This window comes from Tachypleus tridentatus, chromosome 13 (assembly GCF_004210375.1).
Source record: "Tachypleus tridentatus isolate NWPU-2018 chromosome 13, ASM421037v1, whole genome shotgun sequence".
In the NCBI taxonomy this organism is placed as follows: domain Eukaryota; kingdom Metazoa; phylum Arthropoda; class Merostomata; order Xiphosura; family Limulidae; genus Tachypleus; species Tachypleus tridentatus.
The window spans coordinates 93,269,554-93,551,953 of NC_134837.1; the positions used below are offsets into that span (position 1 = coordinate 93,269,554).

The window sequence follows — 282,400 nt, forward strand, 5'->3', positions numbered from 1 at the left end:
CGCCGGGGATTCGAACCCGCCACCCTCATATTACAAGTCGAACACCTTTACCCACCTGGCCATGCCGTTCCTGAGCCTTACTTAGCAGCTGTAAGTATCTGCATTACTATATAATTATATCTAGTTCTAACAGATGTTTGTTTAGTTTTAAAAAAATGACAGTAGTTCACAATAAAATAATTAATCACCCATTTAAGGGAAGAGTAGGCCACATTTAGCAACAGGAAGATTGATGATCATGTTTTAAGCGCCGCAAATTAGCAAATGAAACATCAGTAACTAAATTTAAACGTATTTAGATTGCAAAGTCATGGATTATATATTAATCATAACTACTGAAAAATTGTAGATTCATTATAATAAAACATAACCTCTTTTGAAATAATATAATTCCAAACAGCAAACTTAGTTACTTTTTATCATTTCTTCCAAATGTGCGTGTTCCTCTATCTTTATCCTTTAAGGTAAAGGACGATTTTGTTTGATTGTTTGGAATTAAGCACAAAGCTAAACAATGAGCTATCTGTGCTCTGCTCACCACAGGTATCGAAACCCGGTTTCTAGCAACACGAGTTCGCAAACATACCAATGTGCTACTGGGAGACATATTGGACGAATTGAAGTGCAAATGTATTATTTTCATTTCATTTCTGGCAAAAGGTCCAAACGTTGCTTTAAGTAGTAAAATTTCAGACAATACCCGTCAACAGATTTTAACATCACTTGTAAAAAACTGGGAAGTATCCGTTGGGAAGAATATTATGAAACTAAAGAAAGAACAAACACCTCAAAAACTTCTATATTAAAACTACAAAAGACACAATTGAAATACCCGAAGATATTCCAGAGAACGTTTATCCATCCTCTTCTGATCAAGACCTCATAGAAGACAAAAACAAAAAACCAAAAAAATCACTTATCAATTATCAATCGCCCATTTGACTCACAAAAATATCAACCGTCAAAATCACCAACAGCCTTTGACGGATTTATTATCATATATCTATTTTAATATCAATGTTTGTTTAAATTAAGTTATTGTTTAGTCTGTGTTGCAAAATTTCTACTTATCCGCTAAAACTATAGACAATTCTCGAGAGTAATAATCAACAGTATGTGTGTACATAAGCACTGGTGTATCGTCATTATTGTTTCTTAAGCTGAAATTTCTAGAAACTCTCCTCACGCCTATAAATGTAACCAACGTGAGGCGCAAAAAGATGGTATATATTATCAGTTTGCTACAGTTGGGGTGCAATAAACCTCGGAAGCTATAACTATGATTGATATAGCACTTATTAATCATGAGTTTCATATATTAGACCAGGAATGTTTATAAATTTCTAACATTACAAATCGTTAAATTTAGTTAGATTCACATTAAACGATAATATTTTTACGAAAATCTTATATAGCTTTTGCAGTGGAATAATTCGACGAGTGGCCGGCGAAGAAAGAAGAACTAGCTAATTTGCTCATCGTGAACACTCGATAAAGTATCAAAGACGTTCCAGACAATATAGAAGATTCAATATTGTTTATAAGTTTGTTAAACGTTTACACATAGATCATCATTTGTAATAACTGTTGTTGTTGTTTCGAATTAAGCACAAAGCTACACCATGGGCTATTTGTGCTCTGCTCACCACGGGTATCGAAACCCGGTTTTTAGCGTTGTAAGTCCGCAGACATACCACTGAGCCACTGGAAGGCGTAATAACTGTTAGTGTAAATTGTGTTGTTGTCTATTGAAATATATTTGTATCATACCTAGTTTTATTTTTTATCTATCTTGTAGGGGAAAGTATCATGAATTGCATACATATAGACATTTCCTAACCTTCGACCCCCGCTAGTACAGCGGTATGTCTCCGGATTTACAACGCTAAAATCAGGGGTTCGATTCCTCGCGGTGGGGTGAGTAAATAGCACTTTGTGGCTTTGCTATACGAAAAACACACAAACACATGCTTCTTTAACTTCTAAATTTTAAATGTTATTTAACTCAGTTTAAAACTATTTGAAAGTATAAGGCATAACAAGCCTCAAAATAAATTACTTCCTACACTTTTTATATAAAAAATCACCACAAGAAACAGACGCTATAAAAGAGCTCCGGACAAATGACAACCTAATGATTTGAAAAAAAATCAATTACGAAGTCAAAATATAATAATATCTTTAAGACAAATCCACCTGTGTTACATTATTTAATCCAACAAAGACGGTCGAAGAAGAAGAAACGTGAGATAGAATTAAGCATTTAAAAGAAGAGAGTTACTTGTCAGAAAAATTACTAACGGAATTAAAACTCTCTCATAGTCAAATATCTGAACCATATGAAGTTCCTAAAGTCCTTAACTAAAATTGACCTTTAAGAATCACAGTGTCAGCTAATGGCCCAGCAACAGAAACCATATCTTGGTTACTAGATCAGCTGTTTAATTCAGGTCTAAAATACATTCCATAACACTTATACAATACAAAGGACTTCTTAGAAAGATACACATTTCTACACAAACAGTACGCGCTGACAACATTCTATTATCTTTAATTGTAATCACCTTGTATCTACCCATACCAACGGAAAAAGGCCTAGGTAGTAACATTCACTTCACATCTTAACTTAATTAACACATTTTTACATGAACATCACAATAAAAAACATTCGCATAATACTTTATTTTGTCTCATAGAACAGTTATTTTAAATTCGAAGTCTTTTTTATAAATAAAATAAAAGAGTAGCCAATGAAAAACTACGTATCTTTCCACTCACTACTCTTAACACTATTTTTTACGTAATCTGGAGTATCACCACACAATTTTTTATTTTTTTCTAGCACTGCTAATAAACTTTGTATCCTTTCAACTTTCGTTCCTTATCAGTTTCTATTTTCAGTCTATTTGTCTTTTTCTAATCGTAAAACATTTTGTGATTCTTTTTATTTTTGTATTTCATATAAGTTAGTTAAGCTATAGAATTAGTATCATAATTATGCTATAGTATTAGAACAATAGCCAAACAGTAATAATATTTTATACATTCTTAGAGGCATGTTTTAATGTTTTAATACTCAGCGCCTCCCATTGGCACCATTGTACGTGTGCGTACTTTAACATTAGAAACAGGGTTTTGATATCCATGGTGGGCAGAGCACAGATAGGCGTTTTAGGCTTAAATTCAAATAAACAAACAAATATGCTGACGAAGAGTTCTTTGTACTAACCTCGAAGATGCCGCAAAGTCAAAACGTTGGTTAAAATGAAAAAGTTTATTGTAGTAATTTCGAGTATAAAGGTCGTTTTTCAAGGTTATTAGCGGACTAGCTGTGATTTACATAACTGTAGATTTACAAAATAGTATGAGCAATGTAATTGTAAACTTGTATAACTAACACGTATGTATAATGATAAGAAAGGATCTGAGTGTGGTTTGTGTGACTACTATAGCTCCGAGAGGAAAGAAGCTAGAAACCTGAAAATTTGCAAATATACTAAGTAAGCCCTGAGTATGTGCACTAAATATTATTACTTATCCACGTGTGTTCGCACGTGCGCATTTTTTTGTGAGGTAAGCAAGCGAAAAAAACATTGATCCCCATAGCACCAAGAGCAAAGAACCAACAAAAAAAATCATAACTTTTGCACCCATGCTAAGTAGATCCTGAGGGTTTGCACCTGTGTATTATTACTTATTTACATGCACAAGTATACGCATGTTTTTATGCGAAAAAACACATAGATAAGAAACATGACTACCACAGTTCCAAGAAGAAAAACTTCCTATAAATCTGAAATTTTGCACCTCACTAAATGAGCCTTGAGGGTTTGCACTCAATTATTATTGCTTATCTACATACGTGTGCGCATGTGCATCTTTTTAATGAGGCGCAGTAGCAAAAACCACTTTAAAAAGTGGTTCCTTATATTACAAAAAGACAGACAGACAGCCACCTAAGATAAATAACCCAAGCGAAACAGGGTATTTTCTCAGGTATACAATAATAATATATATGTGCGCATGTGTATATTTTAGATTAAGACAGATTTTTGAAGTTGACATTTCAATACATTTAACCGTCTGCTGAGTAATATTGCTGTTAGTGAAGTATGCAACCACAAGTCCTGTTTGCTATCCATCCCGTGTTAGAAACGTTCACATAAAAAAAATAGTTATTTTTATTATTGATGCTATCGTTCAATAATGAAATTATACTTCCATAGGTATCACTAGTAAGTTGATAAAAAATACGGATATATTTTGTATTGGCATATACGAATACATCTTAAACATTTATTTAGGTTTTATAAAATATATACAGTATATTCCACAGTTTGAATATGTAACTTGTGTATCATAAACAAGTGGTATATATTGAGATTAAACTCGCTTTATAGAAACGACATTCTAAGTCCATTTCTTCATTTGGAGTTACTTTTTCCAACATGACAATATTTAAATACTAATGAAGAAAGACAAGGTCAACTTTAGACTACACTTCTTGAAATGAATCCTCCAATGCACGTAGGCGTCGGCTTTCAAATTGATGTTTAAGCAAATCAGAGTGACAAGATGGTCTGTTTAGAGTGGTTTATTGTTTGTTTTGTTTCATTTTTTGATTATCTTCTCAAGAAAAAAACAACATTTCGATTGATTTTGAGGTCTGGCCAGAAAGTTGTGAAGATTTGACCTGCATGTTTTCACCAGCTTCAGATCTTTTTAATGGTTCCATTAAATTAGCCTAATTTAATCAGAATTATTTTTGTGGGGCCTATGCAATATTTATAGCCTTTGCTTTATTATTCCAGGCGTTGCTACAGCTTGGTTTAATGTGTGGTTTCGGAACCCATTGCTGTCCTTAGTATTGTGCATGCGCTTTCCTATTTTCATGGAAAATATCAACAAACTTTTCTTCTTTTTATTTTTTTAAAGTATTGTACCACTTAACTTTTACTCTACTTATTTGATAAGCTCAATATAGTAATATCATTTTTTTAGTAAGGTCTACAAGTCCTCTGACAAAACTGTCCATAATGTCATTGCTCTGACAAATGAGCGAGAACAAATACATAGATATTAAACAGGTTGTCCATAACCCAAATCTCCCATGTACAGCGATACGTGACTGCTTTAGCAAATAAAAATCTGTACACTTTGCTAACTTGTTTTAAATGTTTATGTGATCATTTGGTTAATTTTATTTGAAGAAAAGTTTTAGGGTTCTTTCTATCCTATGTTTCTGCTGTAGTTTATTGTTTATGATATATCGTTTATGACATATTAACTTTTGATATTTGCGTATAAATCTACTTAAAGACCTTCACAGAACTCAGGAAGTAAAATTCACGAGCTTTGGTTATTGATTTGTCTTTAGAATCATCTTTATTCAATCCTTTGTTTATGTGGTCAAGTTTTTCATTGCCGTCGCCTTTAGTTACTTATTCTATTATTTTACAAGACTTGTGTTCCTTTGACTATTGTGACATGTAACTCAAAGATAAGTGTGAAGGTTTATAAAACTAAAAATTAAATTTTAGTACACGTTGTAAGTCCAACACAGATAGCCTAACATTTTTTTATCAACCGAAAACACCACTTCAAAACTAACATCAATTTCTACTGCACATGTGCATGTTTCAGTATTCCGATAGGTTACATTCAAGTATACCTAAACAAGTATCTGAGTTCTACTGTAAAAGACTATATTATGTGTATAGCATTTAACTTGTAATTTTATTCGCTTGTGTGATGCATAGAAACACATAGAATGGTTATGAACGATTTCTAACCAATATTTTAATGCCAGTATAATGCGAATTCTGGCACTTAAGTTCTGTCAGACCTATGAGATAAAAATGGATAGTTACGATGACTACGCGACTTTTATCAAAAACATTTATATTTGCTAAATACTAGATTATTATCAGTACTTTGAAATAACATACGTTAAAACATTTTAATGAAAATTAAATCAATTCGTGTTTGATAAAACCCCACTATACGTGTTATCAAGTCAACACAATGTAAAGTCTAGACTATACACAATACATGTAACGATAAAAACTCAATACTTCTGCTTATGTAACTTGTTTTCGAATTCGGTCTATCGTGTCTAACCGTTATCTATGGCTGTCTTTCTTCTAAATTAATCCTATAAAAATATTATCAAAGCATTGTACGTAAATAACGTTTCACTCTGTTTTGTTTTAAGAGTTTTTCGCAGAGCTATAAACAAAGGACTATCTGAACACGGTCGACCTTAATTTTAAATGATTAAATGACAGACAGATAGTCAACTGCACACACTACCAACTCTTGGGTTACCTTCATCAAATAGTGGTATCTGAATGTTGTTCTTATAACACACCCACAGTTTCAGAGCGAGGAGTGCGTCTTTCGCTTCAACTAGGGCCATACGCTATCCTCGTTTTATGAGCAAAATCAATAAAAAACGAAGAAATTATTTCGAACATAAAAACATTAACTTTTCACTTTATCGTCATAGTTTCCAATAAGTTGCATCATTCGAAAGACGAGAGTTTGCACGAAATGAAAAAGATCAAAGGAATGTTTCGACACACATCGTAATGTGACATTAACTGATATCGATACGGCTGTCGACTGGAAACAAAAAACCAATCAAAAAGGACGGTTGTAATTTTTATTCTCAAAATATGGCTGTCAGTGCCCAAAGTTCCAAAATCTAAAGAAAATGTTATTCCTTCTATATTGATAAAAACTTATAATTATACTCCCAAAAAATAATTCTAAACCCTTTTTCCACCCAATATAATAATAAAAAACTTATGTCAAAATTAACGACTGTTAGATATAAACGGTATAATAACACTTTCCAATACCCAAAACTACAAATATGCCAATATAATTTTTATTTATTCTATAGAAAAAGTATTGCGTAGCATATAGAAAATTTGACACTTGTATGTAGTATGATATTTATGAATAAAACATTAAAACGCAATTTCTACGTGGTTTTTATTAGTAAGAGAAATCCCAAACTTATTGTTGATTTTTATACATTTCCCTGCATGCTATTAATTGATTGAGCCTAACAGTTGCATAAAAATTACAAGTCTTCAGGTCCTTACTTAAGCTTATGACTGAAACGAACAACGAAATTCCCTTAACCTAAAGTTTGACATTAGTAATATTAATATAAATAGTAGAAGGTTATCCTTATTTAATCTGTTCGATTTCATCCCCTCTTATAAACTATAAAGTCTGTTAACCAATTTATTGTCACAACAAGAAGAACAATTGTAATTATAAGCTTATCTTAGAAGGTATAATTTCAACAAATATGCATTTGTTGAAATGAATCCATATTTTTAAAAGTCATCACAAACAAAATTACGATTGAAGTAATCACACATATATATATACATATTTAAACAGTAGGTCCATCTAAGTATCTAAGCCTACTTCTTCTTGGTACCGACAAGCTAAGTAATCGGCAGAATCTGATAATTGACTTAAAATAGTCTGCAATGCTTGAAGATGAAAAAGAAAAGAGTTTGTTAAACAAGTGATCTGTGATGCTGATGCTCCATTTTCATCTTCGTTGGCCAATTCTAACGATGACAACGCTAAACCGTCTATGTCTGCATCTCCTCGACTGTCTTTACCTGACGTTAAAGATGTATTACCCAAAAGTAAGTGGTTTGTTGGAGTGGACGGGCAATCTTGGGGTGTTGAAGAAGCTGTTTTGTACGTAGGTCCCCATAATAATTGATGTTTAACATTATTCAACATAGAATATAAGGTGAACAGGTTTGTCTTATACTGTCGACCAGGAACAGGTTGTCTCTCAATGCTTTCAGTGTAAGCGTCCATGTCTTTAAGACGCGAAGGAACAAGTACTGTTGCCTCCATGTTTTTCACTGATCTCACAAAACGGTCCATGGCATTCAGTAATGACTGTTGAGAAAACGATATATTACTGTTAACATTATTATGGGCATTTCTTCGTGGATCTCCTTTCATCTGGTAACTCTGCACAGTTTTACTTTCAGGGTGTTGAAGATTATATGCAATGCCAGAAAGTAATAACGAAGTAGAAGTCGCACGTCGTGGTTTCTCACCTTCCGAAATCGAAGCTAGTTCTCGTGCACTTTGCTCCTTCCCCGCCTGAGTCTGACCTGCATACGAAAACCGCTTTGGCTTTTGCAAGAAATTCTCGAGTCCTGCGTACGATTTTCTTCTAACGCGATTTTGACAGATAACATTTGCCATCCTTTCTACATTTAACCTGCTCGCACACTGGTTCACTTTCCCAAAGTAGATTATATTAATTGCCAATTCTAACATTGACGTCATGTGCTAGTATAAAAACACTGATAACAGAAGATTAAAAAAAAAGTAATAAATTATTCAACCAATTACACGAGAGTAAAATAACTACCTTAAGTAGAATTCTTTAGTTTATGGTCTTATTGAAATAAACGTGAGCGTAATAAAAAAAATTCCCACTTTAAAAAATATCCTCAAAACTTTAGTCCCCACCCATTATAAGTAATGGTGATGAACGTCACGATGAGGTGATAAAACTGACTTATGATTGGACAATTAGGAATCTCACAGTTCTAATCTCGCAATTCTTTTTCTTTCTTTTCTTATTATTTGCTAAAATAATGGAATAAGTGGAACGAGAAAAAATCCTAGTGACAAAAACATGATGCAAAAATTTCGATCATGAAATAATATATGAACACTTATGAAATATGTTGTATGTTTGTTTTGTATTTCGCACAAAGCTACTCGAGGGCTATCTGTGCTAGCCGTCCCTAATATAGCAGTGTAAGACTAGAGGGAAGGCAGCTAGTCATCACCACCAACCGCCAACTCTTGGGCTACTCTTTTACCAACGAATAGGGGGATTGACCGTCACATTATAACGCACCTACGGCTTAAAGGGCGAGCATGTTTGAAGCTAGCGGGATTCGAACCCGCGCCCCTCGGATTATGAGTCGAACGCCTTAACACACTTGGCCATGCCGGGCCTGTGTAATATATAACACTATACCTCTCTTTCGTATCAATTTGGACTTGTAAGTAGCTTTTGCTTACCTTTTATGGGACTCGTAAAGCAAACTGGAGAAAAACACTAATTAAATGTTTATTTAATTTCATATTTCTAACTTAAATGATTATCTACTAAGTAATTGTATTATATAAATGTTGATTTATTGCTTTTTGTCATGATACAATTGATATTTCTCTTTGGTAGTTATAGTTATAGAATGAATCGTATCAACTATAAATTACAAAATAATGTCAGTATATTAATAAAAATTTTAGAAAGTTAAATTGAATTTATGTGTATGCATATATTTATTAAAACCATGTACATCAAGCACAAACAGGATATAAAATAATGGTTTTAATTAAGTATTAAGTGGGTGGAACACCTCTACTAGAAGTTGATATGTTACTTTCCAATTCTATGATTATTTTTTTTACAGTATACGCGGCAAATTAGTTTGTGCTAAATGGCAACTGAGTAATGTAACCTCCAAAGAGAGTAGGTCATCTAGTGACGTCAAAGTTCATCTGGAGGTTTACTAGAATGAAATACGGTCACATGCTTTCTGTAAAGTCACCAATTGTAGTTCATACTCGTCAGAACGTGCAAGTCTTGTACAATTGCTTAATAAACACTAGGAATAGGCTAAACTTAAATTTGTTTCATATTCTTCTGCATTATTAACGTGGCATACATTTTATATGGCTCGAGTTATGTCAGAGTATGAGACTCAATCGATTTTAAGTAATAAACATGAGGGAACATAAGAGTCGTGTTACACAGTCTGATTGTACAAAGCCAGGTGGAACTCTTAAAAAAAAGGCCCGGCATGGCCAAGCGTGTTAAGGCGTTCGACTCGTTATCCGAGGGTCGCAGGTTCAAATCCCAGTCACACCAAAACATGCCCGCCCTTTCAGCCGTGGGGGCGTTATAATGTGACGGTCAGTTCCACTATTCGTTGGTAAAAGAGTAGCCCAAGAGTTGGCGGTTGGTGGTGATGACTAGCGCTTTCCCTCTATTCTTACACTGCTAAACTAGGGACGGCTAACGCAGATAGCCCTCGAGTAGCTTTGCGCGAAATTCGAGAAGCAGGCAAGAACAAAACAAACTTAAAATAAATATTGTTATACCATTTTCAATATTACATGATTATCAGATTTAAACATTTATTGTGACTGATTAAATGAAGCAATAGTTGTCTTTCTGTCCCCCGCTGATACAGCGGTAAATCTTCGGAGTTACAACGCCAAAATCAGGAGTTCAAGTCCCCTCGTTGGACACAGCAGACAGCCCAACGTCGTTTTGTTATAAGTAGAGCACACATGGTTTTCTTTTCATTTTGCAAAGCTTGACAGAAACCTGATCAGTTCAGTACCTTTTCAAATGAGTTTCCATGGTTTAAACGCATTAAAACTGACTAAGTTGCAAAAATAATTTTATCAAAACAATGTCAACACTGTCGAATATATTTGGCTTCCCTATTCATGACTCTTTTATCATTACCAGATTCAATGATAACACCTAGCCGGTTCTAACTGATTTCCACTAGTCATTCTGCAGAATATTTAAAACATTAAATAACTTCAGTCTGGTTTTAACTAACCTTTAATTTTCCTATTTCATAATGACGTCGATCATGGGCAAACATTATAATATTTTTCTTGACGCATTGAATTCAAATACAGAATAAGACCACACCTCTCTAAAAAAAACACAAAAACTTTCAAAACGTTTTAGTCTACGAAAATGTTTGGTTATTAAAATCCTTGGTTAAACAAAAAATTAAGGTCTAGGATGGCGTGACTCTATTCTCTGTTATGCCAATATTTAAATAAAATAAGAACGGCTTTAGATAAGTGGTATCGCCAAAATTATAAAAATAAATTACTGCAAAGAGAAAAGCACATATGGATTTCACCTACGTCAGAAACTCCAGAAGGAAATTTGAAAAAAATATATTTGAATTCATTGTTAATGCCCTCAAAATACGGTTTAGCTACACAAAATTAAAGTTGTTTATCATTCTTGTAACATTCACATGAATCTTTCATATGCACGGTTTTGGTTTGCTCTGTTTTGAATTTCGCGCAAAGCTATACGAGGGCTATCTGCGCTAGTCGTCCCTAATTTGGCAATGTAAGACTGGAGGGAAGACAGCTAATCATCATCACCCACCGCCAACTCTTGGGTTTACTTTTTTACCAACGAATAATGGGATTGACCGTAACTTTTTAACGCCCCCGCGGCTGAAAGGGCGAGCATGTTTGGTGTGACGGGAATTCATTTGCACGGTGAATTGCTCAGTGGTTATTTGTGTGTTAGCTGTAAGTTATGCAGTTTTCTTTTACTTGATTTATTCTAAATGCTTTAATACTCTTCGATCCAGTTTTCAAACAAATAATTGGTTGAAACAAAAATGTTATTTTGTTAAAAGCAGCTCGTATAGTTTCTTCTTTAACAAATTATAATGTAATCTATAATGTAAATCATAATCTGAACTTACATAAGTAGTTTTTCCCAAACTTTTCAATATAGTTAAAAAATTGACATGCACTATTTATCTTTATTAAAACTATTCTCTTTGGCTACAAATTTACCATTTAGCAATGAATACCTCTATTTGAAAGTTGTCATCTCTGGTCCGTAAACACTTGATCAAGTGTACCGCCGGTCTATAACCATGTTACTAAGTGCCATCTCTGTTTGCAAAAATATTCCCAAGTGTCATCTCTATTCTGCTACCAGATTAATTAGTATCATTTCTAATATAAAAACGCATTAACTTACCCAGTCCCATTCATAGTCGAGTTTCGACCGAATAAGAGCACGATGTATCTTTAACATAGAACATTGATCCACTCCCTAAGTAGTGGTAGAAAGGACACGGAGGATATTCAGTGCTCTTGTACATTTGACCCATAGCTGCTTGATGTGTGGTATAAAGGTCAGAACTTTGTCTCAGGGACCACATGCAGCACAACTTCATCGATACGGAGTTCAGGATCAGGGTGAATAACCCGTTGGCAGCAAAAGTGCATGCAAACGGTTTTAGAGAGAGAGAAGGTAAAGCCGTTTGCTGTGATCCACTTCAGTAGACGATTGAGGGCAGTCTGTAGCTGCCGCTCAATATACCTCTTGTTTGACGACTGACATGAGATGTGAAAGTCGTCGACATAGAGCCCATTTACAACAGTGAGTTGTTCATTGTTGGCATTAATTTTTATACTGAATAGTGTGGCATTCAAGTGTCGAACCCACACGAACTTGGAATCTCCTGTCCATTAAAAAAATGTTTAATAAGAAATGGGTAAATGGCCAGGTAACCCATATATATGGAGGTCTCGCAAAATGCTACACCTCCATGTTGTGTCAAGCCTTCTCAATGTCAAACAATATTGATACAAGATGTTGTCGTTTGAGGAATGTTTCTCTGATTGACGTTTCAAGTCGAATCAGGTGGTTCATGGTGGAACGCTGTCGTCAGAACCCACACTCGGTGGGCGAGAGGAGGTTGTTTAATTCGAGGAACCAAATAAGACGAGCATTAACCATCATCTCTAAAGTCTTACAGAGACAACTCTTCAAAGCAATTGGACGGTAGTTGAAGGAATCTTGGGATCTTTCCCAGGCTAAGAGAAACATAGGACAATAGCCTGGCGCAAAACATCAAGAAAAATATTCTCCTGCAAGATCCGGTTAAAAACAACCAGAAGAATAGCAAGAGAAGCAGAAGATAGATGGCGCAACGTCTCATAGTGTATATCATGAGGTCCAACCGATGTACTGCCAGACCAATGAAGGGTCAGTTTGAGTTCCACCAGTGTAAAGGGACGATTATAGTCATAGAAAAATCAGCTCGATAGGAAAGAGGTGGTCGTTCTGCCCGAGTCTTGATGGCTAAGAAGGTGAAGAATGAAGCAGAAGTGCTAGATACCTGGCAAAAGCTTTCCCCTAGAGTATCGGCGATGCTCCGGGTATCAGTTACTTCCTGGCCATCAGAGAACAAGATAGAGAGGGGGACAGAATTATATTACCCACTGACTTTACGAATCTTGTCCCATATGACTTTGGAACTGATGGTAGAAGATATGCCAGTTGTGAACTTAATCCAAGATTCCTTCCAGCTTTGACGTTTTACCCACCGAGCATGTGCACGAGCCCGGTGTGGGATATCTGCGGAAAGTATTTCAGGCTCATTTTGGAGCTTTCCGTGCCATGTAGCAGGCAGGATTCCACCACGGAGGAGGATATAGTGAAATATGTGTCGAGGTTTCAGGAATACATTGAGCAGCTGCTTGTATAATACACTCAGTTACTGCTACCACACAGTCGTCTACTGATGGCTCAAAGATGATGGCAGGATCAAGTTCTGCAAGAGCAGTGAAAGAGTGTCAGTTTGCCTGATTCAGCTTCTACAGGGGTACGCGAGTCGGATGGCAATGACCACGGTCAATCTCTCTTAAAATTATAGGAAAATGATCACTGCCTCGTGGATTATTGTCAACTTTCCATGAAAAATGGGAAAATAATGAAGGGGAGCAAATTAAAAGATCAAAAGCAGTAAAGGACTGACTAGGTGCATGAAAATAAGTAGAAGAATCAGTATTGTAAAGAGAAAGGTTGTGATCAGTGAGCGTACACTCTACAGAGCGATCCCTCCTATCAATATCAGCACTTCCCCAGAGGGAATGATGACCATTATAGTCCTCCAGGACTGAAAAGACAGGACAGAATATCAAGATCTGATTGATTATATGTTTCTCTAGGTGACAGGTAGAGAGAACAAACAGTGATGGTATGACCCAAGGAAACACGGATGGCTACTGCCTCCAAAGATGTGTCAAGTGGCAAAGACAGGGTGGGTACATGCTGATCAACCAAGAGTGCCATCCCTCCATGCACTCGTCCATCACATAGCCTGTCATTTCTGTACAAAGAAAACCACCGAAAGATGAGTGTATCGGCAGGTTTCAGAAATGTTTCCTGTAAGGAAAGACATACAGAATGTGAGGAAGCAATCAGTGTTTTGATGCCATACAGATTAAAGCGTAAACCTCGACAGTTCCATTGTATCAAGGTGACCATTTTTAGTTACGTGTAGGCGAATTAGGTGGAGAATTCTTCTGTTTTCGACTAAGTCTTTTTTCCTTATATTCCTTATTTGAGGGAGGTCTATCGACCTCCATAGATCCTGCCCTGGGTCAATTGGGCAGCTCTTTGCTGTTGGAAAAGGATTCCAGTGACTAAGGACGCGAATGAATGATTGTTTTGCATCTTGGAGTGGGAGAAGAAGATGTATCCGAGGAAATGCCTGTACCCGGAACAAAGGATGTGGATATTGTGGTTTGTTGGAATGTATGTAAGGGACAGAGATGAGTGTTAAGGTTGATTCATGAACCTTTTTAACCATGGAGGTTAAAAGGCTTTTAATTTGTTTTGAGAACGATTTTTTGGCAGCATAAAGAGATCTGTCTGCACTCCCACAATAGTTGTGAAATGAAGCGCAGCTGTATAGTCCGAGATGAAGCAGTGGACAGCAACTTTCGACCCTCATGATAAGTAATGTCATGAATCGTTTTCAAAAGCTGCACCTCTTTTTCTTCCAACCATTTAGGGCAAGAACAAAAGTAGGATGGGTGAGAGCAATTGCAATTGATGCAATGAGGGTCCATTTCACACTCATTAGCATCATGGTCCTTGCCACCACAACGAGCACACGTCATGGAACCACGACATGACGTCTTTGAGTGACCAAATCTCTGACACTGGAAACATCGGAGAGGGTTTGAAATGTTCGGCCGTACCCTGCAATTAAGATAACCTGTCTTGATGGTGGCAGGTGAACGTGGTGATGTAAGTGTCAGAACGAGGACATTGGTAGGCATCGTAATTCCATCTTTGCGAGTGGAGATACGCCTCACTGCAGAAACTCCTTGAGTGGAGAATCCTGCGAGAATCTTTGACTCAAGGATGTTCTTCAAATCCCTCTCAAAAATAACTCCTCGTTATGAATTCAAAGTGGCATGAGGTGTAACCTTAATAGGTATAACCCCAATTGCCTTTGAATTCATGAGGAGTTCACTGTGTTGAGATGTGGATGTTTCCACCAATATGTCACCAAATCAAAGCTTCTTTACTAACTTTGGAGAACCAGCAAGTCCCTCCAGTCCCTTCTGAATGAAAAAGGGAGCATTTACCCTAATAGTTTGTCTGAAAAAGAATGTAGGACAAGAAAATGAGGTACAACAGGTAGTACATATGTTAAAGATTGCTGCTTAGAAACTTTAAGACGTGGTCGTTTATCCATGGACTGTTTTTTTCACTATTTTATTTAAGTTTTTATTTGAAAGATCCACAATAAAAAGGGAAATTTCGATGCCCACTGACCCCACCCACCATGGAGCCATACGAGGGAACGCACTACAATGTCAAACAAGGACATTGCAGCAACACCAAGGTTTCATGAGCACTATACCCAAACACCAGCATCAAATACAATGTTCATAACACCTGTTGAGAACTTCCAACATTTGTACTTGGTTGATCCTAGTCCAAGTGGATCAACCGATTGGCCCAAGGGAAACCACCACAAGGCCGCCCGTCTACAGGAATTCAAGGCCAAAGTGGTGTGTTAGGGTTAAACCCCTCAACCACCAGGATCCTCTCCTCCCCTTCACGAGTCGCCACACATGGCAAACACATAGGTGGATGTTTAGATCCCAGAGGAGGTAAACTGAAAGAACAGAACCTTCCCTGGGAGGCCCCCTCACCACGTACAGGAATCCACACTGAAGGTATTTCAATGGTTTCTGAGGTGATTATAATCGAAAACTTCACGAAAAAAAGGAAAACACCAATAAACGTCTAAACAATTATTAATATTTTTTATTTTGCATTATACAATCAAACAATATAATAGCTATACATCTGTTTATTCAACTTTATTATTGTTTTTGTTTTAATTATGTTTCTCTGGTGATGTGTGCAATGAATAGAAGGTTCGTTAGCACGATAAAACAACATCACTGACTGAATTCACGTATTTAAAGGTCTTAACATTTGAATGTTACGCAATAAATTTAAACAATAAGTATATAAAGACATACTAAGTTGACATACTAAAATCCGGAGTCTTTTTTTCGTTTTAGAATATGATCTAGAGAACTTCCCCACAAGAATTTTGATTTGAAAAATATATAGTTAATATTTAAATCCATATGAGTTGAAGGTTCCAAATATTATTTTTACAATCATTAACTAATTCAGTAACAAATCTTACCACACAATTAATACTAAACAAAAGATAAATGCTAAATATTACTATTAGTGCCATCTATCGAGCGCCAAAATTAGTTATTATCTCTTAAGTCATTTTCAACGTTCTGTAACTTCTCTAATTAATATTTTCGTACATTTTTATAGAATGTGGCTTAATTTACGAGTGAGTTAAGAAAGTTGTTAAAAGATAATTTTCTGTACTGTTATATTTCATATTATTTTTTAAACTGCTACGTTGTTTAAAACATTTATTGACGGAATAAAAATTGACAATGAATATTCAAATACTTTGCACGACATATTTATAGAAACAAGTCAGTGATGTCGAGAAAACTCACTTGTATAGAAGAATATCTATGTAAAAACGGCTCGTTTACATATATATTCTTATAGAAACAAGGTTTTACTTTAATGATCTTACATTTAAAACCTCTAAGTAAAGTTTTAAGCTCAGGCCAGAGTCACTTAACGTAAAAGAGTGCCCGGCATGGCCAGGTGGGTTAAGGCGTTCGACTCGTAATCTGAGAATCGCGGGTTCGAATCCCGGTCGCACCAAACATGCTTGCCCTTTAAGCCGTGGGGGCGTTATTATTTGACGATCAATCCTACTATTTGTTGGTAAAAGAGTAGCCCAAGAGTAAGCGGTGGGTGGTGATGACTAACTACCTTTCCTCTCGTCTTACACTGCAAAATTTGGGACGGTTAGCACAGACAACCCTCGAGTAGCTTTGCGCGAAATTCAAACACAAAGTGAAAGAGTACACTTCCATTTGGAGGAAGAGGTCAAATGTACCTGACCCTCCTGGGTATTTAACAACATTAATACCCAAATACCCACACAGTCAAACTTCCATTTAACTGTTCTTGATTGGATGATCAGATAGTAACTCATATGATTGTTAGCGGAGAAATCTATAGTAATACTTTAATCAAGTTTCAAACTATCTATAAACGTTCAGTCAACACTTTATTCAATATAGAACGTAAATTATTCCATTCAAGTAATAAATATATTTCTTCAATAATAAGTTCTAAACGTTACGATGTAACTATGTACTGTTGTTAAAATTAGGGCGATATTTTTGGTAGTTTTCCCACATATGTATTAAAGAAATTAAGTCACCGTTTAATAATATAAAATAAAAGTTTAAAATGAAACTTTATCAAGTCTGGAAATGTAATAACAACTGTTTCATTGTTTCACTCCATAAAAATAAAATATTGTGAGATTAGGAACACATTCACGCAACCTACACGTTTCGACGTTCTCATGGTGTCGCAAGGTAACGTGATAAATTTCTTCTTGCAAAGTAACTTTTGTTTCTGATACTTCCTACACACAGATTCAATCTGTCTTTCTCCTGAGCAGTGTAAGATCAGTTTGTGCTAGAATGAACATTTTAGTAGTAATGTTAAATTATATGCACTCTTTTTCCAGTTATTCGTTTTTCAGAAGGAAAACTTCCCAAAATCATTTTCTATTATTATTTTTCCTTGAGAATGTAATATCCTAGTAGGTAGCTTAACATAATTAAATACATGCAGAGTTGTGAAAGCAGTGTCACGTTACCTTAGCTTGAAATTCAAGCACTCATAGAAAAATAAAACAAATGAAAGCTGTCAGTTTTTGGTGGTTTAAACTTTGTGAGACATATTTTCAAATCATTATTTATTACCAAATATAAATATACACTAACTATAGTTTTAAATTTCTTCAATATATCTACAAGGTTTCACGACACAGAACTTCATAAATGTCATGCGTTTCTTATAATAATATAATAATAATAATAAATTTATTGAGCAATAAATTAGACACAAAAAATCAAATAACAATATAAAACCATCAACAAAGAGTTAACTCGTCCTGTGATGGTTAAACACATAATAAAGTAAAATCAAAACTTACAAAATCAATATAAAGTTCCCAGAATATTATCATCAGTATTTAAGATCCATTGTTTTAAGTATTTCTTTTGATTAACACGATTAATAGAAGATCTTATACTATAAGGAATAAAATTATGAATACGAGGTGCTAAGTAAAGATATTGATGAAGTGTAACTGTTTTACGTGGTATGGGTACATTAATTGGAAAAAAAGATTGAAGTCGTGTAAAATATGAAGTGACTTTAAAAGGCCTATTAAAAGAAACATGCATTGTAGATAAAGCTAAAAAATATAAATAAAGTTTATCATATGAAAAAGGGAGTTAAATTTACTGAAATCGGTATCAAGCCTATGAGTAAAATAAGAGAGAAAACACTTTTTGCAACTTGTGAATAGGAATTAAAAAAGTCTTATATGTGCCACCCCAAATTGAAATACAATATTGTAAGAAAGATTGAAAGAGAGCATAATATACACTTAACAAAATATGATAAGGAGCACAATGACTAAGTTCAAAAATTAGCATAGAACTATATTTTAATTTATTAACTAAAGAATTAATATGAAATTGCCAATTTAATTTTCGATCTAAAATAATTCCTAAATATTTAACAGAGGAAACTTGAGTCAATTTGGGACACTTACAATTAGGGTAAGTATAACAATCACTAGAATGATAAAAAATAGAAGGAAAAGCTGGAATAACACCATAAAGGTTAAACTGAAGAAGAAAAGATTTAGATATATTTAAGGATAAGCCATTACAGAAAAGCCAATTTTTAATTTTATTAAGATCACTAGAAATAATGGCTTCATTAATTAGATTTGGCTTACTATAAACAACAGCAATATCATCGGCATAGGCTTGGATATCTCAAAAAAACTGTTGGTAAAGAATATCATTTATATAAATGAGAAATAATAAAGGGCCCAGAGCAGAACCTTGTGGTACTCCAACATTAATTGTAAGCCAATCACTATAATTATTATGGATACAAACCGATTGCTTTCTATTGTAAAAGTAAGAAAAAAACCAATCAAAAACAATGCCTCTAAAACCATAATAAGATAATTTATTTAACAATATTTTATGATTAACAGAATCAAAAGCTTTGGCTAAGTCAAGAAAAACAGCAATTGGATGAAGATCAGAATCCAAAGCTTCTGTAATACTTCCCACAAGTTTAGCAACAGCAACCTCTGTTCCAAGCCCAGGCCGAAAGCCAAATTGAGAAGGAGACAAAACTGAATGTCTATCAAGAAATGATAAAATTCTAATCTTCATAGATTTTTCAAATAGTTTAAAGAAATGTATTAATAAGGAAATAGGTCTATAATTCGTAAAATCAGAAATATTACCAGATTTATAAATAGGAATGACCAATGATAACTTTAAAGCATTAGGAAACTTCCCTTGAGTAAAAGATAAATTAATTAAAAAGTCAAAATTGGTGCAAAAGATTAGCATTAGCTTTCAAAATCTTAACCGAAACACCATCTACACCATTAGAAGCTGAATTTGATAAGGAGAAAATATTATTCATAGTTTCAGATACAGTAACAGGATATAGGTAACAAGAAGAAGAAGGAGCAGGAGGCATACCCTGAGAACAAAATTTAGGATCGGAGCAAGTAGATTTAGCAACATTAACAAAAAAAATAATTCAAATCAGATAAATCAGTAGTACCAAAATTACAAAATTTCTTATTTTTTGTTTTAACATCAATAATAGAGTTAACAATATTCCAATTCTGTTTAATAGTTTTAGCATTCTTAAACAGGTTATGATAATAAGTCCATTTAGTCTTACGGGTCAAACTAACAACATAATTCCTTAAACACTTAAATCTAATCTTTAGATAAATATCATCAGGAAATTGATGTACTTTCTTTTTTAACTTATCTCTTTTAATCATTAACAAAACCAATTCATTGGTAATCCATGGCTTAATTTTTCTAAACTTTCGTGACACAAAAACAGTAGTAGTACAACTTTGAATACAATCAGTTAACACTTCAGCAAAATTATCATAAGCAACATTAACATCAGAAGAATTCATAACACAGGACCAATCTGAAAAATTCAAACAAGAACTCAATTCATTAAACTTAATCTTTTGAACATTTGAAACATGTTCTAGATCCGATAAAATGTCTATACATAAAACAATTGGAAAATGATCGGTCAAAAAACTCTCAACAATATAAGAATAACAATTTTTTAACAGTATTTCCACTAATTAAAAAATGATCAATACAAGAATTAGCAACATTGGTTATCCGTGTAGGAGAAGAAATAATAATACGAAGATTGTTCTCAGACAAAAACTTAAAATATGCATTCTTATAACAAACATTATAATTAAAATTAGCAAAATAATTAAAACCACAATTTGACTAAAAGATTTTTCGTTTGTTTGTTTTGGCTGACGTTAAGCATTAAGTTGCAGAATGTACCATCTATGCTCGAGCAACTATGGGCATCCAAACAGATTTTTAGAGTCTTATGCTCTCAAACATACCGATGAGCAACCGAAAGATCATAAGAAGGAAAGCCTAAAGCTCTGTGATTCCATCTCATCACAATGTCTCAGAAAGAAACTACAGAAAACTCAATAAAAAGCATGAAAACGAAGAAAGAAATCAACCGTTACTTTCGTTAAGGCTTTTACTTTTCTCAAATAAAGAGGGAACATTTCTGGTTATATTTAATATTTCTGATGTAAAATCTCATATTGTGAATGATTCATTCCATGTGAAAGCAATTTCCTCCCACAAATAACTAAAGAAATCTGCTAACATACAATCTGCATATATGAAACCAATGTAAAATACCAAAGTTACTTCCAAGAATGTGTTAAAATAATGTTTAACGTACTCGTATGATCTTTTATCATACAATAATGATACTGGAAAAACTTTTTTATTACGCAATGCGCAACCCCCAACTTTGTGAAATTTTTATCCTTTGTGCATGCAGATTTGCAATAGGGGTCATGATTTTCCCGTTTCGTCTCTGTTTCACTTCATGTAGACAACTTTATGTTTCTCCATTTGAATGTGCAGAAAAATATTGGGCAGCTGAATTTATTGCGCGTAGTGGAGCAAAATGAAAGTGAAGAGGTTATACGAAGATTCGACGTTTATGGAGTATCTGGGCTGTTTTTGTCTTTGGACAAGAAAAAAAAAGAAATAAACAGATATTACTATACAAGGCTACAAATCGCTCATGGCCACCGTGCAATTTCATCTCTACCAATTGCTGGCACCCCAAGAGAGCACTGGCGCCACGAGTAATCCGGCTAGTAAGTGTAATCGGATCAGACTTTGTCTTGATGTAGAAATACATTCAATGTCAATGTGGGTTGTGCAGAGCTGATATAAAAAATAAGTCATAAAGGTGACATATTGATTCTGACGAAATAGTGTTACGAAATCTAAATCAAACAGTACGTCACTGGGACCTTCTTCGACAACATGTACATCAATGTTTAAGCTCACCATATAATGTCAGAGTTTGGTATTGCACTGGTTGAAGAATAGAACAGAATCTTTTGTCACATAATATCCCAACTAACTAAGAGCAAATCCTTCAGATGAAAATAGTATCAGTAACAGCAGTCTGCACTACTGAGCATCTGTTATTACTAAATGTAATTATTTCAAATATGAAGTATTTACACTTTTACCACGAGCTCAGTATAATACACACGAGTTCCTCTACACATTTGCACAAGTTAAATCTTTGCATTATAACTCTTGATACAGCATTTATGACTTCACAAAATTTGGTTAACTTTTAGTAAAGGTAACAAGTATTTTGTAAAGAAAAAATCATATTATTTAATGAAGTATTTTTGTTAAAAATTTGTTTGTGAAAATGTTCAGTCTGTTTCGTTACTAGTCCAAATGCAATGTGATTTATGATTAAAAACCTATTCTTCGTTCCCAAAAGCTCATATATTATGTGTAATCTCTATAACTTCCTAAATACATTTCAAGGGTTTGTTTTCGGTAAACCTTTATGATATTTTTCAATACTCTAACTATGTGGGATTAGTCAGTTAACCAACCACGTAACCATCATAAAAAATAAGAAATAAATAAAAATTACGCTTTTTTTCATGTAAGAATGACTACATATTTAAACACGAAAATACAAATGTTTAGTCTAAGTAACTTCAGTCTCATAGCGCTATATGTGAACATAAGATTACTTAGCTTGTACTGACGCTGTGCACGTGCACACAGGTCACGTATCCACTAATACAAAACTGGCCTTTCTCTTTGTTAATCTGAATACGACCTAAGAGAGTCGAAACGTTGTTCTCTGCTTTGTTAGTAAAAGTGTTACTATCCATACCATCCGTCCTGAGATACAAAACTGAATTTTAGTTTTCTCTGTCTTGGCTGTGTTTTAGTGAACTAGTGTTTTGTAATTAAAAGTCACATTTCAATTATTATACATTATATATGTGAATATAGATTATTACTATTTAGAAATAAATTATTAAACTTTTTTTTTTAAATATAGGACAATAAATCAAGAAGTAAAGCAACCAATTTTCTCTTCTCGCTATGACCTTTGTACTCGGTTGCTGCTGGACATAAGTTACTAGGCCGTTTAAAATTTTGCACGTGGAGTATATGAAACTATGTCTTTTGGATTATATATAAATATACAGTTGAATAACCGAAAAATCATAAATAACTGCATTGACTACGCAGAATACCACTATATATTTTTTTAAGAGTAGTAACTAAGATATTTTTATATTTTGTAAAATATGAAACTTCATGAACACTAAAGACAAAACCTTCTCCATGAAAACTTGTATCGAAAGAACGTGGAAGTCTTTTCAAAGATTAAAATGGCAAGGAAAACCACTCTAGGAACATGCTGATCTATTGATTGGTTATTCACATGTTATGTACTGCAGTAAGAGTAAATAAGGAACCATTTCAAAAACTGGAAACAGTTGAACAGGACCACTGTGATTCCGTACATAAGCCATGTCTCAACAAATTAAAAATATACGAGGTTCTTATTTTATATTATAGCTTTTCAATATTAGTAATGAGTTCCAAATTTGTACGAAATCATAGACTTAGTATTTTAACATCACAAACATTTAATCTAAAACAGCGCTGCATTCAACATACCACGTGACTCACTAAAATCTATATTTGCATGTGTTATTTTAATATTTACTTTTAAATGTGTATTTTAATATTTACTTTCAAAGTAAGAAATTTACTCACATACAATATTAAATTTTGAATTATAATATACAATATGATTTCAAACTTATTGACATAAATTCATAAAGTAGTAGATCAATAAAGTTTTGATGCAAGTCAACAAACACGATGACATGGCCTTTGAACCCTGACCCATAACAAAAGGATTTATGCTTAATAGTTAAGTATTTTCAACGGAACTTATTCGTTAGTTTAATCATGGAAAAAATACTGCTCCTAAGATACTTTTACGTCAGCTCTGTTGTTCATTTGATTGTGGAATAATTTAGTGTTTGTTTTCTGAGTAGCTGTAGCTTAAACATACACGTATACAGCTTATTATAACTGTAGCTGTTTGTTCAAGAATTCGAAACGTTTCGACTAAAGATCAGATTTTACCATAAAATCTCACGGCTAATAAAATGTAATTAGAGATATTAGTTGTTCAGAAGTAACAAAAATTTGATTTGATTCTTTTCCCATCCTTCTTATGAAATCAAGTAAACGTTTTACTTTAATAAAATTTAATGCCAACTCTGAACAATTAATAGTTCATCACAACCATTTTTATAACGACTCAGCATAACTATGTGGTTAAGGCACCCGACTTGTAATCCGCGGATCGCGGATTCGAATTCCCATCACACTAAACATGCTCTCCCTTTCAGCCGTAGTGGCGTTATAAAGGTAGGATCTCTCCCACTATTCGTTGGTAAAAGAGTGGCCCAAGAGTTGATAGTGGGTGGTGATAACTAGATGTCTTTCTTCGAGTCTTACACTGATAAATTGGGAACGGCTAGCGCAGATAGCCCTCGTGTAGCTTTGTGCGATATTCAAAACAAACCATTTTTGTAATCTTATAAACAACAACAGGGACACACAAAACTCTATGACAAACAATGATTCCTAAGAAAAAAGTCCAGATGATGTTGATGAGTTAGATTTTGAAAAGTTGGAATATTTAAAAACAACTTATGTGAAGTGTATATGTATGTTAAAGAATTCTTCATGCAGGATTTCTAAAATTTATCTAATGTACAAGGAGAACGGTTTATCAGCGCACGTTCAAACAGGTAAATTCAGAGGAGCTATATTTTCATACGTAATATTATTGATACAACACCCATTTCATTCACCAGTTGCTTTACGTATGTGCTTGATGTGTTCTGAAAACAACTTGTGCTCACGTGACTTGTATTATGAGGAAATATTTATCGATTGTGTCACCTACTATTGCCTTGCCTGTGCAGGTGGATAGCTTTTGCTGCTATTTGTTTTGCTTATTGATTTTCACGTATTGTAAGACGCCACACTTTACTTACTGTGACGGATGTACGACATGTCGTGGGTCTTTTTTGTATGTGAGTTTGGTGCCCCAAGTTGATCCATATTCATTTTTCAATGTCATTAAGTACAAAAGATATCACTGTTTCGGAAATTCTAAATCATCGATCTGGACACATATATGAATATATTTCGTTTGAGAGTTTTTCTTCTGCACTGTTTGTTTTCGATTTTAATTATTATTTTGTTTTTATTACAATATAATAATAATCTTGTTGGACTTTTGTTACTTCCCAATGAAGCTAGGAACCAAAAGAAGTCTTGTCCCGCTGATCATTTATAAGAACAAGACCCTTCTATATATTATGATTGGATTAGTCATTACATGTCTCAATCATATGTTTTTTTTTAATATATTATGCTAATACAGTTTTAACATCTGCCGTATTAAATAAAATGTCATCTGCTGTATTAACTACCAGTAACAACAGTAACAGAGAAATACTTTTTATAAAAGTATTGTATTCAAGAAGTCTCATGTTGGAGTTCGAGACGACAAAATAAGAATTAAATGTTGACTCTAAGTTATAACTGTTTTCATTCCTCAGTCTTTACTACACTAGCTTTGGATTGTGTTTACTGGAGAGATCATATGAATTGTGATATGTGATAACAAGGCATATGCAGTTAACTCTTCTATGATACAGTGTTTCAGGGTTGGACTTACTAAAGAGACCTTTTTTTACTCTCATGCGCATCCACAGATTAACAAGGTAGCTTTTCTTTTTCTCCCCACCCCTTTTTGAAAAGGGGGCGTGTAATATTGAGGTCAACTGGTTCATAAGTCATTCATTTGATATACTTGTTCGTAACGTGTGTTAAGCTTTGCTTCCATATCTTCCACGTGTGATTTTATTATCTTACTTCGTGAGGACAAAAGCAAGGTTCTTAAGTTCCAGTGCAACACATAATGTAGACATCGAAACAGGTACAAGGTTTCTGAATAGTTAGGTATCAAAACAGACATACCAGTTAAATACGTCCAACATCTTGCACTTTGTACTTGTTTTCGTTTTTCTGTGAGGCTCACTGCTTTGCCAATGCTACCAAATCCGGATCTTGACCACAACGGATACAGGCGTAGACGGATTTATGTAACCAATATAAGAAATGGGTATGTTTTATTAAATGTGTAATATTGTAAATTTGAAATCCATAAACTCACTTTGTCAGGAAAATTATTGTGTAGGTTCACGAGAGACCTAACCAGTCTTTCTAAACAACCAGTGTTGTTTATATTTTACCGAAATATAACGATAGCATACAATAATTGAATAAATATTTATATATATATGACGTGTGATAAATGCAAAAGTTACAAATTAAATTAAACTTAAGACTAAAGTGTAGGCAAACTTAATATATTTTTCACTACTTTAATAACATAAGTTTTCCACAAATCAAAAAATCGCAATTTGTTGCTTTTTATGTCTTGCATAAATCAACTTCAAAATGTTCAAATGTCTATCTCCCGTGCTGTAGTAAAATAATAAACAAAATTCGACTTTTGAAAAATGCTTAAACTATTTATATTATTATTCAGAAGAAAATATTGATATTTTGAATATTAATAAACGTTTAGGTGCAAAATCAAATAACACTTTTCTATTCAAAACTATTATATATATATTTGAAACAATATGTATAAACGGTGTTTTCTTGTCTTATTATAATTTCCAGAGTAAATTGCCAATTTGTTTATTCTTAGAGTATGGTTCATTGACATAGATTTTGCTGGTTATATATGGGAATATGACTCACAGAGGCTGGAATATAAAGTTCAGCAGTTAGTTTTACTAATCACCACTTGGAGTATGTTCGTAGCAACGTGTTACAATAATATTTATTTTCCTTTATCTTTTCTTGATTTATATATAAATATGAGATAGGTACAATTCTCCTTGAAAGAGCATGAGTTTACCATACAAATAATGTTGTTTCTCCTTAATAATTATTGCTAATCTATGCATTGCTTGGTCTTCATTGACAACCATGAAGAATATTTAAGGCTTTTACCAAACGTAACATATATATTTTTACTGATAGCTGGTTTCATGCGTAACCCTGGAATTAATAGCTAATAGCCTATATCACAAGCTCTATGTTGTTCTGATATATGTGTGCACAAACTACAGAGAATACTTGCATAACTTTGTCATTTTTAAGTTTTGAAAACACTGCACAACAATTTTTTTGAAAAGTTTCTGATGATTGTGACATGTACCTGGTGGGTATGCACAAATATAGTTTTGGTTTTGCCTCATCACGTAAAAACTCTGAGAAATAGACAGTTTACTGTTTACCGACAATAACGTATTTAATTGCGCTTATGTTTCTAATACGCTATTAGGTTTGACATAACTAAAAGTGTTTTGTTCCTGATTTTCGTTTGTATTCAATGTCCGGTGCATCACGTTGGAGTGTCCGACAGTAGTCAGCAAGAATTGACGGATTCCAGTTGCCCTTATATCGTTTTTCCATTGTAGCAATGTCCTGTTGAAACTGAAGATTTTGAGGAAACGGTACGTGGTGGGCAAATTTTGATGTAATCTTCGTGATCAGCAGCCAAAAATCTATTAGAAACACTCAACAGTGTTCAAGAAGCAAAAACTTCTTGTGCGGTGAAATTTGGTGAGGTTGGATAAATGTGTTATTCTTTCTAACTACCGCATTGACAATATTTTCTTAGCGACTCCATCACTTTCTGTTTTTAAGTTATCTACACATCTTATATGATCTTCTTAATTTTATAGGTGGCAGAGCATATTAGAATTTGTGGAGGGGTTGGCACTTCCTGACCTTTAACAGTGACCTGTGAACTCAAAGATGCACTTTGCTACCAGGTCAAGTTAGAATGGCACGTGCTTCCCTCCACTAACTTTTATGCTCGATCTGTGCTTTTTTCTTTTATTTTTTAACTTCTGTAACATGCAAAGAGCAGGCGTGAACTGTAAACTTTATCTTCGAGGCACATATCCCGGAAGAATAACTGATTATCTTATTGGATTAAGTACTCTGATGCGAACTAACAGTATATAAAGCAGAATAATCGATTTTTATTTATTATTATTATATATAAAACTAAATAATACTCCGATTAATTTATGTTTGATAACTGAAGGATATAATACAACAAAATTCATCTTTTACAGTCAATTTATAGAACGTTTTCACGTTTTATCATACATTTTGACATTCAGTTCATAGTGTATTTTCATGTCTTATAAGGGCCTTACGTGGTTCGAATCAACTTCTCACCAAACATGCTTGCCCTTTCACAAGTGCGAACATTATGTGACAGTGAATCCCACTATTCGTTAGTGAAAAGAGATCCCGAGAGTTGGCGGTGAGTGGTGATGACTAGCTACCTTCCCTCTAGTCTTAGATTGCTAAGTTAGAGATGGATAACGCAGATAGCCCTCGTGTAGCTTTGCGCGAAATTCAAAACCAGACCTTTGGTTCTGGTATGATAAAACTTTGACTGTTTTGTGTAGAAACAATTACACTTGGTCGCTAGCCTTTTCAATTACAGGTAACGTGGTTTTGTGTTTGGAATCTCTTGATCGAATGCATTTTCTTGGATTTGAACTTCGACCCAAAAAGTCACCAGTTTTACCACATAAGACTGTTTGGTCACATTTTTTATATATATTTACAACCAGCAACTCACTTTTATTCAGGGTCATTTCCTGCTTTATATACAATAATGTTTCATATGGCAAGCTTTCATATTCCTATCTTAATTCGACATTGGCAAAGTAATATATTATGGCCTGGCATGGCCAAGCACGTAAGGCGTGTGACTCGTAATCCGAGGGTTGCGGGTTCGCGCCCGCGTCGCGCCAAACATGCTCGCCCTCCCAGCCGTGGGGGCGTTATAATGTTACGGTCACTCCCACTATTCGTTGGTACAAGAGTAGCCCAAGAGTTGGCGGTGGGTGGTGATGACTAGCTGCCTTCCCTCTAGTCTTACACTGCTAAATTATGGACGGCTCGGTGCAGTGGGCTAACAATCTACTCACTTAAATACTTGTTGAAGAATCCGCAAGCGATTGCGGTCCTATGTTCCTAGATGGAATCTAATGGTGATAACTATTTTAAACTTATTATATAAGAACACGGAGAACTGAGTATGTCATATTAAAGTATTGAAAATGAGCAACTCATTCAATATAATGTTATGGAGAAATGCCATGTATCATAAATATATTTTAATATTGTTTGGTGTTGCATAAATAACTTGATACAAATGAAAATTTATTTCTTTTGAGAACAGTGTAACAGCTCTTTCAAATGCAAAACAATCATACATTCAGATCATAGAGATGTATTGATACGGGATTTAGAATTACCAAGACAAATATATCCCTTGTGCATAACGGTATTAAAAATCAAAGGATTGTGGATCAACTTAGGTTGTCAGGACTATCCAGAAAGAGACCTGCAACAAGTCATATCCGAGGATTTGTTATTAAAGTTCAGCGACTTGTAAGAGTTAAGGATCACCAAACACAGTGGTAAAATGTGTCTACTCTACCTGTCCCAGGCATTAGAATACAAAATAATCAAGAATATCTTACATTCAGAAAAGCGACAAAATTCACATGTACGTAAGTTGCTTCCACAACATATTAATTAAACCATCACACACCTAAAGTAGCTAGAGGATGTAATGGTTAGTCATGCTATTCCATACCAAGGCACACTGTCAAGTCGTTACATACAGCACTTATGAATTTCTGTACGATCAAGCTGTTGAAGTAGGCACTGCAAAACCGCTGTCCTTTACACTAAGTGGATTACGGAAAGCAGAAAGAAAGAAAGTGTGTTGTAAACATAAAAACTTTACAACAGTGGAAACTACGCTGCAAGGCTATTGTCAAGATGCATGGTTGTCAGATAGAGCATGAGTGGACGTAGTCGCATGGATTGTAACGATGTGAAGAGGCTCCCAAATAATTTTAATATAATGCACTCAACCTATATAGGGCAATATTTTTATCTGTTATAAGACTTATTTTTCTGTGTTAAATAACTGAATATATCAGATATTGGTGTGGTTGACGTAATATTCTGCTCTCTATTCTCACTCAGAAGTTCTTATCAGTAACATAAATGTTATTAATGTTTTTTTACATATGTATAAATATATATATGCACGTATTAATCGATATAAATATTACAATACAGCCTGTAGAGTCTTGTCAACTGCCAGTACACATTATAAATCACTAAACAGAACAACAGATACTATATCAATAATATTAATGGTACGCAATAACACATGCACGTGTAGCGGTAATATTGATAGTACACAAATACACACGTGTATATGCACTAAGAGACACACTCTTTCATGTGAAATACCCTTTGACGAAATTAAATTGTTTCGATTGTGTTATTTACTGCGCTCTGTCTAAGATGCGATAGCACTGTTACCCAACAAAATTTTACTGGGAGAATCTATGGGTTACAACAAAAAGTCTTGTGTTTATGACATCTCAGAGTGGCTCATGAAAAAATAAAAACAGTTGCATTAACTTCATCTGTCTTTCAAATCTCTTTTTTTATGTTATTATGTACTTAATTTAGAATACTCTACTTTAATTTTAGTCATTAAGCACAAAACTACACAATGTGCTATTTTTATTGTGCCTACCGAGTATTGAAACACAATTTTTGCATTATGAGCTCCCAGTCTCACTGCTAATCCACATTGGAGCAATACAACTTTGCGCATGTTATGAATGTCAATGTTATGTGTAATTTTTTAGTGTATTTGTTAATATTCCGCTGGATACGCTTTACACATTCATGTTTGGGACTTTATAACTTTACTAGTTAATCCATCGAATGCTATTTATCCTCCTTTTCGTCATTAGCTCTAAAACAGAAATGGCTGTATCTGAGTCTTACGGGTTTAAGTCTGACTTAAACGTTTAACTCGTGCATCGTACAAGCTGAAAATATCAAATAAGTGAGTTTATACGGGCTGGATCATTTTGATCAACCTTAAATAAACTAAGTAACTTAATCTAGTAAGTGTATTTCACAAAATTTTTCAGACCTTAGGAAGACATTCTAAGTCTCTTGTTCACAAAAAATCATGTTTTTTGTCTTTGAATTTGTGGAGTCAGAGTTTAACTTGACTAACCTGAGTACAAGATTATTTTTTATATTAAGATTAAAATATTTTTAAATTTACAGTTTCCAAAGTTCATTTACACAAGCACTAAAACATCCTAAATGAATATCAGTAATTCATAAATCTTTTTCTTTAAAGCTTTATATATTTTTTTGGCACAGCGGAAGGTCTGCGGACTTACAACACTAGAATCCGGATTTCAATACCAACGGTTGATAGAGTACAATACCCCATCGTGTTGCTTTGTGTTTAACTTCAAGCAAGCAAACAAATTGCATGTTTTTCGCTGCCCTAATACTATAAAGAACTTAATTAACCACCACGTAAAGAAAAAACAAATACGGAACATAAATTACCTTTTTTTTAAATGACTACACATTATAGCAAATAATTGCATAAATTCTTTATTTTTAAAACCAAACCTAATATATGTTTCATTTAGTGTTATTTATTCATGTTTGCACTTGGAATTTTTTCAGACTTTAATGGTAGGTATTTAAACACGTAATAGCTGTGTGTGTAAACAACATATTCAGTTATCAACATTCTCGTGTCCAATTGCATAACCGCGCTATAATTGAGCACGAGTAATCTATGCCACATAAATTTTCATATTTCATTCAATAATTTTCTAATATTTATGTCGCGGGTTCGAATCCCCGTCACACCAAACATGCTCGCCCTTTCAGCCGTGGGGGGAGTTATAATGTGATGATCGTTGGAAAAAGAGTAGCTCAAGAGTTGCCGGTGAGTGGTGATGACTAGCTGCCTTCCCTCTAGTATTACACTGCAAATTTAGGGACGGCTATCTGCGCTAGCCGTCGTGTAGCAGATAGCACTCAGATTACGAGTCGAGTGCCTTAACCACTTGGCTCTACTAGGCCAATATTTTATTTAGCATATGTACTATTGAAATATTTTACCATCGATGGGCTACATGAATATGAAATTTATAACTGTTCGTAAGTTTCTTTTCGATGTTAATAAAACCACAAAATCTATATCTTTATCCAACTATCTAAACAATTAAAATATCTATTTTTGAAAGAGTTTTCTCTGTTTCGTGAAGTATGTTATCTAGGTATTTATTTCAACGTGTAGTTACGTTGCTCTGTAGCTTAGATTTCGGTAACTATTAAATCAAACTGCTAGAATAAAATTATTTGGTATTCATGAGATGAATGTGTAGGATTTTAATGACAGTAGTTCTTGTGTTTTAGATGCTTAAGGAATTGTGTCTTATTTATATTAATTTACCTCTTGACTATCACAAAAGTACCAATGTGCTTCTAAATGTTCAGAAAATGTGCATCTATAACCTGTCATAGTGATGAGCACAAAAATACCTAATGAAATGTCACATTTCAAGCCTGACTCCGTTTCATTTATGTTCTGTCTCACTGTTTGTTTGTTTGTTTGTGCTAAGCATACATCAACGCAATAGACTACCTATGTTCTGCCCATTACGGGTATATAAATCCGATTTCCATCGTTAATAAGTTCTCAAAGTTATTGCTGAGTCAAAATGAAGCTACTCCGCCTCAAAAGACAGTACTAACTTAGGAACACCTTCTGGTAACGGATACACTTAAGTACTTACTTGGATTTCATTGATACGAATTTGTTTATAATACTTTGCAAAACTGAATAGTTTTTTATTGCTTCATTTTAAAAAAAACATATTCCTAGTCTCAATCAGTATGTTTAAATACAGTTGCTAATCATGAACCATTTTAGGATTTAGCAATGGAAAATACGTATTTATATTGTAGTAGCGCAAATTAATTCAACATCGAAAAAACAGCAAGGTTTAAAACTGAATTCTGAATGATTTTCTTTTGCTGAGAAAATGAAAATGAATTCGCTGTATTATAGAGCTTGGTTTTATTGTAATTAGTAAATTAATATTAAAACAGTTAACATTTTTTGCGAGTCATTAAAAATCTTCTACAACTGGTTTAGGCTTCCGAATAACGGATGAGGTTAATGTAATACGTTTTCTCAAAATCCAAATACTACTTCATGCATACATTATTTGTATGTATGGTGTGAAGAATGCAGTAACTGAAATGGTTGAAAGGTAATGAGTTTGTGTTCTTTGTGAGAAGGGAAGAGAATCAAACGCTTAAAATGATCTTATAAAAACTTTACATACAGGAACATATTTCCAGTTAGGGGAACTAGGCACCCACACTTTCAAGGGGCATTACACATGCGTAGTCTAGATGAGCAATATTTCACAAATATAGTGTATATGGTTTTGATGGAAAAAGAAAACGCGAAAGAAAGAAAGAAAAATAGTTTTTTCATTTCATATTTTTCGATTTTTGTTTTCATAACTTACATTTACTACTCGTACGTAAAAAGTGAGGAGCTCTTGAACAACTTTTGCCTAAAGTACCCCAAACGTAATAATATTCTGCTCATATGAAATATTGTTTACACAGGTTTCTAGTTGTTTAATATATACACACACAACCACCTATAAATACATTTTTTCATCGAACAATAAAAAGATACATTGACAGCATCTTCTCTTTTCATGACACATATCATATTTTTTATATTTCGCTCGAGACCACAGGTGGAGTACATAAATGTTTTTTTTTCTATTTTATTACTATGATATAGAGCAAACTATTTTAAAGTTATATCATATCGAACTTCACGACTAATTTATATCACAGAGAAAAAAATTGTAATAAATTATACCATCTTTCACTGATTGAAAAGGCTTAAGCATAAGAAAAATACCGTGAATGGTAGATTATAAGATGAACAGTAGTTTAGGTCGTGTGTGTTGTATACAAAGGGTAAACAATAGAAACTGTTAGATATTTTTCCTTGTGTGTACGTATGTACATATATATATATATACACATACAGAGGTGACATTTTCAAAAAAGTAGATGTACATAGATGACTGAGGTGTACCTATTTTTGACAAAGAAAAAACCTACATATAAACATAAAAAACGACAAAGCTTTGTTTGTTTGTTTTTAATTTCGCGCAAAGCCACTCGAGGGCTATCTGTGCTAGCCTAATTTAGCAGTGTAGTACTAGAGGAAAGACAGCTAGTCATCACCACTCACCGGCAACTCTTGGGTTACTCTTTTACTAACGAATAGTGGGATTGAGCGTCACATTATAATGCCCCCAGGGTTGAAAGGGCAAGCATATTTGATGTGACAAGTATTCGAACCTGTGACCATCGGATTACGAGTGCCATGCCAGGCTCTCTACAGATGGTATCAGGTATCATCAAATGTGAGAATTACAAAGGAACTTGTAAATAACTTGAAATAAGATCAACTTAGCTGTTTTCTTGTCTGTGTTATGTAATGATATGTATATAATCAGAACAAATAATGAATTCAAATGAATACAAATACTATAGGAAAAACAACCTATTCCTACATCACAGACGTTACGATTCATTATGAGTCCTGAAGCAGGCAGGCAAATAACTAAACTAAAGTTATGCTGGACCAAGTCAGACATATTACACCAGAAATCTGGTGAAGCCTAACACATCTTATAGACGTATTTTACATTAGTAGACATAAATACATAGTATATTGATCCTAGGTTCCAATAAAAGCATATGTACTGAATGTGAAAATAAATATCCATATAGAAGTTGTTTCTCACAATAATTTACTTCCAAAAAGGGAAGAGTACTGAATGTATACTCTGTACGTTTCTCCATCGATTATATATAATAAACTTGATTATTCAGTATTGAAAGCGTAGGGATGGTTTTCAACCTTAGATCACAGAGTTTTTAAGATAAAAGCCAGAGATAGTTTTTTTTTAGGGGTGGAATTAGAAAATTGAAATTTACTACTATGAAAGAAATATGAAAAACTCATAAGTTAATATTTTGAACAAGCGTATTTGTTGTTTAAAAAAAAACGTTGTAGCTAGCTGCAACTGGTTGTAAACTGAATTTAATATGAAGCTGGATGAAGTGTCTAAACATGATGCATGTTAATATAAAAAACAAACTTCCAAATCTTTAAAAATTTACTTAGCTTTGGTGGTTGTATATACGCGGGGAAAGATTATTATATTCAATATTAATTACTTTATATAATTCAGATGCCCTTACGTATCTTTTTTAAATTATTTATGAGTGTCAAAAATGTTTTGTAAGTAACCGAACTGGGAGAAAGGAGACCCCAATCAGCCATAATCGTAACTATGGTTACAGAGAAATAAATACAAAAGTATCGATTAGTTTTTAATGTAGGAGGATCCACCTTTTGTAGTTACACCATTAACAGAGATAAAACAACATTGAACTTCGTAAATGCTTATCAGACCGGCATAGCCAGGTTGTTAAGGCACTCGACTTATAATCTGAGGATCGTGAGTTCAAATCCCCATCACTCTAAACGTGCTCGCTCTTTCAGCCGTGGGGGCGTTATAATGTTAGGTCAATCCCACTATTCGTTGGTAAAAGAGTAGCCCAAGAGTTGGCGGTGGGTTGTTAAGACTAACTGCCTTCCTTCCTGTCTTATACTACTAAATTAGGAACGGCTAACGCAGATAGCCCTCGTGTAGCTTTGCACGAAATGCAAAAACAAACAAACAAATTGCTTATAATCTGACTTTATTTATTCTTTAATTTAAGTCGCGAAAACACGTACGTACTATTTGAAAATAACTGTTTTACGATTATATGTATCAGTAAACTTCCGCTAAATGAAACCACAACATTTTACACGAACGAAATTTTACAGTTAGTATAAGTTTTCTCGGCCTTTCTCCAATCTCATCATTCACCTCCTGGACTTTATATTATTCTAACTAATATTATATAGTTCCCCTGTCTGCCTCACAACCTTTTGTCACAAAATGACTCCATAATTTAATAAAGTTGTAGCACTCTTTAATCTTTTTAACTTCTCGCTATGTACAGTTATTCATCATGCTTTCAGTAATAGAAGATTTATTCACTTCCTTTCCAAACGTAACAAGTCACTTATGTTGCTATGTGACTGGTGTCTGCAGTTAATGATTTTCAGTTAAACCAGACATTATTAAACATTCAGAAGAAAACGAAAAATTTAGGTGTTCTTTGTTTCATTATCTCTTACCACAGGACTGAAGAACCTGCTAAACTATGTATAGTTTAAGGAAGAAATGTGGCAGAATTAAGAAGTGAGATTTAGTTTTATTGTGTTTTTTTCTAGTTCTTTACTTTGCTCTAATACTTAATTAATTTGTCAATTAAAAGTAATTTAAGCGTATTCATGTAGTAAAATGTAATACTGTTACTAAAAGCGGATATAGATTATACATAACTCTCAGACTGTACATATAAAAACTATATACGTGAATAATTCTGATCGACCAGTTTAAGAACATATTTGGTAAATATAGATTTTCATCATTCATATGAGAACTATATGTAACTGTGGGTTTCCAGCGATTAGTTTTAAAACTGCTATGAGATTTTAACGACCTATTTTTGAGGTTGTGATTAGGAGTCTTAATAAACAGCTTGGAAACAATGTGTACTTAATAGTGTACGATATATATCCATATAGTTTGAGAACTGTATGGGCATATTTAGTGGACTAATCAACAAGTTTGAAAACTTGTGTATAAGTAGAATCTTTAAAATAACAACCCGTTCCTTAACTATGTGCAAACAAAATTCAATAAAACGTTCTTAAGAATTTTATTCAGAACTTTTAGGAAGGTTAACTGAGACCTGAGAGCTTAGGTGTTGATCAATTTGAAAACTATTTATAAATGTGTTCGTTTATTTGTTTAAGCGCAAGAACACATAATGGTCTATATGCGTTCTATCCAATTCGGGGAATTGAACCCTGGATTTTAACATTCTAAGTCCATAAACTTACCGCTGACTCATCGGGAAACAGACATTTATAAATAAAATACCTACTTTGTCATTTTGTTTAAACTAGAAACGTCAGTAATAACTTAATGTGCTCTTTACGATCTCTTTTCTTGTGCGAAACAATTTTCCTTCGACATTTTAATGTCCTTTAGTAATAGACACTCTTGTTGAACAATCTTTACTTCTATTTTATTTATCATTAAGAGTGTTTTCTTATAGCAAAACCACATTGGGCTATCTGATTTTAGTGTTGTAAATCCGTAGACTTACCTCTCCACCAGCGGTGGACTATTATTAAGAAATGCGCTTGTAATTATTCTAGTTTTTCTTGACCATCTTCATTATTTTCATTTTATATTTCAAGCTATGAAACGGGCAGATCTTTTCATCTGATCCCTCCAGTAGCACAGCAGTATGTCTGCAGATTTACAATGCTAGAAGCTGGATTTCGATATCCATGGTGGGCAGAGAACAGATAGCCCATTGTGTAGCTTTGTGCTTAACTTTAGACAAACAAACTATACAATCTGATTCGCTTTTCATTTCATGTAAATGTTTTTGTATAAAATGTCGCTTTGATATAGCAGTGTGTCTTCTAACTATCGCCCAAGTATTACTGATTCTAGGTAATATCATAAATACTGAACGGTCGTGTGGATAATGTGATATAACTGTATTATTATAAATCCATAACTGTATAAACTGACTGACAAAAAATATATAAATTTTACGAGTTCAATGTATGTTCAACAATCAGTTTTTTCTAATATCAATGTTATGGATGAGATAATATAGTGTAATATATGAAAAAATAAAAAATATTTTTTTTGATTTTATGATTTCAAATCAACGTAAAAATTTTGAATGAAATAGTTTGTCACAAGCTGTTTAAATGTATATCGTTCCTGACTTTGTCAGAATAATTTTTATTTCAGTAAATTAAGAATCATTAACAATTTAATTTCCAGTTTGATGTCTCCCACATCTACGGATATACTAGAGCTTTTTTAAATAGCCTTCTCTATCATTAAGTTCCCCATTAGCTCAGCAGTAAGTTTGAGGGCCTTAACCCTCGATTTAGCGATCGATTCCAGTGACAAACAGTGCAGATGGTCCAGTGTGCAGCTTGGCACGAAAACAAGTTTCTGTATCATCAAATCGAACTGACATGTCACCAATATATAGCTTTCAGTGAATCATGCTAAGTTGTTCTAGAACAAATATTACTGTGAGTTACAATACAATTAATAATCTGAGTCGAATTATCAGGCGCAGATAGCCTACTTGCTTTAAGCCATAAAACACCAAACCACCCAATAAAATTATCCTTTGTGAATTTCAACTACGTCATTGCATTTATCTATTTTAATTTCTTGTATCAGAAAAATTAAAGCATCCCCTAAAATCTTTTGCTAAAAACTGATTGGAGATAAATCTTAGTTTATTAATATTCCGCAAACACTGCCTGTAAAAACATCCAAGGTTGATTCTAGACGCCAACCAATGAAAACTCACCATCGGTGTAGCTTGGCGCCGTTAAGTAGACGTCGTCTGGAACGTGCGTTCTAGTTCGACTAAAGACGTTCTTCGAGTTAGGGTTCGAGTTTTGTTTTTATATTTGCTTGTTTTGTTACTCACCTTTTAACCCTTAATTTTTTTCTGTGAAAATATACAATATCAATGGTTATCCAATTTAGATATCTATTTTATTTATAATTAGGATGGTTAGAATTTTTTACGCTAACAAACCTGTTGTAAAATTGTGTAGTTTTCTGTAATTGGATGGAGTGAGATGTGATCGGGGAAAACAGACGAGTTCAGTAATACTGAATAAAGAACAACAACACTCTTGAATAATAGTTCATCCAGGTAACTGTACAAAATATGAAAATTATGTTTTGGCTGATTAGCGTCAGTACCTAGAAAGGACGACTTTCGTCTGTCATCAGAATTTTATCTCGGTTTACGATTCTTTATTCCTCTTTTCGTACAAGAAGAATTTTCCACTAGAAATATGTTTGTTATCATGCCTTTTCGTCCATAATTTAAATTCTTAGCATCAACTGAACCACACTTTCTGACGACAGGATTTCTCCTTGTGGTTGTTGCTCTATTTTGAAAGGAAAGGTAAGGCGCAGCCGAAGTGTGAATGTAACCAGTTTATACGGTTACAAAACACGTAACATTATGAGTACGATATTGCGGGTCAGTGTAGTGGATAAGAGTCAGCAAAAGGAATCTAAAAGCAATGATTCTCCTTCCCTGACTCCACCGGATCTCAGAATTTCAGAAAATTCTCTCTACTGCTTTATCAAGAACTTTATCGGGTAAGAATGTACAAGCGCTTTATTTTTTTGTTTACCTACTCGTAGAAAACAAATACTTATAAGAACCATAATATGTGATGGACATCATTGTCAGAGTTAAATATCAGAGTGATTGTTCGAAAAATTAAGGACTGCTAGTTTGGTTAACATGTTGATATTAAAACGACTGTGTCGTAATATTCTTGAGACAGTAACCCATCCTCGCTTGAAACAAAAAGGGATGGTGATGTGATTTCAATGTCTATAAGTAATCTTTAACGTATCAACTGCCATCAAACGATAGCAGAAAGAATGTTATAAAACAAAAGACGTTTCTATGGTAACATGCTACAAAATTACACCTTAACACCGAAAGTATACAGGAAATACGATGTGATTTGACTTGGAATGGGCCTCTTTGTGGCTATGGAATTGGTTCTTCTATGAAACATAAGACGTTAGTTTATGGTATGTGACATTTCGGTGTTCCATGGAGGACTTGGTTTCCCAAAATCCGGAAATGTTAAACGTTTGTAGAAATGGCAAAGTATACTTTAAATATGCAGTTCTTAAGATTCGTCTACATTAGGTAAAACGATGCGTTGTTTTGTTCATAAACGGTATAGTGTTAGTAACGCGGACTGGCGCTGTTTCGGTCCCAGACACATCACTATCGCTTCCAATACCACACGTGCCAAATAAAATGCATATCGAAGATCAGGTCTATTTTGGATATATATCTTGTATTATTTAGGCAAGACCAGCGGTATTTTGTCTGCCTATTCTGTGCTGGACCGACACAAATGAAATACTATTGCAGATATCAGTCTGTAACCATGTTATATATGTTATAAAATTTGCTAATAAATATATAACATTTCTATGACTGTTAACAAAAACTATTCCACGTTTTATTTGCGATCTCGTGAATTGCGACGCGGAGTATACATATATAACATGCCATAAACAATCCACCTGTCATGTGCCAAGTTCAATTAAAATGATAAATTTTGCTATCGTTTTGTATCGTAGTTGATACAGTGTGAACAGTCACGGTACTAGCACGAGTAAAAGTGTATGTGAATGTATAGGACTGATGCAAATATGCTTGGTGAAGAAGCTATACGTGGGAAATCGCTATTAATTTTTATTACAGTGTTTCGGTCATTGAGAAAAAAAAAGGATCTATTTCAACAATTACGCTCTTTATAATATATTAATAATAATGATATTACTGTATTGTTTGCGAGTGCATATGTGGATAATCAGTAATCTGGTTTTAAATTTGGTTAGTAGTGAGTGTGTGACAAAATATGATATTTAGTGTAGGGTAGATCGTTTCAAAACTTTAAACTGTGGTTAGTTTCTTAAATAAAATGTAACAAAAAGTAAAGTGTAACTTCTGATAGACGTAAATAATCATACGTCACAAATATTCAGTTGCAAATTATATGCGTTGAAGATAACAACTAGTACGTCTTGTAATTGAACTAGAATACACTGTCATACATAACGAGTCTTATATCGCATTACTCTTTTATGCGGCCCGCCATGGCCAGGTGGTTAAGGTGCTTGATTCACAATCTGACGATCGCAGGCATCCACCGCCAACTCTTGGGCTACTCTTTTACAAACGAATAGCGGAATTGACCGTCACATTATAGCACCCTCATGGCTGAAAGAGCGAGCATGTTTGGTGTGACGAGGATTCGAACCCGCGACCCTCATATTACGAATCGAGTGCCTTAATTACCTGGCGATGGCGGGCCGCATAAAAGAGTAATGCGATATAAGACTCATTATGTATGACAGTGTATTCTAGTTCAATTACAAGACGTACTAGTTGTTATCTAGTACGTTTGTTGTTGTCGGGCCTCCTTGTGGTTATTAAATATAACCCTTGTTAAAGCCGAGCCGTCACAAAAAACGCTTTTGTTTGTTTATTTGTGTTTTTGGGAGGAGGACTTGTTTATTTTCCCATAATGTTTTAATAAATAACTTTAGCATTTTACGCAACGGCTCAGTTGCAATACTCGTTAATGTGGCAAAAATATTGAAAAATAATTTTTTTCAACAAAAAGAACATGCAATATCAAACCGTTACAAAATACGGAAAAACCTACATCCCACGATACATATATTTTTTAAAGTGGAGAATATTGAAGAATCCACTTTTTTGTATTCTGTATTAAACAACAAATTCAAAAATATGATTTTGTTATTTCAGTGTAAACAACTTGGCAACTTTTATAATAGTTGTACCTGTTTAGGAGGCCTTGCATGGCCAGGTGGTTAAGGCGCTCGACTCGTAACCTGAAGGTCGCGTTTCGAATCCCCGTCACACCAAACATACTCGCCTTTTCAGCCGTGGAGATGTTATACCTGAATGGTCAATCTCACTATTCGTTGGTAAAAGAGTAGCCCAAAAGTTGGCGATGGATGGTGATGACTAGCTGCTTTTCCTCTAGTCTTACACTAATAAATGAGGGGCAGCTAGCGCAAATAGCCTTCGTGTAACTTTGAGCAAAATTAAAAAAACAAACAATTGTTTGTTTGTTTTTTGGAATTTCGCACAAAGCTACTCGAGGGCTATCTGTGCTAGCCGTCCCTAATTTAGCAGTGTAAGACTAGAGGGAAGGCAGCTAGTCATCACCACCCACCGCCAACTCTTGGGCTACTCTTTTACCAACGAATAGTGGGATTGACCGTAACATTATACACCCCCACGGCTGGGAGGGCGAGCATGTTTAGCGCGACGCTGGCGCGAACCCGCGACCCTCGGATTACGAGTCGCACGCCTTACGCGCTTGGCCATGCCAGGCCCAAAACAAACAAACAAACAAACCTCTTTAGAAATGTCCTGTTTAGTATATTTTTGTTTTTCACTTAAGCCTCGTCCTTTGTTTTTAGATTGGGAATAAAATCCGCTATAGGCTTGATATGTGATATGAAATTACAAAGTTATAGCAAGATGTAACTGTTTTGTAGTAAAGAAATTTCTAGTTTAGTCCTTGTGTTTCTCACATTTTGGAAGCTTTAAACACAAAAATAGTAATTATGATCGGTTGCAAAGAAAGAGGACGTGTTCAAGAAAGATCTAGAGACAATTATTGGATGATAATTGCTTTCAAACATAGAAATCTATAATCCGTTTATCCCAAAAGGGGTTATTTTATAACCGTGAATCCTATCTTGTGTTTTACTAAAGAACCCTGAAAACTTTTATGTTGCCTAAAATCATTGAAAGGAATCTGGCATAATTTCAAAAGACAGGTTGGCGGTATCACCGTAACTAGAGCCAATATTCTACCGAGGTCAAATTTGGATTTCAGCTGTGTGTACGTGTGTGAATAAAAGCCAAAAAAAACACACACAAAAGCAACAAAGCACACGATCTCAGCGTCCTCACGTTTGGGAGGAATAATTCCTTATGGGCCTGATGACAAGAAACCCACTTAAAGTAAAAATGTATTCTCAAGACAGCTGTTAACCTGAAGATGACCTAAGAAGGTCAAAACGTTGCTCTGTACTTTATTTTAATTAAAGTTTTAAAACCCACACCACCCGTCTGGAGAATACAATTCGTTACGGTGTATGCAGACCTCCAAACGTCAAGAGCTCATAACCAGGACCGTCACTAGCTGTTAAATACTTTATTTATGTTATATAGCTAAAACTGGTAGTAAGTTCAATTTATGTGGTTAGGCATACATAAGTTGTTATTGTAGCCACAATGTGAATCCTAGGGCTCAAATCCGCGTCCTTTTTTCCGTTAAAACGAATCACTTGGGGATGTGGGTGCTCTATAAAAGTAACTGTGAAATTCCACTATTCTGTGAGACAAAGATAGCCCAAAAACTGTCTTCTTGTAATTTATAACTGCAAAATGACAGCTACAAGTAGATATTCCTTGTACGGCTTTATTCAAGAATTTGAAACCAAACAATCTTTGTTTGTTTACTTATGATTTTCGATTTCGTACATGGCCTAACTTAAATATGAAGAACTTTATTAAGTCGCCTGGATCTTATTGACAGACATCTCGCGTGTCATCCGTTCGACAGAGGTTTTCGCCGTTAAATTTGAATTACATAACTATTTGAATGTTCTCAAGAACTTTATCCAAGTTATGTTGACATCCATTGAGTGTTCAAGTATGTTATGAATTAGGTAGATGTAGAAGTGTAATATTTTTTCTCATGTGTGGTTCATTTTCTATGAGCGGCATTGGAGTCAGCACAAACTGAGTGAGAAATTATACAAATGAGATATTATCTGAGAAAGAAGCTCATGGAGACATTAGTGGGAGATAATCTGGGTGTACATGTGATGCTGCAACTATGTGGAACTACTTAAAGTTATATGTAAAACAAATAAATCACTTCCACAGAGAACACAACTATCAGCTAAGAATAGGTGAATACAAATTAAAGGAACTGACCTGGTCGTTACGTTTACTAATATATAAAGTAAACTCATTTATGATGTCAGAAAAACGCGTACGTTCAATAAATCTTGATGCAAAATGATGAAAACCGTGTAACCAGAAGTTTTTCAATAAGTGTGCCTTTCTTCTTTTGGGACGACTGGGAACAGTTTGCCTCTGAAGAAGAAATGGCAACCTTTCGAAAGTGCTTGGGTTATATGATTTTTATGATTTTGTATAAAGTAAACTGTAATTACTATACCGTGAAGCATTATTAGAAGATACGCCGCACCCGGTAACTTAAAAAAAGCAGTTAAAACCATTCATTTTTTCTTACAATCGTTCATTAACACTAAAGACTATGACACAAAACAAAGGAGACTTATAATAGTATAATCATTATTACTATTAATTATCTTTATGCTTTCCACTTTAATGTAACGGAAAACTTCTTAATAAAGGAAAGTGGCATGTACTAAATTAATGTTTAACATTATCATTACTTACTACTAGCAACACATGTTTTAGATTAAGTCTCTTGAATGTTCAATAACAAATTCAAACCTAAAAAGAAAAATTTACATAAAATTAACATTTCTCCACCTTACCGTTTTGTTGTTACAACAATACATTATTTAGTAATAATGACACGTGTGCCTTTATAATATTTTAATATACAAAAGAAGAACAAATCACCCACGCGGGCTGGATGTGGCCTAGTGGGTAGCGTACTCAAATTGTTGAGCCAAAGGTTACTAGTTTGCAGCCCGTTGCTGCAAAAACATCCTCCGCGCTCTGAGGCAGGTGTATTCTAGTAAAGTGTTAGTCAAAGCCCACTATTCAGTGAAACAGAAGATGACAATAGGTATTGTTGACCACTCCAGATACCCTCTTCTTACCTTTATGTTGTAATTTAACAATAACCCTCAAAATGCCCTGTATTCCTTATTGCTTTATTTTAAATAATGGCTCATGGTTTAAGCCTGTTGTCTCGAAAATGCTCATTGCACTTTGAGGCATTTGTTTTCTATAACAGCAATAGTCAATCAGACAAGACTGTTTACTAACTGCCTTTTCTCCAAGAATTGGCGGTGGGTGGTGATGACTAACTGCCTTCTCACTAGTCTTACACTGATAAATTAGGGACGGCTAGCGCAAATAGTTCTCGTGTAGCTTTGCGCGAAATTCAAAAACAAACAAACTGACACGCTTTTAGTAGAGCGCAAAATGCTTTTTACATCATAACACCCTCCACATAGTTGACACGCACAACACGAAGATGGTCGATTTATTCATCTACACCTGCTTCGAGGTTCCAGGTTGGCAGTACTTTCAAATTTTGTAACGTAGTACTAATTGCTCCACAAAGCTAACGACAATTCATTCTGGTGTTGAAAGTGCCAGTATTCGTGGAACTGATGTAATATTCGCGTATCCATATTATTCAGAATTATTTATACATACGAATGGTATCAGATGCTTGATATGTAGATTTGACCACATTAGATGCAGTTATATTGCTGTGAATATTCAATAAAAATGATTAATAGAATTTCTTTGCCGCTTTAACAAGTGAACGTTTGTACAGTTTAGACAGCTCTTTTACCATATACTTGACTGCTTTCAGAAGTTCTTTGTGAAATTCCTGCCAAGTCGCTCACGTATAATCTGCCCTTTTAACAATTTCATGTATCGATTTTGTCCACTTCTAGCACACTTTTTCAGCTTCACGTAATACACGGTGTTTTGACACTACTAGAACTTCCTTATACGTACTCACTGAATGTGCTAATTAGTGTGGCAGGTCATTTTATGCTAAAGATTCATTTGACCTTCGATTTCAAATCCGAGAAAAGTTCGACATATTCATTATTCAAATATTTTTTTTTACTCTATATAATGTTTATTATTCTATTTCATCCTGACTATATTTTAAAGGTCTGTGACCACGCTTTTATAAAAACCTTTTAGACCTTATTTACATGGGTAAGAAAAACGTTAGATTTTTAATCAGGTTGATATAAAAACGATTATGATCTTAAGTGTAGTTTTAAATTACTTGGCACATCACTAGCGAAATATTGTGCTTTATGATCGCTTTGATAATTTGTAAGAAACGAATAAAATCTATGAGTCAAAATGACCGTTTGTACTGAATAGATAGCAGAAAAAGGAAAGATGAGTAGAATTTCACAGGCCACTCAGTGCTGGCAACACGATAGGATGAATCGAAAGGATTGATTTGTTTTGAATTTCATGCAAACCTACACGAGGGCTCTGTGCGTCAACCGTCCCTAATTTAGCAGTGTAAGACTAGAGGGGAAGGCAGCTAGTTATCACCACCCACCGTCACTTTATAATACCCCCATGGCTGAGAGAGTGAGTATGTTTGGTGTAACAGCGATTCGAACCCGCGACCCTTAAAATTACGAGTGTAGTGCTTTAACCACCTGGCCATGCCGGACCGAATCGAAAGGAACTGATAATGAACAAATAATTACATGTACGAAGTATAACTCGAAGAGTTCACGGTTTGCGTCTCTTTATCGCTTTTGTTACTATCTATAATCACTCTAATTGACAAGTTATAAATCACAAACGCCTGTCCCTTTATTTAACTTTGCTGGAACTTTTGTTTTGTTTTTGAATTTCGCGCAAAGCTACTCGAGAGCTATCTGCGCTAGCGGTCAATAATTTAGCAGTGTAAGACTAGAGGGAAGGCAGCTGGTCATCACCACCTACCGCCAACTCTTGGGCTACTCTTTTACCAACGAATAGTGGGATTGATCATAACATTATAACACCCCTACGGCTGAAAGGGCGAGCATGTTTGACGCGACGGGGATGCGAACCCGCGACCCTCAGATTACAAGTCGCTCGCCTTAACACGCTTGGCCATGCCGGGCCCCTTGCTGGATCAACTGAAGCAAACAGAAAAGTAACCAAAACTTAAGGTTTGAAGTAATAAGATGTCAAAAACGTTCATACACGCTCTTTTTATGCATTACGCTTGAACATTTATTTTTATTTGGTTAACCTAGTTAAATAATACCCTTTTCTGAAAGTACCAGTAGAAAAAGCTCTGGTCATTAAATGAAGTTTCCACCAACTTTAAAGCTCTGGCCAAATATTCACCTCTTTTTCTTTGTTTTTCTCTGCGTAGTGTTTATTGAAACTCTTTTTATTTGGATGTTGTCAACAGAATGTTGGCGAAGTTAGGGCAAGTTTCTCGGTGATAACACTTGCCGAGACTCGTGACGACGATCGGTTATGTTATAAATAGGACCAAAACGACCTCGTTCGAGGAGACGGTATGTATTAGGCGCATTCAATGAAGCGCAATTTTTGCTACAGATGACGACACCAGGAATGTTATTTTAAACGGGATTCGCGGGACGCCAAAATGAGGCGGATGTTGTACAAAAATGGCAAGGTGATCGTTTACATGAAAAGCCTAACTTGTTGATATTTGCTTTTAACAGTAGAGGGCTCCGTTAGTTTCTTCAGTGATACCAGTGTAGTGGTTCACGGAGTAATAGATCAAAGTAATTAATTACGTAAAGCAGTTCTAATAAAACCTATTGTTATAAAATTTCAACATTTCATGAACGAAGAAAACATTAAAATTAATTAATGTTAGCAGTCGACGGATTTTGATATTTTAATTTTTTTTATGTTCCCAAACCAGAAAAAATAAATAAATTTTTAAGTAACTGTGGAGGCCCGGCAAGGCCAAGTGGGTTAAAGCGTTCGACTCCCTGTCGCACTGAACATGTTCGCCCTTTCAGCTGTGGGTGCGTTATAATGTGATAGTCAATCCCACTATTCGTGGCCAAAAGTTGGCGGTAATGACTAGCTACCTTCCCTCTAGTCTTACACTGCTAAATTCGGAATGGCTAGTTCAAATGGCCCTCGAGTAGCTTTGCGCAAAATTCAAAAACAAAATAAACAAACTAACTGGATATAGCCAGAAGATTTGCTTGGTATTGATAAAATGGATTGTATAACTGCATTACTTAGAAAAAGAAAAAAAAAAAACGTTTTTAGGAAATCAAAGAAGTTAAACCGAGGAGTAAAAGTATTTACTTTTAAGACTTGACACTGGTTTTAAATCCTGTTTTTAGATTTATTCAAGAAGACGTAATTCAGGTTCTGCCTAGGTTCAATGTGTGTTACTAGTAAATAACTTTCAACTAAACATGGTACACAGGATTTCTCCACGCTTACAAACCTTAGTTAATTTTAGTTACATATTTACAGTACTGCCATATTTATCTGTCCCCGATTTATTTCGATACCTTCCTTGAGAGGTTTAGTGGGCCGGCATGGCCAGATGGTTCAGGCACTCGACTCGCAATCTGATGGTCGCGAGTTCGAATTCCCGTTGCATCAAACACGCTTGTCGTTTTAGCCGTGGAGGCGTTATAAACCTACGGTCAATCCCACTATTTGATGGTGAAAGAGTAGCCCAAGAGTTGGCGGTGAATGATGATGACTCGTCATATACTGCTAAATTAGGGACGGTTAGCGCAGATAGCTCTCGTGTAGATTTGCGCGAAATTCAAACCATTGGTTTAGTAGTAAATGTGATTATTTATAACGATAGAAACCGGGTTTTCAGACCCATGGTGAGCACAGCACAAATAGCTTACTGTGTATTTGTGTGTTTAACAATAAATAAACAAGTTAAGTAGTTTTAGGCTACAAGACGACTGCAGTGAGAAGATATAACCGTCTTACGAAAATAAACTTGAACAAACCTTTGGTATTATGTTTTGTCATTGTTCAACAAACCATACTCGCCACAGATGGAATTTGTCATATTTGGGAACCGTTTTCCTGTGCATAATTTTCTCTTTTATTATTCCTCATTTTCTAGCACACCCACAGAGTTCCTGTGCTTGATTTTTACTTTATGTTATTCCTCATTTTCTAGCACACCCTCAGAGTTCCTGTGCATAATTTTCACTTTATATTATTCCTCATTTTCTAGCACACCCTCAGAGTTCCTGTGCTTGATTTTCATTTTATGTTATTCCTCATTTTCTAGCACACCCTCAGAGTTCCTGTGCTTGATTTTCACTGTACTTCATGTTATTCCTATTTTTACTACTTGATTTTCATTTTATGTTATTCCTAATTTTCTAACACACCCTTCAGTTCCTGTGCAGTTCCTGTGCTAGATTTTCACTTTATGTTATTCCTCATTTTCTAACACATCTTCAGAGTTCCTGTGCTTGATTTTCACTTCATGTTATTCCTCATTTTCTAGCACACCCTCACAGTTCCTGTGCTTGATTTTCACTGTATATTATTACTACTTTCTAGCACAGCCTCAGAGCTCCTGTGCTTGATTTTCACTGTATATTATTACTACTTTCTAGCACAGCCTAACAGTTCTTGTGCTTAATTTTTACTGTATATTATTACTAATTTCTAGCACACCCTCAGAGTTCCTGTGCTAGATTTTCACTTTATGTTATTCCTCATTTTCTAACACATCTTCAGAGTTCCTGTGCTTGATTTTCACTTCATGTTATTCCTCATTTTCTAACACACCCTCAGAGTTCCTGTGCTTGATTTTCACTGTATATTATTACTAATTTCTTTCACCCCTCATAGTTCCTGTGCTTGACTTCAACTTTATATTATTACTAATTTTCTAGCACACCCTCACAGTTCCTGTGCTTGATTTTCACTTTATATTATTACTAATTTCTAGCATACCCTTACAGTTCCTGTGCTTGACTTCAACTTTATATTATTACTAATTTTCTAGCACACTCTCACAGTTCCTGTGCTTAATTTTGACTTTATATTATTACTAATTTCTAGCATACCCTTACAGTTCCTGTGCTAGATTTTTACTTTATGTTATTCCTCATTTTCTAGCACACCTTCAGAGTTCCTGTGCTTGATTTTCATTTTGTGTTATTCCTCATTTTCTAGCACACTTTCAGAGTTCCTGTGCTTGATTTTCACTTTATATTATTACTAATTTTCTAGCACAACCTCACAGTCCCTGTGCTTAATTTTCACTGTATATTATTACTAATTTCTATCACATCCTCACAGTTCCTGTGCTTATTTTCACTTTAAATTCTTCTTTTTATTTTTAGTACACCCTCAGACTCCAGTGCCGTAACAATCGATAAAAAAATTGAACAAGCAATGGTAAGCTATATACACTTGTGGTGTCAGATTATACTATGATAGCATCAATCTGGAGAAATGTTTATTTATCAAGTAGTGAACTTATGTTTGTAATAACATTATTAGTTTAAATACTTTTGTTCGTGAATGAAAAAGATTCATGTACACACAAGCAGACAAGTTCGGCAACAAACATCAGGTATTACTTGCAAAATTATGTTACTTATTAAACTATAAACAGTCATTGTGTTAACAGTATTGCTTATAAAGATCTATTAATTATCATTAATACAATTAATAATGAATTGTTAACATTTTGTTGTGACTAAATGACAGTGTTTTGATAATTATATCAGTACAAAATAATATTGTCCATACTCGAATGTTCTTTAAACTACATAGATTCATATACATTTATTGTACAGGGTGTTCGGAAAGTCACTGTGCAGTTTTGTAATCATATGTATATTCAGTCTATTTCAAACCAGCAACTGATAGCAGTGTTTAGAAACAAAATAAGAAGGATCCAAGCCTGTATTGATGCCAACGGGGGTCACTTTCAACATTGTTTATAATTGTCATTCATATTTACCTCCTGTATTCTGTATTGATACATGTCTGGTAATAAATATATAAGTGCACATTGACTTTCCGAACACCCTGTATATTTCACTTAGTATATGAACAAATATCGTTTTTACACAATACAATTTAGATAATGTAAAGCTGGGCCACGCTGTGATGGTTCTTAAAGGTACTTGTGAAAAGATTCCAGGTACGAGCTTGAAGTTCGGGTTTTAAAGTTACATTTCGATCACCCTCACCAATTATGAAGCCAGTAATTCATTAGCAGTAGGACATAGGTTCTCAATATAAGTTTGATTATATCTTTTTCATCTGACTTACAAATTATCTATTTTAGGTACATTAAGTATGTATGAATTCTATTTAATATTATGTTATAATATTAAGATGGAAAAGCAAAATAGTTGGTTGGAAAAGTCGTAAAATGTTCAAACGAACAGTAAGATTTTTAAAAATACATTAATTAGTACAAATAAAAAGTCCCTTTTTACCTTCATTTGATCATTTTCGGAGTTTTCGTATAGCCCAGCACAAAACGTATCATTTAGTCTTACCAATGTTTCATATACACTGTCGTCCTTAAAGGTAACATAAATTACAATCCGTGTTATCTGCTGGATAATGATTGTAATATTAACACGTCCTGATCTGCATGTTACTCTCCTGTTTGAGTCGATTCATTTAAAAGTGTAATTAAGTAGTAATGATTATAATATAGGAGTACTGGATTGATGTAGCACGTAAAAATAGGTGAAATCCATCCATAAAATTTTAAAGAAACAATTCTGCTTTAGTTCAAAGAGAGAGTGGTACTTCGTAATCATAAACATGTAAAAAATGATGCAATGTGCGTAACGTCACACTGATTTACAAGTTACATGTACGTCATCATTAGGAGGTTTCATTTTTGCGCACTACACAAATATGAAAAGGTTCTTACTACATCTGATCTATAAGGAAAAGTTCGTATTTATGTATTATATTTCATTGTTAAAAGAGTTATTAATTGTTGAATCACATAGCATTTCTAAAAGGTTGTGATGTTTGGAGTGCATGAAAGTATTCAAGGAGCAAAAGAATGTTACCGTACTTCCAGATCATTGCACGTACATAAATCTTATTGGTCATATAATTGAAATTAACTAACAGCTTGAGAACAAGCTTGAAGTAAGGGGGCATTTTCTGCAGTTTTATATTAATATATCATAGTATTATTCTAAATTTATTATTCATCTGTGGCATTTGCAATGTTCACATAAAACATGGTGAAGAAAGTCGATAAGTTGACTTTGTTTCAGTTGCGTTTGTTCTTTTCTCATTCTTTTAAGGCTTAATTTATTTTGCCCAGGGATGGAGGTTTAATAATTGTATTACGTATAGAGCAAAGTATTGACAGTAGTGTCCTTTAACGGTGTATTAGGTGATATATCGAGGTTATAAACTCCCTTGTGTTTCAATATATCACAAATAAGTGTCACAGGTGGTGTACGTGTTCTGAGAACACAGTATTACATAACTTCGTATGTAATCTCTTTGTTGGCCCTATCTCTTTTTTATACTCAAGCCACGCCTAGCATGGTCAGGTGGTTAAACGCTCGACTTGAAATAGAGCGCCCTAGCCACCTGGCCTTGCCGGGTCTTTAACTTCAGTCACAATCTAAGAACTCAAAAGTATTTCTTAAACATTTATCTTGGTAAATCTTTTTTTTGTTCTGTGGAACTATTACTACACTCTAAGAAAAATCAGTTTGATTTGAATATACCACAAACGTATATCTTAGTTTAAGTTATTAAGAGTTGCTTAGTGTTTACTCTCCTACGTTTGTTTATATAGTTGTAAAAGATCATTTCTATAAGTTCATGAATAACGATTACAAACTAATGTGTATGAAAAGCTTTCATTTCTTAATTATTACTTATCCGATGTGTAACTAAACAAATTTTAATAATTATTCTGATTAGCTGTAACACTATTAAATTAAAGTATGGTTGTCTTTATATTTTGAACTATGTACTAGCAGTTAGGTGGAATTTAACCTTTCAGTTTAAAATGTAACTTTAATTTACGGATATTTGGTTACTGTAATCTTCTGAGAAATTAAATATTTATAAAATCATTATATTTGATCAGTGATAAAACAATTTCTATTTATAGTTTTCTCATTTTAAATCCTGCCTTATATTTAGAGTTGTTTCAAATGATTACTAATCAACTTTGATGTTTCTTCAGGACCTAGTTAAAAGTCATCTTATATTTGCCGTCCGAGAAGAAGTAGATGTCTTAAAGGCAAAAATAGCAGAATTGAAGGAGAAAATCTTACGACTTGAACATGAAAATGGAATTCTGAAAGTTTATGCTTCGCAGGAGGTTCTGGATAAGATTTCAAAAGGAGGAATACAATCAGTTTCACAAGCTCAGTTTCAACAAAAAACATTAATTACAACTCATGATTCTTATCAGTCTTAACGTCCCACGTGACACTGAGTAGTGGAAGATGTTGCATAAGTTCCTAAGTTTAACGTGTTATATTATACGACTGAACTTCACCTCAAATAATGTTATGAAAATTGTAATACTACATGAGTGTGCTTTTATCTGGTCACAAAATATAACTAGCTTTCATTCCACGAACTTTCTGTTATTTATGTTAATGGAAAACAAAAGTTAACTGTACGATACTGTATCAAGTTGGAATAAAATATTCATCAGTAACATTTGTAGAAATATTTGTAACTCTCAGTATGCAGTTCAAATTTTAGTTTCCAGGATTTTAGAGTTTATTTTCGTCAGCATCATATTTATGTATTGCAAAGGCCTTTATATGTACTTAATCAAGGAAGTACAAAAAAGCTATTGTTATTTCTGTATAAAACATAATAATCAGTTAAGTAAACATAAAATTGATTTTGTTGTTGAATTACATTACTTTTAGTAGTTTTCTTTTTATATATTATTTGGAATAATCGGAAACATACATTTCGATTCGTTAATTATTTTCGTGACATTAATTGATTTAATCATAATTTTGATGAATCGTTTTTTTTATGTGACCATAATTGATGATCATAGAAAATCAGTCAATAGAGATGACTGTCAGTCTCGAGGCTAGCCTCGGTATTCTATACTTTGCTATATAATCCTATTGTGTATCCAGTGTTTGAAGTGTCCCGTTACATCAGTTTCTTAGAGAAGGTGATACCTGAAAACAACTATTGAAACTAGGTATGAAGCAGGTTAAACCAACGAGAATAGCTTATATGATAATGTTGATAAACTAAAGTCTATCTAAGCTTCATGTATTTAATCTTTTACTGTAACAAACTACAAGTAATGCGTGAATATAATGCATACATTAGTATCAAATGTTTTTAACTCAAACTGCAATTTATTAAGAGACATACCTAGAAATGTAAGTAAGATATTGACTAGTGTCCCCAGAATGTAACTTTGTTTAAATACGCTATCACAGTTTCGTCAGAAGCTATTAATATCCTACAATAATCATATCGATAATCCGGTAGAAGCTAAATTGGAATATATTATCAGTTAATTGAACATTACTACATGTGTATAAAACTGAGGTTTAGGTCATTTTAAAAATAATATCAAATGTTAAGTATAGTTATAAAGAACGAGTTACAGACTGGTTAAATAACATTATCAACCATTTTCCTGATAAACTAGAAAAATTCAATTTAAAATACAAAAGAATAAATTTCATCAAAGTGACGATTAAAAATCTCTATACCTTTCGACGGTCTAGTGTCTTCTTTAGAGGTTACTGAACAAGGAAAGATACATTATCGAGATATAAGTCCTTACTTTATTTGCATTAACAAGTAAAACACTGCGTACTTTTTATTTAATTGTCCGCTATCTGGAAAGATAGGAAGACAACAAGCTTTGTAATTATTAACAATAATATAGCGCCATCTATGTTTCTGATGTACATATTACAGCAAATTAGAGCAATAATCTGGTGACAGTAATTAAATAATATCAACTCTTAAATCAGAATCATTCTACAGTAAGTTGTAAAGCTAGCTTCATAAACAAGGCTTATAAATTTGCATTATATTGCCTTTTAGAAGCATTGTTAAAAAGCTGTCTTATAGCAGATGATGGAAAGTTTATGAATATTTTCATATTCATATTTCATATTGTAAATCACGCAGTTTAAAACTGTAATAGATTGAGAACAGGATCATTTTATTTTATTTATGTATTCATCTATCTTTAATGTTTAGTTGATAGAAAAAGTTGAAGCGTTAAATATGTTTTTAAAAGAGCCTTGTATATTTTTGCAATTAAGTTGCCTTAACAATTTAAAACTTCTAATGGTTTAATATCATTTACTGAAACATCTTGAAGTTTTTGATTTTGTTTAAGTTTAGGTTATATTAAAAGTTGTAACAGAAAGAATAAATTTCTTCCGCAAATTAAACATAACATACTCCATAGTTTCAACAGCTATGTTGATTGTGTTGTGTTTTTAAAATAAAAAATAAATATATATATATTCCCTTTTTAAAAAAGCCTGAGTACCTAATCATAAGAGTTTACTCCTCAGTAGTTCAGCAGTGAGTCTGAATGAATTCTTATAATGTCAAAACTGGATTTTGATACCCATGTTGAGCACAACATAGATAACCTATTGTGTAGTTTTATGCGTAACTACAAACAAATAGACATAATGTTTTATTAAAAAAAGTTAACGGAAGAAAGATGTTAATTTAAAATGCATAACTTTAGTGCAAGATGAATAAAAGACTGTCTTATTCGAAGTATATTAAAACTAACCTTTAAAATAAATATGGTACTACCAGTTCTTATAACTCAAAGAGTTTTATTAGCATTTGAAAAAAAATCACTTCAATTTTGAGATTATGGATGATGTGGTACCATTTTAAGACTTTGAAATTATTATTGTTTTATCGAAGAGGTACACAATAGGATATTTGCGTTCAGACCAACACAGTAAATCGAACCCATAAATTTAACTTTGTTAAGTCTGTAAACTCATCGCTGACTATCTGTGGTACTCAGTTTTAAAACTACAAAATCATATTAAGAAATTTTACATCAAGATGACGTTTTATTTTCTTTGAAAAACATATCTGGCTCATATTACACGAATGTTGTAAATAAATATTAATGAAATTTTGAATTGTTAGGTTATCTTCTTCCTTGCAACTGAATTTCTTTTGCAGTTTTTTTTTATTATTATTGGTAATCTTATGTCACTAGATGTGATATGACCTTTCAAGCCAATAAGTCAGTGAATTCGGTGCATTGACAACAAATGATTACTTGTCTGCATTTTTCAGAAATCTAGAATATTTTCTTAATATTACTGATAAAGTATTCCAAATCCTAAAATGTTTTTATTGATATCTGGCGCTATTGGCAAGTCAGAGATGTATGTCTGCAGATCCCTTGAAAGGAAACAAGTTACCAGTATCAATGTAGCTAGGCAGCAGATTTCCTGGGAGAAATATAGAAAAGACAACAGAATACATTATGTCTCTACGGAATGTCTTAAATTATGCATACAGTGAATGAGCTAAGTTTGTTGACTGTGATGCTTATTTTCAGCTGCATTTACCGATATCCCCAACCACTCAGATCTTTAATGACTTTATTTAAAGGATGTTTAAGAATCCTTTAAGTAAATATTCGAGAAAATGAGATTATGAAGCATACGGTAGTAAGCACAACAGGAAAGGAAAATAAATCATGAAGCATGTCCTTTCTAAATATACTTAACTTGCCTTTTTTTTTTGTTAGCAGAAAGACTTGAAGCCGTACTATAACCATTTTAGTGCTATAACAAAATATCTATTGAGAGAAAGCAACACCTTAAAGACACTCGAGGATTCAGCAAAGTGAAAGCAACACCTTAAAGACATACAAGGATTCAGCAGAATGAAAGCAATACCTTAAAGATATACAAGGATTAGCAGAATGAAAGCAACACCTTAAAGACGTTAAAAACATACAATGATTTAACAGTGAGGTTTGCTAGCTGTTTGTTTCACTGGATAACCTACTCTTCCCTCTGCGTCGTAGCTTTCTGTAAGATACCGGAGAGCATTTTCCTTGTCCCCCATATTAAAGTATCCTTTTTCCTTCCAACTTTAGTTTATACAAGTGAACATCTTATGTTCACCGAGTATTTTTCACACATGTGCATATCAGTGTGTGGAAGTTATTAATTTGCTATTTAACCAGTTATTGGTATTGTTACAGGTTACTCTTCTCTATTGCTGCTTATTATTTAATACAAATGTGTGTTAAATTATATCATTTAGTAAACTACGGAAGGTTGAACAAATTTTATCAAAACCATTTTGGATTCTCGCCATGTTGTCACAGTCCATGTCACCATGGTCAATAATACTCTATCTCAGTGTTTCTCAACTGGGTGAATGATTCACCCAGGGGTTAATGAGATCAGATTCAGGGTAAATGATTATCCCCAATTATTCAACAAATTCAAGAGCAAAAAAGTCATTAGTTATCATTATTTATTGTGGTTGTACTTTGATAAATACATTTTTATGTGGTTTTCATTCTAGTTGTAGTTTGATGTATATTTAAGTCACAATAAACAGATATGCATTTTAATTTAGTACCTTTTTGTTTTTTTTCAAACTTGGACAAATGAGTTATGAAAGCTTATATGAGTGAATGGCATTGGTAAAGGTTGAGAAGCACTTCTTTATGTGATGACCATGTTTAAGATTGTGATATGAATAATTCAATGCCAAGCGATAAGATGTTATATTTTTGTTGGTTAATTGATGAACTTTGACTTGCTGCAATTTTATTGATTAAAACGTTTATTTGTTTTGATTTTGTGCAAAACTGTTCGAGGGCTATCTGCGCTGGCCGTCTCTAATTTTGCAGCTAGTCATTACAACCCACCGTTAACTCTTGGGCTACTCTTTTACCAACGAATAGTTGGATTGACCGTCACATTATAACGCCCCCACAGCTGAAAGAGCGAGCATGTTTTATATGATGAGGATTCGAACCCGCGACCCTCGGATTACGAGTCGAACGCCGAGCCATTCCAGGCCATTTCTTAAAACGGAGTAAATGTTTCATTTATATATGTATGTGTATATATATGTATATGCGTGTCAAGTTGATGATACAATGTTTGGTATCTTACAAAAGTTGGAATACGGGATTTTTGTAGTTTGTAGATTTTCTCTTGCTTCTATAGCTGAGTGGAAATATGATAGTACCGAACTTTGTAACATTATGTAAGTAGGGTACGCATTTTAAAATGAGCGAGGGCAAGTAATTAGTGTGTTGGACTGTGAACCCGTTTGTGTCAACAACAACAACAAAAATATTTTTAAAACTCTCAGCAATTTGTGCAGTTGGTACATTATAAGAGATACTGTGAAATCCAACAACTCAAGCTAAGAAAGCTAGCGTAAGAGCTGGCGGTGGGCGTTGTTGGCCTTTCCTTTAATCTACTACTTCAAATAAATATTAGAAACGACTAGGACAAGTGGCTGTTGAGTTACTTTGAGTAAAATTACACAAACAACAGTTACTTAGCGACTGACACTTTATCCAAACCCAATCTTGAATAACAACACCGTATTAAAAATATATGTATATACAAATGATATGCAGTGTACTAACTGTTATTATAGTACGGCATACGACATTTACTGGCGCTCCATCAACATCTGTGATAACCTATAGAGTATAGACACAGCTTTGTGAATTAACAATTTGTTAGTGAAATGGCGCTAATTAAAAGCAAAATAGAACAAATACACAAAACGTGGTTCCCTATACATCAAATATTTATCTATTTATGGACATTTCACATGTATTTAAATAAAATTTAATAAATCCCTGTGCAAATTCTCAATTTATTACGTAATGGTTTTTCTTTCAAATTTTACCGCTTGACTTCTCTACTTTTTCAAACAAATTGTTTCCCTAGCTTAAAGCAGCATACGATATTGTACACTTCCATACGATATTGTACACTTCTTGTGTTGTGAAACACGACACAAAAATTTACCTTAAATTTTGATAACTTACACTGACATGTGACAGTGTCCTAACTTTTATGATCCATGTAAAGCAAGTGTTTCTATGAAATCGTCTAACAAACATCTAGCTGGTTACAGTTTAAAACAGAAAATATTAATTCGTGTACTTAACCTTTCTTTATCACTAACAAAGTCTATATTAGTTTTAAAAATTCCTTCTACTGTTGTTGCATCTAAAAATATGTGCTATCTAAAAACAGTGTTGTTTAATAATTAGCTTATTCAATCAAGTAACTTACACAGGCCTGCGACAGTTTTACTGTCTTGAAAATATTACAAGTTCCCCAGTAATTCCTGTAAGCTAAATCCGAAAATGGCATCCATTTTTCTCCATCATGTACAAATGTTTTTCAAAACTTCATATGAGCTTTTACATAAGTGAATCATTTTCATTGAAATCAGATCATATTTTGTTATGCTTACAATTATTTACAACCACTGGCTGTAGATTTCTCCACACCAACCACGGCGTAAGGGGCTTATTGATCGTTCTAGTGCCCAAATATAACAATAATAATAATAAAAATATTCGTTGTGATAAACGAAATAATAATTTGACATAAGTAAGAGTATTTTTATCCATATGGAGCAGACAGTTGTTTCCAGTGTTCTGTCAAGCACTGAGTGTGAAAAAAATACATGTTTTCACCAAATCATCTTCACTTCAACAGTTTGACTGAATAAACAATGCAAACTGTCTAGTGAATGCTTATGATGTTTGCATCCTCGATTATAATAAGAGAATTATTGTTTGCCATAAGTGCAATTGGTGACATGAAAGGTGTTCCATTGTATTGGTTTAACTTTGGTTTTAGTTGTTGTATAAGTGTATAAGTTGGGCTTCTTTGATTTTGTGTTTTTTTGTATTTGATATCCTATTTAGTATATATGGGTGTTTTCTATAGTTATGTTGTGTTTATTTAATTTGCAGTATTCAAAAACGTGTGGATGTGTTTTTTTGTTTTTTTTTTTGTTCTTTGAATCTGGTTTCTAATTTTCTGCTTGTTTCTCCAATATAGAAGTCGTGGCAGTTGTTGCATTGTATTTTACAAATAATGTTGGTGTTATGTTTGTCAGTGTAGTTTTTACATAGCATAAACTTTAATTTTCTACCTGGTTTTTGAATAAATTTAGTGGTTACTGGAATGTTATGTTTTGTTATAAGTTTATCCAAATGTTGGTTATTTTTTCGCTGATGTTGGGAACGAACGGTATGCAGCAGTGCAAGGTTTTATAGTTTGTTGTATCTTGGGATTTATTACCGTTTGTTTGTTTGTTGTTGATCTAGGTGTGTGCGTATAATATTTTCAACGATTTTTGGAAGAAATTTGCTTATATTGATGAAGTGTTGGTTCATTTTGTTGATTTCATTGTTAATTTTATCATGTGAGCATAGTTTTTTGGCTGTGTTTATTTGGTTTCTTAATATGTTGAGTTTTAATTTCGTTTTACGTGCCATGTCCCAGGGGATGCATAATCCAGTATGGTTGATTTTTCTGTGGATTTCTGTTTTGAATTATGTATCGGTTCTTGTAATCTTGAGGTTAAGAAATGCTATTTGGTTAGTTTTTTCCTGTTCACAGGTGAACTTAATGTTAGGGTGTATAGAGATAACATGGTTGAAAAACTAAGTGTGTGTTCTGTAAATGTGAATCCAGCAATTGCATCGTCAATATGCTTGTACCAGTACAGTGATGGGTGTAGGGCTGAATTGATCGCTTGAGATTCAATATGTGTTATAAAAATGTTGGTTAAGACTGGTGACACGGGAGTTTCCACACTTAGACCATTTATTTTCAGATAGTTTTAGTTATTGAACATAGAGTTTTGCTATAAGCGTAGATTTTAAACTGAAATAACCATTCTTTGTTCAAATTTCTTTTCTTTACCAAACTTAATTTTTTTCATGTAGTCCAGAAATTTCACAAGGAAACTAGCAATTTGCGAAGTTTTATACGTGATTGCTACATTTTCTCCCTCACTATTCATTCCCACTATTCGTTAGTAAAAGAGTAGTCCAAGAGTTAACGGTGGGTGGTTATGACTAGCTGCCTTCCCTCTAGTCTTACACTGCTAAATTAGGGACGGCTAACACAGATAGCTCTCGTGTAGCTTTGCGCTCTCTCTCTCTCTCGGGGTTTGGGTATGATATGTACGTACCCTAGAGGGTCAGGTGCTCTTTGACCTCTTCCTGTAGTTGTGCAGTGTGTGATGGTGTTAGTTACTACATTTTGGGTCAGAGTGAGTTGAATTTACTCCGACATTTTTCAGGGCAATGTATTGATATACATGTACAGATATTGTTTTGCCCTATCAGATGTGTAGTTTGTTGGTGGCACTTTTTTTATTATTACTTTTTATTTATATATATATATTAATTATTTTATTTTTTCATTTATTTATTTATTATTATTTTTTTTTAATGGTTAAAATATATATTGATCGGGGAAGAGGTGTTTTGGACTAGTTTCATCATGTATGCGGTACTTGTCTAGTTCGCATAATAATTCATTTTTCATCCAATGTTTATCGAATTACGGTATTGTACTATGTAGGAGTCTATCTGATATGTTTGAATATTTATGTATAAATTGAAATGGTGTTGCTCTGGGAACTCCATATGCTGTTGTGAGGAGTGTGTTTTGTATTGCTTGCAGCTTGATTTTAATTGTTTTATCCTTTACAGTTATCCATGCTGGAGCTGCATAATCGATTACTGGTCTAATGTATGTTTTGTAAATTTTTTAGTATATTATCTGTTGATGCTCCACTGTTCTTGCCAGTTAGACTCCTAACATAGTTGGTTCTTCGTCAGACTTTCTTTTAATTTCGTTTATATGGTTAATCCATGTTAATTTTGAATTATAGGTTAGACCATGAAATTTTGCCGATGTGTTCCATTCATATATATTTCAAGTTGTAGTTTTTGTATTTTGTCAATTTTGTAAAGACGACAAGTTGTGTTTTTGCTGTACTTATTTTTATTCTGTATTTTTGACAGTATTCGCTTATTCTATTTAGTTGCGGTTGTATGTTTGTGGCTACTATTGTTGGTGTTGCGGCACTTTTCCAGACTGCCACATCATCAGCGAACTGTGAAGAGAATCCATGATTTGGATCCTTCAATGGCATATTGTTTACATACATGATGAAGAGTATAGGGCTAACTACCCTTCCCTGACGGACACCAGCTTCTGGAGTAAAGTACTCAGAAAAGGCACCCTCCACATTTACCCTACATTTTCTATTTTCCAAAAAGTTAGACAACCAGCGAATAATTCCACACGGTTGTCCCGTTTCATTCATATGGAACCTTAGACCATTGTGCTATACAGTGTTAAATGCTTTCTCAATGTCAAGAAAGCAGGCGACAGTGCATTGTTTTTTGTTAAAGCTATCTATTATTTCTTCGATTAGTCTGACTAAGTGGTCAGTTGTTTGTCTAAATTTTCTGAATCCATTTTGTTCTTCTGGTAATTTTGATGTTATTTTCAAGAACGTAGAGAGTCTGTTACTAATTATTTTTTCAAGAATTTTGCCTACACAGCTGGTCAAGCTGATTGGTCGGTAGTTATTAGGTTTGTTTGCTGGCTATCCTTCTTTATGAACATTAATATATTAGCAAGTTTCCGAGAAACTGGTATGTAGCCTAAGGATAGAGATAAGTTAAAAAGTGCTTTTAGATGGTCAAACAATTTCGGAGTGTTCTTTTTTAGAAGGATGGCTTGTATGTCATTTTCACCCGGAGAATTTTTGTGTTTTTTATTGCTTCAAGAAGTTCTTGTAGGTATATTTTTTTCGTTAGGATAGTGTCTTCGTAGTTTGTTATGTGTTTTGTGTTTGTCTCAGATATACTCGTTGGGAAAATTGGTTCAGATTGTTCTTTATTGTTTAGTATATAGTTTGTGACTTTGTTGTAGAAATATGTATTCATATCTGGATCAGTATGTGTTTTAAATGTGTTTTGTAATTGGGCTTTAAAAGCTTCGGCTTTTTCTTTATTTGTGTGTGCTATTGTATTATTGTGTTCACGTGCAGGATATTTCTTAGCGGCTGAATTGTCATTGGTGAGTCGTTTAAGATGTGTCCAGATTTTTTTCGGGTCAGTTTTATCGTTTAGTTTTGAGCAGAAATTATCCCATTTATCTTGTTTTTGTAGTCTTGATGTTCTGATGTGATTTCTTATATTGTTTATTTGCATTTTACTTTCTCTGTCTCTTGTTATCATGAACTGTCTTCGTTTCTTGATTAGGGTAATTATTTGGGTATTTGGTTTCCAAGTGTTATTTGTTGTTTTATGGTGTTGTTTTGGTATTGTTTTACTGGCCACTTTTTGAAGGCACTCCGTTACTGTTTGACAGTAGTTATCCAATTCAGTATGCTTTTTTTTTTTTTTTTAGCTTTGCGCGAAATTCAAAACAAACCAAACCAAACTTACCGCTGTCCCATTGTTGCTAACCAGGTTCATCTGACGTGGTCACATTTTAAAATCATGTTTCAATGGTGGGACTTCTACGCTTATGTAAACAATGAAACATTCATAAAAGTACTTTTTTCTTTACAGAAAAGTAATAAGAAATACTTTGAAACAGCGGAAATATTATAATGGTGTAAGTGTTTAACCAGAATAGCTGTAAACAATGACAATTATTTGAAATTTAAAGGAACGATATAGTCTAAGTATAAAGTAAAAACGACTTAACGCTTCCCGTAACCTCCGCCTTAGTGTGTATTATAACCTCGTGTAAAATTCACTTCTCCATCTTTGACTGACTGAGATAAAACACACTTCACAGGTACGAAAATGATCGGTCCCAAGAACGTATCAGGACTTCGCCACGTCAATATATATATATATATATATATGTATGTATGTATAAACCCTTTAGATAAAGTTGAAGAACACAACCCAAATCGTGAGACGGACAATACTGTTATTTCTTTATGTGTCAAAACAACTACACCCTGAATAAGTTAGACTATGTATCGAACTTGAAAAGCTATATTTGCAAACAGTAGTAGTTTTATACTGCAAATATTTTTGTTCTAGATCGAAAACAAAAAAATTGTAACTTAAAAACAACTTCCCAATTTACTCTAAAACCTCGAGAATGCCGCACATGTTCACTTAGCTTTCTGTATCGTTACATAAAGTGGAAGCACACAAATGTTCGTTGTATAAGACTAGAGGGAAGAGGGCTAGTCATTATTACCCACCGCCAACTCTTGGGCTACTCTTTTACCAAAGAATAGTGGGATTGACCGTAGGTTTATAACACCCCCACGGATGAAAGGGCGAGCATGTTTGGTGCGATGGGCAATCGAACGCCTTAACCCACGTGGCCATGCCGGGCCATTTATAGAACGTATCTTCTATCATAAGAAGCAACAAAATGGAAATATTTTGTCCAAAACATTTTTATAGTCACAGATAGTTTACAGATTTTGTTTTTAGATTCCTCAAAGGTAAGATGCATACACATTATTTCTGATAAGTCTTTTTGTAACGTCAAGTTTTGTTCATATATATTTCCGCATGTGTAATACTTGACACGCTTGTAAAGTCTGTGATCTCACTATATATTGATGATCGCGTATCAGGCTATTTTAAACGATAGGGAAAAGGTAATGTAAAAGTCAAAATATTTAATGTCCATTAAGACAAAAGCAATCAAATTAGTTATATGTTTCAAGTGCATGATATATTTTGTAGAATTTCCAAGTGAAAAAACCTTATATGATTATATTAGTTCGAGTTACATACTATAGGGGATGGTCTTAATGTTTCCTTTACAGTGATTTATTCTGTTTGGCTAATCATAAGCTAGAACACTTGGATATTATATCATTACGCTAAGAAGCTTGTAATTTTCGTAAATAGCATATTTGTGTATCTAATTATCAAAGTTTTAGTATTAAATATTTTAGTATGTGTGATATTTGTCAAATCTGTGATGTTATATATATACTGATGAGGCCTCCTTAAAAATATTAGGTTAAGACAAAACATGAATTGTGTAGAAGAAATATAAGTGGAAAGTTGTATATTTTCAAAAATACTTATTAGAAACTGATATTCATGGGGTGGAATTTATCATAAAAGTCTAGGCTAAACATATAATTATCTGGCGTGTGATCTCCAGTCTGAAAAAATAGAAGTAGGGTACTTTTTGTTACAAGATTATTACTGCAAAGTGAGCATAAGTTATATTTTCTGAATATTTATAGACTGACCCTCTCCAAACTTTTAATAAATTGCTGTATATCGGGCACAGTTTATCTTACTGAGTATTGAGCTTAAAATGTTTTTATTGTAAATACAATGTACTCAGCAACATGTAAAAATTATGCACTACCATTTTCGTTTATAAGCTATGTTAACATATTTCATACCAAACTGAAATGAACATATAGTAATATGGACATATTGTAAAAATGTATGTAAGTTGTACAAAAGGTAATTTAAACAGAACAGTATTTTATAAACTAAAATCTTTGTATTTCTTGTAAATTATATATATATATATAATATATATAATGATATATATGATGTCTATAATTCGCCATCGTTATTTTTAAATAATGTTTTCAGGATCATCTCATCCTGGGCCTGGCATGGCCAGGTGGTTAAGGCACTCGACTCGTAATTCGAGGGTCGCAGGTTCGAATCCCCGTTACACTAAACATGCTCGCCCTTTCAGCTGTTGGGACGTTATAATGTGACTGTCAATCCCACTAATCGTTGGTAAAAGAGTAGTCCAAGAGTTGGCAGTAGGTGATGATTTCAAGCTGCCTTTCCTCTTGTCTTACAATGCAAAATTAGGGACAGCTAACGCAAATAGCCCTCGTGTCGCTTTGCGCGAAATTAAAAAAATAAACAAATAATATCATCCTGAGAAACAGAAGGTTATGGCTACACAAATTACCTCTATTGTGAAAAGTTTTTCACTTTTAATATTTACAATGAGCATCTCTCCTGCAAGTTTACTATAAATGATTACTATAAATTTGAATAGTTGATATAAGCTCGCGACCTCTTATTTAATACATGAGGTTTTGTGATTAAATGTTTTATTTTGTGGGACAGCATTCTTATTTTGAAAATGTACATTCTTGAAAAAATGTATACAAAAAACTTATATTAAATGATTAAACATTTGTTAAAAAAGTGAATAATCAGTTTATGGGGTCTAATTAATTTAGACAAACTTCAGAAATAGAATATTATACATACACATTTAGTGTTTTGTATCATTATCTAAAGTGAAAGATTCGATAATCTACGTTTACTGATTTTTAAATTCAGTAACATACAAAAAATAAATAAAAGATCGTGATCAGTCATACTAACCATCCTGTATGACTGAAGGTTCACATCGTTTGGATGTTACTTCTATCGTTTATATTTAAGATTAATAACTATTACATAGAAACATAAAGAACGCTTATATGCTATTAGTTTAAGTCACTAACAAACAAGTTCTCTACAAAGATTTTTGGAAATATCTACCTAAAGGTAGGGTTATAATTTTATACGATAGTAATGGTTAGAAATAGATCATTTAAATTCCCGTGGAACAAATCAACTTGTAAAGGTAAAGATTGCATTGTTTTATAGTGTTTAGATAGCTATATAAGAGTCCTTCTCAAGCTGAATAGGTGTTAGCAATAATTGTTTTACGTGGAAAATTTTTATCACATCTAATATATTGTTTTTATTAATATTGAACGAGACAATTACATTATTATTCCCCAGCCAATTGTGTTTTTTTTAATATCAAGTTAATACACATTTAAGGTACTAATTATAACTTCGCTTCCATATTTAATTTGCATGACATACTTTTACAATACATTAGATGGGATAAAAACTTTTCCATAATCCGTTAAGTGTAATAATAACATTATCCACTTAGAGGAACGCCATCCAACTTTGTAAGACATGTAATATAGTTAAATATGTAAACTATTAACGTAAACTGATACAAGATGAAATCTGTATGCAATCGCACAGAAATGTAGTAACACTGTCTTCCTATACAAAAAAACATTTGCATATATATAAATTATAAACATAAGTTGAAACATGTTCAAATCTGTATGCAATCCTACAAGACTATAGTGCCACTACCTGGCAATAGAAACAACAACCATTTGTAAAAAGGTATCTAATACAATTAAATATACAATAAAAAACTATAAAGTTGACAATGATAATAATAACTAGAGATTAAAGTAGCATATTTAATGTAGGTTTTACTTATAAAACAAACCGATAATTGTGAGAAAAGTTTTTTAGTATTGAAAATTATTAAAAGAACATTATGCAAATAATAATAAAATATTACTTTTAAGACTTTGAGTGTTACTGTACAGTTTACGGCATGTTGATACAAGCTGGCCAACATCACCTTCTGGTGGCTTGCTCGCAAATTTCTTGCACTGATGACCTCATCATCTTAACCCTCTTCTCTAGCAACACACCCTTCAGCAAGTAACACTCCAACTATGATGTCACCCCTGCCCTTATGACAATCCTTCTGGTGCCACTTCATAGTATTATGACGTCTTCGTCTTAGTCACCTCTCTGGCGCTTATTACAAAATAATTTATGTTTGTGTGTTTTTGTATAGTAAAGCCACATCGGGCTATCTGCTGTGTCCACCAAGGGGAATCAAACCCCTGAGTTTTGCGTTGTAACTCCGTTAACCTATCGCTGTGCCAGAGGGTGAATAATACAAAATAGTTATGTAACCACCAGGTGTCTACATCCTTTGCACATTACATAATAATTATGTAATCCCCAGTTGTCGGCGTACTTTACATATTATGCAATAGTTAAGTAATTCTCAGATGGAATCAGTTGATCTCTACTCATCTAGCGAACATCCACTGGGGCACAAGTATTTGGGTGCAGAAGTATCCCGGTAGCAACTTTCCTAACCTATATGAATTATTCGGTTATTTATTCATACATCTCTTCAATACATGCACACAAGTCTCTGAAAACACGCAGGAATCCTATCAAGAAAATAATGTTATCTTACAATTTCTTGTTATCCTTTGAATACATAAATATTTACTGTATGTAAAACAAAAATAATATTACAATTTACCTGCAATCTGAATAACATTCATTGCTTAAAACAGCTCTCGTTACGTCAAAAACAAAATAAAACTTCAAACCTGTGTTATTAAAGTTCTTGACGGTCTTGCGTATAATGACTACATAGAGGAACGAAAGTTGACCTTTTCTCTGTCTCATGAACATCATTTCAACATGAATGGCAATCGTGCTAAACGTATTGTTGGTATGAACGTCCTTTATAGTCACTATGACAAAACCTTAAGAACTTAGTATTCCGAAAACTGTTTAATTTTGAAGCCTAACTTCAAGGGAGGTGCAATTAGATCTACATTTTAATCAACCTGCGTTATTAAGTTATACTAATTTCGGAGAGTTCCATTTCTCATCATTAACCCTGAGCAGAAGTTAACCAAAGAAAGATGAGCTGGATCCATATGATACTAACAAGTATCAAACATACTATTGGTGTGAACGTACTTTATAGTCACTACAAAAACTTAATGCATTGTTCATATAGTCTGCTGGTGTTTTTGTAAAAAATGAGCAAAGCAGCAGTAATTCGTCATAATATAGACACAAATGACAAACCTTGATAAAACAGCTGCCGTGAAATCTTCTTTAAAGTAAAAGAATATTTCCACCTCTTAAGTTAGACAAATGTTGAATGAAAGAATAATACAAGTTATGAAAGTGTTTAGTCGTTTCTGTTAGTTATTCCGTGGAAGAGAGAAGTAATACCAAGGTTCCGTGTGAGCTTTAGGTGAGTGAATATAGTAACATGCATCAGTGTATTTTCTATGGTCCAGCATGGCCAGGTGGTTAAGGCACTCGACTCGTAATGTGAAAGTCGCGGGTTCTCATCCCTCTCGCACCAAACAGCCGTGGTGGTGTTATAATGTGACGACCACTCCCAATATTCGTTGGTAAAAGAGTAGCCCAAGAATTGGCGGTGGGCGGTGATGACTAGCTGCCTTCCCTCTGGTCTTACACTGCTAAATTAGGGACGGGTAGCGCAAACGGCCCTCGAGTAGCTTTGCGCGAAATTCAAAAATAAAACAAAGTATTTCCTTTTTCCCATAGTGTCGTGGACTAATACTGCTAGAAACTGGATTTCGATACCCATGGTGGGTAGAGCACAGATAGCCCATTCGATAGCTTTGTGGTTGATTCCAAACAAGCAAAGCATTTCCTTTATCGTGGTGGGCCCGGCATGGCCAAGCGCATTAAGGCGTGCAACTCGTAATCTCAGGGTCGCGGGTTCGCATCCCCATCGCACCAAACATGCTCGCCCTTTCAGCCGTGGGGGCGTTATAATGTGACGGTCAATCCCACTATTCGTTGGTAAAAAAAGTAGCCCAAGAGTTGGCGGTGGGTGGTGATGACTAGCTGCCTTCCCTCTAGTCTTACACTGCTAAATTAGGGACCGCTAGCACAGATAGCCCTCGAGTAGCTTTGTGCGAAATTCAAAAACAAACAATCCTTTATCGTGAACGGTTGATTTCTAGGTTGCATTGGAGGAGTCAAATAAGAAAATGTCAAAATAAGAGCAGTTTGGCTGCTTTGGTGATCAGCCAGAATTATGACGTTTGCTTCATTATCATTATTGCAAGGGTTACTTACATTGTTTTTAACTAGGATGGTTGAATAATTTACAAATTAATAACAGAATGTAAATTGTATTCTATAACTTCTAAGCGGTCACTCCCACTATTCGTTGGTAAAAGAGTAGCCCAAGAATTGGCGGCGGGCGGTGATGACTAGCTGCCTTACCTCTAGTGAGTCTAATCTTACCCTGCTAAATTAGGGACTGGTAGCGCAAACAACCCTCGAGTAGCTTTGCGCGAAATTCAAAAATAAAACAAAGTATTTCATTTGTCCTCCTAGTGGCGTGGACTAATACTGCTAGAAACTGGATTTCGATACCCATGGTGGGTAGAACACAGATAGCCCATTGGATAGCTTTGTGGTTGATTTCAAACAAGCAAAGCATTTCCTTTATCGTGAACCGTTGGTTCCTAGGTTGCATTGGAAAGTGTCTATTGGTTCAATACACTAGATCTTTTTTTCTGATCACCAGACAAGTGATACCAGATGACAAAAGTATATTGAAGGCCGTTTTCAGCACTTGGGAAGGGTCGTATTAATTCTGAGTCACATTATTTAGTTTGTGTGTTGTACCTTCTGGTATAGAGAAGTGACGAAGTCTTACCTTTAGAAAGAAGGAAGAAAAATATATCATACTTGTAGTCGACATTTTGTTTTTTATGGCGTGCTTCAAGCCACCTGGAAAACCCTGAGTTTGGTATTTTGGCATAAAAGGTACGGATTTAATAAAATTCAAACTATGAAAATGTGCTGATGTATAAAGAAACGGCGTTTGTTGGCCACGTAGTAGACAGTGAGGAATAATCCATTGATCCTATAAAGATAAAAATGTCAAGGGCTAACCCCGTCTGATACTAAGAGCCCTAGAAAATCACAATGGTCAAAACCTGGCCCAAATGCAGAATTGATGTACCTTGCATCTGGCTCTTGTATGCTTAGTTATGTGTGTAAAATGGTGTATTGTGCCAAGTTTACAAGCCACAAAAGTGTGGTATAGACAACCTGTCAAGTAACTGGTAGTCCTCATAGTTGTAAAGTAAAATACGCTTCAGACTTTGCAGTGTGAAGTCTGAAGAGCATCACAAAATCTTATGCACCATTACAACTGTGTGGAAGCAGTAATTTTAGCCATATTCACGTAAAGGCATTAATAACCAGCTATGTTAGAAAATACTTAATCAGAAATTTTTTTTCAGAGAATCTCCAATATAGAAGTCGTGGCAATTGTTGCATTGTATTTTACAAATAATGTTGGTGTTATGTTTGTCAGTGTAGTTTTTACAAAGCATAAACTTTAATTTTCTACCTGGTTTTTGAATAAATTTAGTGGTTACTGGAATGTTATGTTTTGTTATAAGTTTATCCAAATGTTGGTTATTTTTTCGCTGATGTTGGGAACAAACGGTATGCAGCAGTGCAAGGTTTTATAGTTTGTTGTATCTTGGGATTTATTACCGTTTGTTTGTTTGCTGTTGATCTAGGTATGTGCGTATAATATTTTCAACGATTTTTGGAAGAAATTTGCTTATATTGATGAAGTGTTGGTTTATTTTGTTGATTTCATCGTTAATTTTATCGTGTGAGCATAATTGTTTGGCTGTGTTTATTTGGTTTCTTAATATGTTGAGTTTTAGTTTCGTTTTACGTGTTATGTCCCAGGGGATGCATAATCCAGCATGGTTGATTTTTCTGTGGATTTCTGTTTTGAATTTTGTATCGGTTCTTGTAATCTTGAGGTTAAGAAATTCTATTTGGTTAGTTTTCTCCTGTTCACAGGTGAACTTAATGTTAGGGTGTATAGAGATAACATGGTTGAAAAACTAAGTGTGTGTTCTGTAAATGTGAATCCAGCAATTGCATCGTCAATATGCTTGTACCACTGCAGTGATGGGTGTAGGGCTGAATTGATCGCTTGAGATTCAATATGTGTTATAAAAATGTTGGTTAAGACTGGTGACACGGGAGTTTCCACACTTGGACCATTTATTTTCAGATAGTTTTAGTTATTGAACATAGAGTTTTGCTATAAGGCGTAGATTTTAAACTGAAATAACCATTTTTTGTTCAAATTTCTTTTCTTTACCAAACTTAATTTTTTTCATGTAGTCCAGAAATTTCACAAGGAAACTAGCAATTTGCGAAGTTTTATACGTGATTGCTACATTTTCTCCCGTTAATACTAGTCATAAAATTGTTATTGTTTAATATCTAGTTCTATCTTATAGTTGCCATTAAATAAGCTATCATTATGTTATTAATACTTTTTATAGCTATAAGTGGTGTCACCAATTTTTCAAATAACTTACACGTTCAATCTCATTAATTATTTTGGAAGTAATTTGGTCTTGTAATTGAAAAATATCTGCATGATTTTTAATCTTCAAGAGTGTTTATTTGAAATTATAAAATAAATGTTTCGAATGGTGATAGAAAAGGTTAACTAATATCAAAGAGGCACTGCTCAAATTTTTTTGGTTAAATTTTATAAGTGTATTAAAGTAAAATTCATATACATATTAAGATCAAATAACAGAAACAGCTAACTGTATCTAAAAATATTTATCAATCAGTTCACAAGATTAGAATTGCGAAAAGCTAGTTTTTGAAGTACAGTAAACAAAATATTAAATTAACAGGAAAATTAGGTTTAAAGAATTCTAAATAACTTTGAAATATTTATAGTATCTCATGGATGTATTTTTCTTATAGCAAAGCTATATCGGGCTGTCTGCCGAGTCCACCGACGGGAATCGAACCGCTTATTTTAGAGTTGTAAATTCATAGAATTATCACTGTACTAGTGGGAGACTAATATCTCGTCTAAGCCGGATATCATAAAAATATTATTGAATCTATATAAATAATCCTATTATAGAAAAAGGTTTTGAGTTTTATAATAGTTTAATAATAAGCTTCTAGATGACGCTTAAAGCGTCATATCAGAATATTTCATTCGCAATCCGGTAATTGTGTCCCAGTCTGTCTGAACAAATTGAGTAGTCAGTTGTTTGTTAACATATGAGTTCGAGTGCGTTGGGTTAGAGTTAATGTCATGAATTTAATTACATTTCAGTAATGTAGGTATTTATTTTGCGTTGTCTATTTTAGATTTATTACAATAATGAATGGAAAATAAGACTATGTCTGAGTTGAAACAATTTATTTCTTTTGTCGTGTAAGTTTCAACAAAACAAGAGGCAGAGTATTTCGACCAGAAGTTCCAGTTTCACAACTTGCACCAGTACGAAGGATTTTTTTTCTGTATGCTGTTAAAGTCCCTTAGTTATACTAAACCCAGGCACCTCGAGAGATTTTGCTTGGTACTGCCTGGTACAGTCGTAACTTCAGAGGTTAACCGTTAAGTGTGTCCAGTCTTTTTAACTTTTACTATTTAGGGACTTATGAAAAACGTCATGGCACTGACACAGCCTAGTGTGAATTGTAGTTTAGATGACATTGATCTCAACAGTTTAAAGGTAAGAAAAAAAACAGCAATGCTGTATTATTTGTTGATTAACACTGCTGTTAAGGTTATGCCATTGCTATTTTATTTCATGTAATTTCTCTTGATGTTATTCATTTCTAAATATTATTAAAAAGTGCAAATTGCAATGAATCCTTAAATGTCTGTCCGATGTGAAATTTAGTAAAAGTTTCTTCAATTGAGAAAGCCAATGAATAAAAACAAAAAACTTCAAATTTCAATAGCCTTCGGGCATAGTTGAAGTCACAAGTGATAACTTAGTATAAATTATAATCCTGCAAAGTTTGTACTTGTGTATAAAACAATAACTTCTGACCCATTCAAGAGCCTTGAGTAAAATTAGTAGTTCAAGATACTTAAATTTAATTCCATTTATGATTGTACAAAAAAGTGTGAATGTGATGATAAAAAACGAAAAAAACAGGTCAAACTGTTAGGCATATTAACTTTTTTGTTTTTATACAAATTATTCAAGCTCATTACATTTACGCTATTACTTATTTAAATATTACTAAATACACAATTATGATCCAAATTTTGCTTTAATTTAGGGTATCTTAAACTGTTAAAATAGTAATATTAACTAAAATAAATATTCTTGAGTTGAAAAAAGTTGATACTAGTCTTTTATTTTCGTCACTATTATAAGTAAAAAAGTAATATAATATAAAGCTATGAATAATAAAGAACTGTGTAAACTTTCAGTGTGATCCCTAAGAAAATCTACAAATTTAATTCAACTCAAAATTTTTTAAAGATGATCGTTGTAGATATTTGGGTTTGAAGACCTCTTATGGTTGAAAAATGAGGAAATCTCCTTTGACCTGTTTGTGGTTGTGGTGTGAAAGGCATATAGAGAGTATTACATGTGGGAGGAATAATTGGATCCAATGTGAAAAACATGGCAGGTACAATATGTACAGTGTTTGATAATTTACTGTGAGGAATTGTCAAGGAAATAACTATTCCTCTTTTCAACTTGTGGAGATCCAACTTCTACTAAGGTCTGCAGTGACTCATTCCCTACATCAAAGGATTTAATTGAGATAATTAATTAAGAGGATGCAAGGCAAATTTGTTAATAATGTTTTTTCAAAATGCTTCAATTCATTATGCAAACATGTTTCCATATAAAGATGGGCTGATAGAAGATAAAATCTAATTGTATTACCAAGGACATAATGGAGGAAATAAAAGATTAATGTCACAAGTTGAAGAGATTTCAATTGACAGATAAGACTTAAAAAAAAGACTATAGAAAGCTAGTGATTGGGTTGAAAAAATATGAAAATCCAAAAGGGCTTTTGTGAAACAACCTTTTTTTTTTTTACAAAACTTTAACTTGTGTATCCTCCTGTTCATAATTTAGCACTAAGAAATTGTAGGCATTTACGTTCAGGATCCCTTGCATAATTTTGTGGAATTCAATGAGATCATCTCTTATCCTTGCATTCCAAAGAAAAAAAAAAGATTTTGAAAGATTGTAACTGAGCCTTGTAAGATAACTCTTCCATCCCTGGAATTATCACAGAAGCTTCCCTTATGCAGTCTTTTAAGTAGATTAATGTAAGAAGTCTCAGAATTTTACACTGTTCCAAGTGAGACCTAACTAATAAGTTGTATATAAAAGATGTATTCTTCTTTGACTTGTGATTAGTATGTCTATAAATATTCTGATATCTTGTCAGATGTTCTGGAAACATGACATTGCTTAAATGGTTTGAATAACTTATTAATCACTATGCTAAGATTTTCTTTCTTCAATCACACTATTAAATTGTTTCCCCATCTATACTAAGTGTATGGTACACACAATGATAATCCAAGGCATTACCTTGCATTTACTTTAATTTACTATCTCACACTAAATATTTTTTGAACTTGCAGACAGAATTATATAAAAAAACATGCTAGGTTTTACTGGGAGGAATTAAAAATATGTAGAAGTACTTTTGGTTCAAGTGCTATAAAAATGTGATGCTCACTGCTACAATATGTAAATTTTTTTATGAATGGTAAGATAGGAATGGTGTATAGGTATTAATTCTACTTCAATGGGTGGGCTGTCAAAGCATGCACATCTTTCTTTCACCCTCTTACTGATGTAATTTTTTACCTAATGTTCATTTTTTTTATGTGACACTTTATCAAAAGTTCAATCTCTTTCCTTCTGCTACTACCAGATAACAATTAACTTTGATAATACAGTAGCCTGATGCTTGACCTTTGAGTCATGTGAACATTATGATGAGATGTTCAATCTCACTATTCATAGATGAAAGGGTATTCCAAAAGTTGATAGAGGGTTGTATTGGTTAGCTGCCTTCATTCTGACTTGTCACTCCAAAGTTAAAAATGGCTAGTACAGATAGCCCTTGAGTGAGTAGCTTTGCACAGAATTTAAAAGGAACTGCACGTTAACATTTTTTCTCACCACATGTAAAGCAACTATATATAATTAAAACCTTTCATGAATAAATAGCTTATATTCAGATAAATTATGTTAACTCTCACAGTTTTGATGTTTCATGTTTTAAACGCATTTTTAGGATTATGCCTGCTTATGTGTCACTGTATCTGAAAATATTTATGAAGATGTGTTTAAATTAGAATTGTCACATATTTGTATTTATTATTGTTGTATTAATATTAATTTTAAAAATAAATTAATAGTGAGACCATTAGGATTTTATCGACACTAACTTCATTTTATTTTCTTCATTTTGTACAACTTTCTTTAAATTGTTTTGACAAATTTTGATTCCTGTAGTTTAGTATTAAACACTGCACACCTTTCATGATGTAGTCATTTGTTTCATCTCCCACTCATATTCATGCTCATCTGTTACAATACATCAACCTACTTTCTTTTTATTACTAGTACCTGTAAGTTTTTCTGATGTGATTTCTTTTCTCTTTATATCTGTGTTGCCATCACTTTTGACACTGTTCCTCAGGATGCATTCATTATTTTCAATGTCTGTCACTTGTGATCTGTGTAGAAGTTTACTTTGGAAACATGAAAGACTTTATTTTCATATTTTTAAAACTGCTCTGGAGAATCAGTGATATATTACTTGTACAGACAAATTCAATGATATTGAAAAATTAAATGCATTGTTAAGTTATGTCTGAAGTCATCTTTCAGATATGTCAATATTTGAAGTTAAGAAAGGTGAATTGGTTCTGCAATTTGTTCAACCCCATGTATATATTACAGAAATACACATGCACACATGGGACTGGAAAAATATACAAGTATAAAAATATTAAAGAATATGCCACTTTTTTTTTAGAACTTCTTTGTTTTGAAATTCTCTATATTTGTAGATTGTATAACAACTTGTATTTGTATTTTCAATGGGGTAAAAAATAGTTGCATTTAGCAGTATTGGACAGACAGGTTTATGATTTTACATGAAGTTTATAGATGGATAACCCTTCAGATGGGAATTATTTTGAACATGTACATGATATTAAAATTTAGAGACTTGATGTAGATTAGATGTTATTTCACAATATAATCCTCAAATATAAATGTAGACATGTAGCCCTATATATGCAAAAACAGCTCGTTTGGGTTGAGAAAATATTTTACGTAGAAGAGCAAACAACGTTTCGACCTTCTTCAGTTATCGTTATTAAAATTTTGTAACAAGACAATAGATTGTTATACATGTTGCTTATCAACTATTCAAACTGTCAAGAACAAGTATAAGAACAAAATAGATTGTTGTACATTTTACATACCAACCATTGAAACAAACGGTCAGTAACTAGTGTAAAAACACAGTATATTGTTGTAAATTTTACTTATCAACCATTCATACAACCGTTCAGTAACTAGTGTAACAACACAGTAGACTGTTACACATTTTACAAATGAACCATTCAAACAAACGTTCAGTTACTAGTATAACAATACAATATATTGTTGTTTATTTTGCTTATCAACTATTCAAACAAACTGTCAGTAACTGTTGTAATAACACAATAGATTGTTGTACAGAAATATATATGCAAAAACGGCTCGTTTGGGTTGAGAAAATATTTTTTTTTTACGTAGAAGAGCGAACAACGTTTCGACCTTCGGTCATTGTTAGGTTCACAAAGAAAGAAAGAGGTAACTGACCCGAAGCTGACCACATGTTTGGAAGGGGTTGTGTAACTGAGTGTCGGAATGTAGAGGGCGGTGTTAAATATTTTAATATATAATTTTATATTATTATATTTAATATAGAAATAAAGGCGTTCCTTTATATTGGTTTATTTTGGGTTTAAGTTGTTGTATAAGTAAGGCTTCTTTAATTTTGCGTTTGTTTATGTTTGTTTCTTTATTTAGTATTTGAGTGTTTTCTATGGTTATGTTGTGTTTATTTGACTTGCAGTGTTCGAAAACGTGTGAAGGTGACTTTTTATGTTCTTTGAATCTGGTTTCCATTTTTCTACTTGTTTCTCCAATATATGTCGTGGCAGTTATCACATTGTATTTTATAAATAATATTGGTGTGGTGTTTGTAAGTGTAGTTTTTACATAGTATAGACCTCAGTTTTGTGTCTGGTTTTTGAATAAATTTGGTATTAACTGGAGTGTCATATTTTGTTACTCGTTTTTGCCAAATATTGGTTATTTGTCTGCTGATGTCAGGAATATATGGTATACAGCAGTATATGGTTTCGTGATTTTTTGATTCGTGAGATATGTTTACTTTCGTTGGTTGATTTTGTTTTCTGTCTAGGTGTGTGCGTATAATGTTTTCTACTGTTTGTGGAGGAAACTTATTGATGTTGATGAAGTATTGTTTTATTTTGTCTAATTCATCGTTAATTTTATCTGGTGAGCATAGTTTTATGGCCGTATTTATTTGGTGTCTTAGTATGTTGAGTTTTTGTTTTGTTTCATGTGCTGAGTACCAAGGAATGTATTGTTCAGTATGGGTTATTTTTCGGTGGATTTCTGTTTTAAATTGTGTGTCGGTTCTTGTAATTTTGAGGTTAAGAAATGATATTTGATTGCTTTCTTCCTGTTCACATGTGAAGTTAATGTTGGGATGTAGAGAGTTAATGTGATTGAAAAAATTAAGTGTGTGTTCTGTAGATGTGAATCCCACAACCGTGTCATCTACATATCTGTACCAGTATAGTGGTAGATGTAATGCTGTGTTAATTGCTTGTGTTTCAACTCGTGTCATAAAAATATTGGCTAGAACTGGTGATACTGGGTTGCCCATGCTTAGGCCATTTGATTGTATATAGTTGTGGTTGTTGAACATGAAGTTTGTCTTTATCGTGGTGAATTCTATGAGGGTTGCTAATTGGTTGCTGGGAATGTCTATAGTTGGGTTAAGGTCTCGGATATAGAGTTCTAAGGCTATCTTGCAGGCTTCAGTGGTTGGAAATTCTGTAAAGAGGGATATAACATCGAAACTGGCCATTAAGGCTTTATGATTAAGTTGATTAAGATTAGACTTGAAATTAAAAGTCTTTGATGAATGAGCTGGCTGATATTACATATTTGGAGAATGCCCATGCTATGTATTTACCAAGATTGTAATTAAATGATTCATATATGGACATTATTGGTCGTAATGGACAATCTGGTTTATGAGGTTTGGGGATGCCGTATATTTGTGGTGTGCGTGAGTCGGTTTTACATAGGTAGGAATAAAGTGTTTGTGAAATTGTGTTCGCTTTTTTCATTTTTAGTAGTATTTTGTTTAGTTGCGTCTCGTGTGTCTTTGTTGGATTTTTGTGTATTGGTTTAAATTTGTTCGTGTCTGATAGGATGTTCTTCATTTTTTGGATGTATTCATTCGTGTTCATTATGACTATAGTGTTACCTTTATCCGCTTTTAGAATTTTTATGTTTTTGTCTTGTTTTAGGTTTTTAATGGAATTAATGTCTCTTTTTGTAAGATTGTTTTTTAGCTTTGTGTTTTGTGAAATTATGTTGATGGTTTTGTGAGAAAATTCTTTGAAAATATCGTTTAAGATGTTGTTTTTAGGTGTTTCTGGGAAATATAAATTTTTAATTTTAACTGGGAAGTTTGGCTGTTGGATGTGAATAAAATTATATAAGTTGTCTTCTTTCTGTTGGTTGTTTTCTTGTTTTTGTTTTCTGTAGAAAGTATCACAAGTCTCCTGGCTAGATCTTCCAAACATGTTTTGATTTCTGTGGTTGGAATGTACTTAGGTGCTATTGCGAAGTTGAGTCCTTTGTTAAGTAGATGTATCTCGTCTGTGTTTAATTGTCGGTCGGATCTGTTAATTATGAGGTTAGTCAACGGTTTGTCGTGATGTCTTTTCTGTTGTTTGCATCGTAGTTTTTCTAGTTTTTTGTTGTGGCAGATCTTTTTATCTCTGTCGTTCTTAGTATTGGTTTGGTTTGTTTCGTTGTATAAGTCCGTAAATCTCTGGTTTAATGCAGCATGCCAGTTCATGGTCTTGGTTCATTTTTTGTTTTTGTAAGTCATGCAGTTCTTTGTATTTTGTGTTCAACATGGCTTTAAGTAGTTTTTTCTGTAAATTTTGGATAATGTTTGTGTATTTATTAAAATTTTTTGAAAGTTTTACCTTTACAAAATTAGGGGTTAGTTGTACCTTTCTACATTGTTGAATGAAATAGATGTCATTCCTTCTATTGATAATTCTTTGGTTTAAATTTCTAAGTTTCTTAACGATCGTGTGAGCGTGTACTGTTAATAGTGGTGTACGGTATGCTAGTTCAGACATAATCGACAGTGACCCTGACGATGACCGAAGAAGTTCGAAACGTTGTTCGCTCGCTCTTCTACGTAAAATATTTTCTCAACTCTAACGAGCCGTTTTTACATATATATTTCTCTACAAGTGGGTTTTCTCGACATCACTAATTTAGCCCTATGTTGTTTAATAACTTATTAAATCTCTAGTCTATTAATTTTTTATCGAAAGTGCTAAATAAAATTTTAATTTTTTCACTTAATTTATACATACAATTTTGAAATAATCTGAAAGCATTTCTATAAAATTCTTTCTTTCACATACACAAGTAATTTTCTCTTAAAGTAACCTACATTAGCTACTGTTTCTAGCTATTATTTTTCAAATATAGGTTTGTCTTTAAGACAACACTTCTGGCTAAATTAAGAGCATTTTCATTTCATTACCAAGCTATACTATGTTACATCCTAGTAAGTTAATACAAGCTACATGTAAATAAGCCAAGAATAATTATAACACTTAAGGACAAGTTGGTATCTGGTAGTCATTTTTGCAATTATCTTGGTTCTTCTCTCTGTGTGTGTACACGTTTGTGTGCATTTTCTTTCTTTGTCCAGACATAGTTACCCAAACATGGCCTAACTAGTGTACATGTAAAGCAAAACACAATGATCTGACTAGTCTTAAAATAACGATTTGTGTATATAACTTTGCCATCTTTCTGGAAGTGGGATTGTACTTTATAAATATATACTACAATATATCTTTGAAATATTACTGTCAAACTTTTTCAGCAAGTTGTCTTTAAAGAAAAAATTATTTTACATAATTATTGCTATCCATTATTTTTAAAAAATCTTAAACAGCATTGTCAGCAATAATATTGCTATAAATTAAGAGCAGTGAAATTGGTGAACCAATGAGAATAATGAACATTAACAAAGGATCCCATCAAATTATCTTAATGCATGTTTAATAATATAAATTTAAATTTGACAAGTTTTATTTATATTTTTCATGAATGTTAATCTTCATCAGTTTTTGAATGATTGATACATCTGCTAAATATGTTTAATGGGCTTCATCCCTCTGATTATGAAGTTGAAATATACTGCAGGTACTTGTTAAAAAGTGATTGTGCAAGGTGTTTTACACACAAGTATTACTATTTGTATATAGATGTGTGTACATCTGTGCATTGCAATATTTATCTAATCAAAAACACCTCAGGTGTGAAAATAAGGTGTGACCAAAAAAAAGGATTAAGCATGTGACTTAGGAGTGAAATAACATTGGCGGCCAAACAGGTAGCTACACTTTGAGCACTGATAAGAATTTTACAGAAAATATTTGTTTATTAGTTATTCAGGCTGCATTATTTGTTCAACCTGGAACATGATAGTGAGTAAAACACTTGTAGTACTGATAAGAATTTTACAGAAAATATTTATTAGTTAGCTACATGTTTGGCTGCCAGTTTTGAGTTCACTCTTTTAAGTCACATGCTTAATTCTTTTTCAGCCACACCTTTAATTCACATCAAATTTGACATGTAATTTTAGATTGTAAAGACCTATCAGTGTACCAAATTTGAAACAAATTCATGAAAGATAAATGTTTTCTATCAAAGTTTCCATTCTCCAAATACAAAAAAATAATAATAATATGAGCTTTGACATCTTGTGTATTTCATAATGGATTGCTTTGAAATGTGGTATATGAAGTAAACTTCCAGTAGAATATATCCATTGAAAATATCTCAGTTTGGATTATAACATTTTAAGTTACAGAAAGTGGAAAATTGCTTAACTGTCACTCCTTATAATAACACTGTGTGTTCTAACTATACAACACACTGCTGTGTCTTGGTATATGTATGCACAATATATATATATATATATATATATATATATATATATATATATATATAAATGTAGAGTTACAAATAAAACTTGAAATGACTCTGTGTATATTAACTGATCTGTAGGTTTCAATTTTATGAATGAAGGCTTTCAATCATAAACCCAATAATATCTTTAAGAATTTTGTTGATGTATCCAGTACAAACTATATCCGTGATATATAGATGAGAATTACTGGTATGGGTAGAGTACATCTCAATAAAAATTTCACCAATCATTTTAAAACCTGAAGTGTTAAGTTGATTTTCAAAATAAATTTTTGCTCGTTTTGTTACAGATAGGTAAATACTTATTATTGAATTGGGTTCAAATCATGGGGAAATAAGTACTGAATAAAACATTGTACATTCAAACAGTAGTTAATTAATAATAAACTATTTATTTTAGGATCCTGCTGGGATATTTGAGCTAATAGAAGTTGTTGGAAATGGGACCTATGGCCAGGTTTACAAAGTAAGTAGGCTGCATTTTGTATTCTTGGGGTGTATCCTTAAGATCAGTTCTTTTCAAAGTAGAATAGTTGCAGAAGTTTTGAAGAGGTATTATGAAGTAGTTTGTACCATAATACTTTTTTTATTATCAGAAACAAGCAAAAAACTAGAACAAAATGTGAGTTGAATGTTACTGTTCTGTTTAAAGCAGCCAGTATAATTACTTGTGTTTGAAACTGGTTTTCCCAGTTGGTGGAGCAGGTAAGGTCACACCATTGATTCAAACCCACTCTTCCTTAGCTCAGGGAAGTACATTTGATTCTCTATACAATTTACATATTTTAAAATATGTGTATGAACTTTTGATGGACTAGATATTTTATTGTGTATTTCAATTCAGTTGTTTGATAGTGTTAAATCTCAGTGATCATAATATGCACAAGTCCAATTGTAAGAAGTATTCTATATTAGTTTGAGAAAGTGTTACATCTAACCAAGCTTTATTTGACAGAGATGTTGCTTGAAAATCTGTTAGCATTATATTTCCTAAAATGTAGAAAAATAAAATATTTGAATATAATTATAGGAATTTGAACTAATTATCAAAGTTTAATACAGGACTGTGGAGTGCTACTAGAAAGGTTTCCTTGATTATCATGTAATTATTTATACTTTTTTTGTGTGAGAGAAACTGACTAGGAAAATTTATTATTTCTCTATATGGCTAAAAATCTTGATTTTGGGAATTTATTTCTCAATCAGCATGTCAATGATCTTGCAAAGAAAATTGTTCTTTTAAGACCTATTACAGTATTTAAGAAGAAATGCTTAAATTTGACTGTAGAGGAACCTTGAATGGTATTAATCGTAACATGATTAATTAAACGTGTTCTTGAGACCAAGTGTAGAGGTAATAACACTTTTGTCCCAGATTATAGGACAACCATTTCCAGAAATTACAAAGTATCATGAGGTTAATCTAAATGATAATAACATTAGTAATCCCTTGGATACTTTTTATGAATTCAGTGAAATGAGCTTTCTTCCCTATAAAACATTTGTTGTAATAAAAAGCCAGTTTATAAATAGATAGGGTAATTAATACATTAATAACTGTAAATACCAAGCTTATGAATACGTGAAACTTTGCTGATAAAAAGTCAGATGGTGGAGTTATATTAAATAAAAGTTGTAAAAGTCTGTTAACTCAAAGCAGAAAATTCAGCATGATAGGTTTTAATGGTTTCAAAATGTACAGAAAAAGATATTCAAGAATAATAGCCTTTGAGATATTCTGATGAAAATCTAGTTGTGGATGAAAAGCATTATACACCTATGGGATTGAATTGCTTAACTTCTCTACTAGTGACGTTAACGATGAAGAAGAAAAAATCTTCCTAATGTTATTAATTTGTTCGAAATGAAAAGGAATTCTCATTAGTTACATAAAAAGCAAAATGTTAGTGAAACATTTTGAAAGTAAAGTTCTTAACAGATTAAGTTCACTTATCAATCCTGGGAGAAGCTCAGTATATTTCTGAAGGTGGCAGTTACTGCGGAAACTTGTGATGACTAGATGTCAGCATGATATTATAATGAAGACATTGAGGGAGAGGGGAGACCTAGGAGTTTAACTGGATGTTGTTTGTTAGGTATTTATGTATATTTGTCAGAAATCAAGGAAAGTATTTAGAAAATTGGCATTTAATAAATAGTACTCAGTTATGTTCTAGAAAGTTATTTTCTGTATAAACACAACTAGTTTTTGATGAAATGTTACAAAGTGGTAAAAAAAATTATTTTCTCCCAAACATTGTCAGGCAGTTTTGTATTTTATTTTTACTAATTTGGCATAGATTTAGCTCAAGTAACAAGAAAGTTGTGTGTGGAGGAAATTTTAGGTTCAAAAGCAAATTTGCATGGATTTCATAATTAGAAAATATGTTGAATTTGACAACAAGAGAATTTGTTTTTACATTTATTTTCACACAGCACTTACAAACCAATCATTATTAAAAATATTTTATACTGATATTACTGAACAAAATTCATTAATTTACAAACAACTTGAAACAGGTTTTCTGGCATTGAAAATGAAGCATCTTTGTAGCCATACCCTTACATTAAGTAATATATACATAAAATTTTATCATTGCCATTCATTTAGAAAAGACGTATGAAAGATTTGACCATGTTAGTTTTTATCTTTATTGCTTTGATTTGAACAATTCCTACATTTAGATCCTTGTAAGTTCTTATTCCAAATCTCTGTTCAATTAAAACAAGTTGCTAAGAAGAGAGCGTATTGTAGGTGCCTCCTGCTTAACAATGTTCAAGTGTAAGTTATGGTGCATATTATAGTGGCACTTGGAACAACAGTAAGTAAGAAGATAATGATATACCTCTGAAGATTTTGTTAGGATGACTTTTTGTTCGTTATGAACAAACTTGTTTTTTGCCTATATTTTTGTGTGGCATTGGTTTCTAAGATGTTTGATCTGTGATCCTTATACTACTTAAATGGTCTTTAGTTCTTACCTATTAATTATTCAGAAGTAGTGTAATAAATGTTATGCATTGATTTATTATTTATGGTTTGATCTGTCATGTTGGTTTAGTTTTATGTTAAGGTCATGTATTATTATTTTACACAATTATTAGTTGATAACAGATTTTAAAATAATGAAAGCAACATGTATTTTTAAAGTAACCTACCTACATACCAAATATGAATGATCTAAATGTATTGTAATTTTGTTTTATTTATGCTGGGCCACAATGTTCAAATCTGTATCAAAGCATACACTTTAAATATTATCTGTTTTTTTAAATGTAATTAAAGAAAGCACCATATACATTTGCAAACTATTTTCTATGTTGTGAGTTTTTATGTAAGATGTCTATCTGCAGTCAGACAACATTCATATTGCAGATTCTCTTATGCACTTCTGGACTGTGCTAAATGTATATGTATCTTTTATATATTGTGAACCATGATGTCTATCAGAGCATTCTTCTGTATCCTGTTGGAATAGCTGCGCACACAAAGCTCAACATTTACTTTTGAAATGACAGGAGAACAGGCTTGAATGATGTTAATGCCAAATTTTATTTTCCAAGCAGGATAATCAATGCTAAGTTGTTAAGAATTAACCACACTATCATTCACATTTCAATGTGTGACATAACTTGAATAAAATTGTAGATTTACTGTTTATTTTTAAGTAGCTCTTAGTATGACTGAAATTCTTAACAATTGCTTTTCATGGTGGGTGGTATAAGTAGCTCAGAGCTTTGCCTCTGAGTGAAACCAATTAACCTAAGTCCATGAAGTAATTTAAACCAATAGATTAATTTGAACTTTGCCCATTACTAGGGATGAAAGCTTTAGCTTTTAACTTGTATCAGACAGTCTGTGTCCATTGCTTATCATGTTTGTCTTTCCAGCATACTCAGGTTATATATCCCAATTATGTTTTATATCTTATGAAGCCAAACTCAATTCAGATGTGTAAATCATTTATCTATGAAAGCATCATAATCATTCCAGATGTTCAGATCACATTTCTTGTGTTATTAAATCTTCCACAGCTCAAATTAATTAGGTAAAATATTTCATTTATGCCTTATTCAGGCCAAGGTTTCAAGTAAACCAGTTGTGTTTTGTACTGTAAACATGTTTATTCCAAACCAACCAATAAGGTTTTTAATGTGCACACAATATAACACTAATAAATAATGTGGGCAGTACATGATACTAATAACTGAAAACACTTTTTTGTGAGAAGTATTTGTTTTCATGGAACTAGTGCACTCTCATAGTGCAATAATTTTATTAATACTGCTGAACCAAAACACTTTCTGTATGAATGATGTAATTCTAATGAAATAATTTTCTGCTTATGTTACCAATGCATTCTTTTGCTTTGTTGTACAAAAAGAGAAATATAGATTTTATGATGGGTATTGTAATGAGGCTTTCATCTGAATATGTTTTATGGTCTGGAAGTAAAACTCAAAAACTTGTTCAAATTCAATCTTTGGAAATTCTGTTGTTTTCATCAACATAAAATTATATTTACTGGAAACAGCTAAACACAGTTAAGACTGACTAATTGCCCATGTGTGTGTGTGTGTGTGTATCTTTATACATCATATTAAATGTATGTTGTATTTTTAAGAAGTTGTTTAAGTTTCATTCTCCAGCACTGTTATAAAAATGCTTATACAGAAGTCGGTAAGCAGAGGATGGAAAATAAATTACTTGTGTTATGAATGATGGTTCAGTTCCCTTTATTCTTATCGATCATGTCATGATCTGGTCATATAAATACACTTTTGCAATGAAATGGTAAAAGATGATGGCAACAGACTGTGGTAATTAAGAAATAATTAATAAGCTGATACTTTGAACAATTATTCGAACTTAAATATGAAATTGGAGACTTAGGCATAGATATACAGAGACTTACAGGAACATTTGATATATTGTACAATAAGTTGATTTGTAATTTTTGACAAGCTAATGTCTAGAGAAAATTGACTTTCTTAGCTTGAAGTATATAGCAGTTGAAATGAGTAAAAGTCAATTTTGTTATTAGTAGATATTTGAAGTGAGAAAATCTAAAGTTCACAAACTACTGAAGAAATTCTACTGCGAAAATTGCCTCCAAATAATTATAGTTGGAATCACAAATGTGTTTTAATAGTGTTAATGTTTTGATATATATACTCGCACACAAAGTTTTAATAAATTTGATGTGACTTGAGTATAAATAATTTATCCATTGTCCGTCTGTTTGGTTGAGCTGTATTCGTAGTGTTCTGATGCTTAACAGGGCTTTCTCTGTCTAATCGCATGCATGCTTCACTCAAGTGACATGAGTATTGCAGTATGTAATTTGCGATATCACGTGCAGTTGGTGATGCTATGTTTTAAACGACCTCATTGTAAGTGTGCTCAGGCCCAAAGAAATGTGTGGAATCTTCTGTACGTAGTTTTAAGGGTATGAGAATGCTTTACGGAAATATTATCTACTTTGATATTAGTAGCTTTCTCCTTTCAGATCAGGGGAAGTTATGGAAGCAGTTTCCGATTGTTAATAACGATTCACAATATGTAGAAAAGTATTTATTGTGATAAAAATAGCAGTTGATATACATTATCTTGACATTCGACGATTTCTTGACCAGTTAACCGTTTTGTTTATTTTAAATGCTTTTTATAATTTTCATTCTTCGTGCTGGTCTTTCCTGTATGTTTATTTACACGGCTTTGTGTTTTGAAAACACAAGTTAATCCTTAATGGATACTTTGAATATAATATAATACTAAATTAAAGAGGTGATTTCATTGTAAGGACTAGAGAAAATAGCTAAAGTAACGTTGGTAAAAGAAATATTTGCATCTTGGTAATTTTAAGTAAATGTAAGTACTGTGGTTAGTATACATTGAATCTAACAAGTTTGTGAGGTTTGATTAATTTAAGAGTTTATATGACTGTGTTTGTTAACATTGAATTAAACTATTCAAATATTTACTTTCGTACTGGTTTTAAAGAAGTTCGCGACTTCGTTTCATTATTTCAACCGTATAATTTGGATCAGGAATGTGTTGCACATAGCAACGATGTGCATGAGGTCAGTGCAGCGAGCATCAAAAACAAAGAAATGCTTGCCGTTAAGGTCTCATTTGACCGTTTCCGATGGTATGCATTGTCTGGCCGAGAGAGCATTTATCCTAGCAACTTTCTCGTGTCCAGTTCATTTGCGTCCACTCGTTGCAGCTGTATTCTGACAGTGTAAGATACAATGTATAATCGTATTTTAAATGCTTTCATAGCCTCGAATCACATTATACTTGAAATCTCACAATGAACAGTAGTAGTTATGAAATTGAAAGCTTTGTTGAATCTGGTATTGTTTATTACCGGCTTTCTTTGTCATTGTAATCACTATACATTGTACACGTTTTAGTAACCAAAATAAGTGAACTGCCCTAAAAAATTCTACATTTTTAATAATAAAATCATTATTCGCAAGGTGAGGCCTGAGATCGCTATCAAAATAAGTAATAAAAATCGTTCGTATCTTTTACAAAGGAAAATCAAAATACAAAACTAGGAAACACTGAGTCAGTTCAATGACACGTCATGTTCCTCCTTTAGGGCTCGCATCGCAAAAAAACCCTGGTTTCGATACGTGAGTGTAGCACAGACAGTCCATTTTGTAGTTTTTCTCTTAACAGCAAACAAACTAAAAAGTTATTTTTAAGTTAATGAAACAATTTCTATATAACAAGTGATGTATATAATGGTATAAATCAATGATAAAAACTTAAAATGATTAAAATTAATGTAACATGTCATTGATCTTTTCAGTTTTTACAGTAATATCTCACGAGGTTCGATCAGCTTATTGAAAATGTTAGGTTAGAATATCGTTGTATAAACCTTGTTTCATTTCGTTTCTTTATAAATACCAGCTTTTTGTAGTTGTTATCAAAGTTAGTGTAAGTTTTGTCAAGGTTTTACGTTACGAGTTAACACGGGTCAACTGTAATATCGGTAATACTTAGGCATGGGAAATTTTGAACAATATTCGTTATCCACGTTCTTAGGATTTAATCAAGGTCGTCGCCAATGTGTCTGGACTGAATTAGCGCACGTGACCTGTAGCTGTGTACAAGATACTATTATCTAGAGTAAAATGTTTAAATTACAGTGGCTACAGAACAAAGTAGTTTCTAGTAGACGGTGCTCTATTTCTAGGTCATTGTTTATAATATACTCATTGCAGTGTATTATAATGTATAACATATTTAATATATACTGCTAGGAAGATGCAACTTTTTGTCTATCATTTGTCGTAACTGCATAAAGAGGTTTGTTGAATATCCGATTACTGAACAAGTTTCAAGCTGTTGTGAGTAAAAGAGAAAAATAACTTTTGTTTAACATTAGCCACTACTACTAGCTAACATATTTAGATACTTAAACATTATCGTGTACTATTACACCGTGTTGGAGTTTTCTAGCTGTTTGAGTAAAATTCCAGTTAACATTTATGTTTATACGAAACAGTTAACCAGTACCTTTGGGTAATAAAGTTTCTTGTATGAGAGATCTGTATTTAGGATGTGTAATGAGAATTTCCGGTTCCTGACTTGTGGCTCCCGAAGTTAAAGTTCTGGGAATATGTAGAGGCTGATTAGCAGAACACGTCTGAAAGTTCATGTTCACATATGCAATAACAACGCATACTTTTGATGACTTGTAATAGCCTCACGTATAATACTGCTTTGTTACACATGGTGTATTATGTTATGCACGTGTATGTACATATTGTGGCAGAAGAGTTTTTGTAAAGGAATGGAGGATGGTGTTAATTAGAAGCGTTAATAGATATACTAAAAGAAAATTTTGTTCGTATTTGGTCTGTTTAAAATAAAATGAGTGAAACGTGATAATAGTATATTGTATGTAATGATCACGTTGTCCTGTAACTTTAATAAATATTGATACAATAACGAAGCTAACTTGGAAACTACTACAACTTAGATCTTTATCAGGAATTATATTTTAAAAATCATCTGAATTTCTCATTTACGATGAAGTTGATCCATTTAAAGAATTTAATAATATCTTGTATGTAATGATCACGTTGTCCAATAGATTTCTGTCCTTATTGCATACATATATAGAGGGGAGGGTAAATGATGCGTGTTTGTCTTACATTGCCCTTGGCGATAACTCTGATTCTCGTTTTTTTAATATAATACTGTTAGCATTTCGCTTTTCTGTAGAGGCTAACAAAACAAACACACGAGTGTTATTTATCTCGACTAGAAATCAGTGTCTTGGATTATTAATTTAAAACGTAGTTAATTTCGTAGCAAGTATATGTACGTAATACTTTGTTCAAATTATTATTGTTTTTCTCAAAACTTTCTTTGGCATTTGCTTATTTAAATTAAAAGCGGTGAATATTTAACAAACTTTCGCAGTGTAAATAACAAACTTTAAATACAGCTAACTTCTTTAGCGCCAATATACGAGTTTGCATTGTATAATAAACCACATATATAATCACCTATTTTCATGGCTTCTTACGCCTTCAGATACTGATAGGGTCAACGTGACCTCTAACTGAGCCAACCATCTCTATGACGTCCACAATTTCCATTAATCGTGACAGGGATTTAGTTTTGAAGGAAAGGAATTTCTCCAATTGGGGTATTTGGAATATTAATTGTCCCTCTTTGCCCTGCTTTTTAATCTCATTTACTTAAAGTGGACTTTTAATAATTTTGAACGCTATAATTTCTGGTTACTGTCATACTGGTTTGGAGTTTTGAGATTTAAATTATTAGATTTAGAGATAGAGAACCGTTCAAATGTCATCTGTCAAGAAGACGACCGTGGTTTGCATTCGAGGATTACGAAAATTGTCGAATAAGCATTCCGGACCCTTAACAGGATCACAAGTTGGTAAGAATCTATACATTCCTTGCTATAGAGTTTGTTGTGGGGGAACTAGAGTATCCCGATGAAATCCACTTTCGCTGGAAGTAAATGTCCCTTGTAACAAATGTCCTTTAACTTTAGCTGACTCATAAGATTGTATAACCAGTCTAAAATAAGCTCATTAATTGTTGTAATTATGAAACCTAGTAACAGTGAACTTAGAGTATCTAACCCATTATAAAAAACTAGTGTTTCACGTCACATGATGCTTTATTTCTCAAAATAGAGGGGGTCATGAAAGGAAAAATCCAGATTGAATAGTTGGATTACTGTCTATCCATTAAGATGTTTGTTATGGGGTGCAAAGGGGCTCTGAAGCCTTAAGTGTAATGAGTGTTGGTATAATAAGCCTTAAGAAAAGATGTAGTGAAAGTAAAATATCAATTCTGCTGTAAACTTAATTTTTACTGAATTAAGCCATTTTGTTTTGTATCACCAACGTTTTGAATTAAAAACTAATTAGTGGAGCAACTAAGTTAAGAAATCAACAAATGTTTCCAGTTTTGTTGTCTATACATTTCATTTTATACTTTCAGCACATACACTAACAACAATATTAGGTTATACTTTTGTTTCCTATCAACATTATATAAAAGTCATGGTTGGAGCATAATATATTATCAACATGTATTGGCTTTTCTCTCTATTAGAAATTGTTAATCTGAAATTTATCAATAATCATTAGATTAATGTGCTGTGAATTCACTTCATGAATGATCTTAATTTTGATTGCCTTATAAAGGAACTTGCCAACATGTTGACTGCCTGAACTCTAGTTTTTTTTGCCTCTTTGTTGGTCAAGTATGATTTTGCAAAATTTGTATTTTATCTGTGAAATGTAAGTTTAGTGTACACTGTGGGGTTGATGTGGTAGTACTTGCCCCATCACTTTTGACAGGGTATGTATACACTAGTAATCCTATAAAGTAATGTTCTTGGGTGACTCAGTGCTCAGACATTAAGTAACCTTTGACAATAACACACCTCTATATACGTAAAATGTTTTCATTGTTATTAATACTTATTAACAGCCACTCACAACACCTTTTTTTTTGATCAACCATAATGCTTAGGCAAGTAGTTAGGATGCTGAAAATTTCAGCTGTTTGTCCACAACATGTACAATAATGCAAATCTCATATAACTTAGTAGATGGTAAATAACATTTCCTGTAGATTACAGACCTAATGATTTATTAATATCGCCAGAGTTAAACTATTCATTTTAGGTTTGGCTGCTTTTATACCACAAATAATTTTAAAGTATTTAGGTTATTAGTGGTTTCAAACTGAATAACATATTAACTGTCATGTGTGCTAAAATCCAGGTCAGATACCTAAATGTTCATGTAAGAGGTGATCAGAGAGAAATTGATCAATATCCATTATCAGCATAATTATATGAATAATTGAGTAGCAGAATTGACTGTCAATTTTACAGTGTACCATTGTTGAAAGTGTAGAGAATGCTCAGTATGGGCTCAAACCTTGGGCTTTCAATATACATTTCAATTTGGTAGTCTCCAGGCTACATTCATCTCAGATAATCGAAAAAGGACACATTATGATATGCACTGTTGATACTGATATTTATATTCTAGCATGTGATTAGCTAAAATTAGATTCAAATGATTAGGTTTTAAGATCCATACACAGAACTCTTTAATTAGTCGTGGCAATTTTAATAGACTTGTAACATTAGTACAATAAAGTATATACATCTAGGATTTGTTATTCAAATAAACACTTTATTTAAAACAAATTGTGGAAAAAGCATTACATCAAATTTTCAAGTGTCCATGGAAATTACTTTTGTAGATGTTTCATTTTATGGTAACATTTTGTGTACCTAAAAAGAATATTTACCAAATAGGTACCAAAAGTATTTATTGAAAATTTTGAAGCATAATGTTATAATTGATTAATAATATGTGGAACATTAAATAGTGGATAAAGCATTAAGTAATACAGTACAGAGTTTATGTTTTGACTTTGTTTATCTGTTTTTATCTTTTAATTATATTACACTTAAAATCTATTAAACATTTCCCTGTTTAGTATCACACTTAATAATGACACTCTTATGGAAAAAGCAAAATTTATTATTACCATGATGGGAGATTAAAACACTAATACAAAAATTATATTAGAAGATTGTATAATATTTTAGCTTGAGCTTTGTCAGCTACACTTAATTTAGTATTTCTTATATGCCAGATTTTTTCTATAGTTAAGTTAATACTGTATGTTTGTTTATATTTTCCAAAGTAAGGTTTTGCATGTTTACACACTTTCTTTACTTCTTTCCTTAGGTGTGGCAGATATCTCATACAAATATTTGTTTTTTTTAAATTTAGCATAAAGGGATCAACAAACCGTACATATTCTCTATGTTAATCAAAGGATGTAATGTAACAGTTTATATATATATTAATACCACATGCACATACCAGGCCAGCAGCAGTGGTGCTGCCCATGTAGGGATGGCTTAGATTGTTCATCAAAGTGGTATTTTAAATAACTGCTGAATAAGTCATCAGACCTTTACAATACTATACAGTGTTTCCTTTTATAAAAATATCCATGTAATAACTGAGTCATAAGTTCTGGGAATGTCTGTAAATATCAAAGCAAAAAGTTTGAATTTCTTGTTCTTTTTTCTGTTTTTTTTTTATTACATAACCTCAAAACCAAAACAATGTTGTCAACAGATGTCACTGAAATACTTAGTATCAAATGCTAGTATCATTACTCCTTGAAGTTAGCAGCTTTCCCACAGAAATTCCATGTTCCTTTTAAAAGCTCAAGTACATTAATTACCAGTCAATAATAGATAAACAATAAATATTATGAATGGAACCTTATTGTGTTTAGTGTGGTCATAAATGTAACCTTCCTATGTCATTTATAATAAACTTTCATAAAAGGAAATAAATGTAAGAATAGTTAATATGAATTCTTCAAAAAGAATGCAAACAACGTAGTAAAGACATTTCTGCTGGTACACAGCATAGCAGAATCTCAACAGACAAAAATAGAATAAATTAAACTCAACTGTGACTTAATAGTTATATATATTGCTATACATTAATTCTTGCTTGTGCTGCTAGACAGGAATGATGTAAGTGCCATCCATACATTTACTTCTTATTTGAAAGTTTGTTATATATTTTTACATTTTTATATGTTGTGTTAAACCATCAGCAATAAGATTGTGAGCGAGAATAATAGAACAATTTAATGCTAGAAATATGTTTAATGTCCATATCAAGTTGGAAAATTACTATTACCTGAATTGAAATATACAGGTGTAGCTCCTATTAATATTTTGCAATACTTAGATAATTAAACCCAGCATTAAGTGTATATATGCACACATACACAAATAATTTTGTTTTGTTTTGTATCCTTGGTAGCTGAAGTTTGTTTGAATAGTCTTAGTGAACTAATAAAATTTAGCAGTAGGTTTGTAATGAAAGTGTTATACTTCAGAGTGTAAGAAATTAGTGTAACAATTCATATTCCCATACACATTACAAGATGTTAGCATATAGTATTTAAAAATTCCAGTTGTAGGATGAATATATAGTGAAAGTGTTCAGCTCCGTTGATTAATCAATTAAATGGACATTCACTAATATAATTGTTTTATGACATAGTGAACAGTTGTATAATGTACACATTGGTATCATATCTCAAATGAAAGGATTTCATGCCTCAGTTGTTCCATCTTGAGTAACAACCAACCACTTGGAAGAACATCCAGCCAAAGATCATAAGCAAGTCTCACTTTTGTTGAGCAGTCATGCAAAGACAACTTGAAGTGGTTAAAAATGTGATACTTCTGAGGACATAAACAGCTTAGCTGTGAAATCTAAGATGTAAACGTGCATCAGTAGGCAAGTTCCATTGTAAGCCATCAGGTCAAAAACAAAGCTTTATCACAGATTGTGTTATACTGACCTTTGTTTGTTGATATAGCATGTAAACAAATTTTATTCAGACATCTACTTCAATATGTCTATTAGCTTTTACAATTTGAGCTAAAAAAATTGACAGCTATTTCCTAGTATTTTTACATTGTTCATAAAATGGTGTTTATAACAGTTTTTAAAAATAATAACCAGGTGTGGAATAAGTTAGCCATATCTAACAATAAAACAAATAATGAGATGCAGCTAGTGAAATCAATACATATCACAACCTGAGGACATTCAAAACTTTAACATTCTGATAAATTAACCTTAAAATGATCAGAATACAAAGTTACATACATTACATTAAACAAAGAGTTAGGAATCTACAATCAAATATGAAGAAAGACCATTACCTCTGCTGTTATGATTCATAAATTATTTTTGAACTTATCAAAGGCTGATACAACGAAATGGAGTTTTAAACATTCAAGGTTCAGTCATTTTTTGCAATATTTAAAGGTTCATTTAATGAGATTATGATTTGTTTTACTATAAATAGACAATAGTTAAGTATTTTTTGGGTATGAACATGTCCTTGTTTTTAAATTGGGGTACATAGCAATTCTAAGTCTAGAACATCAATCTAAATGTCAGAAGGTTGACTATAAGTCAACTCTAAAATAATCAGGTCTATTCTTTTCTCTTAGAACAATAAATCTTTGTATGCACAACTTATAAAACAAACACAAGAATAAAGCAACTTGAACTACGAAAACTGGCTCAAACTGTTCAGTATTCGTATTTCATTTTATTTCTATGAGTGTAATTTATATCAGTATTGTGAAAATAACTAAATTTGCTACAGAATTATTTGTATCATTTAAACCCAGTACTTAATGTGAACCTGTCAGTGAGTTTAGTTCTACTTAAGATTTAAGAGGTTGTTATTTACTTATGCTTGGACTTACCTGTGTTACTTGAGGATGACTACAGTAAGTAGTCAAAAGTTTTGTGTACATTTAGTTGCTACGTTTGAATGCTTTTAGTTTTTTAAAATAAATTGTGGTGTTTTATCTTTGAATGATGTGGTTTTATTGGTAAATTATATGAGTTTTCTTTTTCTTTGTTTTGTCATTTAACTATAATCTTTTTTTAAGCTTTTATAATTTTGGTGGTGTTAATATGCAGGTTTGGTTTTTTACTTCGTTAATATGAATTAGTTATTTAAGATTTGAACTCATCTCCTTTATTAATTGATAGTTACAAATATTTTATTAAGAATGCTTTTGCCACCTGGAAATAGATACTTTTAATCCAAGTCTTTTGGTGTACTTTATCATCAAAATTTAAATTGCTTATTTAGGGAGGGAGGTTGTGTTTATGGCTGTTAACACCTCTTTATTGGGTGTGTGAACAAGTATATTTGCTTTCTAAATTATCCTCTTTTTATTTTTAACTAAGATTTCTACAAAATGTTGCTGTTGCCAACTATTAGAAAAAGTTACTTGAAGTTTGTTTTCCCAAAACTTTTAATAAACTATAAATTGACATGAAAAATTCCACAGCTCCTTTCATTTCAGTTCATTAAGATGAGTATTAACTAATTTTCACTAATAAATAGGTTAAATGTCTTGAAGCTGGAGGAAAATGTAGAACAAATTAGAATTATGATGAAATGAATTAGGGATTTCTTCAAGTCAACACATGTAGTAGTAATAGTAGTAATAATGTGTGTGATAAGACCAAGTTGTACCACATTAATTAAAATTTCCATTACCCCCTCCCCAAGGAAAGTGCTTCTTATCTTGCTTATTTTTGTTAACAGTGGTGAAATCTTTACCTATGTACCCTGTACTTACATGAATAACAACAATTCCCAATTAGAGTATAGCAAATCAACTATACTATTTTAACACATTTACTTAAAGATCAACAAATGCATTGTCTTATCAGTTGGGCACTTTCACTACTAAAGATACTTTTGGTTAGAGAACCTTTGTTAATATATTGTTAAATTTCTGGCTTAGATATGTATTTTTATTCATTTTTAAAAATTTCTATTCAAGTGATACATATTGTAAGTATCTTGATCTAACCACTCCAGGAGAGAACTGCTGCAATTCTTAAATATTTAAAAGGAATGGAATTTGTAAATATTTTTCTGTACCATGTAAGACATTTTTTTAACTGTTGATGACTAATCTATGTTTTCAGAAAAAGTTTGGAGATGGCTTGAATGAGTAGTGAAAGACACACTGACAAACATGTACAATGTTTGGACAACCTTAACTCATTATTAGGTGTCTTTCACAACCCATTCAAGTTGTCTTCAAACTTTAATTTCATACAACACGCTTTGGCTTACTGTGTGGATTTCTGCATAAATCTAGAAAGAAATTGTTCAAAGTAGTTTGAATTTCCAAAAATGTAAAACCTTAAATTTTGATTTAACATATTTTGTGCTAAGTTTGATAGTGAGGCCATTTTATATAAATAATAGTCATATGACTTTGTACATACATAGCTCTTATGTAAGCAGATTTAACAAACAGGTTTTAACTTTTTATACATATTAAGTTTCTTTTTCTTTGATACCATTAATCAGATTTCTCGCATATTTATGATCATATCCGTGAAGCTTTCATGTAACCATAACTCTAAACTGGATTCTAGTTTTGCCATTTCATTTTTGTGTCAGTACTAAAAGTTTTTAGCTGTATGCTGAGGAAATTAAACCATTTATATAGTTTTTATTTTATTTTAGAGTTAACTTCACATTCATAGTTGAATAACAGATTACTTTTATTTGAAGATAAAATAATCGAGGACTTTTTCAGTCTTTGTTACCACAATTCTACCTTCAAATTATTTTTTTCTCAGTGGTTTTATAGTAGTATGAAAACCTGATTGGTACCCTTTTATGTTGAATGTTTAATATAAGTAATCTTCAGGGTTTTAATTTATAACATGAAAATGTGAAATGATTAACGAAACGATTTCATTTTCTTAATTGATAAAATTGTCTGCAATTCTGTTATTGTAGTATTTTACACCCAGATGTTTGTTTTAAAAAAAGTTCCATACGAGTGTTGTTTTTATGGTGGTTCGTGGTTTAAAGTTGAAAAGGCAGTTAGTTTTATTTCAAATGTTTTGTTGTATTTTAGGTGTTAAACAAAAGTTTTTAAATATAGTTTCCTTCTATTTCAAGACAAAATTCCCGTAATTATAAACACTTTATTATTTTCCCATTTCATCTTAGTGGTGAAGTGGAGTATATTGGATATACAGTTTTGTAAGTTTATCTGTTCAGGTAAAAGGTTATTTGAAGCCAAGAATACGGGAGGTAATTTTCCCATTTTACGGTATGTGAGCAAAATAAATAATAGTAAGCATACTGGAATAACTTGTACTGTGTTCAGCCTCCAATAAATAAACGTTAAGAAGAAAAGATCTTAACGATGAAACCAGAACGTAATGTTAAGCAGTCAGTGAGTCCAATTATTTTGGTGTAATTATCAAATTTGTTTATTTCAGTTGCTTGTTGAATTCGTAACACGCACATCATTCTCAGTAGCTTTTGATAAACGCGCAACGTTGTTCTACTTCACTCAGCTCACCTCTTCCGAGCTCTATTCTGTTTAAAAGGTTTAGTTTCTCGAAATGACTCATCCTGTTCCTTAATACGGGCAACGTGCGTATTTGAATTAATATCGTGAATATCATTACATCGTTCATCATATCGACGTTGCGCTTTCGAAGATTGTTCATGGTTCAGTCAGTTATGGTAGCTGATTAAAATTGTTATTGGGTTAATCGCAATGAAGTTATCCCATTTGTTGTCCTTCTCATATTATCAAATCTAAATAGTTCATTTTAACATGACTATACACACATACAGTACTGGGAACCATAACTTTAATTACAAATATAAGATTCTTTGATGCGCTCGTACAATGTCTTTTATCCACAATTTTGGATCGACATTGAAAGATGTAACCTTCTGATAATTAAACTTTGAATTAATAATTTAAAACAAATGAAAGTTTGTTGTTTTTCACTACCAAACAGTTCAATATATCTTCAAAGCAGTATATGATTAATACTTATTTTTATATTAACTGAATAAGGAATACAACAGACCAATTTTCTGTCGAAACACTTAGTATCCCCCCCTCCCAAAGCGCTATTATGCCAAGTTATTATTACATTTCTTCGGCCGTCGTTCATGTGTTGCCGAGTTAAACGTTAATAAATTCTGTGATTGTGGTATTTTGTTTTCAGACACGTGCTCAGTGAAGTACTGTAAATATATGACATATATGATGCGTCAGTTGTTTTATTTTTGACACAGGCAGGTCATGGCTGTGTGTAGTCTGAAGTAAAATCTGTTCCCATCGTTTTACTTCGGGGTTGGGGATGTTCCCATACGTGTACGTTTTGTAAATGCATTCTGTACTATTTCTTTCCTTATCAATCTGAGTGTCATCTTGAGAGTCGTGTAATGTGTAGTGTTCACCATCAAGGGTGCCAGTTATTTTAGGAACCTTTAAATTTGCCACAGGACGGATGCAGTCGCTGAAGTTGAGACGCTTTCTGGAATTTTCCTTGTAGGAGGTCTTCAGTCAAGTTTGTCTCGTACATTTAAAATCAAATTATTGAAATATGTTTATCTTTGTCACTTCAACTCGGAGAGTTTACGAGTTATACCTATAAAAACATCTCTATATTTTGAGTTTTAACACAAATTAAAATAGGCCACAAGCTGAACCCAAAGTTTAATCGGCGAGTGAAAATTAATGCAATCTAAATATTTTCATTGGAATCTCATGTTTATTTATTTTTATCCAAAGGATCATTTTAATCTATCTTTCAATACATTTTTATGATAAACATTGAGAATCACAAATTCGGTATTGAATCAGTTTGCCGACGATAAAAGCTTATGTTTTTTACTGACTGAGACCACAATTATGTCTGATTAAAAAAAAAAGTTAATTTGGGTTATTGCCTTTTTCATAAGTTTCAGTAAATTCGTGTCAGCAAGAGACAGTGTAGAACTAGCTGACCTAAGCTACAGCATTAACCTTTGTATTGGTGTTTAATTTATAAGTTAGGTTCAAGTGTCTCAATTAGCAAGATATTCTAATCAAAATCGGATTACTAGGGCTCTGAATGAGCTGTATGTAACAAACGGAAGAAATAAATTAACCCTATGTACGTTATATGTGTGAAACATAATATTTATTATCCTAGTTTGTGTTAAAAGTTAAAATTGATAGTAGATTTATGCAATTTTTATTTAAGGTGTGTGTGTGTATAGCCTAGAAACATAATTGTGGTTTAAAATGGAAGAACTTGTTTTATCAGCCTTTATTTAATTGTGTTTTTAAAATGTTTTACGTTTTAAAGTTAATATTGAAAAGGGCGTATCACTTTTATATTTGTACCTGGTTATATTAGTTTAATTAACTCGTAATTTTGAAACTGAGGCTCTTTATAGATATGGGGAGAACCGATGCGGCAATCAGTCTCTTAACACTGCCAAAGCGCTATTGAATCATAACTAACAGCTGAAAATTGCGTCTTCCATACTTATAATCGCTTGGCCTGTGTGATGAAATTATGTGGTGATGTGCAAAATGTTTGGTTTGTTAGTTACGGAACGCAGATGCCCTTGTTTACTGTGTTACCAATCCTCGTGCATCTGTTTTAAGCTTCGCTCTGTGAAACAGAATTTGGATGTTGACGCTGATTCAACCGAGAGATGAATTCAACATTCGAAACTCGGATACAGACACAGTTTTTGCTTATACGTACCAACTGTCCCGGCATGGCCATGTGGGTTAAGGCGTTCGACTCCCGGTCGCACCAAACATGCTCGTCCTTTCAGCCGTGAGGGCGTTATAATGTAACGGTCACTCCTACTATTCGTTGATAAAAGAGTTGCCCAAGAGTTGGCAGTAATGACTAGCTGCCTTCCCTCTAGTCTTACACTGCTAAATTAGGGACGGCTAGCGCAGATAACCCTCGTGTAGCTTTGCGCGAAATTCAAAACAAACAAACTTACCAACCAGAAACTTTGTAACACTTAATGATACGGATAAGATACAACTCTTCCATTTATTGTGCTTACGAGAAGTGTCACGTACCTGACTGATACATATGAGATTTCTTTTTACTTAAAATATTATGAAGAAATATTGCATCAGAAGTAGATAAAACAAGTTTATTGCAACTGTTTGCAATAGATAAATAGATCTGTGTATAAACACAAAGCCTCAGACTTAATACACACATTTAGGAAGTGAGCAAATTAAACGTGTATGTATGTTAATGTGTGTGTGTATATATAATTACGTGAGTGAAAAACGTGATTGGTTAAATATGAAACGTGTAGCTACTTTTATACAACCAGTGAAACACTCTGAACATGTATAGACTTTTACGTCACATTTAGCTGACACTTTGTGTTTATTTGGTCATGCGTGTAATCTAATGGATTTTGTTTTTCGAACAGGTGCTTAAGTGCCACGTGTTATAACTAGATAATTCACTGCTTTTATCTAAAAAGTCTGAGAAATTACGCCTACAAATTTTGTTTGTATTTATATAAATTCTATTGAAATTGGGCAACTTACGAAAGCTCAAGTGAAGACACTGTTTCGTTTATATTCGGAGAGAAAAATTGCATGTACATTTTTATCTTATGGAAATAATACTGATAGTTGATAATAAAGTTGGAACAGAGATAGGTGTGGCATAAGAACATTTAACTAGTACGTTTACATTACCGTATTATTTCCATTGAAGAAATCTGATGTTGAAATCAGGAAACAAAACTTTTACGCAACTTTTACACAATAGTGTATGTTTATATACTAAAACTTTTGGTACTGTTGACGTAATATTTCAATATCGAGTAGGGTATTCTGTGCCACTAACGCTTAACTGGGACTAACATGCAACAACATAAGTGTGTGCTATTGTATGTCGTGACTCGCAGAATCAACCAAGACAAAGGGTTTAATTTTTGCATTCATATACGTTACGTGTGCATAAACTGTATGCTATTAGCTTAAAAAAAGGGAAAAAAGAAAGGGTATTCCATAAAACAAGGGCAGAGCCCCATAGTTAACTGAAGAACGTTTCATTAGTGTGTATGTGTAGTTTTGCATCCGCTAGTTGAAACATAACTGAATTTGGTTACCGCTTTATATTCAACAGTAACTGTTATTTTTACTATGTTTGTATACCTATATTGTTTTTCCTTAAACACAAATTCAGGTTGATCGAGTCACGTGTATATCTCTATGCATGTGTGTATACATATATAAAATCTGCATTATTCGACAAAACTGTTGTCCAGTTAAACTGTGCAATCGATTTTAATTATTGTAGGTCTTGGATTTTTGTGTTCTGTTTTATGACATTAAGTTCGATTGTTCTGTGGTTAAACTAAGGAAGGGGGGGGGTAAAGCCTTATTAGCTATAGTTCATTAATCTTAACAAATATGTTCAGTATGACGATACCTGTTGAAAACTGAAATTCGAATAATTTTTTATGTATGTGTGTGTATACATAACTTTTAATAGTCTGCAAGCAAACGTTTCTGTTAGACTTGCACAATAGAAGTTATGAATATAAAAGGGAAAACTAAATTTCTTTACGTGTATTATCAAACATTCAATGTAAAAGTTATTTTGACAACTGGAAGTTTCCTTATTGTGCTTTCTTCTTGAGGGTTTGTACAGTTTCACAAGACGTCAATTGTGGAAATAAGACGCAAATTAAAAATCTCCCGTCTTGATTTTTTTGTATGAAGATATTTCCCTTGGTATGTGTTCGACTACTCGGATATCGCTTTCATTATGAATATTTATGCATATTGTACTTTACTGCGTCGGTTATAAGTGTATTTTATGCTTGTCCTATGTGTACGAGGTTAAGCACACATTAAGCTACACGCACTAACAAACCAGCCTGTCTGAGGAACAACGGCCTAGACTACAAAATTAATGTACATGTAGCGAGTGAAGTACACTCATCGTGTAAACCTGTGTTTAAATAGTTTGATCATCTCACAGCTGCTCTTCGCGATCGCGAAACTAAATCACCCCCTCCTGTTATACTGTTCACACAAGTCTACAAACTAGCTAGCGACCTTTTTTGTTGTTCCTGAAATGAAAAATTGCAACAGGATTTTTGTTTAACAAACCATCTGGGTTGTGCTTAAAAGAATGAACTCAGTGAAGCACTTTTTAATAACAGAGGGCATGGGAAGAAACTCGTTGAAAATTTCGAGCTCATCACTTTTGTGAGCAAAAGAAAGCAAGACAATATAATTATTTACTCGTATCTATACTGAAGATAAACATTGATCTCAGGGTATTTGTTTTTAAAGATATAATCGTGAAGTTTATTGTTATCACTACTTCTACGCTTGACTGTACGTGTCATGATTTTTGTTTTATTTTACGAGATTGCCCATGAAGTTACCAGATTATTTCATAATGATGTGTAGAATATAAGAAGACTATTTAGTAGTTTGTATTTTGTTGAAAAGTTGGCACACGCGCGCGCACACACTTGGTAAATACAAACTTGCCAAGTTCACCGACACTCAACTCATTCCAGAACACAAGTGAAGGGTTCTTGATGACGAAGGGTGCTGTTATAAATAAGACGCACGTAACGTCTATAGTAGTGGGTCATCGTTCTCAGTGTGTAAATAAATGTACCCTGAGTAAAGAGAATAAGAACAAAATAGTGCGATCAAAGTCTGTTTTACAACTCCTTCTGTAGTTTACCACATTTTAGAGGGCGCTTTTGTTATCATTCTCCACACTTCTTTTCACCCGTTAAGAAAGATGGTTTACCTTCTCAAAGTGCTCGGAATAATAAAATATTTGTGTTTTGTACTTGGACAAAAATTATGAAGCAAATATATTGAACTATATAGTCGTAATGTTTTCATCAAAGCATTATACCATCTCATGAAAGGGCCTGGCATGGCCTAGCGCGTTAAGGCGTGCGCTTCGTAATCTGAGGGTCGCGGGTTCGCGCCCGAGTCGTGCCAAACATGCTCTCCCTCCCAGCCGTGGGGGCGTTATAATGTTACGTTCAATCCCACTATTCGTTGGTAAAAGAGTAGCCCAAGAGTTGGCGGTGGGTGGTGATGACTAGCTGCCTTCCCTCTAGTCTTACACTGCTAAATAAGGGACGGCTAGCACAGATAGCCCTCGAGTAGCTTTGTGCGAAATTCCAAAAAACAACAACAACAACAATCTCATGAAAGTTGTAAGATAATTTTATTAAATCTGCAAAATTCAGCCCCTCACCTTGCTTCTTTAATGAGTTATGTACTAATTATTTAAAATCCGTTTAAAGGACTAATATCTGAGTTCGTGTGTTTTAATTATATTTGGAGTATCTTTTACACCAATATTCTATAAGATGTGTGTACTCACTGATGAAAAGAAATGGCTGATATATAATATACGTACATTCAACAGTAAGAATAAAGGCACGTGGAACCGTATTGTTTTCGTAAATAAACTTACGAATAAAAAGCAACAAATGCAAATGATAATTAGGCCTTTTTTATAAAAAATACCAATAACTTCAATACTAACAGTTGTCACGAACATTATTCATTGACTGTTACAACTTCTTAATCCATTATTTGGAATGAAAAACAAAATTTCTGTCTCTTCGGTTTTGACTTGTACTGTCACAATGGATGACTGTAGTTCTTGATATTACGCCAGAGAGTTTTAATAATAGTCAAACGTAATTTTTGTGATGTTTCTTTAAATGTTCCAGCATTATACAAATGTTACTATGCTATCAAACTATACCAGAAAGTTTTTTTACAATGTTTGATTAAAAGATAATCTGAGTAAAGTTATGATGTAAGAAAGCATATGCAGTAGGCAGTCTTTAATGAGTTTCTAAGGAAATTCCTCAAAGTTAAATTCAAAAGTAGTACATAAGTACCTAAAAAGTGTTAATAAGGGTATAAAAAATTAATTCACGGATGTAAGGATTTTACACGTTTAATAATGCTAAATTTAATTAATTTACTTTGACCTGACTGTTGTAAATCCACCATTACTCATGAAAAAGTATCTTAAAATTATTATGAAATTGAATCAATTGACCCTTTTTCTAATAAGAGAATTTACATTAAGTTGCAATAATACCATTTAATCTTTAAATGGTTTTTCTTTTATTGATATTGCACACATAAAATTATATCCTGTTACGAACTTATCAACGGATTATGTACTGTACCATACATTCTAGAAGGGTTTTGAAAATAACAAGATTTATGTAATAAACTTTGCAGTAAGGATTTTGAATATTTGTACATACGATGTTCATATAATCTTGTGAGCAAATATCTAGTGTTTCTCAAGTAATAGAAAGTTTTATGGTAAACATTAATGAATCTTGAACTGACTGCAGAATGGTAAAAGGATAAAAAGACCATTGCGGACCAAAACTTTTTAAATGTTTTTCGATACTTTTAGAACAATTAAATGGTAATATTACACTTAAATATCCACTATAAATAATCCTAAACAAGTAAAACAGCCTTGTGCTAATATACAACAAAAGTTATGCGTTTTTACCAGCGAAGAGACGTTATAACGTTTCAAAATGATTTTTAGTATAAAAGAAAAGGGCAACGTTTCAATGTTTAATTGTTAACAAAAGATATATACACATGATTATCTTTTTATTGACTATCCGATATCACACTCGAGAGATAATCGAACATGAAATATTTATTTATAAGTATATTTTTGACATTGGTAAGATTAGTTACATATAAATAATCATCGGAATTTATAACCTTTTAAGTTATGATACGGAAGACCACTCATACGAATTGCTAACATCCCCTACATTAATTTTTATTCAAATCGGACATCAGAAGATACCTCGTGCGACTTGAAACGCAAATACCACCGAAACTGGTAAATGAACATTTTATAGAAATAGCTTCATATTTTAACAGTTTGTCATTTAACTTCATTATTGAGAAATGCGAACATAAATTATTGAATATGTTTAAAGGCAAAACATTGATAAGGTCTTACGATTACCGTCGACCGTTTCTCTGAAGTGGTTATTTCTAGGGGTCTTATCAGTTCAGAAGATGTGACGTCTTCCAGGAGCATGTCGTGCGAGTTTGAATTTGTAGGCCACTGTATTCTTCAGCGTGGGCCGACCAGCTTTGTACGTTGTAAACAATCGTTATCATCTGTCAGGCTGAAATTAGGTAGAGCTGCTTTAGCATTTGGCAACACAGAGTTGTACATGGTCTCTCTTATATATGAGAATAATGGTATTCCGTAGGTTGTAGTTGTCGGTATGACAAACAATACTTATTCTGTCTTCCTCTCTTAGACCACATTTAGATTGTTATATGCTATCTATATGGAAGTCAGGTTTGTTTTGGTTTCAAGTTTCCTAAAATAACTTTTATCACGCTGTAGAATGAAGCGCTGGGTCTGGGTCTTTTAAAATATTTAGTTTGACCATCAGGTTTACAGCCTCTCAGTGGTTCAGCGATAAGCCTGAAGATTTATAATGCTAAAACCGGGTTTCGAACCCGTGGAAGGCACATCAGAGATAGCCCACTTTGTAGCTTTGTGCCTAACAACTTTAACAAACGATTACACTTGTGTGCTGTGCCACTGTAGACGAGCTGTTATGTTTCTTTATTTTATGCAATGTACCTTACTTGACTTTCGGTTTACAAACTGGCCTTGAGACGGCTCTTTCTAACCGGATGTGTACTGAGTGTCCTATTGTACTATTGGTGTGGATGCTGGTTCAGTCCTTGTGGTAATATCCAGCGATTACAGATAGCCAGAATTGGCTGATGATGATTGCCTACTTGTAGGGTGGTGCGTCATCTGCTTTGTTCGGGTGTCTTGAAAGCTGTTCCAAATTCTTTTAACGATACTTTGAGACACTCGTAGTCAATTCGTAACAGCTCGCCGTGATTAGCTGGCTTTCCACATACGTCAACAATCCAAATGTCTTTAGTTAAATATAATTATTTTCAAAGTAACAACTGAGTTAATGCCGTGTTAGACAACTGGCTAAACAACCAGTCATCTGCGTGTCAGATCACATAATTGACCTTAAGATGCCATGTTTATTTAACAACGAAATGAAGGTAGTTGGCATTGTTTTGTAACATTGGTTTTGCCTTTTCACAGCTGTAATATTAGGAGGTTGTTACCCTTACATTTTGTAATACAGTGATATGTTATCTTTCGTTGAGAAACTAAATATAAATGCTAGTTTTAGATTTGTGCTTGTAAAACATGAAGTACCAACGCCATTATCATAGAAAAAAACATAAAAGCGTGAGCCAAAATGTCATCATATCAATGTTAATTTTTCTAATATTCTTGGAATTAGTTATCGCTCAGCTTATGCTCAACATAAACTCTAGAACAATGGTTCCCCCTTTGGTTTTTTCTCTGACGACACCCTAACCCGGTTACCTTGATTTACGTGACACCTTTACTTCTACATGCAGTACTTGTTGTTTTGTAAAGTTTACATATTCTTAACTGTTCTTCCTCTGGTGAAATTCACACGACACTTTCAGCAACGTGTCGCGACACAGTTTGGAAACGACTGCTCTCGGAAAACTACCAGTTCAGGGGAATTCGAAATCATCTCTTTCTGCAGTTTTAAACTACAAAAAAGTGGCATTTTTTATACGAATTTAACAAGCTCGCTAATCTTGTTAGCTTGAAATTAAACGATTTTATTTTCTGTGAAAACCGTACATAAGCGGAAATTCTAGATATCTAAGTAGTAATATATAATGTTTAAGCTACATATTTTTTCATTTCAAGTTGCTATCTGAATGATATGCCAGATGTCATTAGAGAAGAGTTTTAAGTTCAGATACTTGTTTGAAAGATGAAGTTTAATATAGAGAAGCTGACCGAATGAAAGTTTAATCTTAATCTCATTCATGTCTAATTTTGTGACACGGAGGTTTGCGCTCGTGATCAGCGTGTCCGGACAGAGAACACGAGGGCTCGTGCCCCTTTTGTTGCGAAAAAAGATATGCCTTACAAAAGTGACGACCAAACCCCAGTATTTGTTCAAATAAAACTGATTCCATGAGTTTGTGGTGAATGCTGTTGAGTCAAATTACTTGCATGTAGTGTGTTCGTAATTAAGCGTAGGTATATGCGCAGATAGAAACCTTGTGTGTAAATGTTCGCGAAAATTCGTAACGAGCAAATGTTTTATTTACATACTTAAAGTTTTAAAATAATTTGAAATTTCTCATGTATGTATTTTATTAAGTGATATCTTTTAAGGTGTATAAATAAATGTATATAATATCGACAACTTGGTTCAATGAAATAATAAGTATAAGAATATATTTTGTATACGTAATAAAAGTATTCTTTTAAATTATTGAATACCTTTATTTAATTCTTAAGCCTAAAGTTTTGAAAATTTATAAAGTTTGGTTACCATTTTGTTCAATAAATTTGAGTGCAGTTTTTAATTAAAAGAGTAAGAGGAAACAATGGTGCGATTATTTCAAGAAAAAATGTTTTTTCTTTGTGCTCGACAATTTACATTGACCCTTGTTTTCCTTAATTATTATGATCTGCATCGTTCCTATGTATAACGAAACATATGTTTGATATTTTTGAAAATGTGCTTTTCAAAGCGTTATATTAAAAACAGTAAATTCTGGATGGCTGTGCTCATGTGAAAGAATAAGTCTGTGTTGTTCACTTTCAATATAAGTATTTGCCCTAATGTTATTTAAGTGGTAATTTGTTGTCAGAATAATTATACAGAAAATATTCAAGTTGTAAACATGCTTAGTTGTCGTTTTTGTTTTTTTCAGGGTCGTCATACTAAAACTGGCCAGTTAGCTGCTATTAAAATCATGGATGTTAACGAGGTAAGACTTAAAAAAAAATCATTCTAAATTTCACAGAAGTCAATAAAGAACGTTGTGCAGGTGCACGTGACTCATCCCCACCTTCTCCCTCCGGCGAGCCGCGATTGGCAAATAAAATATCAACATCAAAGCCAGTACCACACTTAGATTTGTTCGTGAAGCCACAAATATATTAATAAAAAATATCGTCCCTCGGAGGGACAACGGTAAGTTTACGGACTTACAATGCCAAAGTCTGGGGTTCAATTTCACGTGGTGGACATAGCCCAATGTGGCTTTGATCTAAAATAAACAAACAATATAGTTTGACGAAAACGAAATATGCATGTGTATAGCGCAGCTTTGGCCTGTAACCAAACTGTTTTTTTACAGTTGAAATGCATGTTAATGCCACCATTCTATGACTATTATAGAATATATGTAAAGTAAAATATATTCACGTAATCCCTCGACATTTCTGCGCAGCTGCTCTACATGTAATTATGAAATTCTCTTCATATCGGAAGTTCATGTGTTAATTATATGTTTAAAGGTAAAGGTTATATACCGGAATGATTATCTTCTAGAAGCTTGTACCAGGTTACCCCTGTGTCTGTCAGCTCTTTGGAGAAGGACAAGTCCGTCTCAAGTGTACGAGTTAAGGGTCACATCTCTCTTGTAGTTGGTATTTGGAATACTTGTTTGCAGATAATGAAGAGATTACGAGATATCGTACTTTGATCTTTGACCAACTTTAAAGTGCGATGTATCATTACTTCACTGTCATTGCTCATAGCCAGTATAAGCCTGTTAACCATCAAAATACGTTACGTTGTTTTTGAATAAACATTTATGTTTCTTTGCATGGCTGGGTGTGCTAACCCCCACCCTTCTTGCTGTGCGTTCTCAAATTTTCCTGGCTTATTGGCTTTGAATCTGCGTTTTTCAGATATTTTGACTTATCTGCTAGTCAGTATTAAGTACCACAAACTAGTTAAAAATAACATTCAGGTTTGAGTACTAGCTTTCTAATTTGAGTTATCGTAACGCAACTAAAAATTTTAACCGTATAATTTCTCAAAAATACTCCATGAACTAGTTTGTTAAATTGGAATTTTAGTTAGTTTCACTTGCTGTAGTAATGTTGTTTAGCTGATAACCATCTTTGAGGACCCATATTTGTATTTCAAAATATATTTACAAATGTTTTCTTTCTAATTTGCACTCTTAAATTTCTTCCATTCTTTAGACGACACTATTTTTTGGGGGGGGGGACAACATTTGTCTAGCTTTGATAGGATCAAAACTCTGAATTATCACTGCATAGAGCAGATGCAGAGCAAACTACGAGAGATGAATTTTGATAAGGAAACAAGTGACCACCTTTGAGTATTCTGAAGGTTTTCCTACTTGAGAGGAAACGATAACAAAAAACACATTTACGATGAATTTCGCAGATTGTTCTCTCAGTGTTGCCTCCTAGTGGCACAGTGGTGTGTCTGAGTACTTAAACTGCTAGAAACCGGGTTTCGATACCCGTGGTGGACAGAGCACAGATAGCCTTTTGTAGCTTTATGCGTAACAAACTCTTAAGTGTTCTGTATCCATGTTTATTATAGAATAACAAGTAGTTTAAAGTTTTAGAGGTAAAAGAAGTTCAATAGAGATTGTCTGGTGTGTTACTTTGTGTCTTTCTAAAACGTTAATGTTAAGAACTACAGTTATAATCAAAAGTGTGAAAAAGGTAACAACAATATGGATTAAAGTTTGGTTCTGGCATAATTGTTTATGTATTTTCGCTTCGCTGTTTTGTTTTTATTTTTTGTCTTAGAACAATGAAAAACATTTCAGCTAAGTAACTCCTTCACTTATGAATATGCATTAAACTACATTTTTCTTATACATGACTGATTGATATTTTGTGTATTAGGTGCATAGGTATACAATAGTAACAGATGCTCAGCATCGCATATAAATAAGGTTGGGCGTGGCCTTTACTGGTAAATGTGTCGCGCTGCGGACTGAGATTTCATTAATACGATATGTACCAAATTATCTGGTGTTATTGACTTACTATTAAAAAACGTTCTTGAATGAAATTAATATAAATATTTGGAATATGCGTACAGTGACCAAAAAAGGTAAACATTTGTCTGCATATTAATATTACAATTTTTATTCAAGTGGCATAATTTTATTTTCAATCGCAATGTACAAAATAAGAAAAATGTGCTTACAGTTTAGCAAAGACTAAGGTAGGTTGTCAAGACCCTCTTCTTCACCTAACACCATGTCGTAAAACAGGCCTTAGAAATAGTCATCCAGTTTAGTCGAACACGCTTTAAAATTACTCGTTTCGTTTAGTTGTGTGTATCTCCGTTGACAGTAAAAGTAAGGGTTCAGCTGAAGGGTTCATTACTGATACCTAGTAATTACAAAAAAGTTTATTCTCAAAGAATAAAATGTATTTCATTTTGGTGTGAAGACATTTTGTTAAGCCTTGTACAGAGTATCGATTCTGATAAAACGAGTATCTGAGTCATTTTTGGTACGTGTATTATTTAGTATAAACGGAAATAAGTATTCTTTGGAGTTAAGACTACTTTGGAATTTTCTTGTTAATTTCCTCAATTTTAACCATATAAATCCTGTATGAGGCCTGAGATCAGAGCGAAGCAGGAACTTCTTAATCAATAGAATTCTAGGAAAAGTTTTTCGCTAATACAAAATTCACAACAATACGGATACAGAAACTCGTTTTCATACTAGTTCATTAATAACTGAAGATTAAAATTGTATGTTTTTCCTGAGGAAAATTAAAATCCATTTAGAAAGTTTTGACTTATGGTTCAATTGGAATTGTAAACTAATTTATAGTTTGTTATTTTGTTGTTTTTAACAGCAAACATAGCTTTTTTCATAATTATATTGTGAGTCGTGTGTGTGTCTTAGGTTATGTTACCATAATGTAGCTATTCAGTGGACAGAGGAGTGTAATACTAATTCAGAATTTGGTATAGCATTATTGAGATTACATTTTGTGGGAAATTTCTTCCTGCATTTTCTTATACGTTTGTTTTCCCTGTTTCTTAGAATTATGAAGCCTTTGTGTATTGAACAAGTTGTGTGTGTATGAAGTAATACTTTGTTAGATGTACTTTTGTTTCCTTTCAGTTTATCATTATAAAGACTTTGCTATAACTGCAAATTCAGTGTCATGCTGCAGTGGCTCATCTGTAAGGCTGAGGGTTTACACTGCAAGAAACAGTTTCGATACTCGTGGTGGGTACAGCACAGATGGCCCAGCGTGGCTTTGTGCTTAACAATAAATAAACACACCAGTTCAATGAATTGTAATTATACACATATACTTATTAAACCTTTTAAATAAGTCAAATAAGTGCATGTGTCAATATTATGTTTAAAACATTAGGGAACTTTATTATTTGTATTGTTATTTATTACCCCATTTTGCAGAATATTACTCGCCAAATGCTGTATCGTATTTCTAACCTGAATTCTAAACCTAAAAATGACTGAATTACTGCAGAAATATACCCTATCAAAAAAGAGCTGTAATGAAGGGTAGATTTTAATATACGAAGATTCGTAACAAATAACCAAAGGAAGGCTAGAAACATCGCAAATACTAATTTGCACAATTTACTAATGACGTAACCCCAGCTGCTACTTTGTTTGATTAAAACTTTTTCTTTTACAGTCAAACCGTACAAATGGAATGAAATATTCTCATATGGCTTAACGCTGCGTCATATAAAACATTAAGAATTTTCGTATATTTAAATAAAAATTAAAGAATACAAATTATTTATGTACACATAGTAACGTTAACAGCCACCCCCCCTTCAGTGGCACAGCGGCATGTCTGCGGACTCACACCGCTAGAAACCGTGTTTTGATACCCGTGGTGGTCAGATTACATATAGCCCTTTGTGTAGCTTTGTGCTTAATTCCAAATAATCAATCAACTTTGACCCATAGTTACAAAATAGCGCTATTATTAGTAACATTTTAAACAGTGGTTATTAATTACATGCAAATCTTGTGGAGGGGAAGGGGGTGTAGTTACACAGGTTCTCAGTTTTAAAAATCAAAGCAATTAGTGCTAACATATATCGTTTCATAGTGTAGTGCAATACTTATTTGACGTTTCGTGCACTAGACATTCAACAGATTTGATTTAAATAACTCAATCATACCCCCCATCATACTTCACCATAAAGGTCTTTTATATGCAAAAACGGCTCGTTTGGGTTGAGAAAATATTTTACATGGAAGAGCGAACAACGTTTCGATCTTCTTCGGTCATCGTCAGGTTCACAAAGAAAGAGGTAACTGACCGGAAGCTGAGTGTCGGAATGTAGAGGGCGGTATTAGATGTTTGAATATACAATTTTATTTATTTTATTATATTAATATAGGTATAAAGGCGTTCCTTTATATTGGTTTATTTTGGGTTTAAGTTGTTGTATAAATAAGGCTTCTTTAATTTTGCGTTTGTTTATGTTTGTTTCTTTTATTTAGTATTTGAGTGTTTTCTATGGTTATGTTGTGTTTATTTGACTTGCAGTGTTCGAAAACGTGTGAAGGTGACTTTTTATGTTCATTGAAACATGTGGTCAGCTTCCGGTCAGTTACCAGTTTAGTTTTGTGATTAGTAGTCATCTTGGATATTCAGTTTAGTTTTGTGATTAGCAGACTTCTTGGATATTCAGTTTAGTTTTGTGATTAGTAGACTTCTTGGTTAGTTATAAAAAGTAGTTGCAGCTGTTGAATATATTCTGTATTATAAAAAAAATACCTTTATAAGGTTCATATGTTATCAAGTGTTTATAAAGGCGTGTAGGGTTTGTATTTAGGAGACATTTTACCAATTAAAATGATACAAGTAATCAAGCAAAATGGGGAAAATATGACATTAAAAACAGCTCCGATATTGACGTCAGCGGTAATGGTAATAATAATAATAAGCGCCGACTCGCACTGTGCTACAACATTCTGTTGATTTGTACGTAAATGTTGTATATTCACACTGCAATATTACTAGCGTTGTTAACCCTGTTTTGCATTGTTACTGATACTCTGTTTACTTGTGTCATCATTATACACCCTTGTGCAAATTAATTGAAACAAATGGTCATTTTACAATATTTTCAGCATGGCGGCCGGTGTAGGTTCGCTGGACCCTCTGATTTCCTTTAATAGTCATTTTTTCACACAGACGGCGTCATTAGCTGTGTTTTGCAGTACGGTCGATTTAATTTTGGGATATATGACCTAATTTTGAGGAATATTACGTCATTCGAAATTGCGTTAGAAGGGCAAGGAGACCAGTCTTAAAACTTCTTACCAACTCAATGAAGAAAAAATGGTATTAATGGGGTCCGAAATCCAAGAACTTGACGCAAGAACAATGGAGGAAGGTGTTATTCAGTGACGAGACTAATTCTTTCGTACAGGGTCAAAGAAGTCTGCATGTTCGCAGATCTCCAGGTGAGAAACTTCGAGAATCTCACATCAATCAGTTCGTAAAACATCCCATGAATATGATGTTTTGGGGCTTTTTCATCTACTACGGCGTTGGAGGCTTACATATTGTAGAAGTTATGATGCGAGGACCACAGTACATCGACGTTTTGCAGAGAAGAGTCGTTCCAAAATTGAAAAAGAGATTTCCAAATGGATTTGGCATTTTTCAGCAAGATCTGGTTCCGTGCTACACATCGAAACTTGTGAAGAATTTTATGACTACAACGCGAATAAAGGTGCTGGACTGGCATGGAAACTCTCCAGACTTATATCCTATTGAAAATCTTTGGGCGATTTGTAAAGAAAGACTTCTGGGAAAAGACTACTACGAATGTTAAGCTAATTGATGCCATAATTGAGGTGTGGTACCGCGATCCAAAAATTAGTAAAGATTGGAGTCAACTCGTGGACTCGATACCAAAGCGGATTAATGATCTTCTGAAAAATATCATGTATTAATTTGTGAGTAGTTTTTGGTTTATCAGAAATAAAACGCAAAAAATTGAAAAAAATCGTAATATTCCGTCTTGTTTCAATTAATTTGGACAAAGGTGAAGGACACCGTTATTGTATTTTAGTGTACAAGAAAGTCACGATTTGAAAGTCTATATTGTTTTAAATGTATAGAAGTTATTTTATTCATTATGTGATTATTAACCTCACATATGTCTCTTGTAGTATATTATTGCGATAATAATTTGTGTTTGGGTATCTTGAATTTCCTTTCCCTGTTACTTTATTTCTCGTCATCGATTATCCTTCACAGAAATAAGTACAGTGTTGTTTTTTTCGTTTTTTATTTTCTGTAAGAAGCACTGTTTTGATAATTTCGTGATTTGTTTTTCTCACTCGAATGTGTCATAAAGTAATGACCTTAAATACAGACTTTTCACCGACATTTCATTTTTAAAATTGGACCTTTCGGTTTTTTTTTGTTTATTTTCTCATCAGATATTATGAACACGTGGAATAACATTCGATATTAAATGTAAAAGCTTTTCTCCTAATAAAGGTAGTGCAAATGGTATTCTCACAGTCCCGCCATTTAAAGACCAAAGCACGTGCTTTCATTACTTACATAAAAGGACATTCAAAGTCATAGAATAATAACTGAGTGAACCACGCGTAATTAAGATACTGTTGTTCAAAAATAAAGATTAACTTCTCAAGGAACTTAACTTTTTTTTTATATTTACGCACCGACGATAAATCACTTGATTCAGCAAAGTCCATAAACTTCGTCAATTTAAACTCGTCGACTGATGCATTTCCCCAAGATAAATTTATCATATAACCGTGTGAAACTTTAAAAGAAATCCAGGTTAAAGTATAACATGTATGATACTAAAAGGTTTTAAACGTCTCTCAGAGACGTATACATATAACCAGGATGTGGTCGTCTTCAGTTCCGGAGAATCTGACTTGGTTTATCGCTTATGCAGCAGCCGTTGTGATTAATAATACCTTGTTATCAACGGTTCGTGTTTCGTATAATCCATACACTATATTTAAAAATAACTGAAAGCAGCGGGTAAAAAAAAGAAATGCAGTTGCTAAAATAATTTATAACATATTACATGAAAATGTATTCACCCTTCACCCTAATAATAGCTTTTTAATAAATTCTATCACGAATATAACATTTCATTGCTGCATTATACCTTCTTTTTGTTTTCAATTTATAGAATAGTGTTATGGCAAATTTTAGTGCCCTTTCTCACTTAATGCTTATTTTATCGTAACTCAACTGTTGTATCACAAGTGCACAGTTTCTACCAGAAATGTCAGTCAAATCAAAATCTTGTCCCATCCTTCTTCATAAGGCATAAAATAATGATAAAGCGGGCCAATAAATTCTCCAGTACATATATTGAATTGTGTGGAAATTGGTGATTTTTTTATGTATTCTAGTGCAGCCAAATACGCGTGAAACACTGAGGGTCGCGGGTTCGAATCCCGGTCACACTAAACATGCTTGCCCTTTCAGCCGAGGGGGCGTTGGCAAAAGAATTGCCCAGGGGTTGGCGATGGGTGAATAAATGCAGTATCATCTTAAACAGACTATTTCCAGGCCAAAATGTTTAGGCAATTTATTTCTTGCATTTATTTAAACGTGTACTTCCTTACCAAACTAGTACGGCGAAAATTTTGATATTTCTATTTTAATTCTACAGAAGACAAACCTGCATGTTACTGCACCAAGCCATTAGATTACATGTGCAGAACTTGCGCACTAGTGGACTTTTTTATCATGCGAATGTATGTATCCGTTTTAAACTTTCTGAATTTTTGTTTTCGTTGAAAAATTCAACTTTATCGAAAAGCTTCTGCTACACTTATTTCTCTCTTTCTAGTCTAATTTGAACATTTGTCATAATAGTAAACTGAATTAATCTTATATCAAAATAGCTTTCTACTGTGTTTTAGTTAATTGTAAGTAGTTTCTTTTATATGAAGCTTGCACGAATAGTGAATGAAACGAAAAACTTTAAGTGATGAATACCATGAAGAGGATTGAAGTAAAAATCTCCGTGATTTTACTTTACAATTATATAATATAGAAATAATACTAATTAACATGTTTACTTACAAATGTGGTGAGGAATATCGAAGATATATATATATATATATATATATATATATTACCACAGGTTCTCGGAGTATGGAGATTGGTTCTTTGATTTTATAGAATATCTTATGCAAACTTGGTTTTTGAATATTTCTAAATAAATTATGAATTTTGCACGTAAAGAAAACTTCACACAAGTCCATAACTGTGCTTGGCTTTTCCTTCGGAGGTTCGACCTTCAATCGCCTAATACAATATCGGCCATAAACAGAAAGGAACTGCATTGAGTGTTCTACTGAGCGTTTTAATGAAGGGTAATAAGCAGTTTTGTATCTCGAATGTAATTTGATATTTCATTAACAACGTTTAGAGCCATGAAAGTGGATGGATCGTCATCTAGTTATCTGACTACTGTTCAGCAATGTTTGCACGATTCAGCCGACAAAATAATGCTTGCGCATTAAAAAATTTACTACCAGTCTTGTATAAAGTTGATAAAAATTTTATAGAGGTGAATCCTCGATGTTTGTTTAATTAATGTTTCTTTACTTTTGACTTTAGTGATTTCGCTGATTTGCGTATGCTAAAGTCGGTTTCTCAAGTTTTTTATTCTGTTGTGTAACTATTTGTTAAGCATAAAACAACACAATAGGCTATGTGTTCTGCTTACTGCGAGTATAGAGTCCTGAATTTTAGCGTTATAAAGCAACTGGCGGCCTCTGATGTATGTCTCTCCTCATTTCTCTTAAATAAGAATGATTGTATTAACTTTACCTGAATTTTTTATAAATTACACATTTATATCTCGGTAGAAATTTTGTAACAATATATTTCATTTATTTCTGATTTTCGTATAATTACAAAAACATTTTATTAATACTTGTTTCCTTAGATTTTTAAGGTTTCACCGAATTTTTCAACGAAAGGAGTTTACTTTTAATTTAAAACAAACAACAACAAAACGCAACTCCTCATTGTAATTTTCCTTCTTAACCTTTTAATTGTATATAAAGACGAAATGCGTTTTGTTTGTTTGCACCCTAACTCCTTCAAGCTTACCAATGCAATCTCAACCAGATTTTATTTATAAACACTATGAACTGTGGAAAATATCCTAAGGGGGTCAAAAGTTAAACTTAACTCTATTTCTGTTTTGTAAGGTCTGTTGGCTAATTACTCCCAGCCTATTGAGTCAGTTTCAGTCTTGAAGGGTTGACACTTCAAGATACACTGTGGGTTGTAGTAATAATATGATACATACGAGGGCTGTTCAAAAAATACGCGGACTGACGTTATAAAACAAAATGTACTTTATTTAGAAGTTACAGGTCTGGGACCCCTTCAAAGTATTCTCCTCCCCAACGCACACACTTATCCCAACGGTGTTTCCACTTGTTGAAACAGTCCTGGTACGCTTCTTTTGTAATGTCCTCCAGCTCCTTCGTCGCATTTGCCTTAATCTCGGGAATCGTCTTAAATCTTCTTCCTTTCAAGGGTCTTTTGAGTTTGGGGAACAAGACAAAATCGCAAGGAGCAAGGTCAGGTGAGTAGGGGGCCGGGGAAGAACATTGATTGAGTGTTTGGCCAAAAACTCACGAGTTCTGAGGGCTGAATTTCGCCGCAACGCGGTGCATCTTTAATTTTTCGGTCAAAATCTCGTAACAAGATCCAACTGATATCCCACACTCTTCAGCAAGCTCCCTGACAGTCAGACGTCGATTTGCCTGAACCAGGGTGTTGATTTTGTCGATGTGTGGGTCGTCAGTTGACGTGGAAGGACGTCCAGGACGCTCATCATCTTCAATGGACTGTCGACCATTCTTAAAACGTTCATGCCACTTGAAACATGCCGTACGCTTCATAGCAACATCACCGTAAGCCGTGTTAAGCATAGCAAAAGTTTCAGTCGCAGATTTTCCAAGTTTAACACAAAATTTCACAGCAAGTCGTTGCTCCTTCAGGTCATTCATTCTGAAATCCGCCAAACGAAAAAATCGCACTTCACTTAAAACCGCGTAGCTAATACACAAATGAAGATATCTGCAATCGGGAAATGGCGTCGTAATCAGCTGATCTGTGCGAACTAGCGACACCAAGCGGATTCCCCTGGAACCAACTGGAGCCGCGCAATTCAAACAGTCCGCGTATTTTTTGAACAGCCCTCATATTCTTAAAGGGTTTCAAAGTGTGAAAGTTACAACCACACTTTTCACACAGTCAATGAGTTCAAGGATGTCAACTGTTGGATCACTTTAAAACTTTATTTTTTGGTAGATGAAAGAAAACTGCAAATGTCGTTTATGAAGAAGCTTTGTTATAATTTTAAAATTTTGAGGTAGTTTATACTCAAGCTAATACTTTAAAATACGTTATTGCTGTTAAACTTATTCTTTTAAATAAGTTTAAATATTCCCAATCAGTTGACGGGTATTTCGGATTGTATTAATAAATAGTCTAATACCACATATGAGAAATGCTTATCAATTTTTATATGCTAATATATTGTTGCAGTTTGAATTATCAAACCATTGTTTAACTGTAAGCAACGATAAAATAATAATTACTCTTTTCTGTAGGCCGAAACGGCGTTAATTAAATATTTAGAACTATTCCTGCTTCAAAGCTGTTTATTACTTTGAATTAATCTTGGTGTTTGTTACGTAGTGAAGTTTATAATATAACCTTTTTTTTTTTTGTAATAATGCCTTCCAGTGCCACAGCAGTGTTTATGCGGACCTATAACGCTAGAATATGGGTTTTGATACCGGTGGTGGGCAAAACACAGACAGCCAATTGTGTAACTTTGTGCTTAATTACAAACAACCATATGTGCAGTATTCAGTAGTGAGCAAGATATATTATTTTAAAGAAACGACGACTTTTCGTTTACAGAACTTATAAAACTAGCACGACTTTGATTCTTAAGACCTCACTTGTACAGCACGTTTTATAAGTTGCTACAAATAGTTGTAGTTTGCTGAATATGCGGCAAATTTCCTTCTGTGATTTAGTAACATGAAAGCAGTTATGTAGAAATGTTTCCGAAGTAAAAATCTCCCGGTGAGTTAATGGTAATTTTAAATATTTTTAAGCTAAAGTCCGAGGCTCGATTCCCTGCATTGAACAGAAAGCAGATAGCCCACTGAAACAATAACTAACTCAAATAATAAATTGTTTTGCAATCTTTTATATATAACAAATTGCAAACATTTCTTTAAATCCACCAACAATTTTAAAACTCTCTACCAATATTAAGCATAACGCTCCACTTCCAATATAGTTAATAATAAAACAACTTAAAAGGATTACACCAAGTGAGCTGTTTATTGTAATGTTACGTAACATTCAAAAATTTGAAAAAGGAAAAACAAGTGTGGATTTGTTAATTTTCATTTCGTTTTTTTTTTCGTGCGACTGACCAGAAAATCAAATTTAGATCATTCTCTATACTAATTCCAACTTTGAAGGCGCAGATAGCCTAGTTGCTTTGAGCCATAAAACACCAACCAACTAACTGTGGAATAAACAAAACAAAAAAGTAACCTCTTCTCATTATAAGAAATATAAAGTTACAAGCATGTTTGTAATAATTGTTTACCACGGTTTTGAAACTACTCTTGTACAATAAATAATATCTTTATTAGAATCCATCCAAGGTTATTTGTAGAATACTTTATTTCTTTGGCAGGTTTTGGTTGAGTGATTAGCTGAGGTGTGTTGCGCACAGTCTAAACTGAACTCGCGTTATGCATCAGAACACGTTCTACACTTTCATCTGTGGATGCATTATAAAAGTGACAGTGAATCCAGCTATACGGTTGTCATAGTGTTTCTCTAGATAGCTGTTCAAATACTTCTGTAATCAGAATATATAAACAGTGGCAATCGACAACAAAGAAAAATTGCAGCTGTCAGCCGCTTGTGACAGACGTGGGTGAAAAGTAGATTGAATATGCTTATAAATAACAAGTTTTAGTCTGTATTGTAGTCGTTCCTGACAAGAACATTCGGATTTCATTAGACGAATTTACTTGAACGTTTGTAATATTCACCTCGCATACTTCTTGGTGGACACAGACTTCTAAGATATGAATGCAACCATCCAATACACTCGTATTCTTTTAAATTAATTTGAACTATATGCGACAGCGACTTGATTCAACTTCCTTGACCAGCATGTATATGAGATTTGACAATCTTTGTCATTAACTTGAACATCGTATTCGCTACCGAATTTAATAACATTTGTCAAACAATTGCGGATATTAGTTCTTATCGTGGTGAGGGGACCTCCCAGGGAAGGTTCTGTTCTGTCTGGTTACCTTCTCTGGGATCTAAACATCCATCCACGTGTTTGCCGTGCGTGGCGACCTGTGAAGGGGTGGAGAGGATCCTGGTGGTTGAGGGGTCCAACCCTAACACACCACTTTGGCCTTGAATTCCTGTAGACGGGCGGCCTTTGGGTGGCTCCCCTTGGGCCAATCGGCTGGTCCACTTGGGCTAGAGTCAACCAAGTACCAGTGTTGGAAGTTCTCAACGGGTGTTGTGGACATTGTACCTGATGCTGGTGTTTGGGTATAGTGCTCACGAAACCCTGGCGTTGCTGCATTGTCCTTGCATGACTTTGTAGTGCGTCCCCTTGTAGGGCTCCATGGTGGGTGGGGTCAGTGGGTACCGAAATTTTTTCCTTTTTCCTATGGATCCTTCTTCAAAAAATTTAAATAAAATTGTGAAAAACAGTCACTGGGTAAGCGACCACGTCTTGAAGACTCAAAACAGCAATCTTCAACATCTGTAACACACGTACCTCATTTTCTTATATTACATTCTCTTTCGGAAAAACCTTTAGGGCAATTGTCCCCCTTTTTTATTCAGAAGGGACTAGAGGGACCAGCTGGCTCTCCAAAGTCAGTAAAGAAACTTCGATCTGGATACATATTGGTTGAAACATCCACATCCCAATACAGTGAACTCCTCTTGAATTCAAAGGCAATTGGGGAAAACTTATTGAGGTTACACCTCATGCTACTTTGAATTCATCACGAGGAGTTATTGTTGAGAGGGATTTGAAGAACGTCCCCGAGTCAGAGATTCTCGCTGGTCTCTCCACTCAAGGAGTTTCTGCAGTGAGTCGCATCTCCCCTCGCAAAGATGGAGTTACACTGCCAACAAATACCCTCGTTTTGACATTTACTTCATCACGTTCACCTGCCACCATCAAGGCAGGTTATCTCATTTGCAGGGTTCAGCCATACATTCCAAACCCTCTCCGATGTTTCCAATGTCAGAGATTCGACCACTCAAAGACATCATGTCGTGGTTCCCTGACATGTGCTCGTTGTGGGGGCAAGGACCACGATGCATATGAATGTGACATGGACTCACATTGCATCAACTGCAATGGTTCTCACCCCTCTTACTTTCATTCTTGTCCAAAATGGTTGGAGGAAAAAGAGGTGCAGCGTTTGAAAACGATACATAACATTAGTTATCCTGAGGCTCGGAAATTTCTGCCCACCACTCCATCTCGGACATATGCTGCTGCACTTCATTCCACAACTACAGTGGGAGTGCAGACAGATCTCTCTGTGCCTCCAAGAGAATCGTTTTCAAAACAACTGAAAAGCCTTTTGACCTCCGTGGTTAAAAAGGTTGATGAATCGACTTCCACACCCATCTCTGTCCTCCCATACGTTCCAACAAACCTCAAGATCCACGTCCTTCGGTTTCAAATACAGGCATTTCTTCTGATACATCTTTTTCTCCCACCCCAAGTAGCAAAACAATCATTCGTTCACGTCCTCAATCACTGGAATCCCCTTCCAATGACAAAGATCTGCCCACTCGACCCAGGGCAGGATCCATAGAGGTTGATAGACCTCCTTCGACTAAGGACAGTAAGGAAAAAAGACATGGTCGTAAACCGAAGGGTTCTCCAGCCACTTCACATACCCGTTCTTAAAAATGGCCACCTTGATACAATGGAACTGTCGAGGTTTACGTTCTAATCTGGATGATATCAAAACACTGATTGCTTCCTACCATCCTGTTTGTCTTTCCCTACAAGAAACATTTCTCAAACCTGCTGATACAGTCTCCATTCGGCAGTTTTCTCTGTACAGAAATGACAGGCTGTGTGATGGACGAGTACATGGAGGGGTGGCACTATTGGTAGATCAGCATGTGCCCACCCTGTCTTTGTCACTCAACACACTCTTGGAGGCCGTAGCCATTCGTGTTTCCTTGGGTCATACCATCACTGTTTGTTCTCTCTACCTGTCACCTGGAGAGACATATGAGCAATCAGACCTTGATGCTCTTATTGAACAGTTGCCGTCTCCTTTTCTAATCCTGGGGGATTTTAATGGACATCATCCACTCTGGGGAAGTGCTGTTATTGATGGGAGGGGTCGATCTGTAGAGCATATGCTCTCTGATCACAATCTTTCTCTTTTCAATACTGGTTCTTTCACTTATTTTCATGCACCTAGTCAGTCCTTTACCGCTATTGATCTCTCGGTTTGCTCCCATTCATTATTCTCCCATTTTTCATGGAGGGTTGACAGTAATCCACTAGGCAGTGATCATTTTCCAATCCTTTTGAGAGAGACTGGCCGTGGTCGATGCTACCATACCCGTGTGCCCCGGTGGAAGCTGGATCAGGCAGACTGGTCCACTTTCACTCCTCTCGCAGAACTTGATCCTGCCATCGTAAATCAGCCATCAATAGACGACTGTGTGGCAGTGGTAACTGGCTGTATTATACAAGCAGCTGCTCAGTGTATTCCTAAAACCTCGACACGTTTTCCACGATATCTTCGTCCGTGGTGGAATTCTGCTTGACACTTAGCACGGAAGGCTCAAAAACGGGCCTGGGATACTTTTCGTAGATATCCCACACTTTCAAACCGTTTCGCTTTCCAATGGGCCTGTGCACATGCTAGGTGGGTAAGACGTCAAAGCCAGAAGTAATCTTGGATTAAGTTCACAACTAGCATATCTTCTACCACCAGTTCCAAGATCATATGGGACAGGATTCGAAAGGTTAATGGGCACTACAATTCTGTCCCCCTCTGGATCTTACTCTCTGATGGTCAGGAGGTGGCTGATGTCCGGAGCATCGCTGATACTCTAGGTGAAAGCTTTTGCCGGGTATCTAGCACTTTTGCTTGTTCCTCCACCTTCTTGGCCATCAAGACTCGGGCAGAGCGTTTACCTTTTTCCTTTTGAACTGACTGTTTCTTTGACTATAATTGTCCCTTTACACTGGTGGAACTGAAAATGGCCCTTCATTGGTCTGCCAGTACATCTGTTGGACCTGATGATGTACACTATGACATGCTGCACCATCTATCTCCTGCTTCTCTTGATGTCCTTCTGATTGTCTTTAACCGGATCTGGCAGGAGAATGTTTTTCCTGATGCCTGGTGCCAGGCTATTATTTTACCTTTCTCTAAGCCTGGGAAAGATCCCAAGATTCCTTCAAATTACCGTGCAATTGCTTTGACGAGCTGCCTCTGTAAGACCTTACAAAGGATGGTTAATGCTCGTCTTGTTTGGTTCCTTGAATCAAACAACCTCCTCTCGCCCACCCAGTGTGGGTTCCGACGACAGCACTCCACCACAGACCACCTAATTCGTCTTGAAACATCTATCAGAGAAGCCTTTCTCAAACGCCAACATCTTGTATCAATATTCTTTGACATTGAGAAAGCTTACGACACAACATGGAGGTATGGCGTTTTACGAGACCTCCATACATATGGGTTACGTGGCCATTTACCCATGTTTATTAAAAAATATTTTAATGGACAGGAGATTCCAAGTTCGTGTGGGTTCGACACTTTCCCGTTCTTTTGTACAGGAACTTGGGGTCCCTCAAGGATGTGTTTTGAGTGTCACACTTTTCAGTATAAAGATAAATGGCATCACTGAACAACTTCCCCTTACTGTTGCAAACGGGCTCTATGTTGACGACTTTCACATCTCATGTCAGTCATCGAACATGAGATATATTGAGCGGCAACTACAAACTGCCCTCAATCGTGTACGGAAGTGGACTATGGCGAACGGCTTTAATTTCTCTCACTCTAAAACCGTATGCATGCACTTTTGCCGTCAACGGGGTATCCACCCTGATCCTTAACTTCATATTGGTGAAGTTTTGCTGCCAGTGGTTCCGGAGACCAAGTTCTTGGGGCTTATCTTTGATCGTAAGCTGACTTTTATACCACACTTAAAGCAGCTTCGGATCAAATGCACAAGATCACTGAACATCCTCCGTGTCCTCTCTTCTACTAGTTGGGGAGCAGATCGATGTTCGATGTTAAAGGTATATCGTGCTCTTGTTCGATCAAAACTCGACTATGGATCAATGGTCTATGGCTCTGCAAGACCATCAGCCTAAAAGATGCTGGACCCCATTCATCACCAAGGACTTCGACTCTGCACTGGGGCTTTCCGTATCTCTCCAGTTCAAAGCTTATAAGCTGAATCTCATGAACCTTCTCTGCACCTTCGCCGTTTGGAACTATCTTTACAATATACTTCGAAACTTCGTTCCTTAACAAAGCATCTCACATGGGGCTGTGTTTTCCTTCCTCGGTGGGCCATACTTTTTCAGAAGAGACGATCTGTCATTGCTCCGTTTGGCCTTCGCATGCGGGTGCAATTGGATGAATTGGGTCTGTCCTTAGATAACATTGCAGATTTCACAGGTCAGCCCATTCCACCATGGCTTACTACAGCCCCCAAATGTGACCTTTCTTTCAATCATCTAAAAAAAGGCAGATACTCCAGATTGGAAGTACCGTCTTTTATTTAATGAACATCTTTCGAACAATCATTCAGTTCCCATTTATACAGATGGTTCCAAATCAGGTAATTCAGTGGGCTCTGCTATGGTTTGCTGTAGTTCAGTGGTTGCTCGCAGAATCCCCTCTACAGCTTCTGTGTTCACTGCTGAACTGTATGCCATATCTCTTGCCCTGGATCATATTGCAGCTGAGCAGTACTCCAACTGCACTATTTATACTGATTCGCTTAGTTCTATACTGGCCCTGGAATCGCTTCACGTTGGCTCACATCCTGTTCTTGCTGATATTCAAATCCGACTGGCTCATTTCTCATTAACAGCTACTTCTGTCCAGTTTTTCTGGATACCAGGCCATGTTGGTATTCGCGGGAACGAGCTTGCAGACACGGCAGCTAAATCTATCTGCTCCGGCACTATCACCACTGTGCCTATTCCATACATGGACTATGGTCCTGTATTCAAGGCTCGGCTCCGTGCCAGCTGGCAGTCCACTTGGAGTGAGCAACGCAACAACAAGCTTTTTCAAATCAAACCCTATATTGGACTTTGGCCATCTAGCTTCCGTAAAGTTCGGAAGTTGTTCTAACTAGACTACGCATTGGTCACAGTTTTTTTAACTCATCATTTTCTTTTATCTGGAACTGATGCACCAATGTGTAGTTTGTGTGACACTCAAATCACTATCAGCCACGTTTTACTTTCTTGCCATCGTTACAATTCTCAACGACGGCAATATTTTAAACATATTTTTTCCCAGGGTTTATCTGTAACATTGGACAGTGTTATTGGTGATAGTGACACTGTCCACCTTGATAACGTTTTTAATTTTTTAATGGCCATTAATCTTTTTCATCTCACATAAGTGTTGCATATTTCTTCATTACACCTTTTTTAATTGTGGTTCCTTTTTTACAATTTTATTTTCTCACGTTCAATTTGACATGGTAAAATGGCCAGAACATTAAAGAACTCGACACGAGGACTGGAAAGGCCAACTTCAGGTGACTTACGCTGCTGTTTGAACTATCCGTTTGAACTACTCGTTAGTCATCCTGGCGAGTTGTTATTACATTTTTGCTGCATGTCATTTCACACTTTAACTACTTTACCTTTTAGTACTGACCATAATAACACATAACCCGGAACCAGGACTGGAAAGACCAACTTCAGGTGACTGATGGTGGTTCTTATACTTACCTGGCGGGTTATGATCATTACCATTCTGCTGCAGGAAGTTCTTTACAACTTTGTAGACTGGATGTCAACATTGTTTTTTACGCCATTTTCTGTTTTAATTGCTGTTTTGTTTTTACCTTCATTTACTTTTACAAATTTTACTCCATTTATTTGACTTTTATCTTTTTTACTGGACATTTGGCTGCTCATTATTACGATTTTGCTATATGTCTTTTAAAACTTCTATTATTTTACATTTTGATCATGGCTGCTATGACATATAACCCGGAACCAGGACTGGAAAGACCAACTTCAGGTGACTGACAGTGGTTATTGTACTTACCTGTTAGTCTTCCTGGCAGGTTATGTTCTTTACCATTTTGCTAGAGTAAGTACTTTACAACTTCTTATACTCTGCTTTCTCTCTTAACGTTGTAGACTAGGTGTCAACATTGGTTTTATACTTTTTTGTTTTACCTTCATTTCCTTTTATGTATTTTACTACATTTACTTTATTTTTACCTTTTACCTTTTACCGGATGTTTGGCGCAGATAGCCTAGCTGCTTTGTGCCATTAAACACCAAATCAATCAATCAATATTACTTCTTAACGAATGAGGTATATTCAAATAAGATATCCTATAGAGACTATACCACAATAGGCCCGGCATAGCCAAGTGGGTTTAAGGCGCTCGACTTGTAATACAAAGGTTGCGGGTTCGAATACCTGTCGCAACAAACATATTTGCCCTTTCAGTCGTGGAGGAGTTATAATGTGACAGTCAATTTCACTATTCGTTGGTTAAAAGAGTAGCCCAAAAGTTGGCGGTCGGTGGTGATGACTAGTTTCCTTCCCTCTAGTGTTACACTGATAAATTAGGAACGGTTAGCGCAGATAGCTCTCATGTAGCTTTGCGCGAAATTCAAAAACAAACTATATCACGAATACTTCAACCTGTATTATTGTATCCAGATTGTGTGAGGATCATAATGTTGTACTGACCTGACAATGTAATGAGGTATGTTTCAGAAAAATAGAAATGTTAAGTCTGCAGTAACTGTCTTAAGTGAGTTCTGGAAGAAACTTTTGTTTTTTCGAACTAAGATGTTTTTTCTGTTTTTCCAAAATAAAGGACATTAGATAAAATTATTTGAAATGACTTATGGCAGATAGATGCAACTTTGAAATTTTTGGAAAACGAATAATAATTAATCACGAATTTCTTAAGTGAACCAATTGTGTAATGTGTGGTAATAAGAAAATGCCATACAAGACCCTTAAAATTATATATTTAGAATAAGATACAAGAACCAGTTGGACATGATCTGAGAAGTCTTGTTTCGGCTTTTTCTATTGATAAGATTGTCATGGTGATTTCTATTTCCCCAAAATTAACTATTCTAATAGCTTTAGCTTTGGTTGTCTGCATTTTCTGGCGATTTTGTGAATATAACCCCTTTTGAGCTATTTAACATTTTTATTCACTTAAAAAATATTTTCTGGCCTTTTTTCCATTTGCTCTGTCTTCAGCTTGTATCCTCTCATTTATCCATATTTGTTCAGTTGATAGCGCAATATATTTTGTAACCTAAACTTGTAAGTTAGCTTTGAGTCTAATGTTTCAGACACCTATAATCTGAGATGTGTTCAGTGTTGACAGAAAGTCTGCTGGCTGCCCTTGCAGTCCCGTATGATTACCATCTTCAGAGAATCTCTGTAGGTATTTATTATATTACAATAACATCTAACAACAGGTAAACTTTTAGTCAAACATTATCTATCTACCAAAGTGAAAAATAAAATAATTGTATCTCTCCCGTTCTTTCCACTTCTAGGGTTGAGGATACCGTTGGATTCGTCATATGATATTGCAGATTTCTCAAAAAATTGCGAAAGAGTTTAAGAAATACCGGATGTGTGCTTACCAAAGGTGAAATACCGTATGTGGTCTGGTTGGCTTAGAGATTCGTTATTAAGCCATTCATCAGAATTAATATCAGTACATAATGTATCACATTGGTTAATGTTTTAAGCTTTGAATTATTTAAGTTTATATTCATTTGCCTATTTAATCGTGTCTCAGTTGTTCACGCAGTTATAGCCGTGAGCGAGTAAATTGAACAGCTGATATTATTATTATTATATATACATATGTATATACAAGTGTACCAAACAGTACAGTTAGCACTATTAAATGTGAAATTGGCTTACTTCCTACGTAGCTAGGCTGGGCGAATGGTTAGCGTGACGGTTTGTGGATCCGAGTGTCCCTGATTCACATCGTATTGATAGAAAATAAAATAAATAGAAGAAAGAAAACAATCACGCCGTAGGTGTGTTAAGACTGACGGCATATCTCGTACTTGATTAGAATAACTTGGGAGTTGACAGTAACCTAGGGGTTAAGTACTGTTGATTGGCTATCGTCTTTCCAGTCTGTCAGTTTAAAATTATGGGCGGTTAACGTAGTGTGTGTTTGTATAACTTTGTGGGAATATTGGAAATATGGACAAACAAACCTACATATGGCTGATCTTGGTTTTGCATGGTTCTCCCAGGCCTGGAAAACTGAATTTAACCGTGTCCTTGAAAAGCTGGAATTTAGACGAAATGTTTTTGTTTTGTTTTTTGTCTTCGAATTAAAAACCAAAACGAACAAACTTGAATTGTTTTATAATCAATTAATAGTTCAAAACTTATTAAATTTATTTCATTTATTTCCTTTGTCTACTTGATTGTTTTCTACAAAAGCAAAATTAGGTTTAACGAAAACGTTAGTAGGATAAGTTAGCATAGATTTTACCATTATATCCCATGTACGAAGCATCGCGGCTAAGTAACCAAAGCCTTACTAAAATTAGATATCATTTTAATAGAGAGGTAGAATGTGATTTTTTTAGTTGTCATATGTAGTTAGATGTAGTGAAGTAAACATATAAAATAAACATGGCAACTGTTCTTTCGAAGCTAAAAAAACGAAAACATTTTAATGTGTGTATTAAGCACGTTTAGGTATATTGGAATGTGATGTTTCATATAAGCTGCTGAAACCTGAATTATGCACTAAAACCTTAAAGGTAAATAAATTTGAACTAATTTAATTATGAATATGTAAAAACTAATTTCATTTTGTGTATCACCTGTCGTGGGAACCTGGTAATATGTACACACGTGCACACATAGTGCACACGAGCTGGAACTCGTGCTTCGCGTATGAAATATTTTTTTCTGATGTGGTATTTTGTACTTGAATGCACAAAGCTTATAAACTGTAAAGGCAGTGCTGTGTATTTAAAGTAATTAAAATAATTAAGTAGCCTGCTTAAAATACTCGCATAAGAGGTTCTGATCAAATTTGATGGCTGTGATGGGCGTCTCAGTGGCTATTAGATTAAACTTAAGTGGGTTAAATCTATTTCACAACACGTGATATCCACCAAACATTTCTAGTATAAAAAATACTTTGAACCGAACTGTCTGATCAAGAATGACAAATCGATCGACGTGTCTAATAAGAGGATCGGGCATGGCCAGGTGGTCAGAGCGCTCGACTCGTACTTTGAGGTTCGAATACCCCTCGCACCAAACATTCTTGCCCTTTCAGCCGTGGAGGTATTATAATATGTTGCTCAATCTCACTATTTGTTGATAAAATAGTAGCCCAAGAGTTGGCGGTGGGTGGTAATGAGTAGCTGCATTTTCGCTAGTCTTACACTACTAAATTAGGGACGACTAGTGCACATAGCTCTCGTGTAGCTTTGCGCGAAATTAAAATCAAACAAACAAATTGTCTAGTAAGAGACACCAGATGTAGTGACACCTTCGAAGCCTGGGTGTCGGATACTAGTATCAAAATTTAACAGGGTGAGGTTGCGATATTTTGTCTGAATAAATTGAGAAATGCACAGACGAAACTTTTTAACATATTGACACTATCGTCCGAGATGGAGATTTGGGGGACTTCAGATCCACTTCCCTTTTGCAGTTCATACTGCTCTCTACACCCATCCCTTTCTTACGTATATGGAGACATTCTTATTTCCAGTTTCATTTTGCATAATTAAGTTTCAAAAGCTTGTCACACACGCACACACATTACTCTTATAATCAGTTTGATTATATTTTCATTTCCCTTAGTAGATGAATCCAAACAAAATGTTTATATAATTCATTTTATTATATGTTTGAACAAATATGTTCATGAGCGAGACCATTTATAGTTTGCTCAGCTTTATTGTGACCTCTACTGAACCCTTTTTGTATGTTCAGCATATCGAACAGGCCATCGAACGGTCCAGGGGTTCGAGACGTGATGCCTTTTCACATGTTTCGCACTCAACCGTACGTTACAAGAATCACGAGCAAGCCTGTTGTTTTGTTCAAAGAGCTTAATAGAGTCATGTGTTGGCGGGTGCTGCTGGCTGCCCTCCCCCTCATCGGTAGCTTAAAAATTAGGAGACCAAGAAAGGCTTAGTTGGTAATTTTCCAGTCTGTGGATCCAAGGTTACGTAGTTCGCACTCCAACTTTTGAAACCGTGGGTGCGTTATGAGAGTAACAGTCAAATCCCATTGTCAGACTAGTCTACGAGTTGATAATGGATGGTGTGGCTAGCTAACTGCCTTGCCTCTAGTCTATCACTTTGAAATTATGGGTGACTAGCACAGCCATCTAGTAGCTTTGAGCGAATACATTTAACGCTTTTTTTTTTCTACTTCATTTGTTCACGTGTGAATTCTGTATTGATTGGATGAAACGTTGGCTGTTGTTGCACAGTAGTAATACACTGGTGGTTTTAACTAAAGCAAGAACCGCCATTCTTCTTTTGTGTAAAACGAAAGTTCACTGACACTACTTGTATCTTAGCCCATAAAATAATGAAAATTTACACAATGACCGTGTTTCATCTGTTTTAAAATATCGTCGGATAAACCTCATCTAAGTCTCAAGGTGGGATATTGTAGGGGGAATAAGTGGCTGTGGTGGGCTATGAAGCGAAAATACCACGCGACCCACGCGGCGGCAGCAACAAATGAAATAAATTAACAGCCTTGTTGTTTGAACAGGTTTTTATTGTTGTTGAACTACCCGCGAATGACCGAACTTTCTACACTTGCACTGGTTTTGTTTCTTTTGATTAGCGCTGTGATCGTTAAATACGTGTGTCTGTCTGTCTGCTGAAAGTTTTGAAGAAAAGCAATTTATTTCAGATCTTTGTCTGTCTGATACCGCTATCAATTTAAAAATTCAACTTTAAATATGTTATTTTCTTATGGCCTGTGTAATGTTGAAAATATTAAGTGTAGAAATTTTGATAAGTACTCTTAAAAAAATTGCAGTTTCAACCGATTATTTGTTAATTTATGAACTTCTGGAGATTTATGGTATTTTCTCAAGGAATGTTGCTGTGTTAATGTTTTCATAAGTATAGTTTTCCCAAGTGTATAAAGAAACGTAAGTCCATTAGTTTAATAATAATAATTTTTTAAAGATTGTATGGTCTTCAAAAGTGTGAACCACATTAGTGGTTCATAACAGGGGTTACACAGGTGTCTGCTTAAAACTCAATAGAATATTCTAGCAGCAACCGCAAAGCATACGTGTTGTTTCAAGAACAAGTGTATTTATGAGTTTCAATGAAAAATAACCAATTTTTAAATAGTTCATTCATGGACATTTGTAGTGCTTCATAAATGAACTATTTAAAAAATTTGTTATTTTTCGTTGAAACTTATAAATACACGATAATGCTAAGTTGTTCTGAGCAGCTGCTTTTGTACTCGACATGTTAAACACGTTTACATTTCTTGCAAAAGCCACTTGGTTCAGCAAATAATTACTGTAAAAAACACAAAACTTTATTTAAGAGATGTTTCAGAAATATTTGATTTATTTGAAAACGCTGCTATTCTACTGGTAAATGTTTGTAGGTGGTTAGTGGGGGGTGTCTTACTGTAGTCATAGGTTTCCCTATTGCTGTGCATTAAAAAAGTCAACATATAAGATAATTAAAATTGAGAATTTAAAACCTACAAACACGGATCACAAAAGTAATCAAACAAAATTGAAGATCTATTGCTGACAGTTTGCTCAAGCTACAAATATGAAATAATAGTTTTAAACTTAACCCCATCTCTGTGATTTTATTGTGCTGTGAAATTTTCTAAGCTCTCCATTTTCTACTGTCCAGTAATTGGGTGTATTCTTAGTGTGTGTGTTAGTTTGAAACCAAAATTTGTACATTTTCTAATTGGAATCTACCACATGAAAGGTTCCCAATTTTGCTATTGCATATTGTAACTCAAGTTGCTATTGTCCATCATTATTTAAGTGTGTTGTCTTTACATGGATTTTTGTGACTGTACTCTAACAATTTCTTAACAGAAGATGGTTACCATAGTAGATTTTCCTACTCAAATGATGATGGTGATTCTTTTCACTGTGTCTTTTACTTAACTTAATACTTATGTGTATTCAATATTACCACTTTGTATAGCTCTATTTCATGTAGCTATTGCTATTTTTAAGTAGTTGATGTTAAGGTAGCTGTCAGTAATTGGCAACTTATGCTAAATGTGGCATTATCTGTTTTGCTTGCATAATTTGTGTCCCCTATTCTGGCAGTCACTTGTGCACAGGAAGTCCATTGAAGAACATACCAGGCATGTAGATCTAACAATGTAAACATGTTACCATATCTGTTTACACTACTTCAATCTGTGTGGTATTATCTTAGAAATAAACAATATTCCATTCTAATGCTTTGTTGCTCCCCATCCATTGTTATATTACACTGTGAAATTGATGGAAGCTAGTTATTAAATGTGTGATGCAACAATCTTTGTTTTCAAGAGGGCCATTTGTGTGATTTTAGTACATGTGTTTATTCTTTGTACATGTGTCAGTGGCACAGTGGAATGTCTTTGGACTTGTAATGTTAGAAGCTGGATTTCCATTACAGTGATGGGCAGAGCACAAATAGCCCATTGTGAAAGCTTTGTGCTTCATTACAAACAAATAGTTAATTATTATATGTTTGGTATTTATTTTGAATAAATTTAGAGTGGTGGTTGGGTGAAAAAAATACAGCAGTGAACTGTTGAAAAATGTAACGTTCAACTGATTGAATACACACATGGAACTTAAAATTTATTCTCCATAAATGGGCATAAAAGAAAACTTCAGAAGAAAAATTAGTAAAAAATTTATAAAGGGGGAATGAGGATTGTGAGAAAATACAAAAAAGAAGTTGAATCAAAAGTCAAAAGTTATATTTTTAAATTTTCAGTTAGGGACCCTTTAAGAGAAAAAAAAATTCAACAAACAAGGCTGGAAATAGTGTCTAGATAATTTGCTTAAGCTACAAATTCCTATTTTGACTCTACTAAAATTGATAATTATTGTTTTGACAATCTCTCCTTCTATATTTTAAATTAACAATTTTTATTAATCTTTTTATGAATATATTTGCTGTACATTTTTGTAGGATTTTTCCCAAACCCTGTTTTACATTGTTTTGTAAATATTATTTCACACGTAAAACACAAAATTTAAGTTAAATATATAGTTTTAAAAAAAGCTTTTAACATTTAATTTTCTATTTTATGATTGCTAATGCTACTCCTGTATCCCAGAGGCTGCTGTTGAATACATATATAAAATATTCATTTGATAGCCATCAAATTTTTTTAAGACAAATGTTTTAAAGATCAATACAAACTTCATTCGAAGTTACCTTTAACCATATAACTAGTCATCTTTGGTCAAAGCTCACAATTATTATCTCTCTTTATGAAAAATACATATTCATAATTCAGTAGCATTAACAGTATCATATAAGTTGGCCTTGATGTAACATTCTAGTGTTATTTGCAGAGAGCAAGCTGCTCATCTCCAGAAAAATAAATTCAATAAAAACAAAACATCCAGAACAAGGAATTTACGTTATGATGACTGTTTTCAAATACTTCAACATTTAACGTTTTAATATGAATTACATATATTATAATGGTAAATATATAGCTATCATTTTTAAACATACAATCTACTATTTAGTCACTAAATATCTTAAGCACTGCCATTCTTCAGATGTTTAATAGTTTACGTAATGTAAATACAAAGTAAGTTTTATAACCAATACTGCTCAATTATGTTATGCAAGTCTGTTAGTGAATCTCCTTGAACAATGAGTTGGTAGCAACCAAACTACCAAATAGGGAAAAGCACAACAGGCTTAGGGTAATTAAAAGAAAAAAAGAGAACCCCTCTTTAATAGCATGGCATATGTAAGTCATTTAGGCCTTAAGGCTGATATAACATGGTCAAGGTGCTGAAAATCATCACCGCCCATATCATTAACCTCATTGCTGAGCCATTCATTCACTATCTTTTCAAGTTGAATGTGTAAGCTTAGAATAATTAAGTTGTCTTTTATACAGAAATGCCAGTAAAACATGCTTTTATAGTTTCAGACATTGTCACCAAATTTCATTACAAATAGTAATATCTAAGTTTTTTGTGTTAGTTCATTAATTGTTATAATTTATAATTGAGATGACAATCCAGAAATATCAAAATGTTGAATTTGTGACAGTTGAAATTAAAATGTGAGGGAAAGAAAAAATTCAATTATATAACTTATTAAATCTTCAGGACTAAGTGACACTTTAACTGATTTAAAAGATAACCAGTCTTAATGGAAACAATCACAGTGAAGTTCATTCCTGTCTGTTAATGCTCTTTATTCTTAAAATATTCGTTAAGCTTTCTTAACCCCTTATAACTGTACTTTAATTTTCTGAGACAACTGATCCTTTTATATAAATGAAAGGTATGAAAGGTACTTGAAACATATTTTATTTTGCAATTAACATAATTCAGGAATTATTAAATCACTTTCAGACTTACATTTTACTCTACAGTATGATTCACATAGTGTTTCTTGGAAATGGAACCTGCTCACTTGCACTAAAATGTATTGTAAAAAAGAACTACAGTTTTAAAAGTTGGAAGAAGTATATTCTTTAAACAGAAGGGATAATTATATTAAAATATGAATGCTAATTTTGTCCAAGACATTTGCAGTTTGTCTGACATCATTATCTTTACACAACTGCATTGAAACTAAAAGATCATGTCAGATTTGGAATAAATCTAAAACAAATAAAAACATCACCCTAAAACCACAGGCTTCCATTGTGACTGTTCTGAATACACCAGTTCACACTTGACATGAAAATGCTTTAAACGTACATAGGTTACTCATGACATGTTCGCTCTTTATAGAAATTTGCTGGCTAAAAGAAGGAAGTTGTTCTCAGACAGTATGTTTAAGAGTCATTCTAATTTTTGATTTTCATGTGCTTTTGTGTGGCATTTGACTTGTCTGGCTCTTGGCTCTTGTATTTCTGGCATAATGCCAAATATTTGACTTAGACTTAGAGAGTCTCTAATCTTTATAGGAAGGATTTTGCATTAAAGAATGGGAGTTTGAAAACTTAAGACAATGAATTGTGTACTTTAGTTTGAAAATTGCATTAAAGAAGTTCCACATAAGGTGAATATGGTGTATATTCTGTGTTATTTTGTTGGCATTGTTATAGGAATTTTTAGAAGTGATGAGAGAAAAACATTTCCTCACTTGCAAGCATCTCTGCAATGTTTTTTAAACATTGCCTGAAGTGAATAGACTTGATTATGCTGGTGCAATAAAGCTATAAAATACGTATTTTCTGGAACAGTTGAAAACAGGTTTAATAGTATCACAATATTTAATCATTAATTGACAAATCTGTTTTTGATTCTAAAGCTTAGTGCTACACTGATAGTAGTGTTGTATATACTGTCAAGCCATTGTGTACTATGGAAGATTAAATACTGTGAAAAAACATCACCTTATTGACTCATGTTTATATCACTAGAAACTGTATGCAGTGTATTTCAAAACTGTAATATGATTGTTTTATCAAGTTTTGCTTGTACCATGAATGTTACAACTAAAATGTTAAAAACACTGAAACACAACTTTTTCTTAGCAGTGTCAAAAAACAAGAAGCTGGATCAACTACTATTAGATGATGCATAGAATAATAAACTCCACTGATTTCAATCTCATCACACCAAACTTAATTAGTTATGTATATTTACAATAGGATATTTTAATTTTTTTGACTAAGTTACTCTCATTGCATTGTTGATTTTGTGTGTGTGTGTTTGTGTTGTTGCAAGGATATACTGTGTGTGTTAAAATTGCTTTTAATAAAATTTGTTATATATTTTTAAGTGTTTTTGTCGTATGCATGCAGGTTAGTATATGCATGTTATATGTACTAAGGTATTTTATTAACACCAATAATGGTAGTGTGTGTGTTTATATATCTGTATGTTTGTATTATTTTGCAGGATGAAGAAGAAGAAATTAAGTTAGAAATTAATGTTCTTAAAAAGGTAGGTGATTTTATTTAAACAAATTTGAAAAGAAAAATATCTTTAAGTTTAGAATACATATGTGTGATTGTAAGTATTTTCCTATTTTTTCCATTCACAGTCATCTGTGCTTGCTAAATGTACATGGCTATTAAACCAAGGGGTACTTCTCTCCTATTTGTATATGGGTTTTAATAGGTTTTTAAATGTTAATCACCAATAGTTTTATTTATTCAAAATGAAAACCAATGGAGGCAATAAATTTCAAGCATAAATAACAAAAACTTGCTCTAAAGATTAATATTCTAACTGGTAAGTCTTTTCCAACTTTTTTGTTTTTTAGTTATAAGGAAAATTCATGATTTTTGTGTTAAGTATATTTGTGAAAAAGTAAGACAAGTGAAGTATTTAGGTATGAAAAACCTATAAAAGGTAAATTTGATAAAACCTAATTTCTACTGTAATTTTGTTACTAAAATTTTACTCTAATTTTGTCAGCTGTGTAATTTTAAAACAGTTTTATTTATTTGAATCTGCCAAAAAATGCAAAATGTATTAATTTTAATATGTTTACTGTGTCTTCTACATTTGCCACTGAACAAACCAATAGTTTATTTTTTTTAAATTCTGTTGTACTTTAATTGAAACGTAATATTTCGACTTCTAAAAAAGTTCCTTACATGTTCAACTTTGGACAAGTTTAGACATTTATGGTAAATGTTATTCTGATAAATTTCTTAATGCTGGCTTTTTCTGAAACTTGATTTCAAATAGAAGAGAAGTCAAAGTTTGTATCTCAGAACTGTTATTGCTATGTAAACTATATGTTTTCTTATTCTCAAAACAGCTAGTATGGGTATTAGCACTTTAATTAAAATAAAGTGCTAATACTCATATCAGCCATGTTGAGGATACATTTTGACTTCAAGTGGGTTTCTCTTCATCACATATATGTCTATTTTGTTGTGCATTATGCAAAACTGTTTCAAAAGGAAATGCATCAAATCTAGTATGAGCAGTTCAGCCTGATAGTTTGATATGTTAATAGGTTTATATGTATTGGTTCTATAATTGGTCTGTAATCAATGAGGAAACAATGAGATTTTTAATAATGATAATTTAAAATGTACAATTCTTTCTACACAAACATTCATGAAAATTGTATATCATTTCAAACTTGTCTTAACAGTCATACATGTATGTATTATCCATGGGTTGTATCCCTAATATAGAATGAATATTTTTTGTTGAATATTTATCTTTTAATTGAACTTCATTTCTGATTCTTATATTCTGCTCATATGAGTTGCTTACAGAGAGAAAAAGAATACTATGACTTTTAAAACATTTACAAGTTGTAAATAATACAGTACAATAGAATACTCTTATTTATAAAAGTTAGAAATACATCCAGACAACAACTTCAGCTTAAACTAATTTGTGATCCTTCAGTGTCTCCTCTGAAGAACACTGACTTCTAGCAAGAGGCCCAGATATCTATACTGATTGAAAACAAGTTTTGCATGCACTCAGTTTAAAATATAAGATCATATTTCATTGGTCAATACAATTTAGGGTTAGTTAAGAAACATTTTATTGTCATACTTTTAATATTTAAAGTATGTAACCTCTCTTACTGGTATTATTAGAATGTTTTTTTTATATCAAACATTTCAGAATCACCAGAACACTAATAGTGTGTACATGTTGAGAGAAAAAAAAATGTGCATATTTGAAAAATATCAAACTTTCATCTTTATTTTAAAACAAAGTACATGTACATAGCATGCATAATACTTAATATATTTAACATAACATTTAATGCAATATATTTTCACAAAAGACATTGGAGTAGAAAAAAAAAGGGGATTTCACAATGGGTGAACTCTGACTGGATACCCAGATATCTATAGTGAAGCACAAGTTTAATTAGCCAGGGGTCCATGAACAAAATGTCACTTAGCAGTAGTCATAAATTCTCTCCTCATTTGGTGTCATGAATAGGATAGGGGAGAGTTCATGGTTAAGTCTGCTTGTTTGGGACAAGCTGTGTTGAAAAAGGAAGTAATGAATTAGTAATGCTTGGGTGAAACTGTAAACATACTTGTTGTCCCAGATATTGTTATAGATAGTGACTTGGGATGGGTTGAAGTTTAAGTAGTTGTTTGAAAGTAATTTGTAATATTTATAAAAATCTGTTTTACTGTACTATTTAAAGTTTGTAAGTGTTGTAAAGATGCTGGAATTCTCTTGCACTCTCTTTATATGTGTAAGTGTTAGGACAAGAGAATATTTTCTCATTCCTTCCATTTTATGTGGCTAATTCTTCCAAGCCATTATAGAAAGTAAATTTCAACACTGTAGTAATGTTTCATGGATTCCTCTAGACAACTGAATGAGCAAAGGCTAGAATACTTATTTGGAATTCCCAAATCTTTGTACCAATGCCATGCAATATGGATTTTGCTTGAATGCACATACTGATCAAATTTTACTGATCTAAAGTATTTGTCTTGGTATCCTATGCAGTATCTTAACAATATAGAAATAAAATAGCAAAGAGCTAGTGTATGGTACTGGTATATGTTAGAAGAAATCAATTTAATAGAGCCCTACAAATAAACCTGGATAAAAATAGTGTTTAATGCTATGTATTAAGTTTTTTTGTCATGCCATGGCTTAAAAAAGCATAGAGAATTGTCAGTAGAGCAGAAAGTTCACATAAAAGCCTTATGTGATGCTGGTTGGACTCAGACAAACTGCTGCTTATGACTTGAAATGCTACTCAAACACTGTCAAGTACACCCCTAGATCATGAGACTGAGACAGGTAAATTTAAAAGTAGGAAAGGAAGAGGCAGAATATCTAAGCTCAATGATACTTATGTTAAGGATCTTCATAATGCAACCTTCAAGACAGAAGGAAGACTACTAGTGATCTCAAGCATGAGATAAACAACCATGTACCAAATGACAGAAAAGCATCCAGGTATACAGTATCAAAAAGACTCAATGAGAATGGAACATTTGGTCTTGTAGTTGTTAAAAAAAACCTTTCCTTTTATCTCCAAATGTTGTCAAGAGGTTAACATTTGCTAAAAAGTAAGAAAGAGGACTGTTGGTGATTGGAAGAGGGTCTTATGGACAGATGAGTCCAAGTTTGAAACATCTGCTTCAAAGTGTATGTTGTAAGTCCAATAAAAGAAAGGTGAAAGATATCTTAATGCATAGCACCTACCATGCATCATGGGGGATGCATTGTAATGGTTTGGGGGTGTTTTTCTGCTGAGGTGACAGGAAATATTTTTAAAATAGATGGAATAATAGACCAGCTTGACTACCATCAGATACTGATCCATCATAATATATCCCATGGTTTATGTGTTATTGGTAAAGGATTCTGTTACCAAGAAGGTAATGACCCCAAATACTCATCCAACCTATGCAGAATTTAATGATTTAAAAAAAAAAATTAGTTTTTATCTGAACACTGATATGGCAACTTGAAATTGTTAGTTGTTTACTTATTGTTTATATTTCTAGTATTCACATCATAGAAACATAGCAACATATTATGGTGCTTTCATCCAGAAGAGCCCACCTGGAAAAGATGATAAACTTTGGGTATGTTTATGTGTCAAATACACTTGTTTGAAGAATTAGTTCAGTTGTCAAGATTTTAAGTGGCTGTGCCATTTACAGTGTTATTATGTATGTATTATTTAGATAAATAATAATGTATATACACGTATATAAAGTACCTTGTGAGTGCAAATTTTATCACTGAATGTTTGATAAAACTAGTATTTTTTTTTCAATTTCAAGACATTAAGTCATATAATTACAGGAACTTGATGATAATATATTCTCATGGATTATTTATTTTGTAAAATGAATCTCTAGTAGTATTTTAAATAACATTGTCTCACTTGTAAGGGGTTAATGTGGTTTTAAACAGTAATTAACATTAATGCTCTATTAGAATAAGTCACTTAGTTCAAAACTAAACTTCTTGGACTTGGCATCACTAAAATGCCAAATATCAGGCTCATCTTCTTTCAAAATAATTTTATATATATACCTTAAAAATTGGCATGATATGTATGTAAGACAACTGTCTTCAGACATTTTAAGCAAAATGGTAGGTATTGTAAATATGAATATAGGTGAATTTCAGCTTTTATGTAGCTGTTTTTGTAAAAAAAACTGTACAACAGTTATACTAATAAAAGTATGTATAATTATGCTTCTTTTAGGATCGTATTTGCCTTTTTCTCAGTGCTTCTTCTTTTATGAACTCTTTCTTACAATTTCATATCATTTTAGAAATTGATAAATTTGTTCAGTGAAACCATTCGAGCACTACATCTAGCATAAATAGAAATGGTGAATACTTTTAACAAATATTGTCTTTATCAAGAAACATTTCAGGATGCTGTCCATCTTCATGACTGTGATGTCAGGTCTGAAAAACAGTAATTGTCTCAATCATCATCTGATAAGATAGGATTTACTGGTATATAGTAGTAGTTAACTAATATGTACATAGGCAGTGTTTTAACATTTCAAATTTGACTTAGAATACAATGTCAAAATTGGAATATTAATAGTGTAATCCTTAAATAGTAGAAGGTTTCAGTAATTATTCAGATAATTGTTTATAACTTGTTAATTAAAAAGCTTCATTGATATTGTAATTGACTGAATATTTTCATGTTTCAACCATCTGTTTAGCTTGTGATGGAATACTGTGGAGCTGGTTCTGTTACAGATTTAGTGAAATGTGAGTATTATAATGTTAATATCTGAAAATTCAAAAATACATATAACATCATTTTAACTTTAAAACATTTGAAGTAATGACTAGTACTTTATATAAAATGGTTTTGTTATTTGATTTTAAATGTTAACACTGTTGAAACATTTTTTGTTTGAGAAAATCTGTTTACAACACTTGTTCCACTGATATTTTGCTTCCTTTATTAAATTAGTTAATGTTTTTTACCCATTTGTATGTCAGACTCTAATCGAAATTAACAATATTACTTGTTTAAGGTAACTTTAGGTACTTTTGGTTCTCATGTAATTATGAATTTTGGAAAACTGTTATGTTGTCTGAAGTTGTGTATTCACTTAGTTTTTGTCTTATTGTCAGCTCTTATAACATTGAACTGACCAGTGGAAATGACTTATGATAATGAGAACTTCTGCATCAAACAGTCACACTGTATTGACTGTTTATTTATGTAATCAATTGGTACAATTTTTTATAAATTAGATTTATTTTATGAAATAACTATATTAATAGTCAAACATTTATATCAGTTATACCTTTTAACTTAACAATTAGTTGTTTTTTTCTTTTAAATTCCATGCTTCTGTACCATTCTAAGATCTTGTTATCTGTGTATCTCTATGTTTTAATGAAAGTGTTCTTATAAGAGCTTTGTTATTATTACTACTTTTTGTGGTTCTGTTTTTAGGAATCAGCTATGGTAATTTCATTGCTTGTAAGAATTTTTTAAATTAGCATTTTCTTGTGACTTTTTTTTAGCATTTAGTATTTTGAATTAATCTGAAAACGTATTGATTGTCTGATTCTGTGAGATTATTAGTCAGTTTCACTGCCCTCTATTGTCACAAAGATTCAACACACCAGAAGCCTTCCAACTCCTGCTTCTTTCTGCATTTCTATACATAAATGATCATGCAGCAGCTCTCCACAAATAGGAATTCTTCACCTTTCCTATTATAACTGGCATCCTATTCCCACCTGCACTTGTTAATCACTTCATGATTGGCAGTAGTACTGTACAGACATGCTGGTGTTTGCTCATGGATTTGGTGATATTTTCCATTGTTCAGATGACTTTTTTTTCACCGTTTCTTTAAATTTTGTACTTCAGAAGTGTGACAACTTGCTGTTCTTTGCTTTTTTTCAAACTTATCTTCCTCTTTCAGGGGATTTTTTGCTAATATATTGGGGATCCTATTCTGTGGCTAGTGATGCCTGACCAGTTATACTTTGTTTTTTGGAAAATCCACACTATCCATCCTGTAACTATGGTCAATGTCTGTTATGTTGTAGCCCTTCCTACTGAGGGCTTGATGTACAATTTCAGATACCACTGTGTGTTAGTTGTGTGTCTCAGTTTTTTTTCTATCTGTGGCCAAACTATTATGTTGCAGGTTTGGGTTGTGCACTGCTAGTAGTTCTCTCTAGTGGTCTTTTGCTTCATGAATATGTTTGTCCCAGATCATACTCTCATGGACTAGCATGTGTAAATAAAGGAGACAGATATTGCTTTTCATCTCTGCCCCATGGCATTGATACTCTTCTTACTGTAGACCTGATGTACAAATCAATTGATACTAGGTCAGTGTCATCTTGCAGGTGCTGCTGGAGTATTGCACTTCCTACTGCAAACCTGATGTACAATTCCAGATGTCATTGGGTTTTTGTTGTGGCACTATGCCATGTTTGTCTCCATGTATATTCGACTAATTGTTTTTTCCTATCATATTGTTTTCTACCATCTTCAAGATTTACATTCTTGGTAGGTTTGGTTTGGGCAAGAGATTGCTTAGTCACAGTTAATATCGTGTAACTGGTGCAACACCCTTTCTATTGTGGACCTGATGTACAATTCCAGATGCCACCAGTCTTTGGTTGAAGAACTCTACTATGCTACACATAAATATAATTGCAGTATGCCTCTCGGGCTAAGACATTCCTCCTTTCTACCATCTACTGGATGTACATTCCATTGTGGGTCAGTGTTGGTTAGAGATGATCCAGCTCAGTAAGTCTTTTCATTTGTGCTGGCTAGTTATCCCTCTTCCTACCACTGACTGGATGACAAATTTCCACTACTGCTAGCTTTTAGACTACAGATGTACCCCAGGTTTGCAGTCCCTATTTTTACCATCTACTGGATATTGGTTCCCAATGGATCTGGTGTTGTTTGTAACTGGATGCAGCACCTGTTTTCCCACTTGTGTACAGCCACATATTCTTTTCCTACTATGAACTGAAATATTATGCCCATAGCCATCAGGTTTTAGACTGGAGATGTCATCCTTTCATGGGTATCCACCTTCTTACCATCTGCTGGATGCTAGTTCCTGGCAGATGTGGTGTTGGTAATGTGTGCAAGTGAAGACAGATTTTGGCATGGAAACTTGTATTCCCAACTAATTTTTATTTTGAGGTGAAGAGGTTAGTGATCCTGTACCTACTGCAGATCTGATGTACCATTCCACATTATGCCTGGTGTTGAATGAGGGCAAACTACCACTATGATAGATATTTACACCTCATATATTTCCTATCTATCCTCGCCACTTCTGATGATATATGGTGTTCATCTTTTGAAATTCTTAAATTGAGTAATGAATACAAGTGTAAAGAGGATGCTGGTTATGATATGAGTCATGTGGTGCTCCTATTGGTGGAGAGCTGCTACATGATTACTTACATGTGGATATATGAAAGAGGGGGGTTGAAGGGTAATGGCATGCATTGAAAATTTGTGCTGATAGAGAGCAGTCAGAAAATGCAAACTTCAGATATAGTTTTAATGATAGGCAGTTGTTATTAGTTTCAAAACATACTTGCCTTCATTGCCAACACAGTTATTTTTCAATCCACAGTGTTTCCACTGTTTGACCATCTAAGCATTGAATGCATTGCTTCAGTCTTTTGCAAAATTCTCCACCAACCTCAATTCTACACTATTGCCCACTTTCGCTATAATTACTACAGGTTGCAACAGACTCTGTCAAAATTGGGTGTTCCATAAGACCATCAATGTGCCTACTTGAGAGTGTTCTCACATTATCTTGGACCTCCAGTCATTGATTATGATAAGTGAAGCTAAAAGAGATACTGCCTATTCCTGTCAATCTTCAGATCAAATAAATTGTGGTCGGTTTGCTTTCTAGAATCCTAGGGAACTTCATTCACCTATTGAGCAGTTTCTAAAACACTGTTCCTCAGGGTTTCCCAGTGCATATTAACCTGAGACTACTATTGAAACTCAAGAGTCTGTTTCCAGTTGCTAGGTTGGTGTGCAGAGACTTTTCCTCCAGAGCATTTGAATATGTTCCTCTACTCTTGGGAGAAGAGGGCAAAGTTGTGGGTGCTTCTCTTGGGGTTTTTGGATGTTCTTCCCAGATGTTGGTAGAAGTGGCACCAGCCTCTGTGGGAGCCTTCTCATAATTTCAGTTCAGATTTTACACTACACTTTTCAGTTCGAGGTATGGATGGCCCTTCTCTTTGATCACTGTCTGTTTGTACATTGTTCATGAAAGGGAATCCACTATCTCATCATAATTCCGAACACAAAGGGATTTCATCCTACTTCCTTGATTGAACACAGGTTTCACATCCTCTCTATAAGGAATATTCCTTGCTCACTTGGTTAGAAGTGAGGAAGAATGTTCATAATTCCAAACTTGATGAGTTCTGAGCCTTGGGTGTTTCTTTTTGAACTTTTTCAGGTGAAAGAGAAAGTTTGTCCACTTTGTCTTGCTTACTGTTTCATCATAATTCTAGTGGTTCTAAAAGCGTTATTCTATGGCTACAGACTGAGATTCAATCAAAGGATATGTGTAACATTGTGCTCCAGTGGTCTTAGCCACCAACATGGGATGTTGATACCACACTCCATTAGTTCTATCCCGTATTGTGGAATCTTGACTATCTGATTGGGCTGGCCTATACTGACAGTTACACATTTTATTCCACCTTTGATACAGGAACTAAGTTCCAGGTATGGACCATATATGTTTTGGATGTAGTGTGGTTCCTCCACACTTGCACCATCTTTATATGGGTACAGCATGTGTATAGATCATGCCTGCACCTTCTCATTGTGGAATTCTATCTGTATTGACAACAGAGATAAATATGTTTTGGAAGTTAATATTTTCCTACATTGAATATGTATTCCCAATAATACTTGCCATCCGTGACACTCTCCCACACTTCCCCACCAAAAGCCAGTTTATGACTTGAAAAAGTGATTATCTGAATGAGGTGCTCACATACAGTACCTACGTAGAGGTTGCATTGAAGTTTGTGGAAAGGTTTGCAATTTAAAATTTGCCAAGAGCATTCAAGTGGGACATTAAAAAAACAAACTGGAACAAACATTTCCAGTGCTTAAAAAATTGTCATTAATTATAAATTTTAAGAGATATTTTATTTGCTAATCTATTTAGAGCATTTTAAACCTTTTTATATTAAAGTATAGAGAACTACAAGTATGTAAGAGAGATTTGTGATATTTATTGGTTATATATTTCATTCCAAATTTAGGAGATAAAAAAACAAATACTGTGAATGCAGCATGATAGACTGCATTCCTTTGAGTCTTATGTTAATATGTATTTATTGAGTGTATTAAATTAGAATTATAAGGCAAAGTCAGTGTTAAAATCATAAGAAATTAATTACTTAACTGTGAAATTCTTTCTATATTCCTAATTTTGAAGAAAGCAGATACTAATGACAGTAGAATTAACTTAAATGTTTTGGAATTCTTTGCTTTCTTGTACATTCTAGAAATTTATTTGCCAATCCACTAATATTTAAATGTTGATACTCAAAAATAGCTGAAAGTGGGTTATACATAAAGTAAAAAAATTAAAAGAAAAATAAGTACTTTGGTGGGTTAAATTTCAATTATCTGTTTTTTGTTGGGTTTTTTTTACTAGAATCTTAGTTTTTAGATGTTTCTTGTACTGTAGGTTTATTTTAACCATTTTACTGTGGCTAGGATCTATATATCCAAGTGCTTCCACTCTTCTCTCTCGTTGTGACTGGGACAAATGTTTCTTGTTGTCATTCAAAACTGTTGATCATGATATGTGGGTGTGAAATGAATTGGAAAGTATTTATTGGCATTCCACCTAATGTCGATGTATAGTTTCCCCCAGTGTTTTCCACTCAGCCCTTCATTAACCAACAAAATGCCTAAGCAGAATGTACAACAACTGCATGCCAACTATGATTGCATCACTAGAGTGATGAGCAGTAACCCTAATTACTAAGTAAATGTACCTGGCATGCTTAAATCAGATAGCTTAAGAGACAGTGAAAGTGAGTCAAGTGGGGTACAAGTGCATGACATCGAAGAGGCAATGAGACAAGAGGATGTTAGCTCTGCATCTAGTGATGATAGATTTTAGAAGAGGAAATAATTTTTAATTTTGAAAAAATATGAGAAACACTGATACCAATAAAATTATTTTGAAAAAGTATAAAACCTAAATTATCTTTAAATATTTCATAAAATATCAAAAACGTTTTTTTACCATTTTTAACACTTATTTGCTTTCTAGCTGTGAAGGATATTTAAAACATAGTTGTGGGTTATTTTTAGGAGTTGTGATATAGAAGGATATAAGAAATACAGTGAAGCTCAAGTATAAGTTCTTTTGTTATGAGTGGTAATACATGCTGTAAAAAATTATATCATGTCTGACATGAAATTCATGTATATATAATATAAATGAACTTGATTGAACTCTTCTCAGAAATACTAGTTGGTTAATAGTTAAAGAAGTACATGTTAGTGTTTTTAAAAGTGATATAGGAAAGTTGATATTTGAAGTTCTTTTTGTTATTGGTTGAGCTGTGCTTTTGTTTTGTTAGCTACCAAAGGACAATCTTTAAAAGAAGAATGGATTGCATACATATGCAGGGAAATTCTTCGAGTAAGTTTTTTTTTCCTTTGTTAGCGAGAGAACTAGTTTGCATCAAAATGTGGAATAAAAATCTTAAAGCTTTGAAACTTGTCGAATATAATTTTAAAATTTACATAAGCATGTATTAATTAGGTAGTTTAGTTACTGGCATATTCTTGATTTGTAACCAATTGTGTAATGCATTACAAACTGTCGTGCTATTCTTGAGAATTATTTTATAAACCCATTGTAAGATGGGAAAAACCATTTATATATTGGAAAATATGAAAACAAAATTACTCTCACTTCTGAAATATTTCACTATATGTGACTGCAGTATTTCCATTCTATTAGGTATTTCTGTTTATAAGTAATATAAGTTATTGAGTATGATAACGTAAAAAATTACAAAACAGACTGTTTCAGTCAACACAAGTGGTAAATTAATTGATTTTTTGTTAATTTTATCTGTAAAATATGCATTTAGTTCTGCTGTATAGACAATCAGTTGAAAGTAGTTGTTAAAATGTTTTTTATGTAAAGTACCTTAAGCTATTCACAAAGAGAATGCAGACTTTGAACAAAAAATGTTAACAAAAAAGAATTTTGTATTTAGAAATTTAATTCTGAATGCTTTTCATGGATGGTGTCAGAAGTGTTCATTGGAAGTCAAAATGTTGAGTAAAGTTACATGGCTTGATGAAAGAACATGCCATTTTTAGTAGAAATTTTAGACAATATCTCAAATTTCTGATTTAATGTCTGAAAATATTTGGATTGTTTAGGATATATAAAGATCTGGTTGTAAATATGACTATTAGTAAAATAAAATGAAAATAAAATTTCTTGACTCAACTGGTATTTAACCTTTTCTGTATGGGTCAAAGTCATGTCATGTTTGTTGACTCGCATTCAAATTTTATTGAACTTTTATTCCATGAATTTTTGTCATCAAGTTTGGTATCACACTGTATATTATAATTCAAAATGTTTATATTATACATTATTTAATTTCCTAACTTAGAAATAAATATTAAAAAAAAACACACCTAAACATCAATTTTTGTCCACCAAGTGGTATGTTGAATGCAACAATTGTTCAGAATGGGTGTTCGTGATGTCAAAATACAAAGTCTGTAGTTTTGTACAAGTTAAAAACTCTGATTATCAAAATTTAGAAGCTAAAATGTAAAGTAAGAACCTCCTATCTTTTCACTTTGCACTCATACTAATCAAATGCAGTGGCCCGACTTGTCTCTTTCCATTTTTGGAAACGAGCCTTTATATATATATACTTCTATATATGATGTGAATAACCAATCAAAAGTGGTCTTCTCAGATATTTTATAACAATACTGATTCTTTCTTTGAAGACAAACCCTTGTGCTGGTAAGTAATGTTTAGCCTGTTAGAAATTTCACATTTTTCAGACCAAAATATAGGTTAGTTACTAAAGTTGATAATTTATAATTAAATTCTTTGGTGTTGATATGATAATTTATGATTTTTTGGTTATTCAAATGTATATTAAAAAAAAAACCTATATACTGATGTTCATTTTGTTTCACATCTTCCATATGAAAAATTTTTTAAAGCTTAGCAAGTTATGCTAAGCAGCAACTGAGTACAAAGGTAACTAGAAAAGAAATGTTTGTTTCAGTTTTTTATTTACTTTTCTATAAGTTTAAAAGCATATTTGTAAATACTAATAACTTATATCATGTATTACTGAAATGTGACTGTATTTTACAAAATACTAGGCCACTAAAACACAACCAGTACAGGTCACTTTGTATAAGCCAATTAAATACTCTCGTATATATGGTAACATGAGTGTACGTGCACCATGTCGTTATAACTTCAGTGATGTTAGCCAGCCAGCATTAGCTGAAAATTCAGTATAATAAAAATGTGTTGATGTATAATGTTATGAGCATTTAAGCTATTTAAAATAAATATTTGTGTTCTCAAGTTGTAGTTTGTAGTCATTCTAGAATGAAAAAAAAAGTTATTTATTTCCCAATTTTTTATGGTTTCAAGTTTAGTCAAATCTGCTGAACACGTACAGAGATTTGAATTCAATAAATAAAATAACAGATAAAATATAAAGTGTATTTTTAAAAAATATTTGATAAAGATTTCACATGTGAAATTTGAAAATTACTCTGCACATTGGGTATTTCAAAATTTAAAAGAAAATCTTTGACTAAAAAAAATTGATACTTAATTCAAAAACCTGGTATTTTGTGTTTGAAAGTCTTGTAATGTTTGCTGTTAATATGCAGAATTTTAAAGATGTTTACATTACCAAATATCATAATGCAATTACTTTCATAGATTCTTTCATGTTTACAAGGTAGATTGATTCCACCCAACCCAAATGAAAAGGTTAAATGCTAAACTTCCACGGGATAATTAAGCATCATAACCACTTAGCCAGTTTGACAATGTTAACAACTTTAAAATACCTAAACTTAAGTGTTATGGAATTTGGGTGTTTTTTTAACATTAAAGAACTTACTCTAAACATAAAAGAGGAATGGAAAAAACATTGGACTTGACTGGAATTTAAACTGTAAATATATGCCATAAACTATTTAATAATTTTGTTGGTTAATGAAAGGTAATTGTTACACCAATAAGCTTAAAAATATGATAGGCCAAATACTGATGTCTCATGATGAGTATCTTGCCAACTTGCAAAAAGGGTTTTCACCACAATGAAAGTTGTATAAATTTCTAGTTACTTAGAAATAAATTTCATTTGAAAACCTACCAACAGAAAATACAAGAAAATGTATTTTCTTTTATAAGATTTATAATGCAACAAACAATCGGAATGTAATAAGCACCCAAATACAACCAATAGCCACAAAAAGTCTTGCTGTAACAGAGGCTTAAACACTCTTGGGTGTTGGATATTTCCAACTAAATATTTTTTAGATGAAACACGAAAATAATCATTTATCAATAAAGGAAAATTAAGAGAAATTCCCAACTTATTGGGATTTAAATATAATCATATGATTTTGTTTGTTTTTTTGAAATGTAGACAACTCTACAAACTTTAAGAATGTAAGTAATAGTCACAAGACTTAAGACCAAACACTGAATCAGTTTGATTGTAGCCAACAAAGAGAGTATTATGAACAGGGAATGGAATAGAACAACGTAAGAGATCTTATGGACATAGAATGACTTTTATTACTTTGTTTATGTAGATTGATAATCAAAAACTCCTGTTTTATTTTATTATCTACTGTGAAGAAAATGAATGTCATATGTGTTTAGATTTACTAAAGCATACTGAATTTCCAGTTTTATCTCACAACTATGAATTTTGTTTCCTAGTATTTATTTTTGCTAAATCACACATCTTTAACAAAGTGTTGTCACTCAATCTATACTCTTCAAAAAAAGAAACGCAAAAGGGATATTTTTGTTATTTTAAAGAGAAATATATGTAATAACGTTACAAGCTCAGAGTATGTGATGTTACACGTGTTAAGGCACTGATTGTCAGACCAAAATGACAATAAAAGTAGTGCACTTTGAAAGCGGAGGAAAACATCGGATTTCTCGCCAAAACACATGCGTGTCCAATAAATTTTTTGTTTGAGAGATCTGCATGTTCTGCAAGTGCAACATGTGCAAAATCCCTATAAAAAGTGACAGTTTGTCGGTTTCCATAGCTCAGTGTTAAGCAGACTCTACCTCAGCTTGTAGCAGCTTTGCAGGCTGAGTGGACAGCCATTCCATAGGATGTGATTCATCATCTCATCGCTTCCATGGGCAGGAGATGCCAAGCAGTTATTGATGCTCACAGGGGGGCATACTCATTATTGACGTTGAGTGACGTTAAACTTCACCTAGTGAGCGTGGACTTCGCTTTTGCAGACTTTGGATGTTCAGCAGTGAATGTGCAAAGTTTCACACATGTCATACAGAACTACCTGGAATAAATTTGTTAACACTTTGTCTCGTATTTTGCCTTTTTCATTTTTTTTTTTTTTGAAAAGTACAGTTACTATAAATTTTAATTTTTTAAAATAAACATGTTTGACTATAAGATAAATTTCCATTATATAAAATTACATCTTTCATTTCTTACATGTTTTAATGTAACTGTTGGAAATCATTTCTGTTTTAAATAATAATGTGAAGTGAATTTGTGAATGTTACTGATATTTGATCAATATAATTCTGTTGTTTTTTTTTTTCTTTCCAGGGTCTCAGTCATCTTCATGCTTGCAAAATTATTCATAGAGATATCAAAGGCCAAAATGTATTATTGACAGACAATGCAGAGGTCAAACTAGGTAAGAAATTACATCATTGTTTCAGTGTTAACAACTAGAAAGAAAGGACAATTGAAAATGAAAAGTAAGATTCAGCATTTAAGAAATATATAACATTTAAAAAAAATCTTTAAGGATATTACGTAATTTTTACTTTATAAATACAGACATTGATTAAAAAGGTATAACAAGGAATACTTCATTTTACTAATGTTTTGGTAATATCTGATGGTGTATTAATATTTACTGCTCTGAAGAGTTTACATTTAAGTGCATGATGTGTGGTGTATGTTTGTGTCCATATACTGACAGACAATGGTTTGAAATATGGCACTTAACACCCTTATTAGAGTTGTGTGATGAATTTGAATGTATTCTTCATATATATAACCTTAATATAAGAAACCATAAAATGTTTTTAGCAATTCACAATACAGTTACAAAATAATTTTTTCCCATATTACAGTGTTATTAAATTTTTGTTAGTGCTTGTAAAGAGATTTTTGTGTTGTCAGTTTAAAGCACAGACTTTAGGTATACAAGGTGTTTATGAAACATTTATTACAAGAAGGGTCTAGAAGTGTGTTACTTTGACACAAAACAGAAGAAGAAAGAGAGACTTGAGCACTCATAATGTGTGTGTCAAAGAATGTATATTGTGTGAAATTTGGCCATGATCTTTGTGTGTGTGTGTATTCCTTCACATATTCCTGTATTATATGTTGGCTAACTATACAATGTGATGTTGTAGTTACATAATTTATTCAGTTGCAAGTTATTTTCATTTATTTAGTATAAATTCTTTAATTTTATAGCTTATTTGGTTTAAAAAAATCAGCTTTTTGAGTTTATCGAGGATTCAATTTTATTTTATTTAGCTGTGTGTTATTATGAGTAAAATGCATTTGCTTTTGTGTCAATGAGTCTAATCTTGTTTTGCTATCAATTCAGTCAAGTCCTAAGTTTTCTTTTTATGTTGGTGATTAAAACATTAAATTTAATGTTTTGAGATCAGTCTCTCTCAAGTTTTAAAATAGTTAATACCAACAACTATTTAATAAAAATGCCATATTTGAACTATAGTATAGCAGCATTACAAAACATACTTACCATTTACTGACACTATAGCTATTTCTTGATCTCCAGGATTTCCACCCTTTGCCTGTCTCAGGATTGAGAATGCTTGCTCCAGTCTTTTATACCCCACTTGCAACTTTCTCCATCTTCAATGCACTATCTATTTACATACTGTATATAAGCACCTCATTCCAGTAACCTAATAACTTTTTCTCAACAAAGCATTTGACATAGATTTCTATTAACAGGAGTGGTGTGATTATTTATGTTGGAATTTCTAGTTATTTTTTCGTTTATATTTATAAATTACTTAACAAAACAAGCCCTTGATAAGCAAATGAGTATGAATTCCTGAATTAATATTTCTACTTCAATAGGTCAAACAGGGGAGGGGTAACTCTCATTCAAAGCTGTCTGTGATATGATCTGTTGTGAGAAGGAGACATATACCTGGATCCAGAGTGTGTCTCCGTGGGCTTCTGAGGCAGCTTTTGCAAATAACTTTGAAACAACTAGCAAGAATATATGATCTCTTTTCCAGCTCCTCCTTTTTTATTAGGTCAGCCTTAACAGAAGATCATTTTATTCGGCAAACTCTGGCCTTTTTACTTTACTTGGTTTCTTAGGTTTGTGAGGTTTTAGGGATATCTCCTATTGTATTTGACTCCTTCCTTTTTAGCAGAAAATATGGCAAGTGACTACTTGGTTTTTTCTCCTCCTGATACTGCTGTTCATGGTAGGAAATTTACCATTCATTTGTACAGCGAGAAACTCTGGAGATCAGAAAATAACTAGTTACAGTGGAGGTAAGTATTATTGGACATACATTTTTAGTTTAGAAAAATGCTAACTTAAGTTCATTGTATTTCTCTTTCAGTCGACTTTGGGGTAAGTGCTCAACTTGATAGAACAATAGGTCGAAGAAATACTTTCATTGGAACTCCCTATTGGTATGTTTTTTCACTAAAAATACTTTATTGTCAGGTGCTATGGCTTCTTTTTAAACTATTTTTTTAGAATTTTTATTTTTAATTAAAGCAAATTTAACAAGTAAATTTTTTCAATCCAGTGTTATGTATTTTAGTTGCGTGTATGAATACATCACATTTTTTTGTACAATGTTATGAGGTTCACAACTATATTTCCACTAAACTAAAGGATTAAAAGAAATATTTACTGATACAACATACAAAAGTATAGTGTAAATTAAAATTGTATTTAGTTCATTTAACTTTTAGTGCAAAGATGGTTAATGTTTTGTCATCGAAGAAAAGATTTGTAAGTGATTTTATTCATCTGCAATAGGATGGCTCCAGAAGTAATAGCATGTGATGAAAATCCTGATGCCACCTATGATAACAGAGTAAGTTTGGAGGATACAGAATACAATAAGTTACAAATGATATAAAATACCATATGAAAGCTCATGCTAATGTTTCCATTGTTTTGTTTTTGCTGTTAATTTCTCAGTAAATTTGCTTTATAAGTAATTGAACTGCATTCTTGTGATTTTATTTTTATACTTAATATTATTAATTTTATATTGTTTAAAAAACAATCTTAAACATTAAGCTATGTAACATTTCTTAATTTTTCATATTCATAATTTGTTATATTATTGGAAATTTTGATGGTTAACACATTATTTTGATTATCTAATGTATCTTATATGGTTTTAATATTTTGTTTCTTTACAAAGTAACCATGTTTTTTTATTCACCTGATACCAAACTACTTTGTTGTTATTACTTTTATTCTTATTTAGGTATCCTAAAATATAACAAATTTCAATAAATTTTTAAGTTTAACAAGGTCTGGTATATATCTGAACAATAATTAGTTTTTAAATAATCAAAAGAAACAGAATTTTGAAAAGTTTTGTATGTGTTGTTATTCATGGAACTTTGAAGTTTGTTAGCAGTGACTACCTCGTATAATTGAAAATCATAGTGATATTTTACGTTTTATTGTGTAGTTTATTTAAAGTAAAATGTCAGATCTCATTCATTTCAAAAATTTAATTCGATATTTTTGAGACCACAGACAGGTTAATGTTATATATTTAATTCCAGCTGGATCAGCAAAAAATGATTACTTGGTCTGGTTTACAAAAGCCATTCAATGATTTGTACAAAACTACAGCTACAAACCACTTTAGTTTTAATATTACTAACTACATATTTGTGTGTTATAAAACACATTGGAGTAAGTTTATAGAATAATTTTTCTAATGTAAGATTTAGCATCAATATAAATGATTATGATTGAATTGTTCAGCAAGAGAGCGTGAAAAGAAATGAGTTTCTGACCACCCTTGGTTATTTTTCAGACCCCTAAACCTTTTAAGAGGCTTAATATTTTTTAAACCTAAATTCTTACCATGAACTTGTGTTTTTGTTTTTTGGTAGGCTTTACTTATTTTCGATGAAATTTTAGAATTTAGAGGCTTTTATTTAATTTCTGTTATACACATTTTTTTATAAATAGTAGCAAGTTTGACTCGTTAAAAAATGAACTGTGTAGATAAATTTAATTGCAATTTTATGATATTTTTGTAATACTATTTTTAATACTTTTTTATCTTGTTTTTTACAGAGTGATTTGTGGTCATTGGGTATTACTGCTTTAGAGATGGCCCAAGCCCAACCTCGTAAGTTTTTAATTATAATTATTATTGTTTCAAGATTGAGTTACATTTTACTTATGTTTTATTTTATCTTTTTTCAGATTGTTTTAGATGTTTTTTGAGCATCTTACATTTTTTTATGTTCATAACCTCTAACAAAAACTGCTAATTATCTGTTACATTAAAAAGGTTGGATTATATTTAAGTAATATGTAGTTAGTGATAATTGAAATAGTATAATTAGTTTATCTTCATGCTCAAATTTTTTTATTTGACAAATTTTTCAACCTTATCACCATCATTAGGTTGTTTGTACAACCTTGAACAAGGAACAGTTACTGTAGACTAGATGTCTTAAAGTACATGTCATGCATGTGATGAAGAATAATTTTTATAACATGTTTCATGACAGTTATAAATTTTTAAGTACAATGACTGCAAAGATTTATTTTTTTCTTATGTAGATGTGGGTATAATCAAATAAGTTTTGTAATTATGGTACTATTGTTTCATAATGCCTTAATTCATTTTACACATGACAAATTTTCAATTCAATATCTGTCAAGGCAAGAATGAGCTCTCTTGATATGAATAGCCTTGTTAATTTTTTGTATCATAAGTCACAACCCTCAGCTATGATTATCACCCAGTCTACTGGTGGGAATAAGTCATACTTCTTGTCAATCTTTAGAAATTCCACTGAGTTTGTCCCATATTTAAGCCTGTTTAAGGTTTCTTTATACACAACTTCAAGCACATGCTGTGTTTCCACAACTTACTACTTAGTATATCAACTTGTACACAGTAAATTACAGCTTTCATTTAAATTGTAGGTAGAGTATTAGTTTGAGTGACTTAGTAACGCTGTAAGTGTTCTGTTGGTTTTGTGTTGATTTACTACATCAGTACAATCATTGTTGAAGTAATTGATTAATGTTGAGTAACATTAGAATATGGTTGGTTGTTTAACACTTTCCATGTGGGCAGCCTTTTCTCCACATATCATTAGGTCTTACTGAGTTACATTCAAAACTTAAAGTGCTTTATTATCATACTGTATGAATAAACTTAGCATCAAAACATAGCTAATAACCCAAATCTTATGCAAGTTTTAAGTTCTCAATTTAATAAAGAAATATTAAAGACATCCTATATTTCCCATAGTATGAGAATAGTGCACATTTGCTCTCTACATATCTTCTATTCTCTAATTTACTTTTCACCCCTTCAAAAAGTATGAAGTTTAACATAAATTATTCATTATAATAATGTTATATTACTCAGGCAAAGCATGATTTTTATAGCTTTCAATCTAATTTGGTTACAGAACCATAAATATCAGACTCCTTTTCAAAAACCCTCCTGTTACATCTTCTCTCATAAATGGCCAATAGTTCTCTCTGACATTGAATACTGTATTATTTACATACAACCAATAGAAAGTCAGTTTTAATCTATCAAATTGTGCATTATATTATGTTGTTTCCTGCACTGAGAATTGCTTATTTTATTTCAAGTTCAAATTTTTTTCCCAATGGAAACATTAACAAGCTTACCTGAATTTTTAATTGCTTTTGTCATATGTTTAGAAAGCCAAAACATTATAATAATTATTCTATTGTTTGCTTTTAATGTGTTGTTATTCAGAGTTCTTTCGTGCATTATTTAGTTAAATAAATAAATATTTAACTATTAGTATGAAAAAAATAAGGTTAAGTTTCGTTGACATTTGACAGAAAAAGAAAAACTCAGCTAAGTACTATATTTCTTTTATATCATGTGTATTATTCTTAAAAAAGTAACTAAAGTAAAAAAACTTCTTACAGTAGATAAGGTTAGGTTAGGTAAAGTGTAGAAGAATAATAATGATAAAATCTTCATGAGTTACACTGGCAAATAGTCTGGACTTTTTACAGTTCAATAATGTAACATGAGCTAAATATTTGCCAAGTGAATCACAACTTGTATTTTATGATTATTAGTTAGACATGGTTTAAAGGTCAGTAAAACAATAAAATTTAAGTATAAATGTAAAGAAGTTTAAAGCTATTTAAGATAAAAATGGGTTCTTTTATAATTTGATGTCATTCTAGAAAGAAAAAAAGATAATTTAGATTTATTCTGTATTTTTTTTATAGTGGTTTAGAAGTCAGTCAAATTGATCAACTGTGTATAGAGATAGGGTAGACAAAATAGCAATTAAGAAATAAAGTTTTTGCTGGAAAAAACATTTGAAATTTATCTAGGAATTTTTAGAGATTATGTAAATGAAATTTGACAGTTTTCAAATGAAGAAAATTATTTTTAATCTTAACATGAGAATTACTTTGCACTTAGAGCAGTGAACACTTTATATATTTACAATGAAATTTTTGATTAAAATAGTTATTTTAAAATTATTTTATCATCTACAAAAGGCTTGATGTTAACTGAAAACTTGTGAAATTTTATAAAGATACACAAAACATATCAGATGTTATAGAATGGAAACTATAAAGGTCAGTTTTGGTTTATCATCTCGGCTGATTTGTTCAAGCCTATAGTGAGAGTATTAGTCTCTGTATATTACTCAGCTAAGATTATTGAAACATTTTAGATGAGAGCCAGCTCTGAAAGTTTGTATTTATCATTAATTATATTGACTTCCTTTATGAGGAAAAAGTGAAGGCTTAAAAACCTACTACTGTGTTATAGCTCTTTGTGACATGCATCCTATGCGTGCTCTGTTCCTAATTCCAAGAAACCCTCCACCACGGCTGAAGTCAAAGAAGTGGTCTAAAAAATTTCACGGGTTCATTGAAACAGTTCTAGTGAAAGATTATCAACAACGTCCTTATACAGACCAATTATTAAAAAATTCCTTTATTCGGGACCAACCTACTGAAAGGCAAGTCCGCAACCAGCTGAAAGAACACATTGACCGTTGCCGTAAACACAAGCGAGGTAAGAAAATTAAATTGTGAAAATGTAGATTTCTATTTTGCAAAAAAAATATTGAGGTTACTTTGTTGTAGATACATAATTTAAAGGTTTGATGATGAACCCACTTTTCAGAAAGTAAAAGATTGGAGATAACTTGAATGTGTGTAGAAAAAAATTTTATTATAAATCAACAGCATTTTGAAACATACATTTGTAATGAAGTTCTTCACTTACCCATTTCCAAATTTTTATAATGTAAAAGTGAATTTAGTTTTAATTCATATAATTATATTTATTCACAAATAAGTTTTTATTTTCTGTTAGAAACCTAACTAATTGTAGCAATTTTCTTTATGCTTTATGATATAAATATGTGATGATACACTTGTTATTTAATGTCTTGCTTTCTATATACCATACTAAAGCATGCTAAAAAGTTGTAATAGAATATTTCAAACATATTACATTGTTAATTTGTCTTATAACTCTGAATTTATAAATTAACATTGGTCAAAAATTAAAATGTTGAAAGTTACCAGTTTTGCACATGGTTAGTAATGTTTTTTCTGTGATCATAAAATCAGACATGATTCAAGTAACAGCTTTTCAGGGATTATTGCATATTGAATCTAGTGTTTTAAAAACTCTAATTTTCAGGGGAATCTCAGGAAGTTTATCGCTATAGTGGTAGTGATGGAGAAGAGGAAGACACAGAAATGTTGGGTGAACCAAGGTTTGTTTACTCAATACTCTATAACATTTATTTTATGCTCTACACTTACACTTTGAAGTTGAGTAATCAAGCAAGCAGAAAGATTTTGCAAATTAAACATTGTATGAAGTATTCATAATGACATATGAAGATTATGTAAGTATATATTTTAAGTTGAAAGATATTAAAAATGAGTTTCTAAAATATGTACTTTATTCATAACTTATATTTTTTCATTAGAGATAGCTTCTTTATTGTTGTGTCCTTAAGAAAAGAAAACAAAAACATGTACATATAAATTTTTCTTTAGCTCTGTTGAACCAGTTGAGCAGGAGTCAACTCTAAAGAGAAATTTCCAGCATCTTCAAGAATCAAGAACACTCACTCCTAGTGATCCTAAACCTAGTTCCAGTAACCATCAGGCACCGGCACATCCACATCCAGAGTTAGTAGGTCCTTCTGAAACACCAGTACCACTAGTACGACCTTCAATGGCTCCTCAGAGGGCAGTTGGTAAGAAACATTCTATATCTTAATTTTACAGAATAAAAATGACCTAGCTCTTAGCTCACAAAGGAAAAAAAATATCAAGTACTGTTTAACACTTTTTTTTCTAATCTTGCAAATCTTTAGAATCTTCACTTGAAACAATACTGTGAATCACTAGTATTACATACACATCTAGTACATTGTTGATTCTTACACACATAAACATCCTACAAATTTCAAGAACAGTCAGGACTTGTGCAATACACAGTCAAGAGTATATGTCACAAGCAAAAAAGAAAACTATGCAGAAACAAACAGGCATTAAAATAAATATACAATGGTAAATCCATTACATGTTTAACAAGAAATGTAGGTGGGTGAAATCTGATAAACCAAGCAAAGATTTTATAATTTGTTCATAAAGAAATATGTCAGTTAAAAATTCTGTCCACTCATTTCATGCTAGCATAAAGTGTAGTTTCAAATACTTGTTTTTTATTGGTAAATGCTACATTTGAACTGCTAATAACTGTGAAAACCTCTACAAATAGTTTTAAATATAAACTTAAAAAATCACATACAGGTAGATAATGATCAGATGTTCATGTAACTGGTCATCTAGGAGTAGTTAAGTTGAAAAAAATCGTGTGCATACTTATGTAAGACAAGTTGGACAAGTAGCATGAGAACTTTAGATTGATGAAATAATGTTTTAATACTTCTAACATATAAGTAAAGGTTTCCACTAACTGTGTAATTCTGAGATAATTTTTTAAATTCATATTCATAGTCTTGTAGAAAAAACAGTTTCTGCAGCTTCATGTTTCAAACGTGATTTTGAACATCATGCTTCAGAATTATTCAAAGAAAAAATAGAAATGTTTGATTTCTTTTTAAATTTAGCCTTTGCTTATACTTTTTAAAATCAACACAATCATGAAAAAGCCTTCAATAAAGCTTTCTGCAATTAAACCAAAATGGCCAGCATAATTAAGATTTTGTGTTGTAAGTTGTGCAGTGAAAACTTCTACATTTTTAAATGTATGGTTTGAAAATTTGTAACTTATATTAGTGAAAACAGTTTCATAAGAATTAATTTTACTCTCTTCAGACAAGTTTTATTTTGCTATTTATTTTTCTGTAGTTGCACCTGATCCTCCACCACCTAGCAAACCACTTCCTCCAATACCGGTGGAAGAAGACCGTAAAGAAAGAATACACAAACCACCACGGAATGTCCAGCCAGTTCAACCTTCAAAAGTACCACAATCTCGGAACTCTGGCTTGTTTAGCAAATCACCTATTCGTAGACCAGAGGTGAGATCTTTAACATTTATTTTTTAGTAAAGTCAAAGCAAAAATTATTCTGAAAGTAAACCAGACGACATAAATGGTCTCAACTTTAAAAAAAGAAGGCAGAGTAGTATTTTACAGCAAATGCAACGTATTAAGTATAGTATCATTTCTTTAGGAATTAATGCTGTTATTAAACATTTAGTAGTTAATACTTTAGGACACAAATATAATTATCAATTCATATAAAAATTATAATACAATAAATGCTTTGTTTGAGATTTTCATATCACAATTTAAAGAAAGGACTACTTTTTACAGAATAAAAAAGGTGTTAATTACCGTGTACTGTTTTATTAAAGAAAATCACACAGAATAAGTGGTGGTGCAGGAAGTTGTAGTAATATTAATTAAACAGTAATTAATTATTTAATACTGTAGGAAGGATAAATTTTAACATATTACAATTGCAATGCAGAATTGATTTTAACTGAAAGAGAAATTAATCACTTTTATGAGAATCCATTAGGAGAGGTTAGTGTTGTTTTTCCAGAACAGTAATCATGAAAGTGAAAAGTACTGTTATACAGGTTGATGTTCTTTTAAGAGTAAAACAATATTGGGTAACAATAATCAGTAATGTTGAAAAGCATAAAATGAACTTATTACTTTATACTTACAGTATAATAAGAGCTTTCTCTCTATTTGGAGTAAAATAATTAGTTTTTCTTTTTAACACCTTTCATGATATTAGGTTAGAAAAAAAAATTTTCCAGTGACAGACACTGTAACTTGCTAGTTTTCTATATTTTGTTTCTTTTTATATAATCTGACAGTGAAATAAAATTAGATATAAGATAATACTGTCTCATACAATATCCAATTTTCTTTTTCTCAAGGATCTGGAAGTGTTAGCAGCTCAGCTGAATGAGTTGGCCTCTGGAAGTCATAGCAGTGGAGCTGCAAAAAGAATCAGTGGTAGAGGTCTGTTTTCAGAATCAGCAAAAGTGGTTAGTGAACATCCTGCCCATCAGAATGGTAACCTACCAGAGCAAGCTGCTTCCACAAAACCACCTGCAGATTCTGAAGAAGAGGAAGATGAAAGTCATGTTCAAAATGATGGAACTTTACTGGCTTCTGACCCACCAAGACCACTGTATGTTTACATTTAATGATCTTTCATGCCTTTATGTAGCAAATATCTGAAAGTGCATTTTTGAAAAATTTGCATTAACAACAACAATCATAAAATTCATGGAAAAACTTCAGTAACTTTGTATTGTGTGTGTTTTCAAAAAAAATTTTGTCAATATAACTATTGGTATAAAGCATGATATTGAAAAATATGTTTGGTGGGTTACTACAAATGAATCACTGAGTCAAATAGAAAACTGACTAATATGCTAAGTGAGTGTGGATTGGTTAAACTGAGAAACCTAAGAAATTAAGGATTCCGTTGTGTGGAACTTGATGTGAGGATCACTTTGCCATATTATTCTCAGAAAACTAAATGGTCTCTTCTACTTTTCTCCTGGCCCAAACTTAATGTTTGCTCTGTTATTCCAATTTGCTTTGATCAACAGCATTCTGTAACACCCTCCTCTGCCTCAACATTTTCTTATGAGGCATGTGACTTTCACTTTGTTGCCATGGCAGCATTCATCTTCATTCAATCTATCCAATTGGCAGGTTACATACAATTCAACCCAACTTCATCTACATACTTGAGAGAGACTGCAGGCTCTTAAGTAGATTGTCTAGGTAATTGGATTTGACAATTCAAAAGGAAACATATGGATATGCTGTTCATGTTTATTCTCTGATAACATTACAACTACTGTGATACATGATTATAGGCAAAACAACAAACTTTGTCTCTTCCAAGTTTATTTCAGATTGTTAATCTTGCTTTTGTTCTAGCTCTCAGAAGACAAGTCTTCACACCAGTACTGAAAGATACCCTGTACACTTTTAAGGTTTATTTTTGCAGTCACTAGTATCTCTTCATAATCACATCCACATTGGCTACATTTTTAATATGTAGATCTCCTTGCACTTGAAAGTGATCTTTAAAGAAATAAACATTTCAAACATATGAACTACTAAGCCACATTCAGGCAACTGACTCATGCATCATACTTGCAGGTGGTAGTAGTAGTAGTAGTAGAGTCTAAGCTTGGTGGTGTAGATTATTATTACAGATTTTATCACCTGTGACCACAGTATAACTTATGGTAAAATGTCATTCCTGATAGAATTATTGTATATTCCTCATCTTGACACAATTTCTAAAGCCTGACACATTGTTGGACTCAGCATAAGGTAAAATCTATTCTGGTATTATTTTAGTAAGATTTGTCCACTATCAGAATTATGTTGTCAAGACTAACCTAGCAAAGGCACTCTACTTGACTCTTAGATTCAGAATTAAATTTATTTGGAAGAAAGGTAAAAATGAACATATAATAAGACAACAATGTAGTGTAGTACATATAACACAAGGAAATTGAAATTGAAATCCAAATGATGTTTTTAAAGTGATATAATACAGACAGAAACCTTTTCTGCATATATAGCTTTTAATTACCCACATAAGAAACTGTGAAATTAAACTACAGAGTATTTGAAAACAGACTTTCTAGATCAGAAAATTCCTAAAAAGTCTTCTTGTCTTGTTTGTGTGATGATCAGTTATTCAAACAGCACTTTCTTGTTCATTGTTAGTAGACTTTCTCGTATGTGAAGATAGAGATAAAAACACTGAAAGTTGTATTAACTTTTCATGCTTATGTAGAACATGGTTTTATATGCCTGTTTTAGTGATAGTTGCTAGATTATAAAATACTAGTAAAAACTTTAAAATATTTTAAAAACAATTTTAATATGTGAATGTAGCATATGACAGAAAAGAGTAAATGTTAGTTGTTTCTTTTTAATTCCAATTATGTCATAGGATGATGTATACTGGGTGAATGTACTGTTAAAGTAAGACAGCTCATATTGTAACTATTTTCAAATTTTGTTTTTGGCAGTCACCAGTGAAATTGTGTTAAACATGTCAAAATTATTCTATTGATGACAGTCATTATGTATAATTTTATTTTTCAGTAATATAGACATTTGTTGATGCAAGTTCTTTTGTTTGTTTTTTTCAGGCCTCCAGATGGCTTTAGTAATGATAGTAGTAAAAACACTACAATTTCTGAAGGTAAATGTTTATGTTAAACTTTGAATTTTTATTCTATTTAAAAATGAATTATTCAGATTTTCATCACATTTTTAATTAAACTAATTCAAAGTAATGACATATTTGATATATGCTCTTCATGTGTAATTAATGTATATAAATTACTCTGGAAGATATTCAGAAGGAGAATTTGATAAACAGCTCTGTTCTGCTGAAGTTTTATCCCTCTTGACATGGGTTATTTCACAACAGGTCATGGCTCAAAGGTCATGTCATTGCATTTGGTGACTTACATTCAAAATTTTATTAAACTACTATCTAATGAACTTATGTTAGTAAGTTTGTAATCAAACTATAAATTATAATTTAAACTAATATGATATATTAATTAATTTTATAATTTAAAACTAAATATTAAAAGAACGCATTTAAATATAGAGTTTAGTGAGTTGTGGAATGTTGAATGCAGTACTCTTTAAAATTAGATGTTTGTGATGTCCAAATACTAACTTTATAGTTTTGTACAAATTAGGAACTCAAGTTACTAGTAATATTAAGCTAGAATATCAAATAAGAACCTCGTATCTTTTTATTTTGCTGAGATATGGCTTTTGTACTGAATCAAACAGTGACCCCGTTCATCTCTTTCCATTTTTGGAAACAGTCCCTTATATACACTTCAATATATGATGTGAATAACCAATCATCAGTTTAGAATGTCCTCAAAGTGGTTTTCTCAGCCATTTTAATCTTTGAAAAGGCTGTTATTATCTTTCAATCCAAGATTTTAATGAGGTAGGTTATGTCTTTAGTCTGCTCAAAGTTTTTTTTAAATCTAAATACACCTTAGTTACTAAACTTAATAAATTATTGTGGAATTCTATAATATTGGCATAATTATATATGATTTTTTTTGGCTATTCAACTGTCTATATATAAAACCTAAAAAATTTTTGTTTGATATCCTCCATGTGAAAAATTTTAAACCTATAAAACCTTCATCCATGAGCAACCAAGTACAAAGGTCATAGCAAGAGGGGATAATTGTCTACTTCTTGATTTATTTTCCTATAGTTTAGGAAAAATAACTTTTAACAATTTACTTCTAAATAGTAATAATCTTTACACATTTACCTAATGTATAATAATTGAAATGTGACTGTATATTACAAAATACTAGTCCACTAAAACACAGCCAAGACAGGAAAGACTAACAGTCAGTTTTATATTACTGAACATGTAATGAGTTCACCTGCACTGCATCAATACAAATTATGTAATGTTAGGTAGGATGATTGAAAGGTCAATGGAATAAAAATACATGTGTGTGTGTGTGTGTGTGTGTGTGTGTGTGTGTAAATATATAGTGTTATGAGACTTAAGGTACTTAGACTAAATATTTGTATTTTCATGCAATAATATGTAGTTATTCTAGCATAACAAAAGCATAATTTATATTTTTCCTAATTTTTTTATGATGTTTACTAGATTTGGTTAAGTAACAGATTCCCCATAGTTACAGTATAAAATAGTCTTACTGGAAATGAACATTTGAACTGTATTTCAGAGGTTTTAGAGATTATGCAAAAAATATTTGAGATTTTTGGGATGAAGAATAGTTTTTAGTGACTTTTTGTATACTAAGTACTTGTAATATTTACTGAGTAATCTACTGTACCAAAGGTTATATTGCATATACTTGACATGAGAAAATGTATAGGCAAACTTGTATGTTATACCGAGCCTATAGCAATGCACAAGGCAGTGAGCAATTCAAAATTTAAAACACCTTTACTATAAATGTTTCTAAATGAAATTAACATTATAATGTATGTTATAATTTAAAAGTTTTACAACCTTTATTTAAAAAAAAAAAACTTTAATAAAAGCTACTTAATGTTTTGGATATATTTCCACATGATCTGCAAGCTATGAAAAATGTTTATTTTTGCACTGTTTATCTTTTATAATATAATGCCAGTTGTGTAGATGTAAATCCAGACAATAGAATGTTTACCTTACCTATTGAAATGTAGTTTTCAAAGTTGTGTGGATGAATACAGTTGAAACAAGTAATGAATTTTGTCAACCCCTGACTAGTGCCACACCTACCTTCATTAGATTTGTGTGAGCTTTAAAACCTATATGTAGAGGTTGCATGCATATGTATATAGTTATTAGAAAGAGCTCATTTTACACTCTAATCCAACAATAGTAATTTTGAAATTGGCTTGAAGTTTTCATCACAAGGTGCATGTAACTGACTATAATATTGTTGGCTGCTTATCAACTGCAGCACTTATGGTTGTTTCTTACCTAAATATGTTATTTCAGTCTTACTTTAACACTTTAGTTAATTACATATTATATATTACTTACCAAAAAAATGGTATTCTCTCAGAAGCTTCTAGAGTTTATACAAATGAAATATGAAAATTATAAATGGAAAAAGGTATTTTTAAATTTAAAATGAAAATCACCTTGCACTAGAACTATTCAGAATTTGAGAACAAATAAATTAATTTTGTCAAAAGATACTTAATATCTTTAACAGATTTTTACCAGGTTTTATGAAGATATTTGAGTTACCAAATGTACTGTTGCACATATGTCCTTCCCCAGCCTTGATGGTGTGAACTGTTTCACTCTGTTATGAAAAGGTTAATGCAATGGAGTTATTTTTAAATGTGCAATGTATTTAAAGCTTTTATGTTTTACTTCATATTGTATATTACAAATAAATATTAACAATGTCTAACTAGATCTTGTTTTTTAAATAAATATTGACAATTTCTTAAATAAATTATTTTCAGATCCTGTAGTAATTCAAGCACCAAACAGACCACTGCCTCCAACTCCAGATGAAGATGACAGTAGTGACAAAACACTAGTGGTTAGAAAAGTGAGTCAAGTCTTTTGTGGTTACACATAGTGCTGAAATAATAACAAGGATGAAAGTTAAAAACTTAAGAGGCATATCTGTCAGTTTACACTAGATACGATTTCCCTCACGGTTTAAAGAAACCATAAGTACAAACTTCTAAAAAAAAAACAACTATTTTTTATGTATTCTTATTATTATAGACTTGTCATTAAAATATAAGTAAAAAATAGGAAATTTATTGTCTTTTGATATTCAAGTATTTAACATTTTTTAATGTATAAAGTATTAACTATTTTAATAGTGTTTGATGAATGTTATTTTCATAGAAAGAGTAGTAGAAATTTTCATCTGTTATATTTCTACAGAAATCATTCTGTTAAATGTTATTTATGCACTGAACACTTTATTGTAGTTTTCTATGACAATTTAATATGAACTAATATTGTGCAGTTTTTGTTACTATTTTAAATCTGAGCATTTGGTAAATAATAATTCACAGATATGCTGAAAACATTATATGATCTACTGTGTAAGGCATATATTTCAAATTTCTATGAAATAGATGTTTTTAGCTCTAATGTGAAAGTATAATGTGATATTATAAATTTTTTTTGAAGTGAAAACTGAGACGAGATAAGATTTGTAACTAATTTTTCTGATGGATTAAATTGACTGAGCTTCCACATCTCAAGTGCCTAATGTCTCACTTTGTAGTTTGTTGGCTAGTGATCACAGATGAGAGCAGGAATTATGAATTATGATCTTCTGGTTCTAAATTCTACAGTTGGTTTTAGCTAGTTTTTTTGTTTTTTTTTTGGAAAGTGGAATATGTTGGTTACTTTTTAGTTTTAAGGATTTTAACAATGGAGTTTTGTTAAGTTTATGAAGAAGAATGAATTGTATTAGGCAAGAATGGAATCTAAGAGAATGCTTTAACAAGTTCACTTACCTGGTTTAGAATGCCACTTGATCCATATCTCATTTAACTGATTTGAAAACAGAGAATTTGGCCTTACAAGTCATAGAATCTTGTTCTCAAAATCAAGTGAAGTTAGACCACAAATGTTCATTATTTAAAGTCGAGTAGTCTAGCTGGCTGTAGCATCTATTAGAAAAGCAGAATTAGGATTCAGGTCATGCGTTGTGTCAATTTCCTTTTCATCACACAATATTAAAGGGAACCATTTGATTTTTAGTTGTTACATTAGTATCAAAGGCTTGTCAGTTTTACATTTGGTTTTAGAGATGGTAGAAGACAGGATAGTACAGCAAGTACAAACTTCAGTTATTTGTGTTATCAACAGTATTATTTTTCCTTATTTGTTGCAAAGGAATGAGCTAAGAATTTTCTTTGTATCTGTTTCATAGAATAGGAAATAAAGTTAAGCTTTTGCTCATACCAAAAATGGTTTTGGTGTTGTTTTATTCTAGTAAATGTTTACATGTTACCTTTACTAAAATATAATTATCAATACTTGTGTTAATTTAGATATTGAAAAGTTTTGGGAGATTTGAGCATCATTAAGAACTCCATTGTAGTAATATTTTCAACCAAAAATTACAGAATCAGTCAAACAAAAAAGAAGGTGAGCGATCAAAGCGAGATCAAAATTGTAAAGACCGAGGTGGGCGAGTGAGGTCTAGTAGTGAAGTTGAGAAAAACCATCGTAAAAGGGATTCTGGTGGTATAGAAAGGGCTGAAAAAGCCAAACAAAGATCTGACAGGAAAGAACAGTCTGCACTACATAAAACCTATTCATCCCCAATCTCTGTGGCTTCATCATCTGTTCATAATGGAGAGTCTCAGAGAAAAGAGCAGGGGCAAACTAGAAACAGTAGTCAGGTTGGTTGGAACATGGGGCATTACAAAAATCTGTTACTTTTTGTTTTATTCTGTACTACTTACTTTTTGTTTTGTATTTTGTTTAGTTTGTATTTGCACTGTAGTTTAACCACAAAACTAAATAACAAAAGTACTTTCATGATTTAGAGAAAAATTATACCTTTACAAAAAACAGCTCATGCTTTTTAAAATCATAAATTGAAATAAAAGTTGGAACAACCAAAATCAAATTATGTCTTCCATGTAAACTTGTTTAGAAAAAATGTCATTTTGGAATTAATTTATTTTAGTTTCCTTAATTTTATCCACTATCTAATTTTAAAGTTGTGTAATTTATTTTTAATTTCCTGATTTATTTTCTTTTTATGCTCTCATAGTTTTAATAATCCATCTTAGTTTTACAGATTTGTTTTGTTTTATGCACTGCTGGAAATTCTAATTGTGAGAAGATGTAGAAATATCACAAAAAAAGTGGAATGATAAAAAAACCCGTAACCAGTAAATATGAGAAATTCCATCCAAAATGAAGTTATCAGCTATATAAACATGAACCATTTTTTTGCCATTGAGGTTCTCATGTACTTTTGAGGCAAGTTTTACATATTGGAAGTGTAGTGTTATTTATGTAGAGTTTACAGTCTTACATCTATGAAATCATGTGTTTGATTCCCCAAGGTGGACAAGAGTGCAAATGGGCCATTGTGTAAATTTGCATGAAGAAAATAAGTTAAGTTTCTGTACATTAACCTGACAGCCCTTGTGCATGCATTTAATAAAAATAAAACATAAACTGATGATAACACCAATATTTCCATGTGCACAATAATTTTGTTTTTATAAGTTGAAAAAGAAATGTTCTATATGTTTTGGTGAACAAAATGATTTACTGTTTTCAGGAAATGAAATACACAAGGTTCCTTTATGTGCTTGAATATATATATATATATACACACATGCACAATTAACATATTATATGGTAATATTAAACATAAATTCAAATTCAAGAAAATCTTTTGGTCTTGCACCTGGACCTAAATTTATATTTAAACTTGTCAATATGTTTTAAGTAATTTCACATTATTTTTTTGCCCTATTTGTATGATGATAGTGAGTTAATACAGTGAGACCTAGAAAGTACATATATTTTCTTTATTCCATAATTTTAGCCATTTGTAACTTTTTGTTTGTTTTACATTGAACATGTAAAGGATATTTTTAATTTAAAATCTCTATCTTTGTATTTGCCTTTTAAATACTTTTGTATTTTTTTAATTCTTATAATAAAAACATTAATTTCTAAACAGGAATGCCTTTCTCCAGAAAGGCTAATCATGAAATGTTCACACTAACATTTGACTTTCAGAAATGTAACATTTATACAATATCACCAATGTAAGCCATTGTGATATGAATACTTGAATCTTTATATTCACAGAGTATGAATTGTAATTAATAATTTAGTGATGTTACCTGTAGTAGTTATGAAGGCTCCAGAAAGAGGTTCAATTATAAAACAGACATTGTATTTGAAAATCAGCAATCTAGTTAAATTTAGCTTAAAAATGTCTGCATATTACTTCTAATTCAAGAGTCAAGTGGAATAATCAGTCCTTTGTACATGTAGTGACATCACCACTCTGAGCAGTGAGGACTTATTTTGTAATACACATATTTTTTGAAACTCCTATGTCATACTGTCAAACTTTTCATCATTCTTATTTGCCATATCAAATATTTTTATTTTCATGTAATTGTTGTTGTTTTTGATAATGTATTACACATTAAGTAAAAATGGTTAAATAAATTTTAAAGGCCCTTATGATGTAGAGGAGTGGGGGTTGGTAAGATGTAAGTGTAAGTGTTGTGTATAAAAAGTTTCTGTAGATACTCTGAAAACATCTTTTCTCTGTTCATTAAATGTCTTTTAATGGCTAAAAATGTAGATTACATGGTGAGCTTTAGTTTGTACTATTTTAGTTGTGTCATAATGTTTCTTCTATAACTTCATTTAAAGCAGGTTAGTATAAATTATTTGTTGATTGAGTTACAGTAGTTAAAACAAAAAATCTTGTGATGCTAGGAAATGGTATTACTTCTATTTTCTAGAATCAGAATTGTAAATGACATCATTGCCATTGTAATTTCATTGAGCATCAGGCTACCTGCTGTAATACATGTACTTTTTACATATGAAATATTATTTATTGGATGCCTCAAATTCCACAGCAATGCTTATCTCAACAGATAATAGATGCTTTATTTATGTTCAGCTGTGCATTTATTACCAGGTAGAGAGTTAAAGAAGACTTAAAGCCACAATTGTGTTAAAGAGAGGAAAAGTATGAAAGAAATTTAAATGTGTTCTTGTTAATTACTAAACACTTATTTTGAAATGTAACTTTACCATGGTTAAAGAGAATTTTTATATAATTTCACCACAAATAAACTTTACAAAAACAAGATGATAATTTTCGTTGTTATTTTTCTCTTCTTATTGGCATAAATGCTTTGCAATTACAAACCTTGATATAACTGACTCTCTTTATTTTCAACATATTCATAAGAACATAATCTGTAATTATTTAGGGCCATGTATGTATTACCAACAGATCCTCTTTACCTTGTGTACATAAAAAAACAAGAGCATGCTTTTTTCAGAATGAATGGGAAAGAGAGACAGACCATCTGGATCATACAGCTTCCCCTTCAGAAGAAGGTGCTAGTCGACATCATGAGTCCACCCAGAGTTCTCCAGGAAACATTAGTAGACGATTAAGTGGTGTGCTTCCTGATCTTCTTCCCCAAAATGCCCCCTCTCCTATACAACATTCGTCACTTCAGCAGAAACATCAAGACAAAAGCACTTCTGATGAAGTAAGAAGTTACTAAATGTGTTTTTACTGAGCCTATACAAGAGGAATTCATAAATTAGCTCTTCTTTACTATCTTGAGTAGGGAAAAAGTCATAGGAATTAACAAAAATTCCATACCATGCTTTATAACTGCTATTTCATGCAAAAGTTAAATAATTATGAAGCAGAAAAGATATAATTATTATAATTTGTTAGAATTGTCAAACTCAGCATTAAAATTTCTGATCACTTATAAAAGTATAACATGCATTATATCCATTTTGATGCTTCTTATGAATACTATGGTATAAGTAAGTGAAAATTATTGTGTAACATATGGCTGTGTTTTTGTAGTGATGTTATGGAAATTAGTTTACAGACTTGAGTATGATAAATGAAATTTTAGTTAAAGGTATAATATCAAATCTCTGTAGAAATATAGGCCTGCTTTAAAGCCAAAAAACTAAAACTTTAAAATTATAACAAAATGTATATTTCAGTTGTCCCATTGTCTCTGTATTCGTACACTATTTTTAAACCATAAAGAATGTGTGTATGTGTGAAATAGATGCTGGTAAATAGTATCATTTTGAGGTGAAGTGTTTACACTTATTTGTAATGCACATGTTCAAAATTCTAGAGAAACTACATATTCCAACTCGAAAGACATGAAAATGTAATCCACAACTTTAATGATTTTGGCTTCAGGATAAGCTTTGATTTGAAAGAGTAATAATGTGATGACCATATATGTTTGAATGACTGAATTGGGTTTAGGAGTGGGTAATGGGTCAAGTATCAAACTGAATTGATAAAAGTTAATTTATATTATGTGGGGAGTTGCATATCCAGAGTTGTGCTGATGATGAAATCTGAGGTTTTATATTAGTGATTCATACAGAACTATGGGTTAGTTTAACAATAAAATCAATCCTATTATAAGGGCAACTTAAAAATTTTCCTGGAAAAACGATGATAATTTCAATTAACCTATGTTCTTTTTTGTCATTAGTAAATTTTATAACAGTTTCTTGGCCTTTAAACAATTTCTAATGCACTTTCTTACTTTCTCTCAATTAATCCTGCCTTCTATTGGTGCAAATTTTCAATACTTACAGCTAGCTGTCCACCTCCTGCTTCTGCACATTAGCATGAAAATGATTATGTAGCAGCTATCCACCAATAGGAGCATTGCATGACCTCTATCTTAACTAGCATTCTCTCTGTATTTGCATTTTTCAATCATTTCTCAATGTGCTTGTTTTTGCTTTTAAGTTTGTAAATGTTTTCCTTTATACTACAGACTTAGTTTTTCTTTAATATTTCTTTTTTTTCACTCTTGTACTGTGAAAGATTGCTGCTGCAACTACTACTACTACTCACTCAGGCTTAGCTTTCTCCACTTTGTGTATGAGATATGGAATGTTTCATTTGCAATTTTATTAGCCTTTTCCTCTCCTACTGCATGTGAGATCCTATTTCTTCTAGGGATGTAGGCTTCTCTTGAAGCCCTTGTTTCCTTTGGTTTGCATACATCATCTTCTATGGCTGTTACTTGACCATTTGGACCTTATTTGTGATTCATCAGATTCTCCTATTTCTCTGCCTCCCCACTTATTGCCTGACTTTGCCTGGTGGTTAGATGGCACCAATACTACAGCAGGATTTCTTTTTCACCTCCTTGACTGGATTATCATGTGTTTACAGATGCTTCCCATTTTGATTGGGGTGCATATCTCAATGCTTAAGAGGTTTTGGGTTAGTGGACACTAGCCACATCATCCCTACATATCAGCATCTTGGAGTTTTTGGCAGTTCATCCTGCTTTGCTTCACTTCTTGTCAGATGTTTGGTATTGTTTGGTGAGGGTCCATTCCTGTAATTCCATCTTAGTATCTCATATCACCAGGCAAGGGGTTACCTGGTCATGAAATCTTTCTTTCTGAACATTGTCCTTCCTCTAATGGACCCACAATCATCATATCAGATTAACATTGTTTTCTGGGTGCATCAAATCTGGTTACACATTGATTTTCTCAGTCTGACAAGAGTGGTCATTAAATCTGCAGATATTTTGAGTTGTGTACTCATTGGGGTTTTTCCAAATGTGTATGCTTTTGCCACAAATCTCAATGCACAACTTCTCCATTTTTGGTTTCCCATTTCTCACCCTTTGGCAGAAGATGTAGATGCTCTTGCCCAAGACCTCTGCTGCTAAAGAGAATAATCCCAGTTTTCTTCTATTTCATTATCTTCCAGTTCACACATTTATGACTGTTCTAATCCTGACCATCTTCTGTGTCTGGCCCTGGCTCTGATGGTATCTCACGCTGCTCCCATTGAAATCGTTTGTTCAATGGAATTCTTCCATGTTCTGGAACCTCTCTCCCATTACCTAGACAAGTTGGTTTTGCCAGTTGATTAGGCTGGTGTATTTGTCCCTTTTAGTCTGTGGAGTATTACCGTGTCTTTGGTTGCCTATTTCCATCTTCTTTTGGAGGTCATTATCTAGGGCTACAACTCGTACCTTTGTTTCGCATTATTTACATCATGTGGCCATATCATGCTTAATGGTTTTGTGTTTACCTCTAATTGCCATATTATGCACTACAGTGTCATTATGACAAGTATGTACTATATTTTCTTATTTCTTTATTTACAGGAACATTTTTGCTAGCATATTGTGGATTCCACTTTGTGGCAAGTGGTGCATGACCAGGTATGTTTGTCTTTGAAAATCCCTGCTGTCCATCCTATGATTGTGTTTGGTGTCAGTTATGTTGTACCTCTTTCTAATGCAGACCTGGTGTACAATTCCATATGCTGCCACTTACTGGTTGTTCAACTCTGTTGGCTTGGCATTTTTGCTTTTCAAAATAGGGTATTGTGGTCACCCATTGTACTGTCTCCAGTATTGCAGTCCTTGAGACTCTCCAATACATTTTTCCTTTCTTTTTTCTAGGGAAATATGAGGGTCCTTGCCACTTACCAGTTCCTAGCCATGGAAATAGTGGACCATGGTTGTCTGTCCTCCTGAAAGATGCCTCTTGCCACTCTGAGTAGGGTAGTGACATTCTGTGGGTGGTGATGGTGTATAATACTTTCTATTGCAGACTTGATTACAATTCCTGATGCTGCTATGCCATATTTGTGTGTGTGTATTGCATTTTTTCCTCCCATGGCATCACTCCTTCCTACAATCCTCCAGATCTACATTCACAGTGGGTCTGATATTGAGTGGCGGTGGCCTGGTTATGATTAGAATCACTTGTTAATGGTATGATGCCATTTCTACCACAGGCTTGATGCACAATTCTAGATATTGCAAGATTTTGCTTTAAGCTCTGCTATGTCACAGTTACATATACATATTTTACTTTGCCTCTTCAAGCTGAAGCTGTTTTTCCCATCTACCATTCTCCAGATGTGGTTCACATGGAGTCAAGTTTGGTTGTAGATGGTCCAGTAGAGTAAGTCCTCATGTATTCTGACCACTATCTTTCCTCCTACAGCAGATTAGATGAAAAATGGCTAATGCCACCAGATTTTGCACTGAAGATGCATCCCAAGTTTGTTGGACACTATATAGCTGGGTGCACTGCATGTATTTTCACATTTGTATAGTTAGGTATCCTCCTCCTACCACATACCAAAAGATACATACCTAATGCCACCTGGTTTTGGACTGGAGATGTAACCCCACTGGAGCTTTCCACCTTCCTATAATCTGTTCATGATAAATCTGGTGTTGATCAGGTTGGAAATACCTGCAAGTTCAGACAAGTTTAATGCAGAAGTTCATCTTCCCCATCAATTCCCACTTCAATGTGAAGAGTTAAGTGATCTTAACAAAACTGATGTACAGTACAATTCTAAATGCTACCAGGTGTGGGGGATCATACTACCATTACAGTCTGTTTAGCCTTAGGCACATGACATCCAGGGATCTCATTAATAGGTACTGCATATTATGGGATTCCTTTATGTTTTTTGTCTTATGTTTACAACATAGTCAAAAAAAGAATGAAGAGCATACCTGGATCAAATGTGTTGCAGCCTTCCCCTGAGGTGTGATTTTTTATTTTTTAGTTCTACAGATCATGGTCTCTCTTTGGGTACTTCCTAAAATAGATCATTTTTACATTAGCCCTCCACCAGTTCAGTGTGGGATTGTAGATATTTTGTGAGAATAGGTAGGATATCTTATCAGAAGTAAACCTTTTCCCAAACATGTAAGGTATTTCCAATAGATGCTTACCATTCATTTCCCACCCAACCTCACCACTTCCAGTGATAAATAGTTTAGGTCCTATGACCAGTTTTGAAGTGATTAATGTGTGTAATTGTGAAGAGGGTGCTGGTTACTATAGGGATTGTGGATGCTGCTATTGATGGAGAACTGCTGCATAATCAATAAAATGTGGATATGCAGAAGCAGGAGGTGGAAAGCTAGTGGTGATCATGAGGAAACACTATTTTGTGAGAGGAAGTAAGTATGTATCAGAAATACATTTGAGTTTAAGAAAATACTGATATTTTGGAAAGGGAGCTAGTCTGGGTAACTGCAGTGCTACATTAAACCATTTTAATTATCTTTTCTTTTTGTGACACAGCAGTCTTCATATGACTTTCAATGTAATTGTATCATGATTGTTGCTGAATTTCAGTAAGAATTATTAAAAGTGCAACTAATGAAGTATTTTTAAACATACTGCTATAATTACTTTATCATATAAACCAACACTGAACTTTTAATTCTTACCCTATCTTGCTATGATGCATTTGTGTTACAGTAGTCCAGTGTGTAATTTATTTTAACTCAAAAACAAGCCAGAATAAATACAAATTAAACAATAAACATTGTGTCAACTGAAAACATTCCAGGGTGCAAGCTACAATGTGAGATTATAAAATGTACCCTAGATTTTGGAGGTGACTGAAGAAATTGGACCCCATATAGCTGTGAGGATACACTGTCTATCAATCTTAACCTTTATTTGGCAGTGATGCACAAGGAATAAAGAATAGCAATAGATACACAATTAGGAATAGAAAATAGGAGAGCAAGATGTGGGTGCTCAGGCCTACAATGTCCCACAGCTATATTACCCTTCACTGCCTGCAGACAGTTGTGAAAAGGTAACTGCTCTCCCAAGTAAAGAATTAATTGAAATAAAAAAAAAGAAATAAGGTACTACCATTTGGGGGTAAGTAAGATGAAAACTTACCTCTTAATGTTAGCATTCCAGCCCCCAATATGGTAGAAAGGCACTAATTGACAGCAGAGCAAATGAACTATACTAATACAAAGCATCCCATCCAACTATCCAAACTAGTATAGTTCCCAACCACCACCCATTAAACAAGTCTACTGTGACTATCATGGTCTAAACATGCGTTTTTATGTGGCAAGGTGTGCATCCACATAAAGTAGTGCCAAGTTGTTAAAAGTTCTTATTCTTAACAGATAGTTATTAGAAGTATGAAGTCAAATTTCTCTAATTTTTATTTCCTTGTAATTATTTAATACATCCTTGTATTTGCTACAAAATAATTGTGTGCTCTTGAAGAAAATTGTTCTGCTTGAAGAGAAATGTATAGCTTCTGTTGTTATTCATATTTTACATAATCAGATGTTTTGACTTTTCTACCATAATCACTTCTTTTTTTATGAAGTAACTGTTGATATGTTTCATTTACCTATAGTACAGGCAAGCAATAAATAAAACTCCTCCCCATTTACAACACAAGCAACGTTCTTTCTTGACCTTTGGGTTTGGAGCAGGAGGGTCAGGTAATTCTCCTCGCCATGAATCACACATCAATGTTAACGTAGCACCAAGCTCTCATGAACCTTCAAATGAAACTCCTGAGATTCGCAAGTACAAGAAGAGGTTCAATTCTGAAATACTTTGTGCTGCTCTTTGGGGTAAGACTTAATTTCATGATTTGTTTGTCAGTAATTACTCAGAAAAGCAAAAACGATGAATGTTTTTTTTTCAGTTTTTAGTGCAGTGTTTTATGCCAATAAAACTTGATTTTATGATTTAATTATCATTAATTACACAGAAAAATAAATTAGTGAATCTTTTTGTCATTTCTTTCTGCAGCATTACTTATCCAGTTAAGACTTGATTGTGTGATTAAATTATCAGTAATTAAGAAGAATATCACTGAATGATTTTGACAATTATTTATGTAACATTAAATAACCTAGAGTGGTATGTATGAAAGCTGAATACTCATTACTTTCAGGCCACATTATCAGAAATAGTAACATGTTATATTATTTAAAATGCATAAAATGTAAACTAGTATTATTCTGTGATACTCGTCTTTGTATTAGTTTAAATAATTATGAATTTCAACTGAATACAAACCTCATGAAATATCTTAATACGAGTTCATTGTCCAACTTTGGAGATAAGACAATTCAGTATCATGCTTATTTCCTATGTCTGTGTCTGCTTGAATTTCTTCTAAAAATGATGTCTCCCATAGATGGAATGATGTACATCATTGATCTTTATTTTGTAAATAGTTAAAAAAACGAAACCACCATTGCAAATATATATAGATTTATTAAAGCAATGCTTATCTTGTCTATCCTATCTTCAAGTCTCTGCACTACTGTTATTCATTGATAGAATACTTTTTCCTTGAAAATATATGCATAAATTTACTATCTTGTCATCCAGTAGTTGTGTTCCATAAAAATAATTACATATTATTTTTTTTAGAATTTCTACAATGTATGATTATTTTTGGTTTTCTTTAGGTGTCAACCTATTGATAGGAACAGAACATGGTTTAATGCTACTGGATCGTAGTGGCCAAGGAAAAGTGTACAATTTAATTACTAGAAGAAGGTTTCTTCAAATGGAAGTTTCAGAAGGACAAAACATTTTGGTGACCATTTCTGGAAGGAAATCCCGAGTCCGCGTCTACTATCTTTCCTGGCTTAAGAGCAAGATTCTTCGAACAGATGGAGTAAGTTGAATTACTTTATTTTCACTCTCTGTGCCTGAATGCACAAAGTGTAAAATCAGTTTTTCTTTCTTTTTGAGTTATTATTTATTTATTTTTCTAATTCTAAGCAATTGTTTCCCAGTTTGTTTTTTGCCTGGTAACCAACTTCAGGCCATTTATAAGATTCAGAATATACATAACAATAATTTACCAAATTGTTTATCTAAATTGAATTTCCTTTCAGTACAAAAGTTTGTAAGATCATCTACAAACAAGAAAATATGTAGTATATATACATATATATATATTATTATTATTATTATCTAACTTCAGAAGCTGAGCACAAGAAATAGTTCTTCAACATTACTTATGGTAAACCTTGTTTTTCAAAAGTTACTAAATTTTGTAACATGTAGTTTCAAACAACTCCTTCTCTGTGATAGATTTCTTTCATGCACATTGGTTGAGTGTCTATCACAAATAACATCTTTTTGGCAAGTACATAGAAACATAACTTAAAAACACTATTGTGGTAGATCTTCATTATTTAACATGCACACATGATGTATACAAGGCTCACACAGGTCCTGGAAATTACTTAATAATGCTGGAATTTATAGTCTTAGAAAATCTATACTCTACACAGGAGCTTTTTGAAATTGATTAAATAATAAGTAATTTAGTCCTTAGTAATTGTTTTCACCTTGTTTTAATAAAAAATGTGATCATTTTAAAGTTAAAAATATTTCCCATTTATGCTGTAGCATTAAAATATGCTAATATGAGTTTATAGGGAAGTATGTAAGTGCGTGCTTTTTTATTTATGTCATTGGCATTTACCTATGTAAATCATGTATATAATTCAGTATGGATTGACCCTTAAGCACTTTATTCAAACTTCATTGTTTAATTAAAAGTCTTCTGTAAAAATTAAATCAATAATAATCTTAACCTTAAATGGAAGCCATCATCAATTGATGCTGCTACCTACAACAGTCCTACTGTTTAAGGGTTAATTATAAATAATAATAAAAAAAAAAAACACAAAATGTCTCTACAGCAATTCTGCCTTAGGTCATCACCAGAATATCCTTTCTGTTAATGGTGTTTTCAGTCCTGTATGGAATTTGTACACATCAGTGCAGTTAACATTCCAGGTATAGACCTGTTAAAGACAAAATAGTTAAAAAAAGGTCATTTTTCTTCAAATATAAATAGAAGTGTGCAGCACCATTTGTAATTAGCTTCAGAGTGTGGTAATTCAGGTGAAAAATAGGACTAGACAAGAAGAGTCAATAATAAGGTGTACAGTGTTTCCATTAATACAGCATTCATAATCTGAGTTCTACTGATTATTTATTCTTTTTTGCAAGAAGATTAAACTATCTATCTTAATTTTTTCCACAAAGCAGGAAACTGATAACCTTAAAGAATGAAGTCTAACCTACTAAAGGCTCTTAAGTTGTTGTTGTTGCTGTTGTTATTTTATGATTGTTTTTATATTCTTAACCAACATGTTTTCCCTGGCATTATGAATCAATGTATGTTTTCATGTTTACTATTATTCTGTTTATCCTTAGGCATATTAATATTACATTGAGTAACAAAGACCAAAAAAAAAGTTATTTATTGATATTGACAATTTGAATGATATAAAAAGATATCTAAACTACTTTTATTTAGAGAAAACTGTACTTAAAAATATTCCTGGTCATTATCGTTGTAGAAATCAACAAGAAGAGTAAACACTCCAGCTATCAAAGAAATTAAAATAGTGATTTATTAGTTTACCTTTTCTATTAATGATTGTTCTCAGTTTTCACCTGAGGTAGGTACTGTTAGAGCTGGATGTTATAAGCAATTACCTATGAGCAGCAATTATATCAGTTAATGTCATTTTAAACTAATTGATTAATTAATATTACAATAAATCAATTATCACTTAAATAATTAGCTATCTAAGTAATTGAAATGTTATCATTAAATTTATATGCTGTTGAGTTCAAAGGTACATAATAGTCTGTCTGAGCTTTGCCCACTGCATCTATGAAACCTGATTTTAGTATTATAAGTTGTTTTTCTATACTACAAATTTATTCAGTTTTGATCTAGTGTGATACAGTAATTAGGAAAGTGTTTCATCATCAGAGAATCTCAGGTTCAATTCCCAATCTCCTAAACTTTTGTTTTTCTTGTGGCAAAGCCACTGATATTATTTGTCATTGTCACTAAATTTGAACTTCTGACTAAAAGATAGGCAATTAGGAAGTTGGTTGACATCACCCACCATGAATTCTTGAACAACTTTTAATTTTTATGTATTCTTTTTATTTATTTATTATTCATACAGAATAACATATGCCACTGTTTGAGAAACACCCTATTAAGCAATTAATGTAATTGATTCATGAGCCAGTCCACTGATTGATTAAAGATAAAACAAATGATCAATGAACATCAACAAATTACAATATATTTTTTTAATTACTATCTTCTATATCATATCAAATAAGCAGACAAAACTTAATGGTTGAGGGAAAAGCAACATTTTGGTTACTACACAACAGCTTAAATTTATTTATATATATAAAGTAAAATAAACTACAATGCCGCAGTATATCTCTTTTCCCATCATTACTAGGTCACTTATAAGATGTGAAAAATGCACCTGGTTGTGTATTATTAGTTTAGAGAATTTGGTTATGTCAACTTAGTGTAAGACATCTTTAATAGTTACAAAAATGTACAAACTAATAAACAATAGGAGCAATCACTGGTTTTTAATACATAAATGGCAACTTGTATGATGTATATATATTTTTTACAGAAGTGTACATATCCCTATATTTTAATGTGTTATTATATTATGATAAAAATTAGAGTTAACCTTATTGGGTAGTTCAGTCTTTAACAGAAAGAAATAATATTGCACAAAATACAAAATTTCATCAGATAATCAAAAGATGAACCAGAAAAATATTTGTAAAACAAGTATCATCATGTTAAACAGCATCTGTTCACCTAAGTTAGAAATAGAGAAGTCATTCTAGTTATCCCAAATGTTTTGCTCTAACCTTATCCTCATTATTTCTTCTACCTTATATCTATCTTAAATTTTAATGATTTTATTATTTCTATAATTCTAACAATATTCTTCTCATTTCATCATTTATTGTTCTTATTATTTTGAATTTTATGTTACTTCTAAAACATCTCAATTCTCTTCATATCTTTTATTTCCATATTCAACCATGTTGTTTCTAACTGCTATATAAACTTTGTGTATATTTTTTTCTAGTATCCATTTCATGTATCTTCTGTACAGCTAATTTACTTTCACTTCTTATTTTATTCCATATTTCTGCCCCAAATATTACTACTGATCCAACTAACATATCATAGAGTTGAATTTTTGGCTTATCTTGCATAGGGAGAATAGAATATACACCAATTTTTCTTGCACTGTTACTGTGAAACCAGGTACAATTTTTATGCATCGTAAAGGAGATGCATCAAGTCATGTGAAAGGTACATGTATAAATTAAAAATTTAAGCTGCTGAATAATAACCAAAACATTGGCATTTCCTTTAAATATACTGAGTTTATTCATTTGATATAGCATATAAGAGAATTTTTTATCTATCTGTGGATGAAGTTATTTGTGTAAATATTGTTACATAAGTTGTTACCTGTTGTAGTTGCTTATGTGTTCCATCTTAGTAAAATCACCAAGTTCAATACACAGAAAATGAAATAATTTATTTGTAAAAATTATTGCATATATTGTGTACTGAAATGGCATAATACCTACATTGTATTACAGATTTGCTCTGATATCCAAAAATATCCCTAATGAAATATAATATTGTTTTAATTTATTATTTAGTGGTTATTTATTAACAGCTGCTCAGTAATCAATGTTCCTAGAAGAAACTGTCAAGAATGTATAATATGAAACTAGCAGAGACACACAAGAAATTTGCAATAAAATTAGTATATTGCAATTTTTGTTTGAAACACTTTTTGGTCTTCTGGGTATTTAAAGATACTAATTTAATTTCTTTTTTAGGCTAACAGCTTTAGCAATTAGATATACACCCTTTACTCTTAATATCTCTACAACTAGGCCTACCTAGTGCTGTAACATGGTCAATGTAAATAATGTTAGATCTGCACCCTGACTTGTTATGTTTTCTGTTTATTTTGACTAATTTAACAGAAAGCAAATGTATCAAAACTTTCCATTTCAAAATAATACAAAATAATTTTAATCATGGACACTGAATTTTATGTCTACTTGTCTTAGTCCCAACATTATTTAAGCCTTTATTAAATATGGCCTACATTCAATAAAGAGGTAAATTAAAACTAACTTGTGTGTGGTTTTTTCTCTAGTTTAGTTAGGACTAAACTTTTAATGTATTTAATACCATCAATAAATAAGCTTGTAATGTTATTCTACAATCTGACATTAAACCTTTTTAACAACTTTGAGAAACTTTTGATTATGTTGTCCAAAATGTCCACTAAAGTATATTTACATCTGCCTTTTGTTTACATCCACTTAAAGTGCACACACACATGCATTTAGATAGTAAAGTGTGTTGGGTGGGCATATTCAATACTGTCAAAAAATGAACATTGTTATAATAGATACTCAATATATAACCATTAAGAATATTAATTAAATTCAAAGCTTATCTTTGGGTCTGTATTTGTATGAGAAACATTGATAATTGCTGACTAAAATAAAATGCTTGCAGCAGGTTTACAGGATTTACATAAATGCATGAAATGATGAACGACAAAGGAGTTCAAATTGATTTGGAACTTTGCCATTTGCATGAGTACAAAGACTTAATAAAAAAAAAAAAAAAGTTTACTTAAGATTCTTTTTGAACATGTAGGAGTACAAAGCAAAAACAATTGCTCTTATTGCGTCAAATAAAAGATACATGATTAATGTGATAAAATTAGAGCATATAAATGCAATAAAATTATTTTTTCACAATAGTTTGACAGTAGTTTTATATTAGCTTGTGAAGACTTGTGAATTTGTTATCACAACAACTATGTTCTACAATCTACATGTTGGTTCTACTTGTTTCTCAGCACATTCTTTACCAAATTTTTATGAGCGTATAAAATTAATAGATGCAGCTTTAAATCAATTATACTTTTGTAATTATAACTACTTATCATTAGTTTAATGATATTAAATTTCGATAACAAAATAAAATAGATTTCTATGTTATATAAGGACACATACAAGGTTAATACTTATTAATTTTTCACTGCTGTTAAATGTTGATTTAGAACAATTGGACAACTATAATATAAAGTGTATTTGTTTCAATTAGCAATGCTTCCAAACAATTTCTTGTAGCACTACCTCAGTAGGATAGAGGTAAGTCTTTGGATTTACAATGCTAAAACCAGGGGCACAACAGATAGCCTGATGTGCATGCGTGCCATTTTTCTGCTGAAACGCGAATTTCCGCAGTTTTCAAACGGCCAACAATCACCCACGAGATTCGTGTAAATTCGAGGAGAAAATATGAGCGATTTGGGGGCCGGGTAGGTGGTTTCTGAGGAGAAATCGTATTTTGTCAATGTTTATTGCAGAAAAAAAAAATCTGACCGCCATCTTGGAGGCAGTCTCGTTGCAGGTCTCGTAATCTGGTATCGTGTGCATACCAGACGATAAAATATTCTCTATGCTCCAAAGAAACAACAGCGATTGAAATGTTTAAAAGGAAAGATGTTCATTTTGATCCTGTAGACAAGAGAATGTGTAAGGACATTAGATCAGCAGCTTCAAAGTATACCTCAAAGCTGCTGCCCCCCCCCCCATCAATCAGGTGCCAGGCTATATACCTTTTCCTCTTTTTTTTCATAAATGTCATTGACATGCCTGGATGTGGCTTTGCTATAAATGTTTTTGATTATTTTTTGAAAGTTTTGTTACGGAAATTGAAGAAATATGATTACTAAATATGTTAATAGAAAATGATAATTTGAAAAGCAAATAATTTAAGTCCTTTTATATGTCAACATTCATTTATAAAAATATCTCTGAAAAAAGTTCTTGTTTTGTGTCAGATGAGTTAAGGATTATATCCTTAAGTACATTCACAAACATATTAACTTAGATTGAACAAAAAAGAACCATGATGGAAATATCGTTGAATGAATGGCAACAATCAAAACATCCCATGTACTTGTGTTGCTACAACAAGCAGTTACCATTAATTCAAATAAAGTTCATCATGCATATTCTGCCTAAATAGTCTGACAAAGAAGAAATAACTATGTTATACCTATATTTATATATCTTAAGAAATGTATCTTCAAATTACAGAATCATGCAGTCAAAGATAACCCACAGTATCAGTACTTTTAAAACTGTCTTAAACTACATTTAGAATGATTAATATGACAGCATGCTACTAGTAGGATATTATACTTAAAAGCAACTTGTCAGTGTGCCCTGAGGAGATGTCACAGAAAGGATGCTGTTTTTGAAACTACATATTACCAAGCATTTTAATTTCTGAAAATTAAGATCTAAGAACACTTAAGAACAGAGTACTGTCATTTTCCTTTCAATTGATTAAGTGCAAAGTCATACTGGGAGGCCTAGCATGACCTTTTGGTTAAGGCACTTGATTCACTGTATAGGTCATGAGATCAGATTATATTACTGAACATACTTGCCCTTTCAGCTATTGAAGCATTACAGTGTAGTGGTAAATCCCACTTTTTTGTTGGTAAGAGTAACCAAAGAGTTGGTGACTGGTGATGTTGACTAGATTCCTTCCTTCTGGTCTATCACTTCTAAATTAGGGTTGGCTATTGTACATAACCCTTGAGTAGCTTTGCAAGAAATTCAACAAGCAGATAAGTTAGAGTAGGTGTTCATAAGGATAATTCTTGTTCTCAGCTCTTCTACATTCCATTCAACTGTCAGGACACCTAGAATACTAACAATTTCCCATGCCATGTTTTTGCTTAGGATAATGATAAGTATACTTGTAACTGTTAACCTGTGAATAAATGTTACATTTTTTTCCATTGAGTTTATATACTCTGTAACAAATCACACATCAAACTGTTTGTTGTGGTGTTTGGTGTTTGTGATTAGTTAATTAGTATTTTACAATTATGATTTTATCTCCATAGCTGCTTTTTCAACTTTACTAAAACTGATCAGTTATATTTCTTTTTTCTGTTTTGTTTTGTTTTTTGCTGTGTAATATAAATTTTTGGCAAATACTTAGATTCTGCTGTACAGAAAATTTTGTGTAAAGTTTTCTGAAATCTGATTGGAATTTGAAATTTAATTTGAATTTCTTCTAATAACTTTAAAATCAACCAGAGTGCTAAGTATTTTTAATTCCCCTTTTTAGCCTTATTTCAGATGTTATTTAAATAAAATTTCTTTTATTTCTTGGTTGCTAGTAATTAAATTGTTTTGTTAACTTTATTTAATATTGCCTTAAAGTTGTTAAGTAAGATGTAACTGTGGTTGATTATATTTCTTGTCTAGTGACAAAATACTCTTACATTTACAGCGTTACAAAAAAAAAAGTATGTTGTAACAAATCTTTGATTTTCATTGTTCCACTAATCAGGATTCAGTTTTTTCTTCCATTTATGTGTGAAAAAACTGTGGACATTTTTTGCATATTATTTTGAATGATTCACTAGTAATAATAAAAACATTAACAAATAAAACTTAAATATACAAAAATCTAAATACATGTTTTATCCAAATAGAAGATCATATTAATTCACTATTACTGATGTTGAGGATATGCTGGAACAACAAACTACATGGTTTATTACAGTTGGATATAAATAATGATATAGTTTCCTTTTTATTGTTGGAAGGCTATGGCCAACCAGTCTATCCCAATAGTAACTGCAGTAGTCATATATAGTATATTTAAAGTGCATTAAGATGAGCAGATGTTTTTGTTACTTTATTGTGTAGTAATAATTTTGTCTGTTGTAAAACAAACAGGCTTGTATGGATAATTAAAGTTATAGTGAAACTTTATTTTTTATACTGCAGCAGTTAGAAAGAAGAAATGGGTGGATTAATGTAGGAGACCTTCAAGGAGCTATTCATTTTAAGATAGGTGAGTATGTTTATGGTTCCTAACTTCCTCATAAAATAACTTGTTCTTTAGGTTTATTTCTGCAAGGTGATTATTTTATCACGTGTTTGAGAATATTTTTTAGCAACTTGTTATATAGTTTGCTATAGGGTTTTTTTGTTTTGTTTTTAAGATTAAGTTATACTTACCTGAACTGGGTTTGGTTAAGAATATGAGAGTTTAAACAGGATGTTAATGTGATATTTTATGTTTTAATCAAAGAATACCATAGATATCTCAAAATATTTCCAAGACTTCAGGATAAATACACTTGTATATACACACTTTGATATTTCTAAAGATTTTAGTTAGGCAGTGTGATTATGTTCATTATTTAGCTTTGCAGATAAAATCCAAAACAGCAAACTTTTGTGTAATCTTCATTGGCGTATCAATTTTTACCTGCATAAAATATCCTGTGTAATGTAAAAACCAATCTAGATAAAAATTAATCAAACATTTATTTTTAGACACTAATGGTAGAAAAATTTAATAACTCTTTTGACCAGCCTTTTATATTGAAATGTAATAAAATAAAAATACTTAATTACTTTTCTTTCTTTAATCATTCTCCTCTTAGCAGAGAAAGTAGTTTAGCTTTTATATATTAGCTCACAAATATGGTATTAACAAAATTCTGTATCAAATTCAGTAACTTAGTTTTTTTAACTCTGCCATGACCAGTGAGTACCTTTTGGGTATTCGATGCTTATATGAATGATAAATATCAAAATTTAAATAAAATTGATACTTCTGAGTTTTTCTTTTTCAAAAATATTTTAGAATTGACAGTTTATTGTTTTGAAACATTTATTTAGTGTAATTCACAAAGAAAATATAAATAATCTTCAAACATTTCTGCATAGTCCTGAAGAATTTGGCAAGTAACCAGTACTTACCAGTGTTTTCAGAAAATGTCAGCCTATCTCATATCATTGATTTTTATTAACTAAGAAACTATCATCCCTTGAGAATATAATTAAAGTCTTGACCTCTCTTGATTTTCTTTCTCTGTCTGAAGATTCATTATTTCAGGCCTTTGTTACATCATATGCTGTAAGTTTAAATATGGATGTAAATAATTACTAATGAAGAACAGTTATGAAGATGGTTATAAATGAGTTTAAATATTACTAAATAGAATAGGTTATACTTATTTATGTATTACTTTATAGTTTAGTGAGAAACTGAATCAATGTAGATCCTGCTAAAACAGCATAATTTAGTGTGAAGTTTAGAATAGTTAGGATCAAAACAGATGTGGGATTTATTTAATGTTATGTGTTCTAAACATTCCTAAAAATGTTTTTATATTAACTTGTATTTACTTGAAAATTATCAGTTGTACTCAATGAAAGACATTAGGTATAAGGCTTTATTAATTGTTTATTTGGTATAAATTGATTACAACCAATAATACTGAAACCATTTTAAAAGGTAAATTTAGAGTTCACTGACAAGTCTGTCCTTCTTTGTCATAATTTTTTTTCATGATATATAGCTGAAAATGAAACACTTTAATAGATAAAAATAAAGTTTCAAAATAAATGTTAATGAAAATTAATCAAGTTCAAACTGACTAGATATATAAAAATAAAGTAAATTGTGATATTTTTCCAACCTGAAATTAGTTACTAATTAGTAAGATTGTACTAACTTTCATTTATGTTTCATTATGTATTACCCATGTAAGAAATAACATTAAAAGAGATCAGTGACATTACTCTGGTCTTGAAAAGGTTTATGACATTTAATTCATATACTAAGAATGTGAACAATCAAAGTATTTTAGCAATATTTGGAAAGTTAAAATAGGTTATTACCATTCAAGTATTTCTCTTCTTTTCATTCCTTTTTTGAAAAACATTCTGGTAAATATGGTTAACCATTGTTTTCATTCAAACAAAATTTATGCTTTTAAAGAGGATTTTGTATAATACAGTTGTATTATGAACATATCCATAAGGTGAATTTCTAGATTACCAACCAGTTTGGTCTGTGTACTACTTTGATTAGATTAGCATGGTAATAACTGTTCTAGTACTGAGAACAATTTTTTTAAGTGCTGATCCAATGTGTCATTTAAAGGGATCGAATATATGTTCCTGTAATGTGATTTCTTACATTTTAATATTATAAAAAGTATAATTTTTATCTGGAGCTTATTCTTGGTATTCAAAGAACCACAAACTTGTATGTCTCATGGTTTAGTGCTTCTGGTTGTGGAGTTTGAAAGTTATTGTAAGGAATAATTTCTGTATTTTTGTTGTTTTTTACACATTTCTTAAAATACTGTAGGTAAATAAAATTTGCATGAAATTTAACTATGGATTCTTTTCTAGGTTTTATACTTTTTAACAATAATACTGTTGAGGTCCAAATGGGGGTTTACTTTAAACACATTTTTCCAAATATTGTTTATGTAGCATATTGCTTGTGTGCCCAAGCCTGATTGGTTATAGTTCTTAATAACATGGGTCTCACACTTTTGTTTTTAAACTAAAATATCAGTATTCTACTTAATCCTCTTCTACCTATTGAAGCTTTATATGTATTTCATGGAGTCAATTGATGGTTTCACCCACTAATTTATGTAAAATACTAATTAGTTTACCCAGTAATAGAAAAATATAAAATTACTCAAAAATTACCCATCAGTAATAAATGGTCTGAGCATAAGTTGGTAAGCTGAGTTATAATATTGTTCATAACTGAAGTATGATTTTTCTGTCTGCATTGCTATTTTTCATCTGAAATATCATTTGGATAAATTCTAGGCTCTTCACAGTCTTGTGCCCAGATGTTACAAATCTTAATGCTTTTAACTTTGTAGAACACTGGACTTGAAAGATTACAAGACATGGCTTTAATGCTTTAACAATCTAATAAGAGAGAAATAATAAGTTCAAATTCATCTAATAAAATTTCGTAAAGGAAGAGTAATGCAGCATCATATGAGAACACTGCATGTTATGTTACTTCACTCACTTCCTATATCTTAAAACTGAGTTGTAGATGTTGGGATATATTATGATCTCAGCACTGGATTATTGTATGCTTTAAAGTTCCAAGATTTTACACTGAAGTTGTAGATGACGTAATGTAACATGGCATACTGTCATTATTATAAAAATAATTTTGAAGTCTTCCTGCCTCATGACTTTCCATGTTGCCACAGCTGGATATACTCTTTTTCTGTGATCATACATCTTGACAATAGACCTACAGTGTAGCTTTCGTTTCATAAGTATGTCATAATGCCATCGTGTCCAAAGCACGCAACACTTTCTTGCAGTGTTCCATAATCCATTGGTTTCCAAGTATCCATTTTAATAGTGTAATTGCACATAAAATCCATAGAAGTTCCATCCTGTGACTTGGCTGGTATGTCTTCATATGGAATAGCATAAATACCTATTTCATTCTTCATTTGATAAAGGTATGTGAAGATTCAATGGATATGTCATCAAAGCAACTTGTATTGCTTCTCCAGATAGATATTCTTGCTTATGTTGCATACTCTTGTGTGAGACATATGGATCTTTAGACATCTTTTTCAGTTTTTGTAGATTCTATTCTATTACAAGATGTTGCACATTGCTTACTATGACTGGGATATTACTTGTTACAGATCTTTCTCTTGATGATACTTTTGTCCTGTGTGGGTCAATATTTCTTTTTCTTTCAAGGCCATTAAGTACAAAGGATATTTCCAACTTTGAACATTGAAATCCCTGTCCTAAAAGTGATGTTTTCAATAGTACCACCTACCTATGAATAGAGATTGTCTTTTAACTTGATTAATCAATATCATCTATTATCTACAAGCTTAGAGTGCATAAGTCAGTGTTATGTAAAACAATCAAAATTATGATTAAATCAATTAATGTCACAACAGTAATCAACTAAGCTAAATTGTTGTTTGATTGCAACTGTTTATGATTATTCCAACTATCCAAGTAATCAAAATGTTGCCATTATTATTTTCTGTTAATTGAAGATTGTTCAGTTGAATTGATCACTGTAACAACTAATAAAAAGAAAATCAATAATAATTGAAATTAGTGTTTTGGATATTGCCACTTTATCATTATTCCAGCTAACAAAGTCTCATATAAGAATGATAGATTAACTGATTATCATTTGTGATGACAAGAAACCCACTTGGAGTAAAAATGTATCTCAGGATGTACAGTACGAGTATTAACACTTACAAATAAAGCAAAGAACAATGTTTTAACCATCTTAAGTCATCTTCAGGAGCTAAAAAGGTCAAAATGTCCACTGTTCTTGTGAAATAGCAAAGAATGTCAAAATATAGTTCTCGTACATGTCATTACACTTTGACTTGGATTGTGGTTGTCAGATAACCTGCTGGTTTGAATTTTTAAAATCATATTAATATAACATCTTCAACTGTCTATGTTGTTATGTACTTCAAATTTCCCAAATCGTAAATTCTAATTTTAGGAAACTTGCATATAAATCCATGTAGTTTGGTGCTAAGTACTAAAATATTTTACCCTCCTTTAATGTGTTAACTTTACATTTGTTTCTCATTTTTTTCTGCTGCTCAAGTGGTGTGGTCTATCCCTCATCACAGCTTTAAGGACTGGGAAAATACATTTCGTATTTGGAGTAACAATGGTAAACATTCATCATTTTCTTAAGAAAAATGGTATCTTTGTGTGCATGGATATGTTTTTTTACCTTTTTTGGTCTGTTATGGTACTTATTTGGCTGAAAATAGTGCATGATATTCGTTGTATTGTCTTAATATATTTTGCATGAATTATATTGCATCACACTGTGAATAAACTGATTTGTATTTTTGGTAATTTTTTTTATGACAGTTTGTGTCTTAATGTCTAGTAACTGTAAATTTTATGTTGGTAGAAGAGCCACCTGAGGTTTATTAATACCAAGTTGTAAATTGTGTGATATAAATATACAGCATGACAGTTTGCTTTTTGTGTGTACATTAAGCTGAAATATGATAAGTTCATAACAAAAAATGTATTTATAATATTTTTATAACTTACAACTTACGTTTAATTAATCAATAATTTTTAAATGAGAATTAGTAATATCATACTTTAGCCTATTTGTAAGAGTTGTTTAAATCAGCTTTTTAATTTTTATTAATTAATTTTTACAGGAATAAAAATACACTTGTTTGCATTTTAGCTTGTATTGTAAATTGTTTTATCAAACCAAGTTAAGTATAGTACTGCATGGAACATAGCTTTCCATCAAATCAGTACTTTTTGACTCCAATTACAGTAGTTATATGTGTTTGTCTCTCTATTTTGACAGTAGGGATGTTCATGTGTGTAAACTGTTCCAAGCCTAAAGAAAAGTAACATTTACATTTGCTAAGGTTTAACACTTTCCAAACTGGTGTGCACTTTTCAGGTGTCAGGCACCCATATGCATAATCAACTTTCAGATTGTAAATACATGTAATTTTTACTCAAAATATTTTATAATTAATATTTTCATCATGTTTCTGTACATTTAATTTTATTCACAAAGAAAAATGAAAAATAATCAATTTCTACACACTTCAGTCAAGACATTTATTGATTACATATGAAAGTGTTCTACTCATCTCAGAGTACAAATTTCTGTTACTTGTATCTTTATTTAACATAATTATGTATGCCTTATTTTTCACATGATTTTTCTGTATTTGCTGGTTTTGTTACTACAGTTATTTCTTCTCACACTTGTGTTATGTCACATAGCTTTTAACAATTACTAATGAATCTCAGCTTTAAAAGATGGGTGGAGCCAACAACAGGATAAACAAAAGGTTTAAGCAGTAATTTTTGGTTTTTAAAGATGTTTCCTTGTTGGATAGCAGTAAGTTTATGGACTTACAATGCGAAAAATTATGGTTTGATTTCCCACAGTGTATAATGTGGCTTTGTTCTAAGACACACAAACAAGTAATTCCAAAAATGTGTTTCACCATCTGTTGCTCTTTTAGCGCTAATCGAAGGATACTAGAATTTTACAATACTTAGTGATAAATAAGACTTGTGACTTTTTGTATAATTATTTTTATATTTTATTTTTGTTATTGAAAAAAATTTTATGTTAAAATATGTGTGCATGAAAGCTACAGAAATTTATTCTATAACAGAACATTATAAATGCTCGGTTGTGTTTGCAGAATACAGTATGCAAAGGAAAAATATTTCAGTTACTCAAATCCTTAATTATGGAATATCATTGCTAAGTTTATTGTTTTTAAACAATTCACATAAATTAAAGCAAATTATCTACTTTAACCAAACTATATTTATTAGACTGTTTTTGACTAAAAATATTGCTAACAAAATCACAAAGGTAGTAAATGTGATGCCATTTTGAAAATTAAGACCTTAGGTCACTGATAAATCATTCAGTTTTTTCCATATTTTATCAGTTGAAGCAAAATAAAATGTCAAGAGAAATATGATTGTCAATCAAGTTGAAATAAATTGAATATAAATGGAATTGAATTTTTTGGTCAAGAATAAAAATTTAAGTGCTAAGTATTTTTAGTGTTTTTTTCAAAACATTCTTACAACAAAATTTTGTAAAATTATAATTTGTAAATTGTTGTATTTGATGTTAATAACAAAAAATTTTTGTTCCTAAATTAACGAAACACAATATGTTAATTTATGTGAAGTGATGTGATGGTAAAAGTTTCAAAAAGATAACTATAATAACATTTCTGTTACTTGTGTGTTTTATCCACTGCCAATAGAGTCTTTTGCTTAACACTAAAGTTGTTAGACTGGCTGGATTATATAGAGTGCAGTTGCAATTCAGTTCACACCAGTTGTTTGCAAATCACTTATATTAACCCTTTATCATATCCACCCATGTATTTATACATGCTGGACATCATCTTCATCTGTGTGTGTGTATATATATGCCATGTTTCACATGTCATTTAAGTGCCTTGCACCTGGTTTGTTGTTGTCAACTCATTGCTCTTGTAATGGGAATAAAAGCTTTCTATGAATAAAGAGTTAATGACAGTTCAACTATGACTGTATGTTGTAATCCAACTGGTCGAATAATTTCTGTCATTGAACTAAAATCTTCATTGGTTGTGTGCTATAATGATTGACCCTTAAACTGCAGGAATGTTGTTGCTTACAACATCAGTTGATGATGGCTGCTGTTTAAAGGCTAAGGTGTAGATGGAAACATTCTATTTACTTCTTGCTGGAAACCATTACTAGAGAAAAATATCAACGTGGTTTGTATAATTGTCATTCTTATTTTAATGTAGCATTACCTCTGCATATGTAAGTACATACTGTAATAATAAGTAACCAAAGAGATACCGGATCAATGTTCTGTCAAAACATGTATGTTGTATACCATCAATAAAACTCTTCTTTATACCAACAAATGGTTGTTTGCCTACATATTACTGTATTATCATAATGTGTTTCCTTACTTATTTAAAACACTGTAGTTTGAGTTGGCTAGTTGATAGTATTTGTATATTTATCTGTAATCCTACTATTTTTCTAGCCTTTTGTTAACAAATGGACATTTTTGCTTATGAGTTATGCAAACATGGACTTTACTGAGTCTTGAAATCAGATGAGTAAAATTAGGTATCAGAAAACAACCCATTCCCCTCTATAACATTAATTGAATATGGACATGTCTTTATTCATAAAAGATTTCAAAGTTTTAGTACAGCTATCTGTACTTAGTTCAAAGTATTCAAAATGTACTATTTTTGAACTTGATAATTTTGCCTTAAGTAGCTGCCTTCTGCATTTGTAATGAAAAAACCAAAACTTGTCTGTCTTCACACTTGACATACCTTCTGGATAATTTATTGAGTTGTACTAAGCAAAGTATTTAACAAGTTTGTTCTTCATGTTTGTGTAGAAGAAAAAGTCTGAAACTGTTTTCCTTTTTCTGTTAATAGTTTTTGCCTGATAATATAGTATTTTGGAAAGTACTAGTGGAGCTCAGAATTACAATATAGTTCTAAGCAAAGCTATTTCTCTTAGAACTTCACTCTTGATTGTTCTCCAGTTTACTATTCCATAATTTGGTATAATTTCCTGCAAGGGATTTTAGTGCCAGATCTTTTTAATTTTTGAATGATTAATATAATTGTTTGTAACCAATTAAAGCATTTGTAGATCTAACTCATTTTTTAAAAGTTATTAAAAATATATGTTGGATCTATCTTTAACCTGAGAATGCCACATAATTATTTTAATATTAGAACTACACTGAGAAAATGCTATTTTGTAAAGCATTATTTCTCAAAATTAGAATTCATGGTAAAATCTAATCAAGTAGAAACTGAAGATTGGTGCTTGTAAAACATTTTTAGTCTTTAGAGAAAATTAAATACTATCAAAATGTTTTGTTTTTTTCTGTTTGTAAACATCATGGTTTTAACCCAGTAATTTCTTCTGAAACTATTTTCTATGAGTCTTATTAACATTGTATCTACACTTTCAAAATGTATTAAAAGTTCAATAACTTTAATTATTTCAAAACTGGTTTCAAGTTGTGTCTGTACCTTAGAAGAAATAGGCCAGTAATTTTGGGTTGTCTACATTTGTAGTTTTGTTTTAATCTTTCACATGCCTGGTTAAAGATTTGTTTTTCAGATATACCTTTTATGTGTTCTTCAAATATCATTTTGTAAAATTTCTTGAATTGCACTTTGAGGCCATGTGTGCATTATAACATAACTAATGTTTAGGGTAAACAATGGATTTATTGGTCTGTCTGTGCTCTTCTATTCTTTAAACTAAAACTGTAATTAGTTTTTAAAAAATCCTCAAAGCCATCCCTTATCAATCATATGGTTATCAAACTTTCTCTTAAACTAACTTAAATTTACTGCCTCCACAATCTGAAGGCAACACATTCCAAAAGCCAGCTACTGTGTTGAAAAATAAAACTCTTATGTGAAGATGACTTCAACTCTGCCAAAATTTATATTTGTTTTTCTAGTCTTATCATTCTTATAATTACGTATGGGAAAAAATGATACATCAGCACTTTAACAGTCTTAAACACCTCAATCAAATCTCCTCTAACTCTTCTGTTGTTTTAGTTTTGTTTTTTTCAAAAGTAAGCAATTTCAGAGATCTTAACTTCCTTCCATATGACAACTCTTCCATCCCAGGTACTATTTTAGTAGCCCTCCTCTAAACCTTTTCCAACAATTGAATGTCTTTCCTAAGGTAAAGGACCCAAGACTGAACACAATACTCTAAATGTGGCTTAGCCAGTGAAATCATAAGTTGTTTAGACTTGTGTTCAGTATTTCTGTAGCTATGACTTAAAATCCTGTTTGTTCTACCACTAACAACAGCACACTGTTTGGATGGCTCAGGAGACTGATCAACCACTAAACCAAGATCTCTTTCTTTCATGACACTGTTAAGGTTATTACCATCCAAAGTATACATATAATTCAAATTATAACCCATTTGCATTATCTTGCATTTATTATAATTAAAACCCATTATTAAATGTATTTGTCCAACTCACTAAATGATCTAAATCCTTTTGTAAAGCAGCAACATTCTCCTCACAAGGTAGTAAGACCCTAATATCATCAGCTAATTTAAATAATTTATTGATCATTCCTTTATTTGTGCTATTGGTGTAAATTAAGAAAAGTAAAAGTTCTAAGATTGAGCCCTGAGGTACCCTACATGCAACAGTAATCCATTTTGACTCAACTCTATTTATAACAACCCTCTACTTTCTTCTAGCCAGTTCCTCTTTTATCAAGTTAGCTAACTTATCCCCCCCACCTAAAGATAATTTTTTACAAACCTTTTATGTGACACCTTGTCAAATGCTCTTTGAAAATCCAAAGGCATCAAATCTATACCCTTACCTCATCAACATAAGCAGTAAACTTTTTTAAAGAATGTCAGGATATTTGTTAGGCAAGATATTCCCTTAGTGAAATTGTGTTGATAGTTCAACAAAATTTTAGTTTCTTAAATGATTTTACAAGACATCTTGTACCAGACTTTCAAATATTTTCCTACAACTGATGTTAAAACTAATCAGTCTATAATTATGATGACAATATCTATCAATTCCCTTGAGAAGAGAATTAACATTAACCAACTTCCAAATCCTCTGACCTGCCTACTATTCAGGGACTTAAATAGTAGGAAGCAGCTCACATATCTAATCTTTAACCCTCTCCTTGAGGAAACGTTATTTGACCAAGGAGCCAGATTTCTATATACAGCAAAACATCAAACCTGATGGAGCAGTTGTCACTTGCACCCAGATGTTCCCCAGTTTCCACCCTCTCAACCATTTCTGTATTAGGAGTTAACAATATATCAAAAATATCATTGCTTCTAGTAGGTTCCTTGACCAGTTGATGAGGAAAAATATTTTTATTGGTTTCCATAAACTTTTCTTCCTCAAGGTTTGATTCTTAATGTTTCCTGAACTTTATGCCTAAAATTAAAATCACCCATAATCATGATCTCATTAACAGATAAAATCTCTTGTAAAGTTCCTCATGAATTTCATCAGTATCATCTCATGGTCTGTAACAAATTTTCACTAAAAGCATTTTCTCTTTATTCCTGCTAATAGAGACTCAAATGCATTCAATGTTTTTGCAGTTATCTGTGGTATCCCCAATTTTACATATAAAGCCATTCCTCCCCCTCTTTTTAGTACTCTATCCCTATTAAATAGCCTATAACCCTGTGTTTCAAACATTTGTCATCAAAATCGTTTACATTTAACCATGTTTCAGTTATCCTGATTAAATCAAATTCCTCCATTTCTATCTGTTATAAAGTCATCTAACTTGTGTCTTCTAGTATTACGATAGTAACAATTAAGCCTACTCTTAGAACCACTTTTATATGCTCATTTTCTTCTACATTGTTTTTTTTGTGTTTGTGATTCTGCTATCCTATTAGAGTAGCTGAAGAGTTTGTGGTGGCTGCTGTTGATTGGCTGTCTTCCAGTTTATCAGTTCAATATTTGAAATGGCTTCTGCAGATGACCCTTTCTTAGCTTTACACAAATATCTGAAACAAAAAAAAAACTCTTACCTCTGCCATAACTCTTGTTACATTTAATGCAAACTTTTCTAAAATATTTATTGATCTATATTGATTTTCTTGGGAAATAAAAATTCACACTTTACATTAGCTATAGTAATCAGAAAATATTAAGAAAAATCCATTACTGATATAGTAAAAAGAAAATGAAATGTTATAGTTTCTTTATGTTATTTCTGCTTTAAATATAACAATAAGTGTTAAACTTTTGCATTAGCCAGATCTGGATAGTGATAGATGTGCTTTTATGACTGACAGTTATTGTAAGTTTATAGTTCGTCATCATTGGCTGGTAAATTCTGTGAACAAGAAATAGAATTTAATTTTTTTAATGATTTAATAGCTTATATACAAAACAGTTTGCTCTTAACTTTATAAATGTTCAGTATGGATAACCAAAGCATACAGTACATGTATTACACTGTTGTTAAAACTGTTGTATTTGCAAGAATAATTAAGATAATTTTCTTACTTTTGATATTGTAGGTGATTATTTTATTAAAATAATATCTGAGCTAAACTATTTTTTTATTTTCAGTGAAATATGAACGAATCAAGTTTCTTGTTATTGCACTGCGGGAAAGCATTGAGATCTATGCATGGGCTCCTAAACCTTATCACAAGTTTATGGCCTTCAAATCCTTTTCTGATCTGATTCACCATCCTTTACTGGTAGACATGACTATTGAGGAAGGTGTGCGATTGAAGGTCATTTATGGATCAGGAGAAGGTTTCCATGCAGTGGATGTGGATTCATGTGGGGTGTATGATGTTTACATTCCAACTCATGTAAGTTAGAGTTGGTTGTATTTTCTCATTCTAATAAGCTGTGTAAAATTTAATGCTGCTATTTCAGAACTGCAAAGTCTAATACTAGTCTGTTATATACATTACATTTTCTTCGATAATATAAGTTCAATTTATTTAGCAGCATTTTTTACCTGATTCGAGAAAGACAAGTAGATTTTGACTTGTGCTCCTAGAGGATAAAAAGGTATTGTGCATTGTATTCTACATGATTAAGATGATTTTTTGTAATTATAGATAATGTTTTAAAAATGTAAATCAATCGAAATTGTTGCTTCTGAATAAAATGTTGATGATTGGTGCTTTACCACAGGTGACACTACCTATAATGAGAGAGGGTGTTGATTTTTCTCCTGTATTCACCCTTTTCTCATGTCTTCATTACTGTTGCTTCCTCAGATATTTAAAAACCTATTCAGTTGAATACACACACACACATTCATAAAATTCTGGATCCAGCACTGGTTTATTACTTTATTTTTATGTATTTAATATTATCATGTATTGTTTAAATAGCCCATAAATATTAAAACTGTAATGGTTAGTCCTGGATCTACCATTGCATTATTGCTTTACTTTTAATTATTCTAGATTATTTAGTATATTAAAGTGACTTATGAAAAATTGTTGTAATTGAGTTTGTTTTTAATATACAGTTTATCTTTCTTGAGTAAGCCCTTTTGTGAGACTAATTAATGCAGATTTTAAGGCATCTAAAACATTCTTTTTTTCACCATGTAACTTTCCTTTATATTGTTTAATAAGTTAACTTTTGATACTGACTCTCATATTTGGCATTTAACTCTGCAAAACAAGAATACTTGAAAACAAAATACTATAACTAGCTATTATGTGGCATTTTTAAAAAAATTGTTAGGAATTATTTCAGTCTTTTAAGATCTCTGCTTGCAAAATAAAGTTAAAAAATGAATATAAACCACAAATATCTGTAGCTGCATTATTAGTTCATGAAATTCTTTTTTTTTTTTAAGTTTTAAGATTGTTGATTGAAGGTTTTTATTTCAGAGCCAAGGTCCCATCACACCCCAGATTATTGTGACATTGCCAAACTCTAAAGGAATGCAGCTGCTGCTCTGCTATGATAGTGAGTTTTAATATTGTACTTGATACAATTTTTCATAAAACTTATAAATCTTTTTTATACCCATGCTATTTTTATTGTTAATAGAAAAAAAAAAGTGATATTAACTGTAGAATCTTAAGTTTAATAATTATGGAGTGCCATCTCATAGCAAGACATTGTTTCATTTTAAAACATAATCAGCTATTATTTATATGAAGTAATGAATGATAAGACACATGAAACTAGTTAGAGACAATCTTAATATTTTTCTTCTGTGTTGTAATTATAGTCACCTTTAGGGGTGTAATGAAGATAATGAGACATTATTTAGCAGCCATCTCAACTTTCTTATCTCATGGTTTTGTCCAAGTAAAACAATGGTTGTGTGGGCATTTTAATTATTGCTGTAAAATTAATGAATTATGTTAGACTTGATTTTAACTTTCATTTGCAAATATGATTATCTATATTGCTAAACACGTTAATTCTGTCATAAGCAACAAAATTGTTTTTTTTTTTATGTTTAACCCATTATTGGGTCTCTGAGCATTGCATGGCTGTACTTAATATTCTGCATATGCTATTAGATTTTATTATATTTAAGAAATTGTTTTTAGTGTACATTTTATTTTGGTAATCAGTTGAACTTCTATTTTTAAAATTACAAAAAAATACACCTAACTTGTCCCTTGTTGTTGACTGAGATTTGATTCATCAGCTCAACATGGCATCTTAAGTCTTAATGTCTTTTATTGTGAAAGTCTGATTGGTAATCTGAAGATGGAATTGAACCAGTAGAATTTACTACTACTGACACTAAAATGTTTCCGTTTGTTGAATGTGAGCATTTTAATCTTTTCTTTTACCATAACTTAAAGGCATTCCCCTAGAAATTCCACAAGCTTAAAAACAACTTGGTATTTCCCTTTTTGCAGCTAACACAATTAGAGAATGGCTCATAGATAAACTATGCAGGTGGTCGTAGATAAACTGCATGTTAGTTTGTTTGTTTTTTGTAGATATTTCTTGATCGTTACATTTTTGTGGACAAGTGCATTTATTCTGCTATTCAAGAGTGGTAATACATATTACTAAAAGAAAATATTCTTTAACATGCTTTACATAACAGTGAACTACATGAGACTATGTATATACATTTTTAGATGAAGGTGTTTATGTAAACACATATGGAAGAGTTAGTAAAAATATTGTTCTCCAGTGGGGTGAGATGCCTACCTCAGTTGGTAAGTGAAATGTACAGTTATTTACTAAAGTATGTATGTTTAGTTAAGGCAAATAAGTCATATTGATATACTTTTCACTGATACCATAAAAGAAGCAAAAAAAAATGACATTAGTGAATGAAAATAATCTTGATGAAATTTAAGACATAAACACAGCCTAAAAAAAAAAAAGAAGTTTCATATTGACTTTGCATTCTGAACTATTATTACATTATTAGATATTTTTATATCATAATTTTTTGTAACAGGATTGTTCACCTTCTATTCATCCTGTTTCTTTTTAATCCTATGTATGTAGGCTTGGTCATTTTGATCTGCCTTGTATAACCACCAAGTGACCATGAAATATACATACTATAACTGTGAATTTACTAATTGCATCCTTACAAAATTTAATAAGCAAGTGTTACCAGTTTGTTTTACACTAAAAAAAATCAAATTTTTTGAGTTCAGTATTTTCACAAAAGATTAGTTTGTGAATTTACATTGCCTTTACTGAATCAATCAGAGGCATTATGACTTTCATGTCAAGAATAACAAATACTTTGTGATCTTAGTTTTCATTTATAATTTGCATAACCTTTAAAACATCCTAAATGAATCTCCAAAGATTTATTGGTAAACTTTATATTTTATCTGTTATTTCCTCCAATCTTGACAAGGTATACATGCCCTGTCCAGTTGACTGGCCTTGCTACCACTACAGAATAAAAATATACTAAATAAAATAGGAAGATACCATTTTTCCTTTTAGAGTGATTGTATATTGTAAGACAATAGCATAATATTTATATTTAAGGTCAAAGCTAATAAATTTTTCATTTAGTTTTAATTCTTAACATCAGCACTTATACACATTCAGATTATGGCAATAGGTATTTATTATACAGGACAGCTTGGTACAAACAAAGAATCCAATTACCAGCACACTCATTGAATAACACAACCATGCTTGCAGTGTGTACATGCTACCATTTTATTTATCTGATTTCATTGAAATTTTCTTATTCAATAACTTCATATTTTTTTATTTGACTTAAAATTAATAAATCAAAAATGAACATGGTAAAAAAAATTATTAATTACATTTGAAATCTTGTCTTTTTGAAGTTTGTGTTCTAATGCAATACACATCCACAGCAAACACTAGGCCTACTTAATGATTGTGTGGTCTTGGAAGTTTTTTTTTTTTTTTAAATTCAGATATGTAGTTTAGAATATGAAATATATATATTACCACATGTGTAAAATAGAATATACTGGAGTCTAGTCTGATGTTGGGCAAATTCTTAAGTTAGAAAAATGTCTAAAATATCACTTTTGTATCCTTATATTCTCTCACTTAACAACAGTACTTTGAGAAATAATCATACAAAATTACATGTGTAGAGAGCTGTTAGTGAGATTTTCATCATGATTGTATACACTATACAATATAAACACAGGCCACTTTATCTGGCTTGCTATGCACATATTGGTCTGGTGTGGCCTGATGGTTAGGAAACTTGGTTTGCAATCTGAGTGACTGGTTCAAATTCCATCCCCAAACATGCTTGTCCTTTCAGCCATGGGAGAATTATAATGTAAGAGCTAATTCAACTATTCATTGATAAAGAGTATTCCAAGAGGTGATGGTGGATGGTGTTGACTAGCTACCTTCCCTCAAGTCTATCACTGCTAAATTAAGGATGGCTAGCACAAATAGCCCTTGAGTTGCTTTGCATGATACTTAAAAAATAAACAAATTTAACATCCCTGAGGCTACAGTCATGATAACATTTCATTCAAATTTAACAACTCATACAGGCAACATCTCTTGCAGTTAAATTATTAAATAAATCTATAAAACTATAAAGAAGCAACGAAATAGAACTAAAAATGATATCAAATAATAATGTATGGAGTTGTATCCACACTATCGCAACAACACAACAACATTGTATTTCTTGTTATCAACAAATTTTTTAATAATAGCACCTGCAATTATAAAAAGTAGTTTAGAGATTTAGGTTATGTGAACATTGGCCACAGTTTTCTCTTACAAGGAAATGATTTGCTAATGGGTGAGTGTTGTGACAGTCAAGTTACAGTTGGTTATGTTTCACTTTATGCCATTGTTACAGTTCTGAGTAATGGTATGAATTTGAACATTTGTTTGTGGTGCCCAGTTGGCTTTAAATCATTGGAAACAATAACTCTTCTCATATTGATTATACATTTTTACTTTTTATGGCTATGATAGGTCTTTTGGGCCTATTTTAATTTGTTATATCTTTGGCTATACTACTACTCCAAAAAACTGTTTTTATTTTTTACACTTTCCACTTTTAATTCATTGTTATTCCACAAAACAAAGAACTATACTACCCTTCTTTAGCATAAACAAAAATATTGCATCATATAAACAGAAAAGTATCTCATTTATGTATTGAAATTATGGTAATAATTGGTAGTTATGTAAAGTTAGTTGTAGAAATAATAATAAAAAACATTAACCCACTTTTTGTTCAGTTTAAAATAAAATCATTGCCTTAAAATAATTATTTTTAGAATATCCTGTGAAATACAGGTAATAATAGGAATTTGGATTATTTTTTTAACTTTTATATTGTATCTTTTATCTTAATTTAATGTATTTTCTGCATGCAAAGTGTTTAGAATATCAAATTTTACCCAGTGTATTGTACTTGATGCTATTATTATAGTTTGTTTTAACTTCCACAGTTTAAACAGCAGCCATCATCAACTGATGCTGCTACATACATTTCCACTGTTTAAGGGTTAAAATAGTAATGAAAGAATCTTGTTCAGAACATTGTTTGTTGTCTTTCAGCCTATATTGGTACTGGACAAATAATGGGATGGGGTAATAAAGCAATCGAGATTCGAAATGTAGAAACTGGCCACTTGGATGGAGTTTTCATGCACAAGAAGTCTCAGCAACTTAAATTTCTATGTGAAAGGAATGAAAAGGTAATGCAACAAATGTTTTTAATTTTTGTAAACATGGTGGATAATACTTTGCATGCATTAACTGAAGTATTACTTTCATGTAACATATTGATTTAATGCATAAAAAAAGTCCAGAAATCATCTAATGTCTGTTGTAAGAGTAGAACATTTTGCACTTTGAACTAGTATCTTATCTTATTGGAAGATAAACATAGTAAAAGTATAGTTCAAAGTACTAGATGCCTGCAAATTAATATTTATAATATTCAGGAGAAAAAGGCAATTTTAATTATTCTAGTAATTTATTCCTTGTCATTGTACATTTTATTTTGTTTTTTTAATATTACATGTTTTACAAATGTATTTTGACAGCTCTTAAAATTTGAAACTAATATAAATATTTGTTAAAATTATTTCATATAGTATTCTTCACAAATTTTCAAATGCATATAACTATAGTTGGCAGCCAGTTAAGTGGCACATTGTTATTTAATCTCTTTCATATTTTGTCATCTATTTCTTTTGATAGATATTGAATTTAATCGATAAGAAATATTAAAGGTACATTTTACAGAAAAAAAGAGAACTTTGCAGTCAAAAGAACTACTCATACTGATTAATTTTGCAGGTTCACATTTTTTATAAAAAATATGTGCTAATAAATGAAATCTATAACTTGGTGCAGAAAGAGCCCTTTCCAAGCAGCAATCCAAACATTTTAGTTTTTACATGATGTACTGTGACATAATAGTTGCCAGACAAATTGCCAACACCAGTGTGTTGAATGTAAATAAACATGACCAGTGCATACGGAGAAACAGAGGCGGAGTCTGTTTTGACTTTGTGTTCTGAACAGTGTCGAGTAGCACCATATCAATTCGAACCTACTCTGAACGAACCTAGAACAGTTACTTTTGACACAGATCTGACAAGTTCTAGTGATGAGGACAGTTCTACAAGTGAGAGTAGCAGAACTGTGAGTGATACTGATAGCTCCCAGGCCGGTTGCTAGTCGGTCATACCTCCAGTGGAAGAATGGTAAGCCTAAGTCATGACAACAAATATGATCTGTATTATTTCACGTGCAACTTTAAGCATCTCGAAACCTGTCTGGTGTTTATAAATTATTGGTATCACAGACTGGGTTTTATTTATTTGTACTTTGCCAACTATGGTAACTAATACTCGGGCCTGTACGCTGCAGGCTGAGATCAGTCCTCAGCTCTACACGAGGAAAGATGGTGGGGACGATCCTGTCTACTGCCGATGATTTTTTCACTCTCATCCTGCTGGGCTTGAAACCCACAGAATCCAAAACAGTGGGATCTGACACAAAACATGAACATTCAAAGTGATCTTGACAAAGCTTTGCATTGTGTGAAGGAGTCCAGTTCTTCATATTGACCATCTGCACCCACTGTCGCCACCTTGCCGGTTCCTTCTCCTTGCACGGAAAAGAAAAGAAGCTTTTACCCGATGCTGAACTGTTTTTACAACCATAAGCAACGCAGTAAACCATGTTATCATAAAACAAACATAAAGTAGCAATATCAAGACAAAAATAGTCTCACAAAGTATGTAATCCAAAAAAAGCACCGATAGATTTACATAAAACACCAGCACTGAAAGGAACATAATGGTTTGTGTACAACGAAGCGTGTTTGGCAACTATTACGTCATAGTTGTAAAACGTCACGGAAACAGCCAAACGACCGAGAGGAACTTCAGTTTGAGGACCTGCATATTTTATTTTATTTTTTATTCAAAAACTAAAGTGTTTAAAAATATGGCAACCACACAGGAATTATACCTAACCAAAGTACAGTTTCTAAGGCAATTATTAAATTTGTTGAAAATTCACTTTTAAGCAGTTATCTGAAGTAATCACTGTATAAGTTCAGTTAAGCCTAACCATTAGACAATAGCATACCTACCTTTGTAGAGAACCTATCCCTGATAATTAGGTTGGATATGATGGCTGTGTATTAGTATTCTCAGGTAAGAATAGTTTTTCAGCAAAAGTAGATAAAAATGAGCTGAAGAATAACAGATTTGACCAAAATATTTATAACACAGAAAATCTGAAATCTCTGACTTACAGTTTGTGAAAATGAAATAGTCTGGATGCAATGTAAAACACGATGAACAATATTTATTCTTTCAACTCAAAGAAAAAGCAATTGTGTTTGCTTTGGACACTGTATCTGAGCTGTTCTTAATCTGTACTGCTCTTCATAATGACTTATTACAGACTTACCAAACTTTACTTTAATTAGATAACATTGTAACATCAAACCTACCCAGAGCAGTGAATGCTGCCCAAGCAACTGATTATTCCTGTTCAAACTTAAGGGAGATTGTAACATTATTGTCGACATTTTTGTGTAAGGTACAGCTTTACAGCCATATATATCACTTGGTATAAAGTGTCTTAATAGGAATAAGAAATCAGTATTAATGTCAGTGAGAGAGATGAGTTTCAGAAACATTGAGTATCCTGTTATAGCACATTAAATCCAAGTGTGGTTGAAGAAAAACCAAAAGCATATGCTTGGATTTTTTTGTTTTTTTTTATTCAAGATCAGAACACTTACATAAATAAAGCTATATTAAAATACTCTCCATATGAGGTGGTAGCAACTTACATTAATCATTTGTATGCATAAACTCTTGCTGTACATGCCCTGTGACTTTGAGTAGAGAGTTCAAAAGACTAATCACCCATAACACTACATCTGCAATTACTCCAAAACAAAATATGCATACTGAATTTGATTAGGATTACACTAATAATGCAAGCATGAAGATGGAAAAATATCATTACTTCTTACTTCAAATAAAACCATAATAATTGAGCAAAAAAAAGTAACTTTTAAGTTTTTGCTACACATATTACACCAGAAGCAAAGTCATTTCAGAAAAAATATTTCCCATTGAATGTGATGATGATGAAACTGATAGTATGAATGAAAATTAAAATGCATCATCCTTCCAATTTCAAGTCATTGAGCAAAAAGCAATACTACTCTGTTGTTATTTTAACTCTTCACCTTACATCAACAATGAAATCACTCTAGAACAAAATATAGCTGTTGAATTTATTGGTGATAATGAAATTAATCAAGAAGATGGAAGTAATATCAGCAATTTTCACCTTAAGTAAAGTTAATATAACACTGACATTACTGCAGAGATGCCAACTATTTCAAATGACTGATCGTAATGATTGTAGACAGAGCCCTTTATCATTTGCAGCTACTAAACCTGACCAATGTCTCTAAGCTGTTTATTATTGTATTATTATTATAACTATTATTATTTATTACTCCTATAGGTTGCTCATTTATGACTGTTTTGTGTATTTAATAAATAAATTTTAAAAAAAATTATTTTGAAATTGTCTTTTATTTAGTTCAGAGTAACAAACATACTGGTAAAACAACATTGAACATGCACAAACAGTAAGCAGAGAAAGCCTTTGTGTAAGGACTAGTTTATATTGTGTTTATGACACTTATTGTAATAGTTTTGCAGCTGTTGCAGCCTTTGCTTTTGTGAGAATGTCTCTGGATGGTTGGGAGCGAAAACAACATTGTCCATTTGACTGCATACACATCTTGTGTGTTATGATATTGTTCAAAACTGAGGTGCTCAAGTTTGGTCTGAATTTGCTTTTGATTTTAGTCACTAAACCAAATATCCTTTCACTGTTAGCATTAGAATGAAAGATTGTAAGAATTCCAAGCATAACCCTACACAAAATGTCATACTTCTGGTTGCCATTTCCATCCTTAACTGAAGGACAGTTTCTGAGAAAGTATCAATTTGAAAGTTCAAATATTGCCCTTCTGACTTGTCAATAGTGTCATGCTCATGTGTATTGACAAGGACAGGATACCTGTCTGTGAAGAAGCGTAGAGAAGAGAAATCTTTGCTGACTTTCAGTTTTGGATCAGCAACCTTTGCGTGAATCAGAAGTTCATCATGTAGAGGGAAATGTTTCATCATGTAATTTGTAGCTGCAATATAGTATTTCTTGACACTGGTGTAGAAGCTGATCAGATCCAGGTCCTTTTCATATTTAACAATGTATTCCTTGGCATCATTTCCAATAGAAACTGCCTCATCAGATTTGTGTAAGGATTCATTGTTGTAGTCAAGTTCAGTGATGTTGTCTTCAAGATATTCTGGCTTGATGTATCTAACAAGTATATTTTTAACTTGTTTAATCAGAGTTCTATACATAATGTGTATGCAAGGTTCTTCTCTTTGCAATATCAAATTGGCTTGCTCAAATAGAGGAATTACAGACTGAAGAAAAAGACAAAATAACAAGTTCATTTTATTGTCCAAGAAAACAGTTAACTTATCTAACTTTCTCTGCACATAACATTTCTTGGTTACTTCCTTGCTAGCTTTCATTTTCTTCTCTTTTTCATTGATTGTCTCTTCTTTAGTTCAAGGTCAGACTGCCTAAATATATATTGAGTTATATCAAATGTTTCTTTGTCTGATTTTGGAGACTGTTGTCTTGTGTCTCTGTGTGGCTGAGAGGATGTCTTGAGTGCGTCCCTGTGTGGCTGAGAGGATGTCTTGAGTGCGTCCCTGTGTGGCTGAGAGGATGTCTTGAGTGCGTCCCTGTGTGGCTGAGAGGATGTCTTGAGTGCGTCCCTGTGTGGCTGAGAGGATGTCTTGAGTGCGTCCCTGTGTGGCTGAGAGGATGTCTTGAGTGCGTCCCTGTATGGCTGAGAGGATATCCTGACTGTTAAAGTCTTGCTGCCTGACTAAGCTGCACGTTTAGATCCTTTTGAATCTAGTTTTTCCTTTTCACAGTGAAAATACTTCTTCAGTGACTTCCACATGTCCAATATTCTGTTGAGGCACACCCGAGGTGATAGCCATTTTGTGTTAACAAGTTGTAGAATTTTTATTTCTTTGTCATACAATCCTTGAAACTCTTTGAATGTTGTTTTCTGCTAGCACTTTTGTCCAGAAAATAGTAGATATCTATCAATATATCAAAAACTGGGCAGGGCAGCTTTCTGGGCAGCAATATTCATGAGGTGACAGGCACAGCCCATGAAGTAAATGCTAGGCTGTCATCTTAAGATGTGTCTCATCACACCTTTACCTATACCAGACATAACTGAGGCATTGTCTGAAGAAAAACTAAGACGGTTTTTCCCATGGAATTTTCCTCTTTGTCAGTTCGTGGTCCAGAAGCTTAAAAATATTCTCTCCTGTTGAAGCTTCTTTCCATTCCACCATTGTCAAAAGAGAATAAACAATTTTTTCAAGCAAAGTGTCAAGATATCGTACAACCACTGGATACAGTTTTGAGTCGTCCATGTCTGTGAATCCATCTGTGGCTAAACTGTAAACACTGTTAGTAAGTATGCTTGAAATCATTTTGTCATCTTCACAACCCAACATTTGTACAACGGCTATAGTTTTGGTTCTAGCACAGCCATATTTTTTTGCTATATCAGAGTCTGGAAACATTTTTCTGAATAGATGTTCTGCATGATCAGCTACAGCTAGGGGTAAATTATGAGCAATGACGAATTGCGTGAACATCACTTCTGCATTTATGGTTTCATATTCTGAATTCTTACTCATAAATGTCATTATCTGCATCGTTTTTGTCTTCGCCTCAGTCTTTTGTTGGTGAGATGCTAATTTTGTATGTCTGGAACAATCGTTTATCCCGCCATGCACCACAGAAAAATTGATGTGACACACTGTACAAAATGCATGACTGTCACTGACTTTTGATGCAATGACCGGATATTTTGCACTATACTCTTTCCTAAATTTTTGATTCACAGTTTTAGTCCTTTTAGATTTGCCAGAAACAAGACAATCTGATGAACGAGGCCTCTTTTTCTCCATCTTGTGAACAATTGCATTGGTGTTTCTATGCAGCTTAATAAAATGAGAAATACCCATCTATTCGAGTGCTGATTGGCTGGCAAGCACTGATGACGTAACTATGGATTCCCCCACGCACCCAGTATGGAGAAGCACCACACTCAAACTATTGGTAGATGTTGGAGATACAAATATTTTTTATTATTTCAAGCACAAACATGATTATTGCAAGTAGCCATTTGAACTATGTCTTTTATTTATTATCAAAATTTATTTGTATCTCACTACAAATTTTCTTTTCACCCCTTTCAAGCCCTGGGGGAACAATTTGTCACTTTATTGTATAGGCCTATATAATATATAATAATTTGAGAGTTGCAACAAGTTGTAATATTTGTCTGTATGAGTGTATAGTCGTAATGTATACACCAAAATCGTAATGGTTGGCATCTCTGTTACTGGCCTCATGCACAGAATATTGCCTTGTAAAGAGAAGATGATTATTTGGTTTTCTTTATATTTAGGCAAAACACTCCTCTATATTTCATTGAAAATTCATATGTGCAGGATTTTCTCACAATCTGCATCTAATTTGGAACTGTTACAATAATGAGAAACTAGTGGCACACCTATTATGGTGGAAAATATAGCATGTTATTACTGAGCTGTTACCACTAAAGTTATTTTTTTGTTGTAAAAAAGATGGCAACTTATGTGAGTTACACATGGTGAATATTTATAAATGAATATTAGTCTGGGAATCAACCTGGGATAAAGGACTTATTAAAATTTTGTTTAGTCCTTTTGTTACATAAAATTCCACCTATTCTAGTCTAGTAGATGCATCTGAGAGGGTTGAAAAAAAATAGGATGACACTGTCATATCAGCCACCAAGCTGAAAAATTGATTATTGTATTTTACCTCAAGAACTCATTCAGTTGTCTTCTGCTATAGCCAGTAGTGTATTTTGGCAAGACCCAGGAAACAAATGTTTTGTTGGAAAAAGATTCAAAGAAAGTATCTTGTTAAAGTGTGTTCAGTGAGGCAGTGTCACAGAAGTATCTAAGCTAATTGTCAGGCATGATGAACAAAGAATGGTTCATACCTACACAGCCTCCCATATCATTGTGTTGAAAAATTATTCATTTATTCTGTTACTTGGTGTGATTCTACCTTTTAATGATTGAAAACCAGTAAAACTTGTATCAGACAATGCAGGCAGTTTTGGTGTCCTGAAATACTTGTGTCAAAACCCAGCACAGCTCGACAATACATTTTTACTTGTAATAAAATGTTCATGTACCATTTATGTAGTTGAAAAATGGATGAAACCTCAATCTTGTACATTACAAGAAATTTTCCAAAAAAAAAAAAGAGGAACAAAAGCAGCTGCTACCTCAATAGGGCAGTCTGAAACAATGTATTGATAGGGCTTATTACAGACATCTATTTAGCACAATGCTATTATAACCTAGCTGGAAGTATCATCACACACTGAATGAGAATGAAAGAGAGATGAAGCAACAGATACTGTCACTTTGTTATTGATGGCTCAAGCAGCAGTTCCAGATGTGTATTAAAACTAATTGTTTATAGCTGTTGAAAATCAGTAATCAAAAAACAAATGCAACTGCTTATTTATGCATGATTTTATGGTACTGCCATAATCCAGATGGTTTGTGACAGTTGGGTGATAGCCAATTTGGCGACAGTAAATTATGTCGAAAGATAGGTTTTTGACTGAACAAGTTGTTGCAATAAAACTATTTGAGAAATCAATTTGTCAACAATTGTGTCATGAGATCAATTTGTTGTTACATTTGTTTATTTAGGGGAAGGCATGTATGTTTACACATACATGTATTAGGTTTGCAACATATACAATTAAGTTGTTGCATTTTGAATAGATAAATACAAAATATAATGATTTGATACAGTGAAACAAGTTTGTAAAGTATTGAATTTATGCTCCAAAAATGAACTGAATAAGAAAATAATACAAAAATATTGAAATTTAATGTATTATAGATGCATTACAGCAAAAACCAAAAATGATGTAGTAATGATTTATACAATAAAAAAGCTACAATCTTGCCAACAAGTTGAGCTAATTATTTTATTTCGATAGCCATAAGCACTCACATAGCCTACTATCAGCAATACTACCATTATATTCGAAATATCAGTATGTCAATGAGTCTGTTGGCAAGTGGTGATGTCGGCAAGTGGGTTGTCATCGTGTTGTCTGTCGACTAGTAATGTTGATAAGAAATTTAGCTTTGCTGAGTTGGCTATCACCCAGTTGACCCTGAACCATCCATATAAATTCTTTGTGACTGGTCATGATTCTAAATCTAATAGTAATTTTGAAGTAAACAATATATTATGTAACACTCCTAATGTAACTAATAGAAGTATTTCTATATAAATAATGATCTGTCTGGAATTTTCCTCACACATTTCTGAATCAAATGCTATAAATCTTATGTTGTTAAAAAAGGTCTTTGTCTGAGGAGACTTGATTGCATATTGGCTTTTCTATTCATAATAACTTACCTGTTTCTTTGCCTATCTAACTTTTCAATGCAACACATATGCTACACAATGGCACATTGTCACTGTCATCACATGAAAACTGATTTCGATTTCAACTTTAGTTTTTCTTTATTTGCAAAGTGATTCATTTAACTTGCATGTGATTTCCTAAAAAAAACAAAAACTGATTACACTGAATACAGTTTCTGTTGCCTTTTTTAAGTTATTTAGATGTAAAATATACACATGCAGTTTGTTCAAAACCATGTGTTTATTATTTTATGAACACACACATGCAGAAGCTTATGCATATTCAAATAAGTTAACTGTGATTACAACTTTATATTTACTTTACTTTTCAATAATTTAGTTTTAGTGTATTTGATTATGCTTGTAACTGTTTTATACTGTGTACACTATTATAGATACCATTACTAAACTTTATTGTTTACTTTGTATAGTTTTATTAAATGAAATTACTTCAAAGTGAGTTTGTCTGACCACAATTTTTTTAGAAAAGGATTTATTGATTTAACAAAATGACTACAAGAAAGTTTAACTTAAATGCTGTGCTTGAAAATGACAGAATGAGGAAAATTCAAGTGAATGGCATGAAAATCAACACAAGTGTTTAACAGGTTGTGGCTAATATCAGTATAATGTTTGTGCTTGCTTTAATATGTTGACTCCTTTTGAATTAAACAGATGTAATATAGAATGCACTTTCAGAAATTCAATATTATTAAGTTTAGTGTTGAATTTCCATCATTGTAAATGTATTACAATACCAAACATGTGGTATAAAATGCTCAGTTGTGCGTATGTTATAATGCCATACTTAAATATGTTTCAATATATCTGTACAAACAATATCAGATAATTGATTTCTCAAATGTTGTTCAGATGCACTTCTCATTCTCTGGGGTGGCAGAAGTTCTCTAAACAAAAATGCTTAAGGTCTGATTAAAGTATAAAACTTTTATTAAAAAAGAAAATGTGCTGCTCTATTTTCTTTGATCTTAAATAAATAAGGAGATTTAAAGGGGTTATTGAACATCCCCTTCATATTTAATATCAGAAAAGCCATTAATGTTGTGTATCCCTCAGCACAGAATGAACTATGTAACTATTTTTAGAATTCTTAAAAACAGAAGGGCCCAGCATGGCCAGGTGGGTTAAAGCGTTCAACTTGTCATTTGAGGGTTACGGGTTCAAAGCCCTGTCACACCAAACACGCTCGCTCTTTCAGCCGTAGGTGAATTATTATGTGATTGTCAGTTCCACTATTCATTGGTAAAAGAGTAGTCCAAGAGTTGGCAGTGGGTGGTGATGACTAGTTGCCTTCCCTCTAGTCTGACACTAAGTTAGGGACGGCTAGTGCAGATAGCCCTCGTAGCTTTGTGCAAAATTCAAAAACAAACGAAAACAGTATTTTTTTCAGTAATGGTACATTTTTGTACTTTTATTGCATTATTAATGTTTATTATGTTAACAAAGAAAATTGAAGCACAATTACATTTCCTATCCTTTGTTACAAACAAGTTTTTATTTCACTCATCTAATGGATATGATATTCAGTTAGCACTAAATTTAAATCTCTCTTTATATGCTTCACAATACCTAAATGTTATTTTCATAAAAATGTACATAAATATAAATATCTTCTACTTGTAGGTCTTTTTCTCCTCTGCAAAGAGTGGCTCTTCATGCCAGATCTACTTCATGACTCTCAACAAACCAGGAATGGCTAACTGGTAACACTTAAAACAGCCACTATCAAAGTAACAGTAATAGACTTCCTTATGAGTTCAAGAGGCTAACTCTATGGATATTGTGTAATTGCTTATTGTGTTATTACTTTTAATCTGATAAGGACAGAGACATGCTACAAATAATAACTTTACAACCAAGCTTCATCGATTTCATCTTAATGTTTTTAATTTTTTGATTGCTCAAGAGTTGAATACAGTTAAGATGCTGTCTATATTCAAGCTTTGTAAATATTGATACAAAAAGATATATAAAATATGTAGATGATCTCTTCTTTTTTTTATTGCACTTTTAACTGTAGTAACCTGCCAAAAAAAAAAGACTGACAGATATATGTTTTTGTTGTTTTGTTTTATTTTACCTTTTCTTATTGTGAATTGTAGCAGTTTACAAAGCTTGGTCAACTTAATGTATTTTGTAAATCTTAAGTGTTTTGATGTGCCTTTAAATGATGTATTCTTTAGTTTTTCACCAGAGTTTGGTAGGGTGCAAAGAAGGGTTATTAAAATGTTTAATACATGTACATGTCTTAATTATACAAAATAAAGTAGTTTTAAAAAAACTTCTTTTTTTGATAAATAAAATACAAAAAAGCTGTTACCAAACAGATCATTATTTCAGATTTTCATACAGTGTTATATTAAATAAAGATTTGAAAGAATGTGTAATAATAATGATAAATATTTTATTTTTTAATCTCATATCTGTATTCTATGCCAAAATGTGAGGTGTATGTTGGGTCACTCAGAGAAGTTCTATTGATATTTATTCATAACAAAAAAACAAAAGTCAGCAATCAGCCATCTAAAAGTTTAATTTCTAAATGCATTTCTTTTTCAAACTTGAGTTATTTGTGTTCCTTTGTAACTAATTAAATAACATTTATTTCTTGTTTAATAGAAAATGTATTGTCCCAATAACCTTCACCTGGTTATATATTTTCATTGTTACCACTATCTTTAGTAAATAATAGAGTATAAAACTACATGTTTTTAGTATGTCAGTGTTGTATTCATTAAGATCTATCATCAAAGTTTCATCTGCAAAGTCACAGTCATTAAGAATAAGATAAATAAAAAATACAAATTTTAATTTATTACAAATGGATTTTCTAAAGGAATTAAGAATACTTTGTATACTGCAACTAGCAAGAAATCATACTGATGTATCAAATAAACTAATTACAAAAACTTCTTCATACAATGAAGGTGTTGTGTGTGAATTAGGGATTTCAATTCATTCTCTTTTACAGTTAGGAATACAGTATATTATGTGTAACTATTCACTACTGAAAGTTTACTTTCATATATTTGATACTATCTTCAGAACTTAGAATTTTGTAGCATACGTACATTCATTGATTTGTTCCTAAGGAATCTTCCTGATTTTTCAAAGTGTTTACCATACTTTTTAATTGTTGTTTCAAATACTGTTCATTTCAGTTTTGTTAAATGAGTAAATCCTGTTTTCATATTCATTGATTAAGTGGATTAAATAACTTAGAAATTAAATAGACATTCTAGAATATGCGTGGAGAAACAAAGCAAAAAAAAAGAGCACTAAACTTTTGTAAAATCAATTTCAGACTAGATCTGATAAAGCTGTAAGGTTTTGGCCTTATAATATCTTAGTTTTCTAAATGAAGCTGTCTTTATTTGTTAAACATATTTGCAATCTGCTTCTCAACTAAAACAGTTCTCTTCTTTTCACTTTGTTTTAGAGAGTCATTTTAAAGCTTTTTATTAAGCAATCATCATTCATGATGATTATTGTCTAGTTTGTATCTTCCTTTTGTTCAGTTAGTTTGTTAGATTGTAGTGATTTTTGTGATATATAGAAGCCCAGTTTTTCAGGATGTTTTTAAATTAACTGTAAAAGATGTTACTATTTTTGTAATAAATGACAGAAGTTTGAGTAACTGGACTTTAATGAGAAAGTTAAATGTAGCAGCAATATATGTTTTTGTGTAGGTAATTAATCAAGAAATTGTTAATTTTAAACACTTAAAATACTTTTCATGCTTCAAACTAACATTGCTTTTCATTAAAATGTTTTAGCTATAATAACTACATACATACAGTTGCAAACCTTTCAAAATGCCATTGTTTTAGTTTTTCCATTTAAAATTGGTTGATCTATTAAATATTGAACCTGACATTAGTACATTGTATATATTAACTAAAAATAATGAACTATAAAGACAAGCTGTAACAAGATGTAGCTTATAGTTATATGGAGTGGATCATAGTAACAAAAGAGTTGACAGGAAATTTGAATATTTAGCATCATTGGAAACTGGTGAGAAGTGATGTTTTAAAGTTTGCTGCACATTGTGTAACTTTTTATACATATTTGTTTGAGATTTGTTTACATCTTAGTAAGATTATAAAGTTCTACTTTATTTTCCTTGTATCCTGTACATATCATTATTTAAAAGTATTTCAAAAAGGAACCTGGAACAAAACAAGTTAGTAAATGATTATTTAAAAACATGTATATTGAAGAATTTCCATTAAAATAATTTTCTGTCACATATGCTTTCAAAATATATTAAATATTAATACTGATTTTAAAAAATTGCAAGTTTAAATTTATTTTTAAAAGTTAGTCAAAGTTCTAAAACTTTTATTCTCCTCAGAGAAGGTTAGTAATAATTTATAATTAATGAGTACAATTTTATTTCATAAATTCTTTATAACACCCACCTAGTGCTTCCTTCCAGGGGTATCTTGAACATGTTCTTCCTAATTAAATTCTCAGGTATAAATGTCATTTCTTTTACTTGTCACAAAAAAATAAAGAAATGCAAGATTTCTTTTTATACTTAACCTTGATGCTGAAAATGTTTTCTAAAAAATGTAATGCATTAACTAATAAGTACTCACATAGAGTCCATGTGAACCCCAACAAAATAATAATGGGTCCCAATCTATTATATCTATAAATTTATTTTTTACTTTAGTAACTTGGAAAATACTGAAGATTTTTGTCTGGTAAATAAGTATTTTTTTAATAATTTTGCTTCCACATGTGAAATACCTTGAACTAGTATGGAGTCTAGACTCAACAGGAGTACTTAAGGGTTAAATTAAGACAACTTACTTACAGCAGAGTGTTATAAAGCTAGGAATCTGCTACAAATTTGTTATATTTAGTGGTTAGAAGAGCCAGATGTAGAAGTAGAGAACACAGTTTGAAAACTTAATAAATCTTTTTTTTTTTTTGTAAACTGAAACTGAGTAGTTCAGTAAACAGACGTTTTACCTTGATATTTCTTTGTTTTGTAGTAATTCTTCTGAAATTTATTAAATCTTTCTAAACATGCATAATTGGTTTTGTATAAATTATAACTTATTAAAAGAAGTTTCATATAAATGATTAATTGTCCAAACCCAATATATTTATTTATATGGATATATTAAAAATTATGTTAATAAATTACAGAAAAAACGAACAACCAAAAACACAATGTTAACTTGGGTAGGAATTGAATCCATGTTATTCTAACAAATATATTATTTAAAAAAAAAATTTTAAAGTACTTTCAGATGCATTCTTAATGTTGTAATTTATTTCATTGTTTGTTTATGCAAAAGAGATCCTTAATGAGTGTAATTCAGTAATTATGGTTTATTTTCACTCATGTTATGCTTTTTTATTGTTATTGTAAATGTGCATGTTCTTAAAGTATTTGTTTAGAATGTGTGTATATATTTTTATTAGGAAATTAATTTTTGTAATAGTGGGTTCATTTAAATTTCATTTTGTTCCATACATTTTAAATACTTTGTGTGTCTTCATGAAATCTTTCTTGTATGTGCTTTTAATATGTGTATTGGGTGTGTGCAGCCCAGCTTCATTGGTGGGCCATTAATGTAAGGCACCTGTGGAAAGGGCTTACAGTGTGAGCACAGTATACAACATTCTTGCACAAGTGGATGGTTGAAGAGTACAATGTTTTTATTTTCAACCCAAATCACCTTTTCCTCCAAGCCACAAAATAGGGATAGCCCTGTTAAAAAAAAATGTGCATGTTCTTGTTATGTTAACAAAGAGTGTTATACAAAACCTGAAAGAAATTTCTGCCTTACTAATAAATGCAAAATTTGTGTAAAGTTTGAATGTTTTGAAGTATGGATATCCAAAACGTCACTCATTCATAGCACATTTCAAATGAGAAACAAGTTTATGATATTAACCTACCATTAAGTAGCATAAACATTATAATGCCCATTACATTAAAAGATTTATTTTATACATAATACAAAAACAGTTTTTCTTTATTTCACATAATACTTAAGAGTAATGTTAGTTTAGAAAGAGGAAAGTGTTTTAAAAATATAACTGCAGGGAAAAAAAAAATGTGAATAGACATAACCCAAATACAGATCACAAAGTTTTGACTTCCCATAGAGTCAAATTTTTTCTCAAATATTACATGACTTTATTTGTTACATCTATCTCTTCCACGAATATTCACATTTACCATCATATCTCAAGGTCTTAATATTTTTAACAATTTCTTTATTTCTGTGCAGATGTCTTTTGAGTTCTTTGTTTAATTAATTCCTCATTTTATTCAACTCTAATGAATGATTCTATGAAGTGTTCATACATGTGTAACACCATATTTATTTATTTATATACATATCACCATTTTATATTGTCACGTATCTCAGTAGCTTACAACAGACTACCTCCAGTTCCTTTACTTTGGTAATTTTCTTGGATTTCTTTCGAAAGCTATGTCTCAGTAACTGCAGCCCTATAATGTACTGCCATTGCAAAATGAATAATCACTGGGAAAATTCAGATGAACAAGAAATATCTTCAGCCAGGATTAATATTTGTGCTATCACTACTATATTTCAATTTACAATAAGAGAAAATGCTACTTTGTTACTACTATAAAATCATCATACTCTCTCGACGTGTATAAAATTCTTGCCTGACAGCTAGATCATGCAAGTGTCCTTCTAAAATTTAATGATATTTTGCATTGACAAATTTTACTGTGGCTTGGAAGACAAGGATTGAAATATTGTTTCAGGCATTGATGTTTTAACTACATGACTATCTTAGGTTAGGAAGTAAGCAAAACATAAACCCAATATCCAGCAAATGTCTTAAAAAGCAATAATTGCTGAGCTTTAGACCTTTTAATTGTGAATTGGACAATTAGTGCATAGATTTTACAGTGAACATATTGGCTTGGAATGCAAGGATCACCACTACCATTTAGTCAGTAATTTTTCAATTAGTAACTATCCTAGTTTTGTGGTGATCAACTGTTCCTACTCGTAGTAATTGAAAGGCCACCATTAGTGACTTAACAAACTGCTGGAGCAGTCTTTTGCCTTTAATTCCAACATTTAATCATCTGGTTTGATATAAACAGCTGGCTCTGTCATCTTCAGGTGAGTTGTGCTCCAAGACAGCATTCTTATCTGATTTGTTAATCTCCACTTCAAACTCATGATCAAGCCAGTACATAAGTACTTTTCTGACATTTAAACTCGCATTATCAACATACTATTGCATGCCTCACATCTACTACAACTTGTACATCAGTGGACTAATCTGGCAAAGTATGAGGGTACAGATTTGTTCTGCCGGATCCATGCTGATGGCATGTACCAGACCTGGTCTCCCAACTCGTGCATCTGTACTCTTACTATCTTCTTATTGCACTTGAATATTTGGCAACCATTTGTAGCCGTTCATGGACAAACTTGCACATCGATTTATGTATCATAGCCACTTTGCATATTTTTGTGAACATTATGGGACATCAACTCGAGGAAAAGAGTCATACATCACATCAACTGGGAGAAGAATTTCCCTTCCAGACATAAATAAAAAATAACCTGCAGAGTTGCGTTCATTTGCTTTGCATGCTGCCATAGTGTATAACAAGTATTCATCCTTTGTCACTTTGGCCAAAATTTAACCTTCTCCCTAAGAATAGTTTAAGGTATGCATATAACAACCATTTACAGAGTTACATTAAAACTTAATTAAACGTCAATCAAACCTGTACCAAATGTATAGATAAGCATGTAATTTGTATTTTCCATTTCACTAAACGAGACCGAGACATTAAGTCAAAGTGTATATCTTCACCACGCGTAACACTTTATACAACTCGGAGAACTACTGCTACTGAAATTAGCTCTTGACTTCTAGTGGATTTATTCTGGTGCTTCAAATTATGCTGTTTCCTTTTTCAACAGTGTATTAGCTACAGACTGTACCAACATGTAGATTAATGACTAAGACTTGACCCACATTATGAAAACGTTCATGACATTAACTATGTACAATGATTATTTTAACTTCTGAGAATGTACCAGTGATATTCAGTGCTATCTTTTGTAAAGGAAGTCCATCAGCTCTCTGGTGGAGTTTACCACACCTCAGCATTCTTTCTCTGGATGGCACGCACATAATACAATAACCACACCAGTGTTAATCATCATAACCTAAATGCATATTGAAGATCTGCTATCGAATGTTAACTTACGTAGGGTTACATCTATGTGCCTCCAGTCTTTGAATTACACAAAATCTACATTGGATAATTTTCCATTATAGCACTGAGGACTACTGGCCGTAGCACAGTTTCAGAACAACTGCTCGATGGCTTATAACAATGACACAGTACATATTCTTGCACTAGTACTTGATATAATATCGTTTAATCACATTTAGCGTCACGTGATATTAGCTTAAAGAAATAGCATAAATAATAATTCATATTAGCTGTACCGATTACATGGAGTTGATAACAAAAACTTAGTCTAAATTACATGACAATACTATAAGGATAGCTATTACCTGTTTCAGAAAGAAAAACTACCACCACGTAACTTAGAATCTGGTTGGTTCTGTAAATGTTTGTTCCTAATAATAGGTAGCAAACCTCAAGCTAATGAGTTTTGTTTTGAATTTCGCGCAAAACTACCCTAGGGCTATCTGTGATAGCCGTTCCTTATTTAGCAGTGTAAGATTAGAGGGAAGGCAACTAGTCATCACCACCCACCGCCAACTCTTGGGCTACTCTTTTGCGAACATTGATCGTAACATTATACGCCCCCACGCCTGAAAAGGCGAACACGTTTGGTGTGGCGAGGATTCGAACCAGCGACCTCGGATTACGAGTCGAGTTCCTTAACCACCAAGGCCATGCTGGACCTTGAATCAAGGAAATAAAGAGTCTTAAACAACTACAGCAGCTAGTTGTTTGTAAAGTTATTATGAGCACTGGAAGTAATGAAGATGTAAACTTCATTACAGTATTAAGTGATTTATTTAAATGTCTTATGCAAGCTGACAAGACTGTTATCTAAGTTTAATAGTCCTAACTAACTGACTGGGACGAGCATCTACAGTATATTTGATGATGTAATTTGTGCCTAAGCCAGGAGCATTGCAAGCCCATTGGAGGTCTTAAGCACGAATATTTTTGGTTCACGTCACGTACCACCTCAAAAAATACTGATTGCATTATTTCTGGAACCTAAAATAGACCAATAGAATGCTTATTAATAGTATTGTTTAAAAGTGATATCTACTCGCGTATTAACAACACTGCATTAATACTACAATAAAGAATCAATTGGTGAGTGCCTGACTGAAAATTGTTTTGCTGTTACCATTTATTTCACGTCAGTACATTTCTTTGTGATATGATATTTAATAACGTTGATTGAAAATACTTTTTTGAATAATATAACAATGAAACAGGCAAAAGTCAAAGACATGAAGGTAAAATCACCATTAATTAAAGATTCATTGAATTTCTGAGGTCTGAAGTACTTCCTTACTCTGCTTATTCCCAGTGCTACCACAATTGTGAGTAACAACCAAATGGTTGTTGCTCACAACATTTTAATATTTGGATGTAAAGTACAGCCTTCCACTTAGTACAAATGCACTGTTGCACTCACAAGTAACTATAATTTGAACAACTTGATGTATATGAACTTGTGCATCACATGTTGAGTAAATTTGCTTTTCATCAAAAGAGGTGTTGTAATAGAACGTCATGTAATAAATATTTAAGTCTGAAAACTAAGTGTTACTTTAACATTATGCAACATGGTACTGACTGCACTAGCACATTGATGACACAATGAAATACACTGTGGGTTGTAGTAATAATATGATACATACGAGGGCTATTCAAAAAAAATACGCGGACTGACGTCATAAAACAAAATGTACTTTATTTAGAAGTTACAGGTCTGGGACTCCTTCAAAGTACTCTCCTCCCCAACGCACACACTTATCCCAAAGGTGTTTCCACTTGTTGAAACAGTCCTGGTACGCTTCTTTTGTAATGTCCTACATCTCCTTCGTCGCATTTGCCTTAATCTCAGGAATCGTCTCAAATCTTCTTCCTTTCAAGGGTCTTTTGAGTTTGGGGAACAAGAAAAAATCGTAAGGAGCAAGGTCAGGTGAGTAGGGGGTGGGGGTGAGGGGGAAGAACAGTGTTCGAGTGTTTGGCCAAAAACTCACGAGTTCTGAGGGCTGAATTTCGCAGCAACGCGGTGTATCTTCAATTTTTCGGTCAAAATCTCGTAACAAGATCCAACTGATATCCCACACTCTTCAGCAAGCTCCCTGACAGTCAGACGTCGATTTGCCCGCACCAGGGTGTTGATTTTGTCGACGTGTGGGTCGTCAGTTGACGTGGGAGGACGTCCAGGACGCTCATCATCTTCAATGGACTGTCGACCATTCTTAAAACGTTCATGTTACTTGAAACATGCCGTACGCTTCATAGCAATATCACCGTAAGCCGTGTTAAGCATAGCAAAAGTTTCAGTCGCAGATTTTCCAAGTTTAACACAAAATTTCACAGCAAGTCGTTGCTCCATCAGGTCATTCATTCTGAAATCCGCCAAACGAAAAAATCGCACTTCACTTAAAACCGCGTAGCTAATACACAAATGAAGATATCTTCAATCGGGAAATGGCGCCGTAATGAGCTGATCTGTGCGAACCTAGCGACACCAAGCGGATTCCCCTGGAACCAACTGGAGCCGCGCAATTCAAACAGTCCGCGTATTTTTTGAACAGCCCTCGTATATATGTTTTGAACACGTCAACAAGCTGAAGCTCTCTCACTGATGGGTTGGATGATAAGATTGACTTTAATAATAAAAGTACTGTATTTTGTAATGTCAACTCAGCTAATGAAGAGGAAAATGTTGGCAGTACGTATCTGATAATCCATATGCAGTCAGGTGAGAAATTACTGCTCTTAGGATTGATGAAGATAATTGAGAGAGGCCTCCTGGTTTTCTTGACTAGGATTAATTACATAGCCAGCAGTTGGGGTGGTTGCATTATCCATATCCTTTATTTTCCATGCTATTGAATGATACTGTACGTGATGTATAACAATAATTATTTAACTTTTCTAATGAGTTTTAGTGGATTTTTTTCAAAACAAACCATGTTATGTTTTCTCAATAATTATGAGTTGGACAGATGAATTAATGAAAAATTATGATTGAATATTCATGATTAATCTCATGTGATGATTACAAAACGTTTTGGAACTTGTAAACTTATACCTATTTATATCTTTTTGACGTACAATAAGGAAATTATGTTGTGACACAACAAGAAATATTATCCTTCTCTATATAAATTTTCTTGAAGTGTATATAATTTTTTTAAGATTTAGTCTGTTTTATTTTTGATATTTGAGTTATTCAACTTTTAGCTAATAAAATTAGTAGCTCAGGCCGATTTCTGTGTTGATTATGATGATGAACGTGAGTAATTTTATTGTCCGTGGCATGTCAACAACTTTAAAATTTGTGTGTATGTATAACTTTTGTAGTTAATGTAATCTTGATGGAGTGTTAAAGTTGGGATGGCTATTTCTGTTGATTTTCAGTCTGGGATAAATTTTACTTTTTTATCTATTTCAAGAAGTTAATTATGTGTGAATAGTTAACAACAAAACTTGTATGACTATTTCAGCATGCAGCAAAAATAATATATATTTTTAATTGGCTGCTATGACTACATAATTTGCTGCTAAATGGTAGTAATAATACAAATATAACATTAGGATCAGATAGGTCTAAAACACCTGGGGAATTCTAGGGTATTTCATGTCAGAGTTTTCTAGTACATTCGTGGGTAATTAAAGAGCAGCAAAGCATCAAAGGGATAGTTAAAAAGGTAGGGGTTGTTTATAAACAGTAGAGTGAATTATTCAGTGTGTATTTAATTAAGTATTTAGATCTGTGGTGACTTGTGCATTTTATGTTAGTATAATATAGTTAGTTATCACCATTAGATTCCATCTAGGAACATAGGGCCGCAATCGCTTGCGGATTCTTCAACAAGTATTTAAGTGAGTAGGTTGTTAGTAGCCCACTGCACCGAGCCGTCTTGTGTAAGACTAAAGGGAAGGCAGCTCTTGGGCTACTCTTTTACCAACGAATAGTGGGATTGACCGTCACATTATAACGCCCACACGGCTGGGAGGGCGAGCATGTTTGGGTGCGACGCGGGCGCGAACCCGCGCCCCTCGGATTACTTAGCCCAGATATGTGATATTTTTAAAGAAAAGTCTTGCACTACTTTTCACATAACCATGGAATCATTTCTAAGCAGTTGTCAGGGATTGGACTTAGGGACATCAGAATTAGTTGCAAACCAGATTCATCATGGCTCCATCTCATATTTATAGGTGCAGAAAGCTCTGGCATAGGATTGTGGGCATTATTCCATATCATGGCTTAATAATGCATATGCATAAGATGAAAGTGAAGGGCATTACTTGTGGATGGCATACCTGCAGGATTCATTGTTTTTGAGAATAATATGTGCCGTGCTGCGTCGACAGAATATGTTTGGTGCACAGAATGTACTCTGCATAAAACTTCTCTGCTGATCTGATAGCCTCTGATGCTAATTCACCAATGCCCAAACCTTCAAGTATTTTATGGTACTCTCGGTATAACTTACAAGATGATTGCTTAGTGTGATTTGCTATTTAGGAAGTAGCGCCACACCCAGTTAATTGGTGAAAATGTAACAAAGGTTTTTCTAAATCTCTTTATAAATTGTTGAACACTGCGCCATTAGGTATATATTGCCTTTTCGTTGATGTTCCTTGCATCATCCACAGTTTTTCGCATTGAGAAAGTGAAAAGTGAGACACTCAAGGTAGAAGTATGTCAGTGCCTCTTTATGACATAACAACAATGTTTAATTGGTTGTGTCAGACACACTGACCTTGTGTGGGCTTCTTCATATGGAGATTGCAGAAAAGTAACATCATTTGTTTTGAAATGATATAACTTCTTGTTCATCAGGAAAACTTCCAGCAACAACAATTTCTTTATTGTTTAGAGCATTGTAAAGTACTTGTCTAGACAAGAATTATGCTGCTTTAGCCTTATTATTACGAAAATCCATGAAATTTACCCAAATTTTAAGCAAGAGAATATCACAACCTTCAAGACATCTAATTGGTCGAACTTTCTTGGTACGACGTGCTCTTGTAGTTAACTTAATAGACTCCTGTTGATATTGATCAAAGACAACATCTATCTTTTGGTAACTGGAGCCAGTTTATACTACTGACCTGACGGACCTGTCAGTTAAATCATCAAATGTCAGAGCTTTGGCAGGTTTTCCTAGCACAACCACCAGTGCTTGTCCATCCATGACAAGATATGATGGCTGGTTTTCCAGGTTGGTAGCTTTGTGGCAGGCAATGACTACTGTCAGTATGTCTTTTAGTAATGTTTTGTTCCCTGTGAGCCATCCATTTTTACAAGGGGTACAGGGATTGGCATAATCTCGTATTTCAGTATGACAGGCAAATCGACTAGACGACCTGCCTCATAGGCGGTAATAAATTGGAGAACGTCTCTTTCTGTTTTCAAGATAGTTTTTTTTTTTTTTTTTTGCTGTTTTGACCAAAGTTTACAATGTTGCAAATGTTGGAGAATTATTTCTATGCAGTGGTGCATGTAATGATACTTCAGGCTTGTCACCTTGGTCAACTACAAATAATCATTAATGGATAAATTCATTGACTTCTTTAGTACCAACTTGGAAGTTCTCAACTGCCTATGTGCTAGGTCGTTTGTAGCATTGTTCCGAAAGAAATCATTATATATGTCTCGTGAGAATACGTTTAATCTCTGGAAGGTAGTCAATAGTATAAACTCACATTCTTAGTCACACCTTTGTTGAGATTTGTTGGACTCATTGTTAAGATGTGTAATGCCGTGGCAAAGATTGTACATCTCGTGGGTTTCATTGGATATATGGGACCTCAAGTGGAATGACAATGCCAATCTTCAAAATGCAAATGTCTTTGTGATACTACAGTTCTACCAGCTTTCTTCCTAGTGCCATTTATCCATTCTCGAGCTTGATCTGGGTCTACCTGATTAAACTTTTTAGCTGAATGTTTGGCGACAAAGTTGTCTATTTCGAACTCATATAATACAGACTCAGAAGTTGGCACATTTCGATAAGATAAACAGGACCCTACCTAGAATAATTTATGTGGTAATACTGTATGAAATACGGTAACATCAAATTGAAGGTATGTATATGAACTTCTCAGATCCCATCATAATGGGCATGAAAAAATAACAACATTAAGCTCATTTCCACGTAATTCCACCAGAAAGTAAAATTGACATCTGTGAATTTACTCTTAGCAAAATCACTGATAATTTTCTGAAATATTTCCTGCTTCAGGACTGGTATTAACTCCGGAAGATTTTCAGGGTTTTCAATAGAAACCACCGCTGATAGTTTGTTATGGCATTTCTTGTTACATTTGGCATAGTGGTTTTGTCAACGTATGTATTGAAGTTGGCTCAAGGGTCTTAAATGCAGCATTTGTTGTTTATCATCATTGCCATGCCTCCAACTTGGTTACATAAAAGTGTTCTTCCCATCGTGTATCGCATAGAGAATATCAATATTGTCAGCAGCATAGTAAATAAGTGTTTACCATAATGTTTGATGGTATGACAGCATCAGTTTCTGGATCCATTTACTTTAGAGCGCTTTCTGCTAAGGCAGTATCTACTTGTAACACCTACTCATAGTTGAGACAGTACCATACTTTAACAAGATCTTTGGACCATGTAGCTTGATATAGCGTACAAGCAAAGCCTAAATGTTACAGAGCCTATTTTTCCCACCACTTATCCCATAGCTAAAATGCTGCACTATATTCAGCACTTTTATCTGAACAATATCTTTACCATTTCCCATTGTATCTTCTAGAGCAGCCTGCTCATCCTATTTTAGCCTCAACAACATATATATACTGTTAGGAAAACAGGCCATAGTTTCTCCATCACTTACAGAGAAGCCTCTGTGGCCTGGAGTTTTTATCACGCCACCACGAATTTTCAAAGTTACGTGATACAATGATATCTTCATCAGGTTCATAATGAGGGATTGTGAGTGTTTCACCACTCTCCTGAGTTTCTTCTACCATTTGTAAGGTTGAAATATACCCATATTTTGTAGAAATTAATAAGGATCTCTTTGATGGACATCTATCAAGAGGCTGAAAAAAGATAAAGATGTCACTGATGTATGACTGTAGCTTTTCCTTGAATGTTGTCTTTCTATTGTAATAAGACTGGAATTTTGCTAGAATATTATTCAGTAAGCTTATCATACGTATTCCACACATCATTTGAGTGAAGACCCGGTCCTTTGTTCTTTATATATACACAGCCATACCAGGGGAATGTGTGTGATGGCAGAGTTCCGTTGTGTTTTAGTAGTAAATCTGTTAAATGATGTCAAGTGTGTCAAAAAGTATTTAGCTTCAGCTGTTATTAAGCCAGTCACTCCAGCTAAATAAATACCAACTTTCTGGTTTGCAGAATGTAATATTTGATCACTTAGTTCTTTAGTCGTAACTGAACACACACATAACTTTGCTTTAACTGGATGGCGAAAAAATACACAAATTTCATTTAACTGGCTCCAAAGCTTTGCTTAATTTATGGTTTACACTACCTCACACATTAATTTGCCATTTGGTAAAGTACCGTTACTGCACGTTACTGCATTAAAGTTACTTTACCTTTTGACAATGTCTCTTGAGTGGCAGAATTTTAGTTTTGTCGATAAACGTCTGTAGTAAGTTTTGTGCGAAACAAGACTGCGGGATTTACCAAAATCCAAGGCATTTTCAATCCGATTGATAACTTCTTCATTTTTTAGTTTTTTCCTATCACTGTTTGAATTCCTGACAGTAGTGAGCCCCTAGTTACTTGCTGTGCATAGCACGTCTCTACCTTCTTAAGTATGTCAAAATATTTACAAGCCATAAGCTGCAGATGTGAACCCGCCCGGCTTGGCCAGGTGGCAAAGGTACTCGGCTCGTAATCCGAGTGTCGCGGGTTCGAATCCCCGTCCCACCCAACATGCTCGTCCTTTCAGCCGTGGAGGAAATATAATGTGACGGTCAATCCCACTATTCATTGGTAAAAAATTATCCCAAGAGTTGGCGGTGGGTGGTTATGACTAGCTGCTTTCCCATCTTGTCTTACACTGCTAAATTAGGAACGGCTAGCGCAGATAGCCCTCGAGTAGCTTTGCGCGAAATTCAAAATAAACATACAATAGACAAATAAAAAACCATTTGTTTTTTATTTGTTGGGAACCATGATTTTTGGATTCAGTACATACAAATTATAGAAATTAGACAGGTTTTTAACTTCTACCCTAAAAATGCCCCTTGATGTTTTCCCAACCACCTTTTCCAGTCTATGTGGCTCTTTAACTAACTAGTAAATTACATTAAACATATAGTTCACGACAATATATTCATAGATATCAAAACCTCAAACCATTAATAAATTTATATATTTATAAGAAAAACCAATTTTATTTGTGAAACAAATTATTTTCATACTATATAAGATGTTTATACGACATATCGTATTGATTTATATAGACTTACTGCTAGTGTCAAAGAGGTTGATGTTATCTTTTTGGATGCTAAATTTTTTACTCGTTACATGTCAGGCCTAAATCTGCGAATATATATTTTAAATATTGTGATTAGTTTGAGAAATAGATGCAATGTGAATACTGTCCGTGCACGCAGGAGTTAGTTAAGTTATAAAACTAAATATATCGGTAAGCTACTACTACTATAGTTAGTGACAAGTAATGTGTAGGCTAACTCAATGGTAGTTCGACAGAACACTGTCAATCAGTATGCCTAGTTGTAGTAGTTAATTTGAACTTTGATTGTATGAGTAGTTTGCTAAAGATAAAATAGTATCGTGAACTTAGACTGTGAATCATGGAACCTTTTTTTAAAAAACAGCCAACCATAAAAAAGTATTACTATTACTGTATTAGCTGTTGCCAAGTTTTGGCGTTCAACATTAAAAACCGTAACTTTACGAATTTGTGTTTAAGACAACTAGTTATTGTTTTTTTATTGCATACTTAATCATATAAATAAGAATACTAATATCATTAAGATTAACTTTCACAGGAAATAGTGTCATATTTAGAAAAACTTGTTTCATCATTCAGACTGGTTGTTAGGCTCTTGCATTGAAAGAAATGCTTCTTTTTGGAAGTGGCATATCACCTCGTGCAAGTTGTGGTAAGCAAAAGATCTGGAAAAGTAGAAAGCTATTTTTTTAATTACTCTGTTAATTTTTTTTATACACTTCTCATTTGAAATTCATAATGAACAAAATTTAAAGGAATGGGGAAAAAAAAACATTCTGCATTCTCACATGATTTCTATTAGAAATATTAGACCTACTACTATTAGTTTTTGTATTGAAATTGCCTGTTTTAATTTAGTATTGTACCATCCATTGGTAATGTTAAAATAGTGTTTTTGACCAGTAAAGGGAGAAAAATATTTATTTGGAACTCAACACACTTCCAAAGTTTATTTCCTGTAATTATAATTTAAAGTCTACAATTATACACATCATGCATTTTATATGGAACTTTCCTTAAAAGAATTAAAAGTATTCCCGTGTCTCCTGGATGTTACAGTTATGTTGGTGATGTAATTTGATGTTAGTCATGAAAACCATGATACCATGTTCTTAAGAAAAGGAAAATTCATAATTTTACTTTTTTTTCTCTTGGTTTAACATGTAAAACTTAAAAAATTGTAAGCCCTCTGATTGAATACTTCACATTATAAAATCAATATAAAAGTTACTAGTTTTTCTTATATACCAAAAATATAATTGAAATTTAAAATATTCAGGTTTACATTACACACTGGATATTATTAGTTTAATTGAATCATTATTTTAATGTTAAAAATCTTCAATAAATTTTATATTGCATCTTTAAAGAAATCTTAATCCTTTCATTGCTAATAGTTCTGCATTCAATGGCTCAGTGGTAAATCAGAAAGTTTATAATGTTAAAAACTCAGTTTTGATACCCATGGTGGAAACAGCACAGATAGCCTATTTTGTTTGTTTGTGCTTAACTACAAATAAGCAGACAAACTGATAGTTCCATCTGCAATGCTTAGCATTTATAAACATTCATAGAGTCTACTAATATGAGAAGCTTTGTCTTGTTTTTTTATAACTCATTAGAAAGTGGTGAATCAAATGATACATATGGCTTTGTATTTATTTTATGATCTTTAACAGCTTGTCTATTTAACAAGAATAAATGTAACATATTGTTTATAATCTGTATAAGTAGATGCTCTCTATCATGAGTGAAAGATGGTGATATAAATACCATATATATAATATGCCATCCACCACTTTTACAAACCTAGGATTTCTGATTAAGGGAGACATTCCCAAAAAGTATGTTTAATTTAGTGGAATTTTAAATAATGGGTAAGAAATTTCATATTTATTTCTACTACAGAAAGAGCTAACAACAGGATGTAAAAATTGTTATAGAATGTAAAGTGTTAACTAAAAAGTGTTTATACAAGTTAGTGGTGTTACAGAAAAATGAAATGGTAGAATTGTATAATGTTCATTCTTGATATGACCTCTGTTTTTAAACTTTCATACATAATATCAATGAAAATGGACATGAATTTTACTCTAATTTTGTACCTTTGTGATCTCTGTTTATTATAGTCATGAGGTTATTAACCTATTAGCTTCTTATTTAGTATCAAGCTTTGTTAACGTGTTAAAGAGTAGAAGTGGTGATGGTTTTACTGTACATGTATCCATGTAAATTTTGAATTATTAAAAAGAACTTTAATGGCAACTGGTTTACTTTACCAAAAAAATCAATGTTTGTTTGTGAAGTAATCATACCAAGATATATTAATATAGCATACAATAATTATTTGGAGGTCTTTAAGCTTAAGTGCAACGAATGTAGTTAAATTTAACAGTATCAGTACAGAATATTCATTAGTATTAAATATATAAAAACTTGTTATTGTGTTTAGAACTTAGCTTTATGGAAAAAACGTTTTGTGTTGGTCCAATATGCTGTGTTGAAAACATTTTAAACTTTGACAGTTCATTGAAAATTATAATGTTTTGATGTGTGTGTAACCAACATTATTTAGTTTTGAAATAAAATATTACTTTAGAATTGTTTTTAACACCTAAGCTAGTGAGTCAGTTCTATAAGCAAAAATGTGGTGCCTTTGAGACATCTATTAAAATTCTATTGTTTTCTTTTTTAGCTATGACCTAACAGTTCATAGAATGACTTTCGAGTTGTTTTTTTAAGGTACAAACTTTCAGCTCGTAGTTCCATCTCTTGATGAATATGAAATCTAATTACAGCTGCATCTGTTGATGATTTCCTCATAAATTGTACAAGCTATCATTAGGCTTGTTTCCAATGTGTTTGTACAACAAAAAACAAAACTTTGTATTATGACATTATAATTTATAAGGTAGACATGAATACTGAGTGATTAATAGAACTGATCAGTTAGTGAGCTTTTTTAGTTGGTTAAATTCAGCTAATTGAATATTCTCACAGGAGTCTTGGATAGTTAGAATAATCATAAACAGTAGTAATCAAAATTAATTTCAATTAGTGTATTATTTTCATGAGGCATAACACTAATCAGTTAAGGTGAATAATTCTGAATTAATTAGAAATGATAATGAGTAATCATGTTGGCAATATTTTGATTACTTAAACTGTTAGTATAATCAGTAAACTATGAAAACTGTGAAAATTGAACTTTATATCTTAAAATTTTGCTGTACTAATATGTTGATATTCTAGGACAATATAGATTAGTCTCACTTAACTGAAAAAGGTATGTTACCCACTTCAAGACTGACTGTGTTCTATAATATTCTTGGCATACCTTTACAGTTTTGTAATTTGTCTTAAAGTAGTGAAGCATTACACAATTATCCTTGAGCTATGGAGTGATATATGCACCTAGTTGATAAAGATATAAAGAATTAAATGGCATTGGCTGGTGTGGAGATGGAGATGTGATAAATAGTCTATATGGATAATTAAGACAAAAATCTGATTTTTTAAGCACAAGTAGTCTAGAAGTGTGTAAAATTAAGTATTTTTTTTTAAATATTATAAATATTAGTTAAAGGTAGAGAAGAGTACTTGGTGTTTTGTTTAGTTGTAATAAGTATCTCTATTGCCTAGACTCTTAGACTGATTTCTGTTCCAGATATTATTGTTAAAACTAGATGCACCATTTGAAGTGATTTTTGATACATGTATGAAGAGTGTTTAAAAACTTAATTATAAAAATTTAGTTACAATCAGAGAGATACAGTAATGTTACATTACTTTTAATAATCAGTAGAAAGTAGTTCCTAATACCATCATATTAACTTGATTAGCATGATAGGTATTACAAATGGGCAATGGAAATCATAGTGTAAATCGCTATCACTGAATGCATGACATTAGAAATGTAACAGATAGTGGTTTAACAAGGTGGTTCTTATACTTTGCTGAGGCCTCTGGCTGAATAACTGAATATTTAGCTGCAAAATAGTTGAAGTATTTGTTTAAACAGTTTTGCAGGACAGAAGCCTTGTGATGTGAAAGTAAATTTTTAAAGATAGTAAATAACAGACTGTTATTTAACAAAACAGTGGTTGTACTTGTAGAACTTACTTGTACAATGAGTGTATTTCTAGATATTAGTCATATATATATTTTTTTTTATCAAGATTTTACTGACACAGTTGAACAAACTTATCCACTGAAACTAGCTCTGGCAAACTAAATTTCACTAGAAATAACATATTAGTGATACTACTTGGATTAAGATATTGGCATCATTGAACATAAAGTTTAAAGTTTTCAGTAAAATAGGTATCTTTGACTTTGAAGTTGTTAATGTTTACTATTTGCCATCACTCAGTTTCACAGAGATATGTAGGCTTATAATGCTAGAAACTGTGTATTTATTCCCATGGTGGATATAGCACAGACAGCTCATAGTTTACCTTTATGCTGATCTGTAGACAAACCACTTACAGTCCATTAGATACAATAGAAATTCTATATTATAAAACTTCTTTGGGGCAGATTCATATTTTTTACAAACAATTTTTCCTATGTTGTAATAAATTTCATTCATTCTTCTGGGAAATTCAGCAATGTTGTTAGTAATTATGGGTGTAGAAGCTTATAAAATGTGTTCATTTCAAGAATTTCCACCTTCATTTTAGTTTGTTTGGAATGTATTCAAGGTAATAAAAAACTCCTTTAGTTCAGTTACATTGATTTTTGCTATTTATTTGCAATATTTATGGTTATTATAACTTCCCTTTCTGAGATATATATCATCAGATTTTCTCAAATCATATCTTTTGTACTTTTTTTTTTTTTTTATTACTTTAGTTATTACACCTTATTTTCCACTCTTCATGCTAAATGACATCTATTGGCTAAGCCGTATTAGTTGTATTGAACACATATCATATGTTTTATGTATTGTTTTTATTTTCATTATATATGACATTGCTATATTTTATTTAGAGTACCAATATTTATTTATTATTTTGCAACTTCATAAACATTAGTTTTTGGGAGTACTATTTTGGTGGCAGAGAGGCTCAGTAGGTTCATGCTTTAAACTTGTAATTGAATGATTGAGAGTTTGAAGATGGCCTGAACCATGCTATTATGTCCTTGAGCATGACATCTTATCCCATTTATTGTAGTTCACCTATCTGCATGATGAGTACCTAACTGTTAGCTGTGGGTCAGCCTCAGTGGACTGGCATCCTATTCAAGGTGATTCAGTCACATTTCTCATCTTTCCATGCTATTGGAATTGGAGTTGAAGGCATTGGGTTTCTCTGCCTTGGACACAGAAATGTCCTGCTACTTGACTCTATATTTAAACAGTAATGTGTTATAAAAGTTTGTTTGAGGTGTCAGTCTCCTCTGAAGTCACACTGTTAGAGCCATTTAATGGCTTTTCATTGGTCATCAGAAGTTCTTAGAGGATTGTGAAAGTTTTGCATATACATGGATGTTCTGATGTTACATTGTTCAACAGACATTAAATATAAGACAGTACCTGTACCTTGTTTCCTTTTTTTGTGAAACACAAAGCTGAATGATGGACTGAGCTCACCACATGTCAAAATGTTGTTTTTAGTATTATAGTTATAGCCTTCAAACTTAACATGTACATTGGAACTAACAGCTAATGTTTGTGTGCTCTGTAATTAAGGTATACTCTTCTTTGATGTTATTTTTGTTAAAAGTTTTGGTTGGAATGTTTAACTTCTCTAGTTTTATTATTTTAAATGTGTTTTATTATCATACATTTGTTGTAGAGGATGTTTTGCATTGTTAGCTTAGTACATGGATGTAGAACTAGCCTGTATCTTCTAATATAAATTATTAAACAATACTGGTTTTTCCAAGAAAATTGTTTCATATACATATGAAAGATACAATAGTGGAATTCCTGGTCAGAATGTGAAGGTGGTGTTTTTTATCTGACATATTTGTTATGGGCAATGACAAACAATTTTCGTTAGTTTCATAGGACATGAACTGTGAAACATATAAATTTAAAGTACATAAGCTGTTCTTAATGTCGTGTTTTCCTTGAGATCATACTCGTAATATGATAAAGAGAATACTGGAAGATTTAATAAACAGATGAGAAATCAGAAACATTTTAACCCCTAATAAGAGATAATGGAGCAAATATTGTGACACTTTGTAATAACTTTAGGTTGTCAATTTCCTTTCATAGTTTACAACTTACAGTAATAAATGCTTTGAAATTCCAGAGTCTGTTGTTGATATGATCTCATACAGTTGAAAGAAAATCTTGTACATTTCAGGCTTTTGTTCTTATGTACACATTCTAAGTTAATATTTACACAAAGTTGTACTAAATAAGAGTAATAAAAACATTCAAAATGTAGAGATAAGGTGGAATTCATTATACTGTTCCATTCAAAGGCTTTTGAAACAAAGCAGTATGCTTAAATACTGCTGCAACAACAAAACACATACACCAATTAATAATAATCAGTAGTCCCTGTTAGAGGCCTGTTTAAAATAGGAGTAATGACAGGGCTTGAAACTAGATTTACTGGAATCAAAACACTAAGGTTTAATTTTATTACTACTTGCAGCTTTTACAGTAAGAACAATTAGTTTTTAGAACAAGTATGATGTTTTGATCACTGAGGCAATAATTATCAAGTACACATAATTGCACCAATGATCAGAATGTTGTATCTGTTCTAAAATTTAATCTTTCTTATTGTAAAAGTTGTAAGTTGTAATAAAATTTGCTTTATCAGTAAGTAAACCAAAAATGAAACTAAATTTTAATGTACTTGTTTTGTTGAATATTCATTTCAGGGTATCATTTATCAAAGAGCATCAGAATCAAGTGGTAAATACTGAAAGACAAAATATTGACACTGACAATTTCTCTAACATGTGTGGTTAGAGAGAGTGTATGTGTATCTGGAACTGGAAATTACTTAAATGACTCCACCACTGTCACAGCCATTTGTAAAAGTTTATAAAGGAGACACATGACTTATTCTATGATTCCTACAGTGAAGTATCTTTGGCCACCTATGTTATTAATAATATTGGTTAAACAGATCATAACAAAGAAGTTGGTGTCACAACTGAAATTAATTTGAATGCATCTCAGCTACTGTAAGTATTGTAGTATAAACCATTATTTGGTGCAAAATAAACACAAATTTGTAATAGTATACAAGCATGAAGATTCCTCTTATCTCCAGCCAGCACATTGAAGTGTGTATTGTGAACAGTTTTTCTCATAAGTCTCCCTCCCTCTAGTAGTTCAGTGTTAAGTATGAGGGCTAATGCTACTAAAAGTTTAATGCCTATGATGGGCATAGCACAGATAGCTAGTTGTACATTTTTGTGCCTAAGAAAAGTAATTGACCTGGCAATGCTTATGAAGATAAACCACTTTTTTACACAAAGTTCAGAATAGCTACTGTTTTAATGTTACAATCTTGTTCTATGCTTAAGGATATCTTATAATAAATTCAAATGGATGAGCAATTATGAAGTGCTTTCATTGAAAGATAGGTGATGAACAAGAATACCAAGTCCTACTAAATAAGTTGTCATTTTCTTAATAGTTCTCTGCTGGGACAGTGGTAAGTCTACAGATTTACAGTCCTCTCGGTGGACACAGCAGATATCCCAATGTGGCTTTCCTATGAAAGTAACATGCACATCTTCTTAGTAACACCTTTTTTTTTATGTACAGGGTGGCCTGTAAGTTCCTACCCATCTATATATCTTATGTATTCAGTGTATCTATGTGATGCCATGTTCTTCAAGTGTAAATGGGCTTACATCGGCCATGTTTCTCTAAAAAAAAAAAAAACAAATTTATAATACATACGTAATTGAATATAACATAATAACATATAGATGGGTAGGGACTTATGGGCCACCCCGTATATTTCTTTTCAGAGATATACTGTGGAAATTATTTTTTTCTGAACATGTAACTGTTATTATTTGGTTTAGAAAATAATTTATCTCAGAATTGTTATATTTTTATTTCTTTCCCTCTACTGAAAGTGGTCTGAAAGTTGGATCTATGTTTTAGGCCTAAATGAAACCCTGCAGATTATTGTAAATAAATCATATAAAATAATTTAAAGTGAATTATAAGTTACACAGAGTGTTTATTGACATCTAAACAATTGTTGAAGCACATGAGTAAATGAATTATATATACTTTTATTTTACTTTTTGTATAACTGACAAATAATAAAAACAAACTTTTGTTTTGAACCTTTTATCAAATTTCATGTATTGACATATGATACTGTTTTCTTTGCACAGAAACTGCACTTAAGAGCTTTCCTATTATGTATGTTTACACTTTCCATACTTAACCTGTAGGTGTTTTTAAAGTGCTGCTGTTACTATTATTAACCAATTTAACTTTTAGTTAATCCAGTTTTAAGAAGTATTATAAATACTTTAGGTACTGTACAAACTGTTTCTTTAAAATATTCTGAACAGCATATTTTTTAGGATCAAAATCTGAAAGTTCTAACAGGTAGTTAAAATTGGTATGCAGCCACTTTTACAAAAAAAACAACAAAATTTAATAATCACTGCACGTAATAATGTATACCATTTTTCATTCTCATTATTACTAGCAACAATATTAGTATAAAATTGTTTCTTAAACATCAATATTAAACTTTTAAATGGTTTTTGGGCAGTTTAATCAAGGTGAGAATGCCCTAAACTTGACAATTCTGAACATGTAGATTTTCTGATGTGTATGTTTATGAGTTAGTATTAAATCATGCTACATAGTGTGTTCATCCTGAGAGTTGACTGATTAGAATGTCTTCAAATTCACTTCTATACATAAACAAAAATATTTCACACAACTAGGAGGTAAGTATATTTGAAAACTTAAATGCTTGTGAGTTTTATCTTTTGGTTTTCTATTTATTTAATAAGCAGTTATATGATATTTAACCGTAATATGCATAATAAATGCTAGTGTTAATATAATTTTTTTTCTGTAGTATACTCTTATGAAATTAATCTGCCAGACAGTATTCTGAGTGCAGAAAAAAACAATCTTGATTTCCAAAACACAATGAAGTGCAAAAATAGTGTATAAAAATCATATTGTATTGTGTTGCCAATAAACAGTAAATTGTATTCATGTTTATGCAAAAAGTTGCATAGTGAATACATATGTGATAATATGTGCTGATGGAAAACAATCTACAACTTTATAACTAATCATGTAATTTTTGAAGTGTAATGATTGATTTTTATTTTGTTTGAAATGATTGCTTAAAGTAACATACTATTAGGTTTGCTTTGATATTTATTATAGTTTATAATTAATTAACCTAAAAGATTTGGATAATATAAAAAATGTTCTTAGAAAACCAAATTGCATGGCTGAATGTTACTTGTACACATGTAATAATGTATAATTCAATGAGTTGAGCCCTGCATGGCTGGGTAGTTAGGGCACTTAAGTGACAATCTGAGAGTTGTGAGTTCAGATACCTGTCCCATGAAATCTCACCGTCTCAGTTGTGGGGGTGTTATAATGTGATGGTCAATACCAGTATTCATTGGGGAAAGAGTAGCCCAAGAGTTGGCAGTGGGTGGTGATGAGTAGCCGCCTTCCTTCTATTCTTTCACTACTATATTAGTGATGGCTTTCATAGATAGCCCACATGTAGCTTTGTGTGAAATTTCAAACAAACCAAACCACAGGGTAAATTTCTTACAACTGCATCTTTCATTTGGTACAAAATCATAATACATTTTAAATTGGCATGTTTTTTCTAACAGTTTTCAGAGACTTAAACAAGTTTGCTGTCTTCGTTATTGAACTTGAATATTATTTCCATTGTTTGTGGAAAAAATTACTGTTAGTTAAATAAATTACAAACACAGCTATACCTTTGAAGAATTGTAGGTATGCTATGTTCATTGCATGATCAGTCTTTGCAACGTAGGAGAAATTAAAAACTAATAGTTTAATGTGATGTCATGTAATAGTTCAGTAAATATAATAGTACCACACATAACTCAAGAAATGAATTAACACAGGGAAAAGTGCCTTAAAATACTGATGACCACATTATGTATCATTTCTTTCTTGTCTAATGTACAGTGTTGTGGTTCATTTGACAAATGCTGGGCAGGTTTACTACCTGCAATCCTATTGTATCTAATGAAAATTTATAGTAAGAGATAATTTGCAGAGTTAAGCATTCTTTTTCACTAATATAAAAACAAACGTGTTAAAATATGAATCATGAAATACATTTAAACATACGACTCTTCAAGTTGGGTATTTTGTAAAGAAACAAATAATTCTAAAACCATCAGATCTAGTAAAATTTTCTGTAAATAAGCCATATGGTTTTAATTTTTCTAGTAAAGAGTGTTATGTTAAACTTCCTAATACAACAAAACATTCTGTTAATAAAAAGAGTACCCAAGTCATAATGAAATACATTTTAACCTTTATAAGTAGAAATGTAAGGGAAGTATATATAATTAGTTATACTGATTGCCAGGTTGATTTTAGTTTCATTCTAACATATTCTTCTCTGACTGAAAGTTAATATTAATACTTATATGTATTATTAAAATTTTATCCTATATTTAAGAATAAAAGTTTTTGATATATGTTCATTGAATTTTTCAGTATATTATTTGCTGTAGTGCTACTTAATGATGAATCCATTCCGTATGCTTATATTGTTTCAGCTGTGTCCTTTTTTTTTCACAAGAAAAATCTCGCAATATACAGTTTTTGATTGGATAGGTACTGAAGAACTGTGTTGTATGGTTAGTATAGTGATTGTTAAGAACATGATGTACAGTGCAGTGTTGTTACAATAACTAGGTAAGTTGAAGGTGTCTTGAATGTTCGTAATGCATGTTCTGTTGGAAACTTGTTTTCCTGTTGACATAAGCACTTTACATATATTTAATCTGGATGAACAATAATCTGTGGTAAAGTTGAATCTGCAGTTAAAGTGCTGTATTTCATCATGGTTTAGTTGATGTTCATTTTTAATATATTGTACATTTCTAATTATGTAAGGTAATTCATGATTCTGAACAAAATCTAGATGTTGATGTAATTTGATCTTTATAAAATATTATAGCCATTCTTTAAGAATTGGACAACTCATTAATGATTAATGAAATTTTTTGTTATTTGTACTTTTTGGAATATATTGATAATATATGTATATTAATAAATGTATTTAATTTTTAACATGATTTTTAGGTAGAAGATTGTACTGATTGCACAGAAAAATATATTGAAATTATGTATACCAACAAAATGTCCAATAACTGGTTGACTATGCATATGTTCAACAAAGGTTGTACTTATAAGCTGTGGATTTAAAGCTTTGATATAAATTGATTGGCAAAAAAACAAAGGGTTACTCATTTTTCTCATCAGCAGAGGTTGTTAAAAGAGAGAATTTATATTTTCTGTGATGAATATGAAAGAGGAAATTAAGATGCTGTTTAGAAGTTGTCAGGAAGAAACTAACTATGTGAGGAAGAAATGTATCCTTGAATTGTGAATGGAAAATACAAAGGAGAAACAAAAGCATTGCATTAACAATTGAATGGCAGTCTGCAGTACTGTATGCAAAAATAAGCATACAACTTGTTAATAGTTACTGTGAAGCAGAAAATGGATTGGACAAAGTTTTATTGAGAGTATGAACAAATCTGAATATGTTCTTTCAGTAGATGTGAAAGGAAAGATCCCTTGGGAGCATTTAATTTTGAAGTCCTTGAATGAAATCAGTAGTGAAAACTAAAGAAATGATAAATACTGAATATTCATTCACTAAGAAAATAGTTGGTATTCCACAACTCAAAAACAAAAAAAAATAAGCAGAATGAAACAAAAGTGAAATAGCCATGGTATAATATCTTGAAATGGTACATGTATGTTTTATTAATTATATACAGTTCCAGGTGAGAAACATTATCTGAAATGTACTAGAAAGTCTGTCATTTGAGAAGTATTTTTGCTTAGTGGGAAAATCTGAAGGAAAAGAGAAACTGTGTATTATGAGTCAATTGGTTATATTTTAGAGAGGAAATTATAGTGACTGCAAATGTAAAAGTTTCAATAAAATAATATATAGTATTGCTTTCACAATGGGGCACAAAGAAAGAAAACTTTTTTAGCTAGATTGACTGAATGAAGGTGACAATGTGGCAAATGGTATGTGTCTAAATACTTGTTAAAAGATGGAAGGAAGTAAATTACTTTAGTGTGTTGTGATATGTTGCATTAGTTGAGAATAACATGTATTTGAACAAACATCTAGTTGTAATATGGTTACATGTAGTCTGCTTATATTACTAACATTCTTTTAAGGACCATCAGTGCAGGTTCAGGATACTGTTTACTCATAACTTGGTGTCACACATTAAATGCTATTCTCCTACATTTTAAATTTTATTAATATACAGATTTCAGAAAAGGCACATTTATATTGCAGTAACTCTTTTACACAAAAATACTATAATTTGAAATTGTTTTTTTTGGAAAACAAAGACTGTGACTGCTGTATTGGAAGTATTCTGTGAAGCTTAATTTACTTATAAAACTTACATGATTTGAAGTCATAGTGTGCATATATTTTCACCTTAAGCAATTCTCTACTTGTACATCTTATGTTAAGATTGTAGGTTTTCAGAATTGTTTGCCGGTATATTTGAATTGCTTAAGTCAATATAAAAATTTTATTTGGTTAAGCAAAATCCAGTGTAAGAGAATACATTTAAAGGTTATTTTGAACCACACTGTTATAGAGTTAAGTTACTTATTTATTGTTCACTTTGGCGTAGTTTCAAAACAAACAACATTTTCAATTCAGTCAATTTATGACTCCATTTTGCAGTTTATGCAATACTTAGGATATTGCCTATTCAAATAGATTATATTATTATTACATATGTTTTCTCATTTAAGAAAAAACAAAAAAATTATTTAGTCTCCAAGTTTTATCAGTTCAATATAAATTTGTTAGCCATGTTGTTGTGTCTTGTTTTTTTATGTTGATAACCATTTCTTTATTTTTCTTTTTCCCGTAGATTGTGTTTGCTTTTGAAAATTGACCATGGATTCAGAACTTTTGACTAAAACATTGAACTATCATGGTCAAGAATTACTTAATGCTCTTGAGAGTGAACAAGGCCCAGAGAGGCTTCGAAGCATCAATCTTCGAAATGTGGATTACTTTGAGTACCACACAAGAGCCAAAGAATCCAGGTTAGAGCCTTTTGAGATACAGGAATCTTTAGATGAAAGCTAGTAGTCTAAAAAGCACCAAAACCAAAAAAAAGTAAAAGAAAGTGGCATTTTTTAAGAATGAATAGGATATCTGTAATGATTACTCAAAAATAAAGCTTTTCAGAACAAGAAGTGCTTGATTTGAAAATCTGAAAATATTTTATGGTAATATATATATATAAAATTGGTTTATATATTGATATAAATTTCAATTTTTCAAATAATTTTATTACTTTTTTGTTTTTTCAATATGTTTTGCAAGAGAACATTTAATATTGCATTTGAATTTCTTTTAGTATCAAGTAGAAATTAAGACATTTTACTCTATATATCAAAAACTGATGTCTAAGTACATTGCCTTGTTGAATAATTAGGAAAAGCTACTATTAAAGAAATATTTGAAGAACCAATTAGTTGAAGGTAAAATAAGATTCAAAGCTTACACCACAGAATAATAGTAAGTTTTCTGTTTCATTTGGAATGAAGTAACAAGGCAGATATTGTTTGAAGAAGCTTGAATATTCATGGTGTGTTGCATACTATTTTTTTATATTATAAAGCTGTTATCATCATTATTTTGAAAGTTATGATAGTGGTTAATTGTTATGGTCCCTGAAGATTGAGGAGTGTAAATATTGTATTCTTATATAACCAGTTTTCTTTTGATATTTGAACTTTTTATGATTTTAAGTCTTCAGGATCGTAGACGGAAGATCAAGTTACATAACTTCATTGCTAAGAAGGCTGATATGCTGTTTAAACCACTAGAACAGCATGATATCACCATCTACACTGATGCTGAAAATGAAGGTACTAAGCTTGTGATTTAATTATATAAATTAGCATTTCAGTACAATACTTAAAGAAGACTTTTTTGTTGAACTTTTGAATATTTTACATTGGTGTAAAAAAAAAAGAGTAGTAAGAAGATGAAAGAAATTATGCATTGTAGTTGTTCTCTTAAAAATAATTTTCTACATTTCTTAGTAGAAATGTACTTAAAATTGTAGTAGAAATTGTAGTAGAAATGTACTAAAATTTCTTAGTCACAAATTTAGTGTCAAAAAGTGAAATGTACATGAAACAATGACTGCTCCTGTACAGTAACAGGTATCAGTATTTGTTGAGTAAAACCTTTTTCTACTGTTTTCAACATAAGAAAAAGGTAAAATTTTGTTTAAAATCTATATGAAACTATAAACAGGTTTCAGTGTTCTTCTAAGCCCCTTTTAATGAGTACTGGTATGCTTTTATTTTTGCTTACCAGTGCACTGGTACTTAAACATATACACAGACACTCTTCTTTGATCAGATGACTGTGCTGTCTGTTGAGCTATTTAGCTGCTGTTAAGCATGATAAATGTTAAATTTGATGGTAATGAATTCAATTTTTAGAAAATAAAAGTTTGGAGACAGCTAAAATGGGTAATGAATAAAACATACAACTATATATTGTTTTGACAAGAGTATATAATTGTCAGGTATAAGTAGTTTACATAGACAAGGGAATATATGTTTAGTTAGGTGGTTCTTAGCTACATCAGGCAAAATGTTTTGAATTGTTTTACTTCTAACCTTCAGTTTTTTTTATATATTGAGGTAAAACATCTGCATGTGGAATATTTTTTGAATACATCAAGTTTTAGGGGTTGCTCAGTGACTTTCAAGATTTGATAAATATCATAATTCATGATAATAAACAGGAGAACTTCTGGTGGTCTAAAAATGCAAGCACTTAGGCCCCACTCCCTAAAAAGGGAGTATTATCCACTCATTATTGCCTGATAAGCATTGACTTTCTGGAATTGGAAAACCTCCTGTGATGTTCTGTCACGACGTGAAGCAGATACTGGGTTTGCTGTTCATCCCTTGTCAGGAGAAGATTGTACTCTTTAATGAGAGCAACTCCATGATTTGCATGATTGTTTATGACAGTGAGACTGTTAACATCATGAAACCTCTTTATAATCCTCTCTAGCTTGCCAGATGTCTAGATCCTGGTCTAGGAAGTCAATGGACAGATGAAGGTTTTCAAGGAAGGATAGAGACCTTTAGTCACAAGATCAGAAAGTTGAAGCTGCTCAATACCTTTTGGATTGATTGTCTGTCACTTAGAAGCATCATCTGTTCCTTCACATTTCCTTGTTACCCTTGCCATAAGCTTCTTTGTAGAAGAAGACACAAATGTATAAAAAAAAGAAAGGGCCAGCAGCTTCTCTGACAGGTAACAGAGGTGTGATGACAACTTATCTAGAACAGCTTTTGATACAGCCATGTTGGCAGTGTTGTAGGCATGGAGAACCTTTAGAAGATTCAGGTCATTGTTTGGTGCTGATACAGACAGAGGAGCTTCAATCCATGTCTTAAGGTAGACCTTAACTGCAGAGACACACATCTGCTGAAGACCATTCATCTCTCTAATGCATTCTCTGTCTATCAGTTTAAACTGATTATGAAAAAGCCAAATCTTGATGAGTATATTACCTTGGACATCCATCTAGCATGATGCATTGGAACAGATGTCTTAAAGTAGATGCCCTATGGAGTAGTGACTCCCATGAAGATCAATGAGAAATCTATGAATATTCAGTAGTCATCATGAAGGTCCTTTTGCTCTGTCAGTGACTTTTCAGCCCAAGCCACTAGCTCTGAGTTATTGATGAGATCAGCTATCTCCTTGTCATTAGCTGCAGTTTCATATGAATTGCTCTCAATAAACTCCCACTGATCTTAGAATCTCTTAAAAATCAAAACATCTAGTTTTTTGGTAGCATTTATGAATGTAGTGAAAGCTCTCTCAGCAAAAAGCTCCAAGGCATGATGGCAGCATGTCAGATACCAAAGATCCTTCTGCAGCTCCTGCTCTATGAGAACACACGTACCTAATGTTTGCCCAGCATTAGCAGTTGTAGTGTCAATTGACAATAATATAACCTTCTCCTTCAAACCCCATTCATTAAGTGCTGCTGTTATAACCTTAGCTTGTTCTGATCCTTTCCCATTTGCTAACTTGGCAACTTTCAGCAGCTGGGAGACCCCATTGCTATAAACTACAATTGGTAGCCAGTCAATATGTTCTTTGGTTGTCAAGTTCTTGAGGAGTTTTTCATCACAGTGGACAATCAAAAGTACATCATCTTGAAACTCAGCCTTCAGGGTTTCTGTGATTTTAATGCATGCATTGGATGGAGGAGCAGTTGATGTTGAATTTTTCAGGATTTTGACCAGTTGTATATAATGTTTCTGTTAGAACATAAGTAGTAGCTCTGTGTAACAGCTTTGTCCTGTCAAGAGCCATAGACTGATCAAAATATTATTTTCTTTTTGGCTTTGAGATGTTTTGAAAGGCTGTCTCCTTCAACAGCAGAACCTTCCTCATCAGTGCTACTGCTGGAAAATTACTCCAATTGTACTGTGTTTGAAGATGCTGTGTCTTCCTTCTCACATTGTCTTCTTTGTTCTTCTTCCATTATCTTCCACCCTATAGATCAGTTCTTTTTTTCAGCTTGCTTGGCATCAATTGGTTTCAGTTGTTTCTTTGTGGCCTTCTTCCCATTGAACAGTTGGGAATTCTCGGTCTTCTTGATTTGTCATTACTGTGAGGGCATGAGAGGTGACTCTGTCATACAATTTGGACATTTCTGCCCCAAAGTCATTCTCCTTCTGTGTCCATGAGGCTGATTTTCTGTTTTTCTCTTTCTTCAAATTCAAGTAAACTGTGTACAGCTTTTCTACTTTAGTAATTGCATTATCTTTGCAGATCATTAGAATTCTTGCTTTCTCCCAGAATTTTGTTACATACATGATCACAGTTGTTGCACTTTCCCTAAATGTCTTCCTCACCTTAATGTGAAGGCACAGAAAGAACTTGTTCTTCAGAAGGAAGTTTTGTTCCTTCGATCCTATCCAAAAATTACAGAAAATAATAAATAAATTTGTCCCACTGACCTTCATACACCAGATTACAGCTGTATTGTACACAGTTAAAACAACTTCAAATGTGCAGTACATAGCAAGGTCAACTGGAATTGTCAAAATCACAAGTATAGCAGTGGAGAATAAATAATCAACTCCAAACATTTATGTGAAATTACAAACTCTGTTTGCAACCCCTAAATTTAGTCCAAATGACTTAAACTCTCACCACAAGGGTTTTTTCATACATACAAAAAAATGTTAAGGGTTAGGAGCATTGTTTTTTAACTTTCATTTTGAAGAACCACCTTAAGTTGTATAGTGTGGAACAAAGAGGCCATGTGATCAGAGATTACTTCATGGCTAAGAAAATCATGGCTTTTCATTGTTATTCACATGTTATTCAGTACATATCCATATCTCTACAAACAGAAAAGATACAAGGTTCTCATTTTATATTCTCACTTGCCACTATCAGTAATTTGAGTTCCTAATTCATAGAAAACTATAGGCTTAGTATTTTCACATCACAACTACCAAATTTGAACCAGTGCAGCATAAAATTACCATGTGATACACATAAATTGATGCTTAAGTGTTTACTATTTACTTTTAAGTTAAAAAAATAACTAATGTACAATACTAAGATTTGCATTATAATCTACAACTTTATACAAATTTATAAACATAAATTCCTGAAATAATCATTCTATTAAATTCTGAATGCAAGTTAAAAAACACAGGACATAATGTTTGCCCCAGGACCATAGGAAGATCCATATTGTAGGTTAATCTGTGTTTATAAGGTTTTTTGGAATATTGATTTTTTTTGTTTGAATTCATGGGCAAAATTCCAGAGAACTTGGAGTTTTGTGTGAGTGATATTTTGGTGAATTTTGGTTTTGAACTGTGTTGGATCTAATAATGTCAAGGTTAGGACTTTGTTCAGCTGGTTACTCATGTGAAGAAATCAACTTTATAAAGCATCCTTTCATTCACATCAACAAATTTCCAGCAACTAAGTTGATAGCTTTCCACACAACTATTAGAACAAAAACCTCATAACTCCATCCCAAAGAAAAGTGATGCTAATAAACCAAACAGCTTTACACTGCATTTTTTCATTTATCCTCAAAATTAGTTCAGAAATAATCAACACTCAGAGAAAACTTACCATTAAACTTAAAATTCCTGTTTACTTCAAATACACTCAAAACCTGGCCCTAAACTAAAATGATTATTCAATAAAAATTATGTAGAATCATACTATAGCAACATTATTTCTAAAGTAACATACAATAACTGTCTAGAATTCTACATTGGGGAAACTGGAAGAAAATTAGAAACCAAATTTGCCAAACATAATAAAAAATATCATGTTTATCACCATTGCAAATTAGAAAAATGCAGTATATCTATACAAAACACTGTAATTTTAAACAGAGTACCAGACATCAACAAGTGCAAAATAATAAAAGTAAATATCTTAATCAAACAAAACAGCCTTGCTGTAAACCAACACCCCTGGGTGCCAAGATACTTTTATTGGGCTGTGATCTCTTTGTTTCATACTATATATATTTGTGTCTGTATAAACTACTTGTACCTGATGATGATAAAATCTTCTCATAACAATGTATGTTCATAATAATGTTTTCTTTGCTACCCATTCAAGATTATGATTGAGTGCTGTTTTCTACTTTCCAAAAGTTGTGTGTACTGTTTACATGCACTTGGCACAGTCATATAAAAAAAAATGCACGCGTTCGGTCTCAACTGGTTGCACATGCTTCACTTGCATGTCCAGTTTAAAATATGAAATAATTATAGGGCTTTCATTTCTGTAAGAAACCTGAAATTGAATATTCACTTAAATAGAAGGAATGCCATGAAAGTTAGTAGCTACAATATTACTGTGCATTATTTCAAAAGGAAAGGAATTAAACTATTATTTTAATTGTGGTCAAGGTATAGGAAACTGGTTATAAGCAGTGTAACATTGGGTTTGTCTGCTTGATATATAGATATCCTACAAATTACATAGTTTATTTGCATTTTTGTCTTTACTTGTTTCTTTATGTGTAGTAGGTTAAACATTAGCCTTTGTAGTTGCTCAATAACCCTAAGTTTTTTAGGAAGTTTGATTTAGTTTAAAATAAAGGAATAGCTAGTGCCTATAGTCATTGTGTTGCTTTGCACAAATATTATAAGCAAAAATAATGTAAGGTCAAAATAAAATATTTGTACAAGTGATGTCTCATCAACTTTTGATGTTTTTTCACATTTTTGTATATTTAGAGTTTTTAAAATTCTGCAGGAAGATTTGTTTACATGTGAAGACTGGTCAAGTAAAAGATATATAGAGCTAACATGGGTTAATATTTTGCTAACTAATAATAATTTGAGAAAAATTGTTTAGCTGTGTATTATTTGTGTTATGCATGCTGTATTTAAATATGTTATAGGATTATCTAATTTTTGTTTCTCTGAATGTAATTGTAACATGTTAATCGTGAATAATTATTACTCATTAACTATTCAACTAGATCTCTGTGCTGTGATGCCACCATTGGAAAGTTTTATGGGTGTTCCTGGAAATGAACGAAAAAACATTTCTTTGAGGTAATACAATTTTGAAAAATCTATTTAAATACAAACATATCTATTTGTACTACTACTAATTTTCTTGGCTTGATTTACTGTAAGAATACAGTAATAATTAACTAAAAAGACACATCATTAAAATGTTATTAATAAACTTTAAAATGTGTTTATAGAAATACATGGTTGTATCTGTGTTGTAGAAAATGAATAACAGAATATGAAGGACCAACTTGCTTCTTTCTAAACCATTATATGACAAAAAACTATGAGTTTGTCTTCACTTATAACTGACATACTGCTGTGCCAATTATTGCTAAACCTGACAGGCACATTTAGGACTTCCAAGAAGACATAAAGGAATCAGAATAGAACAACAGTCCCTCATTTGTTGCTCCTTGGGGACATTTGTGTTTTCCTTGTGCTTTGCATCTACTTTTAACAAGCAAACCACTGGAATGATTGTGACCAATCTTGCCATGCACCCTTAGAATTCTCCTTTTGTACAGGTATGTCAGCTAGTTTGCCATTATGACTGTACTTTCATGAAAGATCTTACGGTACGTAGTTCTTAGGCCAAGAATGGCCTAGCAGCTAACAGACCATCCATTGAAAGTTTCGAGGTTTGAAACACAATACCAATGAATGAGCTGTAGGCTTTAAGTTGTGGATGCATTATTAGAGTGATGATGCCCATCCTGTAAAGCTTTTGTGACAGTAAGTGTTACTGGCTGGCTGTCTTTCCTATGGTCAGTAGTTCAAGTTAGAGACAGCTGTATGTACTGAATCTTGAGTTCACATGCACATAAGGAGCTGTTTAGATTAAAAGTTTCAGTTTTTAGTAGTTTTTGTATTGTGTATCAAATGTGACCAATTAAAAGTGTAGTCACTTTATGTATTTTTCCTATGTTATTAATTTGTATATCAAAGTTTAGAAAATTTACAGAATGAAAAGTTTTTTGTTTTTTTTGCTTTTTAGAGTGTCAAGAAAGGTGATATAATAATAGGGTATATAAGTGGAGTTCAAGAAAATGGTTTTAAAGTTACTGTGACATGTTTGGATATGGGAAAAAAACGAGAACTGTCTGATCTTGGAATTAAAGTAAGTGTTTCTTAAACAGCTTGCTACTTTGTATTTCAAAAAGTGTAATGTGTAAAACAACCTGCTGCTTTGTATTTCAAAAAGTGTAATGTGTAAAAAATATTTAGAGACAAACCAGAATAAAATATCATAATGGTAAAAGTAAAAAGGGTACTATATAATTTAGTACTGTCAGAGATTATGGAATATTAATTGCAATTTATAATAACAACATGCAATGGTATGTTAACACAGGTATGAGTCATTGTACCATGAGAATGTGTTTATCACATTTATATGTGGTTCATGGTGACTTTTCGAACTATTCAAAATCTTTAAATTGTCATGAATGGACTTGTTTTTGGACAATATGTTAGTTACTTCTTATGAAGGATATTTGTAAAGTAAACTAGCAAAGAGATTTAAAGCTCATGGCTCATCAGTTTTAAATATAACTATTTATAGCATTGTGACTGAAAGTGTAAGGGAAGACCAGCACGTACTTGTGGACATAAAACTATCCAACTTGCATACAAGACTGCCAGTACAACTTGGAACATTCAGACTAACTGTCCAGAAATTTTCTAATTCAGATAGAAAATGATTAATAAGTTGCACATATCCCCAAATTACAACTGTAATTTTTTAGTTGTTATTGAGCTTGAAAATTTTAATTCAATAACTGAAGCAATAACATGAGGAGTTAGGTTAATCACTAATACACAAAGTTCTTGTCCTTGTAAAGAAGCATAAATGACAATTTCACGAGTTTGCTAACTAGATATGTTGTTGAAGGACAGAAATTGCAGAAAAGTGTATAAAAATACTTAGCATAGGATTGATTGGAGTTTATTGCAACACTGTATTAAGCCTGCTTGCCTTAAACGAGAAATGGAGGGGATTTGTTCCTTACTTTTAGACTAAGGTTTTATTACTTTCATTATGTAGTTTTATTTTTTACTTCATTTTAACAAGTAATTTGGAAACGAGTATTAATGTGCGTGTGTGTGTATGTGAACTTAATTTGTGCTCTGTTAGGTTTTGGTTCATTTAAAGAATTATCACTTGTATATAAAAAAGATATTAATTGAATGCAATGAAATAGTTGGTTACACTTTACAATTTTTATTGTAGGTATTTTGTCCTCTTAATCAGTTATCAGTATCTGTGCATGACAACCCCTTTGGTATGTACCAGCTGAAAGATCTAGTGAGAGGTGAGTAAAATTGTTTTTTTTGTATACTTTTGTTTTACTGGAGACCATAGAGCTGGAGAAATTAATATGTTTTATAATTTTTATTTTTGTGGCTCAAAATTATATTTAACAATTCTGTTTTAAATATAGAGAATGTCTAGAAAATACATGTGCATATTACATGGTAGTCTAATGTTTTCAACTATCAGTAATTTTAATAGCAAATGAATTCTATAGTCTTGTGGTTATAACAATTTTAACAGTTAATTTGTTTCCTTCAAGTTTAATGCTGTCATTTTTTTCTTTCCACAGGGGTAGTAATAAATGTTGTTTCTGAGCATCAGAAAATTATCATATCACTGAAGAAAGAAGCTCTTCCTCTAGAAATGCAGCAAAAAATTAAAATGGTATTTTTTGTGATAAATATCATTTTACATCTTGAACACTGGAGCAATGCCTATTGAACTTTTTTTTTAGTTGTTGTTGAGCTTGAAAATTTTAATTCAGGAGAGTGTGAAGCAGTAACAAAAGGAGTTAGGTTAATATTCACATCATTATGAGTACTTGCTAGTTCAGGTGCTTGTTAATGTATTGTTTAACCCTTTTGCAGTGGACTTGGTATAATATACATGAGCTCATCTACACATTTGCACACATTGAGTATTTGAACTATAACTTTTGGTACAGTATGTGTATCATCATAAAATTTGGTGAACTTTTAGTGAAGGTCACAAGTATGTTGTATACAAGAAATCAGATTTTTTAATGAAATATTTTTACTCAGACTAATAACAAAGTAATTTCATGTTAATAAAAAAAACACTACTCTTCATCTCAAATCTCAAATATTATATGTTTAATCTCTAAAACCTCCTAACTACATTTCTAATGTTTGTTTTCAGTAAGACTGTATTTATGTTATTTTCTATACTCTAGCTATATGGGATTTGTCACTTGACCTACCTCGTAACCATCATAAAAAAATTAGAAAATAAATATAAATTATGCTTTTTTCATGCTAGAATGACTACATATTAAAATGCAAAAAAAACAAATGTTTAGTCTCAGTAGCTTAAGTCTCATAACACTATATATATAAAAATATGTATTAATTATTTTATTATATGGACATTCCAGTCATGCCTACCTAGCATTACATAACTTTCATTGACACTGTGCATATGCATTCAAGTAACATATCCAGTAATATAAAACTGACTTTTAGTCTTCCCTTTCTTGTCTGTGTTTTAGTGGGCTTGTATTTTGTCCATTTCAGTTATTATACATTATATATACATATATAGGTTATTACTATTTAAAAGTAAGATATTAAAACTTGTTTTTTTTAATATAGAACAATAAATCAAGAAGTAAACAATTCTCACTACGACCTTTATATGTGGTTGCTGCTGGACATGGGTTGCTAAGCCTTTTAAAATTTTATATATGGAGGGTATCAAACAAAAAAAATTGTTAGGTTTTATACATAAAGTTGAATAACCAAAAAATCATAAATAGCTACACTGATACCATAGAATTCCACTATAATTTATTAAGCTTAGAAATTTAGGTTGCTTTTTTTATAATTAAAAAACATGCGAGTTCAAGCAGATTAAAGACACAAACTACATCCTTGAAAAATTGGATCAAAAGAATTTGGAAGCCTTTTCAAAGATTAAAATGATGGGAAAATTCATACTGAGGACTTTCTAAATTGTTGATTGGTTATTCACGTCATATCTGTAGTAAGAGTATACAAGGGAATGTTTCAAAAACTGGAAAGAGTTGAACAGTGCAAATGTGTTTGATTCAGTACATAAGCCACATATCAACAAAATATGTGAGGTTTATCTTTTATATTCTAACTTGTCAATATTAGTAGGCCCAGCATGGCCAGATGGTTAAGGCACTCATCTCGTAATCCGAGGTTTGCGGGTTCAAATCCACGTCACACCAAACATGTTTGTCCTTTCAGCCATGAGGGCATTATACTGTGAAGTCAATCCCACTTTTCATTGATAAAAGAGTAGTCCAAGAGTTGACAGTGGGTGGTGATGACTAGTTGCCTTCCCTCTACTCTTACACTGCTAAATTAGGGACGGCTAGCACAGATAGCCCTCGAGTAGCTTTACTCAAAATTCAAAAAAAAAAAAAAAAAAACAATATTAGTAATTTAAGCTTTTAATTTGTATGACTTATAAACTTAATATTTTGAAATCACAAATGCCTAATGTTAAATAGTGCTGCAATCAATATACCACGTGACTCACTAAAAGCTATATTTGAATGCATTCTTTTAATATTTATTTTTAAGTTAAGAAATTAACTCGTATATAAAATTAAAGTTTGAAATATAATCTACAATTTGATGTCAAAATTATTGACATGTATTTTTTAAATAGTAGTTCAATAAAATTTTGAATGCTTTTGAACCCTGACCCACTGTGAAAGGGTTAAAATAATCTTTTGTATTAAATTTGCCGTTAAGTCAGTTATTTGTAAGTAATAAATATTTATTTAAAAAGATGAAAAGTATAATTAGCCAGTTCTCCTTTTAAGTTTAAAATTTATTTGATTTTAATTAATGTTATTATTTCAGGGACTTATTAGTGAAGAAGAAATTCCATCACATCACCAGTAAGTTTATTCATTTGATATTTCGTATCTCTATTAGTATGCAACTAACATTGATCTTGAACTTTAACAGAAACTTATATTTAATCTAACAATTTTAATTTATTCATGTTAGAAATATGTAATGTGTGAATTTTTACGCCTTTTTATCATTGCTAAAATAAACTTCTTGATGCTGATGGTCTAGGTGTGACTCAGTGTGCTCAAACTCTTGATTTGAAAATTCATCATTCCTAGCCTGTTGTGGCAAAAACATGCTCCATATTTTGGGGACCATTGATATTTTAGAATATTGATGGTCATATCCTACTATTTAGTCAGACAAAAGTAGCCCAAAAATTTATAGTGGATAGTGATGATAAAGTTTTTTTTTTGTATCAATTCAAAATTAGGGAAGGCTATGTTCAAGTAGCTATTTGTGTAGCTTTTTACAAAAATTCTGAAAAAATGCAAAAAAAACAAACTTCATGTTGATAGTTCTTTTCATCATTATATGCATTTTTATTGAAGCTTCCAAACACAGTTAACTTTTTATTACCTCACTGTGAAATCAAGTAAATAAATTTTAGAATTTCCTTATTGCTTCTGCTAAATCTTGATGCATTTTATTGTAATCTTACATGTACCTTTTTGCTCACACCTTTTGTTATGTTATATATAATAGTTAGCCAAATACATTGACTTTTGTTGCTTTAAATGTATATTAAAAAATTCTTAATACACAAGGAATCTATATGATTATTCACATGATGTGAAAATACATAAGGTATTCAAATGATAATTCTGAACAAATTTTTTATTGAAAAAAAAAGATAAGACAGATAATACCACAACAGCTATTTTTCTTTTTGTTAAACCAACAGCGATTGGAAATAGCTCCTTATTTTATCAAACATCTTGAATACTTATTTTTTTATTTCGACAAGAAATTGTATAATAAATGCAGTGTAGTTAATGAGAGCAAAAAAGAGCAATTTGATTGTAGTGAAAGAAAGAAATTAATATTTAGCCAGCAGTTGTTGATTAGAGAAAAATATTGATTATCAGCATCTTGCACAATGTCGTACAGTTGTTTAGATATTTGATTACTGGGCCTAAGCAGTATTTACAAAATACAAAATGTGGGGTTGAGATGTATTTTTAGGGGGGAGGAGACAAAAATGTACTTCTAATTTAATCTGTTCTAACAAGTTAGTTTCAGTAGAAATTAAATATTTTTCTTTGTAAAAGTTTCAGTTTATTCATCAGTAAGATTTATACTTCGGTGTAAAGCAACAGAAATGTTACTTCACAAATACAAACATTTAAACTTCTGTTTTTATGACTCTTGAGTTTACACCATCATTTGAAAAATTAAACTGTAATAAAAGGTTTGGTAAATTTATTTGTAAAATGACAATGTAAAATGTATTCTTCAGTGATAAATACTGAATTTAGTATAAGAATTTTATAGTTTAATTTATTACATCTTGGATCATTCAAAAGTGTTAGGACAAAGTTAAAAATTAGATTTCAGGCTACTTTCAGTGAACAGTGGGAAGTTATTCACAGATGGAAAATCAACAATGTCTTTCAGACATTATCTCAACAAATTTAATCAAATTGTTTTTGGGATTGTATTCCAAATGTCTTTGATATATTTCCATAAAGTTTCTTTGGAAGTAATTTTGATTTGTCCAGTTTTTTATCTATCAAATCATCAATCTGCTCAGTTAGGTTGATACTGAGACTATGTGAGAGACATTGCATCATTTAAATGACTCCAACAGCTTCTTTCATAGCTGAGTAATTTCTTCTCAGTTTGGATGAGTGTTTGGGGTCATTACAATCTTGGTAGTAAAATCCTTTACAAATAATGCACAAACCATTAAGTACACCATGATGGATCAGTATAATCTAATGGTACTCGTGCTGGTCCATTATTCCATCTTTTTTGTAAATACTTCCTGTTATCACAGCAGAAAAACACACCCAAACCATCACATTGACTCCCCCATAATTCATGGTTGATGCTATGCATTGAGGTAAGTATCTTTCAATGGGCATACAACCTACACTTTGAACCAGATATTTCATATGGATTTATGCATTCACAACATCCTTTTCAAATCATCAGCAGTTCAGTTTTTGTATATTTTAACAAATTTGAATTTATTGACAATACTTGGAGATCAAAGTAAAGTTTTTTAAAATGCTACTTGACCAAATATTTAATTTTTGTTGAATCTTCGTGATACTGTAGATCAGGACATTTTTCTGTGATTTGGTACGTGGTCCTTTATTTCATGCTTGAGATCAGTAGTAGTCTTCCTTCTGTCTTGAATGTTGCATAATGAAGATATTTAACATCAGACTCATTGAATTTACATATTCTGCCTCTTCCTTTCTTATTTTTATAGTTATCCGGCTCAGTCTCATGAGCTAGGGTGTACTTGATAGTGTTTGAGTAGCATTTCAATTTGCAAGCAGCAATTTGTCAGAGAATCCAACCAGCATCACATGAAGCTTTTATGTGAATTCTCTGCTCTACTGACAATTCTCTGTGCTTTTTTAGGCCATAGCATGATAACTAAACTTAATACATAGTGCTAAACATTGTTTTTATCCAGGTTTATTTGTGGGGCTCTTTTAAATTGATTTTTTCTAGCATATGCCAGTGCCATATGCTAGCTCATTGCTATTTTATTTCTATATAGTTAAGACACAGCATGGGGTCCCGTGAATGTTATTGCACACCTGAAATTTTATCAGTATGTTCATTCAAGCATAAGGAATAGTAAAGAATGATAAGTATTCTCACCCTGGGCCATTCATTTGTCAACAGGGATCAGTGAAACATTACTGTAGCATTGAAATTTACATTATATACCAGCATGAAAGAATTAACCTCATGAAATGGAAGGAATGGCAAAATATTCTCTTGTTTTAACGCCTTTGCACAATACAGTGTATTGAATTTCAAAAAGCATTTCATCAACATATTTTTGTTTAGTTCAAGGTATCTACTAGCTGCTAGATTAACAATGTTATGTTTAAAACTGGAAGTATTTTCACTTTAAAACACCTTTTTTAAAAATGGTTTTTAATGGTTGACTGAGTAAAACTACTGAAATGTGTAATTTTCATCCTTTTTCACAGAAGAATGATTAAAAGCCATGGAAAAACTTACTCAGATGTACTAGAACAAACCTTGGGTTTTAACAATCCTACTACAGTAACTCATCTCTGTCTATGCCTTGGGATTCCTTCATGGAAAATGTGTTCCCTCATGAGAGGTATTTATAAGTAAGTATTTTTAAGCCATTATTTTGTTATTCTGGTTTTCTGAATGGTTTTGCAGACATGGAAATATTTTAAACTTTATTGAAGTTTGAAAAATAATTTTATAATAAGGATTGATGTTTTTGGATGATATAATATGCTGGACTGTTGAATTTAAATAATTATTTATAGAACACTGAGCATTGTTACCACTTCTTTGGGATATTATACTTACTGATACTATTAAAGACTGTTATATGAGGAAGATTTGTGAATAATAACACCTATTTATACATGAATGCTTCTTCACCAAAACACAATTATAGTAAAAAGATTAATAAATCCATGAAAAGCATTGAGGTCTAACCTGTTGTTAGATTTTATTTTGACATCAAGGAATCCATTTTAAAGCCGAACAGCACTCAGAGATGGCTTGATTCGGTAAGGAAAAAAAAAATTAGTATCAGTGTTACACAGTAAGAATTACAATGTTAATTAGATCTGATGACAGAACTTTTGTTGAGTTACATTTGTAATAAAGTTTTCTTCATCACCTATTCAAGTCATCACCAAACTTGATTGTTCTTTGATTTGTTACTTCTACTGCAGTAACTATATTTTTGAAAAAAATCTCAGCTCATCAGTACTGTTTTATAGAGCAAATCAAAGAAATATAGTGTAGGTCCTCCTAGTAATGAATATAAATAATTTTAGGACTTTGTGTAAACTTCTTTAATCAGTGCACCTACCATAAAATACTTTGGATGTTAAAATGACTACGCCATCACTGTTCATTTTGTTGTTATAACTCAGAAGATTAGCTGGTACTTCATTTGTTAAATAGTGTTTTAGGTTTAGCAATGAGTAAGGGACTTTACATCATAACCTGCAAAGATCTGTTTCTACATGTAAGTTTTTTTTTTTATGATGATCAAACTTTACATCATTATGATGACCCTGTCAAACTAGTAAGACTGAAGTCAAGTGATTAATCCTTCTATGTATGCCAAGGTAAATGTATAAACTTACAAGTAAATGTTTTCAAAAGGATGGTGTTTTTAATCTTTGGAATTTGTTATTTTTACATAGTTGTTTATCGGTTGTAGAGTAAAAATTACATAAAATGCTCTTTTGTAAGACAGCTTTTTTTTTAAATAAAAAATATGCAGAATGGCTAGAAGTTAGAACTGACAAATACAATTCAAAATTTAGTTTAATTATGAAATTTCATGTTTTTTAACATGAGTGAAGTACTCTTGTGAAGTCATGTGGCTGAGATATTGGACAGTATTTTTCTGAATTAATAATAAAAGCTCAGTGGACTTAATTTTTTGCTGATATTATGAAGGAATCTAAAAGGAGAACTAATTTTACTCTCAGTGAAACTCTAAAAGGCCTAACACAGACTATCAGTTAAAACAGAGGTCATTGGCAAGACAGAAGTTTGCATCTAATGTAGCAGTTAAGCTTAATGAGTTGAATCACTTACAATTATCATCAGCACCATTCAGAAATATTATAGAGTAATAGTGGGGACATGGATAATCCATGGTAACAATAAAGTCTATGGTGAGCAAAGCAACTGCTTGTTGGATCAATATTGTTTGTTTTGAGTATAACTAGTATTGTTGTAGGCTCCCTAATAATTAGGGTATCACAAAGTACACAAGTATTTTAAAGATTGTTCCCTATCTGGGAAAGCTGAAAGAATGTATCCTCACAATAAAATGGGGATAAGGTATCACGGGTACTAACAATGAATTGTCAGACTGTAAACAGAGTAAGAGCACACACAACTGTATGCAATGCATTATGTGATCATGCAAGCATGTTACTGTGCCTGTGCACTTGAGTTAGACCTAAACTCAATCATATAACTGATTACAATACAAAATTTTAGTCTTATACAGTACAGTCTAAAATATGAAAGAAATAAAGTAAGAAACTAGAAGTTTTATTTTATCACAGGTAACAGGGAAAACTATTAGTTTATGCATTCTTGTTAACAAATAATGCAGAACACTCCCACAATAAATAAAATGGCTAGTCTCATGACATCAAGGATGTCACTGTGAAAGTGTTCATACTTTGAAAGAGGTAGTGATCAGTAATCTTTGTCATTTTAGATGTAGCCTCAGAAAGTATGTTTTAAATAAACCATTTTAGTGTACGCACTTCTGATTTCCAGAGAAAAACGTGCATATTCACACAAGTGGAAATATGTATAGAAACTTTGAGGGCAATACCTTCAGAATTGACAAAGTTTTTGTGTGTACAGTTTTATATTATAGATATTTTTAGGAGATGAAAATGTGTTACTATTGGTCACTTGAAAAATGTATGTGACATCATAATTATAATAAATATCATCTTTCTTTACCAGAATTGTCAGCTTATAGTATTTTTATTCACTAATAAGTTTTTCTTGGAATTAAGAGATTTGTATGAAATATTGTAAGATAATATGTTAATGTATGATTGTGAATGTAGAGAAAAGTGAAAGTTAATGGTTTAATTTATTTTAATTTGATTAACAAAATAAAAGTAACTTAGCCAATATCGTCTAATTCTGTTTGATTTAAACGTGATATTTCTTTTTTGCAGTAAGGAATATCCAAGAGAAGAGTTTGCAGTGGCTCTGAGAAGACAGCAGTCAGCCAAGTGGGCTCATAGGAGGTATGTTAAATACCTTTTTAATCTTTGTTCTCTAGAAGTAACCTGGCTATTTTCTTCTTTGGATTACTTCTCAATTAATTGTATTCAGAAATAGACATTATGTGGAAAATGTGTTAAAAACTTTTGAAGCTTTACACTGAAGTAAAACTGTGAATGATTTGCATCATTACATTCTTTACTGAAGTTTTATATTTATTTAGGAGATTTTGGAGGTTACACAAATTAAATTTAAGATTGTTGAGACAAAGAAAAGTATTTTTAATCTTAATTGAAAATTCACTTTGCACTTGTACTAGTCAAAAATATTTAGTATATTCATGGACAAATCTTTAGTAAAAATACTTCATTAAAAAATATTGATTTCTGTATACAAATGATATGGAATGTTTACAAAAAGTTTGCCAAATTTTGTGAGGATATATATTTACTATATTAAAAGTTATAGTATGAAAGTTATGGTCAGTATAAATTGGTTACAAGGTCAGTCTAATTGATTGAATGTGTGTTGAGACAGTTAACTCTATAAAAATATACAAAGGTTTTTGTTTTGTTTTTAAGATTATATAGGAGAGAATCTATTCTTTCTTTTGACTATGAACATGTTCATCAGCAGTGCACACATTTATATAATTGTCTTGAAAGATGTAAAAAGATTGAGAGGCTTCTGTGATTGGTTTGAGAAATTTATTAATTTCTCAGCAAAATAATAATATAATAGTTTTAAACCTTATTATTTTTTGTAGTTATGTATATTTTGCTTTTCTAAACTGTTAGACAATATAGAAACAGTATTATTGAAGTTATAACATCTGAAATGGAGAAATCAGTGTAACTGTGTGAGTGACACAGAGAAGTGAGGGATTACATTTTTATAAATATTTGTTCATGAAACTAAAAAAATAAAACACAGGTGATATAAAAACTTAAGCATTAAACTTTATTTTGATGCTAAACTTGTTGATGTATGTTGACAATAAAGCTTTTATTATTTAAATTTTAAATGTAACTATATAAAAGGTTGACACATGCACACTTTAATCCTGCCATGCAGAAAGAATTAAATGTTGATACTTTGTTTAAATATGTAAAACTGTGTCATATGCTGAATGCTTATAACTGTTTCTTGTTTTGTACATTATTTTAAATACCATAGCTATACTTTATTGTGTATTTTGCACATAGTGTTATTAACATCTATGCAAGTCTGTTTGTCTGACAGCATAAATTTTTTAAAATAAACCAGGATTTCTTGGTCTAATGTATAATGCCTGCAAGAAAGCATGGCTTCAATTTGGTCCATGAAAATGATAGAACAAGGAAGATTCAAATGAAAGGCAAGAAAACTACTTTTAAATCTTTTGCAGGCCATACAAATTGATCATACAAAAACATAACAAATGTAAACTATTTTTTTAATATTGTTTCATTTCTTAGAACAGCTAAGATTAACAAGATTTTTTTTTTTTTAGTGTAAAAGATGGTGTAGCCCATTTCAAAGCAGGAAACCACACAGAGGCTTTTCAGTGTCTGAACAAAGCTCTTCAGATTGATACTGAAAATGTAGAGGCCTTGGTTGCTCGTGGAGCTTTGTAAGTTTTCTACTTAATGCAGGTTTTGTACTGTATAGAGTATTTTTTTCAGAAAGGCTACTCACTTCCACCCAGAACTAATAGCTAGTAGCTTACACTACAGCCAAAAAAGTTTTTGTATGTGTGCCAAAATTTTTATTCCTGTGCATAATTATACATTGTGTCAATCAGTAATACAATCAGCATTTGACTGTACATCTTCATTTATTTCTACTGGTTCTTAGGTGAATTTTTTGTTTTTTCAGGTACCATAAATTCAAGTTTGTTTCTTTTTTTTAACCTTTTTTCCTTCTTTGCCTAATTGTATATTATTACAGTTTCATGCTGTCTTTGATTTGTGTTGACTCTCAGTTGCTCTGTTTTTCCAAATATTAAATTCTTTTTCTGCGACTTGTAGTTAGAATTCTTTTTTAGTGTTCCTGTTCCTCAAATCTCTTCATATTGCTGGGTGATTTTCTTCTTACACTTTGTTACCTTTTTATCCTGAGTCTAGTCGTCTTCATCTTTTGCTCACTCAGCTTTTATAGCTGTTGTCCTCTTTACGCTTTTGTTCTGAGGTTCAACCTTTCAATTCCAACTAGTGCATTGAATAAATTTGCATAAACTTGTCCTTCATGATGGCCAGTTTTCTTCCTTAACTTGTTCACTTGCTTTCTTCTTTTTTTTTATTTTTTTAAAGTTGCTTCATTGATAAGTCTTGTTTTCTGGGGTTAGAATTTTTCAGTTTTATCTGGAGCAACTCCATTTGGTACTCTTCTTTTGTCTTTTGTACATAAGTTCTTGATGAAGCATCCTGTGACCCATTCCAGGTGTTTCTCTCCCAAGAGGCCAACTATCATGGTCCTTAGTGATCAGTTATTTGAAAAACCACTCTTAAGCTTTCATTCTGTTGGAGCTTGTCTTTTACACTTTGCCAGCTTGTCAACTGACTTGCAGAAAGCCCATGGGTGATGCAGGTCTTTTTGTTTTTTATCCTCAGGAACTTTCTTTGTCTGTAAGGGTCTACAGGTTTATTGTTAAAACCTCAAGGTTTTCAGATGGAAAATGCACCTGTTGGATCTGCATTTCCACCACTATATAGACATAGGACATTTCCTAGCCTTATCTTGAGAGATATCATATACTACAACCTTCTTTTTCCTCTGGAAGTCTGCTTATTTCAATTGGCTTGGGCAGGCTGTTAAGCCAGTATTGACTCTCATTCATTATCTGATTCATCTGGGGATCTTTATCATCTTATTTGCTGGGTCGGCTCAGTCTTTTCCTTTATATTTCCAAGATGTTGAACTTTTAGTTTCTAAGACTCGTATCTCCCTTTCTTCCTCTGTATTAAGTTCTGTCTTTTTAGGGATCCTTTGCCTTTCTTGTGTTTTTCCTTCCTATTTATGCATTATTTCATATTCCCTTAAGGAAATTCTTATGGATCGGTGGTATATACCTTGTACTCCACTGTCTTATTTCTTTGCCTTTTCAGCCAGAGTGGTTATGATTCTGGGTACTTTCACTGTTTTTAGTATTGGGTCTCCTGCAGGTTTTTCTTTCTCACGTCAGTGTCCCTAAGATGTATTCAGTCAAATAGAGCTGCCACTATATTTTGTTAGTGCTATATCAGGATATCCTGTTTCAATCTATTCAATCAATATATATCCACTAGGGCTATGTTTTTTTTTTGGTTCACACAAACATGTGGTTCTTGGTCCTCTGTGTTCTTGGATCTTTGAACTCAGTGGCAAATTGGCTTTCTTGACTTGGACTGAATCCTTTCAACAGAGTGGAACTTACCCATATCTCCTGATGTTCCTGTAAATTTCTTCCCACTTTGGCAGTCCTCTTATTGGTGCTTTTATGACTCTTATACACCAAGCTTGGATTTTCTTTTTTTTAATCATAGTACCAGACTCTTTGAAAGTATTTCCTCTGAGTATGGATTGGTCCACTGTCTATTTGTGTGATTGCTGTCATTTTTAAATTCCTCCCAGAATCCTGTTTTTAAATCAAAGCATCCCTTTTTCTGGTTTTTCTCATTGCTCTTTTTCTGGCAAACTATATCATGTTCCTGCTTCTTTATCTCTTGGCAGTCCAAGAATTTGTATCTTTTCCTTTTTGGGGGTTACTTTTCAGCAGCTACATAGTTAGAAAATAATTCACTTGTTCTATTCTTTATCTACATCAGTCCATTCACCATCTTTACAATGCGAGATTTCATCTTTCTGTTCTGTGGCAAAATTGGTTGAGTAGCATTTCTAAAGTTAATATTTGTAGCATTACAGCATAGCAATGATGAGTAAATAAGCATTATTGAAATAGGTAATTGTGTTATTAATAATTACCTAAAAATCTAATTTATAAGTGACCTAAATCAAATTTATAATTATAATTATCTTGCATAAACTGATTCACATCATAAGAATTGATGTTTATGCAGACTGATAGTATATATAATGCCTAGCCTAGACCACTGTCTGTTTTATCCCAGCTGGCCTGATATGGTCGCTGTTATTGGGTAGTGTGGTTGACATATAATAACTAATTCTTTATTGATTTTATTCATGGTTTCTCAGAAAAAAATAATCAGACTTTACACGAGTACATATTTAGAGGTATTATTTAATCTGATAATGTAATTTTAATTTGATATTTTTACTTTCACACACTATTTTGATATATGTAGTTATTGTAAAACAACCACTGTTCTTTTTTGCAGAAACACTACTACACAGACAATTGTTTCTACATCTTGTATAAATACATCTTGAAAAACATTACCACTGAGTAGGATGAAATATACAGGAGATGTGAAATATAATCATAGACATTACTGATAATGGATATTCAATTAAGAGTCTTAAAGTATTGTTGCTATTTTGATCAGTTGATTCCTAACTGAAAACATAAGTGCTTGCCAATTGTTAAACCCAATATTTTGATTGCAACTTTTAAACTTACATATGCTGACTTGTTTTTTTATGTTTTGGCTATAATAAAACATGCTACTGACATTTCTCTCTTGTAAAAGTTAGAAAGAAAAATCTGTAGCAACTAATATTTTTGTATTTTAATGTCATAATTTGTACAGAAAGTGGTTTTGTGTGTGTGTGTGTGTTTGCATAAAAATGTTAAACTTTTTTTTTTATTGTAATGCAGTGTCATTATGAGATAAATGTTTTAGATAACAAGTGTTTGGGTTATATTGTATTTAAATTAAAGTCAAATGTACTATATTGTTGAGTTATTAAATATACCTACACTTTGCATGTAAGATGTGTGTTATTTTGAACTCTGACATCAAAGTTTTTAGCACATTATAATTTTTATATAAAAATTAAGAAGTTTAAAAGCAAACTCTGACTCAATAAAATACTTTTCAACTTCTCATGTAATAATGTTCTATGACTGTGGTCTATCTTTAGAGAGTTATTAATATTTTGTTGAGATAAAAAAATTATGTTTTGTAATTTTTTTTCTGTCGGGAAAGTGATGCATGGGTTTAGTGATTGTGATGGTTACTTGCAGGTTTGCTAACAATAATAATCTTCGTCGAGCGTTGGAAGACTTTGAAAAAGCAATGGACATTAATCCAAATCACAACAATGCTCGTAAATACATGTCAGAAACATTAGTGGCACTTGGGAGATAGTAAGTGCTGGAGATCTCTTAGGCTTCTTTGTCTGGAAAAGGAAATATTCTTTATTTTTTGATACAGATGTGAATGATCTTCCAGAAGGAAAATATTTTTTCATATAATTCAAGTTTCTTTATCCATATTAAACTATAATGAAATCATGTGAATGAGCAAAGGTAAGAGAATGTAATTATTAAGTAAGCATGCAATTGTATTAAAATTGGTTAATGAATAATGGAAACATAACAAGTATTTCTAATTTATTTTTCAGACAGAAACCAAATCCTTGTTATCACTATTCAAGTGTGTAATTTAAGAAACTGGTATTTGCTGTGTTACTTGTATGTAGTATGTTTTCTTAAAGTTGGTATTGATTCTAGAAATTAAAAATAATTATTTACTTGTTTATTACTGTAATTATCAATAATTATCACTGTAATATTTTTTTATTTATAAGCTATGAGGAAAAAGGAGAATTAGAAGAAGCTTCTAAGACGTACAAAAAAGCTATACATGCAAACATGAACAATATGAATGCTCGAGATGCATTACTATCCTTTGAATCTAAACAGAAAGAAAAAGAACTATCTAAAACAAGGGTAGGTTAGCATGTATGTATGTGTGTGTTATTTATAAACAGTGGACCTGTTTTCTTAAGTAAAATAAGGTTACTAATGCTATTTTGTCTTTTGAAGAACAGAACAACCATACTAAGCTTTTCTGAAACAGCATTACATTTTCTCATCCAAAGTTATCTTGACCATGATAAGCACTTTAAGCAATCCTTAAAAAAATATTTCTAATAGGGCACCAGTTTATTAATAAAATACCTCTTTATATTTGCACTATTTCAGAATGTGCATATCATGTGAACACCTTCCACCAATCACACTGTGCCACCTATACTACTGCAGGTTGCTCATTCTACTATTCTAGCACAACTCTCACTTTATTGATTGTCACTGCAATGTATAGATGTGTATTTACTTTGCTCCACATGTTTGCTTTTTCATTGTGATTGCATTGCATTTCAGTCCTTCACCAGTTTAAAAGTATTTTAAAGGAGTTTCCTTTTGAATTTTAGTTTTGTTTTTCAAAGAATTCTTCCATAATGTGAAATATGAATTAACATTTTACAATGGCAGGTGAAGTTCCAATAATATTGAGGATAGTAATGTCACTAGCTTCCAGCAAGGTAGGTTGACAGTATATACTGAGGGAGTTCAACCCTTTGTCCACAGGAAATTAGATCCTCAGAATTTAGTTTATTCTCATTTTTACCTTTGAACAGGCTTCTGAGGAAAAATTTATTCAAGATGAAGATAATGTGGCCTCGTATTTTTCTGGCTCTGGCCTTTTATGATCAGTCACATAATGCTTACAGTCGTGAGAGTTTGACAACCTTGCTGTTTTAACACTTTAATCAAGTATGTCATATTTTAAATGTTTCACTCTTAGTCCTTGATTCTTTTCTTGCATTGTTGGTTGAAGAACGGTTTTAGCATATCATGTTCCCAACATTATGAATCTGGTAGCTGGTTGCTTGACTCATCCCAACTATCCATTTGGTTTCCTTTTCCACACACCTCAGCTCTAGGAGTGGATGTATTCAGTCAGGATTGGGGGGCCCTTTACATATATGCCTACAATCTCCTCAACTAATCCCCAGGGTCATTTCCATTGTCCAGACCATGCCCTTGTTGTGTTTTGCTTGTTGCTTTATACTAGCTAGCTCAGATGTGGTTTCCTTAGCTTTGGCCATTACTGGATCGGTATATCCTTCCCTTACCTCTGTCCAAGTCGCTTCTCTGACAACTGTAATCAGATGTATTTCATCCAGATGTCACCACACTCCATCTTCTATGAGGCTTTTATTTGGTCCCTTGTATCTGTCCACTGATTTGCTCCTCATGTAGTATCTTTCCTCACCTACACCTTACTCATTGTCCATGTACCAAAAATATTGGTCCTTTCACTGTGGCTTTTGTCTTTCCCATCTTTTTGTTCCAATTTTTTACTTGGTCGTTTGATCAGGGTTTGTCTGTGTCATCAGTTGCTAATTATTAGGCCTTTATGTCAAATGCAGTTCCTTTCTCCCAGATTTGTAAAGCTTTTGTCTCTCAGATGACTTCCCTCCATTTCTGTTCTTTTCATCTTGTTTGTCCCTCATATTCTTTTGTTCCTCCATATTGGTATCTTAACATTGTTCTTCATGCCCAGTCTAGTTCTCCCTTTGAACACATTGTTAAGTGTTTGTTGTACCATCTTTTGGCATACCTGTTCTTTTCATGCAGTTGTTATCCACTTATTTTAATACTGTTGTAGCTTCACCGGCCTCTCCATATTTTCAATTTAAGATTTTAGCTTTCAATGGGTAGAGGTAGTACTGTTTTGGAAGATATCATTTTCTTGCACTGAAAATGTATTTCTAATAGGTACTTATCTCCCACTTTTCTTCCATACTGGTATGTCAGTAATTTAGTTTGTAACTGCCAGTTCTCAAAATTGAGGATTGTGCTAGAATAGTAGAGGGAGCTCCCTGTGCTAGTGTAGGTTACACATTATGATTGATGGAGGGTAATCACATGATATGCACATATTCTGATATGGTATGAAAATAAGTGTGTGTAATAAACTGGTGTGCCATTATCAAAAAGTTTTTTTAGCAATACCTAGTGGGTAAATCAAAGTTGAGAATTTAGGTGAATAGTAAGTACCTCTAAGAAATACATTTTCAGTGTCAGAAAATTTTCACTTTTATACTTTATATCTATTTTGTTGTTGGTATGAAAGAGTAGACTAAATGAAAATCTTCTTTGGGAAAAACTTAAACTTTTTAAAATCATAAATATTGGGAAATAATTTGAGGAAATGATTCATTTGTTATGTAAAATGCATATGTAGGGGACCCAAATGGTAATAATTAATATAATTGATTGCAAAGTTGATTGTATTTTTGTTTACATTATATTGTGAGGTATACACTAATAATTTTTTTACATTATTTTTATTAACAATATTATTTAGAATAAAAGGAAGTATATTTAAATAGTAATTTCTAGTTTGAATATTAATTTTATTCTCAGTAAATAGCTTTCTCTTATTAGAAGTTTATATCATTAGTAAAATATTGGAGGCATGTGCAATTTAGTTTATGTATAGTTTTAATATAAATATATTTTTTAAAGCCAATGATATTTATATCAGTTATTCTGAGATTAAAAAGTAAAAGCAGTAACTAATTATGGTGAAATATTATATACTTGTATGTAGCTCTTTATATGATAAGTTGTTAGTTGAGATTTTTTTATTTGAAAATAAGATTTCTGTGTACATTCGAATAACTTTATTGTAAAAATAGTGTCAGATACCTGTATGTATTTTTGTAAAATAACAGCCATTGTTATTTACCAGATTATTTACCATTGTTATTTACCACATTGTTATGTGTCAGATACCTGTATGTATTTTTGTAAAATAACAGCCATTGTTAATATTTTTTAATTTAACTAAAGTGCACAGAATTAACTGTTATTTTGTATCTTTTTTCTATTTTATTCTTCTAAAATAAGCGAAAACTACATTTTGAGCACTGTTTCATGGATTTTCTTTCAGCTTTCCTCACCAGGATTACGCACAAGTAGTCATAATTCACCCAATTCCGTAGGTGGTAATAACTTATCTTCAGCAGTGGATACTAGAGAAAAGCTAAAACAGTTACTGAAAGAAGAGAAACAGGAAAGGTTTGCATACATATGATTATATCACAGGTTTTCAGTTATTTTACTAACAGTATTTGAGTACAAGTTTAATGAGACTAATCTTGTAGAACTGAATATATAACATACACACATAAGTACAGAAGTTTTATTAGTAGTAAAACCAAGAATTTTTGTTTTTGCCAAGTGTTTGTATGTTTTAATATCTTTGAGAGATCAAAGACATAATATAGTATTTTCAGATAAAACTATAACCAACAGAAGTCTTAAGCCAGTTATATTGTAATAATTTGCAAGTTTTACATGCAAAGGAATGAAATTACTATGAAAAGGAAAGCAAAAGCTCAAACACTTACACCATTCTTTAATATCAGACGAAAATTGTGTTGTGGCATATTACAACCCTAATTACTTAAGTTATCATTTTCATGTTATGTATTTAAATATAGATTAACCCTTTTCAGATGGGTCACAGGTGAAAGGCCATATTATTGTGTTTGTTGACTTGCATTCAAAATTTTATTGAACAACTGTTTTATGAATTTAGATAATTAAGATTGGTATCAAACTGTAGGTTATAATTTAAATTTTTTATATTATACATTATTTAATTTTTTTAATTTAAAAGTAAATATTAAATAAACACATCTAAACATAGTCTGCCAAATTTTGTGAACTCATGCTTATTAATTTAAAAGTAAAAGCAAGAAAACCTTAAGAACTATAAAATGATTATGAAGTCGGTCAGAGTCTGTATTGAAAGGATTAACTCTTGGTTCACACTAACCTGCACAAATCTTTACATCACTTGCATTTGGATATCACCTTCACTTGAAAAGAGAGATGATACAGAAGCTTTACCAAGTAAGTAAAGTGCAAGTGAATGACTACTGATGTATGTATCCTTAACATAAGGCAATGATTAAAGTATGCTTATAACTAACTTACATCTTGTTCACAAGGTTGCTGGATACATGCTGAACACTTGAATATAATTAAATCAAGATTCTTCTATAGTAATGAAAGACTAAAATCTAGTAGTTTTTAACTGCTGAAGTATTTTGTATCCAACAAAAGGAACTGTCGGAAAACTTTTTTCCTTTTGTAAATAAATAATTCCGTGATGAGCAAAATAAGTATTAATTCTGTACAAGTATGTTAATAGTATAGTTAAGCTTACAATCATTAAATATTGTCTGCTTTAAAAAATAAGTGATGGTAAATGTTTTTGGACATGATCTTTACAGAATGTTTAATTAGATAGTTTAATAAATAAGTTGAAATCGTTAATTGCATCACAATTAGAAATGTGTGATTTGACTTGTTTCTCAGAGATCAGTTGACATTGTATGACACTATTTTCTGTTATATTTCATGAAAGTTATAGAGAACAATCATTTGTATAGAAGATAACTTAGGAACTTGCTTTAGATGTCAGTTTTTTACTTTTCAATCTGATTTCTATTTTTATTGGAGAGATTTCAGTTTCATATTTAATTAGAGTAACATTTTTTTTATAAAAATACAATGCAAACAAATCTTTCAACATTTTCAACAGTTAAAACCATTATACATTGCACAGGTTATTTTTATAACTTTCTACTGCTGAGTTGAAGACTAGTCTTTTGAAGTGTTCCAACTCTGTTAATTAAGTAATTATTTAATCAAAATTAATTTAGAGCTAATAAATTTATTTATTTTTTCTACTAGACTTAAAAGAAAAAGGAAAGGTTCAGATTCAAGTTGTCCATCTGAGCGCACAGCTTCACCCTGGTCCCAGAGCCCTTCTCCACATTTAAAAGCAGGAGAGAGAGATGGTGAAACTTCTCATAGGCATAAAAAATATATGCGAGAAAGTAGTATATCACCTCATGAAAGAAGTAATATTAAAGATAGCAGCCAAAAGTCTGCCAGTACTTGTAGAAGAGAAAAATTCCAACAAGATTTTAAAAGAGAGAGAGATGATGAAACTTCTCAAGGCAAGATATTGCAAGAAGAGAGAGAGATGATGAAACTACTAGAAGAGAAAAATTCCAACAAGATTTTAAAAGAGAGAGAGATGATGAAACTTCTCATAGGCATAAAAAATATATGCAAGAAGGTAGTATATCACCTCATGAAAGAAGTGATATTAAAGATAGCAGCCAAAAGTCTGCCAGTACTTATAGAAGAGAAAAATTCCAACAAGATTTTGAAAATAGTGATTGTAAACAGAGATATCATGAAGATGTAGATAAACGGGTAAAAAGAAGTGATTTAGAAGATAAATACATAACATCTCCAATGAGGTATGTATCTTATTTTGTATTTTTACTGAACAGTGAATGTGGATTAAAGATACTGAATTATGAAAAGAAGTGCTAAGCATTCTTTATGTGGAAAACTACAAGGTTTTTTTTTGTTTGGAGATGAAAGCATGTAAATTGTACCTTTATTAAAATGATTAAAAAAGTTAAAGCCTCGAAGGAAATAATCATTGTTTTTTTACAATTAAAAAATGTAATTATTATTTTTGGCTATGATTCTTGCAATGCTATTTCATTCCATCTCTATAAAGAAACTAGTTTTATTATGTGCAGATAAAGCACATTTTGAATGAAGAAAGACAGCATGATATCTGTATATATAAATAAAGAGTGCAGAAACTAACTTATTTTATTACGTATAGGAGAAAACACATTTTGAGTGAAGAAAGACCGTGTGATATCTCCCTTGAAGAAAGGCTAAAAAGTTATTACAAAAAACTTGTACAGGAAGATACATCATCTAACAGAAAAGAGTGAGTAAGAAGTAAATATTTAGTCAGTGTTAAGCTGTTAAAAGTACTTTCCTTAATAAAAGGCTTAGCTCAGACACACACACACACACATGTACTGTGTAAATTAACAATGTTTGCTTGGAAATACTGGAATGTGTCTTTGCATTTATAGATTTTTAAGTTAAGGAATTTTTTGGTGTACATATGAGAGATCGTTATTATAAACTGTAATCACTTGAAATCGCTTATGGAAACAAATGACAAACTATTATATTAGCAATAATAAGCTGTATTCCAACATTAAGATATTGATTGCAGTTTTAATATTTATTCATTAAAGTTGTGAAATATACCATATTCAGTGACATATACCTGTAAAAACAAACAAAATGCAAAAAATAGTCATTATTGGCAAAGAGATCACAGTTGTACCTGACATTTTCACAGATAAAAATATGATGCGTCAAAATTACATTGCAGCTCCTGCTGAATTTGATCTACGTGAAAATTGACACACACTTAACTATCTCATTACGGGCTCAGTAATCTCTTTGTTCTCATGTAGAGTCTATATATTTGATACTACAAACTTATAATATGGTATGTATATCTTAACGAAGTTTGACAGTCTTTTAGTAAACATTATAAGTCTTTCACCAACAGCATTTTGTATGAAGTATTTTAAATAAACTAAAATAAAGATTTGTTGCTGAATATAGTGAGTATTTGTTTTGAATAGATTGTGTGCAAAGTAATATTCATCTTAAGATTAAAAGTACTTTTACTGATCTTGTGAATCTCAGATTTGACTTGTGTAATCTCCAGCACATCCTAGATATATTTCAGATGTTTGTTTTCAGTAAAACTTTGTTTGGTCTGTTATTTTCTTTACCCTAAGTCTATACAAAGGTTGGTCAATTTGACGGACCTCATAACCTCTCCCAAAAAAATAGAAATAAATTCAAATTTTAACGTGAAACTACATTCATTTATCCTAAGTAGTTTTAAACTTATAATAGTATACAGATATTTGCCAGTACATGTTATTGTTTTGTTGCCCTTCAAACTGTGTCTAACTAACTGTTCATGCTGTTTTATAAGTTATAAATCATGTAGGGAATGTGGAGCTCATGTTACACTGTCAGATTACATTACCCACAAGCTCTTCATGTGCATGCCTTGTGAAACATTTTTATTTTATTATCTATTTTTACTTAATCTCATCTTAATTAACTTAAAGGGATGCTTATTTTTACATTTCAGTTACTTTAAAATAATGAATAAAGAATAAACATGAAGAACAAGTAATAAAAAAATTATCCAAATCTTCTTTTTCCTTGCTGTTAATTGTTGATTACACTTAATCCAACTCTTTTTTTTTTTTTTATATATATATATACTAATGGTAGTAATGCACTACCATTTAACCAAATAATGCACCAAAATACATAGGCTAAGAACACGTCAAAAACTAGACTATTTTCCCAAACTATCATGATTTTTCTAGCTTTTTAATTACATGACAAGAACTGTTACAAAACCATTCAAGCTAGTACTAACAGTGAAATTCACAATTCTCTGTTCAGAAAACATCATATATTATGCCATTTGATTGATGAAAACTTTGCTTTCTGTTGGTTATAGATAAAATAGAATTAAATATAAGAGAGAACTATTAGCAAATTCTGAAAGGAAGGACATGACAGATGGATGTTGCAAGAAGGGTGTGATTTTCTATTTGATGGCTCTATAACCAAACAAAATTCAAGGCAGTAAAAATTATGGTTTATTTGAGCAATGACAATTTTATAGTGAGTACTTTATGTTGAATTTCATAGTTATTTGAGGGGCAGTAAATAATATAGATAATAGGATATACCTAGAAAAAATGTCACACACTGTGTCAAATTCCTGTTTGTTTTTTTGTTGTTGTTGGTTTTTATTTTGGTGTTTTTTTACAGCTAAGAAATTAAAACTTGTATACTAATAATGCTGATTTTGTGCTGCATTAAAAATAGAATTATGAAACAATCTTCATGGAAGCCTGACTTAACTCCAGCTTCCTTACTTAGTCCCACACACACACACACACACACACACACACACACACACACACATATATATATATATATATAATGAAAATGTTGAGCTCCAATACAGTTACACTTGTGAGACAGTTTTGTGTGTGTTTTAAGGTAGGTAAGGGTGACTTCATGACAGCACATCTTGTCTGCAAATGAGCTATTAAGACAAATGGTAATAATTCCTAGTTGTGTTTTGTGTGGTTATTATAGATAAGCTTAGTTATTCATGCACAAAGACTATTATAGAGCATTTAAATATTATGTTTGTTAGTTTAAATATAATATCACCAGCAGTTACAACATGGAGTGACAGGTTATGGCTACCAGCATCCAAGAATTCTGTTTGATCTCAGTTTCATTTGAAAATTTGGGACTTGAAAGTGGAATTAAACTTAAGAGGCTTGTGATATGTTACCTTAACAGAAGACTGTGTGTGCCAAAAATGAATCCTATCCCTGAAAATTGTCATTAGTTCTGTGTCAGCAAAGCATTAAGAAGAAAATGGTGACTCCAAGCACTGTAGTTGAGCTTAACAGGAAATACAGGGTGGTAAGATTGTACATAACACAATCATCACTAAATGTATGTGCCAAGTTCCTTGTGGATCTGTTGATGGGGATTACTAGAGTGAAGTTAGCCCTTTCACAAAGATTGCCCTCATAGCTCTAGTTCTAATGCAGTGCAAATTCTGGAATTTGTGGCACAAAATCAGCAAGAAATATGTTACAGATTTGACTAGTTTTAGATTTGATGGTGGTGAAGGCTAATGTTCTGAAATAGCAATTTTTGTTGTAATTTCAGTATATCTTTATTACTTTTTTGTGACTTCTATATTATTTAAGATGCTGTAAACAGCAAAGTATTGGCTTGTTAGAAATGTATTGAAGTTTAATAAATTACTTAGAAAAATATTGTTAAAATGCTGTTGGTTAAAGTATTGATTTCCTGTAATGGGAATTATAGAAGAATTGTTATAGCTACTTATAATGAAAACTACTTTGATTTTGTAGCATGACTAGAGTTGAAAGTAATGTGTTATGTTTATTTCCATTTGTAACATAGAGAATGTTATCATGGTTATTCCAAGCTCTGAGGGCCAAAGACTATTTCTTTATTGTTTGGCTGCCTTCACTAACATTCCTAATCCATGTCTAATATCTATGTTTTAATGTCATCAAGTCATCTGAGCCTGCCTGTTGCTCACTCCTCTTTCTTTAATTTTTTTCATCCAAATGTTTTACAGCCTATCTCCAAATCTAAGTATGTGCCTGTAGTAGCACATTTTCTAGGTACTTGTCTTTCCTTGTACTGGCTCAGATGCTTTCTTGGTGGTTATTCTATATAGCTGAAAATATGTAGGTGAGGATCTGATATTGATTCTCATTGCCATAAATACTTTAACAATTGCTTTATGGTCTTGTGATGTTTTAGTATTTTAAACATTAAAAAATGTAATACATATAACTGTTAGAGTGATTTAGTTTTGTTTTATTTGCAGAAGCTATCACTCTGATCATAACCTGGAAAACAAACATCAAACTTACAATCATTCCCTCAGTAAACATCATCATTGGCCTAGAAAACACAGTGTATCTCCAACCTCAGGTAGTGGCAAGTTACATCATCTGAACCCTGATTATTCTATCATCCAGAAATATAACGAGGAAACACCTTCTGAAACTCAAACAAAGTTCGAAAGCCTTCCCCAAAAGTGACATTTGTGATGAAAGCTGATGAAGAGTTACCATTCTCAAGGATTTACAGTCAGGCCAAATTTGAGGAGCCTGAGCTGTATAATGTGAAACCTAAAAATCATTTTGTTAATCAGTTGGAAGAGTATGATCAGGGTGGCTATGAACAAGCAGCAGTACTGAAGTACAAGACAAAACTTGATCAACACTCCAACTCTTCCAAAGATTCTCAGGATATTAAGCACAAAAAATTAAAGAAAGCTCATCATGCTTCAGAGCAAGCTAGAGGAGGTTTACAATTTCTAAAGGAGTATTATCCAAGTGGAGATAATAAGTCTTCCTGTTCAGATGATGAAAAAGGATCAGTTTTAAAAAAGAAAAAAAAGAAAAAGAAGAAGCAAAAAAAGAAATCAGTACATAGTGAGAAACAAGATGCTTCAAAGAAAGGCAAAAAGAGAAAAAAGGGTAAAACCCACAGCCCCAGCAATACTTCAGAAAGTGATGTTGGTAGCAGCAGCAGTAAAGATTGGAAGAAAAGTCTGGACAGACACACAAAATACCATAATATAGATCATAAAACACGTAATGTTTTACCTGGCCCATCTAGAGGATTTCAGAAGAGCCGTACACAGGTTTACAATCATCGTTATCACTACAAATATCATCCTCCTGAAAAATATTATCACCCTCATAATCGTTATCACCACAAGGCTACAGTTTTCAGGAAACCTGTAAAACCATCATATCACCAGAGGAGCACACATTCCTGGAAGCAGACAGAAGACATCATTTGTCGTGCCCCTGATCCAGAAAAATTGAAGAGGATGAAAGAAAGAGCAGAACGTGCCAGACAAGAAAAAGTTCAGAAACAAGGAGGTGAATCTACAACAACTCTTAAAATTACAAAGGCACACGTTATTCAAAACTGGATGGAAACAGATGATGACAAAAAAGGTCTCAAGGCTGCATTGGCTGCTGCTCATAAAATCAATGAAGCACTAATGGGAATTTCTAATCAGTCAATGACATCAACAGGACAGGGTTCAAACACATCCTTACATGAAGATGAGTCATTAGAAATAGGTCCTCTAGAAGCAAGGAGAAAAATAAAGCAAAGGGAAACTTTGCAGCAAATGGAAAGTTTTCTACAGCAGCTGAAAGATCAGAAAAAAGCAGAGATCCTGGCAAGTAACCAAGATATAAAGAAAAAAAGCTTAACATAGTTAAGAATCACCTATAAGTGAAAAGTTTAGCTTATTCCAAAATAATGTTTTCTACAAATTTATTTTGTGACAAATGTGTTGTAAAACTCTAAAGGTGTAATAAGATAGAGAAGATTAACACACACAATAAGATCTGTGATGTGTATTTTATGAGCTCTATTTGTATGAAAGTAATGTAGAAAAGTTAATAATTTAATCAGTCAGTTATATCTTAAAAGAGTAAGAGACTTAAAAAGATGAAAACAACTTGTACTACAACTTTTAAAGTTGCTTGTTATGAAAATAAAAAGATCATCAGGAAATTGTTTATTTGTACTAAAAGACATCTTTTATTTTTCAGTTTAATTATCTTTAATTTTGTTGACACTAAAGTCAAATCTATGTCAAATTGTTCAAAACTGTAACTTGGTAATTAACCCTAAGTATAAGTGTTAATTGTGTTGTTTATTTAATAGGGTACTCCTTTTGTTTAGACTGTTTACCATCTAATATATGATTCTATTAATTCAGATAATGCATACATATGAAAAAAGTTGAAATTCCTGAGAACAATAAGTAACAATAGTCAATTGTAGATAATCATTATACATACAAAAGATCAGAGCCTTGCACAACAGAGTTTTCTTGAGAAACAGCAAAAAAAGAAAAAAACTGTTCTGCATTGTGGAGCTGTTTGTAGTTTTCTTAATAACGTTATATAATTCTCTTTAACTTGACAAATTTAAAAATCATTAAATTAAAAAATTTCATCTGTGATATATTTCATTGTAAACAATATAATTTCACTTCAAGACCTCAGCACCAAATAAAATTGTAATCATTGCCTTAAAATGTAAAGTTATATTTAGGTTTAATTTAGTATAAAAAATGTCAACTCTGTTACCTTGTGTAAAAAGTGTTAGTTTATGAAAGAAGGAACAAACGTTTTAGCTTATTTCTGTGTCAGCATGTAAATAATATTTTTAAACATAGATCTCAAACTTTAGAAAAATCTTCTCTGAAAGCAAATTTTATAATAGTAGTACCAAACACAATCTGACCTCTTTCAGGGAACATGTGTTCATAAATAGCCAGAGTCCTTCTACTATTAACAGTTCACAAACATTTATAGCATTCTATATTCATTTGAACCAGTAAAAAGAACAGGATGTTTTCCTAGCAAACCTTGAATTTTACTTGCTAAAGACTGTTGTTTAGTGTCTGCAAATTGAGATACACTATTAGCTGAAGGTATGTACTGGTTCAGAGCTCTTTAAAAAGTGCTGCCCTCTGTCTCTTTTGTAGCTGCATGTATGTTTGTCCTGTCATGAGATGTTGAGGGAGGGAAAGTTCTTGGTATAATTTTTGTAATTCATATATTACTAGAATGTTTCATTTACACAGAATGTCAGAATTGGTACACTATTGTAATGTATATTATACAGACTACTGGAAATTATTAGAAAGTGTCCATTGCACAGAAAAAATGAAATTTACCATTTTAATTAGGTTGGTCAGGATGACTCCTCATTTCTCTGTATATTAATTCTAAATGAGTCATGGATGTGTAGCAAAACATGTTGTAAATATTAGGGTAGAGCCTTGTTTGTTTGTTTGTTTTACCTAGTAGACCATTTTTATGTTGCTTATAGACTATAAACGTTCTTGAATTGAACATGTTTTATAATGACATAAAGCAAATTGATCTCTCAAAATATTATTTAGTTGTTGTTCGGGGTAGATAGGTTTATTACCAGTTATGAATTTTAAATTGATAAAGATGGTTTTTGCAACAGAAATGAACCATTTATAGATGATAAACGTTTATCTTAGTTTAAATATATATATATACTTTGGTCACCATTTACCTTCCATTAGTTAAGTGAGGAACTTCACTTGGAAAATTATTATTAATAACTACAACTGGCTTTAATATTAGCTATGAAATCTGTCGATGTAGATGTTATTTTGTTAATAGTGAATAGTAGACATGAGTTCAGCACAATTACTGTTATTCCCTTTAAACCTGTCTATTGATAAAAATATAATGGAATGTTGTATTACCACCTTGGAAAACCTCTTATACATCAGAGTATGGAATATTATATTACTGCTTTGGAAAAGCCCTTATCTATCAGGGTGTGGAACGTTGTATTACCATTTTGGAATAGCACTTACCCATCAGGGTATGGAATGTTGTATTACCATTTAGGAAAAGCTCTTATTCATCAGGGTGTGGAATGTTGTATTACTGTCTTGGAAGAGCTCTTACCTATTAGTGTATGATGCTGCGAGATGAACATAAATGGAAACTATTAAAGGTTATTCTGAATTTTATTCTCCCTCTACCTAATCCTTTCCACTATGGTATTCTATACATTAAAACAGCCTCAGTAGCTTGCATTGGTAGGTTTTAAATTTATCATGTTTTATTTCTAACATAAAATCTTTGCCACAAAGACAACCGCTTAAAGCTCTGCTTTAGTGGTGAACAATAGCGAGAAGTCGGATATCAAAATAACACTTTCAAAGTGATTTGTTTGACATGGGTAATGCATATTTCAATGAGCTAAACCTATGGGAAGCTGTTTATTGTTTGATGAATGTGTGTTTGAGTGTAGCTCTCAGTGAAGAGAATGTCACATTGATATCTAATTTTTTCGTTAGTAAAGCAATGTGTTAAGGTTATTTGAAACCATTTACCACTCACTGACTATTTAGCAGCAATTATTAGAAGTTGTAATTTCTTAAGCGCACATAAGAATGTGGGGGGGGATTTAATAGTAGAAAGTTTGTCTTCTTTGCACGAAGTAGATTTGCTTCGAAATTCGTAATAAAACCTATTTTTACTGTGCAGAAAACAAGATCTAACATAAAGAAGGAGAAAACTGGTGAACACAGTAATTTTAAGGTATTGGTTGTTTACAATGTAGAACCTGTGGAGGACCTCTCATATAGAGGCATGTCCATTGCAGCAAAAGTATCTTCAGCATTGAATGTTAAACTCCTTTGGCCTTTATGGTAAATAGGTTTAGGATACAATATTGAAAAGGGTAGCTTTAGAGTACTTTAGCATACATTAATAATAATGAACAAACTGGGCTCGTTCAGTCTGAGAAGGTTTCATCATTTTTATATTTACATTAGACGTCAAAGTAGAATGAAATGAAATTCATTAGTAACCAAAGTTTTCTCAAGGGTAAAAACGATCGTAAGAGTGTGAGTGTGCTTTATTACTGTAAGAAAAATGTTCGAGCTTTATTAGGATATGTTTATTAGTGAGGACGAATGATGATTATCTTATATGATGTCTATTGAAAATATGTTTATTGGTGTTGATATACATATATATTTGAACCTAACCAAAGTAGAAATAATCTAAAGTTCACATGATTGTTATCACAAGTATTATTAGGTCTATTAGCTTCTACACTTCACAGTTTTCGTTAAAACCAGAATAAAGACGTTTCAAAGTAAAAACAAACACTACAGACACTTGTATATCATGAGAAGCTGATGTAAATATATTAAATCAAATCTTGTAAATGTGCTTATTAGCATAAATCTCAGTTTTAATAGATAGATAGATTAGTGTAACAACATGTCTTGTGAGGATGATTTTTACTTCTTTGTACCTTTTAATCTCTTCATCAGAAGTCTTGATAAAACTGAAATAGAAATTTCCCCTGAAGAAGAAAGGTTCACCTTTCGAAAGCGCTCGGGTGATAAGGGTTTCTGTTTCATCTCTACGTCGGAAGATATACTTCTCAGTAGTAATGAATACGTAAAATAATAACAGATATAACTGGGGCACTCAGAAATTTCTTTTCATTTCGGACTATTGGTGATTTGAAGGTCTTCATGAGCTTAATGTTAGGAAACTACATGAAAGAGAAAAACAACAACAGGCTAACAATAGAATAAAATTGACAACAGGATGAAACTAATATTAATTTGAATCAAGCATTTGTGTGTGGCTTTCGTGACGAGGTCTAGGTGTCTGTTATTGATAACGAGTCTGAGGTTGTGGAGCTTAGAATGAGTTCGTCTTAGGTCATGGACTCCGGATTGTTAACTTGGAAAACCTGGCTGGAGATGATGGTATGCGTGAATGGATGTTAGAACTGTGGAATATAATTAGCTAGTTTGGTCGAGAAAGCGGTTGTTTACGGCGGGGTGGTTCGGCTGAGAAGTGAAACAGGTGGTATGTGACTTCGTAGTTTAAGATGGATGAAGCTATTGTTCTTGAGGTGGTAACTGTTTTCATGAAGTGTGTGTGTGTGTGTGTAATCCTGTAGATTCGATGAACGGTGTGGAGTTGAGTTTTTTAGGTAAATTCTATGGAAGGGCATATGTTTTCATTGGGGATAGACGGGTGAACACTTCTAAGGAAAACCGAGAAGAGGTGGCTTGAGCTGCAGAGAGTGGTGCGCATGACCGTTGGAACGGTCAGGGGCTGCAGGAAGGTATCTCCCCGGCGCGGAATCGTGGTCTTTCTTATGTTGAGGGAGGCCCCAGGTTTGTGTTGGCGGACAAAAAGTTGACGAGTAGGTCATCAAGTGCCCTTGATCGTGAAACAGAGACATCGCTCGGTGCTTAAAAAATTCGGACCACGGATCCCGTGTGCTGACGTCGGTGATGCCGTGAGTTTTAACAAAATACATTATTAACATCTAGCACCTTTACAAGTTCATATATTCAACATGGGCGAATAAAAATAATTAATTAATGAGGAACATTTAATAACATAAATAATTTTCAGTCCTAACCATATGCATATTTTAAGGCATGATATTTACTGTAACAACATTGTATTAGCAAATAAAGTTCCTTCGAAGTAAATATGACTAATTAGTAGAAATGGCGCTTTAGAAATGTATTATCTGTATTGCATAATGAGATACATATATTTTATTTAAAAAACCAAATAATTTTAATTGAAAACCTGACAATTACTGTATTTGCTTTGTAATATAATTATTCTATCGAGCAAGCTATTATATTTCTTTGCTGTGTTCTTTATTGTTGGTCAAATTTCGTATATTCTTCAATTTGTTTTTAAAAGTAGGATTAGAAAAAAAAAATGTCCCTGGAGAAAGCTCAAGTGATTTGAATGGTGATGGTGTAAAAAATATAATCAAAATTTTCCCATCGTCTTTAGATTTTAAGTTACTGTAATATCAGTATTATGTGAAATACCACGCAATCAATTTAGTACAATATATACAGTACATGCATTCTGTATAACTTTTAACACTGACTGTATCGTATTGGTGTAAAATTCAAAATATATACAATTCATATATGCATCTGTTTTATGTCATTCCCAGGATCACCTGCTTCACTCGGAAATCACGAAACCCCTCCATGGGCTCAGTTTGCTAGAACATTTGAGAAACCCCTCCAATGAGCATAAGAAGTCTAAAGTAATGAAAACTGACTACTACTGTTTCGAGTGTAGAATTAGTGTCAATGAAAAGAATGTGGCTCCACATGTATTGTACAATTTACACATCTGGCTTGACACAATGGCTGAATAAAAAGAGACTTAGTGTGGCATGGCCCCAAAGATAACGCAATTATTATTTTAGCATAATTAATGTTTCTGGATTTTCTGGAAACTAGATATCGCACGTGCAATGAAACCAGTAGCCCCTGGGAATGGTCTTTCAGTGCCACATCCATTAGCGAATTAAGAAATAAAGGAGTTATCTTGTGAAGAAAACAATGAATCATCTTCATCTAGTAATTTTATTCTATAGCACCCCAACATGAACTGCCTCATCTGATCATACAATAAGAGTTAAATGATCTGATTGGTAACTTGTCTCTATAAAAGCAGCATGAAGAAATCCTCTGTTCTTGTATACATGTATTGAATTGAATTTATTAGCTCCGGAAACGAGTTTCATTTCACCAAAGTTGTCATCACAATATTGCTTTTTACTACTGCATGCAAGATATTTTGTGTTTCTTTGTAAATGTCGAGCCACTAATGGAAGAATTAGTTACTGAACATCATCACCAAAAATACTTTTTATCTTCTAGTATAAAGTGTCTTAAAGTTGTACATTTACACAGTGAGAGCACTAAGTCATTGCTTCCTGTTGCTGTTAACATGAAAGAAACTCATCAAATATGATCAATATAGGTGGGGT

The 282,400-nt window shown here is 32.3% G+C and overlaps 4 protein-coding genes across 11 annotated transcripts; 3 read left to right on the plus strand and 1 right to left on the minus strand.

The window, feature by feature from the left end:
* Nucleotides 1-6,652: 6,652 nt before the first annotated feature.
* Nucleotides 6,653-8,417, minus strand: LOC143238569 (uncharacterized). Its single transcript, XM_076478919.1, has one exon. It carries the CDS (start codon nt 8,338-8,340, stop codon nt 7,429-7,431), a length of 912 nt encoding a protein of 303 aa, XP_076335034.1. The 5' UTR covers nt 8,341-8,417; the 3' UTR covers nt 6,653-7,428.
* Nucleotides 8,418-25,648: 17,231 nt separating this feature from the next.
* On the plus strand, nt 25,649-56,917 carry LOC143238475 (TSC22 domain family protein 3-like). Of its 3 annotated transcripts, none has more exons than XM_076478742.1 (3): nt 25,649-25,915; nt 49,671-49,725; nt 52,520-56,917. In XM_076478742.1, the coding sequence occupies exons 1-3, from the start codon at nt 25,842-25,844 to the stop codon at nt 52,754-52,756; spliced, it is 366 nt and encodes a 121-aa protein (XP_076334857.1). In that variant the 5' UTR covers nt 25,649-25,841; the 3' UTR covers nt 52,757-56,917. The 3 variants fall into 3 exon arrangements, with proteins under 3 accessions (XP_076334857.1, XP_076334856.1, XP_076334858.1); XM_076478741.1 differs by lacking the exon at nt 25,649-25,915 and adding an exon at nt 38,370-39,146; XM_076478743.1 differs by lacking the exon at nt 25,649-25,915 and adding an exon at nt 46,962-46,984.
* Nucleotides 56,918-72,052: 15,135 nt separating this feature from the next.
* Nucleotides 72,053-218,021, plus strand: LOC143238476 (serine/threonine-protein kinase mig-15-like). Of its 4 annotated transcripts, XM_076478744.1 has the most exons (29): nt 72,053-72,543; nt 81,563-81,628; nt 107,958-108,014; nt 136,504-136,548; nt 140,070-140,150; nt 141,261-141,309; nt 147,187-147,248; nt 151,447-151,537; nt 153,471-153,543; nt 153,899-153,956; nt 155,189-155,243; nt 157,914-158,162; nt 158,799-158,874; nt 159,164-159,366; nt 160,487-160,659; nt 161,535-161,791; nt 163,791-163,843; nt 166,636-166,724; nt 168,271-168,549; nt 171,208-171,423; nt 177,108-177,330; nt 178,180-178,391; nt 186,449-186,515; nt 191,112-191,180; nt 198,174-198,424; nt 199,469-199,547; nt 200,690-200,770; nt 203,604-203,743; nt 213,804-218,021. In XM_076478744.1, the coding sequence occupies exons 1-29, from the start codon at nt 72,469-72,471 to the stop codon at nt 213,885-213,887; spliced, it is 3,513 nt and encodes a 1,170-aa protein (XP_076334859.1). In that variant the 5' UTR covers nt 72,053-72,468; the 3' UTR covers nt 213,888-218,021. The 4 variants fall into 4 exon arrangements, with proteins under 4 accessions (XP_076334859.1, XP_076334861.1, XP_076334860.1 ...); XM_076478746.1 differs by lacking the exon at nt 191,112-191,180; XM_076478745.1 differs by lacking the exon at nt 107,958-108,014 and having other exon boundaries at nt 72,316-72,543.
* A 30,666-nt stretch (nt 218,022-248,687) lies between these two features.
* Nucleotides 248,688-276,565, plus strand: LOC143240341 (uncharacterized). Of its 3 annotated transcripts, XM_076482608.1 has the most exons (15): nt 248,689-248,751; nt 249,710-249,832; nt 250,946-251,027; nt 251,319-251,413; nt 253,606-253,643; nt 256,779-256,925; nt 259,506-259,577; nt 261,047-261,166; nt 264,680-264,802; nt 265,246-265,387; nt 268,404-268,531; nt 270,218-270,427; nt 270,526-270,795; nt 271,176-271,286; nt 274,848-276,565. In XM_076482608.1, exons 2-15 carry the CDS (start codon nt 249,794-249,796, stop codon nt 275,062-275,064), a joined length of 1,794 nt encoding a protein of 597 aa, XP_076338723.1. In that variant the 5' UTR covers nt 248,689-248,751; nt 249,710-249,793; the 3' UTR covers nt 275,065-276,565. The 3 variants fall into 3 exon arrangements, with proteins under 3 accessions (XP_076338726.1, XP_076338723.1, XP_076338724.1); XM_076482611.1 differs by lacking the exon at nt 264,680-264,802 and having other exon boundaries at nt 248,688-248,751; XM_076482609.1 differs by lacking the exon at nt 248,689-248,751 and having other exon boundaries at nt 249,667-249,832.
* Nucleotides 276,566-282,400: the final 5,835 nt, after the last annotated feature.

Coding starts and splice junctions, on each gene's coding strand:
- LOC143240341 (XM_076482608.1), top strand. CDS start 249,794: ATGGGAAAAAAACGAGAACTGTCTGATCTTGGAATTAAA. Junction 249,833..250,945: donor TGTCTGATCTTGGAATTAAA/GTAAGTGTTTCT, acceptor TTTTTATTGTAG/GTATTTTGTCCTCTTAATCA. Junction 268,532..270,217: donor AAAGAAGAGAAACAGGAAAG/GTTTGCATACAT, acceptor TTTTTCTACTAG/ACTTAAAAGAAAAAGGAAAG.
- LOC143238476 (XM_076478744.1), top strand. CDS start 72,469: ATGAAAAACGTCATGGCACTGACACAGCCTAGTGTGAATTGTAGTTTA. Junction 200,771..203,603: donor TGAGATGCCTACCTCAGTTG/GTAAGTGAAATG, acceptor GTTGTCTTTCAG/CCTATATTGGTACTGGACAA. Junction 203,744..213,803: donor TATGTGAAAGGAATGAAAAG/GTAATGCAACAA, acceptor TTCTACTTGTAG/GTCTTTTTCTCCTCTGCAAA.
- LOC143238475 (XM_076478741.1), top strand. CDS start 39,007: ATGAGTACGATATTGCGGGTCAGTGTAGTGGATAAGAGTCAGCAAAAG. Junction 39,147..49,670: donor TTTATCAAGAACTTTATCGG/GTAAGAATGTAC, acceptor TTTTATTTTTAG/TACACCCTCAGACTCCAGTG. Junction 49,726..52,519: donor AAAAAATTGAACAAGCAATG/GTAAGCTATATA, acceptor ATGTTTCTTCAG/GACCTAGTTAAAAGTCATCT.
- LOC143238569 (XM_076478919.1), bottom strand. CDS start 8,340: ATGACGTCAATGTTAGAATTGGCAATTAATATAATCTACTTTGGGAAA.